This window comes from Choloepus didactylus, chromosome 2, assembly GCF_015220235.1.
Source record: "Choloepus didactylus isolate mChoDid1 chromosome 2, mChoDid1.pri, whole genome shotgun sequence".
Taxonomy (NCBI): Eukaryota; Metazoa; Chordata; class Mammalia; order Pilosa; family Megalonychidae; genus Choloepus; species Choloepus didactylus.
In genome coordinates, this window is record NC_051308.1 from 98,404,174 (window position 1) to 98,692,531 (window position 288,358).

Sequence of the window (288,358 nt, forward strand, 5' to 3'; positions counted from 1 at the left end):
AAAGCTCAATTGCATTGCATGATCAGTAGAAATTCCAGTAATCAAACATTTATCAAATATATACTGATGTGCAAGGCCTGAGGAACATGTAGGAAAGAGTGAATCAATCCTTTGGCAGGGCGTCGAGTACCAGAAATCAGAACACATGATCTGACAAGCACAAATGTCCTTATGAGTCTGCTGGAACAGGAAATTTAAATTCATAACTATCTTATAAAAGCCAAGATATACTTGATTGAGTGGTGGGAAATAAGGCCGGAAAGGTCGGTGGGATCGTTGATCAAAATAAGGCAATTGGGTCTACACATGTGTGGTTAAATCTAATGTAATCAAAGCATGAGTTCTGATCCAACATCAGACTTGAGTTCTGTACAGCCATCTGGACAGGGAAAGGGCTGCAGAGATTTCACCTCTTCCCCACAGGGCTCCCACCACGCGCTGCGACAAATCAAGGTGATCCTCTCCCCAGCTGGCTACAGGGACATGCACACAAGATCACATTTTTGTTACTTCATGCTCCTCTATTTCTCACCTTTGCAAGTATATTCCTTCCACATTCCTTTTTTGTAGTGTTCCTGCCCTCTATTTTCTATTTGGATGGATCCCGATATCTTAAAGGTATCAACAGATATCTCTGGGTCTCTCCTTCCCCTAGATTCTATCCAGCTTCAGAGGCTTCTCTAAAATACCACTCAGCACCAATTCTTGCTCTGAGGTAGAAACTGCAAATTGCCATCCCAATATCCCTTCCCCTTCTTCCTTAGTAACAGAATTCTTATTAGATCTCTAATGAGATCAAATAAAAGACTACATTTCCCAACCTCTTTTGCAGCTTGTAAAGTCAGTCCTGTGACTAAAGTCTAGCCAGTGAGATGTAAGTACAAGAGTTATGTGGAATTCCCAGGAAGACTCCTTATAACTGGTAGTTGTACCCTTTCTTTCCTTCTATCATCCTCCTTCTTGCTGCCTGGAATATGGACATGATGGCTGGAACTCCAGCAGCCATATTGGACCATTAGGTTACTCTGAAGGTGGAAACCACACACTAAGATGGTAGGGGCAGAAAAGATGGATTAAGTTGGGGTGTGAATCATTTCATGGGCTGCCAAACCAATTCTGCTCTCTCTGCCTCTGGACTTTGTTTAATAAGAACTTTGTGTTTAGTACAATGTTGTTTTAGTTCTAGATTATGCAGCCATATCAAGTCCTAACTGATACCCAGAATCAGTCTGTAGTTAACTTTTCCAGTGAAAGTTTCCACGATGAGTATCTTCTTATGTATCATGTTTGTGAAAGTAAGATTATAGAGATCTAGGATAAGGCTGTGCAGCTATTACTTTATATACCATAGCAATCAAATTTAGTTATAAAATTAATCATGATAGTTGGCATTTACAGAGTGTTTACTGTGTGCCAAGCCATCTGCTAAGCACTTATGTCTACATTATTTCATTTAATGTTCAAGCCAACCATATGACATAAATAATAGTTTTCAGATAAGAAAATTAAGGCTGAGAGGAGTTAATGACTTGCCTAAAGTCACATCGCTAGCTTGCTTGAAACCACACTTCTCTTCCATAACAAACTCCAAATGGAAGGATATTTAAAGTCTAAGTAAAATAAGTGGGTCAATAAATAGGACTTCTGAATTACCTTTAATAAAGACAGCTTAAGCAGAGGGTAGCTTATCCTAAGAAGATTCGAGTTACATTCTTTTTCATGTTCTAACCTTGAGGTGGGGCAGCTCTAGAAACAGACTGACTTAAGAACAAATCCTAGTTCTACCTCTTCCTAGCAGTGTGATCATGGGCAAATCTGTTTGACTTCTCTTAGCTTCAGGCTGCCTTGCACAATGAGGTGGGGATTAATGAAAGCTTGCATGCAAAGCTTATAGCACATGTCTGGATGTAGGAGGCATGCTGTTATCCTTTTTATGATGTGAGGCAGGGTGAGATGAGAGGAGTGAGGTTAAAGGCCAATCCATTTATTTTCTAGAAGGATTTGAAAATAGGTCCTTGGAGATCTGGTGCAGATCAGAAAAAAGTTTACAGTGTTTGTGTGCGTGCCAATTGTGTGAACCTAGCAAGACCCTTCTCTTTAGTCTCAGTTTTCTGTTGGTAAAGTGGGAATAACAGTATCTTTTTCATGGGGTGTTCCAGTTTGCTAATGCTTCCGATGTGCAAAACACCAGAAATGGATTGGCTTTTATAAAGGGGGTTTATTTGGTTATAAAGTTACAGTTTTAAGGCCATAAAGTGTCTAAGGTAAGGCATCAACAATAGGGTATCTTCAGTGGAGAAAGGCCATTGGCATCCAGAAAACCTCTGTTAGCAGGGAAGGCACGTGGGTGGCATCTGCCTGCTCCCAGATTGTGTTTCAAAATGGCATTCTCCAAAATGTCAGTTTTCAATGGCTGTCTTCAAAATGTCTCTCTAAGCACTCTGCATCTGGGCCTGTGTGGCTCTTTTTAAAGTACTCCAGTGATCCAATAAAGACCCACCCTGAATGGGTGGGACAACACCTCCATGGAAAGAATCTTATGAAGGGTCTCTCCCACAGTTGATTGAGTCACATCTCCATGGAAACACTCAATCAAAGGATTCCCACCTAATCACTAATGCGTCTGCCCCCACAAGATTGCATTAAAGAATATGGCTTTTTCTGGAGGATATAATATATACAAACCAGCACACAGGGTGTTTGGAAGAAAGAAATGATTACCTGCAGAATGTTACACAAACGTTAATTATCATTATTACAGTTAGTCTTGAAGAACCCTTACCAGTAGTAAATTTTTCTAAATGAAATCATAAACACCTAATTCACTTTTTTGCTTTTCTTATTTAAAGCTGTTAGTAGGATTTCTTTCCTGTTGCGGAAATCAGTCACAACAGTTGTAATTCAGAAATGCTAACCATATTATAGATGAAAGAATCAGAATCAGATGATAGAGACTAAAGAATGGCAAACATACACCAAAAAAACAGCAGTTTCTAAAGGAAAAGTGATTGCTTTTAAAATCGTAAATCCCATTAGGAGATTAGCAATAGGAGGAAGAGAGAGAGAGAGACGAAATGGAAGAATGAGCAGATGACAGAAAAGCAACGACATGTGAGTGTCAGTGATGTGTTTGACGATGACTTCCATAAAAGTTGTGCTCCAAATTAAATTGGCCTGCTTTTCAATGCTCTCATCTAAATGGAATGCAGGCAGGGTGAAAACACTGCATAATCAGGGATAAATGGGAACTGTGTCTGGTTGGAAGCAAAAGGTCCACTGGGGCATGTCCGAGGCTGGTGTTGGAACTGGCCTTGTTTAACAAACTCATTAATGACCTAGAAGAAGGCAGAAACAGCCACTGCTAATGAAATTTGCAAAGTTATGCTGGCAGTGCCCTGAAGTTGGCCATAATGGCATAAGCATCGCTGGGATGGAGAGATGTTTCCACTAGGTAGTTAATTAGATTAAACCAATGACTTCCTGGGATAAGAACACTCACTCAGTTCCAACTCTTGTCTCCAGTGCAGAAAGCAAATTCTGAAATGTAATGCAGTCCATAAAACCACAGCTGATGCAGGCTAGTGAAAGAATAGTCCTTTCTAAGAGCCCAGTTCTGCCTTTGTCCTTTACCTCCAGGTAGAAGACAATGAAGATGACACAAAAAAAGAAAGAAGAAAGTGAGCAGCAGGGAAGTACAGTGGTTCTTCCATGGAGGAAGGTCTGGGCAAGATATACACAAAACCTAAAAGTACAAGGCCCTGAGGATGGACAAGACTGTGTCACCACCACCTCTGCTTAAAACCTGTTAGCAGTTTCCCGGACACTTAAGAGAAGTCTAGAATCTTTGACAAGGCCCTGAATGATCTGGCCCCTGCCAGATGAGTATTCAGCCTTATCTTGTACCCCTGTCCTCCTCATTCACCCCATGGTCCTCTGCTGCTTTTGACACTGCCCTTTCTTCTGCCAACAACACTTCCATTTTCCTTGAGAGATTCACTCCTCCATTCTCACTTTACATTCCATCCACAGCCACTGTGCTTTGTTTAGGGGTGGATGGAGGACACAGGCTGTGCCAATCTGTACCTATCTCAGGACTTTTAGAGTAACTATTGCTAAGGAGCAGCTCTCCTGATGAAGTTGGCTTTGTGAGACTGACATCAGTATATAGGATTTAGATGAAGGTGCTGTTAGCATTTTCAGCAGGACCATCCTGCATGTCGCAAGCATTTAGAATCTCTGCCTCTGGGCACTAAATTCCAGTAGTATCCCCTGAATCACTGTGACATCAACACAAAAGCTCCCCCACCCCCACCTCTCACACACTTGATTACCACCATGGTTGAGAACTACAAGACACCAGAGAAGTTGTTGCCATTAGAGGGAAATCTGAGAATGTAGCGCTTTGGCTGGGCACTATCTACCTGTCATCCAGATCTGCTTACCTGTCACTTCCTCAAAGAGGCCTTTTCATATCTCCTAAATCTAAATTAGGTCCTTATCATGGCACCCTCTACTTATTATGTCTAGGACTAAACCAATTTGCAAATACATATTTAGTTGTGTGATTGTTTCATGTTGTTTTCTTCCACTAGACTGTAAGTTCCATGAAGAAAATGGCTATCTATTTTGGTTTCCAATAAATGGCATTCAATAAATATTTGTAGAGAAAGGGAGATAGAGAGAAAGGAAGGTTGCTTGGAAACTGGTAACACTTAATGACTAGGCTCTCAAGCCAACCCACAGTCTGTTTAATGTAAGAACCTAAATGTCATCTCCTACACTGTCACTATGGGGAGGAAGAGCTGGGTTTGACAGAAGGGCCGCAGAAGCCCATCTGCCTCTCTTTAAAACCAGTTCTGGGAGCTCCCCCTGGCTCCCCTGAGGACAGGTCCCACCACAGAGCAGCAGGTACTGGAAGGTGGAGGTGGTTTCACCAGCCTTCTATTCCTCTCCTCCCTCACCCCAGCCTTGGCAGTAGTGTCAGGAGCTACGGCAGTGGGGAAGGGGTGGGGTAAGAAAGGGATCATTTGTACCACCGGAAATCAGAGACCCTGTCTTCCAAAATACTCCCTAGTTTGTCTGTGGCCCCCCAGCACTATTTCCTTCTTCTTAATTCTTCTGTCCCTCAGGGGAATTACTCCTCCCCACACTGGGCAGCCTTGGTGGGATGGTAAATCCAGGGGCCTGCCCCTACTTTGGAAGCCAACAGGAACAGATCCTTCCACTCAAGGCTGCCATAGTCATGAGTCATACAAAATCTTCCAACTTTAAATCTTGAGTGAGTAATGTAAAGACAGGAAGGAAAAAAAAAAAAAAACTATAAAATATTCACCCAGTAATGTGACCCTGAATGGAATATTCCTGCTGTTTCTGGCCCTTAAGGGGTGCCTTGGCTTCTGCTCATTTTCAAACCTAGTTCTCCAGGCTTTTCTGAATACTGGAACTCTCTCAATATTGTTTCAATAAAATCCTGATTCTCACTTAACCAGTGTCAGAGGTTCTCTTTGCAACCCCAGAGTCTAGATGGATTTCCTGGGGCCTGATCAAGTCATTCATTGCAGTTTCACATTTGTGTTTATGCATTCCACTGGAGTTAACTGAGGTCCATTATGCCCCATGCACTGCACTGGTTTTGTGCTAGCTGCACAAAAACGAACAGGCCTAAAAGAGGACACACTGTGCTTGGGAAGGCAGAAAAATAAATCAACAATTGAAATTGATATGGTGGAATCTATGACAGAGAGTCCTGGGAAGATAGTGATCTGAACTCCATTCTCCCCTCAGTCACACTTTCAATCTTCCTGCTTCACCCAACTCTAATGACTTCTGGGACCCGTGGACAGCAGGTTGAATGAAGCGTTGGGTACTGTGGGAGCCTCTGCTGAGACAACCAGTGCAAACTTTTTCCACAATGGGCTGAACAGGAGCACAGGGAAGACAGAGCTAGAGAGCCCTTAATAGGGGCCAAACAGCAGGGAGTGACAGTAAGAGCTGGAGCCCCTGGGTGGGGAGTTGCCTGGTTTCCTGGCCCTCAGAGGCCGAGAAGAATAGGACAGGTAGGCTGAGTCCTCCCTGCCCAGAGGCAGAGAAAGCAAGAGAAAACCAGGGAGCAAGGAAACTTCCAACAGGGCCTGGCCGTCTGCTGGCTTTCACAGGCTCTCCTAGACCAGTGCAGAAAAGAGCTTTCTTTGCCTTACGCTACTTCTGAGGCTGCTGCCACATTAGGGGCTTAAACAACTAGTCCTGGGCCTCAGATGAAGTGTATCTCGTCTGGCTGCCAGAAAAATATCTGTTCGAAGAAACAGAACACATATGCAGTGAAATAGAGCTGCTGTAGAGGAATGTCAACATTTTAAATATAAAAAATGATACACGTACTTAAGAAGATTCATGTATTGCATACATTCACCAATAACAACAACATCATCTGGAGATTTAAAAAAAAAAAAATCCCAACTAAAAAATTCAGAAGAGAAGTCAAAATAAAGGGTGATCATTGTTAAGACTCAGATTAGCAATCTGGATGATTAAATATAAGAAACGTTTCAAAGAACAGAGAAAAAATAAAGAAATAGAAATCATGAGGAAAAAAACAGAATTGGAGAATATATTTGATTTGTGTGTGTGATGGTTAGGTTCACGTGTCTACTTGGCCAGATGATGGTGCCCAGTTGTCTGGTCAGGCAAACACTGGCCTAACCATTACTGCAGGACATTTCATGGCTGGTTAATAAACCAGAAGGCTGGTTTATTAAATCATCAGTCAATGGATTTCATTTGCAGCTGATTACATCTACGATCAACTAAGGGAGTGTCTACCACAATGAGAGAATCCAATCAGTTGGATTTAATTCAATCAGCTGAAGACTTTTAATGGAGAAGAGAGAACTCTCATTTCTCCTTCAGCCAGCCAGCCTTTCCTGGGAATTTCATCAAAGACCTTCATCAGAGTTGCCAGTTCATGGCCTGCCCTAGGGAATTTGGACTTGTGCATCCTGCCCTACAGAATTTGGACTTGTACATCTCCACAGTTGCATGAGACACTTTTATAAATCTCATATTTACAGATATCTCCCGTTGGTTGTTTCCCTAGAGAACCCTGACTATATGTGAATTATAGGTGTTCCAAAAGAAGAAAAAGGACAGTTGTAACAAATAAGGCCTCTGAGCTCGGTGAGGTCTGGAGAGAAAAGGGACATGCCAAGGAATACTTTAATAACATTTCAAACTTTGGATAAAAAGAAAAGGCTGCCAAGAATCCAAGCAAAATACCTATTAAGGAAAAAAATCCAACTGGAATCAGATTTCTTTACCACAGTCCTGGAAGATGAAAACCAGTAGAATAATATCTACAGATACTGTGAGATTCCTACCAAGATCCTACATCCAGTCAAGGTTATCCACATGTTAGAATGAAAGGAAGAAGCATGAGAATGTGCCAGACATCAGAAAGTATAATACCTTAATAACCCATATTAGGAAAAGAATTCAGGGAGGATATCCGCATGTAAAAAAATGAAGTTAGACTGCTACCATACACAAAAATTAACTCAAAGTGGAACACAGACCAAAATGTAAGAGCTAAAACTACAAAACTCCCAGAAGAAAACATTGGAGTAAATCTCTGCCACCTTGGTAAGGCAGTGGTTTCTTAGCTATGACATCAAATGCACAAACAACAAAAGAAAAAACAGATAAAAGGTACTCCTTCACCAAAATTAAAAACATTTGTGCCTCAAAGGACACCACCAAGAAAGTGAAAGGATGACTCACAGAATGGGAAAAAATATTTGCAAATCATATATCTGACAAAGGCTTCACATCCAAAATATTAAAAGAATTCTTACAACTTAATATTAAAAAGAAAAATAACCCAATTTTTAAAATGGACAAGCGATCAAAATAGACCTTTATCCAAAAATATACAAATAGACAGTAATCACATTAAAAGATGATCAACATCATTAGTCATTAGGGAGATGTAAATCAAAAGCACAAAGAGATAACACCTCACAGCTACTATGATGGCTTTAATCAGAGACAGACAATAACAAGTGATGGAACGCTCATGTCTTGCTGGTGAGTTAAAATGGTGTGGCCACTTTGAAAAACAGTTTGGCAGTTCCTCAAAATATTAAACAGAGTTACCAAATGACCCAGCAGTTCCACTTTTAGGTATATACCCAAAAGAAATGAAAACATTTGTCCACACAAAATCTTGTGCACACATGTTCATAGCAGCATTAGTCATAATAGCCAAGAAGTTGAAACAATCCAAATTTCCATCAGCTGATGAATGGGTAAACAAATCGTGGTATATTCAGCCAATAGAATATTATTCAGCCGTTAAGAGGAATGAAGTACTGATACATGCTACAACTTGGATGACACCTTGAAAACATGCTAAGTAAAAGAAGTGAGTCTTAAAGACCACATATTGTATGATTCAATTTGTATAGAATGTCCAGAATAAGCAAATCTATAGAGACAGAAAGTTGATTAGTGATTGCCTAGGGCTGGAGGGGTTGAGGAGAAATGGAGTGATCACTATTGGGTACAGTGTTTCTTTGAAGGGTGATAAAAATGTTCTAAAATTGATTGTGGTGATAGTTGTACAACTCTGTGACGATCCCAAAAACCACTCAATTGTACATTTTAAATGGTGAACTGTATAATCTGTTAATTTATCTCAATAAAGTTGTTACATATATTTTAAAAAGTTAAATGGGACCTATATCTCAGATATAAAATTCCCAGTAGATAAGAATTTACATTTGAGAACATTTATTGCAGCATCATTCATATTAGGAAAATAATGATTTATTATAGCTTGAATTATATTAAGGTTCTAGAAACAAAGAGAAAGTTAATCTATAGAGGATTGTTTGGTTTAATACAGTACCTTCATAACATGAAATATTATATTGTCATTAAAAAGAAGGTGCTTATGCCCTAACAATTGCCCTGAAGAGATGTACATGAAGATTATGAGCGAGAAAGACAAACTGTGTAACTGTGTATATAGTGTGATAGTGTGAACAGCATTTTTTTTTTTGTAAAATAAGCAATGACCATGCACTTACTTGTATTTGTATACACAAGTGTTGTACTCAGTCATCTGAGCATGAAAGGAAACGTGGAAAAATATCCTGGGAGGAGGTGGGTCATTGGAGTTGTGGGGGAAAGTGATATTGAATGGGTTTCCAAGAAGATGCTAATGTCATTTATACTAAGCATAAAATCTGAAAAAGTAAAAGCTAGTAAAATTTAAGATCTGAATAATTTATAAAATGTGAGGTTCACAGGATCCCAACTCTGCCACTTATGGCTGTTGAAGCTCAGGTATGTTACATAACCTCCCTGTGCCTCAGATTCCTCACCCAAAATGAGATGATAATAATACCTACCTCATAGGGTGGTTGTCAGGATTGGAAAAGTTAATATGCATAAAACGCTCAGAATCATGCCAGGCACATGATAAACATTATATAAGGATTCGCTATTTATTATTATTATCTATGTGGCTGGTGCTTTGCTAAAAACTTTGTTCAAAAGCACAGCCTGTACCTATTCAGTAAATAAAGAGATGGATTTTTTTTTTCTCATTGGCTTTTTCTTCTTTTTCTCCCCATCTTAATCCAGTAATGGAAGGAAATACGTTGCTGGCTTGCTCTGTGGCCACTTTGAAGTCATGGCAACACTAAACTGAGAAGTAGGCCAAGCAACAGGCAAGGCCAAGTGGTAATATAAATGGACTCCACAGATTAGAAACATGGACAGCACATCATCAAATGAGATTTGTCTTGGGAAGCAAATGCAAACTAGTTATCCAGGAAGAATAGTTCGATACATTTCAACCTGGAAGGGAAGAAGCATGCATCTCCAGGAGGTAGAGATAAGAAACAGAAAGGAATGTGGCCAGAGGATCCCTGCTCTTTCCAGCATGACTCCAGGACAAGAAGATAACTCCTCAGGAGGTGCCCATTAATCAAATATCTCCTTGTCCAATGGACTGTTCACTTTTGCTTGATTTAGATTTTCTACCTCTAACAGAGGTCAAACGGTTGACGCAATTGTGCACCAAAAACATTTCTGTTGGTTGTGTTCATCGTTGTTTTGGCAGTTTTAACAACCAAACTAGAGCAACTGCAGTCTGAACCACTGCTAGGCACTGTGGCCTCTTGACAAGTGCAAATACCAATCTATTACAGATGCTGGTCTCAGTTGCACTGCAGAGACACAGCCTTGGGCTCCAAAAGCTAACACTCCAAAACATACTCTGCTGACTGATATCACTACACAAAAACTATTCAGACTGAGTGCTTGTGCCTATGCTGAGGGAAGCAGCACTCTGGCTGCATCTCTTAACTGACTGCTGTGGAGCCTCCTCTCCCCTCCCCATGCCCATGGGTCAGTTCACTACAAGCTTTGCATCTGTAGACAGGAGCAATGGAGTCCTCTACTGAAGAGCTAAGGCTCTAGTGTGAAGCTGATCAATAAAAAGCCAATCCTGCTTGAAATCCCTCCCCACCTTTATTGGGTTAAAACTGATATCAATGGAGAAAACAGAGACCCAGAGCATAGTGAGCCCATGGGATGAGGCTGTGGGGACCAGAGAAGAGGGGGATCCAGCTGTCAGGGTCTAAGCAGGGGCCAACCTGATTGCAACTGTACCACATTCCCTCAGGGATGCAGAACCTCGGGGGAGGATCATCAGCCTGGGAATCTAAGGCCGTGGAAGCTGGAGGGGATCCTGGAGCCCCTGGGTGAGACCCATATGAACCAGATGGATGTCTTCCTGCTTCCTGATCATTACAGAACAGAGTCCTCCTTGAGAACTGGATTTACCACCAAAGCAGGTCATTATGTTCTCTCAATTCTCCCTTCAAAATTTCTCTTGGATCTCTCCCTAACTCTTCAGAACCACTGATTGTCCCTTAGTTCAAGTCCCCACTACACAGATCTCCAAACTAGACCCTCTGCCTCAAGGCCCCCCACTTTCCAGCACTTCCCCTATCTTCACTTGTATTAGTCACTAGTTTTACCCTTTGAAAAATAAAATTCGGGCAGCCCAAGTGATCTATTGAAAAAACAAATCCGCTTATGTCAACCCCTCATCCCCCAGCTTAAAAACACCCAATTCATTCATTCAGCAAAGCTTTAATGTGCATGAATGTGCCCCAGGCACTGTTCTAGGCACTAAGAATATGAATGTGAAATAAAAGCAAAGAAGCTCTACCATCTTGGAGGCTGGAACCAGTGGGAAAGAGATGATCAAACAATCATGCAATGAGCTACTAACAAGTACTGTGAAGAAGAGGGGGCTGTGAAAGCCTCTTTCAGGGGAACCAGTCTAGCTAGAGCAGAAAAGGAAAGGCTTTCCTGAGGAAGCAATATGTGAGCAGAGGATCCAAAAGATGAGGAGGCACCAACTTAGGCCATTGGTACTTGCAATCTATTAGTATGCCAAGAAAAGTATGTAGGCTATCACAACCAAAATCTTTTGAACTGAAAAACAGATTGGACTATGAAAAGAATAGAATAGAATAGAATAGAGTAGAATAGAATAGAATAGAACAGAACAGAACAGAATAGATAATAGATCAGAATGTATTAGAAGAGACAAGCATTGGTATTATTTCATGAAAAGTTTGTGCAGGGTTACAATATAAAATATATTCCTACTGCGAGTCTTTAACTAGACAGGGGAGGAAGCAGGGAGGATGGAAGCACATTCCAGATAAGGAACAGCCTATGTGAAGTCTCAATGGGAGAGGAAGCTTGGGGCCCTTAGCTCCATTTTTATTCTGGGGGAGACCCACTCATGATCCCATCAGCAAATGCCTATTTAGTTCTCTATCAAAGCAGCCAACACTATGGGAGTCATGAAGAAGAGCCACGCACAGTCCCCTGTCTTAATAACCTTTGTGCCATCAGGAGAGACAGATGGGCATGTAGGTAAGTATCAGACTAATTTTGAAAAAGAATGCAGGAATAAATCAAATATATCAAGGTGATATTGTGTGACAATATTACTTCTAGCTAGGGAGGATTTCAGAGAACTTCATAAAACAGGAAGATTTTTCTCAGGCATCAGAAGGACAGGTAGGAGTCAAACAAGTGAAAACAAGGAGGACAGAGAGCAAACATCCCAGGTGTAGGAAGAGTGAGAACGAAGGCATGGGAAATAGAAGATGTGTTTGGGGAAGGGTGAGTTGGGCTGGATCAATGGGTCTAGGAATGGAGAGGGAGAGAGAGAGCACCACAGAATGTAAGACTGGTATGGTAGACTGAGGCCAGATGTTGCAGAGCCTTGCTTATATGACTAAAGTGTTTGGACTTCGCAGGCAAAAAAGAACCAATGACAATTTCTGAGCAGGGGAGTAACAGACTCAGAGCTGTTATTAGCGAAATTCCTTAGGCAGCAACATATACTACAATAGATGAATGGAAGCGGCAGTGGAGAAAACAAACAGGAGGCAATTACAAAATCCCGCCTTGCATTAAGCAGGGCCTAAACCAAGGCCAGGGCAGTGGGAATGCAAAGAGGAAGGGCATGGGTAGGCACATCAGCCAGGTGCGGGCACGGGGTCTCTGGGAGATGACACTTTCTCACAAGGATCAGAGTGGATCCGGATCTGTCTTGTCCTCTAACTGGGACAACTCAGAGAAATCCTCTAGGCTGCTCAGCCTTGTTTTTTTCCCCGTGAATTGGGGAATATAACTTTGGCCTCCAAAAAGATCAGCAGAGACTGGGGAAAATAAAGTTCATTCAACCACATAAAGTATTTACAGCTTGCTGGAGTAAAAGTGCCCTAAATCTACAACAATCTCAGCACCCAAAAGAAAGCCAATTGTTTTGAGAGTAACTAGAGTAATGGTTGGTATTTTTCAGTCTTTAAAACCTTCTTATTTCTTTTTTGAGAAAAAAAGTTTCCTTTCTGAGAAAACTTTTTCTTTTTGAGGCTGAAAACTGAAAGGGCTGAAGGCCTTCACCAACTACAGTGACAATCAAAGCAGGAATCCTCTGTAACTAATGATATCATCAGCACACTCGTATACCATAGGGTCTCTCTTCACATGTTCATACAGAGTTCCAGTGGTGAAAATCTGCTGATTTCTTCTATCTGTATCGGTCCTAGCTCCTTGATTCACTAAGACTGTTCGATCATAATTTCCATTAGGGAAGCAAAGGAAGCTCTCTTGTTCACCTGACACAACCCGAACACCTAGCACCTGCAGACACAAACCATCGAATAAATGGATGAATGAATGAATGAAACAGGACTTCCTCAAGTGTGTGCAAATTGCTGTCTCTTACCAGCAAGATGTCACAGAATCATTTTAGTCAGACTGCTCCAACAACATAAGGGAGAAATGTTCAATTGGCCCAAGCAAACATTTTCTGGAGGAAAAAAGAGATACGCTTAAATATGTATAACTAATTCTAAAATTCTAAATTTTACTTCCTGTAGACTGACATCTTACTAGCTCATTTTAACTTTTCTTAAGGCTCTGTACATATATGACATGTTCAGACAGAAAGTTACTGTGATCAGCAGTAGCATCAATTTGGTCAGGACTCTTAGTTGTAAGTAACAAAAATCCTGTTCAAAATGGCTCCTATAATAGAAAAGTCCAAGCCCAGGACTGTCTTCAGGAATGACTGAATCTACAGATTCAAACAATGCCAGCAGGAGTTCATCTCTCCATCTCTTGGCTCTTCCTTCCTCTGTGTTGCATTCATTCTCCGTTGGGCTCTCCTTTAGCGGTGGCAAAAAGACCAGAAGCTCCAGGTTTAAAATTTCACCAATCCAAAAACTCAAGAGGAAAAAGAGCTTCTTTATCATGATAGTTCCTGCTGACGTCCCAGGGTTGACCCAGCCTGGTCACATGCCTATCCGTGAACCAAGCACTGGGATTTTAACTCTCCAAGCTGAGTCCTAGAGCCAGGGAAATGGGAGGAGTCCTACTGGAACTACAGAGAATGAAGCACAGAAGGAGTGGAATGAAGGGTGAACCCCCAGAAGAAAATCAGGTGCTATTAACAAAAAAAGGGTGAGTGGCTGCTGGGAAGGCTAGACCAGCTGAAACGTCATCACCTCCATCTGTCTGGAACGAGGCTGAATAGGGCCACAATGACAGGCTGTCGGAAAGAAAGTGATGAAGCCTTTGCCACTGTCTATGCTATGCATGTACGTAATGATAACAGATGAGATCCAGTACAAGTGAGCAGCTGCAGGAAAAGAGCCAGCAGGGCTGGGAGTGGAAGCCAAGCAGCAATCCATCTTACAGCCTAAGAGTTCCCGCAAGTCGATTTTACTACATGAAATGCCCAAAGTTACTCAGATGCTTTTCAAGTTGCAAAACTTGTTCTCATACTCAGCAGATATATTTGAAACTGTTTTATGACCAACAGTTAAACAGGAGGGAATTAAGGGAGAAAATCAAGGATACAGGCTCGTGCATAAAACTCAGCTGTACAATTAACAGAGCCCACATAAATCACACTTTAGTTAGGCCTCAGTGGTTTGATAGTTATTTGTCTGCAGAAAGAAGCTGATCCTGATAGGCAAAAAGGGTTGATGCCATTATAACTGCAAGACTTAAACATAGGGCCCCTCTCATTAATTAATCAAGTAATCACTTTCTTTGTGATATTGGTGGGGTATTTGGTAATTAGGTTTTTCAGTGTTTCTCTCCCTCTGGCTCCAGCTCTTCATCACACCAACATGCCTTTACGTGCATTCCAGTTGAAGATGAGATGTGTTTTTAATAATAATAAAACCCTTGTATTTGTAGATCACTTTGTACTTAATAAAACGGCTCACCAGAGTCTTCCAGCAGGCTTTGAAGATAAGCAGGACAAATATTATTCTCCCAAGTAACCACCAGAGTGTCTGGCATGGAGTCAGCCTCAAAAAACGCCAGCAAAACCCAATTCTGCTTTTTCACAGGTGAAGCAGCCGAGTGAGAAGAGAACTACAGTTGGTGCTTAGGGCCCCTGAGTTTCCACATCAGTCCTACAAAACTGGGCTTGAGAAGGACGCTCCCAGGTGTAGGAGAAATAATCCTGTGGAGAAGGGAGAAAAGAAGTAAATTAGAAAGCCTGAATGGATGTCTTTCATAGGAGAATTTAAAAGTACTTTATTGATGCCTCACATGTGTATCATGGTTTGAATTCTTGAGATCTCCTTGGAAAACATTATCCCAGTTAGACCTGAGTGTCTAAAGACACTGTACAGCTTTGAAGAATTTATAGGCAAGAGGCAAGGTTCTGCAATGCTGGGAGACTGCCCATATTTTTTCATGTGAATCATTCTCGGAGCTGAAATTACCTTAAATGTATTCGGGAGGTGGTTCTTTGTTTTCATAAGAATAATATTGTTGAATTAATGCTGGTTCACTTTTCACATGACTTGGAGGTCCACTCTTGGAACTACTATACCCCAAAATGATAGTTATAAAAACAAAAGCAGCTGAATGCATTCTCTAAATCATTCATTCATCCATTCATTTATTCTACAAACTGTTTCAAGGATACAATCCAAGTTCTACAATTTACAGAGGACATTAAAGATGAAAAGTGATAACCTCTGACATCAATAGTTAGATGTTAACCATTATAACATCAGCACCAGCAGCCACAAAACAAAAACAGATATTTTTGTGCACTTACAGGCACTGTGCTAAGTGCTTTCCTGGGATTATTTAATTTCATCCTTACCACAACTACTGTGGTAGATTCTTTTATTGACACCATTACACAGATGAGTAAACTGAGGCTCAAAGTGTTACGTGACTTGCCCACATTCATATGGCCAGTTAGAGGTGGAGCTGAGAGCCAGACTCAGGCAGTCTGACTGTACAGTACATACTCTTCACCCATATCGTGAATATGCTAAACACGGCATGGATAAAGTTCAGTGACAGCACAAGGAAAGAAGCAGCAAAATCTCCATGAAGGAGTTAGTCAAGCATCACAGGAGAGAGAGCATCTGAGCTGAACCAATGGATTGGTAGCATTTTTCCAGGCAGAATAGGTAGGAAAGGGCATTCTCAGGAAGGAAACAGCATGATCCAAGCCCAAAGGTTGAAGGAAGGCTTGTGCATTCTGTTTTGTACAACTGAATCAGAGTCAGGGCCAGGGGAGCTGCGGGAGACAAGGCCAGTGAGGAAGGCTGGATCTGAGTAGCATGCCTTAATTGTATAAGGTATCCATGGCTCAATTATAGAAGGGATCTAATTAAGGTAACATGCCTTAATTATATAAAGTTTTAGTTTCAGATTATGAAACAAATTTGTCATTTATTTTTGCCTGGCAATTAATAACTCTCACAGCCTGAATAACATCATTGTGAACTTGGCTTTAGTTTGCTGGGTCTGGACTCCGTGATGAACAGACTAATTTCATTGTGCTACTGTTTAATGTCAAAAGTCTCTTCACATAAAGACTTTAATATCATGTTGGTTTGGGTCTAGTTTTCAATCTTGAGGGAGAGTTAAAAATGTTACAAGTTATCTATGGAACCCAAGATAATCAGTTTAGATTCATGAATTTGGATTCATCAAAATTAATCCTTACTCCACATAATTACAAATGTGATTTTAAAAAGATAACAGATTAAAATGCACCAATAGATGAAGAGCTGTCTTTAAATATTGGAAATTTTTCAATATGTTCCTTTGATGAATTCAGAAAAAAAATTTAGAATACACCCAGATAATTTTTTAAATCAAAGTAACCCATGCACATAGTTCAAAAGCTAAATTTTGCTAAAGGGCTTATAATGAAAACAACACTTTGCCCCTCATTCCCACCCTCAGTCTTAACCCCTAAAGTCAACCCACTATGTCTTTACCATTTTTATTATATGGTTACATAGATGTAGTTTCTATAGTTCTGTAGTAAATATGCATTTATATTTATCTATTTCTGGATTTGTCCATTTTAGACATTCAACTTCCTGCTATAATATTTCATTCACTTACATCATCACACCTGTCTGCCCTCCACAACTCTCAATATAGTTATAACACTACATTTAGTTCCTCTATTGTTTGTTTTTAAATTTTGAGTGATAAACGTGCACTGTCATTTTTTATTCCACCAAATACCGTTTCTCCCAACATCTCACTAGTCCGATGCTTAGCCTTGCCTGTAGTTCCTCCACCTCCCATTTTCAGCATTCTAACCTTGCAGTATCTAAGTAGATAACATTTACATTTGGTTCTGCAATTAAATTAAACTTTCTGTATTTTCTCTATCAGTTGATTTAAAATTTGAAAACTAATAATAGCATTTACACTATTGGGACTAGGCAAACATTGCTCACTGAGGAGCCAAGTAGTATTCTATGGGTGTAATTTCTTATATATGTTTTTGTTTCTCCTGATCTAACAGTATTTTTTAATGTTCTGTTATATCTGGTTATCTATGACATTCCCTTTTACCCATGAGGACTGTCTCCCATAGCCATCTGTCCTGCTTCAGCCTGGAGTGCTTGTTTTGTAGGTGTAGTGGACAGTGTGATGGATTGTCCCAAATCCATTCCATCACAGGTGATTAGATTGTGGCAACCAAATGTCACATTCTTGGTGAGGACTTTTCTGGATTGTAACTGAAATTCTACACACACCCTATACCTCCTAGTCTAGCCTCTGCTTTATTTCTCTCATTAGCACATAACAGCAAGGAGCTTAAAGCTGTTTTATTCACTTATCCTGTTTATTGTCTGTTTACCTGAATTAACGTTCCATAAAGCCTAGAGAGTTTTGTCTGTTTTTCCTGCCTTATCCCCAGGGCCTAGAACTGTGCCTAGCATACAGTAGGTCCTGATGAAGAATCAAAGCTACTCTATCTTCTTTTTAGGGACTCTTCCAGGAATGGGCACCCAAAGGCCAATTTGGGCTAGTGAGAAACTTGCTCAGAGCCCCTGAGAAGGAAAAGACAGTCTCCCCTGCTAGGTAGAAACAAAGAAGCATTTGCTTGAGCTGTTTCTGGTTGTCATCTTATGACCATGAGGGAAAGGAGCCTTAGGAAGAAGCCAATAACAGGGATGACAGAGCAGAAATACAGTAAAAGCCTGGATCTCTGTTGATCTTTGAATCATTAAATCAACCTAAGAGCCCTCCCTACCTCTGGTCTTTGTTTAAGCCAGTTTGAGTTAGATTTTCTACTACTTGCAGTCAAAGCATCTTACCTTATACATTAGTTCTGCTGAACATTAGTTCTGCCATCGTAGGAACTCCCTTCACTGCTTTTCTGAGCTATACTTTCAAGGACCCAATGTTTTCCTCACTAATTTACTCCCTGGTTTTACTGGAAAACATCCTGAATAACTTTCTAAGAAATCCATAGTGACAAATTTTTCTGAGCCCTGGCATGTCTTAAAATGTTTCAGATTCACCCTGAAATGATATACCCTTCTATATCATTGATGACTTGGGTAGTTATGGAAGTCTAGGTTAAAAATCAAAATATATTGGAATTTTGAAGCCATTGCTCAAATTGCCTTTTAACATCCAATGTTGCTAATGAGATATCTGTGTGATGTAGGTTTATTCTGAGAAATAGGGTTGCCACATTTAGCAAATAAAAATACAGGACACTCAGTTAAATTGGAATTTCAGGGGCAAACGCCATGGTGAAGGCAGAGTATGATTGCAGAGGCAACCAGAAGAACGGCCTGAAACACAAAGCCTCTTCGGAAGAATCCCAAAAGACTTCAGGTTACTGGGGGATGGGGTGGCGGCAAGCGGGGTTCAATCCCCGAAAGCGGCTGCCTTTCCCCCAGGCTTCAGCATTTCGGAGATTAAGAAAAAGCAGCAGCACTTGATGTTCACGTGGTGGAAACAACAGCAGTGGAAGGAGAAGTTGGCAGCTAAGAAAACATGTATAAAGGAGAGAGAGGCTCTTGGTGATAAGGCTCCACCAAAGTCTACTCCCAAGACTATCGACAATCAGCGAGTACACAATGAAACTGCAGTAGACTCTAATGATGAAGAGGTTGCTTATGATGAAGCTACAGATGAATTTGCTTGTTTCAACAGACAAACTTCTCCCAAAATTCTCATCACAACATCAGACAGACCTCATGGGAGAGTACTGCGGCTCTGTAAACAGCTCTCTACAGTTATACCAAACTCACATGTTTATTACAGAAGAGGACTGGCTCTGAAAAGAATTATTCCACAGTGCATCTCTAGAGATTTCACAGATCTCATCGGTATTAATGAAGATCATAAAACACCACATGGACTTATTTTGAATCACTTGCCACATGGTCCAACAGCTCATTTTGAAATGAGTAGTGCTTGTCTGAGTAAAGAAATTAGAAGAGGCAAGGCCCCCACAGAGCACATTGATGAAATCTGAATAATTTTACAACATGGCTCTTCTATTGGACTTTTGTTTGCATCTCTCTTTCCCCATAATCTTCAGTTTATCCGACGGCAGGTTGCTACATTCCACAATTAGCAGGATTGTGCCTTCTTCAGATTTCACAGATACATATTCAAGAGTGAAAAGAAAGTAGGAATTCAGGCACTGGGACCACATTTTACCTTAAAATTAAGATCTCTTCAGAAAGGAACCTTTGATTCTAAATATGGAGAATATGAATGGGTGCATAAGCCCTGGGAAATGGATACAAGTAGAAGAAAATTCCATTTATAAAGTAATGTGGAAATAGTATTGGATTTTGCTAAATGGACTATCTTGAAATCGGTGAGTTATTACTGATGAAAGATCCTTTTCCAAATGGCATTTACTGATTTCATAAACCTTCTTCCCTGTCTGGATAAATTACAAAGTGCCATGAATTGCCACTGTTTATTGACAGCAAATACAATTAAAAGTCATCTTGGTAAGAGTTTAGAAGTTACAGTTTAGGTTTCCTAAAACTTAATTCTCTATTTTGGGGTAAGAGTGAATAATTTAAGTTGGAATCAAGAGTCAAACCAACTTCCCCATGCACATTTTCATAGAACATGTGGACTGCAGAGAATTAAAATACTTGGTGCAGATACTGTGTAACTCACTGGTTCTATACAGACTGATCTTTGAGTCCAACGGCACATAGTTTCTACTCAGTATTTCTTGAATGAATGAATACTGGAGGCTAGACTTTTGGGAGGTTTTAACATATCTTAAGCTTTTCAGATGAGCAAAAATTTGGAAGCAAAATGGTTTACCAAGTTATTAAAGTTGCAAACTTTTGAAGCTGGGCTTTGATTCCTTTTTTCTTGTCACTTTTTACCTTATCACGTTGTACTGTAGTACTCGATTCAGGCATTGTCTCAAGTTCTGAAGGTTTGTTTACATCTTCTAGAGGAATTCATATGTCCAGTCTTTTCTCTATACTACTATCTTTGTTAGGAGACTCAGCTATAATGAAATAACTGACTTTAAGATGTAACTTGATAATATTCCTAACAAAGGAGTTTATTTAAAAAATTATGAAAACAGAGCTAACCCTGTAAATAAGTCACAGAGACAGAACTCGGCAGCCTTCTGACCTCAAATGAATAAAATACAATAGTAGGTTTGCAACATTCCTTTAATTAGCAGTCTTGCATATGTATGACACAAGGTTATGTGACAAGAGTTTTAGGAACACCCACGCTGATAACTTATCACCTTAACAACAGTGGGAAAACTGCCATTTATCGTAGCTGTTCAAAACAGGTATATGCCTAATATTTTTAATACCAATAAATAAGCAAAAACCAATTAATATACCAAGTATTTTATTGTATGCTGTTGCCAGTGTATATGAAATAATTACCCATGTGAAATAGAAACTCATGAAAATTCAGAGAGGTAGATGTTAAGGACTGACAAAAGTAGAAATTTGTATAGTATGGCACATGTGTTACAGGGATAACCTTTTGTACAGGCTTCAAATTCAGCCTTCCTTTGAACAGTCACTGGTTCATGATAAGTGGTTTAGAAAACCTGAAATGGAAACAAAAAAAGTGAATTAGACTAAAGTATCAAACAACAGTTTTTAAAATTTATCATGAATGATTATCCAGTTATCCTTGTTTTTGTATCTCTGTCCCTTACCAAAAAAAATAAAAAAATTGAATTTCAGATAATTTTGAAATGTTTTGGACATACTTACACTAAAAAATTATTCATTGTTTATCTAAACATTAAATTTAACGGGGTATCCTGTATTTTGTCAGTTCTACTTGGAAAGTTTTTAGGATGTTCTCTTTATCCTTGATGTTCTGAAATTTCACAGTTATTTCTGGTTGTTTTTTTCTTATTGGCATGTTTAACTGGTGGGGCACTATTGTTTCAGTCCCTATCCCTCTGTTAGTTTAGGTTTGAGGAACTGGAGCAAGAAAAGAAAATAGAAAAAGTTTCATCAACTTTATAGTTTGAAGATCTTTAGGGAAAGTAATTTTCAGAGCATAATAATGGAAAGATTATATTCAATTAATTACATATAGGGCCCTGTAATTGCATTACCTGGTTTCAAACCCGGCCATGAAATCAGCATTTCATACACACATCCACGAGCAAGCTCAGGGAAAAGCCAAGGGATCATACTGAAGAGCCTTGCTTTGTAGGATTGAATATTCTGGACACATCGTGAATTTACCATGTAATTACTCTGCTGTGAATCCAGCATAGAGATAGGCTATCTCCAAAGGAGAAAATGATTTGTTTGTGAGATACATATTTCCTGGGGTTATCTCTGAGTGAACTAGCCAGGAAGTAAGTGAAGAGGCAGAGAGATAAGAAGTAATCACTTTGGAGAGTAGTGGCAAAATCAGGCAAGGTAAAAACAGGTCAAAGAAATTAGGAAAAGAGCTTCAGAGTCAGGGGAGAAAGAATAAAAAACTGACTTCAGAACCATTATACTGGACTTAACTTTCAGAATCATCTAGCCCAGCCCCTCATTTTACAGGTGACAATGTCAAGGCTCAGAGTGTGAAACAGCCTTGCGCAGAAATACATAACCAGTTTAGACCAGGTCCCCTTATTCCCAGTCCAGTGTTTCTTTCCACTCCATTGCTGCTGCCATTTGGGACCTATTGTGTAACAGCCCTGTTTAATCATCTTGACAGTTTCTAAGAATGATAAACCTTCTCTGCAAATGATCTGACTCAGCTCAGGGTAGCAGCTTTACCAAATGCCTCATTAAAAGGCAGTCAAAATTAGAATAAGCAAATTCATAGACTCAGAATCTAGAATGCAGGTTACCAGAGGATGGGGTGGGGATAGGGAACGGGAAGTTAAGGTTTAAAATGTACAGTGTTCCTATTTGGAATGATGAAAATGTTTTGGTAATGAATGGATGGTCATGATGGCAGCACATTATGAATGCACTCAGCACTGAAATATATTTCTGAATGTGATTAAAAGGAGAAATATTAGATAGTTTATACAGTAACAGAATAAAATTTTTTTTAAATCCACAGAACTACAATAAACAAACAGTGAGCACTAAGTTAAACCATGGGCTTCATTTAATAGTACAATTTTTAAAATATGCTATCATCAGTTGTAACAAATGTTCCACACCAATGCAAGGTGTTGATGGTGGGGTGGTGTATGGGAATCCTGTATTTTATATAAAATTGTTCTGTAAACCCACAATTTCTCTGAAAAAAAATTTTTAAGGGTGGGGCATCAACTCCAGGAAGGAATTTCAGGGGATTTTAAAAAGGATTCCCTGACCAAAAATATTGCCTGCACCCACCTTCCTTGTGCATAACATTATTCCATGAAGATGTCTGTTGAAATGCAAATGACTATGTTTAATATCTTGCTTGAATCTTGGTAGAGGCTCCTCTTCTTAAAAAGGGTCTTGATGGTATGTGACACAGGATGGATACATTTGATTGGACAGGAATCGAATGAGTAAAACATCATCTGAAAGGTATAAGGAGCCATCAGGATACAAATGGTAGCAGGTGCCTACTTCACCACCACCGTTTCATACAAGAACAAAGTCACCAATTGTTTTGTGCTCTAATCATTTTCCTGTCATCAGATTTCACTTTTGGTGTCTGATGTCACAGTAAGATATTTTAGTAGACCTAGTTTCCTTGATTACTTGAATAATTCACATTTTGTGTCTGAATATGGGATGTTTTCAGCAGAACAAAGTCCTTGTAAATGGCAATTTTGATTTCAGCATCAAGAATTGCTGTCTAGGCTCAAACTTTAAAAATGTATTTCTCACCCATAAGGGACATTTGCCTTCTTCCCTTTGTGGTCAAAAGTTAAGCAATGGGAGAGAACCTAAGATGGCGGCTAGGTGAGACAGGGCAAAAAAACACCTCCGTGAAAAATACTAGATAAAAACCAGAAAGTGACCCAGGACACCAGTTCCAGAGTAGCACCAGCCAGACAAGTTCTGCTAAATCTACAGGGACCGTGCATTTGCTGAAACCAGAAGGCTGCATTCTGAAATGAGTGAGTGAGTCAGCTGAAAATCCCTTGGTCACGCTGCGGTGTGGGGAAATGGTGGTCTGGCATTTGGAGACGGACTAGTTCTTAAAAAAAAAAAAAAAAAAAAAAAAGCCCAGGAGCGGCTGCAGATATGACAGGGAGAGCCCCACAGTGAAGCACAGCAGGAGTGGGCTAGCGGGCGAGGCTAATGCCTCGGTGTCTGGTGTGGAGGATACCCCATCCCACACCCGCTGCTGACTGTCTCAGGCCCAGGGGAGCAAAGAGGAGCCAGTGGGAGAAAGGACCACATGACTTGCAGTCATCTCCCCAGCGGGCGGGAGACACTCCTGCCCAGGGCCAGACCCGCAGCCCAGAGCCACGCTGGGAAGCCCAGTGGGACGGGGAGTCTTTCCTGCAGCACTGCGCACACACCACAGTGTCGGCCATGGACAGTGGCCTTGAATACACCCACGGCTGATTGTCCTGGAGCTGGGAGGGCGGTGCTGTGCCGAAAGGGGGAACTTAACATGTCCTATTCAACCATCTTTGAAGTGGGCTGGGAACATCCCTGCACGGCCTGACATCCCAGGGCTTCCCTGGAGGCCAGTGCACACTTGTGACATGGCACAGCCCTCCCTCAGCAGAGGTCCTGGAAGAACACAGCAGAGAAGGGGGAACCACTTGGAAATCACAGGGAACCTTTGCCAATACCAAGGACTTGTGGGACAGTGGCAGAGAACAGCCTTAAATCTCCAGAAACACCTGGGAGGTTTGATTATTAAAGCTGCCCTTCCTCCCTAACCGCTCAGACACACGCCCCTCATTCAGGGCAGACAGCACCGACAACACACCCAAATTAAGTGCACCAATTGGATCCCACAAGAGTCAGATCCCCACACACCACAAAGACAAAGTTGGGGAGAACTGACTTGAGGGGAATAGGTGACTCACGGATGCCATCTGCTGGTTAGTTAGAGAAAGTGTACGCCACCAAGCTGCAGTTCTAACAAATTAGAGATCAAGTAAAGCAAATGTCAAGAGGCCAAAAACAACAGAAAATCTTAAAGCATATGATAAAACCAGATGATATGGAGAACTCAAACCCAAACACTCAAATCAAAAGATCAGAAGAGACACAGTACTTGGCACAATTAATCAAAGAACTACAGATAGGCAACAAGATCATGGCACAGGATATAAAGGACATGAAGAAGAGCATGGCACAGGATATAAAAGACATAAAGAAGACCCTAGAAGAGCATAAAGAAGAAATTGCAAGAGTAAATAAAAAAATAGAAGATCTTATGGAAATTAAAGAAAATGTAGGTCAAATTAAAAAGACTCTGGATACTCATAATACAAGATTAGAGGAAGTTGAACAACAACTCAGCATCCTCAAGGACCACAGAACAGAAAATGAAAGAACAAAAGAAAGAATGGGGAAAAAATAAAAAAATCAAACTGGAACTCAGGGATATGATAGATAAAATAAAACATCCAAATGTAAGACTCATTGGTGTCCCAGAAGGGGAAGAGAAGGGTAAAGGTCTAGAAAGAGTATTCAAAGAAATTGTTGGGGAAAACTTCCCAAACCTTCTACACAATATAAATAGACAAAGCATAAATGCCCAGCGAACTCCAAATAGAATAAATCCAAATAAACCCACTCCAAGACATATTCTGATCAGACTGTCAGATACTGAAGAGAAGGAGCAAGTTCTGAAAGCAGCAAGAGAAAAGCAATTTACCACATACAAAGGAAACAACATAAGACTAAGTAGTGACTACTCAGTGGCCACCATGGAGGCGAGAAGGCAGTGGCATGACATATTTAAAATACTCAGAGAGAAAAATTTCCAGCCAAGAATACTTCATCCAGCAAAACTCTCCTTCAAATTTGAGGGAGGGCTTAAATTTTTCACAGGCAAACAAATGCTGAGAGAGTTTGCTAATAAAAGACCTGCCCTACTTCACATACTAAAGGGAACCCTACTGGCAGAGAAACAAAGAAAGGAGAGAGAGATATAGAAAATTTTAGCAGACATATATAGAATATTACATCCCAGGTCACCGGGACACACATTCTTCTCTAGTGATCATAGATCTTTCTCCAGAATGGACCATATGCTGGGACATAAAAACAAGCTTCAATAAATTAAAAAAAAAAAATGAATTTGTTCAAAGCACATTCTCTGACCAAAAAGGAATACAAATAGAAGTCAATAACCATCAGAGACTTGGAGAATTCACAAACACCTGGAGGATAAAAATGAGGGGGATATAAAAACATTCCTGGATAATCAAAAGCTAAGGGACTTCATCACCAGTAATCAGTCCTATAAGAAATGCTAAAGGGAGTTGAGCAGGCTGAAAGGAAGGGACACTAAACAATTGACTGAAACTACATGAAGAAATAAAGATTTCCAGTAAAGATCACATGGTAAATATAAATACCAATACTACTGTATTTTTGATTTGTAACTCCACCATTTACTTCCTACAGGATCTAAAATACATAAACTGTAATGATAAATCAGTGGTTTTGGACTCAATGTAAAATATGTAAATTTTTGACAAGAACTACATAAAAGTGGGGGAATGATGGAGTATAGGAACATAGTTTATATGTCATATTGACGTTAAGTTTGTATCAAAGAAAAACAAGATTGTTATAGATTTGAGATGTTAAATTTAAGCCCCGTGGTAAACACAAAGAAAGTATCAGAGAATATGACCATAGAGATGAAAAGTAGAGAAGGGGTTCCAAGAAGTGGGGGAAGGGGCAATAGGGGAGTTAAGAAATGAGAGTAGGGTTTCTGTTTGTGGTGAAAGGATACTTCTAGAAATGGATGGTCAGAAGGTGATAGCATTGCAACATTCTAAATGTGATTAATCCCGCTAATGGAATGCTAGGGAGATGGTGGAATGGGAAGATTTAGGCTATATATATATATGTTTCCACAATCGAAAAAAAAAAAAAAAGACAGTCTAAATAGATGACAATTAAATGCCAAGGATGATCCTGGATGGGATCTGAGGAGGGAGGAGAGGAGGCTCAAAGGGACACAGATGAGACATACACACACACAAAAAGGAAATATAGAATGTAAGCTTTGTATCAATGTTGAATTTCTTGAACTTCTTAGCTGCACTTAATGAGATTGCATAAAAGAATGTTCTTGTCCATGGGAAAGGTATATGTGAAATATATTGTTTGTTCAAAGATATGTGCAGCTTGCTCTCATATGTTCAGAGGACAGAGCAATAGATGATGGATGATAGGGAGGGAGGGAGAGAGGGAGGGAAAGAAAGAAATGGTGGTGTGACTGGATGTTAAAGTTGGTAGATTGGAGTATCAGGGGAGGAGGGTCAGGGTATGATGGAGTTCTGTGTATGGGGTTTGTACTGTTTTTGCAACTCTTCCTGTAAGATTGAATTTATTTCAAAATAAAATTTATTAAATTAAAAAAAAAAAAAGCGTAAGCACTGAAGTTGAAAAAAAAAAAGTTAAGGAATGAAGATTGAAAGGTTTTGACAATGAGGAGGTGATTTCAGCCAGAGCAGGCTGAATGTCATGATGAAGGCCAAGGGCAGATTGCTGTGCCTTACTGAGGAGATGAAAAAATGGGAAAAATGAATGCAGACAACCTTTTAGGAAGCTTGACTGTGACCAAAAAGAAAAAAATCATTTATTGAATGTTTGGTTGTATGAGGGGAGAGAGATGAGCATTTCTATTCGCTCCAGGGAATGACTCCAGACCCTTACCTGCACATCACAGAAAAGCTGACATCACTGTAAACAAAAAGTCTGTGCAATGTCACCCAAACAATCGGAAATCCAGGTCCTCCAACTCCCAGCTCTCCTGGTCCATGATGTCTCTCCGTTTTGTAAATGTTGTTGATTTTCAGTGGTTCTTGGGAGGACACAGGTGGTCATTTCTGTACAAATACATTTGCGCATGGCAGGGATGAGGACAGCAAATACTTTATTAAACAAAAACCATATGCCAGACACTCGGGTAAGTACCTCACCTACAATAAGTTATTTATTCCTCATAGCAACTATATGAAGTAGGCAAAGTTACTGTGTTTATTTCACAGATAGAGAAATTGAGGCTGAAAGAGGTTTAGTAACACCCAAAATCACAGAGCTAGCCAAGACAAAATCAAAGAGCCCATGGTCTCAAACCACTAGATGATGCTGTCTCTTACAGAGAAGCAGTAGAATATTAGTTTAGTACCACATTTAGTTGACAATATTTTAAAACGTCATAACTCATTTTTTCTAGGCACAGCCATATTTATTGTCTTGTTATCGTATTTTACTTTCAGAACAATTTTGTGAGATAAATAAGGCAGAGAATACTGTCTCCATTTGAGAATACAGAAAATGAAGCATACTCTCCCTACCGCCACTACCACCCTCCCCCTCAAATGTGCACACGCACGCACGCACACACACACACACATACACCTATTAAGCCTTGGCAAACTCAGTGGCTGAATTTTCTGCAGAGTTGCCAGGAGACTTAAGGGAAGAGATTCAATCCTCTGCTATTTTTAGCAAGTAGCACCTGTTGTCCTGGGTGGAGAAAATAAACCCATTCCATCAAAATGCCAGACACAGACCCTCAAGCTGCTTTATCAGAGGACCAGGTGAGAAAATTCATAACTATAAGTAATAACCAAGGAAACCTATTCCAAGTGGAACAAACTCAAAAAAAAAAAAAAAAAAAGAATGTAGCCAGTCTTGACCCGCTACGTATAAAGAACTGAATCAGAAGAAACTTTTGACTAGATTTATTCCCTCAGCAAAGTGATTTACAGTGCATCTCTAGACATATTCTTTGGTGAGATGGTGATTTGATTTGCAGTTAGACATAAGGATAAAAGAGTACACATGAGTAGGTCCTACACACTCTTGATATGGTAACAGACCAGAAGAAAAGACAGTATACGTCAGTTAAGAACAGGAACCACTAGTTTAAAAAGAAAGGATCAGCCCAGTTATGGTTTGTTGATCATTTGGGAGCAAGGGCTGTATTTTATTCATCTTTGCCTCCTCAGCACATAGTACAATGCCTAGCACATTGTAAGTTTCCAATAAATTTGGTGTGATAATTTATCAACAATAGCCAGAATAGTATGATAGCCATTTCTGCCACCTATGCTTCAATTCTCAAAAACCAAGGATGATGCCAACACATCCTACATGGTTGGGAAGAGTGAGGGAATAGAAATGACACCAAACAACCTGAATTTCCCAGGGAATTACCTCAACTTTTAACTTCTCTGTCTTGTAATATTTTTTTCTTTATTAGAGAACTTGTGGGTTTACAGAACAATCATACATAAAATACAGGATTCCCATACACCACCCTACCACCAACACCTTGCATTGGTGTGGAACATTTGCTACAATGAATGATAGCACATTAATGCAATTGTACTACTAATTGAAGTCCATGGTTTAACTAGGGTAGTCTCATGGACTTTTTTTTTTTAATTTTATTCTGTTACCATATATAGAATTGTTATAAATTGTTTAATTGTGTTCACAATGTTGTGCTACCATCACCACCATCCATTCATTACCAAAACATTTCCATCATTCCAAATAGGAACCCTGTACATTTTAAGCCTTAACTTCCCATTTCCTATCCCCACCCCAACCCCTGGTGACCTGAATTCTAGAAACAGTGAGATCATGCAGTATTTGTCTTTTTGTGTCTGGTTCATTTCACTCAACATGATGTCTTCAGGGTTCGTGTATGTTGTCGCACGTATCCAGACATCATTCCTTTTTAGAGCTGAATATTATTCAATTGTATATATATCCCACATTTTATTTATCTATTCATTAATTGATGGACACTTGGGTTGCTTCCATCTTTTGGCGATTGTGAAAATGCCACGATGAAGATGGCTGTGCAAATATCTGTTCGAGTCCCTGCTTTCAATTCTTTCAGGTATATACCTGGTAGTGGAATCATGGGTCATATGGTAGTTCTATATCTGGCTTTCTGAGGAACTGCCAAATTGTCTTCCACAGCAGCTGCACCATTTTACATTGCCATCAGCAATGAATGAGTCTTCCTATTTGTCTGCATGCTCTCCAACACTTGTTATTTTGTTTGTTTTTTTAACCGCCATTTTAATGGGTGTGAAATGGTATCTCATTGTGGTTTTGAATTGCATTTCTCTGATGGCTAATGATGTTGGGCATCTTTTCATGTGCTTTCCAGCCATTTGTTTGTCTTCTTTGGAAAGCTATATCTATTCAAGCCTTTTACCCAATTTTTAACTGGGTTGTTTGTCTTTTTGTTGTTAAGTTGAAGGATTTCTTTATATATTCTGGATATTAAACATTTATAGATATATGGTTTCCAATTATTCTCTCCCAGTGTGTAGGTTGTAATTTTATTATTCATGATAAAGTCCGTTGAGGCAAAAATGCTTTTAATTTTGATGAGGTGCTTTGGTGCTTTGGGTATAAAGTCTAAAAAAACCATTGCCTTACATAAGGTCCTGAAGATGCTTCCCAACAGTTTCTTTATAGGAGTTTGATAGTTCTAGCTCTGATAATTAGGTCTCTGGTACATTTTTATATATGGTGTGAGGTAGGAGTCTTCCTTCTTTTTATGCAAAAGGAGATTTAGTTTTCCCAAAAATTTTTTTGAAGAGACTATTCTTCCCCAATTGAGTAACCCTTGTCAAAAATCAGTTGGCATAGATGAGAGGGCTTATTTCTGTACTCTCAATTCCCATTATTCTCTCTGTCTGCCCATATGCCAGTACCATGCTATTTTGATCACTGTGGTTTTGTAATAAGCTTTAAGATCAGGAAGTATGAGTCTTCCAACTTCATTCTTCTTTTTCAAGATGACTTAGCTATTTGGGGGCCCTTCACTTTCTATATAAATTTGATAATTAGCTCTTCTATTTCTGCTAAGAAGGTTGTTGGAATTTTAATTGGGATTGCATTGAATCTGTAAATTGCTTTGGGTAGGATTGACATATTGATGATATTTAGTCCTCCAATACATGAACATGGAATGTTCTTCCATTTATTTTGTCTTCTTTGATTTTTTTTAGCAATGTTTTGTGACATTCTGTGTACAAGTCTTTTACATCCTTGATTAGATTTATTCCTAGGTATTTGATACTTTTAGTTGCTATTGTAAATGGAATTTTTTTCTTGATTTCTTCTTCTGATTGATCACTGCTTGTATATAAAAACAGTACTGATTTTTGGGTGTTGATCTTGTACCTTACCACTTTGCTGAATGCATTTATTATTTCTAGGAGCTTTGTTGTGGATTTTTCAAGGTTTTCCGTATATAGGATCATTTTATCTGCAAATAGGGAATGTTTTACTTCTTCCTTTCTGGTTTGAATGACTTTTTTTTTTCTCTTGGCTTATTTCTTGGGCAATAACTTCTAGTACAATGTTGAATAACAGTAGTGACAGTGGGCATCCTTATCTTGTTCCTGTTCTTATGGGAAGAGCTTTCAGTCTCAACATTAAATAGGATGTAGTTGTGGGCTTTTTATATATGCCCCTTATCATGTTGAGGAAGTTTCCTTCTACTTCTAGTAACCTAAGTGTTTTTATCAAGAAAATGTGCCGTACTTTGTTAAATGTCCTTCCTGCATTTGACAAATGCCTTTTCGCCTTATTCTGTCAATGTGGTGTATTACATTAATTGATTTTCTTATGTTGAACCAACCTTGCATACAAGGGATAAATCCCACTTGATCCTGTTGTATATTTCTTTTATATGCTTTTGGGTTTGGTTTGCCTAGCATTTTGTTGAGGGTTTTGGGATCTATGTTCATAAGAATTGTTAGTCTGTAGTTTTCTTTTCTTGTGGTATGTTTATCTGGCTTTGGTATGAAGATGATGTTGACTTCATAGAATGAATTAGGGTACATTCCCTCCTCTTCAATTTTTTGGAAGAGTTTGTACAGAATTGGAGTCAAGTCTTAGAATATTTGATAGAATTTCCTTGTGAAGCCATCTGGTCCTAGACTTTTCTTTGGGAGGTTTTTGATTACTGATTCAATCTCTGCTAATAATTGGTTTGTAGAAATATACTATTTCTTCTTGAGTCAAGATAGATGGTTAGTGTGTTTCTAAGGATTTGTCCATTTCTTCTAGGTTATCTGATTTGTCAGTGTACAGTTGTTCATAGAATCCTTTTGTAGTCCTTTTTATTTCAACAGGGCTTGTAGTTTTCATTTCTGCTTTGGTTATTTGTATGCTTTCTCTTTTTTTACTTTGTCAGACAGGCTAAATGTTTGTCAATTTTATTGATCTAGGCAAAGAACCAACATTTAGTTTTGCTGCTTCTCTTGAGTGTTTTTGTTTGTTTGTTTTCTGTTTTATTTATCTCTACTCTAATCTTTGCTTTTCCTTCCTTCTGTTTATTTTGGGTTTAGTTTGCTCTTCTTTTTCTAATTCTTCCAGTTTGGGGGTTAGGTCTCCGATTTGAGGTCTTTCTTTTTTATAAATGTCAACATTTAGAGCTATAAATTTCGCTCCTGTCAGCACTCCTTCACCGCATCCCATAAATTTTTGTATGTTGTCTTTGCATTTTTATTTTCCTCAAGATATTTCTAAATTTCACTTTTGATTTCCCCTTTTGCCCATTGATTAAGAGTATGTTGTTTAATTTCCACATATTTGTTCATTTTTAATTTTTCCCTCTGTTATTGATTTCTAGCTTCATTCCATTGTTCTTATCAAATATACATTCTGGCATTCAGGAGGGGCGGGGCAAGATGGCGGACCGGTGAGCTGTATGTTTTAGTTACTCCTCCAGGAAAGTAGGTAGAAAGCCAGGAACTGCATGAACTGGACACCACAGAGCAATCTGACTTTGGGCATACTTCATACAACACTCATGAACACGTCGAACTGCTGAGATCAGCGAAATCTGTAAGGTTTTGCGGCCATGGGACCCGCACCCCACCCTGCCAGGCTCAGTCCGGTGGGAGGAGGGGCTGTCAGCTCCGGGAAGGAGAAGGGAGAACTGCAGTGGCAGCCCTTATCGGAAACTCATTCTACTGATCCAAACTCCAACCATGGATAGACTGAGACCAGACACCAGAGAATCTGAGAGCAGCCAGCCCAGCAGAGAGGAGACAGACACAGAAAAAAACAGCACGAAAAACTCCAAAATAAAAGCGGAGGATTTTTGGAGTTCTGGTGAACATAGAAAGGGGAAGGGCAGAGCTCAGGCCCTGAGGCTCATATGCAAATCCCGAAGAAAAGCTGATCTCTCTGCCCTGTGGACCTTTCCTTAGTGGCCCTAATTGCTTTGTCTCTTAGCATTTCAATAACCCATTAGATCTGTGAGGAGGGCCCTTTTTTTTTTTTTAATCCTTTTTTCTTTTTCTAAAACAGTTACTCTAAGAAGCCCAACACAGAAAGCTTCAAAGACTTGCAATTTGGGCAGGTCAAGACAAGAGCAGAACTAAGAGAGCTCTGAGACAAAAGGCAATAATCAAGTGGCTGAGAAAATTCACTAAACACCACAACTTCCCAAGAAAAGGGGGGTGTCCGCTCACAGCCATCATCCTGGTGGACAGGAAACACTCCTGCCCATCACCAGCCCCGTAGCCCAGAGCTGCCCCACACAACCCAGTGTGACGGAAGTGCTTCAAATAACAGGCACACTCCACAAAACTGGGCGTGGACATTAGCCTTCCCTGCAACCTCAGCTGATTGTCCCAGAGTTGGGAAGGTGGAGCAGTGTGAATTAACAAAGCCCCATTCAGCCATCATTTCAGCAGACTGGGAGCCTCCCTACACAGCCCAGCAACCCAGAACCGCCCTGGGGGGATGGCACTCACCTGTGACATAGCACAGTCATCCCTCAACAGAGGACCAGGGGGTGCACGGCCTGGAAGAGGGACCCACTTGCAAGTCTCAGGAGCCATATGCCAATACCAAGGACTTGTGGGTCAGTGGCAGAGACAAACTGTGGCAGGACTGAACTGAAGGATTACACTATTGCAGCAGCTTTAAAACTCCAGGATCACCAGGGAGATTTGATTGTTAGAACCACCCCCCCTCCCTGACTGCCCAGAAACACGCCCCATATACAGGGCGGGCAACACCAACTACACACGCAAGCTTGGTACACCAATTGGACCCCACAAGACTCACTCCCCCACTCACCACAAAGGCAAAGCAGGGGAGAACTGGCTTGTGGAGAACAGGTGGCTCGTGGACGCCACCTGCTGGTTAGTTAGAGAAAGTGTACTCCATGAAGCTGTAGATCTGATAAATTAGAGATAAGGACTTCAATTGGTCTACACATCCCAAAAGAACCCTATCAAGTTCAGCAAATGCCAAGAGGCCAAAAACAACAGAAAATTATAAAGCATATGAAAAAAACAGACGATATGGATAACCCAAGCCCAAGCACCCAAATCTAAAGATCAGAGGAGACACAGCACCTAGAGCAGCTACTCAAAGAACTAAAGATGAACAATGAGACCATAGTACGGGAGACAAAGGATATCAAAAAGACCCTAGAAGAGCATAAAGAAGACATTGCAAGACTAAATAAAAAAATAGATGATCTTATGGAAATTAAAGAAACTGTTGACCAAATTAAAAAGATTCTGGACACTCATAGTACAAGACTAGAGGAAGTTGAACAATGAATCAGTGACCTGGAAGATGACAGAATGGAAAATGAAAGCATAAAAGAAAGAATGGGGAAAAAAATTGAAAAAATCGAAACGGACCTCAGGGATATGATAGATAATAGAAAAAGTCCGAATATAAGACTCTTTGGTGTTCCAGAAGGGGAAGAAAAGGGTAAAGGTCTAGGAAGAGTATTCAAAGAAATTGTTGGGGAAAACTTCCCAAATCTTCTGAACAACATAAATACACAAATTATAAATGCTCAGCGAACTCCAAATAGAATAAATCCAAATAAACCCACTCCGAGACATATTCTGATCACACTGTCAAACACGGAAGAGAAGGAGCAAGTTCTGAAAGCAGCAAGAGAAAAGCAATTCACCACATACAAAGGAAACAGCATAAGACTAAGTAGTGACTACTCAGCAGCCACCATGGAGGCAAAAGGCAGTGGCACGATATATTTAAAATTCTGAGTGAGAAAAATTTCCAGCCAAGAATACTTTATCCAGCAAAGCTCTCCTTCAAATTTGAGGGAGAGCTTAAATTTTTCACAGACAAACAAATGCTGAGAGAATTTGCTAACAAGAGACCCGCCCTACTGGAGATACTAAAGGGAGCCCTACAGACAGAGAAACAAAGAAAGGACAGAGAGACTTGGAGAAAGGTTCAGTACTAAAGAGATTCGGTATGGGTACAATAAAGGATATTAATAGAGAGAGGGGAAAAATATATATGACAAACATAAACCAAAGGATAAGACGGCTGATTCAAAAAATGCCTTCACGGTTATAACGTTGAATGTAAACGGATTAAACTCCCCAATTAAAAGATATAGATTTGCAGAATGGATCAAAAAAAAAAATGAACCATCAATATGTTGCATACAACAGACTCATCTTAGACACAGGGACACAAAGAAATTGAAAGTGAAAGGATGGAAAAAAATATTTCATGCAAGCTACAGCCAAAAGAAAGCAGGTGTAGCAATATTAATCTCAGATAAAATAGACTTTAAATGCAGGGATGTTTTGAGAGGCAAAGAAGGCCACTACATACTAATAAAAGGGGCAATTCAACAAGAAGAAATAACAATCGTAAATGTCTATGCACCCAATCAAGGTGCCACAAAATACATGAGAGAAACACTGGCAAAACTAAAGGAAGCAATTGATGTTTCCACAATAATTGTGGGAGACTTCAACACATCACTCTCTCCTATAGATAGATCAACCAGACAGAGGACCAATAAGGAAATTGAAAACCTAAACAATCTGATAAATGAATTAGATTTAACAGACATATACAGGACATTACATCCCAAATCACCAGGATACACATACTTTTCTAGTGCTCACGGAACTTTCTCCAGAATAGATCATATGCTGGGACATAAAACAAGCCTCAATAAATTTAAAAAGATTGAAATTATTCAAAGCACATTCTCTGACCACAATGGAATACAATTAGAAGTCAATAACCATCAGAGACTTAGAAAATTCACAAATACCTGGAGGTTAAACAACACACTCCTAAACAATCAGTGGGTTAAAGAAGAAATAGCAAGAGAAATTGCTAAATATATAGAGACGAATGAAAATGAGAACACAACATACCAAAACCTATGGGATGCAGCAAAAGCAGTGCTAAGGGGGAAATTTATAGCACTAAACGCATATATTAAAAAGGAAGAAAGAGCCAAAATCAAAAAACTAATGGATCAACTGAAGACGCTAGAAAATGAACAGCAAACCAATCCTAAACCAAGTACAAGAAAAGAAATAACAAGGATTAAAGCAGAAATAAATGACATACAGAACAAAAAAACAATAGAGAGGATAAATATCACCAAAAGTCGGTTCTTTGAGAAGATCAATAAGATTGACAAGCCCCTAGCTAGACTGACAAAATCAAAAAGAGAGAAGACCCATATAAACAAAATAATGAATGAAAAAGGTGACATAACTGCAGATCCTGAAGAAACTAAAAAAATTATAAGAGGATACAATGAACAACTGTATGGCAACAAACTGGATAATGTAGAGGAAATGGACAATTTCCTGGAAACATATGAACACCTAGACTGACCAGAGAAGAAATAGAAGACCTCAATCAACCCATCACAAGCAAAGAGATCCAATCAGTCATCAAAAATCTTCCCACAAATAAATGCCCAGGGCCAGATGGTTTCACAGGGGAATTCTACCAAACTTTCCAGAAAGAACTGACACCAATCTTACTCAAACTCTTTCAAAACATTGAAGAAAATGGAACACTACCTAACTCATTTTATGAAGCTAACATCAATCTAATACCAAAACCAGGCAAAGATGCTACAAAAAAGGAAAACTACCGGCCAATCTCCCTAATGAATATAGATGCAAAAATCCTCAACAAAATACTTGCAAATCAAATCCAAAGACACATTAAAAAAATCATACACCATGACCAAGTGGGGTTCATTCCAGACATGCAAGGATGGTTCAACATAAGAAAATCAATCAACGTATTACAACACGTTAAAACTTCAAAAGGGAAAAATCAAATGATCATCTCAATAGATGCTGAAAAAGCATTTGACAAAATCCAACATCACTTTTTGATAAAAACTCTTCAAAAGGTAGGAATTGAAGGAAACTTCCTCAATATGATAAAGAGCATATATGAAAAACCCACAGCCAGCATAGTACTCAATGGTGAGAGACTGAAAGCCTTCCCTCTAAGATCAGGAACAAGACAAGGATGCCCGGTGTCACCACTGTTATTCAACATTGTGCTGGAAGTGCTAGCCAGGGCAATCCGGCAAGACAAAGAAATAAAAGGCATCCAAATTGGAAAAGAAGAAGTAAAACTGTCATTGTTTGCAGATGATATGATCTTATATCTGGAAAACCCTGAGAAATCGATGATACAGCTACTAGAGCTAATCAACAAATTTAGCAAAGTAGTGGGATACAAGATTAATGCACATAAGTCAGTAATGTTTCTATATGCTAGAAATGAACAAACTGAAGACACACTCAAGAAAAAGATACCATTTTCAATAACAACTAAAAAAATCAAGTACCTAGGAATAAACTTAACCAAAGATGTAAAAGACCTATACAAAGAAAACTACGTAACTCTACTAAAAGACATAGAAGTGGACCTTAAAAGATGGAAAAATATTCCATGTTCATGGATAGGAAGGCTAAATGTCATCAAGATGTCAATTCTACCCAAACTCATCTACAGATTCAATGCAATCCCAATCAAAATTCCAACAACCTACTTTGCAGACTTGGAAAAGCTAGTTATCAAATTTATTTGGAAAGGGAAGATGCCTCGAATTGCTAAAGACACTCTAAAAAAGAAAAACGAAGTGGGAGGACTTACACTCCCTGACTTTGAAGCTTATTATAAAGCCACAGTTGTCAAAACAGCATGGTACTGGCACAAAGATAGACATATAGATCAATGGAATCGAATTGAGAATTCAGAGATAGACCCTCAGATCTATGGCCGACTGATCTTTGATAAGGCCCCCAAAGTCACTGAACTGAGTCATAATGGTCTTTTCAACAAATGGGGCTGGGAGAGTTGGATATCCATACCCAAAAGAATGAAAGAGGACCCCTACCTCACACCCTACACAAAAATTAACTCAAAATGGACCAAAGATCTCAATATAAAAGAAAGTACCATAAAACTCCTACAAGATAATGTAGGAAAACATCTTCAAGACCTTGTATTAGGCGGCCACTTCCTGGACTTTACACCCAAAGCACAAGCAGCAAAAGAAAAAATAGATAAATGGGAACTCCTCAAGCTTAGAAGTTTCTGCACCTCAAAGGAATTTCTCAAAAAGGTAAAGAGGCAGCCAACTCAATGGGAAAAAAATTTTGGAAACCATGTATCTGACAAAAGACTGATATCTTGCATATATAAAGAAATCCTACAACTCAATGACAATAGTACAGACAGCCCAATTATAAAATGGGCAAAAGATATGAAAAGACAGTTCTCTGAAGAGGAAATACAAATGGCCAAGAAACACATGAAAAAATGTTCAGCTTCACTAGCTATTAGAGAGATGCAAATTAAGACCACAATGAGATACCATCTAACACCTATTAGAGTGGCTGCCATTAAACAAACAGGAAACTACAAATGCTGGAGGGGATGTGGAGAAATTGGAACTCTTATTCATTGTTGGTGGGACTGTATAATGGTTCAGCCACTCTGGAAGTCAGTCTGGCAGTTCCTTAGAAAACTAGAAATAAAGTTACCATTCTATCCAGCGATTGCAGTTCTCGGTATATACCCGGAAGATCGGCAAGCAGTGACACGAACAGATATCTGCACGCCAATGTTCATAGCAGCATTATTCACAATTGCCAAGAGATGGAAACAACCCAAATGTCCTTCAACAGATGAGTGGATAAATAAAATGTGGTACATACACACGATGGAATACTACACGGCAGTAAGAAGGAACGACCTCGTGAAACATATGACAACATGGATGAACCTTGAAGACATAATGCTGAGCGAAATAAGCCAGGCACAGAGAGAGAAATATTATATGCTACCACTAATGTGAACTTTGAAAAATGTAAAATGAATGGTTTATAATGTAGAATGTAGGGGAACTAGCAATAGAGAGCAATTAAGGAAGGGGGAACAGTAATCCAAGAAGAACAGATATGCTATTTAACGTTCTGGGGATGCCCAGGAATGACTATGGTCTGTTAATTTCTGATGGGTATAGTAGGAACAAGTTCACAGAAATGTTGGTATATTATGTAACTTTCTTGGGGTAAAGTAGGAACAGGTTGGAAATAAAGCAGTTATCTTAGGTTAGTTGTCTTTTTCTTACTCCCTTGTTATGGTCTCTTTGAAATGTTCTTTTATTGTATGTTTTTGTTTTTTGTTTTTTTTTTTGTTTTTTTGTTTTTTTTTTTCCATACACTTGATTTAAAAAGGAAAAAAAAGGTAAAAAAAAAAAAAAAAATATGTAGTGCCCCCTTGAGGAGCCTGTGGAGAATGCAGGGGTATTGGCCTACCCCACCTCAATGGTTGCTAACATGACCACAGATATAGGGGACTGGTGGTTTGATGGGTTGAGCCCTCTACCATAGGTTTTACCCTTGGGAAGATGGTTGCTGCAAAGGAGAGGCTAGGGCTCCCTATAATTGTGCCTAAGAGCCTCCTCCCGAATGCCTCTTTGTTGCTCAGATGTGGCCCTCTCTCTCTGGCTAAGCCAACTTGAAAGGTGAAATCACTGCCCTGTCCCCCTACGTGGGATCAGACACCCAGGGGAGTGAATCTCCCTGTCAACGTGGAATATGACTCTCGGGGAGGAATGTAGACCTGGCATCGTGGGACGGAGAACATCTTCTTGACCAAAAGGGGGATGTGAAAGGAAATGAAATAAGCTTCAGTAGCAGAGAGATTCCAAAAGGAGCCGAGAGGTCACTCTGGTGGGCACTCTTACGCACAATTTAGACAACCCTTTTTAGGTTCTAAAGAATTGGGGCAGCTGGTGGTGGATACCTGAAACTATCAAACTACAACCCAGAACCCATGAATTTCGAAGACAATTGTATAAAAATGTAGCTTATGAGGGGTGACAATGGGATTGGGAAAACCATAAGGACCACACTCCCCTTTGTTTAGTTTATGGATGGATGAGTAGAAAAATAGGGGAAGGAAACAAACAAACAAACAGACAAAGGTACCCAGTGTTCTTTTTTACTTCAATTGCTCTTTTTCACTTTAATTATTATTCTTATTATTTTTGTGTGTGTGCTAATGAAGGTGTCAGGGATTGATTTAGGTGATGAATGTACAACTATGTAATGGTACTGTGAACAATCGAATGTACGATTTGTTTTGTATGACTGCATGGTATGTGAATATATCTCAATAAAATGAAGATTAAAAAAATATATATATATATTCTATGATTTCAATATTTTTTAATTTATTGAGACTTGCCTTGTGACCTAAGATATTGTCTACCCTGGAAAATGATCCATGTTACTAAAGAAGAATGAGCATTCTGTTGCTGTTGGGTAAAGTGTTCTATATATGCCTGTCACATCTAGTTAGTTTAGAGTATCATTTAATGTATTTCCTTATTGATCTTCTGACTAGATGTTCTATCCATTATTGTGAGTGATGTATTAATGTCTCCTTCTATTAATGTAGAACACTCAATTTCTCAGTATTTGCTTTATATATTTGGGGGCTCTGCTGTTAGGTCCATTTATCTTTATAATTGTTACATATTCTTGTTAAATTGTCCTTTTGTCAGTATATAACAAGCATCTTTCACCCTCATAACTATTTTTGACTTAAAGTCTATTTTATCTGATATTGGTATAGCTACCCCAGCTCTCTTTTGGTTCCTACTTGCATGGTGTTTTTCCCATCCTTTCACTTCCAACCTACTTGTATCTTTGACTTTAAGGTGAGTCTCTTGCAGACAGCATATAGTTGGGTCATATTTTTTTTATCCATTCTGCCAATCCCTGCCTTTTAAATGGTATTTAATCCATTTATAATTAAAGTCACTACTGATAATACAGGGCTGTCTTCTGTCATTTTGCTATTTAGCCTTTGTATATCTTATAACTTGTTTGACCCATTAATGCCTACTTTTATGTTTATTTGATTTTTTGTGTTGCAACATATTGAGTGCCTTCTCTTTTCTATCTGGATATATTTTTTAATCTATTTTCCTTGTGGTTTCTATGGGGTTAAAATTTAACATCCTAAATATATAGCAATCATATTCTGTTTGATACTAACTTAACTTCAATACCATACACATATACTTATCCTATACCTCTGTCCCCCCATGCTTTTTGTACTTGTTACCACTTATGTCTTCATACATTGTGTGTCCAAAAACATAGATTTATCATTACTTTATAGCATTTGCATTTTAGCCCCTGTAGGAATTTAGAAGTGTATTTATATGACAAAAAATACGGTACAATAATGCTGACACCTATAATTACCCAAAAGATTACCTTTACTGCAGGTCTTTATTTCTTTATACCACTTTGAACCACTGTCTAGTGTCCTTTCCTTTCAGTCTGAAGAACTCCTTTTAGATTGTTTAGGGCAGGTCTTGTGGTGATGAACTCCTTCAGCTTTTGTTTATCTGAGGATGTCTTAATCTCTCCCTCGTTTTTTGAAAGAAGTTCTCACCAGATATAAAATTCTTGGCCGGGAGTCATTTTCCTTCAGCACTTTAAGTATTTCAATGCACTGCCTTCTTGCCTCCATGGTTTCTGATGAGAAATTGGCACTCAATATAATTGGGACTTCCTTGTTCATAACATGTTGCTTTTCTCTTGCAGCTTTCAGAATGCTCTCCTTGCTCTTTGCATTTAATACTGTGGTCAATATATTACATGGTTTCTTTTTCTTCTTGTCTATCCTGTTTGGGGTTCTCTGGGCTTCTTGGGTGTGCACATTCACATCTTCTGCCAAGTTTTGACAGTTCTCTGTCATTATTTCTTTGAATATTCCTTCTCCCCCTTTCTCTCTTTCTTCTCCTTCTGGGGCTCCCTTAATGCATATAGTGGTGACATTGATGATGTCCCAGCTATTCTCACATTTAATAATTGATTTTTCCTTAATGCTCCTCAGCCTGACTCATTTCAAGTATCTTGTCTTCAAGTGTTCACTGATTCTTTCTTCTCCCAGTTCCAATCTGCTCTTGAAACCCTCACGGGCATTTTTCATTTCAGTTATTGTGGTCTTCAACTCTAGGAGTTCTGTTTGGTTCCTTTTGAAAATTTCTGTCTCTATACTAAGACTCTAATATTTTCCATTCATTATTTTCCCATTACCGTTTAGTCCTTTCTCTGTATTTTCCTTCATCTCCTTGAGCATTTTTAAGATCATTTTTTTAAAGGCTTTGTTCAGTATGACCACATTCTGGTCCTTTTTGTTGGAGTTTTCTGTGTTTCTTATCCTCTTCCTTTGGATGGGCCATCATTTCCTGTTTCTTTGTTTGTCTTGTAATCTTTTTTTGCACACTGTACATTTTAATATTTTAAAATGTTAACTCTGGGATTTATTCCCTGAGATGTCTATTTCTTGTTCTTGTAACCACCTGGTGATAACACAGAGATTTTCCAAATCTTCAGCCTTCCTATAAGGAAAGTCTGCCCAAGGTAAATGCAATGTGCAGGGTTTTCCCTGTCTTTCTGAGCCTCTGCCTTGTCCTGGGCTTTTGTTTGTCAAGTTATTTTTTTAGTCCCTTGTTTACAGGAGTTTGGTTGTCCCTCTGTTTTCCAGCCTCTCTTACCCTAGATTGTCTGCCTCTATATAGTCTCTTACACTCCCTTCATTGTCTCAAGCTGCTTTTGTCTGGAGATCAATTTCTGGCGTGGAGAGGCACACCAGAGAGGACTTTTTCAAATCAGTCTTTCCCAGCTAAAACAGGACCAGGGACCCATGAAGGGGGCACAGTTCATGCAAAAGTGCCCCAGGGACTGGATCAGGAAGGGCACCAATAGCTTCTCTGACAACTCCCCAAAGCTGAGCTTCCCTGGCCTACTCAGCAAATGTAGCCTTCAACTAACCATCTCCCACAGCCCTGAGGAGCACAACATCTTTAAGCCTCCACAGCCATTGCCCCTGTCTGGGGAGGGTTGAAACAATGGCTGCCCTCAGATCCAGACCCCCAGCAATCCAAAGTAGCTAATCAAAAGCCGTTGATCCATGCTTGGCCGTGCTCATCCCTGGTCTTGGGGAAGAGAATTTTTATGCCCCTTTCTGTCACCAATGAGCTAGCCAGGGGCTTGGCCTCAAGGCAGCCTGCTGCAAAAGTGGGAGATGGAGCCTGTAGTTGCTCCTCATAGGAAGCAATTTACTTTCTTTGCCGTAATTTATCAGCCATTTCCTCCCGTTCTTCCTTGGATTCTGTACAGTATTCTGCTGGCCTCCAGAGTTTCAAAGTAGTTGTTTCAGACAGTCCCTGCCTTTTTAATAGTTGATTTGATGAGAGGACTGAGTTCTGGAGCTCCCTACTCCACCATCTACCCACAATCCTCTACCTGCCTTTTAAACTTTTGACTTTAATGAAATCAATCCTGTTATTGGTGGGTAAGTTTCTACACCAGCCTATAAGATCCTATTAGATTAATGTAGCAGGATAATAGCATCCAATAGCATTATAGAACCATATTCCCATTGTAATAATGTTTATTTGGCAACCTTTATTTGGCATTTCAATCTGAGATAACAGAAAGAGGCCTTCTCCTGCTGTGGTTCTAGCTCAACATTCAGGAATTCCTTCTTAATCCCCTTTCCACTCTGTTTTACCTTTCATTCTCTCTCTCCATCCACCCTGCCCCACCCCCAAATGAAACCTTTTCCTCCTCCTATTTGCCAAATCTCAATTAATGGAACCACCATTTACCAAGTTATTCAAGCCTGACACTTTGGAATCATCCTCCTTAGATATGTCCCTCCACTCCCATAACATACATACACATACTCACATGCCTGTTAGGCTATCAGGTACCAACAATTCTACCTCTGTTTCTGGTTTAATTCAAGGCATTATCTTTTTGGATCTACTGCAATTGTTTCTAAGTTCTAGAGAGAAATATACAAATACAGTTAGTCTTCTTGCCCTTTCTATGCCTATAGAATTTACCTGAATTTATAGGTTAGTAGATGTACTCAGGGAAGTACATTGAGGTAATAGAAGGGACTCTAGAAGTGGATGCACTCTCCAAAAGAAGCACATTTCATATTCAGGACCTTGGAGAGAGCCTGCAAAGGCTGCAGATAAACAGGAGAGGAGAGACAGGAGAGTATTGTCTCAAGAAAGGGTTGAAACAGTACCAAATGTGAGAAAGAAGTGAGGTTAGATATTCCAATTATGTGGATTTATGATCCTTGAACACATCAAATCCATTCCTGTGTCAAGACTTTTGCACTAGGTGTTTCCAATGACTGGAACCCTCTGCCTTCATATCTTTGCATTGTTGGCTCCTCACCAGTCAGGTCTCAAACCAAAGGACTGTGTAGAAAAGCTTTTCCTTGATCACCCTCTATCCCTTTTCACCATTTCACTTTCTTTATAATGGTCATCACTATTTGAAAGCATATTATTCTTACTGTTGTTTACTTAACTGTCTCCCTAGCCTCCATAGAAGGTAAGTTCCATGAAAGAGCAGACCACATCTGTGTGATTTACTGTCATATCTTTAGTGTTTAAAGCAATATCTGACACCTAGAAAGTGCTCTTTAAATATATGACAAATGAGCAAATGAAAGAAAGAAAGGAATGAGAACAGGCAATTAGATTTGAAGTTTAGGAGACCATGGAGGACCTTGAACTAAACAATTTGAGCTGATAACAGACACTGTTGTTGGGTTTGGAGAAATATGATTCAGGATGTCATGTATGATTTGTGTTAACATGACTCATGTAAGAACAAATGATCTAACACACTTATCAGATGGAATTACCAATAGTATATTTTAATTTCTAGAATAATTAATACATTTTGAACTAATAAAAACAAGGACTTTATTTATAATTTCCAGAAGTTAGAAGCAACTAAGATGTCCTTCAATGGTGAAAAGATAAGCAAATGGTGATACATCCATACACTGGAATATTAATTACCAATGAAATGAGCTGTCAAGACACAAAAAGACATGGAGGAAACTTAAGTGCATATTGCTAAGTGAAAGAAGTCAGTCTGAAAAGGTTACAACTATATGATTCCAACTATATGACATGCTGGAGAAGGCAAAACTATAGAAACAGTAAAAAAAGATCAATGGTTGCCAGGAGTTCAGGAGGAAGGGGAAAGGATGGTGAAGCACAAGGCATTTTCAGGACAATGAAATTATTCTGTATGATTCTGTAAAGGCAGAAACATGATACTAAGTATTTGTTAAAACACAGAGAACTGTAAACATAAGTGTGAACCCTAATGTAAACTATATACTTCAGTTAATAATAATGTGTTGATATTGGCTCATCAGTTTTACCAAATGCACTACCCTAATTCAAGATGTTACTAACAAAGGAAACTGGAGTGGGATGGGGTGGGATATGGGAGCTCTCTGTACTTTCTCCATAATTTTTCTGTAAATCTAAAACTGCTCTAAAAAATAAAGTCTATTAAAAAAATATCACAAGGCAATCCCTTATTTGGATCACATAGGTGGTGCTCAATAAATATTTATTGAATAAATTAATAAGAAGATCAAGAACTTTCAATAAAATCCCAACCCCTAAAATACTATGAAATACTGCTACACATCTTACAGCTTCTTAATACACTGTGCTGCTCTTATTTTTGCTTATTTTCCCCTCAGGTTTTGGCCCAAGACTGAGAATAGAGCAGAGACTTAACAAAAACTCATTAATTAATTATAAAAAACACCTGATTAATCAATCATCAACCAATCAGTTTACATTACATTTATGTGCTTGGGAGTACATTGATTACAACACAGCAGGAAAAAAATACTGTAACCAGGACTTCTGGCTTGCAGAAGTAGGTTCTGGTCCTGGTTCTGCCACTACCTAGCTGAAGTTCTTTGAGCAAGTCATTTGGTTCTCTGGTCCAAAGTTTCCTCATCTATAAAATTATTATCTTTAGGGCTCTTCTCTATGTTATGGTCTTTGTTTCTGTGAAAAACAAACACACATGAGAGATAAATAACTGGAAAATCAGAATCAGAATCCACAAATCTTGCAAGGAAAAACCTTCCCTCATTTTTGAAAGACAGTTTTGCAGGATACAGAGCTATTGGTTGGCAACTTTTTGTTTTCAGAATTTTAATTATGTCTTCCCACTCCCTTTTTGCTTCCATGGTTTCTGAAGAGAAATCAGCACTTGATCTTATTGAGGCTCCCTTTTATGTGTCACATTGCTTCCCTCTTGTGGCTTTCAGAATTCTCTCTTTACCTTTGGCATTTGACACTTTGGCTATAACATGGCAAACTGTGGGTCTATTGAGGTTTATCTTCTTTGGAGTTTGTTGAGCATCTTGGATGTATTGATTCATGTCTTTCATTAAATTTGGGAACTCTTAAGCTGTTATTTCTTTGAATAATCTCTCTGCCCCTTTCTCTCTTTCTTCTGCTTCTAGGATCACCAAAATATCTATATTGGTATGCTTGATGGTATCCCACGGGTTCCTCAGGCTCTGTTCACTTTCCTTCATTCTTTTCTCTTTCTGCTCCTCAGACTAGATGATTTCAATTGTCTTAAATTCAATTTCACTGATTCTTTCTTCTACCAGCTCCAATCCCTACCAGGAACTTTTTAATTTCTGTTACTGTGGGCTTCAGCTCCATTTGGTTCATTTTCATAATTTACTTCTCTCTACTGATATTCTCTCTGTTTTCATCTATCATTTTCCTAATTTTCTTTAGTTCTTTGTCCATGTTTTCCTTTGGCTCTCTGAGCATATTTAGGTCCATTTGTCCCAGATCTGGTCCTCTGCATTGATGGTTTCTAATGCTTTCATTTTCTCCTTTGTCTGTACCATCACTTCCTGTTTCTTTGTATGTTTTGTAGTCTTTTGTTGAAATGTGGACTTTTTGATATTTTAATGTGTTTTTGCTGGAATCTAGACCCTGAGGCATCTATTTCTTAAGCTTCTTTCCAGCTAGTGTATTGACAGAGCTTTCCCTGAATGCCAGGAGCTAACAAAAAAAAAAAAAAAGAAGAAGAAGGAGAAAAGAAAAACCCTTTCAAAGTCTTTGCAGATTGACCTGTGTAAGTGTCCTCCTTCAAAGCATTCCCATTCAATGAGTTTAGCGAATATCTCCAGACCAAAGCATAGGGGCCTCCCTGGTCATTTCTGCACATGTGTCTTGTCCCAGGCATGCATATATGTCCCTATTTACATGGTGTTTTTTTTTTCCTAGCTGCTAAAACAACTATCATATAATGGGTTGGCTCACACAATAGGAATTTATTGGCTCATGGTTTTGAGGCTAGGAGAAGTCTAAACTCAAGTTGTCAACAAGGCAATGCTTTCTCCCTGAATACTGGCATTCTGGGGCTGGCTGCTGGCAATCCTCGGTCCTTGGTCCTTGGCTTTTCTGTCATATGGTAATACACATGGTGGCCTGTTCTCTTTTCTTTTCTGGTTCCTTCATCTTCCCACTTCTGGTTGCTACCTATGGCTTCTCTTTCCATGTCCAATATCCTTTCTTTATGAGATCTTCAGTCAGATTGGATTAAGCCCCCACCCCATTCAGTTTGAGCACATCTTAACTAATAGCATCCTCAAAAGTCTTATATACAAATGGTTTCATACCCACTGGACAAGATGTTGGGACCTAAACATGCCTTTTATGGGGGATATGATTCAATCCCCAACACACAGGTGCAAATGACCCCTCTTCCCTAGGAAACAGTTCCTCACAGCCTCAGGCACTAAATTGTATGTCCTACAGTCATTAACCCTTTGCTACAGGCAGCCAGTTGAATACTCTCCCACAGCATTCTGAAGGAGAGCACTATAATCCACCTTCTACACACAGGGCAAGTTCTGAGACAGTGCGTACCTCAGGCCACCACCAGACAAACTGGCCCAGCACACATGCTCCCTGTATGTGCACAAGGGGTACTCTGCTCCCTACAGAACCAGGACCAGGAATCCAAACTGGGAGGTGCAGTGAGGGATGGGGAGGGGCAAGCCAGGGCACCACAAACTCCTACTGCTTCTAAGCAGTCTTTTTCTTGATTTGGCACTCACCTTGCTACTTTAATCCATTGACTGTTTTCTGTAGCTTTGAGAAAGTTGTTTCTGCCAGTTCATCTTGATTGTTCAAAGCTTTTATGGGTAAATGAAGTTCTGAAGATTCTCACACCATGATCTTTTTGGGGGCAACAGAATTCTATTTTTTAAAGTTTCAGGTGAATTTCACTATTAAAAAACTCTAACATGAAAAAATGAAAAATCTCAGAGTACTTATTCCTTTGTACAAAAGGATTCACTGCAAGTTGGTTTTAAACAGGAATCTTGTTCCTTTCAAATATAAAGTAAAACAATAATATTTATAAAGGTTTTTTTCAGTAACAAATATTTATAAACAAGATAAAATTAAAAGTCATGCTTCATCTAATTTTGCACCCACACATCCTACTGTAATACTAGGCACAGAAGGATAGTTAACTTTTGACAAATGAATGCATATGTTTTGGTTATCTATTGCTAGATGACAAACCACCCCAAATTAATGGCTTAAAACAACAATTCTTTCCTTTTCTCTCACAGCTCCATAGGTTACTAGGATCAGTGGGAATTTCTTCTGGTGGTCTCACTTAGGTTTTCTTAGTTATCTTGAGGCTTGACTGAGATGTTAGGATGACTCAGGACTCTTCTCTCCATACAGTCATCATGTGGACTTTAAACATGGTATTTCCAACAGGGTATCCAGATTTTTACATAGTGGATCAAGGATCCCGAAAGTACAAAAGCATGAGCCACAAGGCCTTCTTAAAATTTTGACCTAAAACTGGCCCAGTGTCAATTCTGTGATACTCTATTGGTTAAAGCAGGCCACAGGGCCAGCCAGATTCAATGAGTGAGGAGACCACAGAAGGGCATGAACTCCAGAGGCTGTCGCTCATTGGCGCAGCTTTAGAGATTAGCCACAACAGTATGCCCTCCAACCTCCTAGGGGTAGGAAGCAGGCTAGAGCTATGCAGCTACAAACTTGGGCCATTCTAATGAAAAAGGAAGAATGACTTAAATGCAGAGGTAAGAGACCAGTGAGTGAAGCCAAGAGCCAAGGAGAATTAAGCCCTAATCAAGGAGCATCCTCTTCCTAGAGCCAGGGAAATTGGTGATCCAGACTAGATTTCAGAATTGCTATGGATCAATGACTACACATGTCTCCCTTTTCCCTGTTTCTGAACAGAGGAGTCAATTGCAGTTTTTCTGTCTCTTTTCATCATTATATATTTTTAAGTATGGGTGTGGGGGGCAGATAACTTGTCTTTCTCCTTCACGGATTTCTGCATGTGAGGAAGTACAACAGAACTGCAATATCCTAGAATTTTAGTTCCTGCCATATTGGAGCAAGATTTTGAATGTCTCAGGGCATAAAGTTTGAAGGACGTGAATCATTAAGGACCAGAGGGTGGACTGTGGTAGTCAGTTTCCAAAGATGGCCCCATGAACCACACCTCCCCATATTCACACCCTTGTGTAAATACCTCCCTCACTGAAGCTGGGCTGCCCTGAGACTTGATTTAACTAACAGAATAGGGTAGAACTGAGGCTGTGTCAGTTATGTGCCTAAACTCCTTGATAGTCCCACTTTTTTTATTTTAGGGAGCCTTGAGCCTTCATGTAAGAAGCCTGGCTATCCTGCTGGAAACACAATGTTCAGAGACCATATGAAAAGGCCACATGAAGAGGGAGAGGGTCTGAGACTCCACAAAGCAGGAGGAGGCCCAGCTCTCCCAGCATGCCAGCCAAGCCTCCATCAGACTGGAACTGCATGGGAGAACCGAAGTGAGACCAGAAGAACTGAACAGCTGATTCCAGCCAACCCACAGAAATATGAGTGATAATAAGTGTTTGTTTCAAGCCACTAAGTTTTAAGGTAGCTTGCTATTAAAGCAGTAGAAATTAAAACAGCATAACTGAATGAATATGGGTGAGGTTTATTATTTGAGGGAATTATGTTTTCATATACTATACACAAGGTTTTTTTCTCTATTGAAGAAATATTTATTGGAAACTTCCAGAAGATGGTGGCTAGGTGAGACAGGGCAAAAAAAACACCTCCATGAAAAATACTAGATGAAAGCCAGAAAGTGACCCAGAACACTAGTTCCAACAATGCACCAGCTGGACAAGTTCTGCTAAATCCACAGGGACCGTGTACTTGATGAAACTGGGAGTCTATGTTCTGAAATGAGTGGGTAAGCCTGCTGAATATACAGCAGCCATTTTGTGGTGTGGGGAAACTGTGGGTTGGCATTTGGAGTTGGACTAATTCTTTTTTAAAAAACCCAAAAGTGGCTGCAGATATGGCAGTGAGAACCACACAGTGAAGCATGGCAGGAATGGGCTGTGACAACGCCTCAATATCTGGCATGGACAATAGACTTTCATGCACCCGCTGCTCATTGTCTCAGAGCAAGGAAGGCAAAGGGGAGCCAAAAGGGGAAAATAACCATGCTCCTTACAGCCATCTTCCCAGTGGGCTGGGAATGCTCCTGCCCAGTGCCAGCGCTACAGCCCACAGCCACGCCAAAAAACCCAGTGTGGCAGGAAGTGTTACCAGCAACACACACATGCCACAATATTGGGCATGGACAATAGCCTTTCACACGCCCACAGCTAATTGTCCTGGAGCTAGGAAGGTGGAGCTGTGTGAAAAGGGGGATATTAACACTCCCCATACAGCCATCCTTACAGCAGACTGGGAGCACCCCTACATGGCCAGTGGCCCAGAACTGCCTTTGGAGGATGGTGCTTACCTGTGATGTAGCACAACCTTCCCTCAGCAGAGGCCCTAGGAGGGCACAGCTTGGAAGAGAGACCCACTTGGAAATCCTAGCGACCATATGCCAATACCAAGGACTTGTGGGTCAACACCAGAGACAATCTGTGGTGAGACTGAACTGAAGGTTTAGACTCTTGCAACAGCCTTAAATCTAGAGAAACACCTGGGAGGTTTGATTATTAAAGCCGCCCTCCCTCCCTAACTGCTCAGACACATGCCCCACATTCAGGGTGGACAGCACCAACAACACACCCAACTTGGTGCAACAATTGGAACCCCATCAGAATCAGACCACCACACACCACAAAGACAAAGTTGGGGAGAACTGGCTTGAGGGGAATAGATGGCTCATGGATGCCACCTGCTGGTTAGTTAGAGAAAGTGTACGCCACCAAGCTGTAGATCTGACAAATTAGAGATTAGTCTTTGAATCAGCCTACATATCTTAAAAGAACCCTATCAAGTTAAGCAAATGGCAAGAGGCCAAAAATAACAGAAAATTTTAAAGCATATGAAAAAAACAGATGATATGGATAACCCAATTCCAAACACCCAAATCAAAAGATCAGAAGAGACGCAGTAGTTGGGGCAATTAATCACAGACCTAAAGACAAACAATGAGAGCATGGTACAGGATATAAAAGACAAGAAGAAGAGCATGGCACAGGATATAAAGGACATGCAGAAGACCCTAGAAGAGCATAAAGAAGAAATTGCAAGAGTAAATGAAAAAATAGATGATCTTATGAAAATAAATGAAACTGTCAACCAAATTAAAAAGATTCTGGATACTCATAGTACAAGACTAGAGGAAGCTGAACAGTAAATTAGTGACAAAATGGAAAATGAAATAGCAAAAGAAAGAATGGAGAAAAAAATTGATAAAATCAAAATGGACCTCAGGGATATGATAGATAAAATAAAATGACCAAATATAAGACTCATTGGTGTCCCAGAAGGGGAAGAGAAAGGCAAAGGTCTAGAAAGTATAGTCAAAGAAATTGTTGGGGGAAACTTCCCAGACCTTCTACACAGTATAAATACATAAAGCATAAATGCTTAGGGAACTCCAAATAGAATAAATCCAAATAAACCCACTCCAAGACATATTCTGATCAGGCTGTCAAATACTGAAGAAAAGTAGCAAGTTCTGAAAGCAGCAAGAGAAAAGCAATTCACCACATACAAAGGAAACAACATAAGACTAAGTAGTGACTACTCAGCGGCCACCATGGAGGCAAGAAGGCAGTGGCATGACATATTTAAAACTCTAAGAGAGAGAAACTTCCAACCAAGAATTCTTTATCCAGCAAAGCTCTCCTTCAAATTTGAGGGAGAGCTTAAATTTTTCACAGACAAACAAATGCTGAGAGATTTTGCTAACAAAAGACCTGCCCTACTTCAGATACTAAAAGGAGCCCTACAGACAGAGAAACAAAGAAAGAAGAGAGAGAGATGGAGAAAGGTTCAGTAATATATTGTTGGATTCAATTTGCTAATATTTTGTTGAGAATTTTAGCATCTATATTCATAAGAGATATTCGTTTGTAGTTTTCCTTTCTTGTAATGTCTTTATCTGGTTTTATCATCAGGGTAATGCTGGGACTTGTATAACTTCTCCCCTTCAGTCTCATCAAATCTATAATCAGGTTTAAACAAGAGGTGCTACCTCAGGTTATTATGCAGGTTAAACCACTAAATACATGCAAAGCCCCTACAACAGAGCCTAGAACATAATAAGTACTAAACATATATTTTTTAAAGTATTGCTTTCTTGGAAGTAAATTCTACATGGTTACAATTCAGTATTCAATTACCATGTTGTTAGATTTCACTTGTTAAATGTTTGTTTATGACTTTTTCTTTGGTGTTTGTAAAGTGATTCGCTTATCATCTTCTTTATATATCCTGTTCTTGTCCACCTTTGGTATCAGGGTTCGGCTAACTTCCAAAAGTGAGGTGAATAGCCGTCCATCTTTTTCTATGCTCAGGAAGTGTTTACATAACATGGAAAATCATCTGGGCCTGGGACCTATTTTCGTATTAGTTAAATATTGCTGTGTAACAAATTACCCCCAAAACTTAATGGTTTAAAACAAACAAACATTTATTACCTCCTAATTTATATAAATCAAGAAATTAAGCATGGATCTCTCACAGGTTGCAATCAAGGTGTTTGCTGGGATTTCAGTCATCTTAGGGCTATCTAGGGGGAGGATACATTTCCAACCTCACTCACGTGGCTGTTGGCAAGATGCAGTTTCCTGTGGGTTGTCTGACTCAAGACCTCAGTTCTTCATGGGCGGTTGGCTAGAGGCCCCCTCAGTTCCTTGACACATGGAACTCTCCCCAGGGCAGCTCACAACTTGGCAACTGGCTTCACTAAGGGAGAGAGTCATGTAGCAAAACAGGAGTGACTGTCTGTTTTGCATGCTAACTTTGAAAGTAATATCCCATCACTCTTGCTGCAGTCTATTGGCTATAAGAAGGGAGTTGCTAGTCCAGCCACCCTCAAAGCGAGGAGATGACACAAGAGTGTGAATACCAGTAGGTGCTATTATGGGCCATTTTAGTGGCTGCCTGCAACAAATTTTAAAGGTAAATCTTTGACTACCCTTCCACTTTCTTCTATGGCTATTGGTCTGTACTAGTCCTATATCTTTTCTTACACAATTTTGGTAATTTATGATTGCCTACCAAATAATTACATTTCTGTTTGAAAATTTATTTGTTAAAAAATCTAATCTGGAGCCGAAGCTTATTCCTATCATTATTTATATCTCCCCTCTCTTTTTCTGTATCAGAAAGAACATTCGTCTAATTTGTTGGTCATTGCAAAGAAGCAGTTTTTTGTGTATTGCTCAACTCTATTTTTTGTATTTTCTTTCATTGATTTCTGACTTTATTACTTCTTTTTACTTTTATTTGAGCTTATTTTGTGTGCTTTCAACTAGATTCTTGAAAGCTTGGTTTCTTTGTTTCCAGTTTTCAATTCTGATTTCTAATAAATGCATTCAAGGCCAAAAAAAAAAAAAAAATGAAGGACTGATACATGCAATGGCATGGATGAACTTTGATAACATTATGCTAAGTTAAAGAAGCCAGTCACAAAAGACCACGTATTATATGATTCCACTTATAGAAGCATCCAGAATATACAAAGCTGAAGAGACAGAAAGTGGTTTAGTGATAACTTAGGGCTGGGGTATGGGGGGAGGAATGTGGTGGTGGTGGTTAAATGGTACAGGATTTCTTTTTGAGGTGATAGAGTGTTGTAAAATTATAGTGATGATTGCACATAACTGAATACACTAAAATCCACTGAGCTGTACATTTTAAATGGGTGAATTGTATGGATGTGAATTTTCTATCTCAATAAAGTTATTTAAAAAAAGAAATACTTATTAATATGTGCACAATTTCATAAAAGTGATTATCTCCATTCTCATAAAATACAGCTGATTTACAAAACTATGTCACATAGCACATACATGGGAAGTGAAAATAATTCTTACCCTTTAAGAACAGGCTATTAGAATAAAATGATTGAGCAAAATAAACTATCTGAGCTTTATTATGCTTGAATGACTCTTTAAAAAAAAAGAAATTTTTATTGAGACCCTACATTGGTTAATACATTCCTCTCCTCTGTGGAGAAAAAAATGGTGTCTTATTTTCCCCATGTACCAGTTCTCTCCTGAACAATCAGGCTTTGACTTATATCTAGGGAAAAATCTTCTGTTGAAAACTGGAAGTCTCCATCTCATTGGCTCTGTCCTCCTCTGGACGTAGGGGAGGTGTCCTTCATGCACTGGCAATAAGGGAAGCAATGAAAATGATGAAAGAGATGTTTGGGAAGACGCATTTAGCTGCAGAGTACGGATGAGTTGCTGGGAGTGTAACTGGATTAGTGAAGCCTGATCTAAGATACAAGCTGACCTAGAACCAAACCAGGGTAGATGGGAAAAGTGAAAACCTGATTATAGAACTTGATTAGATACAGAGAGTGAAAAATAAAGTGCCAAGGATTACTGAGACTGGGCAAATAATGGTATTGTTAACAAAAGTATATAAGAATCTGGAACACTTGGAAAAGGAGTCAGGTATGAGAAGTACAGATCCATACAGATTTGGACTTATTAGTATGGAAATGATAAGAGGACAACTGAATAGAGCTATCTTACTAGAATCAGTGACAAATGAAGGGCTGGGACAGCAGATGATGCGTAAGAGAGAGAAGGGTAGGTGTTGGGGACTGAATCATGTCCCTCTCAAAAGAGGTGTTCAACTCTTAATCCGAGTCCTGCTGGTGTGAGCCCATTTGTAAACAGTATCTTTGAATGTGTTAAGGTGAGTCAGGGTGTGGATTCATGTGTGAATAGGATCTTTGCAGGTTCTACTTAGGTGTGGCCAAAGTGAATCAGGGTGGGCCTTAATCCACATGACTGGCTTTATAAAGAGAGAAATTCAGATAGAGTCAGAAGAAGTCAGAAGTCAGGAGAAGCAGGAGAGGAGAGGGAGATCACCACGTGACGGAGGTCTGCCATCACCAGGTTACCGACTCCAGGAGAAGGCATAGCCTTGCTGATGTCTTGATTTTGGACTTCTAGACTTCAAAATCATGAGACAATAAATGCTTGTTGCTTAAGCCAACTCATTGTGTGGCATTTGTCATCACAGCTCCGGGAAACTAAGACAGTAGGCATTCTGGATCCAGTGATCTGCGCCCATGCTTGGACCTGCAGTGAACAGTCATGGACCAGGCCACAAAGAATGCCTGGATCTGAGGCCTGGAATCCCGGGGGCCTGTGCAGTCCCCCTGCTCCTAAGAAGATCATATTACTGCTAGGAGACACAGGAACCACTGTGAAGAATGGAACACCAGCAGGGAGGGGACAGGAAAAAACAATCTTTGCTGAAGAATTTAATACTCAAAGCAGATCATGTTTAATCCCTCATGACAAAATTATCTCCAAAGCAGGACAATGTTATTGCTTATCCTTTAAATAAGATCTGTATTCTGCATGAAAGTTAATTTGGTGAAGTACCTTATGTTCATAATGGTTCGGCATCACTCAAACTCTCTTGGCACGCAGTTTATGCCTCCAACACCTGTGGCACTAAATATTCCAGCATTTAAGTTGTAAATTCAAAATAAACAATGATAGCACTGAAGTTGTGAAGATGAAGGAACAGAATTTGTATTACTTCAATTCTGTCATTCTATGTAACCACTCATAGTTTTTATTTGTACTCAAAATTTTTAAATAGTGAAACAGAGTGGCTGGAGTGATCATTTGAAAACCATGCTCAAATGTATCTGAAATCCAGACACATCTCTAGTGTACTCTTGAAACCAAAGTGTGTAGCTGAGTCTTCATGCAATAGGGGAAGACTGTAGTTTATATATATATCATTAAATCTGAATGGTAATACAGCAATTATTTAGCACTTAGATAACAAGATTTTTTTTCAGGAAGGAGTATTTTATCTCTATTGCTGGTATACAATAATAATAATAGACAGACCAACTGTTTAGTTGATTTTATTTTATTTTTTTTAATTCTTTACAGAAAATGCACCCATTTATTGCCTACACCCAGGGTAGGCCATTCCCCCTGCCTTGCCCTTAGTATAACAGGTAGGGTCTGTGCTGTTTTGAATGTATTATGTCCCCCAGAAAAAGCCACATTCTTTGATGCAATCTTGTGGGGCAGACATATTAGTGGGGATTAAGTTGGAACGTTTGGATTGGGTTGTTTGCATGGAAGTGTGCCCCACCGAACTGTAGGTGATAACTCTGATGAGATATTTCCATGGAGGCGTGGTCCCACGCATTCAGGGTGGGCCTTGATCAGTGGAGCCATATAAATGAGCTGAGAAACAGAAGGAACTCAGTGCAGCTGTGAGTGGCCTTTTGAAGAGGAGCTACACACAAGAGGGACACTTTGAAGAAAGCATAGGAGCTGCGGATGAGAGACAGTTTGAAGACGGCTGTTGAAAGCAGACTCTTGCTCCAAAGAAGCTAAGAGAGGACAAAGGCCCCAAGAGCAACTAACAGTGACATTTTTGAGGAACTGCAGCCTAGAGAGGAACATCCTGGGAGAAAGCCATTTTGAAACCAGAACTTTGGAGCAGATGCCAGCCATGTGCCTTCCCAGCTAACAGAGGTTTTCCGGTCACCACTGGCCATCCTCCAGTGAAGGTACCCGATTGCTGTTGTGTTACCTTGGACACTTTATGGCCTTAAGACTGTAACTGTTTAACCAAATAAACCCCCTTTTATAAAAGCTGATCCATCTCTGGTGTTTTGCATTCTGGCAGCATTAGCAAACTAGAACAGGGTCTGATTCTCAAAAACAACAGCATAGTGATGCAGTACTAAACTGCCTCAGTTTCCCTAGTGTGAGTAGCCACAAATCAGAATGAAGAGACACTGACTGGAGCAGGCTGTCTTCTGCATAGATGCACATCCACACAGGACTCTTATCTACCTTTAAGATCAAACAGTAAACAGCCTATCACAGATATTGTCCTTGTTAAGTAATAATAAAAGTATGAAGAGTTACCAATTTTTGCCACCTCTTTGTGTCAGGTTTTGTGCTAGGTACTTTGCATAAATGATCTAATCCAACCTTCACAACCATCCTATGTGTTGATTTTATTTTCCCCATTTTACAGATGAGGGAACTGAACTCAGAGAAGTCAAATAACTTGTCCAAGTATGTAGTAAATGAGTGGTTGAGTGGGACAAACTGCTGGTACTCACCATTATCTGTCTTCTGTCTTTCCTTGGTACACTGCTGGATCAGGTTCCAGATTTCTTGCATCTGGGTGGGACTATCTGACTAGTTCTAGCAAATGGAATGAGAGGAAGTGATAGCTACCACTTCCAGCCCTAGCCTCCAAAACAAGTCCCACCAGATTCTCCATGCTCTTTCTCTTTCCTTATTTTCTGACTGGATGCAGAGAACCCAGTGGAAGACTTGGAGGAGACACTAGATGAAAGGACCCTCGATCTCTGAATCTCTTTATGGAAGGCTGACACCAAATATATAAATGGACTGACATTAGAGAAATGCACCTTTATTGTGTTAAGCCAATAAGATTTTGATGTCTTTCACGCCAGCTATTACCCCACCCTGGCACAGTGCCATAATTTGAGTCTAGGTCAGTTTGACTCCAAAGCTTGTGCTCCCATGTGGTAGAGAGCTTGACTGGTAATAGATACCACCTCCCAACCAAGATCACCCAAATTATACCTGGTGATATAGAAAGACACCCCCCACCCCCACCCCCCACCTCCAAATCCCAACACACATGATCTCACCATGACTCTAGAAAAACTGTTGGGAAAATATCTGTCAGTTAGCTTCTGTTATGTTAAAAAAAAAAAAATCCAAGTGGCCTAAAACAAAAAGCAATATCTTAGCTCACAATTTTGAGAGCTTGAAATTTTAGCTCTGTTCAGCTGGGTAGTTCTGCTGGCCTGGGCCAGACTCTGCTAATATCATACATGTATGATCAGCTGCAGAGTTGTCTGGGCCTGGAAGTCTAAGATAGCTCCACTGGGATGACTTGTCTCTGCTCCCTGTTGTGTCTCTTCCTCCAACAGACCAGCTTGAGCTGGATCACTAGAGGTTGCAAACACAGAAAGAGGGCAAGCCCCAAATGCAAGCACTTTTCAAGCTACTTCCATTGGCCAAAGCAAGACATGACCATGCCCAGAGTCTGTGTGGGAAGGCATTATCAAATGGCACAGATTCAGGGAGGCAGGAAAAAATTGAGTGCATTACTAGAATCAATCTACTGCAATATCCAAGGGCCACTTCTGCCAGAGCAGAAGACAAGTATGTCACATAATTGAAAGCTCCCAAAGTCATTTCTTCCAGCCTCAGATCTCCAAGTCTCCAGCAATACAATGGTAATAGAATCTATAGGACAACTGCATCAGTTGGCTTTTCTTCGGGTTCTTTGGAAACCATGGTTGGGAGGCAATGACCAGTTCATTGCTCCCATGGCTGGTTTGTCAGTACCCTGGAGGCAGAGCTGTCTCCATCTGACAGAAGTGTGGTTCTGCAGGATGTGAGAAATCTTCCTGCAAAGAGTGAGTCATGATAAGAATAGGATGCCAGGCCTCCCTCAGTGTGTCAAGGAGGATGTGACCAAATCCCTGATGAATACACTCTCTTTCCCAAAGTGGGGGGTGGGGGGGGGGTTAAAGGAAGCTGGCAGAAAGAAGAAAACCACTGCTGGAGCTGCTAGCCAAGTTGTAGCATAATCTTCCTTCTGCTTAAGTCCCCTTTGTCTTGATTTCTACGTCCAAGAGCATCTCTTGGTGGCTCGTTGTTGTTTCTATAAAAATGCCTTTCACTTGGCAACATCTTAGCCAAAAAAAGCAAAATGTCTAACAAGAAAAAACACAGCTTCTCTGGCATTTTGGTATCTTAAAACAGGAGCAATAATGAGTGAACAACCACCTGTGTTATAGGCCATTTCATACTCATTCTCTTTTTCCCGTCTTGTCACAAGACTGTTGGCCCCAGTTCCAGATAAAAAGACTGAGGTTGAGGTTAACCAAAGGCAGAATCGAACCCAGGTATCCAGACCCTGTCCATGCACTTCCCTTTATACAGTGTTGCTGTGTAAATGTGGCTAACAAAGTGGATGGCAAGACAAAGGTTGGAGCAGCGACTCTAAAGATAGCTACACTCCCATTGTGCAAAAGATTGGTTTCTGGAAGAATTAGCTTTTAATCAACTCCTTAAAAACTTAATATTTTAAGTGTTCCCTAGAAGTTTCCTATTTAAAGGAACCCTATGGGAGACCCTTTTGCATAGCAAAGGGTCTTTTTGAATTCTGAATGATCACCTGCCTCCCCCTAAATTCATTTGCTTTGCATTACAAGCGTAATTTATTTTTTTAGAAGAAATTTTTGTGAAAGTGGGCCTGCCTCCCATTCTGCACCTCTGCCTTGGCTGGTGGGGGTTCAGCAAATGCTTGCTGTAACCATTAAGGGTAATGATAGCAATGCAGGACACCCACAAGCAGTGCTGCCTTTTAAATACACGTGGTGTCTGGAATGATTTCCTTCCATTTCAAGCCATGATGAGCATCCACAACTTAAAATCACTGCTTGGAAAGAAAAAGGAGAAACCACCGTTTTGTTAAATACCAACATTTAACTATTAATTACTCCCTAACTATTAGTGAGCTCCATGTTAATTACTATTCCAAATACCTAGATGTTTGTAAATTAGCAGGTGCTTCACTTCCTTTTCTGGGTCAACCTTTAGGCTGCCTGTGCAGAAAGAGATTCCCTTAGGGGTGCATGTGGCCCAGTGGAGAGAGGGCAGCTGTGGCTGGGCTGGCTAAAATCTTAATACTTTAATAACAGCTTCTGTTTAGGGATGCAGGTTACTGATGTTTTAGATTCATTTGAAGGTTCTTCCCTGAAACTGCTTTTATTATTAATTAATTGATTGATTCCACAAAATCACCTGAGCTCCTACTAAGTGCCAAGCACTGTCCTAGACCCTGGACTCCAGCATTACCCCTCACATCTTCCTCTCAGGTGGGAAGACACACATGTAAAGCAATAATCACACCAAAGTGGTAAGTGCTATATTAGAAGGATGGAAAAGGGCACTAAGGAGGACAGAAAAAGATGTGCTACACTTTGCTGGAAATGGCAAAAACTGTTTCCCAGAGTTGGTGGTATTCTCCCTAAATCATGAAGGATGAGTAGGAGTATACCGAAAGGATGATGTGATAAAGGACATTTCAAGAAGAGTGAATAACCCATACCAAGATGCAACAATGAGAACCTGGTATTTGGAGATTGCTTGGTGACTGGATGAGGAAGTACATTTAAAAAGACTGTCTGAGGCAAGATTATAAAGGATTTGGACATTAGACTATAAGTAATAGGGAGACACTGAAGGGGTTTATCCTGGAAGGGAGAATGACCTGATTAAATTTGGCAGCGTGGAAGATGGCCTGAAACGTGAAGAGGCTGGAGGTAGGGAGCTCAATTAGGAGACAAACACAACAGATGAAGGTCTAAGCTAGGGCTGCAGTGATGGGATGGAGAGAACGGCAATCAATTCAGCAACAGCAATGAGGTCAAATTCTAGGAGTTTGTGACTATAAGGTGAGAGAGAGGAAGAGTCTGAGATGACTGCTTGGGTATCCAAGTCTATTAACCAACAAGAAAATGGGCAATACAGGCACAGGAGCAGACTAGCTTGATTTATTCTCTGTGTATTTAGAATACATCAACTGGAAGGAAGCTTCCAGGAGTGAGATGTGTGCTCGCTCTTTGCAGGGTGGTTTGGGACCTGCTGGCTCATTCTCACCCAGCTTCTCTTAGGGAGTTGTACCTTGATTCACAGAACAATGAGACTGATTCGCAGTCACATAAACAGGAAGCACTGGCCCTTAGCAGCCAACAATGGAGAAATGTATCAGTTAGGTTCTTGGTTACACTCAAAAGAAACCATCTCTAGCCGGTTTAAGCAAACAAACGGATTTATTAAAGGACACTGGTAACTCAAAACATCTCCAGGGAAGCCACAAGGGCAGGCTCGGAGGCAACATGATCAGGAACGACACTTGGACCTGTGAGTTTCTCCAGCGGAGACCCCACTGTGGCAGCTAAGGGCCCCATAGTCGCCCTCATGAGAAAATGGGTCGCAGCCCCTGCTTCCTCACTCTGCTGTTTTCCTGATGGAAGCCTCCCATGGGTGTATTTGATTGGCAGAGCTTGGACCTGTGAATATGCTCTAGCTGCAAGAAAGGCTGGGACCCCAAGTGTCTGGATTACCTTTGGTGAAGTGAGACTCATAACATAGAAAATGCCCCATAGGAAGGTTTCAGAACATGCTGATTAGAAAACATGACAAATATATGCTTCACAAGACTACTGTTTAAGGAAGAAGCTAGAACTAAATGATCTCTTCCTCCAGGGCTGGTAAATTACTGCTTTTACAGACATTACAACTTCTTTTTATTAAGATTTTTCACACACCATACAGTCATCCGAAGTATACAGTCGTTCACATTACTATCATATAGCTGTTCATTCATCACCCCGATCCATTTTTTAAACATTTTCCTTGTACCTCCAAGGAAGGACCCAGACAATCTTTTTAAATGTACTTCCTCATCCAGTCACCAAGAAATCTCCAATCTATTTTTTTAAACATTTTCCTTGAAAATAAGAATAAAAAATAAGAGTAAAAAAGAACACACAAATCGCCCCCCCCACCCTATTTTTCCTTTAGTTTTTTGCCCCCATTTTTCTACTCATCCATCCCTACACTGGATAAAGGGGAGTGTGATCCACATGGCTTTAGCAATCACACTGTCACCCCGATAAGCTACACTGTTATACAATTGCCTTCAAGCTTCAAAGCTACTGGGTTATAGTTTGATAGTTTCAGATATTTACTACTAGTTATTCCAATTCATTAAAACCTAAAAAGAGTTATCTATATTGTGCATAAGAATGTCCACCAGAGTGACCTCTCGGCTCCATTTGGAATCTCTCAGCCACTGAAACTTTATTTCATTTCTCATCCCCCTTTTGGTCAAAAAGATGTTCTCAATCCCATGATGCTGGGTCCAGATTCATCTCCGGGAGTCATATCCTGCATTGCCAGGGAGATTTACACCCCTGGGAGTCAGGTCCCATGTAGGGGGGAGGGCAGTGAGTTCACCTGCCAAGTTGGCTTAGCTAGAGAGAGAGGGCCACATATGAGCAACAAGGAGGCACTCAGGGGGAGACTCTTAGGCACAATTATAAGCAGGCCTAGCCTCTCCTTTGTAGTAACAGGCTTCTTAAGGGCCTGTTAATAAGAGCAGATAAGTTATCATGGGTAAATTTAATGTTCTGGGAATGCTCAGGAATGACTAAAGTTTATTAATTTCTGGTGGGTATGGTAGGAACAAGTTCACAGAAATGTAGTTATATTAGGTTACCTGTTTTCTTATTCCTTTGCTGGGTTATAGTCTGTACCGAATACCTATTGTGTATCCTGACCTCTGCTGGCCATTGCAGCTGATTCAGCAGAAGCATTAGACACACCTGTGCTTACAACCTGCAGTCAACAGACCCTGCTATGTAAACTCCACAGAGATGTGCAGAGACTGACACATGGTGTTTGCCAGCATTACAATAATCCCTCATCATTATAAGAGCAATCACAGCTTGCCCTGACAAAGACGCCTTCAGGGAGGCAAGAGCTTGCCTTGGCAGGGCCACCCCAGCACCATCTCTTTGGTATTGGTTTCTATAGCCTGTGAACTCTGCCTCAATAAAAATAAAGCAGAAGGGAAATGATCGTGAGTTTAAGGAGATACTGAGAAAGATTCTTCTGAGCCATTTGGCCAGACTTTTTGAAAGGAAAATTCGAGGCCTGGGAAGAGCTCCCCAATTACTCTATTTTAATCTCTTTCCCAAAATGTGGTCATCAGGGTTGCTCAACTATCCAGGCTGTCTGGAGCACAGGGAGCTGCCTAACTCCCTTCTCCCTTATCCCAGCAGAGTTGCTCTATCCAGGAAATCTGAATTACGTAAGGAAAGTCATTTATCTTAAGTGTGTTGCTGCAGAGTTAATCATGATCCCAAGGGACATAAGTGAGGCCCTGGGAGGTTGGTTTGACTTCTCAGTCTTGAATTTTAGTGTTGAGGTGTTAGGAAGCCCCGTGGGGCTCAGGCCTGTTTCCCTGGATACACAGACAGAAACAGGAAGCATACAAATCCACTGTGGCCAGAGATCCAGGCCCAAAACCTCCTCCAGTTTCAGCAGCTCCCTGCAGATTGCAGCATATGGGTTCACTAGAACTAAGGGTAAGGTCAATGCCTGGCAATCAGTGAAGATTGGGAGTTTCTGTGTCTGCTTTAGTAAAGCTTCAGCAGGACCCGGTGTGAGCATCTGATTTGAGGCAAGGTGGGACTGATTATATAGATTTTAGGCCTACTGAGATTCATCTGTCTCTCCCTACCACCCTCTGGGTTTCCATGCTCTAGGTTTCCATGACCTGACATTATTCTTTTGGATCTGAGACACCTTTTAAAAAGTCATATCTTTAAGAGACCTCATCTTAAGCTATTATATGTTCACTTCTGCTTCCAACCATGATGGAGAAAAATGACCAAATTTACCTTCCCCCCTCACACCACTAAAAACCTGGACAAAGTCTGTGAAACAACAGGTTTCAGATATTGGACAGCAAGCAGTAAAGGACAGGGTTCTCTGAGATGGAAGAAACAAGCAAGGTGGCCCTAAAATTACCCCAGATTATTATGTGGAAAGAGCTTCCTGGCCACAGGACAGAGAGGAGAATCCAAGGTAAAAGGGTCTACCTGAGTTAAGGAGATGGAATGGGAAGTTTGGGGATCCCAAGAGTTCACAGGGCAAGGTATCTGAAAAGATGGATCTGCACAGAGAGCACCAGAGATCTCAAAGGGTTCTCCTGGAATCTTCAGCTGAACACTAATCAGTGCAAGTGTATGAAGAAATTACCTGATGCAGGAGAAAGATCCACCAGAAAAGAGCAGGGTAAACAATTCCAAAAGTTCAGAAGGGCTGGGAATGGTTCACAATTCCAACAATTAGAGTAGAGAAACTTGTAGTAAGTGGGACATCAGGAAAACCATTCAGAGGAGTATTACCAAATTAGCCCTACATAAAAGGTCTCCTGATCCTATCTAACAATGCTTAAAAGCAAGTCTCAAAAGAATCAAACTGTTTGATTCCTAACTGCATCCAGAGAAAAACACAAAAACATTTAAAGGAACACAGAAAGTTCAGTATCCAAAAACATAAAATGCAAAGTTCTTGGCATCCATTGAAAAATTATCAGGTATACAAACAAGCAGGAAAATATGGTCCATAAGGAGAAAAATCAATCAATAAAAACACTCAGAAATTACACACCTGATAGAATTTTTAAACAAGGGCATTAAAGTGATTACTATAGATATACTCCATATGTTCAAGAAGATAGAGGAAATCATGGGTATGACAAAGAGAGACATATAAGATATAAAAAAAATTGAAATTGAACTTTTAGAAATGAAAAACACATCTCAGACAAAAAAATACACTGGACTTTGTTAAGAGAAGATTATTCACTGCTGAAGAAAAAATAAGTGAACTTTGAGAAATAACAATAAAAACTATTCAAAATGAAACACAAAGAGAAAAAAGATTTTTAAAAAAACAGCATGCATGAGCTGTGGTAGAGTTTCAAGTAGCCTAATTTATGTATAATTGGAGGCCCTAAAACATAGGAAAAGGAGAAAAGCTACAGAAAAAAATATTTAATGAAATAATGGCCAATTTTTTCTTCAAAATTTTATGAAAATCACAAACACAAACCCAAAAAGATCAGTATAAGAAATATTACAAAAAGCATACCAAGTGTGTCATAATCAAGTTGTTTAAAACTCCTGTTGAAGAGAAAAATTGTAAAATCAGCCAGTTAAATAAAACACATTGCATACAGAAGAACAAACTTAAAAATGACAGGATACTTCTTGTCAGAAACAATGCAAGCCAGAGGACAGTGGAGCAACATCTTTAAAGTACTGAAAGAAAAAAACATCAGCTTGGTACTCTAGATTCAGTTAACACATCTTTCAGGAACAAGGGCAAGACATACAAATGTGGGAAGAATTCATCATCAACAGATCGGCATCCCCAAAAAATGTTTAAAAATTCAGGAAGAAGAAAAATTGTACCAGATGGAAATCTGAATTTATACAAAGGAATGAAGAACACCAGAAATGGTGGGTAAACATGACTGAATTGCTCTCTGATTTAAAATATCTTTAAAAGGCAATTAACTATTTAAAGTAAAAATAATAACAATGTATTGCAGGGGCCATACCACATTTAGAAGTAAAATGTAATGCAAAAGTAGAACAAAGACTGAGAAAGGGGAAATGAAAGTATACAGTTATAAGGTTCATACACTATACCTGAACTACTTCACTATTGCTTGAAGGAAGATTGTGATAAGAGGAAAAAAGTAACACAAAGACTGAAAAAGGGGAAAAAGAAGTGCATAAGTATAAGGTTCTTACAATATACATGAAATGGTGCAACATTATGTGAAAGGTAATAAGGATGTATAGTATAACCCTACTGCAATAATTTAGAAAATTATAACTTATAACTAATAAGTCAATAAGGATGTAAGGATGTAAAATGGTATCATAAAAATTTTAATTAATCCAAAACAAGGCAGAAAATGAAAAAAGTGAAGAAAGAATAGATGGGAAAACTAGCCAAATAGCACGTGGCAAATTTAAACCAAACTTTATCAACAATCACATTAAATGTAAATGGTCTAAACATTCCAATTAAAAGGCAGAGATCATCAGATTGTATTCAAAAGCAAGACCCAGCTATGTGCTATCATTAAGAAACTCATTTTAAATATAAAGACACAAATAGATTAAAAGTAAAGGATGGGAAAAGATAGTCCATGTTAAATCTAATCAAAAGTAAGCAATATTAATACCAGAGAAAGTAGATTCCAGATAGAACATGTGGACAGAAAATCACAAGTATATATAAGACTCAAAAAACATTATCAACCAACTTGACTTAATTGACATTTAAAGAACACTATACCCAAAGACAGTAAAAAACATATTCTTTTAAAGTGTTGCACATTGAACATTTACTAAGAAGGCCATATTCTTGGCCATAAAGCAAATCTTGATAAATTCAAAAGCATTGAAATCATAAAGAGTATGGTTTTATTCTACAATGGAATTGAACTGAAAATCAGTAACACAATATCTTGAAAATACCTAAATATTTATAAATTAGACAACATACTTCTATATAACTCATGTCAAAGAAGAAATCACAAGGGACATTAGCAAGTATTTTGAACTGAAAGAAAATGAAAACACAACCTATCAAAATTTGTGAAATGAAGCAAAACCAGTACTCAAAGAGAAATTTATAGTATTAAAAACTTATGTTAGAAAAGCAGAAACAAATCAATGACCTAAGCTTCCACTTAAAAACTAGAACAAAATGGTAAATTAAACCTCATGTAAGCAGGAAAAAGGAAATAATGATGAGTATAAATCAGGGAAATAAAAAAGAGCAAAATAATAGAAAAGTCAATAAAACCAAAAGCTGGTTCTTTGATAATATCAATAAAATTCATAAACTTCTAGACAGGGGAAAAGGAGAAGACACCAATGACCAATTTCAGAAATGAGAGTGGATATCACAATAGATCCTATAGAATTAAAAGGATAATAAAGATATATTAGGAACAACTTCATGCCAATAAATTCAACAAATTAGATGAAATAATATCTTAGATTCCTTAAAGGCATAAACTACCAATGTTCTCTCAAAAAAACTAGATAGCTTGAATCACCTTGTATCTATTAAATATAATGAATTTTTAACCAAAAGTCTTTCCACCAAAAAACTCCAGACTCAGATGGCTTCAATGATGCATTCTACCAAACATATAAGGAAGAAGTAATATCAATTCTACCTAAATTCTTCCAGAAAATAAAAAGTATGGGAGACAGAAAAATGGCCTCCCAAAGATGTCCAAGTCCTACTTCCTGGAACTTGTAGTAAATTTGCTACCTTACGTGGCCAAAGAGACTTTGTAGATGCAGTAAGTTAATGGGTTAATGGTTTGGGAATAGGGAGATTATCTTGGGTTTTCCAGATGGGCTCAGTGTAATCATGAGAGTCCTTAATAAGAGAAAGAGGGAGGTGGAACAATCAGAGTGAGAGACAGAATTAAACATACTACATTGTTGGCTTTGAAGATGCAGGAAGGGACCATGAACCAAGGGATGCAGGAGGCCTCTAGAAGCTGGAAAAAGAAAGGAAATGGGTTCTCCTCTAGAGCCTCCAGAGGGAGGACAGCTCTGCCCACAACTTAATTTTAGCCCAGTAAGACCCATGTTGGATTTCTGACCTCCAGAACTGTAACATAATATATTTATGCTGTTTTCAGCCACTAAGTTTGTAGCAATTTGTTACAGTGGCAATAGAAAACAAACACAAGAAGGGAACACTTCTCAACTCATTCTATGAGAACAGCATTATCCTGATACCAAAGCCAGACATGACATTGCAACCTAAGTGAAAAATTCATTATCAAATTTTAGCAAATCCAATCCAAAAATATAAAAGAGGATAATAAATCATGACCAAGTTGAGTTTACAACAGGAAAGCTATTATGTGTTAATATTCCATTGCTTTCCAATCTGTCCCAAATTCCTTTAACTGACCCGACCTCCAGCAACTCATCCTATATCATCTTCCAGCTTTCCCCATCCTACCCTTAACTCAGGCATTATCTGCATCGGCCATCTCTACATCTCCTAAATAGATTAAGTACCTTCAGATTCTCACACTTTTGCTCAACTGTTACCCCGCAAATACTGTCTTCTCTTGCCCTCTCAATGGGGAGCTCTTACTCATCCTTTACATCCCAGAAAAAAATGTCATCTCATGCTCTAAAAAACCTCCCTCTGTCCCGAAGTCTCCTCCTCCCCGCTCTCCCTTCTTTCCCTCAGCTCTCTACCAGGACTTCACGATAGAACGTCACCATGTTTTGTAATTATTGCTTTCTTCCTACACTATGGGTTCCACCAGGACAAGGATGGTGTTCCATTTCATCTTTTAATCACCAATGCCCAGCACAGTGCCTAGCATGTGGTAGACCTTCCATAAATGATCAATGAGCACTTTAGCAGAGAGTAATTGATAGTCACTTGAGATACAGTCGAGTGTTCTGGGGGATCTAATCCATAAGGCAGAAATTATCTTCAGAGGGAATTGGGAGTGTTCCAAAAACAAGCACATCATCTGTTCACTCAAAATCACATCATATAATTTACATATGTTCAGAGCTTCTATATGTCAATGCATTTATAAATGTAACATTCTGTTGGAGGGCAGTAAAATATATGTGATTAATCCTATTTTTATGATTAGGAAATTGAAGGTCAGAAAAGATACATTATGTACCCAAGACCATGGTGCGAGATAGTGGCAGAGCAGTAGGATCCAGGCTTGTTGGCTCCCCACCTGGCCTGGCACACTCTCCAGCACCCACTCTGTCTGCTTCTTTGAGTGTATGACACTGTTGCCCATCCTTACCTGAAGGAGGTGAAAATTAATGGCACCTCTGTGTTGGACTCTATGCAGCCCATCTATATTTCTGAATTGCCTGCCCTCAGCATGACTTCTGCAGTGGATAAGTCTCTCACCAGACCTATAATAACCCTGATTGCCCCTCTGACCCCTAAACTTCTTTGACATTGTTTCACATCCAGCAAAGCACTGTCTGCTTCTTTACCACTCTACCCAAAATGTTAATAAAAATGGAAAATAAAAGATGCTAGAGTTGAGGAAAAGTTTATTAGGTATAACCAGACAGACAAATGGCCCAATGAGCCTTCCTAAATTTCTTCATAGAAATAATCTAATCTCCTTCCCGGAGATAGCCTGACAGTTCCGTGGAGATCATGTCTTCCATCTTGGAAGGTGTTGAGCTCATTGTCCCAGTCTAATATGCCTGGGAGTGGTGACTCTACTCTTGCTAGTCTTACCACACTAATTTCCCTGGACTGTCTTTTGTTTGTTACCATTTCTGCTCAGGTACCTTTACTTTTATACACTCTGCTCAATTCTCTTCACCCTCCATTACCCCTCTTGAAATTTGTGTAACTTGGGTAAAGTGGAGAAGATCTCTTTGGGCTTTGCCTCCACTTGTTATCTTGAGAACTTCCATTAGAATCCACTTTCTCTCTGTCATCTTGAAAAGGATCATGAATTCCCTCCCATTGATTATTCATTTTTTCACTTGCTTAATGTCAGAATTTAATTTCTTCCTCTTCTAGCAGGAAATTGTTCACTCTCTTTATATCTCTGCCAAATTTCTCATAACATGGTCAGAAAGAAGCTTTTCCTTTGGGAGGCCTTTGATCTCCAACAATCAAGAAAAACAAGCAATAACCTTTGTTTTATGCTTTCCACATTGGAATTTGAGTCGCAAAATCTGGAGACACAAGCAGAGAGGGCTTTAAGCCTCCTAAAATAGCAATAGTAGTAACATGTGGCATTGGTAAAGCTTTTCACATGCATTATCCATCTGATGACCCTATTCAATCCATAGCAACTAGATGAGGTAAATAGAGCAGGGAAGGAGTTATTTTCCCCATTTTTCATATGATGTGGATGTCCCTGAGTTGTCTTTCTTAAGAAGGAAAAGTTGAATTGGCTCAATTGCTCATCCCCTGCCTTGGGAAAATCCATTTCCTTTCCCAGGATTTCTGTCAATTCCATGTCTCCTCAACTCTTGTTCTCCACTCCTATGTCTTTGCTCTGGCACTGACCCAGACATGGAACTCAGCCTGTTCTTTAATTTACACACACACACAAACACATGCAATGCACATAAGGCCTTTTTATGTAAAGAAGACTGAATTAAACGTTTGATGCCACAAAAAAATGTAAAACTGGATGTTAGATCTTCCTATTCTAAAGGAGAGAGCTCTCAACCCATTTTGGTAGGCTCTCCCCTCTCTTCTTTTCCCCCCTCTCTCCCCTTTGCTCTATTCTGTCCCACCACCCAAATACATTTTCTTTTCTATGGGGGAACAATCTAGCATCTGTTTCATCAGTACTCAAGTTTTTCTTACCCTCAGATTCTCATCTTCTTCCCCAAGCACTTTATCAAGGAAATCTAGTGACAACTATGAAGATAATCTTCTTGTTTTACAAATACAAGCAAGGAAACTGAGGCTTTTAAAAGTTTATCTGACCTGCCTAAGGTCAGAGGAGTTAATATCACTGCCAATTATTTTGTTAACTGAAAGACACAGAGCCTCAGACACATAACTTTTCAGGAAAACTCCAGTGCCAGACTTTGGGCCTATTTTAAGATACAATCAATTGTACTTCAAACATTTTAGAGAAACAGTGTGGCCTTCTCTATTCAGCTCCGTGGGGGCTTGTGAATTGATATTGTGACCTGCTCCATGCTTGTCTCATGTTGGTACAGGATTGTGGGTGTTGTCTCCAATTGCCTCAGGAAGTGTAAACACTAATGTTATTTTGCTTCCACTGTCTGTGATACTTATTGAGAGATACAGATAAAATTAGTTTCTGTTCCAGTAAACACAGTACCCAATTTAAAGGGAGTCGCAGGGTTTTTTCCTTTCCATATGTATTGTTTTATTCCCATACTGCTCATTCTCTTTATTATAATGTGATTTGGATTCACTTTCTGTTCATAAATCAATAGTTTCCAACAGTGATAAAAATAATTACTTCCTCCTATAGTAAACACTCAAGATTTCTGCCCTTATGTTGTGTTTATTTAGCCTGAGCCAGGGCCCATGCTGACTTTTCTGAGGAAACACAGCATGCATTAGTGTTCCCCACACAATCAGTCTGTGAAGATCCCATCACCTCTAAACCTCCCATTGTATCTCCAGACACATGTACCCAACACAATTCAGAAGGGGCATTCCAGAAGGAGGGGGGACCTGGAACGGAGGGGAGCAGGCACTAACATGGAGATCCAAAAGGAGGTACCGAGAGAAACATGTCCGATTCTAAGGTACAACACGGTGTCAGGAAGGCCTGGCTCCAGCACTAGTGTCTCTGAGATGGAGTGATGGATGTGGACAAATCCGGGAGCAGTGAGGACGTCGGCAGCATCAGCAAAGTCTGTGAGCAATGGGGGGGCCGATCACCAAGGTAGGGTCAGGGCTCTTTCTTCCACCCAGGGAAGTAAATGTCAAGGGTGAGACACAGCAACACCTCTCGAGAGTCTGGGATACTGGGCAAGTTATGAGACAAGGTCCCAAACTCACTTGTTTATTCAACAAATATTTTGTGAACAACCACTATGCATTGGGCCTTATTTGGGGGATCTGGGAAATAGCAATGCAAAAGATAAACATAGTTCCTACCCTCATGGAGTTTATAACGAAGCAAGAAAGATAGATCAGAATTGAATTATCACAGAAATGATTAATTAATTACAAATGTGATAAGAGCTGTGAGGACGAGGTCCAGGGGCCTTTGAGAGGCACAATAATGAGTGATAGCTGAGTCTGGGAGATCAAAAGCATTGCTGGTGACTGGCATTTAAATTGAGTTTTAAAGGGTAAGTTGGTGCTGTGTAAGGTCAGAGGCTGGAGAGCAGACAGGGATAAAAGAGAAAGAGTGATCCCATCAGAAGAAAAAGCTTGTGCAGAGGCTTTGAGGTGAGAAGTAGCTTGACACAGTGTGTGGATGGAACAGGTGAGACAGAACCTGTAGTGCCTTATCATAGTTATGGCTGCAGTAGGATTAAGAATGGGGTCCTAAGAGCAATTGGGAGCCATTGAAATTTTTTAGAGAATAAATGACATGATCTTATTTGAATTTTTAAAAGATCATATTAAGTCTTGTGTAAATATAGATTTGGGCAGGGGAGGAGGGTAAATATGGAGAAATAAGTTGGGATGCTCGGGAGAATCAGATAGAAGCCAATTCTTAGAAGAGGGGCATGGGGTAAGGAGTGAGTCCTGAGGAAGAAATAAAGACTCTGACCGGTACGAGAGCACTCTGTCCTGAGAACACAAAGCCCACAGCCAGGGTGCCCTGGCACTGCTGAGGTTCAGCAGGCAGGTCTGGGGCTCCTTGGTGGCCCTTGGTGACGTTAAACTTGCTCATCCACTCAGGGGCATTTCTGGGCTACAAGGAGAGACCAGTGGCCTTGGTTGAGGTAAAGAAGGGTTAGGAGGTGGGGGTTTCCAGGGCCTGACCACCCTCTTCATATATCACAGTCTCTCTGTCCAGAAAGATCTATGAGAGTACTGGCCTTAATGAGATTTTAGCTTCCTCCATACCCCTTTCCTTTCTGAATCAATCATTAAGCATTTAGTTTGGGCCAGACACAGGAATACAGAAATGAAAAAGATGTGGTGATGACCCCTAAGGAGCACGCATGTTCGTGGTAACACATAAATAGTTAAAAAGACATCTTGACAGTTGACAACGTGGAGAAATATACAGAGCAGTGAAGAAAAAGAACTCACTGTTCATGGTAGGGGGTGAAATCAGGAATGCTTTAAAGCTTCCCAGAGGAGGTGGCTCTTAAAGGGTAGATGAACATTTGCCAGAGAAGAAAGACATTAAGAAGAGGAAACAGCATGTGCAAAGCATTCTTGCAGTCATGTGCCAGGCACTGTCCCAAGCATTTGTGATACATTAATGAAAACAAGGCAAAGATCTCTGCCCTCAGGGAGCTTACATGTTTGTAGGATGTGAAAATGAAAAGCACATGGGTTGATAATGTTTGGACAATGCTAAGAACCTCAGTGAGGGTAAGAGGTAAGACTGCAGGATAGGAAGGGGCCAGGTTACAAAGTCTTTTTATCATACTGAGGAGCATGACATCACAAGAAGCCCACTTTACTGGATTCTGTAAGGGCAAGTGCAGTATCTTAGTTTGCCACAGTCGCTATGACAAATACCACAGAGTGGGTTGGCTTAAACAACAGCATTTATTGTCTCATGGATTTGAAGGCTAGAAGTCTAAAATCAAGACGTCAGCAAGGCCATGCTCTCTCCTAAAGCTGGTGGTGTTCTGGTGATGCCATCCCTCCACCACACAGTGATCTCTCTCTCCTCTCCGGTTTCTTCCTGTGGTGTTCCCTGACTGACTGCATCCAGATTTCCTCTTTAGGAGACCTCTAGTTATATGGATTGAGATTCACCTTGATACAATTTGGCCACACCTAAACTAACAATAACATCTTCAAAGGATGTTATTGGTTCACACCATAGGAATGCAGATTAAGATTTGAACATGTCTTTTGTGGGGTACATGGTTCAACCCCCAATAGTCCATCCTCTGGACCCCAAAAAATACATGTTATACCCATATGTATTCATCCCATTCTAATATCCCAAAAGCCTTAAGCCATTTTATTAAAGTACAAAGTCTCATCAAAATCAGTCATGAGTATGTTCCATACTGGGACAAAATTCCTTTCCATCTGTGGACCTGTGTAACCTAGAAAACAAGTCATCTGATTCCAAAATACAAATGCAGGACTGGCATAGGATAGACATTCCCATTCCAGAAGGGAGAAATTGGAAGGAATAAAGGGGTCAGGGATCCCAAGAAAGTCCAAAACCCAAAGAGTTTTATTAGGCAATGGTTTGTTAGACTTTAAACCCAAAACACAAGCAACAAAAGAAAAAATAGATAAATGGCACCTCTTCAAAATTAAAAACTTTTGAGTTAAAAGGACTTTGTCAGGAAAATGTAAAGGCAAACTACTCAATGGGAGAAAATATTCAGAAACCACATATCAGATAAGGGTTTAATATCCAGAATATATATTTTTAAAAAATCCTACAACTCAACAATAAAAAGATAAACAACCCAATTTAAAAATGGGCAAAAGACTTGAGTAGACATTTTTCCAAAGAGGATATAAGAGTGGCTTAAAAGCACATGAAAGGATGCTCAACATCACTAGCTATTAGGGAAATGAAAAACAAACCCAAGATATTTTTTTCAAACCTACTTGAGTGGTCACTATTAAAAAAATAGAAAACCACAAGTGTTGAAGAGGATGTGGAGAAATAGGAACACTCATTCACTGCTGGTGGGAATGTAAAATGGTGCAGCCGCTGTGGAAGACAGTTTGGCAGTTCCTCAGGAAGTTAAGTATAGAATTGCCATATGATCGACGATCCCACTACTAGGTATATACCCAGAAGAACTGAAAGCAGGGGCTCGAACAGATATTTGCAAACCAGGGTTCACAGTGGCATTATTCACAATTGCTGAAAGATGGAAGCAACCCAAGTGTCCATCAACCAGTGAATGCATTTTTAAAATGCAGTTTATGCGTATGATGGAATATTATTCATCAGTAAGAAGGAATGAAGTCCTGATGCATGCAACAACATGGATGAACCTTGAGGACTTTATGCTGAGTGAAATAAACCAGAAGCAAAAGAACAAATATTTTATGATCTCACTGGTGTGAACTAATTATAATAAGCAAACTCACAGAGCTAGAATCTAGAATATAGGTTACCAGGAGATAGAATGGGGTAGAGAATGAGGAGCTGATGCTTAATTTGTGAAGAATTTCTATTTAAGTTAATTGTAAATTTTTAGAAATGGATGTGGTGAGTGTAATTAACAGCACTGAATTATATGTGTGAATGTGGTTGAAAGGGGAAGTTTGGGGTTGTGTATGTTACTAGAAGGAAAGTTAGAAGATATAACGTGGGACTGTATAACACAGTGAACCATGTTGTGGACGATGGAATTTGGTTAATGGGACAAACATAAGAATGTTCTTTCATGAATTACAACACATGTACAACACTATTACAAAGTGTTAATATTAGCATAGTATATGGGAAAATATTCCTAATGTAAACTATGGACTATAGGTAACAGTAATATTTTAATATTCTTTCATCAATTGAAACAATAATACCACACTAATGCAAAATATCAACCATAGGAGCATATGTAGGAATGTAGTATTTTTTACATGACTTTTCTGTAAACCTACAATTTTCCTAATTAAAAAAAAAATTAAACTAACTTAAAAACGTTATGCTAAGTGAAAGAAACCAGACACAAAGTGCTAATATGGCTATGTAGGGCTGGGGAAGGATAGAGGGATTGAGAGGTGACTGCTAAGGGGTACTGGATTTTTCTTTTTGGGGTAATGAAAATATTCTAAAATTGATTGTACTGATGAATACACAACTGTGTGGTTATACTGAAAGCCACTGATTGTATACTTTAGCTGAATGGACTATAGAGTATGTGAATATATCTCAATAAAACTGCTTTAAAGAAAGTTACCACACCAAAATAAAAACCATAGAACTGTATAACCAAAGAGTTGAACCCTCATGTAAACAGTGGGCTGTAGTCACTAGCATAATTATAATAATATTGTATCATCTATTGTAACAAAGTTACCACACTAATGCAAAATGTTAATAATAGGGAAAACTGTGCCTGTGAAAGGAGGGTATAGGGGAACTCTGTACTTTCTGCATGGTTTTTCTATAAACCTACAACTGCTGTAATCTTAAAAAAAAAAAGTGTGAGTGGTAAGCACAGGATGTAGAATCTTATACATCTTGGTATCTTCAAGCACTAATCATAATGCCAGACATCAAGAAAGAATTCAATGATATTTCTGAATGTGAATGATATAAACGGAAAGGGAAAGAAAGAGGAGAAGAAGGAATTGCACTAAGCTATAATCTTTAAAATGACAATTCAGATGAGGTCTGCCCATCAGTGACTTCTCCATAGGGTATATTCACTTAACACTTGGGCTACTGTAGTCCCTCCAGCCCCCCAGACTCTTCTCATGACACTCAATTTGGCAATGAAAGTCACATTCTTTAGGCTACTAGTCTAGAAACCTTGGATTTATCCTTGACTCTTCCTTGTTGTCTGTTCTTTGTATAAATCTATTATAAAATACTGTTATTTTATTCACTCATGTATCAGATAGTTACTGAGTGTCCACTGTATGATCTGAGCAGGGGTTTAGGGATGGAAAAGATCATTTGTGGCTGAAGTGCTCAAAGAAGTTTCTTACAGGAGTAAGAGTCATAGCGGTTAAGAATGCAATCTGGTCAGACAGACACATGTCTAAATCGTGGCCTAGCCACTTACTAGCTGTGACCTGGGGGAAATTCCTAAACTCTCTTTGCCACTGCACCCTCATCTGGAAAAGAAGATAATGATACTACTTCATAGACTTATGTAAGGAATAAATAAGGACTTATACCCACACAGTGGTTATTATTATAATTGCCATGGAGCAGGGTGAAATGTGAACATGCAATTGGAGGACACGACTTAAGCCAAGACTGAGAAGCGGAAGGGATGGCAGCTTGTCGAGGGGATAGTGAGTCATCTGCTTGGCCTGAGGCCCAGGGTTTGTAGGAAAGAGAGGGAAACAAGGCTAGAAAGATAGGTTGAGGTCATGTGGTGGAGCACTTCAATACCAGCCTGTGGGATCCATGGTACGTTTGAGAGTACCCCCCGCCCAAAAAAAGTTGAAAAAGTTTCTATGAAAGGGAGAAGCATGATCAAAGTTTCCTCTGACTTTATGTGTTGGTGAAGAGTGGCAGAGATAGAGAAGAGGGAGCCCAAGATGGTTCAGAGTTTCAGGAGTGGGAGGGCACTGGTGTTTTCAGCAGAAACAGGACAGTTGAGAGAAGACAGTGGCTTTCAGGAATAGAGTGAACTAGGTTTGAGCTCATTGAGATGGAGGAGCTGGAAGTACATTCACAGAGAAACATCTAGCAGGCAGATAAGACTGCTGGCCTAGAATTTAGGAGGAATGCTGAGGCTGGAATGACAAACTTGGGAGACATCCACAAAAAATAATAGTCAAAGCTACTGGCATGGGAAAAGCCCCTGAGGAAGTTCAGAGAGAGAAGGTAGGAAGGAGAGACCCTTAGGAAATACTACCCTGCGGGGGAGAGGAAAGCAAGAGGAATTGAGAAGCTAAGAGGAGAATCAGGGTTTGCAGAATCATGGGACTAAAAAAAGAAAAAAGGGTCAGATCCTACAGATAAGGACTGATAAAAGGACTAATAAGACAGGCATGGGTGACCTTCTACGGGACAGCTAAGGAACCAGGCCATCCTTCATAGTCCCCACAGTTTAATGTATATGCGGCTGGTGGAAAAAACTTGCCATGGTCACTCCCCGGCTGAGCTCTTTAGTCTGGCCTCGAAGAGAAATTGGTTACTCTGAATATGAAATGGGGAGGGGTAGGGGTACAATAAAAAATGAATTGTTTCTTTAATCCCGTACCCTTTGACCCTGAGGATTCATTTAATCCCATTGCCCATCTCTATCTAAGTTAGATAGAAATCCATCGCATTTTTAAGTTTCAGGGGCAACCCCTCAAAAACTTTCGGTAGTCTCTTCTACATTTTCTGAAAACCCTTGCCAAGGTCAAGCAGAAAATTGGCCCTTGTCACCCAGAGTTTCCAAAAAGCTCACTTGACAAATTAAGTAATGAGTCAACCAATAGGAAAAATAAAGTCAGAGATCAGTCTGCTTCTGGAAGCCTGGAGGGCTGGGTTTTCTGCCGCAGAGATGGTGGATTGTCAGGGAGGCGGCCAAGGCCAGGATCCTGGAGAGTGTGCGGCAGGGTTTTAACTCGAGGAACTGAGGAGCTCTGTCATGCACAAGAACATCAAAAGCATGAAATACAAAGGCGCATTTGTGCTGTGCCCTGAGAATAAACTCGAATGAAGTTATTCACAAGGAATGATTGTCTTCAAGGGCTTACCACTGAAGTTTTTTCCTTTCTTGGTGCCTAAAAGTGATAAGCGTGAGATCTTGTGTAGTGCTCGGATACAAAGGGTATCAATTCATATCAAGGAGGCACGTTAGGAGGGAGAGAAAAAGAGTGGGAGGACAAAGAAGAACAGCGGAGGAAGAATTAAGATAAAAATAAACGCTCGCTGTAGTTAACGGGACAGAGAGTATACTAACGGGAAATAATGTTTTATCAGATTTTTCAGAATAATTTTGAGCACTTATTAAGTGGCTCTTAGGTGCCAGGCTCTAGGCTGGGCTACAAGGAAAAGATGACACATTCCCTTGAGGAGCAAACAGCCTATTGAGGGAGACAAGTGTGAGCAAACAACTGCGAAATAGCATGAAAGGTGCTAACAGAAGCAGGTACAGGATGCTAATAGAGGCAGGGGAGCTGTATTCTGCCAAGAGGGAGAGAAGCCTAGAAGAGCAGCGCAGAGAAACTGTTTCATTTCGGGGTACTTCATTTGGGCTATTTGTAGTGGTTCATTGGTATTTGCAAATTGAATATTCCATGGAAGAAAATAGTCTCCAGTGAGTGACCAGAAAGGTCCCTGTCATGAGATAATTTGCTGAGGCACAAATTTCAATGGTCTATTAGGAGGCAAGAGTGTGCTGAACAGCCACTTGGTTAGTGAATGGATCACATCCAACACCCGGCATTCGCAGCTCAGCACAGCTTAGCTTTTTTCTTCTCACTGACATCCACACAGTAATTCTCATACTGTAATTTTAAAAAATTATTTGCGGAGCCACAGAAATATGAAGTTAATAACGTAAAGATTTAACGAAAGGAGTTTATTTTAATGGCAAAATTTATTTAGATAGCTTTAGAAATTGCCTTGGCCCCATATTTATGGAACCATTAAGAGTCTGAAAGGACCCTGTACATTTTTCAGTTACACTTTACTGCATTTTATGGTAGAAATTATATGCCATGGTGACATTCATGATTTTGGAGACTCAGAAAGGTCATGGGGATGAACCTTTCCAGAATGTCAGGGGTCCAGGTCTGTGAATTATGAGCTATATTTTATTAGCACTCTACTATATATAACAAGGTCTCACTTTGAGTTTGAAAATTAAGATTTGTCCTCCTTTACATGCTTTCCCTATAATTTGGGGAAGGCTATCATTGCCCTTCCCTGTTTATGAAAGTTTAGCATGTGTCACCAAAAGACAAAGGAAGATGTTTTACCATAAAAATGAAGCCTAAAAAGTAACTCAAATTACCAAAGATAACTAAATTACTCAACTGAATCCTTGGTCCATTTCCTAGGACCACTAAACTCAAACTTTGACCCCCTCTCTGAAATACTCTCCAAGTACCTTGAACTTACATGACTTAACACACCACCCCAACCTGCTTCCAGTTCTCTTTCCTTGCTTTGACTTTGACCACAGGTACTTTATCACCGATGCCAAGAAACACACAGTTGGCCTCAACTAGACTCTCCCCCTCACATCTAATCAGTTATCAGCTACAATCAATTTTACCTCATAATTGACTCTCAAATGCAGCCAGGCCTCTGCAGCCCCATGCCCTGCCCACTGCCCTAGCTCTGTCTGCCGTCACAATATCCTGATACCCTACCTCCCAACTGTCCTTCCTCCATCCTCCACACTGATAGAGAGGAATTTTTCTGAAAATGCAAATCTTTCTCTGGCCAGTGATTCTGATGTCCATTGTCTATATACAACATGTTGAGAACCCCCTTGACTGTGAATTGTTTATCCCCCTGAACATGCTGTGTTCTTTCATACTGCTACGTATTTAGCATTTGTCAGACTTTCACCCTATGCTGTCCTTTCACTTGTGTCTTCTTGGCAAGCTTCTATCAGTCCTTCCGACTCCAACTAAAATGTCCTTGATTGTGAAGAGGATCATGTGTAAATCTCTCACTGGTTCTCCTGCCTGGGATCCCACAACACTGGATACACATCCGTATTAAGGCATCACAGTTTACTGTAACAACTTGTTAAAAGGATTATCTTTTCCAAAAATCTTTGACTCTAGTACCTAGCATAATGCTGAATGAAAGGACCTGTGACTGAGGTCTGTGGCCACAGGTAAAATGAGAAAGGCTTGTCATCAAAGGGCAAAAACTACTTTTTTGTTAACTATAAAGTGAATCACGGTGTCAGAAAAGTTGAAGGATGAAGAATGCTTTTAGATTTCAACTGATTTTTAAATTACTCATCACCTCTGTCCTAATGTGACTAACTTCAGCCAGCCTCCTACAGCCTGTTGAAGTCAGAGTATTTCACAGTTGGGCGCCAGCTTCAGCAAATGTTCAATTATCAGGGAAGAAATATTTTAAAAGAAGCTACTGGCTTTGAAAATACAGATGCAAAAAGATGCCTAGTAAGATCATTTGCTAAATTTTTTTTTCCTGTTTGGTTAATTAGACCACATTATCGACACATAGCATTGGTCGTACTGTATACAAAATTTCCACTATCTGTGGTGGTAGTTTCCACAGGACAATTTCAGTGAGGCTATTTTTGTTCATTCATTCGCAGACAGCTGCTGGGCAGCTACTATGTGCCAGTCACTGTGCAGAGCTCTGGAGAAGCAGTGACAAGAATGGGTCTCTGCAACAGAAGGTAAGTGGTTTATTATTAATGGGCATCTTAGACTTGTACTAAGCTGTTACCATTTAAATCCTGCCTGGTTCCAAAACTGTTCTGAAGCTCCCCCAGACTCAGCAGCCACAAGTTACCTTAGCTAACCTCAAGAAGGCTGCTGACCTTGGATTACATGAGAGAACCAACACTGAATATAATGAAAGTGGAAGAAACTTCAGCCATAGTGGTTTTTTAAAATCTTTTTTTTATTGTAGAATATAATATATATACATAGATGTGATAACTTTCCAAGTGCAATTTAACAAGTAGAGAGCAAATTTCAAAGAATATTAAGGGTTACAGTTTCAGAGTTTCAGTTATTTCCTTATTGTGAAATATAACATTTATGCAAAAAGGTAATATCTTTCAAAGTATGATTTAACAAGTAGTTACATAGGAAATTCTCAAAAATGTCATGTGTTACAGTGCCATAGTTTCAATTATTTCCTTATTGTGAAATATAACATATATACAAAAGAGGTGATAACTTTCAAACACACTCGTGGATTCACACACTGAAGAAACACTACATCATCAGTGTGGAAGAGCTTTCAGCCATCCTTATTCCTCAATCAACAGAAGTGAATTCACAATTAAGAGAATGCATAAGAATGTCACCTATATAGCAGAGCTTGTAGTCAAGGCTATGACCATAAATGACATAAGGGAACTCCCATTGTAAATATAATGAATATAGAAGTGTCTTCATCCACAGATACAAACTCTAAACATGCCAGAGTCCTCACACATGTGAGAAACTCTATGTCTGTATTCAGTGTGGAAATGTCTCCATATATAATTTATTGCTAGACTACATGAGCAAAACACACTGGGTAAGTACCCTAACTCTGTAATCATGGGAATAAAAATTCAGACAAGCACCAGCCTTTGTGTGTACACACACCCACACTCTCTGTGTAAGAATAACCAATAAAACCTGAAGTAAGAGAGGAAATTCTTTAGCAGGAAGAAAAAGCCACATGAGGAATAGCAGGAAATTGTGGAAAGTTATTCAATGAAAAATCATGAGAAATCCGTTATTCACAGAGCAATATGAGTGGAAAATGTGAGAATTCACACAGTATAAAACTCTTCCAGTGTCATGAATGAAGGAAAGGCTACAGTACAGTGATCACTCACTCATTCCATAGTCCTAAAGTTCTCATACTCAGGAAAAATCAATCCTAAAGTTAAAGTAGCAAAATGTTCAGCTGGATTTCACTTTAGAAATCTGAATCTGGGGGAAAAACCTCTAAAGGAATGCTTTAGCACAGAAGTCAGCAAATAATTCAGAATTCTGAAAAAAGATCTATTCATGCAAACATAGGAGAAAAACATATGGTAGTGAGTTTACTGGCAGAGTTGGCTTAACAAGACAGACCACATCTGAGCAACAAAAGAGGTTCTCTGGGGGAGAACCTCTTAAGCATAATTGTAGGTAGACTTAGCTTTGCCACTGCAGAAATAAGTTTCATGGGTGCAAGTCTCAAGATCGAGGACTTGCATTGGGAGTCCCTGGTGCTTGGGAGAGTGTCAGGGTTTCTCCAGGTGGGGAGGATTAGTGGTTCCACATTTTCTCCCATCCCTAAGGGGGTCTTTGCAAATAATTTTTTGTTTTTTGCCCAACATGCTCTGGAGTGTTTGGGAATATTGCATTGGCCTGGGCAGAGTGACAAGATTTCATTCCCTTTTCTAGGTTCCATGTAATTTGGTTGTTTGGATAAACTGGCCAGACAGGACTTCTCCGCTACATGGGACATGACTTCCAAGGGTGTAAGTCTCCCTGGCAACGTGGGACATGACTCCCAAGGATGAGCCTGGCCCTGGCACTGTGGGATTGACCAAAAGGGGGGAAAAGAAGTGAAACAAAAGTTGCAATGGCTAAGAGATTTCAAATAGAGTTGAGAGGTCGTTCTAGAAGTTATTCTTATGCAAGCTTCAGCCAAATATTGCAAATTGCCACAGTATGCCAAGCCCCAACCAACAGTATTCCTGAAAATCCTAAAGATTACCGTGGGCTCTATCTAAGACAAAGTTTTACTTGGTAAGTTTATTTTTTTCAGAAACTTAAGGCCTCAATTGTTCCTATGCCAGATAAGCCCTGACCAGAGGTTCCAATCTCTCCAAGAACATCAACCAATTTCATTCCTCTGCTGTATAAGGTCAACACCCCTTTCCAGCACAAAGAAGTTAAAATGGTCATTGCCCAGCTATGCCTGAAGATGGAGAGAATGATCACATGGAGGGAGGAGGTGTAACTGAGAAACTAGGATTTAACAAATGATTATGAATACTGACTCATTCTATAGCTACTTTCTTTTTAGTTTCTAGTGTATTAGAATAGCCAGAAGGAAATACCTGAAATTGTTGAACTGTAATCCAGTAACCTTGATCTTTGATAATGATTGTATAACTATATAGCTATTTTCATGTGACCATGTGATTGTAAAAACCTCCTGACTGTCTCTCCCTTTTCCTGGGAATGGGTAGATGAGTAATAAAACAAAGACATGCATAAAAAAAAATAGGTCAGGAATATGAGGAAAAATATCCCTATGTAAACTATGGACAATAGGTATAGTACTACATTAATAATCTTTCATCAGTTGTAACAAATGTAACTACTGTTAAAAAACAGAATTGCAAAAAAAGTATTATCAATTATAACAAATTTTCCACACCAATGCAAGTGTTGGTGGTGAAGTGGTGTATGGGAATCCTGTATTTTATGCATGATTGTTCTATAAACCCACAACTTATCTAATAATTTTTTTTAATTTTTTTTTTTTTAAAGAAGGCTGCTGAGCATTCTAATCCAGCTAGATGGCCGTGCTAGGCACAACCTGTCTCAAGATGCAGCGACATTCAAAATGCGGTATTTTCAAACCAGGGTTAAGTCCACCACTGCTCTAATTCTCCATGTGAGGCGTTCTGTTGAAAGAGCGTTTTCTAAGAAGGAAGAGATTTGGATGAGGGAAGAAGAGTAACAGCGGAGCTCGTGCTTCAACTGGCATTTTGGTGACCTGGTGTCAGGGCACGGAGGGACTCCTTGGCGTAGAGGGTGTGTGTGTGTGTAGGGGTGGAAAGAAAATCCACTACATTTAGTGTAACTGCTGGAGCCCTGACCTATGCCTTCTTCAAGAGGTAGGAGACCTAAGTAGAAAGGGATGGCAGGGGAGCTCAAGCCTAGCTCTAGTCCAACAAGCTATATTATAAACAACGCAACAATCTCAATTAAAACTGCCCCCCTAACCCTTCCGCTGCCCCAAACACTCACTGCCCCAGCCCCTCCCGGGTCAGACTCTGGACAGCGCTGCGCCCTGCCCGGCTTCACCCGCGCTCGGTTCCAGCCCCCCTTGGGGCGCCACCTACCGCGCCCCAGCTTCAGCCCCACGTGCCGGGCCCCACCAGGGCGCTAGCCTCCCTTTAAACACCCCCACACTTACTTATTACCTCCCTCCCCCTACACACACCCGGACGGTAGCCGAAGAGGGACAAAATTCATGGCGTACAGCCAGTTTCCTCCGCGGAGTACATCTCAGGCTGCCCCAGCCCATGGGCCCCTCGATCCCAGGCCACAGCCCTCAGGCACCCTCCAGCCCGGTCGACTGGGCCGTGGAGTGCGGGCGCGGACCGGTTGCTGGGCGCGGCCGGGATTAGCGCGGATCGCCGCCGCCACCGCCTCCGCCTGGAGCTCGGGCCGCCCGCTCGCCCGCCGCTGGGTGCGCTGCACGCGGGTGGCAGCCGTGGTGCAGAGGTTCATGCAGCGAAGGCGGCGAAGGCGGCGGCGGCGGCGGCTGCGACTGCTGCTGCTGCCGCCGCCGGAGGCAGACAGACCCGGCGTTGCCGCCGACGCCCTCCCCCGGCTCCATGTCGCCGCCGCCTCCTCCTCCTCTCCCGGCGAGGGGCGGGGGGCTCCGGCCCGGGTTGGGCACCACTCCTCTCAGGGCCGCTCCCCTCCCTGCCCTCGGCTCGGGCGTTAGAGCTGGCGGGGGCGCCCGCCACCTACTAGGAGCGCACGCTCCGCGCGCCCTGCAGGAGAGAGTGGGCGGGCGTGGGCGTGGGCGGGCGGGCGTCGGGGCAGCGGGAACCCAGTGCCGCTGCTAGAGGAGGGGGCTTCCCCGGAGGATGCCCGGCGGCCGCTCGCCTCTCCTAGGCGCTAGCTGAGCCGGACCGAGAGCGGGCGGTGCGTCGCCATGCCGGCGTGACGGGCGCCCCCGGCTGCCCGCGCGGGCCCCCGCGCTGCCCCGCGCCGCGCCGGCGCCGGGTGGCAGGATGGGCTGTATCCAAAGCATCACCTGCAAGGCGCGGATCCGGCGCGAAAACATCGTGGTGTACGATGTGTGCGCCACCATCGACCAGTGCCCCACGCGCATTGAGGAGACCTCGCCCATCGTCCTGCGCTATAAGACCCCCTACTTCAAAGCCTCGGCCCGCGTGGTCATGCCCCCCATCCCCCGCCACGAGACCTGGGTGGTGGGCTGGATCCAGGCGTGCAACCAGATGGAGTTCTTCAACACCTACAGCGACCTGGGCATGTAAGCGACCGGCCGCGAGGAGCCGAAACGGGGTCCCCAGCCCCAGTCTCTGCTCCCTACTCCTTCCCCAACCCCCCTGTGCTCCTTCGTGCCACTGTCCCCATCCTCTTTCTAAACCTTCCTCCCGCCTCCTCTCCTACCTCCCTCCTCCCTGCGCTTTTGTTTCAGTGACAGGGCGGGTGTAGGGAGGCTCCTCGCTAAGGCATTTTCTTGCGGTTTGCTTCTGACTCCCTATACACGCGAGCAAAACAGTGCCGGCGGTAATAAGCGATAAGGAGGGCTCGAGAGGCTGAGGTGGGGGTGGCTGGCGAGCGCCCTGGAGATTCAGGGCGCCGTCTGTGCTTCGTGGGGCTTCCCAGGAAGAGTTTGGGGAAACGCGTAGAGAGAGGAGTGGAGAGGAGTGCTGAGGGCGCGTGAGCTGTGCCGCGCGTCCTTTGGAGAAACCGGAGCCAGCTTGGAAGAGAAGGTCCTGGGCGTCCGAGTGAGAGTTGGTGGTTCTGTCCTTGCCCCTTGACTGCTGAATTCAAGCCCCTTCTCGGAGGCTAGGGAGCCTGGAGGTTTTTCCTTCCGGGACCACAGACTGGGCCAAGCTGCCTCTGACTCCGCACCCTCCGGACAAGTTCTGGGGCGGTGGGGACCGGGAAGGAGCTGGGCGCGCCCTGGCCGAGCAGAGCTGATATTCCTATGCCACCAGCCTCCAGCTGACGCGGTGCGGAATGTTTCTTGTGCTCTAGAAGAAGATGTGTCTTTTGGCTGTCCAGGGTCTTTACTTACTCTACAAAACTTTCTTAATTGTGGCGCTGGAAGGGATTCCCCGCGCCCACCGCGGAATCTTGTCACCAAGCTGGGAGCTCTCCAACTTCTTTCAGCAGCTCCGCTCGGTGCGCGCCGGACTTGGTGTCTGCGCTTGAGGCCCGGGATTGCCGCGGCTCCTCCACCACCAGGGGACGGCAGCCTGCTTTCGACCTCAGGATGAGGACGGTCGCGTCCAGGACTTTTTTTTATTTATTAAATGTTTATAGCTCCCTACCTGCCTCTTTTCAGGACTAGACTCTGGGTAGTTGGTAGCTACAGTGGTTAAATGGTTTGGGGCCTGCATCCAGCTGGCTGTACAATGTAGGTCTAGAACACCTTAGTCTATAGGGAATTCCATTTCTGGAAATTCAGCCTCATTTCATTTACTAATCTGAAACAATGGAGCGCCCAAGCTTCACCTATCTAATATGGATATGGGTAGGGGAGTTCCCATTTTAAAAGGTCAAATCACCTTTTTAGCGGCAGTTTTCATGCCTCTTTGTGCTCTCTGAGAGCATGTAAATTAACACTAGTCGTAGGTGCTAAAATGAATTTTGACAGGTCGTCCCCCACCCCCCCCAAAAAAAGAGTTCGCACTTTTCTCTTTAAGCATAAGAGCTCACTGCCTGAGAAAGTGCATTCCTAGGGAAGTGTGAGAGCCCAGTTTCTGTGGTGCACTGTATTCTCATCTTTCTGGAAGGCAAGTGGATATGAGAAATTGGGAAGTATTACTTGGGTGAATCATGCCATTTAAAAGCAGACACACCCTCAAAAGAATGATTGTATCTGCACACATGTCTCTTAGAACTGTTTTCTTAGAAACCTGTTGTTTCTAATCAAACCAGGAAAATCCACAGGGTTAGGGCCCTCCCTCTTGCCCCCTTCCCCATGGCAGTGTGCAGCCTTGCTGGGGCGCTGAGGGGAAGACACCGCTCTACCCAGCAGCTTGGGGCCCTTATAGAGGAGGCCAAGAGAGAGTGAGCAGAAGCACCATGGCTTTTCCCAAGACTATACAGTCCAGGCTCTCTGTTGCCTCAAATCTCTTGTAAATCAGTGGATCAAAAATAAATAAATAAATAAATAACCATTTCCATAAAAGATAAAATATATCCTACCTCAAGACAAGCCAAGTTGAGATATAAAGAGACATGCTGGTTGAACTTCTTTGAATCCGTGGGAGGGTATTTCAGAACCAGCTTTAACAGATGTTAGTTATGGCTCTGGGAGACACGTATTTTCTGACCCTTCCCCACTGAATTCTTGTCTTTGGGATTTAGAAAGTACTTTTGTTCTTAAGCTGCCACTTTCAGTATTTTTAGATTCTTGGCTTTCATGTTGTTGATGCAGGGGAGCAAAAATAGTTCCCAAGACATCATATTATTGCAGATCTGTGTCCAGAGTATACCTGTTTCTTCTTGGTTGCTATAATTGCTATGTGTTTAAGGCTGTTTTTGGAGCCTGGATTTGATTGAACCAATTTCCGCAAAATGTTCATGCCCTGAAAACTTTGCCAGTGTAAACTTTTTAATGGGAATTCATACTGCATGAAAGTTGCTGCAGTCTATTACTTATTATGTCTCCTTTAGTGGAAAAAAAAACCCACAGGCTGAATTTTACCCCTGCACAATGTTCCTGTTAGATGAAGCATGCTATGTGAAGGTTGGGTTAGAAAGCTGCCTTTTCAACATTTTAAAAGGGATTATGCCCAAGGAAATCTACCGCTTAAAATGGCAAGAAACCTCTATCTACAGCATTAAAAGCTTTTGTGGTTCAAATTTCAACATTTTTAAAAGGCTTAGGCTTCTAAAAGAGAATTTGAAATAATTGCTGGCCATGATGACCGGAGCTTATTTTCAACTTGAGCTCAAGTGACTTGGAACTTCCTTAAATGACTCTTATAGAGAGGGTGGTAAATACATGCAGTGCCTATTTATTTTTCCTTTGGCCCCAGTGAGTCCTACTCATGCAGCCCTGAAGGGACTGCTGCAAGTCTTTATCCTTCAGGGAGGAAGGGCCATTGGCTTTTCTCAATCAACCAAGAATAAGCAAATATTTACCAAATGCCTTATTCCAGCAAGGAAATCAAAGGGGTATGTAGGCAGCCCCACTGCTCCTCAGTGTAGGAGGCATGGCCACATGCAGAAAAAGCCAGTGCTCCAAGCAGTGTTAAGAGAAGAGTAAGAATGGGTACAGGACCAGATAGGTTTGTAGAGGTGGAAGGACTCGAGCTGGACTCTGAGGGGTGGGTAAGATTCAGCTAGGCAAGGAAAAAGACCAAATTGCAAGGGGGAAAGAACAGTAAATGTATGGAGATAGAAAAATCTAAGATGTGTTAAGGGGGCATAAATAGGTTGGAGAGAAGCATTCAAATAGGAAAACAGTGGGAGATAAGGTCTGAAAGGTTGGTTGGGGTCTCGTGGGGAGGATTTAAGATAATACAAAGTGGAAAAGAGAAGGTTGAGATGAAATCTTCTTAGCCAGACAGAGGGTGTCAGAAGGCTCTTCATACCTTCTTCATACCTTTTGGATATGCAGGAGCTTTTCAATAGAGACTTAAGGCCTTTAGGATGGAGCAGTGGTAAATGCTGGAGCACAGCTCCCAAGAGGTGTCCTGAGTGCGGGTTAAACAAGAAGTGGTACTCGTGCCAGGGATGAATGAGGTAAAGCTAAGGTCAGGGAGAGCTGGCAGTGGCTAAAAGTCCATTCCCATTGTTTGACTCCTTGTGCATCGTCTTCGAGAGCTGTAAAGGAACTTGCTCAGGGCTCATACTATGGACACCACTTCAACTGCCAATTTGGAGAATCTTGGGCCTGGGTGGAACTATAGTAAGTTGTAGCTCAGTCCTCTTCTTCAAGAGACAGCTCCTACCCATCTCTTCACTCCTTCAGAACCAAGGTTATTGAGGAGTTGGTTCTACTCACTCACCTCTGTTGACAGTTCAATTCAATCCAAGCTGGTTTCTATCCATTCCAGAATTGCTCATCCTAAATTCATCTGTGATTTCCATGTTGCCAAATCCAGCACACTTTTAAGAGATACTCATCTTTTCAGCAACATTCTACTTAGTTGACAGCTTCCTCTGTCTTGAATCACTCCCGTTTTTTGGCTTTCTGATATTTCTACGACTGTTCTTCTATCTCTGTCTTACCTCAAAATATAGTTCATTCTCTTCTCATTCTGTATTCTCTGTGGGCAATTTCATCCATCCTCATAGCAGTACATGCTCTCTGTGATATGCAGTCTATGACATCTCCAGGCCAGTGTGTTTGTCTGTGTACAATTTCCATTTGGCTGTCTGAAAGACACATCTCAAACTTAGTGTATCCAAAGCTGAGCTCTTGATCTCCAGTACAGCCACCACCCTGAAATCTGCACCTCTGCCATCTTTCTACATAATACTTCCCATCCCTGAGTTGCTCAAGCTGAAATGTCTATGTGTTATCCTTGATATTTCCCTGCAAATGCAAACCATCATCAGATGCTAATGATTCTATCTCCGGGATATATCTGTAATCCAACCATCACTCTCCATGTCTGTTGTTACCATGTTAGGACATGTCACCATCAACTACCACTTGCTCCACAGATGCCTTCTAACCGCACTTGCCATCTCTGTTCTTGCCTGTTCACCTCTACACACACACACACACACACACACACACACACACACACACACACAATCTATTTCCCCACACCATGGCTGATATTTTAAAAACATAATTGTTATCACTTTCCCACTTACATTCTTTAATGACTTTCCATTGCGTTTGGGATAAAAATTTGAAAATCTCTTTCCACCGTCTCAGAGCATCTGCCCTTAAGCCATATCAGTTTCTTCCAGTTCTTCAAAGGTAACCAACTTTATTCCAACTCAGAGCTTTTCCAGATACTGCTCTCTCTGTCTGAAATGTTCTTCTTTCCCATTCTTTTCAAGCTGGTATTTAACATCTGTCCTGTCCACCAGAGAATATAAGCTCCATGAAAGTAGATATTGTACCTGTCTTGTTCTCTGCTTTGTCTATAGTGCTTATTTGGCCCATAGCAGATGTTCAATAAGCATTCAATAAATGGATTAATAAATGAGCCATTTTTCTGACCTCATATAGTCTGTGTCCTTTTCCAAAAATCATGTCTCTCTTCAAAATTAGCTTTCCATGTTAAATCCAGGGGTGTCCCCACAATACTCAAACTCTAAATCCTCCAGCAGTCACTTAGCACTAACATACAGTTTAGCACTGCTGTATTTTCTTTATTCCCTCATCAGATTGTCTACTCCTCAGCACAGGGCTTATGTCTGTCACTTCCTTTGCCTCCCTGTGGTGTTCTATACACAGGGAGAGACGTTCAGCAGCACTGAAGGCTCATTCTCACATCACCTACTGAAAAGTGGCATTCAGTGTCTGCTCAAGGAGATGTGACACAGAAATCTTGTCATAGCACCATTCCCTCTGCATCACTAACTCATGGCCTGAATCCCCAAACTTGTGGAGATAGTGGCTTTAGCTATTGCTTAAACACTTTGCCTGGTTGTGTCATTTCCCCCGTCATAGGGTTCCCGTTTGTCTTACTAGCCATCTGCTGTCTGCATGCCCATTGTGGCTTTGAGTGTGTCCCTCACTCATCAGAGATGCCTCCTTTGGACAGTGCTCTGGAGGGCCAGATCAGCCCATCTATCCAGGGAGCCTGCTGGGTACATAAACCCACCCCTCTCCCCACCCCCTTCCCATCATACCTCTGCTCAGGGGGCTCATGATCTGGAAGTAGCTAGAGCTGCTCCTCATGCAAAACACTGGGGATCCCCAATGTAGAGCATTAGATGGGAAAGCAGGATCCAATTCCCTTATTCGAGTCCTGAGTGCCCTTGAAGGGGAGATGGTCTAACCCTTTTGCCTCTAATCTTCTCCATCTCTGCAAAAGAGGAGCAGCAGAGGATTAGTTGGTCTTATCAGCGAAGCATTAGGCTCCCTGGAGATAAAGCACAGCTCTGGAGTTATGGAGGGGAGGAAGGGTCAGAGAGGAGACAAATGATTAGGAAAAGAAGTAGATGGGGAGAAATAAATGGAGAGTCAACAGCAAAATGTAGCTTGTGTAGCACAGAGGCTAAAATATGCTCCACAGGCTCTGGGTGGGTCAGGGAAAGCAGGGGCAGGAGATGAGCTGGTGGCGGGGGTGTGGGGGGGTGGGTGGGTAGAGTGGTGGTGGTTGTGGTGCTGTTGGGCTCCAGGGTTTCACTGACTTTCTACATGGCATCAGAAGCGAAGAATGCCTCAGGCCAGGTCTGCAGAGGTTTCATGTTCCAAGTCTGTAAAGAATACTGGCGATTCATTAAGGAAATGCAGAATCAAGTATCCCTATTTCCTCTCATTTCTTATAGCATTTTGATCTCATCTGGACGTCTTGCTCTCACAAGGACCCTGTGAGCTAGGTACTATTACTTGCCTATCTTATTGATAAGAAAACTGAGGTGCAGGGAGGTCAGGTGACTCCCCTGAGTTCATACATCCAGCAAGCAGCAAGTGGCCAGGCTGGGACTGTAAGCCCCGTCTTCTGATCCTGTATTCTGCACGTCTGCACGCTGCCACAGCTCAGCCCGGCTTCACCTGGGGGCAAGTCATGGGGACAGGTCAGCACTCCGTTCATATCAGCTCCAGAAAACCTGGTGGCTGTGGCTGCAGCAGGCATGGGCCTGGCTCTCTTCCTCAAAGCTTCTCCTGGGTGATTATGTAGCTCCCTTTTCACCAGCCTCCTCCTTCCCTCAGCCACTTTGGTCCACAGATAAGAAAAGTTGTCACAGATAAGAGGAGTCGCTATTTCTCTTGTGTTAACACTAACCAGTTGAGAGAAAGTGGCTGTAATTTATGAGTTTTCTGTTGCAGACTCCCTTGAGGAGAGACATAACAGGAAATTAGCAGGAACAGAACATTCCGGGGAACATTCACAAGGGGGCAGGGCCCACTTGGTGCCAAGGGTCCTGGGGAGATGTTGGCGGCCACACGCCAGCAGCAGGGAAGCCCATGGTGTGTGAGACATTCCCTCACATGGCTGGAGCCCTGGGTGAATTGCCACCCGTTCTTACCAATCCCCATCGGTGTGGTATTTGAGGACAGTTTTGGAGTTGTTGCTGTTGTGGCTTTAGTAAAGAAGGATGTGAGTGTACCTCGTGGGCAGCATCAGGAACGCTCTGAGTCTGGGCGTTCTTCTGTGGGAAGGAAAAGGATAGAGGGCAATAAAGTAACATATATTTAAGGCCTGTGTGCCTAGCACCATGCTAGGTGCTTCCCACACATCACCTCCTTGAAATCTCACTCACCCACGGAGGGAAGTACTCGCACTGCAGGGTTCAGGAAGGTCTCACAGCCTGCAAGTAGCGGAGCTAGCCAGGAGTCAAGTCCAACTATTCTCTTCCCAATAGACCAACTGCCTAACCTCCCAGACAGGAGGCTTTCTGAACCTGCATTGCAATATCTTTGTTCCTCTAGAGTTTTCTGTTCCTCTCCAAACAGACTTAACTTTATTGGTTTTCCCCAATGGGTATATTTCCTCACTCCTTTGTAAATCAAGAAATTTTCTCTGGATCATGTATGTGAAATTCTTAGAACTCCCTCTAAAATTGGCATTAACTATTAGTAATAAATCTTTGCAAGGGGGTGGAAACAAGGAAGGCAGGGAACGAATCCCCAGCAGGTATGGAGCTCGCTCCCCGGGAGCTGGGGGACACCACCCTCAGCTCTCAGAGACCCTAAGCAGGCCAGTCAGCTGCAGGGATCAGCCCTGTGCTGATGCCCCCCGAACTTCCCTGCTGGCCCCATGTCAGCCCTGATGGGCAATGCTGGGCCCCAGTAGACAGTCATGCAGACCACTCAAGCACTGGATTTGGGGGTCTGTTCGTTTCTCACACTTTCCAGACAATTACTATTTGAGTGGATGATGATTAGAAGGAGAAAGAAGGTTCCCTCCTGGTGGTGGAAAGGACCCCTGGCCCTACCACTAGCGGATTGGACATACATTGGACTTCCAGGAATTCTTAAACCGTTCCTTTTGCCAAGGCCCCCTCAAGCCACCACCTTAGCTGCATGGACCCTGTTCCCTCAGTAGGTTCCAACATATGGGCCAGTTGGAGCTACTGACCTCACCAGTAGAAGATACAGTTATTGGCTCACATCACAGTGGTTCGAGTCAGAGGATCCGGGTTTGAGTGCCCCTGTGGGACCTTGGGCAGGTTCCTTAACCATCCAGTGGGTGCTTAGTTTGCCTGTATGCAAATGGACAAATAAGATCTGTGCTTTCTCCTTCATAGGAGGTCAGGAATCAAGTGAGATGAAGAATGTGAGCATGCTCTCCAAACTGTAATGTGCGGTGCACGCGTGACTGTTATTAGAGGGAGGGTGACTTGTTGTTACTAGAGGATGACTGAGTCAGCCTCAGGGAACAGGGAGGCTGTGGGTGTGGCCTTGAGGCTTCCCTGGTAGAGAAGTATTCAGAGTCTGGAGCCCAGTTCCTGGTGCATTAGCCAACCCCCTCCCACCCACCCCACCCCTAGCCCCAGTCAGAGCCAGAGGGGAGGAGAAAGGCTCTCTTTGTAGATCTGGAAACAGCATTGTGCTCCACTCATACTCAGAGGAGGGCAGTGGAGACTCCTCTTCCCACCCACAAGTCACCCTCCCAGATGTGCCCTGAACTGTGGACTCTGGGCAGCATCCAGGATCCTGGAGGCCTCTAGTCCCTGGGCACAATGCCCATAGCTCTGCCATGCTCTCCACTTTACTGCCTGCTCCACCCCGAGCCCTCCCTTGGTGACAATATCAGTTGGGCTCTGATGAGGACCTCCAGTTTGCCCAAGCCCAGGACTGGAGGGAGGGGAGATGCTAGAGCCTGTAAGTCATGTTATTCATGCTCAAGAGAGTCATGGTGTTTCCAGCTTGGATGGATAGATGAGACCAACTCATGAAATCATTTTTGTTCAAAACTGTTTTTAATATATTTTTTTTTAATTCCCTTTCAAGATTTCATCTCATTTAACCTCAGAGTTATCATGAAACATATTTAGGGCAACTGTTGTTCCCATCTAAGATAAGCAAGCTGAGGTCCAAAGAGATTAAGTAATTTGCTGAAGATCACCCTGGCAAGCACTGGTAGATTCAGGCCTAGTTCCCAGGCCTCCGACTCTTGCCCCAGTGCCCCTTCATTGCCAAGTGCACATTCAGCCAACGAGGGATAGGAATTGGGGAGGGAAAGGTCATTTGTGGTCACTTTGGGGGCATCATTTATGATAGAAGGAAGAGAGGGGAGGCAGCAACATCTAAATGTGTTCAATAGAAGCAAGGCGAAAGTTTCAGGCTGTCAGATTAAAACAAAATAAATGAGACCCTGTGCTTTCTGGTGGCACATCAGTGGGGTTACTGTGGCAGGCCTGCCTTGGGAAGCCTCAGTCTGGCTCCCTGTCCTGGGGCCTGACATTTCAAAGCCGGTGCATGGGCCTGTGTGGGCTGGGGTGCTCAGACACTGTCAGAGGTCTGACTAATGAGAAGCAGTAAATCGGCATCTGCAGCATCTGGAAGGGGCAGGCAGGCCAGGGAGGTCAGGGCTTCTGGGATATGAACGGTGGCAGGGATGGGCTTGGGCAAGTCTGGGAACTTGCAGGAACCGGCAAAGTAGATGTTGCTTTGCCGTAGGTATGTGAGGATCGGGCTGGGGTATGTGGGAGGGAGAGACTTGAAAGGGATTCACAGAATAACACTGAGAGAGCAGGGATCTAGCCACCTCATTCTTCCTCTTCTCAAGAGCCATGCAGCTGAGCCTCCATCTTCCAAAATGGCAGCCCCCACACGTGAGCCTGGAAAACTCAATTTAAGACAAGATTTTTTCCCTCCTTTATTGGAGAAGGTGTGGGTTTACAGAACAATCATGAGTAAAGTACAGGATTCCCATAAACCACCCCATCGCCAACATCTTGCATTGGTGTGGAACATTTGTAACAACTGATGATTGCACATTTTTAAAATTGTACTATTAATTAAAGTTCATGGTTTAACTTAGGGTTCACTGTTTGTGTAGGGTAGTTCCATGGATTTTTGAAGTTTTTTATTCTTTATAAATTATTATACCATGTATACAATCTAACATTTCCCTGTTTAATCATATTCAGACATATATTTCAGTGCTGTTATTTATACATGGTATAAATAAATTATTTGTACCATGTATACAATCTAACATTTCCCATATATTGCAGTGCTGTTGATTGCATTCACAGTGTTGTGCTTCCATCACCACCATCCATTACCAAAACATTTCCATCATTCCAAATAGGAACGCTGTATATTTTAAGCCTTAACCTCCCATTCCCTATCCCCACCCCTGGTAACCTATACTCTAGATTCTGACACTGTGGATTGGCTTATTCTAATTGTTTCAAATCAGTGAGATCATAAAATATTTGTCCTTTCATGTCTGGCTTATTTCACTTAACACGATGTCTTCAAGGTTCATCCATGTTGTTGCATGTATCAGGACTTCATTCCTTTTCATGGCTGAATAATATTCCATTGTATGTATATACTACATTTTATTTATCCATTCGTCAGTTGATGGACACCTGGGTTGCTTCCATCTTTGGTCAGTTGTGAATGCTGCTGTGAACATCACTGTATAAATATTTGTTCAAGCTGTTACTTTCAGTTCTTTTGGGTATATACCTAGTAGTGGATTGCTGGATCATATGGTCATTCTATACTTAGCTTTCTGAGGAACTGCCAGAAGAGGCTACACCATTTTACATTGCTACCAGCAATGAATGAGTGTTCCTATTTCTCCATAACCTCTCCAAAATGTTGCTTTCTGTTTATGTGGTTTTCTTTTTTTAATAGCAGCTATTGTAATGGCCTTGAAGTGGTATCTCATTGTAGTTTTGATTTGCGTTTTCCTGATGGCTAATGATATTGAGCATGTTTTCAAGGTCGTATATCTTCTTTGGAGAGATGTCTTTTCAGTGTTTTGCCCATTTTTTAATTGGGTTCTTTGTCTTTTTGTTGTTAAGTTGACGGATTTCTTTGTATAGAATGGATATTAATCCTTTATCAGATATTTGGTTTCCAAATATTTTCTCCCATTGTGTAGGCAGTTGTTTTACATTCATGATAAAATCCTTTGAGGAACAAAAGTTTTTTATTTTGATGAGGTCCCGTTTGTCTATTTTTTTCTTTTTCTTGCTTGTGCTTTGGGTGTGAAGTCCAAAAAACCATTGCCTAAAACAAGGTCCTGAAGATACTTCCCTATTTCTTCTAGGAGTTTGATAATTCTAGCTGTTATAGGGACCAGATTTTTTTAAGTGACACAAATTTTTGAGAATCCATTTTAAACTTCCGTGAACAACCTTCACATTTTTTAGGAAGGATGAGATTTGTACCGAATAACTAAATCCCAAACTCCTATTAAGGTTTCTTCTTGTCCTTTGGAGCCAGGCAGCATGTCTTTTGCTAGGATGGAATTGGGCAGATATCTGCTTATTGTTCTGTCTCCCCATGAATCCATAAACAACTTATTTAACTTAATGATAGCAGCAACCATTTATTGAACTTTATCAGTGCTAAATGCTTTATATGCATGTAGCATATAAAAGTGAAGAAGGTGCCATATTTTCTCCATATGAGAGATGATGAAATCTAGACCTAAAGAAGGTATTTAACTTGCCCAGAATTACCTAGCTAATAAGTGACGGAGTCAGGATTAGAAACTAGATAGAGCTAATTCCAGTGACTCTTTATGATGCGATATTGCCTTATTAAGGGTTGAATGAATGAATGGATGAGTGAACAAATGAATGAATGAATGAATGAATGGAGGGGTGTTTACAGTATTGCCTGAGTGCTAGCTTTTGTCCTGAGTGAGGAAACCTGGGAAACAAAACACTTAAATCAAATTGGAAATGGCTAGCCTCCTCACCATTCAGCTGGTCAGGAGACAATGCTAATGAGAACAGGATCTTGGGGTCAGACCCAAGGGACAATCACAGTGCCCAGATCAGCACACTTTACCCTACCAGGTACTCCGCACATGACTTCTACCAGCTATCGGTTACTGCAGGATCCAGATTAGAGAATAGAGAAACATCCATATAAATGCCAAGTAGTGGGTCAACAGAATCATCCCTGACTCCTGGAGTGTTAGGACAGTGTGAAAAATCATCTAGCCCAACTGGCTCATTTTCCAAAGAGGACACTGATGCCAGAGAGGGTCAGTAATACAGCTAGTGAATGATATAACCAGGACTCAAACCTAGATCTGTTCCAAGTACATAGCCAATGCTCTTCACCCTGGCCCACACTGGCCCTGGTGGTGAACAGGTAGCTCACTTCATGGGCCGGTGAAGCAGGAGTCTGCAGTTACCACCTCCTATTTTTTCATCAACCCCTACACCCCCTTGTCTGCTGAACATCCAGGTCTCTGGGCAGAGATGGCCACCTGCCGCAGAGCGGAAGCAGCAGTTGGGTGCAGGAAGAATGCCATCCATCGGCAGCAGCACAAAGAGGAACTCAAATCAGCCCAAGGGATGTCTACCCAATTGCCAGAAGCAGAGACCTGCCTATACCCAGTGTCTGTACACAGTGATTAGCAGGGAAAAAAGGAGCAGGGCCTCCCCAGAGATACACACACATCCCAGATGGCAGGAAATGGGATGGCTAGGCAGCCCAAAGGAGGAGGGTTGGGTGGAGGAATCGAGACTTAGCGGATGCCCAACAACCCAGCAAGCCTTTCCTCTACCCCTCACCACCACCCAGGTGCTGACGGCATACCTGGCCCCCTGCCCACAGACAGGCAGTTAGTTCCACGGCCCCTGGCAGCTCCAAAAGAAACCAGATCCAAGTGGTGTCAAAGATGACAGATTGTGAGGGGGCCAGGGGCTCTCCCCTGACAGCAGGGCTCAGCGAGGAGGCCCCTGTGGAGCAGAACAGATGGGGGATGTCTGATAGGGATATCCTAGCAGCCTGGAGACTCTGTTACTGTTGTGGGTTTTAGCTAGGTTTCTTTCACGTTGTCTTCCTTTTTTTACTTTTAGTTTTGTAAACTTGGGGCATTTTAGCAGAAGGCCATGATAAATTGTGCTGTGTTTGCTTACCATAAAGAAGGTGGAGGTGGGAGGAGCAGAAGAGAGCAGGTCAGGGCCCCCATAGCTTGCTTGGCCCTTGTTGTCGAGGAAGGACTGTGGAGGGGGACGAGTGTGTGCCCCCAACCAGTCTTACCACTGCCCATCTGACTGGCTCCAAACTGTAGTCTCTGTACCTCTCTGGGCTGCCTCTCCTGAAGAGGATCTGGAGTTCCAGGGCGATGTGGGTGGTCTGCCTCCCCTGAAATAGTCCTGTTCCAGCCTGGCCCACCTCTCTAAACTTCCCCCTGCAGCCGATGGGCCAGGCCCATGGTGGGCCTAGCTCCTGCCCTGTCTGGAAGCCTCCCTAGAGAAAGCGGCACCCTCAGGTCTCCCAGCCTACTTGGACCCCCCATCATTGTCCCACCTTCCTAGCATGGCATTTTCAAGTCCTGTGACCCTCCTAGCTCTTGGCACCTGTCTGATTGGCAGCATAGCCTGATTCTTCAGTGTTTATTGACAGGCTCCTGCGTACCTTTGTCCCAGTCCATGCTTGCACCATCTTTCTGTCTATCCAGCATCTACCTGCCTGGTTTCTGAATCTTTCAAGCTGCTGGGCCTTAACCAGATCCATACCCCCCAGGCCCTGCCTGCTCTCCTGCTCTTGGATCCTTTGAACTTCTAATTGGATGGTTGTCTTGGGCATATCCTCTCCCTCTGAGGCTGGGGAGACAATTGCAGAGGGGGACACAGCTGGAGGAGGATCCTGTCCTTCACCCTGGGAGAATTGCCCACCCTTCTCCAGAGAAATCATGAGCCACTCTCATCTACATCCATTCCAGGCCTAGGTGGGGCTTCCTCTGCAATCTCATGAATAGATTTCCAAAAGCCTTAGGTGATCTTTATAAGGACAATTACTTATAACTTAAAGAAACAACTAAACTAGTTCTGAATGTCTTGTGAGGAAGCTAAAACACAGATAAGATCAAACTCTGGGACTTTCCCAGAGTAGGTGGGGATGATTCCCAGGATGGGGGCAGGGAGAAGGGGAATTAATTCAACAAGCATTCATTCAGGGCTTGCTCATTCACAGTAGGTCCCTGACAAAGAAAAGGTGGCATGAAAGAAGTTTAGAAACATCTTGGTAACCATCAGAAAGGCCTGGGTGTGAAGAGCAGACCCTAGAATGTGAGAAAGAAGAAATTTGACAGAATGTGGGCAGGGCCAAGGGAAGCCGCAGGCAGCCTCTTTCCTGCCCAACAAGGCCCAGCAAAACCCTCGACCTTCTGTCCAACCCAGTCCTGCCGAGGGTGAAAGTGGAAAACTGAGCAAGGGTGGTAGCTGCTCTCCTCACCCTGGTGCTGGAGAACAACCACCCACTGAAGTCTTTCCTGCTGAAAAGCTCCCTGAAGTAACAGTCCCCAGTTGGGTGACTGAATTAATGGCCTTAGCTAAGCGGTTCCTGAGATGGAAAGGAGTGTAGGAGCGGAGAACCCCAAGATGGTCACTGTAGGGCCGAAGTGGGCATCGTCCTACACTGGCCAGTGCCTGGGAGTCTCTCAAAATGTGAATCCTAGAGAGTATCTAGACCATCCGGGTACCTGTGGGGTTGCTTAACCACAATAGAAAAGACATTCCAAGATGAAACCGTCACCTAACAAGGCCAAGAGTTGGGCCTGGAGGATGGCTGACTGAATGGGGTCATCGTGTGGGTTTAATCCTAACAGTCCCCTTTCTAGAGGAACTACCTGGCCCTCAAAGTTGAATGGGGGTGGAGTAAGTAGTATTTGTCTACATGGTAGTTTTCCTGGAAACCTTAGGATCTAAGCGTCATTACTTTTTCATTAAGCGGCTAATTCTCTTTAGCCAAGTAAATGATTGAATAGTTGAGAGGGTCTGTCACTTGAAGCAGACACACTCGGGAATGGCACCTGCTTGGGATTGTCTGTGAACTCCTGGATCCTAAGACGGCTTCTTCTCCCTTCAGTTGGGACCGGGGTTTCTGCAGTGTGTGTCTACCACTTCAGACCCAGGGTTGAGAAGTCCTAGGCCAGGAGCCCCTACATTCTTTAGCCAAGAAGAGTGAGGATTCTTCCAGATCAGAACACAGGCATGTTTAGCTCTTCATCCTGAGCGGGAAGCCCTACTCTGAAGAAACTGAGAGGTTTCTTGAAGACAACCTTCAGTATCTGGTGCTTCCTGAACTGTCTAGTCAGCATTAGGCTCTAGTATTGCACCCTAGTATATAAGGCTTTGCACAAAAAGGAGAGGCATCTTGGAATGTTTTCATGCCTTCCCAACAAAGCAAGGACATTTGAAAAATACACTATTAAAGATGTTCTTGGTTAAAGTGAAACAGAGAAACCAGAGAGAAAGAAGTAGGTGGGATAGTTGGGTTGTCTTCATTGGCTCAGGTCAAGGGCTAAGTATAATTTACAAGGAAGCATTGAATTCTTCAGCAGCTACAACTAAGTCTACAGGCAGTTGTTTCCAGCTTTAAGAGTTCAACTTCTGGGATATCATGCCTATTTATAAATATTTTGATACATATATGATCCAAGAGTGAACCGAGGTGGACCTCTGTGACCGACATCTCCTTGGCAAAAATCAACTTCCATACTAGCTCAAAATTCCAGTTCTGGGTCACACTATCCAACTTCTTAACATTTCTGATTTGCTCCTATGTATGCTTTAAAAGAATGTGTACTCACTATTTATTATGTCTATAAAATCAAGCTTGTTGATTGTGTTGTGCAATAGTCTCTATTCTTATTAATTTTTATCTGCTTGATCTATCCGCTTTTGAGAAGGTCTGCTGAAATTTCTCACTATGATAATGTGTTTCATGACTCTGCTTGCAGTTCTTTCAATTTTTACTTTATGCATTTTGAGGCTGAGCCTTCTTACCTCTTTGGTTTTCAGTTTCCTTTTCATTTTTGACCCCTGGGGATTTATTTTGCAAGCTCAACCATGCATTCAAGAAGAAATCTGTAATGGAAGGTTTTTCAAGATGTTTAGTCTGCCACATTATGCTTTGTTTACTAGATTGTTCTGTTCCTCAGCCACAGACAAAAGTAAGCTTTTAGTGGCTACCTTTTCTGGTTTGAATGAATGTTTTTCAAAGTGAGTAAAGTGAGATGCCTAGACAGGTCCTTTTGATTAAAAAAAAAAAAAAAAGTCTGAGGTTTCTTAGCACTCCGCTTTCAGGATGGAAAGGGAAATCAAGGCACTGTGAGGCCTTGGGTCTAAGGCCAAGGATGAGCAGGTCCAGCAAGCACCTCCATGTGCAGAGCTAGGTTTCTCTGAGGCATTGTAAGCTGCTCTGCTGAATAGCTATGATGCTAATCACCCACCTGTACACACTCCAGGGCCCTGAGTCCTGCTCTAGACAAGCCAGAATGTTCTGCTGAAGAAGAAGCTGCCTTCCCAAGAAACCTCAAGGCCTCCCTCCAGCAGAGTCATCCTCGATGTCTCTCTGTAGCATCAGACTCAGTAGTCCGCTCCAGTTTCCCTGCACCTGATCCCTGGGTTTTGCCCCTGAGTCTCATTTTGTACCAGCATTTGGCTTCTGGCAGGTGATGTGCTTGTCTGACACCTTCTGTTCCACATGCCTCAGAGAAGGACCAACGAGGGGAGGGGTGGTATATAGGGGACAGGAGTAGAAATGGGTTGAAGTTGTCTGTTCGGAAGGCATAATCAGGGTCCGCTCCCCACCCCCCAATGGCAGATGTTCCTAGTATCACCCTGACACTCAGAGGCTGCTCTCCAGAGGTGCTGATTAGGATGGGGATTTCCTGTATTGAGCTATTCTGGGGTATGGAGGTTTCAAGGTGTTCAGATCCATATAAAGCTAGAATCCACTGGAAAAAAGCTTAGGCTAGAATATCAACGTTTACAAAAAGCACTTTCATGTATGTCACTTCTGTTGAGCCTCACACACTCTCTTAGAGATGATTTTGTTATTCCCTGTGTCACAAGTGAGAAAACTAAGGCTTAGGGAGCTTAAGTGATTTGGCAGATTTACACAGTTCAGAAGTGGCCAAATTCATCCTCTGATTCCAAATTGACAGCTCCCTTTACATACCTGATCCTGGAAAAGGAAAAGTTATAGAACTTTAGAAGCTGCAAAAAAGACCTTGGAGACCCCCAGTCCAACTCCTTTATTTTACAGGGGAGGAAACAGATCTAGAAAGAGGTAAAGGGAATTTCCCAGGGTCATACAAAAAGCTAAGTGGCAGACAAGCTGAGATCATAAAAAAATAGACTATTATAAAACATGCTCCTATTTCTTTTTATGACAAGTCAGTAAATTTAATTTTTTGCAAGCTTGCCTTTTCTCTGGGAAGCACACCCTGTGATAGAATGACAGTCTACAGGAATGGCTCAGCCTAAAAAACAAGTGCTTTGGGAGGAAAGGGTCTGAGCCCCATGGTCACCTGGGGTCCTGAGAAGGGCTTGCTGGCCAGCTCTGAGTGGCAGGATGGAGTGTCCCCTCCCTCTTGTCCACTTGGTTCTCGTCAGAAATCTGAGCTGCCTCCCACCCACCTGACTTTTGGGCAGGTCCTTTCCTAACCCATGTATCCACTGTTGATTCATCACCTAATAGGCACAAGATGAGCATAAGATGCACAAGTTTTACGCAAATTATATTTTATTTACAGCTCATTTAAATTCATGCTACCTCTGTCTCTCAAAGATCAGGCAACTTGCCCAAACTCACAATGTTAGAACCAGAATATAACACTCAATTCACAGGACTTCAGATCTACGCTTGTGACCACCATCATGAGTAGAGATGCTTCACCTAAAAGAGAAAAATTGAACTTTGGATTCCAAGCAGCGCTTGACAAAGCTGGAAATAGCACATAATTTGAATATCTGATAACAAAACTATTGCAAGCACTCTTACCAATCTACAAGTATGTGAAAAACTATTTCCAGATTTACCTGTAAGCCAAGAAAACATTCTTTTAAAAATATGATGAAAGATTTGAGTTCTTTGTAGTTTCCAGCTCTCCAGTCCCCTCACATCTTACCCTGCATTCATCTAAGGTTTCTACATGGACAGAACACAGAGCTGAAGATTCGTTGTTGTTAAATTTGAAGCATTAGATTATTGGAAATAGTGTACCATAGTGAAAAAATCCATGGGGTTCAGAAACAGTCGTCACCAAAGGTTCACTGCCCTGAACTCCTCTTTGAAGACAACACAGTGTTAAAAAGCATGAACCCAGGGCCTTAGTCTGTAGGTTCAAATCGTGTCTCCACCACTTACTAGCTTGTGACTTCAAGCAGATTAACTAACCTCTTTGTGCCTCTGTTTCTGCATCTTTCACCTACTTCATAAGATTGCTGGGAAGGTTTAACATTTGTAAAGTGCTTAAAACAGTGCCTGATATGTTGCAGGCACTGTATGGTTTTCTTTTCATATTTTTTAAAAAATGTATGAACAAACAACAGAATGGACAAATACTTATTGAATACGTGTTAACGAGCTAGGAATTATGCCAGCAAAATTTTCATACAATGAAGAAAAACTTGTCAGGGTTGTGTAAAGCCCTTTGTACAGCTGAGCCAGCCCAGCAGTGTTTAGCAAGCATGGGGGAGGCTTGGCTTCCTGCTGGGTTTGGTGGGGGGGCTTTGTGGTCAGGGCTGGCTACCTAGAGATGGGGGAGCTTGATAGACCATAAAGAACGCTTGAAGACCACCATACATTGCCTTTTCATCTGGCCCCTTCTAGGCAGAATCGTCCCAGCTCCCTAACATGTCCTTCTGGGTTCTAACTTGTTAATCTTCGAGGCTCTGTTCCCAGAGAAGGTCTGGCCTAAAGCGGGCTGGAACCATGAGGACTGCCTGGTGGGCCCCCACTCACTAAAGCCCATCTAGACATCATTATCTAAGAATGGTGCCTGCTTTTCATCTCGTAAACCCAGTGTTCCAGTAAGAGAGATCAGCTGCTGTTACCCTCCACGACTAGGACTTTTCTAGCCATGCTCACATCACACACGACCACCCCTTCCTGTTACAGTTTTGAGCAAGTTTCCCTTCCCTGGGTCCATTGCTGCTCTTCCTGAGCAGCACTTTCTTCTTTCCTGACCACCTCTCCCACAGTATAGTTCTTTCTGATCATCTCCTTCTAGATCTGGTCCCTCCTGAACCCCAGCTCAAGTGAGAGCCAAACCCAGAACTCAAAACCCTGAGCTCAGAATTTAAAACAACACTGATGGGTTTGTGTGTTTCCTGGCGGAAAGGGGATCAGACCTGCAAAGAGGTCATTATCACGAAGTGGTAAACTGAGCCTGAGCATTGAATACTGAGAAAGGCAAAGAACCTTTTAAAGCTTCCAAACAATGTGCTCAGGAGAACTCCGACTCCTCCAGACAGAACCTAATGGATGCTAATGCTCAGGAAACTATCTTTGCTCTGACCCCGAGCTTGACCGAGATGTCCCCTAAGACCCCTGCTACTCCTGACCGATCGGGCACTCTCAGACCCCTCTTCAGAATCATACGGGTCCCCTTTATAGACAATTCAGAACCCTCAGTTAATTTCACATCTTTGCTCTTTTCCTGCTAGAGATCTGACCTTGGGATTTCTGCAGTTCAGTTTAAGGTTACAGAAATTTCCTCATAAAACAGGTAAACATAAACAAGATCAACTCCCTGTACATCCTCTTTCTCAATGGACTATGCTGTCCTCAACTAGCCAGTCAGCAGCTCATTAGTCATTATTTTAACAAACATTTTAAGTGCTAGTGTTATAGTGTTGTATCAAGCTCTGTGCCAAGCACTGGGGGGGGGGGCTATGCAAACAGTAAGTTTAATTCAGAAGTATAAAAGGTGACGCAGACAGCATCCTAAATAAACACGATGTTGTGTGGCCCCATATGTCATAAAACCTGAGTGGAAGGGTAGAAATTGGCCCTTGGGGTGGAAAGCCTTTTTAACAAAACGGCGGTGGCAGTAACTCTGAGGCATCAAATCCATTTGAACCAAAGGCCTAAGCATGCCCCTGAGCTGTCCTCAGGGAAGATTCGGAACCTTCCAAGCCATGTTACTAATAACTGTCCTTCATCTTGGTAATAGACGTTTATAAGGTGTTTTCGCTGAGAACATTTCTCTTGCTCTTCACAAGAGAGGAAAGCAGAGAGAACATCATCCCGCTTTTGCAAATAAAGAAACTCAGGTGATTGACTTGTCCAAAGCCAGAAGGAGCATACATAAGACTAAAATGTACCTTCTGTCTCAGTAGCCACTGTTTGTCCACTTTGCCATCCTACCAGCCTTCTGGGATCTAAATCTGAGCATCAACTTAATGTCCAGCCAACCAAGAAAAAGAGTTAGTCATCTTTCATTTGGAAAGCTTGGATGGATGGGCCCCATCTGGTGCCAAAAATGTGTCTGATGGGAGCTTGTCTTTGATAATGTGCAGATCCAAGAGTGGACTTTTTGCTGACTTTTGCTAAGATACTGCATTGTGGCCTCTCTCAGAATCATAAAGCAGCTGGAAGGGAATTTGGGAAAACATCTGACTCATGCTTCTGCCTCTTCCAGGCAACCCAGGAGTGTACCATGCGGGCCCTTCCACACTCCCCTTTGCCCACTGAAAGACCTTCTTTCCCTTTGAAAGCACGAACAAAGTGCTGATGCCATGACGGCATCTGGTACCAACCTGCGGGGTGCCCTGGCAGGCAGGAATGCCAGATGTGCTTGAAAAGAGTTTTGCTATTCAGACAGGTTGAGCAGGGGAGTGAGACAGGTGGAAACACACCCAAATGTAAAATCTTGCCTTGCTTCCATGCTTAGGAGGCAGCTCTCACCTACAAAGATGAACCTCATAGAAGCAACCATACTCCATACATCTTTCTATATCTGTCTTTCTGCATCTGTCTGTATCAGACCCAGGGTTCAGCATTTTTGTCTGAGGGGCTTCCAGGTGGCACATCCTTCACCATGACTAGAATGGACTATACCCAACTTGAGGACACCTTACCCCATCTCATCTGTCTTCCTTGGCATAGTTTGAGATTCAAGGACCTGAGGTGTGTGCCTTTAAAATGATAATCAATTCTAATATGTGGTGTTGAGTCTCATTGCCCTCAGGCTTTTTCAAAGAAACCCCAAGTTTTTCCCTTCCATGGGCAGGGGGTGGGAGGAGAGGGTTGCTTTTTATACGGAAAGATGAATGAGTCCAAAGAGAAGCTTCTGGGTGAGGTACAATGGTGAAGAGCCAGAAAAGGGGTTTCTTCCATGAAGAAATGGCAGTCTCTACTTCCCTTGTGGGCTACATACCATTGAATGATTTTCTCCCCTTGCCTCTGAAGATTTTGCCCTGAGGAAAGTTAGTTTACACCATGTTACTGAAGAAAATAGCTTAGGTTCGAGAGATAAACAGCCACCCACTCCTTGTCTGTCAAGAGCCAGTACAGTTTAAGATGAATAGTGGACCGATCTGCTCCCCCTTCCCCCACCCCATTACCCTTTTGAAGCTTCCTGCTCCGTGGTGAGGACAGCCAACCTCCTCCTCCCCACCCCTGCCTCCCTCCCTTGGAATGAGACAGATCAGGATTGAGCTAATGCTTTAGAAAATATTTAATGTTCATATGCCTCCCATGCATAGAAGCAGTTTAAGGGTTCCTGTGATCCTGGATTTAAATCTGTCTCTTTCGCTTCCCACAAATTTATTGCCATCTGTTGATTTCATTTCTCTGACACCCACATCAAGATCATTCATAAGTAAGATCAGGCCCATTCCAGACCCCTCCCTTACTCACAGCTCTTTCCTCCCATCCGAATGCCTGAGCATGGATCGCAGAAACTCTCTTACACACGCGTACCCTCCCTCCTGCCCCCTCCCCTCTACTCTCCCTCCCCCCTCACGCACACACACACACACACACACACACACACACACACACTCACGCACGACAGACTGGCAATTTTGAGTTTGGGTATTGAGCTTCTAAACAATAAGAAGTGGGTGCCTGCCAATCCCTTTTTGGGAATGCTGGTTACCCACTGATTTGGGTCCAGGATTTCTTTGGGTCCCTTATGTCTGCTATTTTGACTGCCTCATCATTTCTGACTCTTTAAAAAAATTGCCTTCCTTTCCTACTGTCATCAGATATAGATGAGCAGATTGTGTCTCTTCCGTCCTGCAGCCTCCTAAAGGCATCCATTCCTCTCCACCCTGCCCCCCACCCCGTGAGGCTCGAAGGTTTTGGGTAGGGACCGAGGGTTTGGTTTATGGGATGATCCCTGCAGAGTGGTTAGCACAGGGCCTGGCATGTGGTGAGGGGCTCAGTACATCCTATTATTACTGGTGGTGTTGGTGTTTTAGTGTAAGTCAGTCCTGTCGCTTACCCTCCTCATCCTTCTCAGATCCATCCCCTTCTCTCCATCCCCACTCCCTTAGTGCAAACCTCTCCCTCATCCCTCCCCTGCCTTACTGCCACAGCCTCCTAACTAACCTCCCTGCCTCCCATCTCCACACTCTTCCCCTCTACCAGCTATCTTCTGCGTCACAGTCAGAGTGATCATCCCAGAATACGCATCTGTTCATGCCATCCCCTTCTACTTAAAAGCCTCCAAAGGTCCCCCATCCCCTTGAAGATAAAATTAAAACTCTTTAGCAAGTCACACCCAGCATTTACCAGTACCCGCTTGTGTCTCCATCCATGTCACACCTAACCACATGCAGTTGCCCAGCTGTGATGCCCTGAGGCCTTTGCTCTGCAATTCTTAGGCGACCACCCACCCTTCTCCTGGAAGACACCTGTGCACCTTCCCAGAGAGCCTTCCCTGGCACCCTCCCCCAGCCTGGACTAGATGTCCCTCACCTTCCACCATCCCACCCTCCACCATCTATTAATAGCTAATACTTCTGTTCCCAAATCTTTCACGTCTTAACTCGTTTATTCCCCGTAACAACCCTATAAGCTAGGTACAGTTATTATTATGGCTACCTATAGATGAAGAAATTGGAGCATAGAGAAATTAAGTGATTTATCCAAGCTCTCTCAGCTCCTAAGAGCTGGGATTTGAATCCAAGTGATCTGACTGCCAAGTCCACATTCATCACCACTGGGCTGTGTGGCCCCTTAGGCTGGCTCTGAGTAGGAGCCCAATTCCTTTTCAAATAATCCTCTGTCAATCCGTCATCCTAGGTCTAAGGTACTCAGTAGATTTTAAGACTTACCCAACAGATAGCAACCATTTTTTTGCACATCATTCCTTAAGAAATAGGCCTACAGTGCCTTTTATGTGATAGACACAGTGGGGGTCAGAGACCTAGGAGACAAGGCTCCACCCTCAGGGAGCTTATAATTTCTTGAGGAGGTAAAATAGGTTATACACAAACATAAGTAATGATAAGGATTTCTCAAATCACAGACAAAACTAGTTTCTTTGTTTTATGGTCTCTTCTCATGTAAAAATCATCTACCTTTTTTCCCAGCTAGATCCCAATCCTGTTGAAGGGAGGGACCAAGTGCCATATTCCACTGCCCAGCGCCAGTAAATACTGGTGCTCATGCACCATTGAGCCTCTGCACAGACTTAAGGCTTCTGCTTGCTGCCCCATGTCTTAGCCTCAGTTATGCAGTTTTCCCAGGCCTGGGTGATATAGGACTCTGAAAGACCCAGACATCTGGGAGATTCCAATTTGGATGTAAATTTCTCACATACCTCTTGGAGCAGAGTCCCAAGCTGCACTAGACCCAAATTGTTAAGGGACACTAAAATTTCCTTTCAGTACATTTTTTGCATTGCACAATATCCCCTAGTAACCTACCTAGATTTGGACCTCTACAAGGCCACTCTCCCCTTGCATACAGACATGCCCCAGGTCAGAGCAGGTCTGGCCACCATTATGCAACCTAACCTCCCAGCCAGTCTGATCATTGAAGAACAGTGCTTGGGGCAAGGAAATCCAGGACCTATCACGGTTAACAAGCCCTGCCAGGACATGCAGAAAGCACCGCATGTCCCAATTTTCACAACTAGACCAGCACCACACTATCCAGCCCAGAGTAGTCTTCCTCCTCCAGAGTCCTGGAGCAATTGCAGTCTGTGCCGGCCAGGGTACAGCTTTGCATCTGTCTATGTGCATACAAAAGGCAATGCAAGATGTCATAGACTGTGCATCCAGTAGGACCAGGACAACCAGTGGTGGCTGCCATTTATCTGCTCGGTCACCTTTTGCCAGGCCCCACATAGATATGCACCTCCCATCACCTCCAAGCAGGCACACACTTTCCTTTTCTATAAAATGGGTATAAACATACCTCTCTTGCAGTCTTTGTGAAGATCCTGCATTTACTTGTATAGAAAATATTCTTCAAGTACCTATTATAAACTCAGCTCCCAGCCCATGGTAAATACTCAATAACAACAGCTTTAAAAAAAAAAAAATCTGTCTTAGACAAAGGAATTTCAAAACCTTATGAAAAACTCAAAGGGAGAAATATTCCACTCTTTCCTTCAAATGTTGAAAGATCTCTCTGGCTACGATGTTCTGGGAGAGGAGTATCTTGCTCACTAAATGAAATTTCCGTATCCCCAGACCTCCAGTGTACTCAATCTTTGCTTGCCCCATCAACTGTTTGTCTCAGTAGAATGCAATTGCATGTTGACCCGTCTGTATCTCCCACTGGAGACCATATCTGTGTACCCTACAGGTCCTTACAGGTCCACCCCAGGACCTAGCACAGCACAGAGCACGTTGTAGGCAGTTCATAAACATTTGTTGGACCATAGCAGGCAAGCTCCTTTTGCATGTTCTTCCTGCTCACTGACCTGGCCTTTAGTGTTAGGGGAGCATTGCTAATACAATGATAGAGTGTATAGTTTGTAAATGCCCATCTAATTCTGCTACTTTAGCTTACAGAGGCAGCAGGGTACCCAGGCTTTAGTGTCAGAAGACCAGATTGCAGTCACAGCTCCGCTATGGGTTGGCTGTGGACTCTGAGCAAATTGCATGGTTTCTCTGAGCCTTAGTTTCTCCATCTGACAAAAGGAGATGTTAATAATATCTCCTCACAGGGTTGCTTGGAGAGTGAACAGAATTGTGTGAAACCATTTGGTAAACTTAAAGTACTGCTTCTCCATGCCACAGACCAGTGAGGGACCGGTGATCTTTCTTGTGTTTTATCAACAAGCATTTCTTATAGAAACTCAACAGGCCACACTGTTTCCTAATAATCAATCATTTACCCCACTGTTTGCAATAAGGGAAACTGAGGCACACCATGATGATTTATTCACAATTGGCGACCTAGAAAAAGACAGACACCTCAAGCAGGGATGATGTTGCCTTTCTATCTCCTCTGGCTCTGAAGAAGTCAAACTTCAGATGTATTAGTCGCCCTGACTATTGTTTCCTGAATGCCCGAAGCTCTGTAATGCTGCTGTCTGGCTTCCCAGATTTATAATCGTGATTTCTAGGCCCTAACAATGCTTGGAGTCTGATTTGCATATTCACTTTCCCAGGATGCAGTCAAGCCGGGGCCATTTCTCTCATCTGACTGCACCCTCCACTGTTTCCCAGCAAGTCAGCCTTCTTTCTCCAGAACCATGGTGATGCTCAGGTGCTGCATGACGCGGCGGGTTGTGCTGCAGAGGAAGGAGTGGACGTGTGACCTGCACATTTGACATTTTGGGGGTTGGGTAGCAGTTCTATGGCCCAGGAATGTTCTCATCATTATCAGAAACATTATCGTATACCTTAGAGTCTTCTGGCTGGTGTAGGATGCCCCTACAACTCTTTCCAGCTCGCTTAGAGCCGTCCCCTGAAGTGACTCATTCTCCATCACCTTCATCACATCCCACCTCAGGGGGACCCTGGCAGTGGCAGGAGGGACGCTGCCTCCCTGGCTCCACCCCCAGAGCAGGACAGCCCCACTTGGACTTTCATGAGGAAGCAGCAGCAGGACCCTCGCGAAGAGGTTGAAAGATTATCCTATGCTATTTCAGGGTCAACCCTGAGCTGACTGGTGATTGCCACAGGACAAGCAGCCCCTGAGATTCACCAGTCTGGTTAAGACCAACCCTGCAGTCCCCTATGCCAGCTGTACCCCAGAAATGCCCCAGGGTTCAAGCGGAAAACAGTGGCAAACTTGACCCAGGCTAGTGTGGTCTTGTGTGCAAATGCTACCTCCTCCTCCAGGAAGCCTTCCCTGCCTCCCTGAGGCTGACTTAGGGGCTGCTTCTACTTCCCTGTTCCCTCTGGACTTTACTCCTATGTCACTGTGGCCATTGTGTAGAATTTTAACTATTTGCTTAGGTGTCTCCATTAAACTATAAGGGTCAAATGCATAGATTTTTTATATCAACTTTGTATCCCCAGCACCCAGTGCAATTCATAGTATATATCAGACTCTCATTGATGCTTGTTAAATGAATAAAGAGTCTGATTGCATGTAAAGCTATAGTGGTTTGGTTTTGCAGGTGCGTGTTTTGGAATTCTACTCATAGTCACAGTATCAAGAAGGTGGGAAATATATTGATCTGGGGTTTGCTTCAGCTACAAAGTTTCTGCATCATGGAGCTTATCTCAATATTTCCAGTGTTGTTCCATCTCCTACTGAATAAAACCCTAAGCCCAGGCCTCTGCTTCTAACACAGTTGCTATAGCTTTGTGGGCCTCCATTTTCTTGTCCATAAAATGAGAATGTGATAGAGATATAATTAAAACCTATTGATGTTTTAAATTGTCCGTAGTAAACTCAGCTGGAACTCAGGTATCCCAACTCTCTTTGGGGCTGTACCATAGAAAAAAATTATATAGTTTAATTTGGACATTCCACATATGCCGAAATTGTGGAGCAATAAAAACTATTCTGTACTTAAAAAAAAAAAAATGAGAATGTGGGCTAGCTAGAAAAATCCCTGAGATCCCTGCTGCTTTGAGATTTTGGAGCACATTCCCAGAACAACCCAAGATAGAAAAGGGTTATGATATTTTTCATACAATGTTCAAAGAACTATAAATGCTAAGTCAGGGAGGGAGAAGTCTCAAGGGAACACGACAGCTGTCTTGAATTACTTGAGGGGCTGTCATGTAGAACAGGAAAAGGATTAGATTCTTTTGAAAGGTCACACGGGCTACAAACAAGACTAATTATTAATTCATTCAAAAGATATTTATTGAGCACCTGCCATATGCCAGGCACTATTCTAGGCAATTGGGATGCAGTAGAGAGTAAAATAGAAAAAAAAAAAAAAAAAAAAAATCCCTGCCCTCATGGAGTTTGCATTCTAGTGAGTAGAGACAATCCTAAAATAAAATCAGTCCAATAGATGGGAGCTTCTTGGGACCCCCAAAATGGATTGCCTGGGAGACAGTGAGTTCAAAGGTCATGGACAGTTTTAATAATTAGAATCTGTTTCCCATGGCTGACTAAAATAGATGACCTTATTCGATCCTTCTAGCCCTGCAGTCCCGTGAGTCTAAGGATAGTTATGATCAGTGCTATCACTTTATTCTAACAGCACTAAATGGCCCCCACTCTATGGCAACTGTCACCCTAAGAGAAGAGACAAGGTAGAAGGAGGGGGGGTTGTTTTCATGAAAAGGTACCCACAAAACAGTACTTAAAAATGTGATGGGGGGCTTGCCTTTTCTTGAGATCACTTTGATATTGAGGCTGAAAAAAAGAGACCATGGGGGATGGGCAACTTGGTTGAAGGATCAAAGAGAGCGAGTCAGGAGGAGATGGAGAGCAGGAGAGGGGCAGACGGAGCCTTTGATCGGGAGTGAGGAGGGAGCAGAAGCACGAGACAGACCAGGAGAAAACCACCAGCTTGTGACCCAGGAAACCCAGCCTTACTCCCCTCTAAGCCCCTACTGCCATCATTCCCTTTTCTTAGAAGGGTGGGAGTCTAGTTGCAGTGTTTCAAGTTTTGATCACACAGTTCATACTGACTAGGCTTGGAGTATCCACTCTGGAGACCAGGAAGGAGGGGATGAGAGGGATATAAGAGGATAGAAGCACGGTCCTGTCAGGAGCTTCTGCCTCCAGCCACATGCTGTATTCTGAAACATACCTGGGATAGCTGCCTCCGGGGTGACTGGGTCTCCTTCTGCTCTTAGCCTTGATTCCATCCACTCCGGTTCCCCCTGAGCTCCTGCATGTGGGGAAATGGAGAGAAAGCCTGCAGGTGTGGAGCAGATGCTACTTGTGCTGGTTTGAATGTATTATGTCCCCCAGAAAAAACCATATTCTTTGATGCAATCTTGTGCGGCAGACATAATAGTGGGGATTCAGTTGGAACGTTTGGATTAGGTTGTTTGCATGGGGATGCGCCCCACCCAACTGTGGACGATAACTGATGGGATATTTCTGTGGAGGCATGGCCCCACCCATTCAGGGTGGGCCTTGATCAGTGGAGCCATATAAATGAGCTGGCTCAAGGAGAGGAAACGGAGTGCAGCTGTGAGTGACGTTTTGAAGAGGAGCAAGCTTGCTAGAGAGGAACGTCCTGGAAGAAAGCCATTTTGAAACCAGAACTTTGGAGCAGACGCCAGCCACGTGCCTTCCCAGCTAACAGAGGTTTTCCGGACGCCATTGGCCATCCTCCAGTGAAGGTACCCGATTACTGATGTGTTACCTTGGACACTTTATGGACTTAAGACTGTAACTGTGTAGCCAAACAAACCCCCTCTTTATAAAAGCCAATCCATCTCTGGTGTTTTGCATTCCGCAGCATTAGCAAACTAGAACACCACTGAACAAAGTCTAGGGCTCCAGACTCCTTGTTTCTCATAATACTACTACTATGCATTTTGTAGAGCTGCTTATGCTTTTCAGTGTTTTTATATCTATTGGGCACTGTTCCAGTTTGCTAATGCTGCTGTTTTGCCAAACACCAGAAATGGATTGGCTTTTATAAAGGGGGTTTATTTGGTTACAGAGTTACAGTCTTAAGGCCATAAACTGTCCAAGGTAAGGCATCAACCATAGGTACCTTCACTCAGGAGAGGCCATTGGCATCCGGAAAACCTCTGTGGGAAGGCACATGGCTGGTGTCTGCTTGCTCCCAGGTTTCGTTTCAAAATGGCGTTTTCCAAAATGTCAGCGTTAGCTTTTAACGGCCATCTTCAAAATGTCTCTCTAAGCTGCAGCAGCGAGTTCCTTCTGTCTGAGCTCTTATAGAGCTCAGTAAACTAATCAAGACTCATGCTGAATGGGTGGGGCCACCCCTCCATGGAAATAATCTAATCAAAGGTATTACCCACAGTTGGGTGGGTCACATCTCCATGGAAACAATCAAGAGGCCACACCCTAATCAGAAAGATTAATCAGTGTGCCCCCACAAGATTGTATTAAAGAACATGGCGTTTTGGGGGACATAATACATCCAAACTGGCACAGGCATCATGGCACTGTAGCAAGTCTATGCACCTGGGAGCTCTAAATTCTGAGATCCCAGCATTTCACTTGATTGTCAGTAATTCTGTGAAATAGATAAGACAAGAACTATTCTCTCTCATTTGCATCTGAGGAAACTGAGTCACGGGAGCTCATTTATCCATATTTATGAAGTTATAAATAGTATTAGGGCCAGGATAGTGTGACATAGTGAAAAGAGTGCTGAACGTGTGGTCAGGAGACCTGGTTTCAAATTTCAGCTCTGCTACTGTCCAGCTGGGTAACTTAGAAGGTGTCGGGGTTTTATTCTGATACTTAATTTTATCATGTACAAAATTAAAAGTTTAGACTAAAAAAAGAAAATATTGCAAATGCAGGTCATTTTTAGTCCCGTTAGTTCTTTCCATGCCTGTAGCAAATATAGCTAATCAATCCCTCTGTCACACTGAGCCAGTTGCAACCCCAGGGTCCTTAGAACAGCACTTTGGGAAACCAGGAAAATCAGAGTTAGCATATGAGATGAAATTGCTTACCATCCCTCAACTAGATCTCCAAGTTCTTTTCCATTCTGAGAATAGAAACCTGGTCTCTTCACTTCCATTCTGAGAGTAGAAACCTGGTCTCTTCACTTCCAGCGTCATGCTCTTCCCACTACATACTGGAACATTCATTTTTCTATAGATTATTAGAAAAAGAAATGGACCAAAAATGGGACAATCTGGGTTCAGACCCCTTCCTCTCTCTTACAAGCTCAGTTTCCTCGTGTTTAAATAGAGCATGACAGTGCCTGCCTCACATGGCAGTTATAATTGAAGAGGATAAGATCACTAAACAGTGAAGTGTGGTACGAGTGCACTCAGCAGACGGCCAGTGAGCTCCCCCTCTGCACCTGGCACTGTGCTAATATGCAGGGATGGAGCCGCCTTCTTACCTGGTCCACCCAGGAACCTGAGCAGCCCAGCAGGCGTCTGGAGCCTCTTCCAGGGACCAAATAGGAGCCTAGCCTGTTGACAATCCAAGCAGGCTGTGTTGCTGCAGGTGTGCTTCACCTGGAGCAGACACCCACCCCAATTAGGGGCAAGGTAGGCCACAGCCTCAGACAGAATGCAGATTTGTCAGCCACATACTCTTACTTCCCCATTAACTCATTGTTTTTTTCTGGGGGAAAGGAGAGTAGATCTTCCTATTGCCCCTTTGCTTAAATGCTCTTTGTCCCTCTACTTGTCACTACGACTTATCATTATTTATGCTGCTAAAAAGGGAGAGAAGCAAGGTGTCCTGGTTTGTAATGACGCTGGCAGTGAGATTTGGCAGGAACAGCAGCAGCAGTGAGGGCAGAGGGATGAGGTGTCTGGAGACAGCTGGTCCTGTTATCCACGTCACTGATCCACTTGCAGGGGCCAGCACACAGCTAGAAGTCTGCTTCCCCAACCTTCATTCCCTGTCCTGCAGGCTCAGGCTTTCCATTACCCAGGCTTTGTGAAGATTAACGTGTCATCTTTAAAGCACTTGACGCTTTTTGGGAAAAGTCATGCTGTGAATTCAGGCATTGGTATAACGTTGAACTCTTACTAAATCTCTGACACCCTCTGTGCATCAGAATTCTTACAGCCTTGTTCTGTTACATCCCCACTGACCTTTGCTAGTTCCCAGCTGGTTCCGTAGACAAGCAAATTACTGTCAGAGTTTGGGTAAGACACTGTACTTGGTCAGACAGCCTAGAAATACTGGTGAGTGACAAGTCCCCTTGAAAGTGGCTTTTTGAAAAGATTTAGCATCAAGGCTTGCCATGTTTCCACTTTTCTACTCCATCTTGTGAATGCAGGAACCCCTGAGGATTTCCTGGTCTTAGGAGGCTAGATCTCTTCTTAACTTATCAAAAGCCAACTGAAAAACAGGTTTGGTGTGTACTGTTTTGAAAATACTTCGGATTGTTAACCTTTGCGCTATCTCTGCAGAACCCACACCAAATATAAGTGACTATTCAGAGGAGAGAGAAACACATTTGGGAACTGACCTTGCCTCCCCACGAGATGAATGCCCTGGAGTGGAGTTGGGAGCCTATGCCTATGGCCACATTGGGTGGGTGGGTGGGTGGTCCAGAACCCTGGGACCATGGTGGACACTGTTCCATTGGGAATTCTTCTCTTGCTTGGTGCCTTCTCCATCCCTCTCCTTCCCTGGCCTCAAAAGAAGACTCAGAGAGTGCCATCTATCTGCCCTTTCTTTGAGTCTTCAAGGAGAGTGTCTTCACCCAACACATCCCAACCTAGTGGACTCAGTAGAAAAGCAGTAGTAGCTCATTACTTATTGCTGTTGAAACAGACAATGGACAATATATGCTTTCATTTTAAACCCTGATCCTGAAGGATTTGGATACTGCATCGTGAGTCTTCATTAAGATGCTATCCTATCACCCAGCTTTAGATACTGGCATTGGGTAACCATTTCCAACATACTCTGTTCAGAGAGGAATTGTTTGCAGAGTTTTGGGCTTTGAAATCAAAAGGATGTGTTTTCAAGGGGTCATTGCTGTTACACTCTAGTTATAGAAAAATAACACTGCCCCTTGGTTTCACTTTTTTCAGTTCTCTTCTGGGGCAGATATAAATCATGTCCACAGCGGTGTCTAAAGAAAATGCCTGCTAAAGTAGGTTCTACCCGGAAGTCATCTGGGGACGGTAATCCTCTGTGGGTGGACTGAGCTCTTTAAGGGAATTTGTAGGAACCTCAAAATTGGCCTAATTAATGTTTTTGCATAGTAATATACCTGTTTTCATTGTAGACTTAATTAGCTGCTTTAAAAATAATTTTTCAGGTGAAAGATGTTAATGGCTTATCATCGTGCCCTGCTGAGCAGAGCCAGAGAGCTTGATAGTTTTAGGCCAAATAAAAGGAAGTACTACTTTACGCTGTAGGTAGTAAATGTGTGAAAATTGTTACTCCTAGTAACAGTATGGGCTGAAATCGTAAATAGATTCTAGGAACGAACTTTTAGAGAAAGTCATGAATAACAGATGTAAATTGGGCTATTAAAGGGAAATTAGGGGACATTGCCTAAGTTTTCAAAGTTAACATCTGGTCAGGTCCCCCATATTCTCCCATGCCCCTCCCTGTTACCCCCATCAGGAGCCGAGCTTAAGGGGAGTGACTGTGGTGTTTTAAATTCTCATACTCCACTCTTTTTAAAGCCAGTTTAACCTCTTTTCTTTAAAAAAAAAATTTAATACTTAAATTTTTTTTATTTAATATTCTTTCAAATGGCCACTTCTTCAGAACTCTCTGAAGTGGTTAGGAAAAGCCAGCCGGTATGAACAGCCCAACTATGAGCTGGGAGGTCTGGGATCCAGTCCTGCCCCTGCCATTAAGTAGCTGCTTGACCCTGGGGCCTCACTGCCCCCCTCCTGACTCGTTTTTCTTATTACAAAGAGCAGGAGTTGGATTAAATACCCTCTGAGGTCCCTTTGGGTATAAATTTCTGTGGACATATAAACTAATATTATATGCACACTTATTCCAGAAGTCCCTAGGATAAAAGAATAATGCACTGGGGGGGTGGGGGTGGGGCTGCGTTGTTTTATTTTCCAAGAAGAGTAAAGTAGAATATTACCCCCTCCTGATGGGAGAGAAATAACATTGTAGGGATAATGTAAGTAAACCCCCGTCAACAAAGGGGAACTCCCCACACCTTCCTTTTCTTTGAACGTGGCAAAAGAAGCAAGTGATGTAGTGGGAAGAGACATCTGCTAACAATTTTTAAAAATTGGAGAAAACTGTACTTAGGTGAGCTTTTATGACCTTCCTAATTTTTGGCCTCAGATTGAAGCAGAAGTCTTTCTCAACTGAAATCTACAGCTTTCATCAGAGTGAGAGCAATGCATGTATGTAGCTGCCATTGCAGTTTAAGTCTGGGTCTTCCGCCTTGGGCTGAACAACTTCTAGATCATCCTACTGCACAACTTTTAGATCATCCTACTGCACAGGTCTTCAGCTCAGATCCTGCGATTACTACATAGCCTGGCTTTTTCTTTTAAAACCTAACAGGACCTTAGAGACATCCCATCAGGAACTTCTTCAACTTCTCTTAGAGATCATCCAGCTTACCCTGATCCCCAATGACATGGAACCTCATGCCAGTTCAGATAATTCACGCCATTCTTCCTCATGTTGAGCCCAAATCTGTTGAATTTAATACTTTCCGTGAATCCCAGCTCTGCCCACCAGAGCCACCCAGGGTAAGTCTCCTCACAGATCCAAATGGCTGCCCTGCAGATAAGCAAGAAGTTATTTTTGTCCCCCACGTCTCCTCCTCTTCACATCAGTCTTCCTCAGCCCTCCCCCATCCCACCACTCTCCTGCAGATGGACCCAAACACTCAGGAAAAAATGTGTCTGTCAGTCCCCTCTTCCTCCATGCCAGTGTGCTGCCCTCTGTTCTCTTGAGCAATAAGGAATTCAGGAACCAAGGCCTGGTATAGGATTTCCCAGCATGGTATTTCCATCACAGGGATATCACCTCTCCTTGGGCCACTTCCCAGGGTCCAACACACTCCGTAGGCGAGGAAAATCGACCTTGGTTACTGGGAAGTCACAGTTTGTGGCGGGTTCATTTATCCGTTGTTGGAATGTAATTTCCAGTCCCTGACCCCCTTCCCAGCATGGACCTGTGGAATTGCTCCAACCCTGGGCAGTCTGCCCTGGCGCACCGTGACAGGACTCTGCTGTCCCCTGGGCTTCTGGCATTGCCTCCCACTGTCCTGTTTAATTTGAAGGGTCAATGAAAAAGCACTCCTGCTCGGGGCAGGAGTAATAGACCAAGTTAGCCTACCTGGTTGCTTTGACTTCTCCCAGGCTTAGTGGTAACAGCATCCTCTGTTGGGTCTGGTGCTTCTGAGCTTCTGCTGTGGTGTCTGGCTACTCAGATGGACACACGACCTAGGAGAAAGAACGCAGGGCTGTGAGTCAGGGAACCTGGGGTTTGCACCTATTTCTGCCACTTAAATAGTTGCATTGTCTTGGGAAAGCTGCTCACTTGATTATGCCTCAGTTTCTTCAACTTGATCATGGGGATGATAATGTCCGTTTTACAATAACCTTGTGTTTCTCAGCTGCAGCACTATTGACATTTGGATAACTCTGGATAATTCTTTGGTGTGGGGAACTGTCTTCTGTGCCTTGTAGGATGTTTAGCAGCATCTCTGGCCTCCACCCAGTAGATTCCAGTAGCATTTCCCAGTTGTGATGACCAAAAGTTTCTCCACACAGGGGAGTGAAATCGCCTCCAGTAGATAACCACTGCATTAACTCATAGGATTATCAGGGTACATTAAATAAGTGTGTGTGGAAATAAATACAAGTCATCAAGTTTGTCTTCATCATCGTTGTCTAGCATTGCAATCTTCTCCAGTTTGATTGTAATTATGTAGAATCAGAAAGAAGAAACAACATATTCTATACCAGACCCACACATGGTCCAGCAGGTGACTTGATATGCCTATACTTTATTTCATGGAATTAAATTAATTTTTAATGTATTTTGTGTGTATTTAATATCTACTGCGTATTAAGTGAGAGCCACAAAGATGAGCAGCAGTGCCTGTTTTCATAGATGATAAACTAGTGGGAGGGATATTTAAGCACAGAAATGACTGTACTGTAGAAGATATGTGCCTAAAACCAGAAAGAGAAGCCCAGGGAGCAGCCAGGAAACACTTCATGGAGGAGGTGTTGTTTGGAATAGGCCCTGAGAGATAAACAGGATTTCAGTAGGCAGGGTTGGGGCAGCATGAGCCCAGAGGTCATCCAAGCAGAAGGAGCGGTATGATCAAGGGCAGAGAAAGACACAGAATTAGATGAGAAAGTAGCAGAAGATAAGACCAGAAAGGTGCCTTGTGGTCAGTTTCTGAAGGCTGTGAATGCCAGGTTTGCATTAGTCCTTAACTTCATCAGCAGTGGGAGCCATGGGAGGCTTTTGAGCAGTGGGTGGCATGGTCAGAGCTGTGTTTCAGGGGTTTGTTTGGCAGTAGCGTCTGAAGTGGATGGAGTGAGGAGAGGCCAGCTTCCAGATGACTTGGGGACATGACTAGAGTCATGGTGGTGGAAGTGGGGAGGAAAAGGCAAATGGGCAGAAGGAGAAGCAACAGAACTTGGCAGCTGAGTGCAAGAGGTAAAAGAAAAGGAGAAGCAGAGGGAACTGAAATTTTGAATCTGGGTCCCTAAGAAAGGGGTTTACATTAATAGAACAGGAGAAAATAAGAGGAAGAACAAGGAATTTGGGCATTGGAGAAGAGCCAGGGAAAAACATTAAATATGAGGGTTTCACAAATACTACCACATCCAACCCTGAAAAGTTCTCTTACAGACTTCCTGTGGGGAAAGGCGTGCAACTGATTGCTCATTGCTTTATTATTTCAATGGAGATGGGCTGGCTTCCTGAACCCATTTGTCATTTGTTTAGGAACTATTTAGGAACCCCAAAGAATAGCATTCAGAAAAAAAAAAAAAAAAAAAAAAAAAAGGAAAAGAAGCTCAGCCTAAAGCCTTAGACCCTGTGCAAAGTACCTTTTTATAAGCTGAAAGAGTTTGGAATTAACTAAGTTAACAGCAGGAGCAGAATTGCATGTGGAGCATATGCCATATGCTGTTTTTTTCCTAATATTCTAACAATACACTAGGATGCTCTAAATCTATATACACAGGAGTGTGCCCACAGCAGGGGCTCTGAGCACCAAACTGGTACGACTGGGCTTTCTGCCACAGCTCAGGCACCCAGACAGGGAAACACAGCCTCGACTCTTGCATGTGTGGGCAGGTATTCCCACATTTGTGTCCCAGCCAAAGGCTCCTGTCCTTCCAGTGATGCCTCAATCACATTGACTTCTTATTCCCTGAGCAGGTGACCCGAGTTTGATCTATGTTTGCCCTACAAGCCTTGTTTTACCTCCCCCACCCCGCCACCGCACCACCTTTTGATTATTTCATTCCAACACTCCATGCAATTATAATGTTGAAATCCTTAAATGCATCTAAGATGGGAAAATCAAAGCAGTGGCTCCCAGGATACCCACCCATCTTCCATCCTACATACATACTTAGTCATCAAAAGTATCTGCTATCCGACCAAAGGGATGATCTTTGTGTCACTGGGTCTGCCACATGGATGAACGTGCCCGTGCCTCTGCTACCCGCACTCAGAGACCCAGTGCCAGGTTCGCTCCCTGTGGGAGAATGGAAGGAGGCTCCGAGGACCAGGACCTCTTGGCTCCAGTCTGTGATGCTGGCAGTGAGGTCCAGCGGTGAAACCTTCTCCCCTCTATTCTTCAACTGATAACTAAAGAGCAGTGTCTTACATTTGTATAGCTTTTCACAATTGATTAAGCATTTATATCGACATTAGTCCATTCAGTCATCACGGTGGAAACCTAGCACGGGGATTGACCCCCTGATTTATAGCTGAGGAACTGAGGTTCCAAGAGGTCACAGGGCCAGGGCGAGGACCAGATCCCCAGCTGTCTGACTTCCAGTCCAGGCTCTTTCTGTCTGGCGGCATCTGTCAGGGCCCTTTGCTTCCTTTCCGTCCCCTTGCTGCAGTTTCCCTCTGGTCCGTTGCACTACTCATCATTGCCTTTATGGAATGAGGAGGTGGCTGGAGGAGGAATGAAAGAAGATGAAATGCAAAGAAGAAAAGTTTAACTCCTGTTAATAGTTCTGATTAGTGTGTCAAAATTGTTTTTATTGGCTTAGCTCTCCTATTTCTCCGTCTCCACATCTCCTTCAGTTCTTGCGCCCTAGGCTTTTATTTCTTGTAAATTTTCCAGATATGCCTACAACAAAGCTTTTAGTAAAGCCAATTTCACAGGCTATTATTTTTATCAAAATAGCAAAATGCCTTGTCTGTCACTATGACTCTACAGTTTATCCTAGTTATTTCTAACATAATGATAGGTGCATGTTACGTAATTCTACACGAGCCCATTCGCCACCTGGTCAGGACTATAACAAGTGAGGAATAATCTTAGTAGCATTCTCAGCCTGCAGTTGGACCCCCACAGGCAGCCTCAGTGCTCTCTGGTTTTAGTGTAGTTTTTTCACCGGGAGACCCTAACAAGCAGTGGCTGTTCATTTAAATTTGTGAGCTAAACTTATCTTTCTCTTTCCTTTATCCAAGTTTTCCTTTACGAATGCCTATTCAGACTGACAATACATTTGTTGTGGTGGCAAATCCTACTATTATTTACTGAGTACCTACTATGCATCTAACGCTTTAAATAGAGCTGTGAGTACGTAGAGTAAGGTCTCTGCTGGTGGGAGAGGGACTATGGAGCCTCAAGGTTGGGGACCCCTGGAGTGCCAGATCCTCACCGTGTGTGGGGACAGATCAGGGGTGTCCCAGGTAGAGCCAGGGTGGGAATGCTTAATTCCACACTCCCCACTGAACTGCTGGTGATTAAGGTGAAAGCTGTAGATACATATCCTATCTCTGGCTGGGGCAGATTGAACTTGGAGATGGAATTGTCAGTGACTATAGCTCCAAAAAGCTGGGTTAGGGGGCAGGAAAGAAAAGAGGAACTGGCTGCACTTTTCACAGCCCTTGTTCAAACACCATTTCATTTAATCCATACAACGTATGAGGCAGGAGTGGTTGTCTCCGTTTTACAGGTGAGGAGACTAACGTTCAGAAAATAATGCAGTATATTCTGTCATCCAGCAAAGGAAACAAAGACCCAGGCTTTGACCTCAAAGTCTATTGTTCCTTCTACAATGCCAACATTGGATAAGAAGATCTCAGGAAACTCTTCTAGCTCAAAAAATTCTGAGTCTCATATTCTACCCAGCGTAGCTTGGTTGAAATGGGAGGATATCATAAAACTTGGTTTTCTATATGTGGGGAGGGGGAATACAGTATTAGGATACATTTGTGGGCTCTGGGCACAGACCACCTGGGTTCATTCACATCCCAACTCCAATACTTACCAATCATGTCACTTTGGGCAAAACACATTGCCTTTTCCTGCCTCAGTTTCCTCATCCGTAAAATGGGGATAATAATGGTGCTTGTCTTGTGCCCCACAAGGCCCTACATGCCACTGCCCCTCATTGTGTCTCACCTCTGTTTCCCCCTCCCTCACTCCTTCTCAGCTTAGCAGCCTTCTCACTGGTCCCCAAGCACACCAGGTATGCTGCCAACTTTGCACCCAGGCCTTCCTGCATGGGCTTTTCTCCTTACCCAGAATGCTCCTCTAGGTATCCACATGGCCAACTCCTTCACCTCCTTCAAATTTTTGCTCAAATGCTATCTTTTCAATGAGGTCTACCTTGCCCATCCCTGGGCATTCCCAGTCTCTCTTACCTGCTCTACTTTTTTCCCATAATGTTTTCCCCTAACATACATTATCTATTACATTTATTTCCTATGACCTGTATATAAGGTCAAGGATATTTGTCTTCTTTGTTCATTGCTGTATCCCAAGTGCCCAGGACAATACCCAGCACATAGCCAGTGTTCAATCATAAGTGTTGAAAGGATTATCACAGATTTGTGCAGATTAAATTAGATACCATTTGTAAACAGTTTAGCTCAATGCCTGACCTGTGATAAGGAATCAATAAAAGGCCATTCTCATCATATGTGAATTTGATATTGGTTGGTTTGCTGTCAGGTTGTAGTTTGGGTGTTCATGTCCCACTGGGGGGAAACGTGGACCATGTTTAATGACTCGTCCACGATGGTTGCAGACTGTCCTCTTGCAACCAGCCTTCCTGGTGGAGACTTTTGTTGAGCTCCACAGCCCACTGGACAGGTTATTAGAGTCAACCTCAATATGCAACTGGAGAAACTGAGTTAGGGAGCATTCAATAGGCTTATTTAAGGAAAGACAGTGAGTCAGAGAACTGCTCACCTGTCAGGCCAGCAACTGTGCAAAACGGAAGCTAGATGAGGAATGCTACAGCTGTGGGTGAAAAATCCTCCCAGCACATGCACACTCCAACATAGGCCTTATCAAGTTATATATGGAAAGACTTGCAGTTGTGAGAGCTCAGTGCAGACGCCTTTGCGTGCCACCAGGCAAGTCTCAGTTAACCATGGGAGAAACCAAATTTGCATAAAGAATATGGACACAGATTTGGCAAGAGAGAGAAAGTGTGGCTGAATCAGCCAGAGACATTTCACAGAGATGATGTGGTGGGCAATAGGCTTGTTTGGGGTCTGTGCCCCCTTCCCCCGTACCCTGTCTGCCAGGACATGGCTGATTTGGAGCTGGGCTCCTCTGACCCCATTCCTTCCACAGCTGTCCCAAATCCAACTCCCAGCAGCCCAAGTGGCATTTTCTCCTTCCCTCTTTCTCCACCTACCTCCCAACAGAGAAATTTCTGTTCAGTTTGGTCAGACAGTATTCTGTGAGTGTTGACTCTCGGTCAGTCAGCTCTTGGGGCACCAGCTATATGAGGATGACTGTCACAGTGCTGCCCTTGAGAGCTCACAGCCCAGCAGGGCAGATCTGGGTCCATCAAATTATTTCTAGAGACAGCAGTTAGGAGCATGGACTCAGAGTCGGGCTTCCTGGATTTGAACTTGGCTCTGCTACTTATGAGCTATAATCTTGGGCAGGTTTTGTAAACTGTCTGTGCCTCAGTTTCCTTGCTTTCTAGAATGGAGGCTAATCATAGTACCTACCTCATAGGGTTGTCACGAGCATTAAATGAATTAAAGTATGTCAAGTGCCTAGAAGAGTGCCTGGCAAAAAGTAAGTGCTTTATGTGTGTTGGTTATTATTATTGTTATCATTATTGTCTAGCGTAATTCTGTAGTAAATGAATACTTGCGGGTGTGCTAGGAGCCCTCCCTCCCCCCCCCCCCAAAAAAAAAGACAATCTAGTCTAAGAGTTCTGGGAAGGATTACCGGAAGAGGTGCCAGTGAGCTGAATCTCAAAGGATGAGTAGACATTAGCCAAGGAAAGAAGGTGCAGACGATATTCCAAGAAAAGGGTGTTGAAAACCATGAGCAGGACATGGAGGCTTAAAACAAAACAGCGTGTGCTTGAAACTGCAAGGAGACTTGTATTGCTGTTGTGAAAGGTTCCGGGCAGGGGACAGTGAATGGAGACGGTAGCAAGGTCAGATCATGGGTGCATTTGTCTATGTTAGCCCAGCAGTCTCCTCCTGACTACCTTTAACCCAGATCCCACACCTCACCCCCACTTTGGGTTAGGCCCAGACATGGGACCCAGGCCGTACCAACCACACACACACACCCCATTCTGCTGAGCACAGTAATTATCAAGGATGGGCACATGACCCGAGCTGCACAGTCCTGATGCTCCCCTGGGATGTTTCTGCTGGAGCCGGGGCAGAGGAGTGCACCGAGCCCCTGGCCACTTGTGTGGATCTGGGTGGTGGGTAGTTACCCCTTCCCCTCCCTCTGCCAGTCCTGGCCCCTGAGATCCCAGAAACTGTCCAGGTTCCTGCAGTTCTTCCTTCTGTTCTGTGAACTTTTCCAGTGTCCTTCCAACAAACCCTTTTTTAAAAAAATCTAAACTTCTAGTTAGTTTCTGACATTTGCAGATGAAAAAGGCCTGACTAATAGACCATGCTAAGGAGCTTGGATTTCATCCTTCTGGCAGCAAGGAGCTACTGAAGGGTGTTAAACTGGGGGGAGACAGGGTCAATTGTGCATTTTGGAGGCATCACCCTGAAGCACCGTGGAGGATGAATTAGAGAGAAGGGTTGGAGAAGGGGACATCCGTAAGGGCTGTCGTCGTCACCTAGGAGAGAAGTGGTGAGGGCCTGACCCGAGGTAATTGAAGTAGGGATAGAGATGAGAGACTGATCTCAGAAGCACCGAGGCAGTTACCTGAGACAGGCAAGAGCAGGTGGAGCCAGAGGCTGTCAGCTTTGTCCCTGTGCTGTGCATGACAGCCTCGACAAAGGAGTCAAAGGCCTCCCTCCAATGAGGACGGAGGCCCCTGGGGCCAGCTGCAGGTAGTCTGATGTGTGAGAAACCTGGCCTGGCTCTGAAGGTCAAGGCCTTGAAGGGGGCAGCCAGCAGAGGCAGCTAAAAACGCCTGCTCCCCGCCTCTCAGCCAAAGCCTTTCTGCATGCTGCAGTGCACCACCACAGTGCCACCGTGCTGCGTTAGGGTCAGGACCCTCCGCCCTCCCCTTTCAGCTGCTGAGGAATTTCTTTTAAATTTATTTGTCAATTTCCTGTCTTCCTAGAGTAGTCCCTGATTATAGCAGGCCTGCCCTCTGCTTCCTCCCAGGCTCTCAGCAGATGTGGGGAGAGCCCGACAGGCTGCCCACGTTTCTCTGTGCCAAAGAGGGGCTCCAATGGCTGCAAAATGCACAGGAGCCTAAAGGTAAAATGAGGACAGAGGCTCCTGAGGAGGGAGGTGGTGAAGCCAGAAATGGCCTAAAGGGGAGAGGGTGGTGGTTTTTGGGGGCAGGGAGGGCCTAACATTTTTAAAGTACAACCTGTGTACCAGAGACTTTCCACGTGCTATTTCATTTCATTTTCACAATAATCCTATTAGAAAGAGTCTTTTGTTCCATATTTTACAGTGAGAAAGCCAAGGTTCAGAGAGAGAAAATGACATACACAACCCCACACAGCTTCTAAAGGAGAGAACTGGGATTTGAACCCAGATCCCTGTGATTCTCACCACCTTCCAACAGATTTTCTAACCCTTTATGAGTGGGTTGCAGCAAACCTCTATTCCAAGGTCTATTACCATGTAAGATACGAGTTTTCTTATCTGGTGGTTTCTGTAGCATTTGTTATCTGATTTAGGTAGTAGTGGGTTGGGCTTGGAAGAAAACAGAGATGGGGTGCAGTAGCTCTTTTTCCTTTGGCTTGTACTTTCCCCCAGTTGGAGGGCAGCTGCTATCATTGGCTGCTAGAAACCCGGCTCCTCTGGGTGTTTTCTGTCTTCCCTGCTGCAGGCAGATCTGAGACCTGGGCAGGGCAGCCTTCTTCGGATGGTCAGTTATGGTACCAAACACAAATGCCCTCACCTGAGGTGATTCCATTCCTTATCCTTACTGTGGCTGAGATTTTGAGGAAAAAAATCCATCCTCTGAGTCACTTCTAACTTTTCAAAATGATGCTTCAGCAAATCCAGTGCCCAGACCTGGGAATCAATCCGTGATTCAGCAAAGCAGAGCCAGCAACACAGGGATGTGACAGAGTTTTTCCAAATATATGCCTGTAGGCTCCCAGTATACAGTAGGTGCTCTATAATGCCTGATTAGGAGTTTTCAGAACTAGACTACCTCCTACAGCAAGTGTGTCCCTCAGAGAGGCTGCCATATGAGCCATAGATGCCCAGAAGGTGTAGAGGGGGCATGGGACATGTGTTAGTAACAAGGACTTGAATGTGACTACCTGGCTTCTTCACTTACTAGCTGTGTCACCTTGGGCAGGTTGCTTAACTTCTCTGTGTCTCTGGTTCCTCATGTAATAACAGTACCTACTGCATAGAGTTGTGAGAATTAAATGAGTTGATGCATGTAAAATGCTTAGCATAATTCTTAGTACACAGCGCTCCATGAGTTTCAGCAACAATCAGTACCACTATTAGACCCTTATCCTGGGCCCCATGCATTACAGGGCCCTGCTGTGGTCATTTCCTAGAGCCCTCTCCACAAGGTATGGGGTTCTGCAGGACTAGACCGTGCTGTGGGTACCCAGGATGCTGGAATTCCCTGCCTAAACAGCCTTGAGCCCGCCTCCGAGGCCCATGTGGGCCTTTTCCCCTGATCTGACCCCTGAGGGTAGACTCCTGAGCAACCTCCGAGGTCCAGAGGTGACAGAGGTGGGGTGTGGACGGAGCTTGGCCCTGGAGAGTTGTGTTCACACCATGAGTGTGCAACACCCCCCTGGCCATGGTTTCCACATCCCGAGTGTGCCACCCCTCATGGGCCATGGTGTCTGTGCCCAAGAGTGGCCGACCCCTGGTGGACCATGATGGTGTCCCTGCCCTGGCACGTGCCTCCCCTCACCACCGTGGCCCAGCACAGAATCCTGTGGACTCAGAGAATTTTAAATATGGATCTGGTCTCCCAGATAAACAGGTATAATTATCAAGTAGGAGAATAGAACGTATTTTATTTTGCAACTTGTAGGCTTAATTTATAACTTAAATATTTAGTCACATGGCATGTGGGCTCTTTTTATTCTTGCCCCAGACCGTGCAAATTTCAGGGGAGGGCCCAATGATTATAAGCCTGGTGGTGGAGAATGAGAACAAGAAAAGCTACTTTGAGCTGCAGGAAGCTCTGGGGACCAGCCTCTGGAAGGGACTTCAACGAATTGCATTCTCACTTCCTCCCTCTGCTGACTTTGGCCAAGGTCAAACATAGATGTATGATAGAGGTGTGGGAAACTTAGGTGCAAAGAACAAGACAAACGGTGTTTGCAGATAAGGCCAAGGATTCTGCAGTCAGGCTGACTCCCTCCTGCCTGAGAGCGTCCATCCGTTCTCCCTGATTATCAGAGTTCACGGTGGACATCCTCTACTCACCTCCCACTCCTTTTCTTGGAAATAGCCCTTAGCTCTTCCTGTTTTCATCCACCCACCTCACGCTCAATTCAGCTTGAATTTTGTCTTTTCCCTCAGAGGTTTTTCTTTCTTAGGCATTCCTTGCATTGGCCCTCAGGGACCCTCTTTGGGAACATCTAGCATCTGAGTGAGCACAATTGTCTGTATAGCTGACATTCTCACCAGCCAGGATCAATCCAGATAATTCATACCAACATAAACAATTGTATTTCCACATAAATCAGGTTTGTTATTTTACCATTTCACTCCTCTGCCTTCCCTCCCCAATGACTTTGAATGTTTCAGCATGCTCTCATTTTAACACAATGTGCAGAATCTGTCACCGGACCCATGTCCCTGCAGCTTCTGGGTACCCCACAAGTGGGCAAGGCACAATTGGCCAGCACTCATGGCGAAAGAAAGTCCCCAGGCTTTGGAGGTGGTATGGTGTGATAGAAAGTACACAGATTCCCATATGAGTTCAAAGCCCAGCTCTACCACTTACTAGCTGTGTGTCTTTGGACAAGTTACTTAACTTCACTGAGCTGTGGGTGTTACATGTGTAAAATGAGGATAATAATGCTGACCTTATGGCTATGTGAGTATTTAAAGGGAAAGCATATGTAGAACCCCTAGCACAGCACCTGGCAGAGTTAGATTCTCAATAAATGCAGACAAGGACCTTATTTGTCTTTGATTCCCAGCACCCCACCCAGTGCCTGACACAATACATGTTGATTTTCACCTTCTTTAAGCTGTTGGGAGGGGTGGGCTGGATCCAAAGGCCCAAATAACAGATCTGCTGGGTGAGCCCCAAGCACAGCTGCCTTTGCTGACTTGTCTTCTCTCTCACCTTTAGCTTTCCTCCCTTGGCTGGAAAATGTCACTCTTGCAATTTAAGCTTGTGACTGAGCTGGGCAGGAGCTCCATGGGCCTAGGGAGCTGTGCATAGGTCTTAAGTGTATTGCCCTGGCCGGGCTTGGGGAATCTCATGTGGCCGCTTACAACACATTCCTTTATTCTCTTGACCACTTGTGTTAGGATTGCTGATGCACTTTAATCTCTTGCATGAATATTCATTCTTATCTTTCCGAGAGAGATGTGTAATAGAAGTGTAAATGCCGAAAATTGAAAGGCCCATAAATGGCAAGGAGGAAGAAAACAGCCCTCTTAGGGAGGCAGCTTTGAGAAGGGTTAAAGTGGGGGGAGTTGGCTTTCAATTTATGCCCTCCTGGATAAATGTGGATCATTTTAATCTTCTGATTGATTCTCATCACTCTGGGAAATCTCCCACAGAGAAAGCAGAGGCCCATCCTGGGCTTCATATCCGCTCTTTCTTCCTTTAAATATGATTGTGGATAGATAGGGTTGGGTTGGGTTTTTTGTTTGTTGTTTTTTCTCCTCTTTGCATTGTCTCCTTTGGAATCCCTTTCTTCAAAGGAAGGTAAATATCAGGTAGTCATATGTTTTGCTGTTTGTAGCAGATGCCACTGAAGAAACTGAAGGCAACTGGGTGTGTTAAAATCATTTTAACCGATCGGGGCTGCCTGAAGTAATTTCCCTGGAAACCTGTAAAAAGGGTTTTCAAGTTGAACTCAAGACAGTTGTAAATGTGTCCTTTTGTTAGATAACAGAAGGTGAATGCTAATGCTGAGAGGGATCCTGGGAGTCAGATGAGCTCTGGTGTTTGAAGCTCTTGGAAGCAATCTCTGCCTTCCAAGGCCTCAGCCTCCCTGAGGTGGCAGTTGGAAGCCTGCCCTGCAGGGCCAGAACTCGCAAGGGTGAGTCCGTCCTGCGGGCAGCAGGTAGAGTGACCCTGGGCCCATCTGTTCTCCTCTCCTCCTCAGACCAGGTGCCTGTAGAATGAGAAGACAACACGACAAGGAGGTCTCGGAAACAGAGCAGTGAGGGATGAGGCACTTGGAGCTGACTAGCTCACCTAACGTATGTCACTTTACTCTGTTGGCCTCAGTTTTCTCACCTATAAAATGGGGCATTGAATTGGATCAAGAATTGGCAAACTTTTTCCTCTAAATGGCCAGATAGTAAATATTTTAGACTTTGTAAGCCATCTGGTCTTTGCTGCAATGACTCAACTCTGCCACTGTAGAACAAAAATAGCCACAGGCGATATGTAAATCAATGGATATGGCTGTGTTCCAATAAAACTTTATGTACAAAAACAGGCAGTGGCCCATAGTTTGCCAACCCCTGGATCGGGTTATTTCCAATGACAAATTTATGTTTTCTCTTGAAAGGTAACCTATTAGAATGCAAAATTATGGGTTTTTTATTTGCTGTGTGATTAACTGAAATTGCACATTAGATAGCTATCTAGGTATATACTTTCAAAAAAATCTCATCAAATCTCAGACTCTTAAAAGCTCAAAGGGATCTTAGGTATCATGCAATCATGCCTCCCTCCATGCTGGAGGCCCCTCGACAATTTCCTAACGCCTGGTTATCCATGTTCTGCAAAGAGTTCATTGTTTCAGGAGAGAGCACACTCCAGCCCAGCCCCTCTGGCTGGCAGCAAGTTCTTTCTTCTGTGAAGGCAGAATCTGCTTCCTTGTTACTTTCCCACATTGATCCTGGTTTTGCCTGCTCCTTCTTTCCACCCTCCTCCCCCATAGATGGAGCTGCAGTTCCCCTATGGAGTCCATGAAGTTCACCTCCTGGACCACTTCTGCTCTGCCTCCTTCCCTCTAAAATCCAAGCCTGTTTCGTCTGGTCTGATGTCTTGGGGACCAAGCTCCCTACCCCACTGCCAAATTGCCTCGTGTCAGGGTTGCTCACCCTTGCCCAGCGTTTTAGGGCACGCATCACTGCAGGATTTATGCCTGGCTTTCCATTCCAGCTTCGCTCCTGACTCTGCCTTCTCGACCCCACGTAGCTTAACCCTCTTGCTCTTCCCAGACCTCCAGAAGCTCTGCCCATGTCCAGAGCCTCGGCCCCAATTCATCCAGGAAGAAGATTGAGAATACCTGATAATTCTTTAGGTACACACCTATGTAAAGTCCCTCTTTCCAGACCAATCAGTCCCTGAGTACCTTCAACATACCCATATGGCCCGGAGTTTAGATCCATCACCCACAGTTCAGCTATCCCTGCCTTGAATCCAACAACTAACTGCCTTCTCAAAAGAAATCTATGCTAATGAGAGCACATATCCTTAGAAAAATAAGTGCCATTAGGGCTGGAATGAAATGGAGGCCCTAGGAGCAGCACTTCTGAGATGGGAGTAAATGGATACTTACTGTTATTAGCCTGTTGGAGAAGCGGCAGCTTGTGCTGCAGAGGAAATGTATCTGGGGTGCCAAGACTGTAACGGCTGATCATCAATGAAGAAAGGAGAATATGCTATTTGGGGTCTATTATTCTGCTGTTGTATTTATTGAGCACCAATAGCAAACTACATGCTCCACCAAATGCACAATGAGGCAAGAATTGTACCCAGGAACTTGGGTCTTCCCTTAAACTGGTGAGGAGCGCAGAAAGAGAAGAGATCACAGAAGGGCAAAAGCCAAGGTAGGAGTCAAGAGACATAGTGACCGCTCAGCCAGGACCAGGGACAGGGTGCTGCCACTAGAAATGAGGGGTCCTTGAGGCCTGCAGGTGCCTATAGGCCCAGAGCAGAGCCAGTGCTTGGATTCCACTTGTGTTAGCTAGGAGTCACACATGGGCGTTTCAGCTGAGGGCGAGCTTGCTATGGTACAACTCTCATTGGAGAAAACACTGGAAAATAAAATTTATAAAGCATGGGGGTTAATGAAAGGTGACTCTCTTCTCCCTGAAGGGATCTAGAGAAAAAGAGCTTTTCAATTTCAAATGCACTTCATTCTAACTTCATTGTGGTGGATTGTTTGGTTTTAAACTATGACCTTGCCAATCTGCTAATGAAATGCGCTCCCCAAATTTTCCTTCTTTATGGAGGGGACAGATTCTTCTCTTTCTCTGGCTGAGTGCCTCTTGCTGCGGAGAAATGCAGAGTGCCTGGCTCATGTGGGAGCAGCATCTCTCCCAGATGCAGACAAGTGGCAGTGCTGTGCAGCCAAACACCCAGAGCCCAGTGGTTCCCTCTTGTCTGGGGCCTGGCAGGCAGGGGCAGGGCCTCCTCTCTGGTTGGAGAGGACAGGAAGCCCAGACGCAAATGGGACACTAAATGCATGTTTAAGCAGTGCCTGTTAACCACTGGAGCAAACACCAAGAGGAGGATGCGTCCGGCAGCCCTCTCAACAGCCACGATATGCATGGAGCCCACGGGAGGCAACAAGGTCTTCAGACCAAAAAGCCTGGCTCTAGATCTTTACAGACCAAGGCATCAACTGGTGGGCTTCAGAGTGGGTGGAGCAATGCTAGGAGCCTGTGTACCCACCTGTGTGCTCTCATATGGAGTCAAGAGAAAACTGTATGAGGCGAAAGTAGTGGTATTTTACAACTGTCTAGGACTTTACAGTTTTCAAAGCACCTTCACACATGCAACCATGTTTTCTCTTTAGAGAATAGGTATGGTTATTCTCATTTTATGTATAAAAATGAGGTCCAAAGAGATCAAGGGATTTACCGCATGTTTTATAAAGGTAGCAAGTGGACAAAACTGGGTCCAGAACACAGCCGACTTCTGGCTCATTGCTCTGCTGTACTTGGCAGCTTTGGTGTCATCTCCTCTGGAAGGCCTTTCTGGATCCCTCTGCCTGTCCAAAGTGCCTGCGCAGTACTCACCACAGGGTCGTGGACCCATGTCTTTTTTTGTCTACCATCCCTCACTAGATCCTAAGCATCCTGCCATGAAGGCAGAAGCCACCACTTGTTCGTCTTTGTATCCCCAGCTCTGAGGACACACCCAGCACATAAAAGATGCACAATAAATACCCAGACTCCTGTAAATATGGCTTTCAGGGTCCCATAGGATCTGCACCATTGCCACCCCCACTACTTCCTTGACCTCATCACTACCCACTTGCCCCAGAGCTGACCCACACACTGAGTACTTTCCTACCTCAGGGCCTTTGCGCCCACTGTCCCCTCTGGTTGGAGCACCCTGCCTCCACATATCCATGTGCTTCTCTCCTTCAGTTCATTCAGGTTTGCTTCACTGTCATTCTCAAAGAGGCCTTCTCTGCAACTCTGCCTTAAAAAGCAACCCCATCCCTCCCTATTACCTTTCTCCTGTGTATTTGTTTACCGTCTGCCCCCACCCTATCAGAATGTACACTCCATGAGGGCAGGAGCTTTGTTTTGTTCACTGCCATGCCCCGGGTACTTAGAACAGTCTCTGGCATTCAGTAAATATTTATCAAATGAATGAATAAACCTTACTGTTTCCTCATACTAATGAGGAGTTGCTTTCTGTTACATCTTGAGAGGACAGTTGTTCTACCTGCCCCTGCTGAATCCTCATTACTCATCCTTTTCCCCAAGAAATGTGAGGATTGGCCATTGCTGTGCTATCCGATGGAGAAGGATGGGGGCTGCTATTTCTACAAGTCCAGACTGTTTCCCTGGGACTCAGAGCCCTTGGTACAGACACAGTTCAGACAGTCTAGCTCTGTGGAGATGTGGGCCAAGGTAGCCTTAGTTTCTGAGTTTGGGAATCAAAAACAAAGAACCTAAGCTGTACTGTTGTCTCTTTTAAAATTAATAAATTAGAGTTCACATTGTTATCCTCTCCAAGGCCGCCTCCGTATCTTCCTCTTCTGTGTCCTCCAGGGTAACTAGGGCTGGGGAAGGGCTGAGTAAAGGCCACCTCTCCCCACACCCCCACATATTACATAGTTGTGATGCAGGATGGGCTAAGTTTTTTCAAGTCCTGCTGGAAATCTGGCTGGAAACTTTCCCAGACAACCAGTTTCCTCACTTAAAGTACACTTCTTCTTTTCTCCTTGAAAATTAGTCTGGAGGAATTTGTCTCTATTATAAATTCCATCCTGGTGGGAAGCTTCACGTGTTCAACGTTCACACAGAACGTTCTAAGTGCCTGGTATGTGCAGAGCATGTGGCTGGGGGCTTCAGCTTTTAGCAACAGAATGCAAAGGACGGGGAAGGAGCAGGTCATACAAAGGAAATGCGGATGGACCCAGCACTCAGAGGACTTATAAACTGACCCAGCCATCCTTTCTTATAAACTTACAAACTGACCCAGCCATCCTTTCTATCAAGATGTGGGAAGAGCTCTCCTTAGGGCTGGGCTCAGGAATTAGGGCTTGCAGGAACTGTCCTGTCCCAGCATCCCTCGGGAGAAACTCTTCTCACTCCAGTGCCCGAAATTACAGGGGCTTGGGCCGTTCCTACTCTGAGACCCAAGGGAAAGCAGAATTAGCTTTCTTTTGGGGACAATGACTCAGACCTCAGGATGTATTCATTCTTTTAATAAATATATCAAGCACCTATTATATAGCAGGCCCTGTGCTAGGCCCTGGAGATGGACACTAAACTGGACTTAGGCCCTGCCCTCAAGGTGCTTCCGGTCTGGAGGAAACAGCCATGTATACTGCAAGATAGTGGGAGATGAGGTCAAAGCACGGGGAGCTTTGTGGGCCACACCAAGGAGCCCGTCCTTCATTCTGTTGGTGTTGGGGAGCCATGGAAGGGTTTTGAGTAGAGCAGTGGTTTGGCTGGGTTTTGTTTTCAAAAATGCCCACAAGAAGGGGTTGTTAGGAAGTTTGTTGACTTGGACCCGAGTCCCAAGCCTCATGGACACCACCTCCCCCACATTGTCCCGCTGGGCTGGTACCTCTGCAGTGTGCTCGTGCAGCACCTGGATTCATCCTGCAGCAATGCTTGCCTGTTCTCTTGTCAGTGTTCCTCACTAAAATGACTGGAGCTGTGTCTTCTCATCATTACGTCCCAATGTCCAGCACAGAGCCTGGAACATGGTAGATACTCACTAAATATATATGTTTTAAATGAATGTCAAATGAAACTATTGCAGTAGTGCAGAAGTATCCAGAGGAACTAGAGCTGCAATAGCAGGAAGATGGGAGGGAGGGAAAGGCAGGGTGGTGGGCAGACCCCGCAGTGGGTCAGTGCTCGCAGCAGTGGGGAGAGCAGTGGGGAGGACTCAGCAGGCTGCAGCTTCCTATACCTTTCCTGATTTTCCTCACTTGTCAACTGGGGTGGTAATCCCTGCCTTATGGAGCTGTTAGGGAGATTAAATGAGAGTGCAAAGTGGCAGCTCACTGTCAGTCTGATGGTTGCTGGGCTGCCTCGACTTCCCTGGTGTGGTCAGTCTCCAGAAAACCAGGAGCAGAGCAAAAGGGAGAGGCATGATTTGGAGGGGTTAAAAGTTCATTTTTCTACCTTCCGTCTCCCTCTGTGTCCAGGAGAGCAACCACTTTCCTAAGGAGACTACCTCAAAGAAAGATGTTCTTTCCTCTTCCAAGCCCCTAGATCATCTGGCCTTACAGCCAGTCTTTTCCAAAAAGTCATAGATGTATATCATCAAACTGTATCAAAATCAATTCTTAAGAAATCCAACTGTCTTCTGACTGAAGGAATGAATGAATGAATGAACTACAGGGCTTTAGCCCAAGCTCTGCCATTAACTATCACCGAGGGCATCCTATGTCCCCAAGCCTCAGTTTCCCAGCCTCTATATGGGCATTAGACTATGTTCTGCACAGGTTAATGTCAATAATTCAGTTAGGTAATGCACATGTAAGTACCTCAAAAACTGTAATGTGCATTAGAAAAGTATTTTTATCATCATACATCATATCCCCCAAAGATGCCTAGCTTAGCATGTGTACCAGAAAACCTCTAGCTGAATGTTAAAAGGATACATGGTGCCTGTTGATTTATTTATCCCCTGGGTCTTAATACAAAATTTGCATGCCCATCAGATTCCAGTAGGTGGTAGGCGGGTTCTGATGGGCTGCCTCCTTTCGGCCTGTGTTTGACCTTCATTGGTTTATACCAACTTGGATCCTGCTGCTGTGCCTTCTGGAGGTGTCATCTCCCCATCCCCGCCCTGCATGGCAAAGCTGTGCCCATCCACAATCATCCATCTCTTTATCCCCCATTCAGCAGCCCTCCTGTGCCAGGAAACACCAATCCATTTGGTGTCCAAGCGAGCGTGAAGGCAGGCCAGCTAGAACAACACAGCAGGGCCAGAGCTTCTCAGAAGGGGTGCTAAGCAGCTACTCCAGTCCTCCCAGTCAGCTGGAAGAAGTGGTGGGACCTATGCATTCCACTAATCTGAGTTTCATTTGTTTTATCAAATTCCTCTTTTTAAATACGGGGTAGCCTTGGAGGATTAATCCTAATGGTCATCCACACCCTGGTGAAAATTAATCTAGTTATACTTAATTGCTAATGTTTGCAAAGCTTCTACATGTGCTTTCATGCCACATATTTAATATAACCTTCACAACTCTGAGACATGGCTGTTAACAGATGAGGAAACCAAAGCTGGAGCAGTGAAGTAATCTGAATGTACAGCCTCCTATAAGAGAGATGGGATTTCAAGCCCAGCTTCAGCACCCAGCAAAGTTTGTCCCCTTTTACTAAACTACATTGTCTCCCGGGTAATCAGTAGGGAGCAGGATCCCAATTCAGGGAAGGCTGTGAACCCAGAGCCTATCAAAGGGGAATCCTGGCTGAAGACAGCAAAACTGGTCCAGAAGGGCCCATCGTGAGAGCCAGCTTGCTCACCTGCTGCCCACCCACCCACAGCCACCCACCCTCCTTGGTCAGGACAGGGCATGCAGGGTCTGGGTGCCATTGACCATTTCTTGGGCTGAAGGACCCAGTAAGGGGATGGGCAGTTCACAGCTAAGCTTGGTTCACTATGGCTTCTCTACAGTAAGTTTCTCTATTTTTATTTTTTTAATTAGAAAGTAGAATTGTTTTTAAATCTCTCATCCTTCTAACTTTTAGCCATTTTAAAAATGCACTTTAAATGGATTTCTCAGGAATACAGGCTCTAGAGTCTAGTGACATGGGTTCATATCTCAGCTCTGCACGTATTAGCAGCATGCCTCTAGTTTCTGTTTTTTATTTTTTATTAGAAAGTGGAATTGTTTTAAAGACTCTCATCCCTCTAACTTAGTCATTTTTAAAATGCACTTTAACTGGATTTCCCAAGAATACAGGCTTGGGAGTCCAATGACATGGGTTCATGTCTTGGCTCTGCATTTACTAGTGATACACCTTTGGGTAAATTGTGTAACTCCTCAGGACCTCCATTTGCACATCTGTAAAATGGGGTCACCTTCGGATATACTTCATAGGATGCTCGCAAAGATGACATGAGGTGACTATATAAAGTGCTTAGCACAGGGCCTGGCATATGAGAAATGCTCACAGAAACATAGGTGGTCCAGGGCCTGCTGCTTGAGCCCCGTCTGCTTGGGGGTCTCAGCCCTTGCCCTGCCTGAGGGCCAGAGTGTGGACAATGCCTGTCCCTGGGAGTGACAGAGCACCCCGAGTCATCTAGCCATTCCCCAAAGAGTGGGGCCTTGGCAGAAGTGCGAGAGTTGGGAGTGAGTGTGCCTTCACTGTTCTTCAGCAGTGAAATCCAGGAGATTAGACTCTCCCCTCAAGGCCTTCCCTCAGGTGTCTTATCTGAGGCAATACTGTGAGAGCCTCCAGATTTGGCTGGCAGGCATGTGGAGGTGGATGCTAAAGCAAAGGGCCCTTTCAGACCCCAGAGTTTTCTCCCTAGTCTGATTCAGACAGTTGACCTAAAAAACCTGATTAATTTTTTTTTTTTTTCCAATGGGGTGAAGTGAGGTAAAGATCAGAAGAGAAGAACTAGGTTGGCCTTCATAGAGCCCTGCGTTTGGCTCACATCTTTATTTTCCCTTGACCTTTGCTCTGCCCTGTGTCTGTATATCCAGGGACCCAGTTGTGAATACAATTATACTAGAAATGTGATAAATGAATAAGAAAGGTAATCCCTAGTAAATCCATTTGGAAGATGGGAATGACCAAGCTGGAAGAGAACTGCAGAGCCAGTGGAGAGAGAGACCCCAAGAATTTAAATGGGGGCCTGATGCCAGAGGAGCTTGGCTGCTTCTGGAGACAAAATTGCAGCATTCCAGCTGGGAAAGGCTACAACTCTGAGTAATGTCTCCCAATGTTAATAAAGTCTTTGAGATCCTGGATCATACAGCTTGCTGAACTCAATTTATATTATCTTAGGCAAAATCACTCTGACCTGGGTGGAAATTTAGCCAGAGAGCAAGAAAGAAGTTGAAAGCAGCAGGTGACACTCTAGCCTTTGGGAAGTCAGGAGCCCGGCTCCATGGCTGGTTCTATTTTAAATATTATGGAAAATTAGAGAATAGTGAACATTTGTCTAGTGCTTATTATGTGCCAGGAACTGTGCTGGGAATTTTGATGACCGTAATTCATTTAACCCTCTCAAAAGCCCTATGCAGACAGCATACCGGTCCGGTAACCACTTGACAATTTTCTATTCTGAAGACATATTCTTGGACCTTGGGGGCTAAAAGAAGTTGGCCAAAAGAAGTTACTTATAGCTAAAGCAAGAGATTTACTACTTTTCTACAACAGACTACAAGTACCACAGGGACACTGCCCATTAACCACAGTTAGTGAGTTCTTACTGCATAGCAGCTGGTCCAGCCTCTCAACAGGTAGCCCTGGACATGTCTGAGATTTCTAGCTTGCTCTCCACACTTGGTGAGTTCATACACAACAAGCCTCTTGACTTGACAACCAAGTTATGAAAGCAGAAACCCGTTTATTGGGGTGCAGAGAGCAAATGTGAAGCCCAGTGTGACCCTGCTCATTCAGTCTCTGACCGTCAGTGCTGGAGAGGCTTCCTATTTCTCAAATTCCACATGTTTGAGGTCTCCTTGATACAGAAAACATGCGCTGAAGAGTGTACTCCTTGGGTAGATCCCGGCCACTGGGTCCCACAGTTACTTGACCGAGGAGAGACATGTGAAAGAAGGACCAGAGTTCTGGGGTGGTCAGGAGACCCCTATCTGCAATGGCCCTATCATCTTGTCTTCACACAGAGGCTATATACATTCCACCTTCCAAGCTGGGTCTCATAGATGTTAGATAATTCATATTGGTCACTTTGTTTATCAAAACTCCCAGGTCCTTCATATTTACCCAGCAAGGACCTTTCAGGTTTTGCCATCATTTCCTATATACATTTATAGGAATCTTCCAACACTTGATTATATAGTGCCAGTACGCGCTCACACTTACAACTTCGCAATTCACAGGAATTGTAAGTGGAGGCTCTCGGCACTTGAATCTGTCCTAAGGCCTCTATATCCCATCATGCCTTCTGCCCTGCTTCTCATATATCCAGATGTGCTCAGCTTTCCAGAGCTCTGCCAGATGAGGCACAGAAACTAAGCTGGGTCTCCCATAGTCAGAGTTCACAAGCTATACTCTCCAAAACTAGGGGCTCTTCAGATTTCTCTGTGTGGCTCAATTCAAAGCTTTGTGACATCAGAAGTGACCATTGCTCACCCACAAACCAGTGTGCACATGTGATACAGTCACTAATTCAGCAGCTGGCAAGTAAGAAAGGAGAAGTGAGGTTAACTATTAGCTGGGTTTGGGGCAGCTTCACAGGGGAGACAAAGCCCAGTGACTGCTCACCACTTGCATTGGCCTCAACCACAGGGGGAGAAAAGAGGTAATGTATCCAACACGGCAGAAGTAAGAGAGCAGTTACAGTCCCTTACTGCCTTACTCTTCAAAGATGCCCAGCTGGGTGGAGAGAGAATGTGAAGTTGGGATTTCATGATACCCAGGGAACAGCAGGGTCAAGGCCAATGATAAATTCCTGCTCTTTTTCTTTTGAAGATAGTTCCTCATCTTCTCTTGATCCTAGGACTCCAGACTGGTCTCCCTGGCAACTAGGCTGACTTCCTGAGTCAGAGATCATCCGGGGGGGAGGGGAAGGGAGGGAGGACAGTTGCAGACATATCTCCATGAAGGATATTCACAGGAGGAAGGCCAACTGTGTGAGGAGTGGAGGTAGAAGGGATTCAGAGAAGAGGATGAAAACATTAAAGCAGGCCTCTCTGACTTTACAGTTAAGGAAACTGAATCATAAAATAGCTAAATAACTCGTCCAAGTTCACATTAACAGGGACAGCGTAGAACCAGGAATTAGATCATGGAACAGGTTTTCCTTCTCTCCAAAGAAAATGCTACCACTGTCCAACTATCAAAAGTTGTGCCCTTAAAGTTGTGTTTCTTAGAGTGCAGATGGATGTGAGGCTGTTTCAGACCAAGCTCACTGCCCCACGCCAAAGTCACCAGCCCACATGCTGACCAGTGACCAGCCCGTCCCCAGCAGTGGCCCATGGATAATGAGAGAGACTCGAAGGCCCAAAGGAGAGCTGGAAACTCAGAACTTCCCACCAGTCAGTACAACTCAGGGTAGAAACTTGCTGAGAGCAGCAAAGGCTCCCAGGACGACTGGCAATTTGAGTTTCTTAGAGACAGACAATATGTTGGTACCAGATGTCATTTCAAGCTAAAAACCTATGGTTATGTTGCTCAGATTATCTTCTTTATTTACTCTAACCCATAATCCAGAAGCCATTCTATATTGAATGTGGGCCGTTGAGCATTCCTGTGAGAACCACAGCTTGGTATTTTTAGGCGTTGCTGTTTCCAGCTAGGGAATTATAATTCTCTCTGCAGATCCCTGCATTTAATATCTGATTATCTCTGTGTTTATTCTGTCACTGGTCCTCAGGAGTCAGCACCTTACTCCTGTCTGCCAGCGGAGCATCACCCCCCATAATAGTTCCTGATCTGTTCATCAACTCTGGCCCGAGACATCTCTCGGGGAGGATCTGTGCATCATTTGCTGTATCTTCCACTTGGGCTGGGCTCTTTGCTACCTATTTTCCTCTGCCTCCTTCTTAGCAGGGATGAGGAGTGGACATTCTGAGGAGGTCTGGGGGTTCCAGTGGGTTCATAAAGACTGGGTCAAAGGCAGGGAGCAAGCATTCTCTGCCAGGGCAGCACTTGACAATCTGTGCATGGAGGTGCCATCTTATCATGCTCCCTCGGGAACGATGGTGATGCCCCTCCTCTCCATGCAGCCCCTAACCTGCCCTCCCCTGGACACTTAAGACAGTCCATGCTGCAGAATTGGGAGGCTATGAAGATTACACACCCACACCCCAGATGAACCCAACCCGTGGGGCAGTCCCAGGCCTGCTTCGGTATTTGTGCTGACAGCTCTACCTCCATTAGCTCGCCTGCCTGGCTGTCCTGCTTTCTGGCCCACTGGCCACCTTGACCTCTGCCTCTACCTGTCCTTCCACCTTTTTCTACATGTCCAGACTCCTCACTGCATCTCTGGTCTGACCTGTCCACCTTCCACTGCCCGTGTGCTCCTGGAATGGCATGTACTGCTCTGCTGCCATCGCAAGTGAGGCTGGGGACAGCAGGAGGGTCGAGTCTGATGGTGTATCCAGTTTGCCATGCTATAAGGAAGGGAAGGTGCCCTCCAGGGAAGCTACCCCTCACAGGTCCTGGAAGACCCCCTTAGGTACAGGCGGGAATGCAGCCACAGCAGAATGCAGGGTGTGTGTCTGGGACTGCAAGGCCCTGGGAGGGTGAGTGTGGATGGAGCTCATCATGTCTAATGGGGAGAGCCAGGGGTGTCCAGCAGGTCAGAGAGATCTGCCAGCTGACTCAGTCACTTCAGACAGGTTGCTTAACCTCCCTGAAACTGTTTCCTCCTAGGTAAAATGGGTCTAATAATACCCACTGTGCAGAAGGGTGGTTCTGAGGATTAACTGAAGAAATATAAGTAAAATGCTCTCTACCCTTTGATATTTCATAGATGTGTAAACAGCAGTCACTTGAAATGCTGCTGCTGTTGTCATTACTAAGGAAGCTCCATCTTGCCCTGCCCCTGCACGCCCTCGGCCTCGGGGGGCCCCAGACCATCCTCCTGCCTCTCTCAGGGCTCCCTCCAAAACGTGTGAACGTCTTGACTGATGGGAGCATCCGTATGGGGTAAACTAAGTCACGTTTAGTCCCCTAAGCATCTGTCTTCTCACAAAACTGCAGTCAGGTTGAAGCAGAGGGAACTCTGCTCTGACAGAACATTACAGCACAAACTCTCAGACTGGATTCCGCCCCAATTCAGCAGGGCCAAGGGCAGGTTTGGATCCACCTTGACAGGAAAATGCCCCTGCAGCGCTCCGTGGGCGTGCAGAGGTCAGCACAGCGCGCCCACGTGGAGATCGCGCCCCTGAGTGGAAATCAATTCCGACGAGCACAGAACATCCTTCTCTCCGTACCTGCCTCCGTGCAGGGCGGAGCCTCCTGCTGTCCATCGCCTCCTCGCCGCAGCGTCTGTAGGGCCCGCCGACCTCTCATCATTCTTGCCACCGCTGCTCCCGCTGCTCATTTGCCACCGTTTCTCTCTCAGCAGTGGGAACGGGCACTTCTCCTAGGCGTGGTCCTACTCAGGCGGCTTCTTCTCTGGGGCCGCATTCAGCTCATGGTGTTTGAGGTCAGCTCTGCATCCCCACCTCCTGCTTCCTCTCACTGCCGCGGCACTGACTCTGGAAAGCATGGTGTCCTGACTGAGCACATACGTGTGCATGCATGTATGTGGGAGTGTGTTCACACTCGCACGTGCATGCTCCCCTGCACACTCCCTCTGTGCCCCCATTCCCGTTCCCCCGCAGTCACCTCTCTCCCCTTTGCACAGTCATTGTTGCCGGGGATGGAACTGCGCGGTGCTTATCTCATCCCAGCCCTCAGGACACACCAAGTAATAACTCAAACTTTACTAAAAATCGATGTCTGCCTTACCTTCAGTGCCTAATCTACATTCTGTTGCTTTCTTTAAAAAAAATAATAAAAGGCACTTTCCATGCGACCCACTTGCCTTCCTTGTACAGGCCCTGGAGGCCTCTGCCGAACAGGATACTTTTATTCTGCACAGAATCTCTCTGACACACTTTGGTGAGTTTGTTCTCCATTACTTTGGCACAGGTTCAATCTCGTAGAGCCTCTACATCTGGAAAGGGCCAGAAGGATATTCTCTGTAAAAGAAGACAGGCCTCCTGCTGTTAATGGGGTCTGTGAGCTCTAGGTCCTGTCCGGCTGGGCTTGTCAGGGAAGTCATGATTCTGTCTCTTTTCCTTCAGCTTCTGCCTTTGGCCCAGGAGGAGTGGAAATAAAAGGAGACAAACGCCCCATCAGGCCCCTTTGTTTCTTGGCGGGAGCAATGGGAAGGACAGGGACTTGGAACAGCTGCTTGAAAATTAGAAAACTAGAATTTAAGCTTATCTGCCTATTTTTTCTGTTCACTATGACCATTTCTGCACCTGGAAAATTGAAGCATGACTTTGCCGTATTTTCCTACCACTTTTCTGCTATATATCCATTCTGGATCATTGTTCACAAACTGACATGGCCCACTTTATTTAAAAAACTGGATATATGTATTTGTAAAAGCTAAAAAGCAGAAAAAATTAAGAGGTTCTTATTTATGTATCACAGAAAGATTTTTCCTGTTCCAAATTTTTTCTCTGCAAGGCCCCTGTAAGGAATAGGTGTTCCAATATATTTCATTGTTTCTTTACATATCCTTAACTACTGCTGAAGTTACAAGAGATTTTGAAAGAGTGTAGGTTTGGACTCAGATAGACCCAGGTTTAATTCTAGCTCAACCACTTAGTGGCAAATTAGGATGTCTCTGAGATCCAATGTATTTGTCTGTAAAATGGGGAAGGTGATCATATCTACCTAAATAGTAGTGTTGGGAGGGTTAAGCAAGTTACTTATTCCTTCATTCATCAAAAAATGTGTATTAGAGTGAAATTTCTGAGGGCCTTTTTCACTCTCACCATATTACCCGAAAATGACTAGACAAATGTAAGAGACTAGGTTTAGAATGATTTGACCTAAAATAAAAGCTGTGCTGTGTACACAAGCTTGACTTTGGGGAGGCTCCAGGGTCAGGACTAGAGTTCTGGGTGGGCAAGGCCAGCTTGCAGCTAAGGAGCAGGGAGTGAAGGGAAACCAAGGTCCACATCCTGGGCAGGAATAGGCTTAAGGAAGCTTGAAGACCACTAGGCAGAGAGTGCATGGACAGAGAAACAGACCTGAAACCAAACTGAAGGGTCTGCAGGAGAAAAGGGGCAGCAGAGAACTGACCGGGGAGTGGGGAGGTAGGGGGGTGAAGGATACTGACCACCCTTGCCCTTGTGGACCAGGACAAGCCAGCCTGGGATCCCTTTCTGCAAGGGGCACTTTTCCATGGCTTTTTATTCTCCACATCAGTGCTTGCCCCCATTGGCACAGCTAATTAGCTTTGATGGTAGCTCATTAGCTAGTTATTTCTGGCTAGTGTTTACCAAGTGTATTACAGGCAGTTTGGACAGATCTCCCTGAGAGCTAAGTTCTGGAAAACAATTTCAGGAAAACTGACACTTAATACATAAAGCCCACCACCCTTTTGATTTTCAGAAAAATGACAGCTCAGTCATGTTAACCACAGAGTTTCGGTTTCTCTTGCTATCTTGCCTCAATGAGAAGCAGGGGGAGTATGGTAGAAAACCTACAGGATGTGAATGAAGGTTCCAGACCTGTCTCCATCACTTACTACCTGTTGGACCTGGAGAAAGTCATTTAACTTTCTGAAGGTTGGTTTCCTCATCTGTGAAGTGGAGGACATAATGTCTACCCCATAGAGTTGTTGTGAGAATTAAAGACATCATTTATATGAGGAGCATTTTTTAGAATGTACAGTGCTAATCCAATCCTTAGTTATGATTATTTTTCCATTTGGCCACCAAGCATTTAGGAAGCATCTCCATGGCAGCCAGAGGGTGTGGGACACACAGAGAATTACGCTTGAGTCACCACCTCCTAGCGCCACCCAAACCAGACAGCCATGGGGGAGTTGTCAAAGCCATCGCCGCCCCTTCAGCCTCATCTTCCCTCACTCTTGGCCCAACTTTATGTTCAAGTAATACAAAAACTACTTCTGAGCTTTCTGCCCTCGCCGCACCCTGCGGCCGTTTCTCAAGCTGGTCCCTCTTCTGCTACTCATTCTTCATCTCAGATTCCACTCAGGAGCCAACTGCCCCATGTTCAAATCATGTGATCCCCTAGACCCATTCTTCACCTCAGCACTGAATGGTAGTGAGCTCTAACCAGTTAATGTGTGCAAAGGGCCTTGAGCAATGCCTGCCAAGGGTAAGGCCTCAGTAAGTGTGAGCTGTTACTGCCGTCACCTCTGTCCTCCTCTCCCCACATGGCCTGGGCACTTTGGCTGTTGCCCCCATGATGTGGGCTATTTGTCTCTGTCTACGTATATTGCACATTACACTGAGGTGAACTGCCCATAACTCTGCCCTCCCCAAGTAATGCAAGGACTCCCTAAGGGCGGGGACCATACATTATTAGTCTTGGTGTCCCCCGTACCCTGGACAGTGGAGAGACATGGTACGTGGTCAAGAAATCTTCATTGAACTGATCTCAAATGAATCGTATCTTGGTAGTGAATTTCTTTATTACTGATTTTGATTGGGACAACAGTCCCTTCAAAGGGGATTGTCTTAGTGCTGGAAAAATGGACTTGACCAATGATCTTAAATGGCTCCTGCCCCTCTGCCCACCTCCTTTGACTCATGGCACCTGTTTCCCTGCTGACTGTCGCTCTTGCACCCAGCCTTCCTGTTGAATTAGGGGTTCGTTTCAGTGAGAGAGCATTATCTGCCTGTCCAGAGGTTGGCAGGTCCATGAATCAGTGAATGGGCAAATGATTATGATGATGATGGTCTCCCGTAGTTGTATGTCCACGAGCTCTGATGTGTGGTGCATGAGGGATAGGGTTTTTTGTTTCCTAGTTTTTCACATCAACATCTTTCTACTTATACCTGACATTTGAAGCACAGGGAGTCAGAAACTGGATGCTGGGAAGAAGAGTTGTAGGGGCCTGGGAGGGACAAGAGGAGCGTTGTATAATTGGCCTAGGTAGGAACCTCACTTTTATTTTAAAAGAGCTACTTCTGCAAGAGTGTATTATTAGCTTCCTGTCTGGCTTTTAATCCTTTCCTGTCTCTACTCTGAACGCTGCTAGGAGGGCAGAGAGCCTCAGTGTGGCTCAGGGGCCAGGTGAGCAGAGCCTCGGGGAGTCCACGCAGCATTGCAGGCCACCGGGCTCCAGACAGCTGAGGAAGAGGCTGTTTAACACCCATGGTGGTTAGTTAACAGCTCCTCCACCACAGACAGAGCAGTCTGCTCCCTCCTGCCAAGTCCACAAGATACTGGTGAAATTCCAGTCCTCTCAGACACCTGGAAGGGAGGGCCACCCCATAACATGAGGACATGGGGTGAAATCAGGCCCCTCCACAGAGCCCTCTCCTTCCTTCTGGCCCCTCTTGCAGCTTCTAGGGCACTCTGCATGCCCCGCGCAGAAGATCCCATCAGAAGGCCACATCTGCCCTTTTCCGGGAGCCTTCCTGATTCCATCACCAGCATCAAAGCAGAATATCCTTCACCACTACTCTTCTACAATTCTTTCGTCTCTTAGGATGCCTCTCCCTGCCAGTTGCCACATTGTTCGTCTTCCTTATCTCTCAAGCACATCACTGCCCCCACTCTCTTCCCAGTATCCTCCATCCTCTTGCCTTTCATCATTACCTCCTTCAAGCAGACTTTCACTCATTCCACGAACATTTATGAAATACCATTATGCACCAGCCAGTGCGGTAGATGCTCAGTGTATGGTAGTAATGAGAGTCAACATGGTTCCTGCCCTTAGGAAGAGACAGATATTAAACCGTTAGCACACTCACCCATTTGTGATGACAAATGGTGATAAGTTTCTATGAAGGAAAAGAATGGGGTGGGGTGCAGATCAGGGAAGGTCTTTCTGAAGAAATGACATTTGTACTTAGACCTATGTGCAAGATACCCAGGTGAAAAATGGGAAGAAGTGCTTTGGAGACAGTGCATGTCAAGGCCCTGAGGCAGAGAAGCCTGGCATGTGTGCAGATTCTAAGGGAAGCTGGTGGGGATGGAATGCTGAGAGCATGGGGGAGTGTGGTATGAGGTGGACCTGGGGAAAGAGTCAGAAGCCAGATTATGCTGGGCTGTGTAGAACAAGTTAGGAGTTTGGTTTTACTCCATCTGTAATGGGAGACTTTGACAAGTTGAAAACTGGGGGTGGGGGACCACCCAGCCAAGCCCAAACCCCATATTAACCCAGCATCTACCTCCTTTGCAGCTACCCTTGGGCAGCCACGTGCTGTGACAGAAAGTCACACAGCCCTCCAGAAATCAGACAGACAGGAACTGTCAGGAAGCCCTTCATGGAGAATCATGGAGTGGAAATGGTTTGGCCATAGCTGGAGGTCTCAGTTACCTCATTTACAAAATGGAGATGGTAATTGTTCTAGTTTGCTAATGCTGCCAGAATGCAAAACACCAGAGATGGATCGGCTTTTATAAAAGGGGGTTTATTTGGTTACACAGTTACAGTCTTAAGGCCATAAAGTGTCCAGGTAACACATCAGCAATCGGGTAACTTCACTGGAGGATGGCCAATGGTGTCTGGAAAACCTCTGTTAGCTGGGAAGGCATGTGGTTGGTGTCTGCTCCAAAGTTCTGGTTTCAAAATGGCTTTCTCCCAGGACGTTGCTCTCGAGGCTGCAGTTCCTCAAAAATGTCACTCTTGGTTGCACTTGGGATATTTGTCCTCTCTCAGCTTCTCTGGAGCAAGAGTCTGCTTTCAACGGCCGTCTTCAAACTGTCTCTCATCTGCAGCTCCTGTGCTTTCTTCAAAGTGTCCCTCTTGTCTGTACCTCCTCTTCAAAATGTCACTCATAACTGCACTGAGTTCCCTCTGTCTGTCAGCTCATTTATATGGGTCCAGTGACTCAACTCAGACCAACCCCAAATGGGCAGAGCACTACCTTCATGGAAATTACCCAATCAGAGTCATCACCCACAGCTGGGTGGGGCACATTTCAAAGAAATTCTCAAAGAATTACAGTCTAATCAACACTGATAACGTCTGCCCACACAAGATTACATCAAAGATAATGGCGTTTGGGGGGACATAATACATTCAAACTGGCACATTCCACCCCCTGGACCCCAAAATGACATTATCTTTCCATATACAAAATACATTCATCTCATCATAATATCACAAAAACTTAAATCATTTCAGTAAGTATAGTTAAGTACAAAATTCCATCAAAATCAATTATAGGCATGGTCAGTCCTAAGGCTTAATTTTCCTTTAGCTGTGGATCAGTGAACCTAGAATAAGTTATGTTCTTCCAATATACAAAGGAGGGACGTTCATAGGATAAACATTCCAATTGCCATAAGGAGGAAGAGTAAGGAAAACAGGGTTAACAGGACCAAAACAGTTCCTAAAACCTGCAGGACAAACTCCATTAGATTTCAAAGTCTGAGGGTCATTTACAGAACGATGTTTTCCTTGGGGCTTGAGAGAGTGGGAGTTTAACCCTTCGTAAGGGCCTTTGTGGCAGCCCTTTCCTCTCCAGACACTTCGGTGAGTGCTCCAACATATCCACACACTGGGGAGACCACCTTCTCAGCCCCACCCTCCTCAAACATCCGGGCAGCACCCAGATTCCCTTCCATCTCCGGGGCACATGCTCAACCCTTCAGAACAGTGTGGTGGCAGCCAGGCTCTCCCCAATTCCCTGGGAATGTGCTCCACCCACTTTGGGGCTTGGGGTTGCAGAACATTTCCTGAGCATCAAGGCAGAAGGCCTGCCCTCAACCTCCAGGGCAAACTCACCCTTTCCATGCATGTGGGCTTCTCCACTCTCCCAGCCCTAGACCTCTTGACTCCAGACTTCAACCTCCATGGCTCTGTCTTTGAAGGAATTTTTCCTTCAATTTGTTCCTTGTCTTTCTCCTCCAGTCCCAACTGGCAGTGGCTCTGTCTATAAAGATCTCACAAAAATTCTGTTGGCTTCACATGAAGCACACAGGGGTCAAAGCCATCAGACAATAGGACTTTCCACAAATCCTTTCTGCTTAACTCCATCTCCAATCTTGGCTTGTACTGAAATGGCAGTCGGGTTCCATGCTTGGTTAAATCCTCACATTGGGCTGTAGCTTCTGGGGTCCCATCCCCTGGAAGCTCAGAGTTTTCCAGGCCATCAATTTCTGGTTTCTTTGAAACCAAGAGTTCAGTTCTCAGTTTATCTCTCTCTGCTCGCATTTTACTATAAGCTGCAAGGAGAAGCCAGGGCACATCCTCCACATGTAGTCTGGAGATCTCCTCAGCTAAGTATTCCAGGTTGTCGCTTTCAAATTCTTCCTTCCATCTGACACCAGGACTCAATTTTGCCAAATTCTCTGCCACTTTAAAACAAGGATCGCCTTCCTTCCAGTTCGCAACAGCACATTCATCATTTATTTTCAAGGCCTCATCAGAAGTATCTTTAGAGTCCATATTTCCACAAACAGTCTCTTCAAAGCAGTTTAGGCCTTTTCTATCAAGCTCCTCACAGTTCTTCCAGAATCTTCCCCTTATCCACTTAAAAAGCCGTTCCAACATGTTTGGTATTTGCAAACTCAGCAGCAAAAACACCCCACTTCTGGTACCAAAATCTGTTCTAGTTTGCTAATGCTGCCATAATGTAAAACACCAGAGATGGATTGGCTTTTATAAAAGGGGGTTTATTTGGTTACACAGTTACAGTCTTAAGGCCATAAAGTGTCCAAGGTAACACATCAGCAATCAGGTACCTTCACTGGAGGACGGCCAATGGTGTCTGGAAAACCTCTGAGAAGGCACGTGGCTGGCGTCTGCTCCAAAGTTCTGGTTTCAAAATGGCTTTCTCCCAGGACGTTCCTCTCTAGGCTGCAGTTCCTCAAAAATGTCACTCTTAGTTGCACTTGGGATATTTGTCCTCTCTCAGCTTCTCTGGAGCAAGAGTCTGCTTTCAACGGCCATCTTCAAACTATCTCCCAACTGCAGCTCCTGTGCTTTCTTCAAAGTGTCCCTCTTGTCTGTAGCTCCTCTTCAAAACATCACTCACAGCTGCACTAAGTTCCCTCTGTCTGTCAGCTCATTTATATGGCTCCAGTGACTCAACTCAGACCCACCCCGAATGGGCGGAGCAACACCTCCATGGAAATTATCCAATCAGAGTCATCACCCACAGCTGGGTAGGGCACAGTCCAAAGAAACTCTCAAAGAATTACAATCTAATCAACACTGATACCATCTGCCCACACAAGATTACATCAAAGATAATGGTGTTTGGGGGGACATAATACATTCAAATTGGCACAGTAATACTAGTAGCCACCTGGTTGTATTGTTGTAAGGACTAAATTAGAGCAGGTATGTAAAGCACTTGCCAGCCAGCGCAGTGTCCCCAGGTGGATCAGTCTGCATGTGGCCACAGCTGAGGGAACATTTCAACGTCCCCAGATAATGTGGGAATCTCTCTGCACCGCCGGTTTGGTGCAAACCCTTGAGAATTCCCCCTGTCCACACCCGTGTGTGTCAGGGTGGCCTTGCCTCCATGCACTGCAGACAGACGTCCCTTCTGTGTGTTGGGCAGGGATCAGTCTAGGGGAACACTTGCACAGCCCTGCCCAGAGGCATGCGCTGAGCTGCCAACATCCTCCTGGCTTCTGTCCCCTGCTTAGCTGCTGCTGGTGACTCCCCACCTCTACTGCCCTGTTCAGCATGCAGTGTATGTGGCACGTGGAGAACAGAACACAGAACGCAAAGTTAATGAGAGCAATAAACTCTGCAATAAACTCTGATTTTAAAAGTCTGTGCCACTAGACCACTCCAGCCCCTTGCTAAACCTTGCCCCCTCTTTCCCTGTATCTCTCCCTCGTCTGTTTTCAGGAACCTGATATATTTGCTCCCCTTCACCTGACTCCTGGCCATTATTTGGTGTAAACTGGGAAGCTCCTTGAAGAAGTGGGGGTGTTTTGCAGCTGCAGGAAGGGGAATTCGTCATATTCCTATTCTGTCAATGCTCCATTTCCAGCTTCCATGCTTGCCCTGCCCTCAGCCAGTGAGAGATGTCAGCACTCCCAGCAGCTGGCCAGGGGCACCCAGCAGAGTCCTGCCCTTCTGCCACCAGGCCCCTGCTGAGGACCCACCCCAGCTCTGGTGTCACCTGTAGAGAGAACCAGTGCTTTTGGAATAGGGAGTGGTGGGAGTGAGGGGAGAAGGGATCAGGTTAGACGACCTCAGTCAGTACAGGCTGCCAACAGCCTTCAGTTCTGAACAAGGAATGGGCACAGGTGCTAGAGACTGAGGGCTATGGAGTCAGAGTTAGGTTCATCCCAGCTCTGCCACTTACTTGCTTTGTGACTTTGGCAAATTCTTGGCCTTAGTTTCCTTATGTAAAAAAAAAATAAAAAAGAAAAAAAATCACATAGCACCTGCTTTGAGGGTGCTGTATAAAGCATTTAGCAGAATGCTTGGCCCTGGTAAGCATGCAATAAATATTAGCTGCTATTATCAGTAGTAGCAGAATTAATAATACTTGTCTCTCAAGATTCCTGCCTTCTTCCTGCCTTGATCATATCAACTTTGTCACCACCACAACTATTTGCTTTCTGGTTTCCCTGGCCTTGTTTTTCTCCAATAAATAGATCTCTTTAACTTTGATTTTATTCCTGGTTTCCAGACTTTGAATGCCTCCAAGTCTCTGTGGCCAAGGATTCCCCACCAGTCTATGCATTGACACCTGGTACCAGGGGCCTCTGACTTAGTCTGTCAGCCTTTCTACCTTCTCCCCAAATCCAGCCCCTGCAAAGCAAATGCTCCTTGGTGCATCCTGAGCCCTGTGGGCCCTTCCACAGGGTTAGTTGGTAGCATAGGCTTGGAAGAGGGCAGTCTCTTCTCTTCCACAGGCTGGGCAGCATCTGGAGATCAGTGAACCTCAGGCAGCAGTGATCAGCATCTCCCCTGCTTTTCCCAACACAGCAAACCATTTCATGTGAGGACATGCTAAAGGGGAAGTTTCCTCAAAAGTGCAGATGTTGCTGAAACTTGGAAGTTTTTATCTCTGAATACAGATCATTTTTAAGTTTGATGACACCTAAAACATTTTGTCCCAAATCATTGATTCTTTCTTTAGTCTCAGAGTAAGAAAACTATACAACAACCAGAATATATAAATAAAACTGCCCTAAAAAAAGAATATAAGGTTTAAACAAGATGACATGGGTGTGTGCTAGTCCTGAGGTCACTTCTCACTGGACTGCTGAGGCCTCTGGAACAGGGAGGCAGGAGAGGAGGAGGAACACTGTCTGATAGCAGCAGGCCAGTGGTGCCCCTTCTCTCCTGCTTGGACACTTGCACCCAGAGTCCTGCTTGGGTTTATTCATTCATTCATTCATCTGATACATATTTAGATTTCCTATTCTTCTCTTGGGGAAGATTTGACACTGATGTCATTACCAATATCCCCTTGACCTTGAAGAATATTCCCACTTAGTGATTCCCAAAATCAGATAGGAAGAAAGGCCCCCAAGGCTCTTGGTCTAGGTAAGAATCAAAGGACGGCAGTGTGGCCGTCCTACACTCCAGGGCTGCCCAGGGCTCCTGGCTAGCCATCCCCAAGGTTCACTGTCTCCATCAGATGCATGTGCCACCGTTACATTTAGCATCAGAAAATTACTTGTGTCTTTATAAATAGTTAAAACTGCAGATGTTCTGGGCTAAAACAGTCAATGAGGCTGCAGAGCCTTCAGCAGCAGACTGTGTCAGTTAACCAAGACAGGGTAAAGGGGGGACCCCAAGATTTCCTCCTCCAGGAATCCAGCAGAATATTCCACACTAAGAATCCCACTTGAATAATGCAAAAAGAAATAAGTGAACCACCATCCTCCCTGTCAATGACAAGGAACAAAAGGGAAAAGATGCAAAGAAAGAAAAGGGTTGTATGCCAGAGGCCTTTCCATAGTCACAGGAGCTGCCAGCATCTAGACTCCGGTGGGAGCTCAAGGGGAGTTCTAGTTTGGGGGCTGGGACGTAGGCAGCATTGAGGCAGAGAGCAGTGTCTCCTTCCCCCACCTGATGAGCAGGTAGGACGCCTACTGAATAGAAAATCACAGGCATCCATCAGGGCTCAAGAGCTGCAGTGATTCCCCAGCTGCAGGTGGCATAAGAGACTCAATAAGGTAGATGCCAGAACCCTGGAGAGCAGAGGAAATGGGGCCCAGGCCCAGCACAGACCCAAGAAGCTGCCCTGAGTTCCCCATGGCTTTAGATCCCAGGGAAGACCAGCTGTGTGGGGTTGTGCTGCTTTGGATATATTATGTCCCCCACAAAAGTCATGATCCTTTAACCCAGTCTTGTTGTGTAGAACCTCTTGATTGAGTGTTTCCATGGAGATGTGACTCACCCAACTGTGGGTGATACCTTTATTAAATTATTTCCATGGAGGTGTGGACCCCAGCCACTCAGGGTGGATCTTGATTGATTCACTGGAGTACTTAAGAGAATTCAAGAGCCAACCCAGATGCTTGCTGATGCTGAGACATGCTTGGAGTTGTGGACAGAAGAACATCTGTAGATGCTAAGAGATGAAGCCCAGAGTTTGCCCTGGAGAAGCTAAGAGAGGACCCCTAGATGCTTGGAGAGAAATGCCCTGGGAGAAAGAAGCAAGGACTCACAGGAGCTGAAAGAGATGAACTAAGACAAAAGCCCAGAGACACTTTGGAGAAAGCCATTTTGAAACACAAGCTTGGAGCAGAGGACCAGCAGACACCAGCTATGTGCCTTCCCAGCTGACAGGTGTTCCAGACACCATCAGTCATTATTCAGTAAAGGTATCCTTTCGTTGATACCTTTGTTTGGTCACTTTTATGGCCTTAGAACTGTAAATTTGTAACCAAATAAACATCCTTTATAAAAACCAATCCATTTCTGGTATTTTGCATAATGGCAGCTTTAGCAAAAACCAGAACACAGAAGTAGGGGTGCTGCTGAGTTTGCAAATACCAAACATGTTGGAATGCTTTTTAAATGGATAAGGGGAAGATTCTGGAAGAATTGTGAGGAGCTTGAAAAGGCCTAAATTGCTTTAAAGAGACTATTGGTAGAAATATGGACTCTAAAAATACTTCCAATGAGACATTAGACAGAAACATTGAATGTGTTGTTGAAAATTGGAAGAAAGGTGACCCTTGTTTTAGAGTGGCAGAGAATTTGGCAAAATTGAATCCTGGTGTCGGATGGAAAGCAGAATTTGAAAGCAACAAGCTGAAATATTTAGCTGAAGAGATCTCCAAACTAAGTGTGTAAAATGCAGCCTGGCTTCTCCTTTCTCCTTGAGAGGAAAGACATAGCTGAGAACTGAACTCTTGGGTTCAAAGAAACCAGAAATTGATGGTCTGGAAAACTCTGGGCTTCCAGAAAGCAAAACTCCACAGGCTATAGCCCCATGTGAGGATTTAACAAAACCTGGAACCAGCTAACATTTCAGTATAAGCCAGGATTGGAGATGGAATTATCCAGGAAGGATTTGTGGAAAGTCCTATTATCTGATGGTTTTGACCCCTGTATGCTGCATGCCAAGCAAACAAATTTTTTGCAAGATCTGTATAGATGAAATACTGCCAGTTTGGACTAAAAGGACAGAAAAGGGACAGATTGAAGGAAAAGTTTCTTCAGAGAAGGCAAAACCATGGATGCCAAGGTCTGAAGCCAAGAAATCTCAGGCAAGGAGAGCAAAGCAACCCATGCACGTAGAAAGGGTGAATTTGCCCCAGAGGCAGAGGGTGGACCTTCTGCCTCCATGCTCAGGAAGACTGCTGCCACCCCAGGCACATTCCCCAGGGATTGGGGAGAGCCTGGCCACCACCCCACTGTTCAGAAAGGGGAGAGCCCTTGCCCCAGAGATGCAGAGTCCAGGAGGGACTCTAATGCTTAAGCAGGGTGTGGCCAAGAAGAAGGTGGTCTCCCCAGTGTGTGGATATGTTGGAGCACTCACCCCAGTGTTTGGAGAGAAAGGGGCTGCCACAAAGGCCCTTGGAAAGGGTTGGACTCCTGCTTTCTCAAGCCCCAAGGATAAAACGTCATTTGATAAATGACTCTCAGACTGAAATCTGATGAAGTTTGCCCTGAGGGTTTTAGAAACTGTTTCTGTCCTGTGACCCCTGTTTTCCTTTCCATTTCTCCCTATGGCAATGGGAATGTTTATCCTATGACTGTCCCTCCTTTGTATGTTGGCAACAGATAACTTGTTCTGAGTTTCAAAGGTCCACAGCCACAGGAGAATGTTGCCTTAGGACAACCATGCCACTAACTGATTTTGATAAGACTTTGTACTTATCTGTATTGTGATGAAATGAATGTATTTTTGCATTTGGAAAGAATATCTTTTTGTGGTCCAGGGAATGGAATGTGCCGATTTGGATATATTATGTCTCCCACAAAAGCCATGATCTTTTAACCCAATCTTGTTGGGTGGAACCTCTTGATTGAGTGTTTCCATGGAGATGTGACTCACTCAATTGTGGGTGATACCTTTGATTAAATTATTTCTATGGAGGTGTGGACCCCAGCCACTCAGGGTGGGTCTTGATTGATTCACTGGAGTACTTAGAACTCAAGAGCCAACACAGATACTGCTGCTGATGCTGAGAGATGTTTGGAGTTGTGGACAAAAGAATGTTTGGAGTTGCTAAACTAAAAGATGAAGCCCTGAGTTTGCTCCAGAGAAGCTAAGAGAGGACCCCCAGACGCTTAGAGAGAAATGCCCTGGGAGAAAAGCAAGAACACACAGGAACTGAGAGAGAGTAGCTAAGACAAAAGCCCAGAGACGTTTTGGAGAAGGCCATTTTGAAACACAACCTGGGAGCAAAGGACCAGCAGACACTGGTCATGTGTCTTCCCAGCTGACAGAGGTGTTCTGGATGCCATTGGCCATTCTTCAGTAAAGGTATCCTCTTGTTGAGTTTGGACACTTTTATGGCCTTAGAACTGTAAATTTGTAACCAAATAAACCTCCTCTATAAAAGCCAATCCATTTCTGGTATTTTTCATAACAGCAGCATTAGCAAACCGGAACAGGGGTCCTGGATTTTTGGAGTGGAAGCTCATCCCTGGGGAATAACCACTGTGTTTCTCTCTTCAGAAACCATAATTTTGTTATGCTAAAAATCTCATTTGCTTTCAGTATCAGGCCAGATATCTTCGTCATGGAATGTAGGAGCTAGGTATCACCTCTCCTATTGTTTATTCCACACTCTTGGTGCTATAGATGAAGAAATTTAGGGTGGAGAGGCTCAAATTGGTCTCTGGCCAGAATAGTAGCTTCCAGAGCAGGTTTCTTAGACAGGAACCCTTCCCCCTCCAAATTGCATGCAAACTTTTGTGTATATGTGTGTGTTCAACCTCCTCTTTATTATCCACAGTCTAACACAATGTTGGGGACAAAGTAGGCTCTCAAAAAAGCCTTGTTAAATGAGTATGTGATGCATGTCACGAGTGGATCATCTCTCTCTCTCTCTCTGCTTTAATGTACCCATTATGTAAATGAAGTGTAGCCATCTACCCTTCCATTAAATTATCAGAACAGAGGGGCAATACTAAGCTCTCTAGCCCCATGTCACCAGCAGGCTAAGCTATTGTCTTAGCTCCTCTCTCTCAGTTTCTGTATGTTCTTGCTTTTCTCCCATGGCATTTCTCTCTAAGCATCTGGGGGTCCTCTCTTAGCTTCTCGGGGCAAATTCAGGGCTTCATCTTTTAGCTTAGCCTGCTGGTGACATGGGGCTAGAGAGCTTGGGTCCCAGCCAAGGCTGTTTTCAATGAGCCCAAGCCATGATAGCACCCATTTATGAAGCACCTACTATGTGCCAGGCACTGTAAAGATGGCTTTTTATAGGTTTTCTCATTTATTTCCAAAAGCAACCTATAAGTAGGTATTCTGATTTGCTAATGCTGCCATTTTGCAAAACACCAGAAATGGATTGGCTTTTATAAAGGGGGTTTATTTGGTTACAAAGTTACAGTCTTAAGGCCATTAAGTGTCCAAGTTAAGGCATCAACAATAGGGTACCTTCACTGGCATCTTCCATTGGCATCTGGAAAACCTCTGTTGTTGGGAAGGCACGTGGCTGGCATCTGCTTGCTCCCAGGTTTCGTTTCAAAATGGCATTCTCCAAAAGGTCAGTGTCAGCAGCCAATTGCCATCTTCAAAATATGTCTCTCAGCTGCAGCTCCTCTTCAAAATGTCACTCTCGGTTGCTGTAGCAAAATGTCACTCGTAGCTGCTCTGAGTTCCTTCTGTGTGCGAACTCCTTTATATGAATACCCACCCTGAGTGGGCGGGGTAACGCCTCCATGGAAATAATCCAATGAAACGTTTCACTCACCGTTGATTGAGTCACATCTCCATGGAAACACTCAATCAAAGAATTCCAATCTGATCAACACTAACACGTCTGCTCCCACAAGATTGCATCAAAGAATGTGGCATTTTCTGGGAGGGGAATAATATCTACAAACCGGCACAGGTTTTATTGTTATCCCCATTCTATGGGAAGCTGAACCTATAGCGGGCCGGTATTTGCCCAAGGCCACCTGTCAACAGGTGGCAGTGTCCAGATTTGCAGGCAGTGAGTGTGACTCCACACCTCACGCTTCCCCCCACCAGGCTGCCTCCCTTGGCCACCCACCTCTGCGCAGACTAGAATATTTTTCCCCAAAATGCTTCCCAATCATGCTATGCAATCCTGTGAGGTAAGACATTGCTTTTTATTACAGAATAAATAACATTAAGTATTTTTTAAATAGGACAAATATAAAATAAAGGGAAAATCACCTATAATCCCATAACCATAGATAATCACTTTCAACATTTTCATGTGTTCATCCAGTAATGCCTTTTCTCAATTTTAAGGTTCTACCTTTAGTAACAACAGGATTCCAAAATAAGAAGGAAAAATTCATGTCACACACACCCCCCACCCCCGCCTTTCCCACCATTTATCTGTCTTCAAGGGATAGAAGTAGAAGATTCAGGTGACTTCTGTGGACTGGGTTGTCTGTGGGGGGCACCCCCACCCATCACCACCACCACCTGCCCCACCTCCTACCTCTACTTCTTCCAGCACTGTACAGGGCTGGGCTCATAAGCAATGCTGACTGCTGGACAGACGGCCCCCAGCACTGAGCCAGGAACCCTGGAGACACTCATCCCTCTGTGTCTGCATCTGATCCCTTTGGATCCCTTAGCTATCATGTCAGCCTCCCCCACAGATTTATTACCTCTGCTGCCTTCCTGAACTAACCTCACCAGCCAGACCTGCCTGCTCTGCTAGAAAATCTCTCCTTCCATTGAAGCAGCTTAAAGGAAGCCCCTGCTCTAGGCTCTTCACTGGAGATGCAGAAATGCCTGTCCTTGAGATGCACACAGTCTATTGGGGAAAACAGGCATAGAAACAAGTTAAATTAATGCAGCATACTTCAATACATACAGTGGTGGCCTCTCTGAGGAGGTGACCTTGAGCTGCAAAATGGTGCCAAGCATGTAAAAAGCTGAGGGAAGAGGGTTCTGGACAACATGAACAGCAAGTCCAAAGGCCCAGAGGTGGGAAGGAGTTTGACTTTTCAATGAAGAGAAACGTTGGTGTTGCTGGAATTTAAAGAACCAGGAGAAAGACAGTGAGAAAGACAGCTGGATAACTGGTGGGGGCCCAAGATGCAGACATGGATGTTAAAAGTGCAGTGGAAAACCATTGTAAGATTTCTCAGAGAGATGAGGGATGATCTGATTTATGTTTTTCTAAGAAACCCATTCATTGCCTGTGGGTGGCCAGGGCAAGCTTGGAAGCAAGCTGGAGGAAGGACGTTATTGCACCATCCTGAAGAAAGAATAGCTTGGACCAGGGTGGTGGCCATGGTGATAAAGAGAGAGGGGACAAATTCTGTCCATGGATAGACTGAAGAAACCTGCTAAGAGAAGAGCCTGGTAAGGGTTAGTGGCGTGGCGAGGGCAAGTCAGGTCTGCACACTCTGCTTGCATTTTCACCTGGAATGTGGCCCACTTTGAATCCCACTCGTCCTTGGGGGTCCAACTCAAGCTGTACCTGTTAAAGCCCCAACACCCAGTTCACCTCTGCTTCCTCTTGTTACATGCAAAGTCTGGACCTGAGCTGGTCCAGACTTTTCCCCTATTTAGAAGTGCGTATGACCTGTCACTTCTGGTAGAGTGTGGGCCCCTTGAGTAGAACAGAGACCCCCACCATGCTGAGCATGGTGCTCTGAGTGTGGTGGGGAATCTAACGGGCTTGCTTTCTGGCCAGGGGACCCAGTACTCCAGAAAAGACACAGCCTCTGCATGCCCACCCCGGAGGCACGTGAGGGTGACACCAAGTTTAAGGCTACTGCAGCTTCTGCAGCCTCTCTGTGTGGGGAAAGGAGCTTTGCTCCACAAAGCTCAGCATTGGAGTTGGATATGAACCATCCTCAGACATGACTCAGAAAACTGGCCACAGACCCAAGACCTCAGGGCTGTCAAATAGAAACAAATTAGCAGAGGCTCTGAGAACCCAGCCAGGACAATTTAGGGGCCATGATATTAACTGTCTCCAATTAGTGATGAGCAAATACATAAGAACGAGGTATCTCCAGTGCTTGCAGGTGAGAGCCTAGAGATACCCGGGTAAAACGGAATTGAATGTGGTTCACGAAAGAAGCCCTGTCACTTTAAACATGGAGCCTCTCCCTACACTGATGACTCTTTTTAAAAACACTGGAAATTATCTCTTCTGCTATGGGAAAAAAAAAATTCCTCCCTATGTGCCAAAAAGAAAAGGATGTGGTCAGAAAGGAAGGAGGGTGGCGGGGGAGGTGGGAGGGTAGTATTTACAGGCTTTTCAGAGTCTGACATAAACAGTGCAGAATGAGGAAAAACCTAAATTTAAAACTTACTCTGTAATCATGGAGCAAACCATCTGAGAATCAGGACATGAGCCAGCACCAAGGCTGGGAATTGGTGTCTGAGTAGGCTGAGTGGCTGCCCAGAGGCACTGGGCTTCATTTGCCAAGTAGACACAGGACATGACTTAGCATCCCTGTGGCTTCCCCCTTCCTCCCACCATAATCCTCTGCATCTCCCTTTGCCCAACACTGGACTCTGCACCCACCTGCTCCTTGAAAAGTGCCTTATCTCCATGCATTTCTCTCGACCTCATTGCCATTGACTATTATTTCCAGCTCCTCTTGGGGAGGGATTTGGAGGTGGGGAAGGTGCTGGCGTAATTCCTCTACAAAGTTAGAAATGATGCTGAGCGTGAACCTCATGGGAATGTGGGCATATTGCTCTTCTTGGTGCTAGGGGGAAAAACTGAATTCTCTGAGGATGTGGTGTTTTAACTAAACTTTCCACATGCTTAGAAGTGCCTTAGGTTTGAGCTATGAAGGTGAAGAGAGAATATAGAAGCCTGTTCCCACACTGGAAGTGCAATAAAGTTAACATAACTGTTCCTTTGAAGAGTAGGCTCCACAGACTGTCAGAACAGTGCCTGGAGTTCAGGAAGTTGTGAACTAACTATGATCAGGGGTGATATTATCAGAATTGGTACCCCTCCCTAGAACTGAAGCCTTGGAACCATCATTTCATACAAGGAAGGCACTGTGAGGAAGACATGTGATGCGGAATCAAATGTCAGGCTTTCAACTCAGTTCTGCCCTTTACTGACTATAGGATTTTAAGCAAGTTCCTTCTTGTATAACAGAAAGTATATACCCACCTCGTGGGACTGATGTAAGAGTTGATGTGGTGCTGTTTGTGGGTGTGTTTTGTAAATGTTAAGACTAAGTGAAAACACGACACACCAAAAAATAACTCCTTGTTGGAACTGTCCAGGGTTCTGGAGCTGCAGATTGGCTCCTCCACCTCAGCCTGTCCCAAATATTTACAGGGTCCATGCCGGCTAAGGGTACAAACAAAAGTGTGGATACCATATTCCTAAATATTTGAAAGTTATAAGTCAAACCAATAAAGTGCTGAATCAAATAAGTTCTATCCTCCTACTTTGACAAAAATACCTTTATAACAACTGGGAGTCCAGGTTTGATTTAAAAATTCTTGGACTCCTCAAAGTTCTGTGCCAGCACATGATGGCATAAGAATAGCCAGCCCTCAGCCCCTGACCCCAACCACTTCTCTTGCCACTCCTGACTGTACCATATCGAGAGAGGCATCACACACATGTGTGAACACCCAACATGCATGTCCAAACTCCATGCACCGCCTCCATGCAGGTGGAGTGGGCTGCCCTTTGGAAGACAGACCAGGGAAAAGGCCTGCATAGACCTGGAGGCATATTTGGGGTCATTTGTGCTGGGAATACTGAGATTCCAGGTATTCAGAGGTTGTCTAGAAGGAGGGGCATGGGCTCCAGGTAGGCACTTCCTCTTAGCTCCACAGACTCCTTGCCCAATGTGGAGTCATGGCCAGAAGATACTAGAATAGTTCCCTCTAAAATGTGGGGCCCGGGCAGGAGCTCCTCTCACAATCCTGGATCTCAAAGTCTCACCTGGGAGCTCTCCAGGTTTGAAACTACCAGTCCTCCATATACAGTTTCCCACATTCCATCGGGGGCATTAGTATCAGTAGTGCCTCTGCACACCTGCCCACTCCCTGCCCTCACGAATGCAGCTGCCAGCCTTCCCTACCGCAGTGACAACAGAACTGCAGGGGGAGAAAAGTAGGATTCAGAGACTAAGCTCTGCTCCTCATGGAACTGACTGGGTCTGCGTGGAGCCTGGACCTGAACCTGGGGACCATTTACTTTAATAAAATGCTTCACATGAACTTGCTTGATTGGGATATGCCTCTTTCTTCTAAAAATGGAAGGCAGAAAGTATGAAGATTGTAATAATGGATATTTTCATTATGAGGTCCATTGGCAAGTCCATTAGCTGTGAGCTTTGAGCCAATGGTTAATTGCCTAAAATGGAAGCATCATGTTTATCATGCTGAGAAGGGTTGTAAGAGGAGGGGGAGGAGATAATAACTAATATTGACATAGGTTGTTATGGTTTACAAAGCGTTTGCTCATACATCATCCCTTCATTTGATATGTGTAATCGCTCTGAGATGCAGGGAAGCCTGCAGTTATTTTTCTTCCCATTTTACACAGGAGGAGCCTAAGGCCAATTGTTTTGACTTGCCCGAGGTCATCCAGCTGTGAACCAGCTAATACACAATCTCCTGAGAGCAGCTTTGGTCTTTCCTCCATTCACCATACCAAAGACTTCAAAGAAGGAAAGATGAGATTAAGTACACAAAAGAGCTCTTTGCACAATTGTGGTGTAGTAGAAAAGGCAGGGTTTTGGGTCCAAAAGATCTAGCCTCAAATCTTGGCTCCGGCCCTTCCTATCTGTATGATTTTGGACAATTTACTCTGAGCCTCTTTTCCTTCTATATGAACAGAGTATAATAATTCCTGCCTCATATGGTTACTGTCAAGAGCTTACATGTGGAAGTATTCAGAAGATGTTAGTTTCCTTCTTTCCCTAACCCATCTCTGTTACTTACTGATGCCTAAACTTAAATGTCATTTACTTTGTGCCACCCAGTGTGCCAAGTACTTTCCATTCATTCTCATTTAATTGTCACACCAAGTGCATCAAGTAGATACTATTATGATCCATATTTTGTTAATGGGGAAATGGTACAGAAAGGGCAAGTGACTTGTCTAAACTCACACAGCTAGTAAGTGGTAGTTCTAGGTTTACAATCCCAGGCAATCTGGCTCCGGAAACCTGCTTTCTGCCACTAGGCTTGGTCAGCTCTCTGCTTCATCTCCCTTCTCCCGTTCATTGCCCAACTTCTTGAAGGAATTACCTGAACTCTTAAACGTTTCTTATGCTTCTTCATTCCTTCCATAACTCCTTACAGAACAGCCTCCACTCAAATATCTTTACTAAAATTGTTGTCTTGATTATTTATCACCAGCATCCTAATTATCATATCCAATGGCTTTTTCTTAACTCCAGGCTCCTCTATTAATAGAGCCTGAGACTCCTGACTCCCTGAAATTCTCTTCTTCCTTGACTTCGGAAACTAGTTCTCCCCCATCACTGGATCTTCTTCTCTTTTTCAAATTTCTCTTTATCTTCTGGCCATCTAAACAGGCTTCCTGAGATCTCTCTTTCCATCCCCAAAGATTTCAACCACCACCACATCATCAAGTGATCCTCTCCATGCAGATAATTGCCAGATTAACATCTATAGTCCTGACTTTCTCCTGAACTCTAGACCCAACTTTACAACTACCTCATAGACACAATGTCCATATGTCTAGTCAACTTCTTAAAAGTAGCAGTCTCCACATTGGAATTCATGGTCTCCTCCCATCTTTCACTTCAGATTAGTTCAATACTCATTTGTTCAATGAATATTTTTGAATTCCATCTATGCATCGGGCATTCTTCTAGGTACAGTATGATAGTGAATAAAACACGAAAGCCCTTCCTTCTTGGGGGGTTACATTTGCGGACTACAGTGGGAGAGAAAGACCATAGGTAAAGTAAATAAATTATATAAAATTATATATAAATTATATAGTATATTGTAAGTTGCTATGGAATGAAATAAAGCAGAGACAAAGGATGGGGAATGCTGGGGCAGGATATTGCAATTTTAAATATGGTTATCAGGAAAGGCTGCACTGAGAACATGACATTTGAGCCATAAATGATAGAGGCCAGGGAGCAAACCTTTTGGATTCCTAGGAAAGAATATTTCAGGTAAAGTGAACAGCAAGTGCAAAGGCCCTGAGGTGGGAGTGTATCTGGCATGTTCAAGAACTAGCATGGAAGCCAGAGTGAGCAAGAGGGAGAGAAGACGTGATGAGGGCAGAGAGGAAATGGGGAACTAGCCCATGTAGTGCTACATAGGCCCTTTTAACAACTTGGGCTTTTTCTGAGTGGGGTGGGAGCCATGGAAGCATTTTGAGCATAGGAGTGGCAAGATCACAAGGTCTCTGTGGCTGCTGTGACTGGAGCAGCAGAGCAGAGGTATTAGCAGCTGTAGCTCGGACCAAGTCGATGGCAGTGGAAGTGGTGGGAAGAAGTTTAGTTCTGGATATATGTTGATGCTGACATCAATAGGTTTGCTGTTGGTAGTATGCAGACAGAGTGGTTAAGAATGCTTCCAAAATTTTTGGCCTGGCAACAGAAAGGAAGGAACTGCCGTTAAATAAGACAAAGTACAGGAAGAACAGGTTTTGCAGGGAAGAAATAGATATTAAGAGTTCAATCTTGGATAAAGTTGGAGATGTCTTTTGAATATACAAGCAGAAATGTCAAGTACACAGCTGAGTGTATGCATCTGGAGCTCAGAGAAGTAACCCAGGCTGGAGATATAAATGTGGAAGTTACCAGAATGCAGGTGGTACCTAGAGCCATGAGACTGGATGAGATCACTACGGAAGTGTGAGTAAATAGAAAACAGAAGAGGACCAGAGACTGAGCCCTGGGGCCCTCCAAAGTTAAGAGGTTGGGAGATGAGGCAGAAACAGGAAAAGGACAATGCAAAAGAGGTAGAAGTAAAAACAAGAATAGTAAGCATGGAGCATGTGCCAGACACTGTTTTGTGCAAAGAAAACAAAGACAAACGACTTCATTCTCACTGTCCAGAGATTCACTTTCTAATGGAGAATTCAGGGCTTTGCATGCTGAAATACCACTGGGGGTGGAGAGGTAGGGATGGGAAGTCCAAAAAGGGGTATGGTATGTCAGCGACAGGGAGAGCACAACTTGATATTTCTGTGAATGATTCTCTACCTCCTCCCCAGTCACCCGGACTTGGTTCCTTGAAGTGATTTTTACTTTATCTGTTCATTTGTCTCTGCTAAGCAATAGGTCACCAAGCTTCAGACTATCTACCTTTGTGTTATCTCATATGTGGCCCCACCTCTCCACTCCTTCTGCTACCAACTAGATGAAGGCCTCATTAGATTTCACATGTAATGTTGCAAAATGCTCAAAAGCTCCTAATGTCCTCATTGCCTCCCCTTATGCCTGTAATTCTCCTTCTTCCTGGGCACGTCACTCTCCTGCTCCAAAGTCCCACCATCTCTAGGATGGAGCCCAACCTCCTAAGCCCATTATTAAAGGCACTCCACAAAATGACCCTGCTCTGCCCACCCGGCTTTGTCTCCACTCTTCTCAATACTCTCCCTCTAATGTGCTCTCTTCACTATTTTCTGGACACTCCATGTTCATGCTCAATGTCAAGCTCTTGCCCATGATGGAGCCTCCTTCCTTTATTTTTATTATAGTGCCCTTCTTTAATCCCAACAGCTCCCACTTTCCTTACAACTATAGCCTGCATGGAGGCCCACATTTCTGAATTCCTGAATTACCTGGAGTCTGTGCTACTCATTTTTGTATGTGGCAAACGATGATATGAATAGCCACAAAGTACATTTATATTCACTTACTCACTCACTTTTATTTATATGTGGTTTGCTCACTGCCCCCACCACCACTACCATCACCAATGGGCAAATAAATTTCAGTACAAGGCATGGTGCTACTCTAATAATAGATTTTAAATGAATAGATGTTTCAAAGTGAGTGAAAACGTAAAGTGTAAAACTGCGATAAAGCACTTTGTTATACAGAAGTTCTACCAGCTCCACTTATAGAGACATGAAAATTACTTAGATACAATATTCATCTATTCTTTCAACAAAGATGTATTAGGATCTACTTTGTGCCAGCAATTTGCTAGACACTAATGATTCAGAAATGTCACATAACGGGGACAGAATTTCTGTTGGAGGTGATGAAAAAGTTTTGGGAATACATAGTGGTGATGGTTGCACAACATTGTAAATGTAATTAATGCCACCGAATCATAATACTTGAAAGTGGTTAAAATGGAGAATTTTATGTTGTATATATTTTACCACAATAAAGTTTTTTAAAATAATAAATAAATCCCGAGCCTAAAGGAAATCATAATCTAATGGGAAGGCAGACATTAGACATAAATAATTACACTATATCTGGCACCTGTAAATATCTGGATATAGCCATGGGAGCACAGAAGAGAAGGCTTCCTGCAGAAGGTGATACATGTGATGTTTCTTAAATAGTTTGAATAAAGTGGTTAAATACTTTAGTAGGGGAAAGAGCTGTATGGTCAGAGGGCACAGCATGAGCAAAGGGAGGGAGAATCAGCATGGTATGTTGGGAGGAGGTCATGGAGAACCACGTATGTCTTGTTAAGGAACTTGAATGTTGTCCCTGGGTGATACCTGTCCATGTAGAGGAGACTTTGAAGGGTGTTAGATATAGAAAGAGCATGATCAGATTTGTGTGTTTAGACAATAGCACAGCCTGAAAGATGGATTCTGAAGAGGGATCAAGGTTGGATACAGAGTTATCAGTTATGGACCAGCAGACCAGAGAAGAGAGGCTAAGGGCTTGAATTAAATGAGGGCAGTGAAAGTTGGGATGGAGAAAAGGATATAAATTCAGAGATCACTTAAGGGGCAAGATCCACTGCTATGGTGATACAGTAGCAGTGACAGTCTAGATGAGGGGTTGGGAAGAGCCAAAGATGACCCTCAGGGTCCTGGCCTGTGAGACTTGGTGATCAGTGGGCTGCCCCCTGCAGCAGACATAGGGGAAGAGGGCCTGGTTTATGATGAAGAGAATGAGTTCAGTTTAGGCTATGTGGAATTTGAAGTGCCTCCAGCATCCCATTCAAAGTAGTCCCCTTAAAGGGTCAGACAGTGTCTCCAGTGATACTGTCATTCTCAGAACTTTTCAGGGACTTTTCTGAAAACCATTGTCAAAGCCAGTTTATCAGCTACATAAATCAGTCATACATTTTATAGACATAACCTCTCTTTTTGTCACTACCTTGGAATGCACATTAGTACCTATTTTTTTGTAAAGGAAATAAAAAAGAATATATTACTTTTTTAAAAAGAAAAACTCCCTTGTTCACTGAACTTACGTCATAATGAATGTTGGCTATTTCCAAAATCAGACCGTCTCTTGATGATGTAGTCTTGGGATCTCTGGGACTGTGGAAGAGAACATGCATTAAGCCCAGAAGACATTTTCAAAAGAACACTCAGAAATAACAGCAGTGTAGATGGATTAATATGAAACCTCCCAAGACCACCACCTCCAGTGGCTAAACTCAACTCACTGTCTTTGTTCTGATGTGATCATTAAGAAGCCTGTTTTATTCCTTTATTCCAGAGAATTCTCCAAGATGAGCACAAGAATGCAACTCTACTGTATTAACTCTACTTTCAGAAAATCAGCATCCAAACTAAGTTTTGTGATTTTCCACAAGACTGACCTCTAGATTCAGAGCCCAATTCTCTGTTCACGTACTTTGTCCAGGAAGATTAGGGTGAGAACATGAAGAGTAAAGTGTCTAGAGACAGAGTAACTGAATTGACCAGCAAGATATCCAGTCCTGAAAAGGTAGTGTTGTAATAGAATAAAATGTTCAACTGCTCAAAAACAAATTCCCCAGGCAGTCTGCCACAGTTGGCATAGTATTAAGGACAAGAGAGCAAATATAATCTGGCACTGCTAGGAATACTTACCCAACAGTCCCACAAAGAAACCCAAAGGCCAGTAGAGTCTGGTCACTGTGACCAAAATGAAGAACAGAGTTTAGGTAACAGAGCAAATAAATGTCTAGTGAGTAAATAACCTTTCCTACCCTTTGTCTGGTGCACAAAGCTGAGACCACTGTGGCCGTCTTATAAACCCAACAAGCAGATTGGGTCTCCTGCCACCTTCTGACCCTTGTATGATTATATCCCATTCAAACAACACTTTCTCCCTTTTTTCCAGTGAGAGGTAACTATAGTATTATCTGGGAGCTACCTCATGACACAGCTACAACTAGCATGTGTAGCGAAATGGTTTCTCTCTGACTTTCTGAGCCAGGTCAATTCCTGTTACTTTCTGCCAACCATGAAACACTGCAATTATTCCCAGCAGTTACCAAGGACATGGAGACAAGAGAAAAGGATTTGTAGCTGTGGTTCACCTCCTCCACAGGCAGTCCAACCCTCTCTTCACTTCAGACTGGGGCTTATTGACATAGGAAGTGCAATGGGGGGCCCGCAGGAGGCAGTGGTTAGCGTCCCCCTGTCCCCACATAACGGTAAGAGATGCTGGGATGTTATCAGCACCAACTTGACAATGCGACTCCTTTTTCGGCCATTTGTATAAAGCCATGCAGGATTCCTCTGTCATTTTGTAAGAGGAAGAACTATATGTCAAATAAGGCCACCACCTCTTAACTGATGAATGAAGCAGTCTCATTTCTTTCTTTATTGAATTCTCATGCATTATTACTGAATATCATTTCTGGTCCCAGGAGTGGATACAGAGACAATGCATGGCCAGGCTCTGCTGTCTAAACCTCTGCCCCATGAGGGTCTGGTCCACCCCACCCACCCCTGACTGCTGACTCCTTGGATAGCCTAAGTCCCCTCCATTCTGGCTTCCTGCAGCATCACGTAAGGGCACTTCAGGAGACTGTATGGTATAGTGTTCAAATGCATGGACATTGGAATCAGAAAATTCCCAGTTCCACCTCTCATAATCCCTAAGACCCTCAACATGTACCTTAAAATCTTTAAGACTCCATCCCCTCATGTGTAAAATGGAAACAAAAATTCATTTATCTTGTGGGATATTTTGAAGATTGAGATAACATAAGTAAAATACTTAACACAGTGCTTGGAACAGAATAAACACTTAATAAATATCAGTTAGCAGCAGCAGCAGCAGCAGCAGTCCATGGTAGGGAAGGGTTGGCAGGGAGACACGGGCTAAGAGTGGAGCACATGGCCTCCTCCTGCCTTCTGTGCAAGAATGGGGACAGGCAAGAGGAGTAGGCAGCTGCCAGAATGTGAGGTTTGCCAGACTAGGCAAGTAGGACGTGAAGCCAATGGGAGAACAGCATATTAAAAACTTTGTATCCCAGCCCCTTCAGCACAACATTCACATTGAGCTGGGGTCCAGAAAGTGATCATTCTCTCTCTATTTTGTCATTTTCTAGGCCAAAGTTGTCTATGGGCTAAATTGGCTGCTGCCTGGAATTTAAACCCTGTTTGTCGAGCACAAATTCTACTACTGTGATTTCCCAGAAAAGTAGTGTAACCTTTAACTTTGCCTCGTTTTTCTTTGCTTTCTACCTGATACTTCCTTCCAAGTACATCAAATTTCAACCACCACCTTTTCCCAAAAAACAAATCTTACACACACACACTCATGATTCCCACCAAAGTGGTTCTTGCAAACTAATGCCTCTAAATGGTTGAATACAATTCCACTATCCCGGCTAGTTGACACCTCTTTGTGGGTCTTACAGCCGTCTCTTTGACATTCCTACTTCCAGTTGCACCAGTGATGGTTTTATTTAGCTTGCTTTGGTATTGCCTTTTTATTTTTGTTTTGTTTTCATTTAATCCTGAAACAGCACAGAACTTTTTGACTTGAATTGCCCTTTGAACTTCCCATTTTTTTCAAGTTGGTCATGTTAGTAAGTGGTGGGCACCTCTCCAGCTTCTGAAAAATTCATTCAGCCTCTTTTCTTGTGCATCTCTTCTGCTTTGGCAGGTCAAGCTGGGAACTGCCTGACTTGAGGGAAGGGAGAGTAAAAGCCATCAGTGACTCAGATGGGGTGAGCTACCCTTGGTACGGGAACACCACAGAAACTGTGACCCTGGTTGGCCCCACCAACAAGATCTCCAGGTTCTCCGTCAGCATGAATGACAACTTCTACCCCAGTGTGACGTGGGCAGTGCCTGTGAGTGACAGCAATGTGCCGCTGCTCACGAGGATCAAGAGGGACCAAAGTTTCACAACCTGGCTGGTGGCCATGAACACTACCACCAAGGAGAAGATCATTTTGCAGACCATCAAGTGGAGGATGAGGGTGGACATTGAGGTGGACCCTCTTCAGCTCCTGGGGCAAAGGGCCCGGCTGGTGGGCAGGACTCAGCAGGAGCAGCCCCGGATCCTGAGCCGGATGGAACCCATCCCTGCCAACGCACTAGTGAAACCCAATGCCAATGATGCCCAGGTCCTCATGTGGAGGCCCAAGCGGGGGCCGCCTCTGGTTGTGATCCCTCCTAAGTAGAAGCAGACTGGCCTGACTGTGTGAGGAGCACATGTCATCGAGGCACACAGTGAGGTTGCCAGGGGTGACAGGAGCCAAACAGAGTTTCTGAGCCAAAGCAGACCTCTCGGTTTGCCAGCCTTTGCAGCCACTTGTGAAGAGTAGGGCTGCTCCTTGGGTGGTAGAACCATAATCCCTAGGAAAAATCCCTTCCTTTTATGAGTAAAGAAATCACTGATTTGACAGACTTGCTGTGATTACCATGCAAGTAGCCATATTCGGAGCTGACCCGGATGATTCTTTTATCAGAACTATTGACCATTTCTTTCCTGTGAGATGCAGGGGATGGAAACGAAATTAAACAGTGCCTGTGGCAAATGCTGCTTCCCAACCAATTACAAGTGGAAGTGAAAACATCCACAACCAGGTGTCCGTAAGACAGACAGTCCCACTGTCTGACTGGAGGGTGCTGGGGAAGGGGTTCAATGAAAGTCGGGTGGTAAAGAGAATGGGTGACGGGGAGAGGAAGGAATAAGTTGATAATACAAATTAATACCTGTGAATTTCTTAGTTGATCGTGAACACACTCATTGGAATGAAAGGAACACTTAGGAAACTAGAGAAATGTTGGCATTTGCTCCACTCTTGAGGTGGAGCCTCTTGGGAACTGTCCAAGGTGCTGAAGTGAACTAAACAATGGGAGCCCTCAGTGGTGCCATCTACACACCCCTTTCCAAAAATTATTTATTCAAAGTATTTTAAATCACAGTATTTGGATGCATAGTTCCTGTATTCTACAGAAACTATGATATTTTGGTCCCTACCGTGTTGTTAAGTGTAAACCAAATTGTGATTTTGTTTATAGCTGTTTATTATGTTCCCATCACCAGCCCTAAATTTACAAAAAGATAATTATGTTTAAGCCATGACTCGAAACAGGGTTTCAAGAACATTTCAACAAATAAGAAAAGTATTTTCACTCTATTTTTTAGCTTGTGAATGATTTGAACACATAGCATGCATACACACACATACACACACACATATCCACAGATGCATATAGCATAATTACTAGCAGATTTGCCAGCAGTGCCCACATATGTACATATAGCCTTTGTGCATATACAGTATACACACTATATATCCATATGTGTTTATTTTGGCCCTATTTCACAGATGCTCAACTTCAACTACTTGAGCATTTGTGAAAAACTGCTTCATAAGGCTTTACTTCAGAGCTCCTTAATGAAAATCTGAGCTCCCCATGTTAAGCAAACCTGTACTGCCGAGTTCTAACAAATAAAGATGAGAGACCACATTTCCTTTAGTCAAGCTAAAACTTTTTAAAGAGTTTCCAGTGTTTACAATCAGGATTTTCCTGCTTTACTCAACTTAAATCACCCAAAAAAGGAGAGCTTTTCCTTTTCTTCTCACAAGGGCAAGTTGTGATATTTATAAGACTGCCTGTTCAAAAACTCCCCATGCATACAAATCATAAAACTCTCATAATAACATTGTGGATTTTATTAGTCAATACTGCAAGCCTAATTTCTGAGGTGAGCTATTCAGAGCAATTATTACAGTCCCAAGGTTTGCTCCAAAGATCCGTCTGCCACCAAAATTTGGGGGTGGAGAAGGAAAAGCAGAAGGACTTGTTTATTAGTTTTATTTTATTTACAATTTAGCCTAATTTTTTCAGGGTCTAGTCCCAAGAGATGGTGCTTATTTACATGAAAGAGTTAACCGATCCTCTCCAAATTATGTAGTTAACCTCACACCCCAACCATCAGCTACTCTCCTAATAGATTAGTTATTGGTGGCAAGGTGAGCTATTTACAACAGCACGTTAATGACATGTCAGTGACTCACAGAAGACCTGGAGAAATTCCATTTAGAAATAATTCAGTTGCTACATTTGGATTCTTCTGTCCCTTCCCATGCTTCCTTGTTTTTTTATGGGAGAAGTAGCCCCAGAGAGCTCCATGGCTGAAGTATAAAGCTGCTTATTTACCACGCTGACATCAGAAACATTAGTCTCTCCTGATTGAATTAGATGTCACTGTTTAGGGGATTCTGGAGAGTGAATTCTGATCCTGGAATCTAATTCACAAAGGTCAGAGGCGCTCTTTCCTCAGGAATGTCTTAGGATACTAAAGAATGAAAGAATTCTAATCCCTATCTGCCCCATTTTAAGAAAGCCTGATATTTAAAAATCCAGAATTTTAACAAACAGGACTATTTACATTACAAAATCCTATGCAAGATTTCTGTTTCCAAATTCCCCTAATCCATTAAAATAAGATATGACTTACACAATATGTTTACACATAACATATCTTCTTCAAGGGCATATCTGTATTTATAAAGCAAGTTTCAGCATACTTAGCTGGGCTTCTCCCTATCCCACACCATCCCAAACACTCATGCTTTTCAGAGCTTTAAAAGAAATGACACCAAGGCAGTTTCTGGAAAATTATGTAATGACAAAATGAGAAAAATAGATGGAAAAGTGCTTATAAAAGTTAAAAGCACTATGCAAATGTACATTAGGTTTATTGTCAGTGACACTATTGTGAACTCTACGGTTGGGTCTCAATTCTGAAATCAGCCTGGCAGAACACTCTATTGCCCTGCAGCTGATTATTTTAAAGTTATAGTTATTTTACAAGGAAATGACCCCTTTTCTTTCTGTCATTACCTTTCAGCTTAGTCAGGATATATCCAAATGAAAGACTCTTTAACAAGAGAGAATTCACCTTGAAATCACTGTTGGGGTCATCTCCATCCTGCTATCAGGCCTTTTCTGATGGTGCCTAAGTTTGATGCCAGATGCCATTTCTTAAAAGTGGCTCATTCAGTGTCTTGGTTTTTTAGTTAGGGGGTTTCAGAACTATATTTGGGATTCTAAACACACATACACATACAAACACACAGTTTCTTGGTGACACAAGAGTTTTGAATTTCTTTCTGAATAAGAGCATTTCCTAAGGTCATAGATTCTTTTTCTTTTTCCTTTACTTTTTATTTTGAAATAATTTCAAACTTACAGGTTAGTTGCAAAATAAAAACAATACATGGAACTCTAATGTTCCCTCCACCCAGATACCTAGATTGACCAATTATTAGCATTTTGCCACAATTGTTATATCTGTTTGTCTTTCTGTCTTTCTTTTTATCTATGTAACTATCTGTCTATCTGTGTATCTGTCTATATATCTATTTTCTAAATATTTGAGAGTAGGTTACATACATCATGCTTCTCTAACACTTAAAATGTCCATTTATATTTCCTGCAAACAAGGGCACTCACTTATGTAACCACCTTAAGATTGGTTGTCAAGTTCAAGAAATTTAACATTGATATAAAGTATACAGTCATATTCCAGTTTTTTCTATTGGCCCAATAATGTCCTTTTGGCCATTTTCTCCTCCATTATTAGATACAGTCCAGGATCATATGTCGCATTTATTTGTCATTGTCTCTTTATTCTCTCTCTTGTTTAATTGTAGTAACATACAAACAACATAAAAAGGTCAGATTCTTAAATCAAGTTGCCTTTGAGGTCTTTTAGTCCATAATCTCAAAGGAAACTGTGGCCAGATAAATTAGGTCTTCTACTCAGGATCACATACCTAATCGGCAGCAGTGCCAAGAGAAGACTCCGGATCCCCCAAATTTCATATCACTACACAGTCACACTTACCTGGGGTCTATAGACCTCTCCATGTCTCCAGCCAAAACATCGTCATCCTTCCTGTATCATTTACCTACAAACCAATTAGTCTAAAAACTAGAGATAAGTGAATAGGGGGAAGTCCTTGTTACTATTATGTCAAAAAGTAAATGTTTCAGATTCCCCTTTTTCTGTGACAGCTCCTTTGAGATTGAACCCTTAATCTGGCCTCTTTGCAGCATGCATAGTACATTCCCAAGTCATTGATCTGGTCCATTACCCTTGGGAAGGTTGGAAGCTAGTTCCCACCCATTCCATGGACCTTTTTACAACTCCCTCTCTTCTGGTGCAAGGAATGATAGCTGTAGTCAAAATCATGTTCTGAGCAGCAATTCTGAGCAGTAAAATAAAAGAACTTTGATTTATAGAGTATTTTACCAAAGGCATTCCATATGCCTTTTCCCCATTTATCCCATCTTATGAGGGGTATAATACTGTTGTTGTCATTATTATTATCCCCATTTCACATATGATAAATTGAGATCCAAAGATGTTAAGTGACTTGCCCACAGGCACATAAACAGAAAATGTCAGGAACCAGGATTCTAACTGGGCCTTTTGGTTCCAAATACCATGCCATACTGCTATATTGTGCTGCCTCCCCATTGGTCCCTGCTTAAAGGGCACAAAAGAGAAGGAAGGAAAGGCAAGTCACTTTCACCTACACGGTCATGTAGTCCCTGTCAGTCTACTAAGGAGATGCATTAAAAATAAGAGAATGAATACTGTTTCCTTACACAGAGAACCTTGTAATCCCCAGGGAGGCTGGCCCAGAAAAATGCCTGTCAGGAGCCGCAGTGTGGGTGAGCTGGCTGTCACTCTGCAGCTCTTTAGCACAGTACTTGTAATTAGTGGAGTGGGAAATCTGCTCTCCTGGTCTCAGAATCCCTTAAACACCATGAGCACAAAAGGGGGAGGAAAGCATGCATCCTGCAGCTGAGGTCCCGGCTCAGCGAGGCCCTGCCACCCGCCATCCTCAACGTGGGCACAGCAGCCCAAGGGGCGGAGGCAATGGAAACAATGGTTTTCCGAGCTCCGGTTGGCACATTGAACGTTCTTGTTAGAACTGAGTGCACAATTAAACATTGCCAGAGCCAGCTCCCAACTGAGCTGCAAAGAAAGATGTAAACACACACATGCACACACATGCACACACACAGGCTCACTACACTTGCACACACTTCAAGCTGAAAAGAAAATTAATCAAAAACCCAATGAACACCTGAACTCTATAATTAAGCCCAAATGATCCTTAGATAGAAGGGAGCTGAATGAGCAAGCTCAGTGTGCACAGATATTTTTACCCCAGTCATCTTGCCATTAATTTCTTTTGAGATCTTGAGTACAGCTGGCTCCAGTTTGCCTGGTAGGACACCTACCTATGGAAGGCCTTCTGAAAAGTTGCCTGCTCAGGGGCCAGAGGACAGCCAAGGTTATTTGTACATTTCCAAATGCTTTTGTAGAGATGCAGCTGGGAAGATGGAGGGCTGTTGCCCTGAAAGCCCCCATGACAGCCATGCACCCCCACACCAAGGATCCTATCCCTAACCCAAGTCTTCCTAGCAATTCCTTTCATGTGTACAGTGCTTTACAGTTTGCAAAGGGTTTTCACTTTCCTTTGCAGAGAGTAAAAAACATCTCTCACCGAGACTGGAAATCTCACTACTGGCCTCATCTCTCTGTTCAAACAGAAAGACCCCTCTGATTATTAATAATGATAACTCCCATTTGATTAGTACACTATAGTTTATGTCGCAGTCACAAATATTTTGTCATTCTATCCTCAGCAATCCTGTGAGTTTAGCTCTGTATCCCCATTTGACAGAGGAATGTGATATAGGCCAAGTGACCTGTCCAAGGTCACACTGATGGTGCTCCAGGGACTTGAGCTTCAGTCTTCTGCCTCCACACCTCTACTCCTTTCTCATGGAACATTCTCTCCCCGGTTAGATGCAGGCCCCTTCTCTGTCATCCAGCCACTGCTGTTCCTTGGGCAGGGCAGGGGAGGAAGGAAGCCTTTGCAAGGCTGCCCTAATTAATTCCTTGGTGCATTTTGACAAGATAGAATACGGTCTCCTAAGGTGTCTGGGTCCAGGCGGCTGCATTCCATGCCTTCAGGTGGTTTCTCTCCTGTCTACCTCAGAAGGCGGGCCCCGTGGCGTGCTCTGGAGGTGGGGGGCCAGAGCCCAGGACCTCAGCCCAACTTGATCCAGCTGGTGAGCCGGCCTTAAGCAAATCACTTCACTTATCTAGGCCTTGGTTTCCTCCTCTGTTGTCTGTGATACTGACATAGCCCAGCTAACATCATAGTCATGAAGATTGAATGTCTGAAAACAGATTACAAGGAAGGTGTTGTCATGTCACTGGAATCACAGGGCCTGGGGCTGATCTTCCATCTATTTGGAAGATCTAAAGCATCTCAGAGAAACCCACCCTTCCCACCAAGTGAAGCCTTGCCTCTCTGTGAAGGGTGGTGGGCTCTGAGGCACCCCCAAACCACCCTGCCAGGGAAGGTGTTCCTTAGTTTGCCAGGGCTACTGTAAAGTACCACCGTTTCTGGAGGCAAGAAGTCCGAACCAAGGTATCAGTAGGGCCGTGCTTCCTTCAAAGCTCTCTGGGTTCTGGTGATGACCAACAATCCATGATGTTTCTTGGCTTGTGGCAGAGCTTAGTCTCTGCCTTCATCATACGGTCAACTCTCGTCACCCTGCTGAGTGTGTCCAAATTTCCTCTCCTTATAAGGGCACCAGTCATACCAGATTAGGGTCCACCCATATCTAGTTTGGCCTCATTTTAACTAATAACATTTTCAAAGATCCTGTTTACAAAGTAGTTCACATGTACAGGACCAAGAGTTCAGACTTGAGCATGTCTTTTTGGGGGAATACAATTCAATCCGTAACACGGCACGAAGTCCACATGCTTAGGTACCTGGATTCTGGAGGGCAAAGGAGAGGGGACTGCTGCATAGCCCTGCAGGAAGCAGCTCTTGGAAAAATTTTTAGCTGGAATTTCCAAGGGACCTTTTGGAAAGGAGAGGAGGCTGAGCATCAATCTGGGCCAGACTTGAAATTTCAGCACCAGTTGCCTAGTTTAAACTGACTAGAGCAAGCTAAACATGGGCAGCTAACAGGGGCTGCCTGTCATGGGCTCAGGCAACAAATTCAGAGGAAAAAATTATATTTGCAGAATTTTATGCTGATTTCCACAGGCTTATCTGTCCCCACAGTTTCTGATGCCCCAGATCTTGGCTGGGACCCCACAATTTGGAGGTAACATCTGAGATTTAGTCCTGTGGGTGCTAATAAAATGAAGAAATACTCCATCATGCATGCCCCACCCCCACCCCCCAAAAAGGCTGCCTTGCCACACAGGAGGCACGTTTGGTTATGTGGTTCCTCTCCATGCCATGCCGCATGGCCCCAACTGGCCCAGACACACAGCTTAACTCAGAGCTGCCTCCCCAGTTCCCTCCGCACCCTGGTGCCCACCCCTATACCCCAAGCTCTGCCTCTCTCCCAGCTGGGCCTCCCACCTCAGGTTTCCTGAGGAGAGGAGTAATTTTGACCACCATCAGGGTGGTCCCTAAGAGAACCTAACCAGCTGTTCTCTCCAGGGCAAGTGTGAACCCAGGCCTCTGGGGCAGGAGGCCATGTGCCAAGCATGGGAGCCTCTCTTCTGCTTCCAGGCCCACATTTGTTCCTTGGCTAACCCAGACAACATAGGCTGATCCTCAAAACAGCTAAGTGCTGGGTCAGAAAAACCCCAGGAGAAGGGAAAATGTAATTGGAGTTATACCAATGAGGGGAGAGGGCCTGGCCACAGAGCCCTGACCCAGCCCCACACTGTCGTCATTGGGGATTACAAGCAGGACATGGACACGGTGCATGTGAAGTATTTGAATGGGGAGGTTACTGAATCTGGGCCTGATCTCAAGCTGGCTATAGGCCCAGCATTACTGGGAGCAGGGAGGAGACAGGAAGGAAGACAGAATTGTTTGCTTCATGCCAGGGCCAGGATTAGGGTGAAGCAAGGCTAGGATGCAACCTTTAAGGAGGCACTCACTCTTGGATTTGTGCAAATACCAACCCTGCACTTGCACAACTCTGAGAGAGCATGCCTCTTTAAATGTTATGCCTAGGAGCCTCACTCGCCCCACCTTAGTCCCAGCCCTTCTTCATGCCCACCTCCTACTAACTGCTTTCTTCACAAGAAGAACAGATGAGGGAGGTGACACTGGAATCCCTCTGAATAGTCATTCATTCAACAGGTATTTATATTGAGTGTTAATTTTCATACCAGGCCAAACAGAGTCCCTCCCCTCAGGGAGAAGACGTTCACAGGAAGCTTTGGGAGCCATTTGTCTTCCCCCTCAGAGTCACATTTCACAGGGGACCCCAGAACCTGGGAAGGTTTTTCCCTGGTCCTTTTCCTGTGCAGTGCAACAGACTCTGCCTGTGAGAGGAGACTGGATAAGGAGACAAAAGACAGGACTTCTGTCAGGCACCTTGAACTCTTCCAAAGAAAGGCACTAAGGAAAACCTACAGCCACATTAATACATACACAGGCCTGGGTGATGAAAGAAACAGCTGGTTATCTCTCCATCTGCTCTTATCCCATCACCCCCACCCTTCAAACCAATTAGAATATTCCACACAGACGTGATCCAATGAAATTTTAATTGGAAAAATAACAGGAAAGATAATACATACACTTCAGGCTGAGAACCATTTCATTAAACTAGGCTTCGAAAACAAGACAGCCAATTAAATTATTTCCCACTTCACTCCCTCACGTACCAGAAACTATAGACAGCTATTACTTCTAATTAATTAGGAAAGAAAGAAGGACTCTGCATATGCATATGAGATGTACAGGGACGGATAGGCCACCCTACCTACCTCCCTGTGCACACAGCACACCACACATACACGTGCACACACACATGCAACACGAAACTAAAGACTCATGTACTATCTCACCTAAGGAATTTCATAGGTTCTTCTGAAACAGCAATGAAATACCTGCTCACAAAAATCAAACAAACAGAAATGTCTTCTTTATTCATTAAGCACAAGGGAAATAGGGCATTTGTTGTGAAAAAAATAATCAGCTTTAAACTCATTTGGAATCTTAATGAGAATTTCTCTGTGGTCTTTCTCCTCCATGGTCAAGAAGTAGACAGTTCCCCACTTGGTTCCCTGTGTCAAACATGATGCCCATGGGCACAGGGTGGCCTCGTTGGCCAGGAGACCTGGGACCCCTTAAACCTGATTTTGAATTGGCTTTATGCAGGCCACCTTTGGAGCCTCCAGTTTTCCATCTGTGAAATGGGAAGAAGGTTCATTCTTGGTGCCTATTTACCCCGTCAGAGTTTTTAGGCTTATGAGTGCATAGCTTCTTGTACCTTGCCCAGGGAAGAACTGATAACAAAACTCAACCATTCAATTAAAGTCTTTTCTGTACAAAAATTATGCTAACCCGAAGACACCCTTTTTGTGTAATGAGCAGCCCACCGTGGCAAAGCGGTCACCATGGTGATGTGACTTACACACAGGCATACCGGGTAAGCTATAAAGCTCTGCCGAATCAGCAATTTCTACAAATCTGTGCCTTGGGATGCTGAGAAACAGTGCCATTGGGGATCTGGAATTCCCATCCATTTCTGTAGATCCTTTTGTGACTTGCTAATGGATTGCATATATAAATGACCTGGAATCCCTTAGTATTATTTCAGTTTTCAATCCTTTATGAAGAACCACGTAAAAGCTACAGACTCTCTTTACAGAGAAATATATATGTAAATAAATACCACACTTTTATATAGGATTTCAGGGTCATAGTCCTGCTGACATCTCTTTATGGAGCCAAGATTATGACTGTCTGATTTTAAGGAATGACATTGCTTTGGTCACTGTTTTAATGCCCGTTTTATTTACATGTTCCCATGTCCATGTACAGGTCTCCTAGTAGGACAAGGCAAGCCCAGCAAGCAGAACCACATGGCAGAGACTGAGGAGGAGGAAATGAGCAGTGGCTGGTGGCTCCAGAAGCTGAAGCCCTGGACAGCTGATTTCCCATTAAAGCTAGTACCATCCTGTCTCCTCACCATCCTTCCATCCATGACCAGTGCCTCCTACTCACTCTACCGTGTGCCACGTGGCACTCTCCGTGGGCTGGCTGGTCTGTCTGATTGGCTCATGGAGAGTTGTGTTGAAGTGGGAGTTGTGCCTGCTGTATCTTGTGTGTGTGTGGAAAGATTGGGTTCATCCAGATATCAATTCTGTTCCCAAACCTCTAATTGAAGGCTCCCAGGGATAAAGAGCTGGACAACCTGGACTTCAAATACCAAACATGGCCCAGCTTCTGGTTCCCAAACTCCGCTTTCCCTCTCTACACCTTTTAGTAGGAAACGGAGAGAACAGTTTTCTTCCCTCTTCCTCCCTCCTCCATGTGGGCGGCCAGTGTTAATACTCTTGAGATTTTTCAGAGGTCTCTGATCACTGGAGAGCTAGGGCCAAAGCAGTCCTGGTTCCCTCTTCTGCGGCCAGGCTGGGTGCCTTCACATGACCAAGGGCAAATTGTATGTCACTAGGATCAATGGGGTGAGAAGAGAACCACCCTGAGGGCAAAAGTCATGTGCATTGTTTTATTTATTGGTTTATTTATTGTTTTGCCTACTGATTTATTTATTTATGAAGTATGTACTTACTAAACAGCAGAAAATCTGCTCCCATCTTTGAATACCCAGCCCCAGAATTTGTCCTCTTGGTCCCAAAGAGCACAGTGAGTTATTCCTTTTTGAAACTACAGACAAGAGCGGGAAAACCCTCTCTCTATCCCCAAACACCTCCACCCAGCCATATTTTCACCTAGAATTGGGATCAGAAACCACCAACTGGTGAGGATCTAAAGCAGCACAAATCAGCAGAGACTCTACTGTCCAAACCGAAGCTCTTAGAATTCCCCTTCCTACCCTAATCCTCCCCTTTTCCTCCTTCATGCACACAGGTGGGGATTGGCCAGCTGGCTCCAGCCTGACCATCTCAGGACTAAGACTTATCATTTTAGTGATGCAGAATTCTTAATGCCAGATACACATTAGAGTCATCTGAATAAATTTTTAAAATATCCATGCCTGGTTCCCTCCCCCAGACCAGTTGCTGCAGAATCTTAAGGGGTAGAACCTGCGCGTCAGTGTGTTTTAAGTTACCCAGATGATTCTAATGTGAGACTAGGGTTAGGACGCTCTTCTAGTATCTTCCCTCCTTTGTCTTTCCCTACCACCTGGATCCCTTCATCTTTTGGTTCCCAAGCTTCCTTGGGCACCAAGAATGGGAAAAACCTTTGATGAATGACAAAATCTTCTTCCCATTCCATTAGTCCCTCCTCCTCACTGAACCTTCCCCATCAGTTCAGTCAATCTGAGCAGATCTCTGAAGAGTTATATCCTGAGGCTGATAACTGAACACAGCCTGGGGGCTGCTCTCAGCTAATTCTCTGCTTTTCTAGGAGCAGAAACTTCCACGTTCTCTCTCCACCTGCAGTCTCCCAAATGCCAAAGGTTTAAAGGGTACTTTGGTGGCATTTCTGTCTCCAAATCCCAATCCCAATGGTAAGATCCATGCCCAGTCCTTTTAACCTAAGCCTTGGCCATTTCTGCAGAGCCACTGAATTGGTCTACTAAGTAACAGAAGGAGTCACATTTCCCCAAGCCAGCCCTTTCCCCAGCAACCTGGCAACGCCATCATGCACCCAAATCCTAGAAGGCTGAGAAGTGACATCTACTCCTTCACATTTATGAGATCTCCACTGCTGAGTGAGAGTAAATGTGTGTGTGTATGTGTGTACCTGTGCATACTCTGTCTATATACAAACCATATAGATCTATAGATATGCTGGATTTCACTTTATGTGTAATTATACTCTACATGAAGACAATTAAGGACTTTCATAGTCCTTCACTCAATGGCGTTGCACTATACTATGATCATGATGGACCCAAGTGAATTCCAGATTAGGTATATAGAGAGATTATAATATGTACAAACTGTTAGACACACACACACACACACAAACACATATGCACACACAGTCCAGGGAAACCTGTGAAGTGGGAAGAGTTCTTTTTTTTTACACCATCTCCCCCAACTTAGCAACTTCCCCAGAGCAGGTACAATTTCACACACTCAGCTGCCCAGCCTTTCCCCCTCCAGCATCCCATACCACCAAGATTTCTTTCCCTGTTGATCAAGATATCCCTGCCCTAAGTCCCATCTCTCAGGGTCCTACCCTCTGATAGGCAACAGTTTAGTCAGTGGGTGCTAAGGAGTTGAGTGGCACCCTTCCCAGGTGACATTTATGTTTTAATAGGGGCTACAGCTAATGCCTTAAATTGAAGAAGTGGCTCTAATGGTGGGAATTTCAGGCACAGTAGTGGGCCAGTAAGGGGGATTATTTTTTATCAGGAAGCCTTTTTAGAGTCCTCCCACCCCCAATCATACCTGTCTCTAAGATCAACCCTTCAAACTTGCATGAGCACAAGCAAGCACACTTACCCACATACACTTTCCATAATTTTGAGACACCTCCCTTATATTGGCCCTATCTTTTAAAATGAAGAAAAAAAAAAGAATAGGATCCAGCTAAATTAATTTAAACCTCACTGGGAAACGTAGCCTATTTTTCACCGACTGCCAGCCGTCTAGCTCACCCCACCCTGTTTCTCTTCCTTCCTGCCCCTTCTCTTTTCTACTACCACCATATCAGTTAACGTGCTTGTATGTGTCCTCTCCTTACCACCTCTGCCAATGCATTTCCTTCCTTTACTGTTTCCCCCTTGGAATTGTGCTAGTTTTCAGTGTCGTCGAGGACAGAAGAGCAGATTAAGAGCATGAGCATGTGTGTACCAATTTGAAGAAAGAGAAATCAGGTATTCTGCTACAGTTTGGAGAAAACCCCAATGAAGGAAGAGATGAAAGCTGGCTCTGCAGAGTGCCTTAAAAATGACTTTAATTAGGAAATTCTGAGTCGTCAGTCTTTGGATGTTACATAAACCCAAACAGATGTTGCATTTCACTTCTCTGGGATTAAAAATGTTAAATACAGTATGTATTCAATACCAACAACAAAGTATGTTTTCTCTTTAATTTGGTCCTTAAAAATGCAATGCCTGGTTTTCCACAAAACCTGGGGAATGCCCCAGGAGTAAGCAAGCTCTGGGACCTACAGAGGGCAAAAGCAGGAATCCTGCCCAGACAGAAACCTTCCAGCAGGCTAAGGCAGAGGTTGCAATCAGATTTGATTCAAAAGGCAATTCCAGGATGAGAAAGCAGCATGGATGGCAGTGAGTAAGGAAAGGTGTATCCTTCTAGCAATACAATATCCTTGTCTAAGACTTGGTGCTGTGAAACTGAGGCAAGGAGAACATTCTAGAAATGCCCTTCCTTCCCCTCCCTACCACCACTCCTCTTCTCTAGCACCTTTGACCAGTTTCTGCTTTGCCTTTACTAAATGATCTTCCTTTAGCTTAATGTTTGCCATCTAGGACCTGACCAAAACTATTTATTTTGAAGAGTCGGAGCTCCTGAAGAAGGTTAAGGCTTCTGGGATATTGCCTTCTCTTCGTCAAGAGGTGCGTTTTTAAATGGCAAGATCTTGTTTAGTGCAAAAGGGGAAGGGTAGGGTTCGGAGGAAGGTCTTGAAAACCCTGTGGACATGGGAAGGAGCTGAAGACCATGGCTCTATTTGCCCCCACCCATCAGAGCCCTCCTCTTTCCTCTCCCCACTGCCTGTACCCTGACCCTGCTTTTCCATTAGGGAAGCCAGTGCCTGGCTGGTAAATGCTTAATGTCATCTAGTTAACAGCTCTTCTCTCTACTGGACCTTTTATTCAAATCTGTGATGGCTACTTTCTGCAAGAGATGTGACGCTTCTGTGGGTTCGGCAGCCATAAAAGGGCTGAGAGTCACAAATTCTCTCTTTCACGCACGTGCACACACACGTGCACACACATGCACGCATGCACACACACTACTCAAAAGAGGGAGAACAAGGAGACTCAGATAATGAAATGAAGAGTAGTAAACAGTGGCTTCCACTCATGGAAAAAAAATATTTCAGTAAAGAACCTGTATCGTACATATCCTGGAGAAAAGGGGGTACATTTTAAACAAACATATTTATAACCTAAGACACTTCTCCCCACCAAGAGGTCAAACAGCACATGTTCAACTCTGTAGGAAGCAGCTTCCTAGATACATTGTAGCTAAAGTGTTCCTGCACTGTCTCCATGAGAAAGCATGATCTGAAATACACGCCCTCCTAAAGGGCAATTTGCTCTTTTTTTTCTTGGTTTCATTTCATTTTAAGAAATAATGAAGTGGCAATTGCTAAATACACTGCAGTATATATGTGGTTGTGTACACAGCTCAAATGTGAGTGTGGATTTGCAGAACATAGTGACAGTTGAGCAAACTGAAAATATAAGTGGTCTGTCTTTCTCACTTTAAAAAGAAACCAAAGTTCCATGTTAAACTCTATAATGATTTGGAAAAGGAAATAAGGATGTGTTTAATTTTTAAAAACTCATATATTTAAAGAAGAAACTTGAGGAAGCAAAGATAGAAGGACATTCAAACCAAAACTTTTTGTATTTATTTACTGACATGAAGAACTGGTATAACCTGCCCAATCAACTTGAGGTACAAATATGCTCACATTCATTTTTTAAATTAATCACTTGAACCCTCCTATAGCCTATTAGAATAGTCCAGCAATTCCTGCTTGGGACTTCCCAGCCCACCCACCCCCAATTTCTCAGGAACCCCAGGTTCTAAACTCAGTCCAAAAAGCATCAAAACACCAAACAGAGAAAAAAAAACAGTCATATCAACCTGCACCTGCCTTCCCTTCCCACTTCCTGAGGGAAGATGGCAGTTCACTGCACTGGGATGCCAGGGCACAATCGTCACCTTGTGTTTTAGTTTCCCACGGCTGCTGTAACAGGGTGGCTTAAAATGACATAAATGTATTGTCTCACAGTTCTGGAAGCTCAAAGTCTGAAATCAAGGTGGAGGCAAGGTTGGGCCCTCCTGGATTTGGAGGAAGACTGTACATGCCTCGTTCCTGGCTCCTGGCAGCTGCAGGCTACCCTGGGTGTTTCTTGACTTGTGGACGCATCACCCCAATCTCTGCTTCCACCATCACAGGATGTGCTCCCTGTGTGTCTGTGTCTCTGTATCCTCTCCTCTAACAAGGAAACTAGTTATTGGATATAGAGCCCACCCTAATCCAGTACAACCTCATTGTAAATTGATTACATCTGCAAAGACTCTATTTCTAAATGAGGTCTCATTTAGAGGTACCAGGCATTAGGACTTCAACGTGATCTTTCTGGGGACGTGATTCAACCCACAGCACATTGGTACAGCTTTGGGCAGGGTACCATGCTTCACCACTGTTCTCCAAAGCACAATGTTGCCAAGGTAGCTAGGCCTGGAGCGTTTTCCAGAATCAGCCCTACATTGCGCTGAAGCCACCCTTCCTCACAAATCTCTAAGCCTCTGAGTTACACCCAGTCATCAACTCAAACCCCTGCCCATCTCAAGTCCATGACCACCCATTTTTTTCCTTTTTTTCTCTTCCATTTTTTCCTGAGATATATTCACATACCATACAATCATCCAAAGTGTACAATCAGTTGTTCACAGTACCTTCATATAGTTGTGCATTCATCACCACAATCAATTTTTGAACATTTTCAAAACTCCAAAAAAAAAAGAAAAATTCAAGTAAAAACACCAAAAGCATCCTATTTCCCCACCCCACCCCCATTATTCATTTAATTTTTGTCCCCATTTTTCTACTCATCTGTCCATATACTGGATAAAGGGAGTGTCAGCCACAAGGTTTTCACAATCACACCGAGTGACCACCACTTTTCCTGGGCTCCGGGCCTCCTGGGGGATCTCAGTGGGTATCCTGACTTCAAGCCTTGGGAAGAAGGAGTTGAGATATCATTCTTTGCCTTACAGGAAGAAGGTCCTGGGTACCTTTGCAAGTTGATCCACTCTTCCATGCCCCTTTCCTGAAAGCCCACTCACCCTACTTTTGCATAATTAAAAGAGACCATGGAGTGATTTGCCAAGTCAAAAGATTTATTTCTTTTTTTAAAAAAATTTTTATTGACTTTATTTATCAATAAAGTGTCAGAGTGTGGATCTCAATACAGCTCTTTGACTTCATCTTATGATTTTTCAATGCATTTGGGAAGAGTACAAGGCATGAAGCTAGAAAACTTAAAGTTTGAGTTCCAGCACTGCCTCTTACTAGTTGTGCAAAACCTTGAAAAGTTCCCTGCAAACATTTAAGATAAGACTGGAAGTGAAATTACATTATAAATCTTAAAATGTAAGATTTGGGGGCAATTCTGCCAGCTCCCTCAACACTCCACTTACCTACTATCTGTGTGATTCATTAAATAAATAAATATAATTAAAAGGAGTTATTTTTATAACATGCTGCATACAACTCCCAAAGAAATCCTTACTCAAGTTGGAAAAATTAAAACAGTATATATTTTATCTATATCTAAACTAATTATCTGATTCAAATGGATTCAAGACAAGCTTACTTCTAATCGGGCATAGTCATCCTAAATGTATTGAAGGCGCACTGGGGGCATGGCCCTTATTATGTATGAACCGCTGAGCACTCTGTGTGCACAGAGTAAGTGTGGAGAAAAGGAAATTTATGTGACAGATCCCAGGAGGGTAGCTGTGGCTGTGAGCAACCAGTTGTTGGATTTATTGTCCTATTCCAGGCCTCTGCTTCTTTGTTATCCCAATCGATGGAGAAAGAAAGTGCTGCTTCAGCCTGAAAGGCAGCTGGTACTGAGTACATCAAGCCAGTAAATAAGACTGAATTCACCTTTTGGGGAAGCTTAGGAAATGCAAAATACAAGAACAGAGGCATACTGCACTTTATGAAATGGTGCTGAAATCTTGCTGCCCAATCCCTGTGCTTCTTCAAAGGGAATGCATTGGCCCTCCAAAAACAATGTTCTATAAACCTTAAGGTGCACCCTCAGAGAGCTGCCAAATGCTGCCTCTCCTTCTCCCCATGGTGAGGGTGGGAGACTTTAGGTAAACCAAGAAAGACAAGTAACCCTGAGCACCCTGGCCTGGAGGATGTACACAAGTATTTGTTTTTTCCCTGTCTCTGAGGTCACTCATCAAAATTCCAAGTTGGACAAAACTACCTAAAGGACAAAGTTATCTGGATGAGCCCAGTTTCAAAATGAAAGGAAATGGGCAAGTCTCATATTTAGGGGAGCAGGTTGGGAGGGGGGTTGGAGAACAAACCACAATAGAAGAAGATGAGAGAACTCCAGCAATAAATAAAAAGCATACGGGAGATGCTAAATCATGATGTTCATAGTTCACAGACCAAAAAATTCAGGGTCCCTAGTGTGACAGGGAGAAAAGATGTTTTAAATCAAATAAATCTATCCCCCACAAAATCTGGAATTTGTCTCTGCTTTAGCCCAATAGTCCAGTCTGTGTTATAGCAATTGTTCACTCTAGAGATTAGCTACATCGAAGATGATGGGAACCAATTATTTTCCTATCTCTGAGGAAAGACAGAGACAAATAGACTCCAGCTAAAGCTATAAGGATCCTTTGCTAGGGTTCTGAGAGAGTTAAAAATGGTACCTGGTGGAGAATTTTGAGTTTCATCTCTTCCCAACATCCCCCTCCCAGCATGAATAGAGGGGTCCATAAGGCAGAGGCAAAAACAGCAGGCTGCAAAATTTGTCCCTGGACAATTCTGAGTTGATTCTGGCTGTTTCTCCTGGATCCCCAGGTATTAAACTGAGGGCTAAAAGGACCCCACTAATCCCACTTCCCTTCTACCTCTTTTAGAGAGTCCATTCTCCAGAGAAGCAGAGGCCCCGTGTGGAGAGGAGGACGTCGGATGCCCATGGCCAGGCTACATTTTGAGGTTGTCAAGAGGTGGCCTGGGATCTGATTCTCTTGAGTGTTTAATGATATGTAAAAATCTCCTCAGTGTCAAATAAAGAGCTACCACAAGGCTGCCATCCACATACAGCCGTAACCATTTTGGTCAGAAAGAGAAATGAGCTGGCCCAGCTTCCCAAGAGTTAAGGTCCAATCTGCCCCAGACGTCCACACTGCCTCTCCTTCTCAGATTTAAAGATTCCTAAGCACTTTCGATTGTATACGACCCAGTAGTTTACAAAGTCTTGCCACGTATAATACCTCATTTCATCCTACTTGTGGGTATTACTGTCCCCCGTTTACATATGAAAAAATAGAGGCTCAAAAAGGTTGAAAGACAGTTTTTAAAGAGCTGGGACTTGAACTGGAATTTCCCAGTCTTTAGTCTGTCCAGTGCTCTGTGTGTGGCTGGGAAGTTTAGAACTTGGAAAGCAGCCTGCATATCATGCTGTCGTGCCACTTTAGAGATGATAAAACTGAAATTCAAAAAGATTATCCCGTTAACTTAGCCACATCCTTGTCCTGAGCAGGGAGGAATGCCCTCTTCCCAACACGGAGCTGGCCAGGCTCTTGCCCAAGCTCGGAGATGGAGAGGCTGCCGTCCCAAGGAGAGGCCCCCTGAGAGCTGACTGGGCCTGGGATCAGTCTCAGCCCACTGCTTCTCCTTCCCCAGTCAGGGAAGGCTCCAACTTATTTCCTTTGAGTTTTATGCCTCTCATCGGCTTTGCTGGAATGGCTTGGTGTAGCTGCCTGCAGAGATAAACCCTCCAGCATTGTCAGCTTCCAATACAAGAAACTGCTCCATGGCTAGAATTCTTGCTCTATACCCTGGGGCATGGGAGGGCTGCAGGACCTCTTGGGGATAACAACACAACCTATTTCTTGTCTGACTTCAATTCCATGCCTAAAACTGCCTCACAAGCTGGCATGCCCCCAGGGAAACCACCTGGCTTTGAGAGGTGAGACCCCCACGTTGTTCTGTCTTTCCAATCAGCACTGAAGCCACCCTGAGGGCTGGCTTTTTTCAGAGTCCGCTTATCCACCAGTTCGTCCTAAGTTGATGCTCCATGCCCCCCCCATCAAAGTTTGGGGTCCCTTCCCACCTAAGCTCCTTTCTAGCTGAAGGCCCCCAGAAGGTGAAGAGGGAAGAGGGTGCTGGACAGCTGTGTCTGAGCCCTGCCAAGGCCCCAGCAAACGCTGAGGGACATCTCTCAGACCCAGCCTTGAGGAAGTTCCCCTCACCTGGGCCACTTCTTGGGAGACTGATTTTAAGAGAATTCTAAGCTGATTAATGTGGTCTGAGAGGGAACAATTCAGTTTGGTAAAGGGGCCTAATGTCAGACCCAACCCCAGCTGTCTCCCATGGTATTTTCCTCTCCAGTCTTTCCCTTCATGATTTACTCCTGTGCCACCCTCCTATTGCACAAAACTGTGCTCCCCTCTAAAGACAGGGGAGAAGTATTGGGAGATCTCTGTAGATGGAATGAAGATCAGCATCTTTCCAAATGATTGTGCACACACAGCAAGTCAGAGGCACCGAGCTTCTGGGTAACCAGACAGCCTGGGATCCCAGGGGCAGGAGGCCGCTGCAGAAGCAGCAGGAAAGAAACAGCAACAATGCTGACCAAGGACCTCACCTTTGCATTACCTCCTTCCCCTCCCTGAATGGAAGATCTCCCTGCCGGTTCCCTCAGGTAAGCAGAAATCAGAGGCTGTGGACAAGGAAATTCTTGTTTCCCTTACTTAATACCTCTGTTGCCAAGCTATGCTAGGAAAATACTGCCTGTGGTAAGGGAGCCTCTCAGAGAGCAGTGGGGGGTGGTCCATTCAGTTTAACACACCCCAAGGGGGAGTCTACTCTGGGAGGACGCAGAGAGGAGCAAGACAGGCCTGCCCAGGCCCAGGCCATGAATGAGCCTGTGAGGATGCCCATGGCCTGGGCCTGGTGGAAGGACACAAGGCTTCTGTGAAAGAGACCCAGAGTCGACGGAGAGGGGCTTGGAAACCTGGCAGAGGAGATTCCTTGTTATTTCTCTTGGGATTCACAACCACCATCCAGCATCTCAGCAGACATGTAGGATGGGTCCACTTACCTCACTCCCATTACTCAGTCCTCAGAAATAGTCATTCCTTTACTCATTTAACAACTAAGCAGGGCACACCTACCTCATGCCAGGCACTTTCTAGGGGCTGGAGACACAGGAGCAAACAAGACAGGCAAAACCCTTTGCCTTCAAGGAGCTTACATTTTTGATGGGGCTGAGGAAAGATAAATAACATGAGAACTTAAAACATATGCTAACTTTGTGGTAAGTGCTCTGGGGGAGAACAAAGGAAGAAATGGGACACAGATGGACCAGGGGTTTAAAATTGGGTGGTCAGGAAAGGTTCACTGAGAAGTTGTCCTTAAAACATAGACTTTAAAGAAGGGGGCTGAGTCGCACAGCTACGCAAGGAAAGAGCTTACCAAACAAAGGAAATGTTCCGTGCAAAGGCACTGAGGCTGGAGCAAGCCTGGTGTGATTAATGAACTACAGAGGCCCAATGTAGCTGGAATGGAATGAGTTTCATCTTTAACACCCAGCACCTCAGCAGCCCATTCGTGCACCCTTCTGAATCCTAAGCAACGCTGTCCACTGTCTTCACAATAGGTGAGGACATCCTGGCTGGGTAGCCAACTTTCCATGAAAATACTTCAGTTCAGTAGTTCCAAGGTCCTCAGTGGAAGTGAGCTCAGAACTCTAATTGGAGACTGGAAGGAAGGAAAAAAATAGGGTGAAGCAAGTATAGGAGGACATGCAGAATAGTGGAAAGACGATTGTCATTGTTTCTCAGGTCCACCAGAACAAAGTACCACATTTGGATGGCTTAAAACAACAGAAATGTATTGTCTCGTAGTTCTGGAGGCCAGAAGTCTAAAATCAAGGTGTCGACAGTGCCGTGCTCTGTCCGAAGCCTGGAAGGGAGAACACTTCCTTGCCTCTTCTAGCTTCTGGAGTTTGCCAGCAATCCTTGGCTTGTAGATGCATCTCTGCCTCTGTGTCTACATGCATTCTTTCCAAATCCATTTTTGGCCTCATCTCAACTAACCATATCTTCAAGATTGTACTTCCAAATAAGGTCACATTCGTAGGACCAGAGGTTAGGTCTTGAACATGTGTTTTGGGGGAACACAATTCAACCCATAAACCATGGACGTCTAGGCAGTGCTAAGTTCTGGGAACATGCCATGTTCTTTTCCACTCTTTGTGCCTCTGCATAAGCTATTCTCTCTTACCAGCCTTTTCCTCCCTTGCCCCGACTTGTCATTTAGGGCTTCATCCTTCATTCCGTCTACTCATGTGGACCTCTGTCACAGTGTCAAGTAACATGTTCTGCAGTTCTTTTATTGTGAATTTCCTAATGCCACGAGAAAGAATGCCATGTCCCAAGGACATCACAGCAGATGTTTGTTAAGTGAATAGATACAAGATTCTAGGGTCGCTGAGCTTTCCTTAGAACCTGATGCTCTGAGGGCAGTCATTGCAGCCAGGTGGAATGACAGGGAGTGGGAATTTACATTTAAGCAGGACAGTTCCTCTTGGGGGTTCCTTTCCTTTCCCACTCGGTCTGTGGGCTGACAAAGAAGTCTGACACAATACTAAAACGGTTAGCATTTTTTCCATGCCCCACAGGTCTGGGACTTGAGATCTTTGAGGTAAGTCAGTGCCTCCCAGGGCTGGAAAAACTTGGACACAGCCAAGCTCCTGGATGCCTGTCTTCATGAGTCACGTGGCCTCCTGGAGATGGATTCCGTCACTGGTACTAAGCAGGAATCTACATCAATGCCATTTTAGGGCCCCAGAGGGAAAAAGGAAACTTTCATTGGATTTTGTTGCTTATCTTTTACCAAAGTGAGATCTCCGCCTTGGCATTTGCTTCTTCAAAGGTCTGGAAGCTAGCTCTGGACTGTCCCTATCAGGGAAGGCTGTTTCACAGGAGCCAGTTACCAGGATAGGCCACACTGTAGTGAGAGGAGGCTGTGGCACATTTTTTTTCTTTCATATCTTATGAACTCAGAGTGCCAACTGTTGCCTCTCGGCCATCACATGGAAGCACATCAGCTGCAATTCAGGATGCCAGAGAGGCAGATATATTTGTCTGGGGCACCAGGGTGTGGGAAGACAAATCCTGTATAGGACAGATGTGGAGAATGCTTATTCATTTGTTAGACATTTCAAATGTTTTCTGTGAATGTGGCTCCCAGGCAAGAGAAGCTATGTGAAAAATCTCGGAAGTCAAGATGATTAAAGCTCAGGAATAAAATAGAGGAGATTCTGAAACACAGTCCTTCAAGGTGCAGAAGAAACCCTTACTGTCTCTTGGGAGCAGGGGCTTGGGAACTAGGAGTGTGGGTGAGAAAGGGACTTGTTATCTACAGAATACCCTTTTGCCATATTTGAATGGTTTCTATGTGCACATAATACCTTTTCAACAAAGTTTGTAACTTACCGTATTTAATTTATCTAGCCCTTCCCACATTTTGCATTCATCTTTAAGACAAATGAAAATTTCCTCCAAGACAAAGGAAAATCACACTTACTAGGTTTGCTAAGTGCCAACTGCTTCAACATCCCTCATTTAATCCTCATGGCAACACTGTAAGGTACTGGAATGACCGTCTGTGGAAGATTGAATCATGTGCCCAACAAAGACATGTTCAAGTCCTAACTTCCAGTCCTGTGGGTGTGAACTCATTTGTAAATAGGATCTCCAAAGATCCTATTAATATGAGGCTAAACTGAATCAGGCTGGGCCTTAACTTAATCCACTATGACAGAAATCCTTATAAGCAGAGACACTTCAGATGCAGGAAGTCAGCACGCCGTGGGAGGAGACAGAAAGAGGCAGATGGCCATGTGACAGAGGAAGAGACTGATGGCCAGCAAACCACCACCAGAATGCCACAGACTCCAGAGAAGGCACAGCCTGCTGATACATTGATTTTGGACTTCTAGCCTCCAAATTCTGAGCCAATAAATTCCTGTTGCTCAAAACAGTGTGTGGTATTTTGTTATAGGAGCTCTGGCAAAGTAAAACATCATCATTTTACAGGTGAGGAAACCGAGGCACACTGACATTAAGTAACTCAACCCCTATCACACGGGAGTTAAATGGCAGCATTATAATTAAAATCCAGGCCATTTAATTCCAAAGCCCGAGTTACTCCTCCAGGAAAGTAGGTAGAAAGCCAGGAACTGCGTGAACTGGACACCACAGAGCAATCTGACTTTGGGCATACTTCATACAACACTCATGAACACGTCGAACTGCTGAGATCAGCGAAATCTGTAAGTTTTTGTGGCCAGGGGACCCGCACCCCTCCCTGCCAGGCTCAGTCCCGTGGGAGGAGGGGCTGTCAGCTCCGGGAAGGAGAAGGGAGAACTGCAGCGGCAGCCCTTATCGGAAACTCACTCTACTGATCCACACTCCAACCATAGATAGACTGAGACCAGACACCAGAGAATCTGAAGGCAGCCAGCCCAGCGGAGAGGAGACAGGCATAGAAAAAAACAGCACGAAAAACTCCAAAATAAAAGCGGAGGATTTTTGGAGTTCTGGTGAACATACAAAGGGGAAGGGCAGAGCTCAGGCCCTGAGGCCCATATGCAAATCCCGAAGAAAAGCTGATCTCTTTGCCTTTTGGACCTTTCCTTAATGGCCCTAATTGCTTTGTCTCTCAGCATTTCAATAACCCATTAGATCTGTGAGGAGGGCCCCCTTTTTTTTTTTAATCCTTTTTTCTTTTTCTAAAACAATTACTCTAAGAAGCCCAATACAGAAAGCTTCAAAGACTTCCAATTTGGGCAGGTCAAGACCAGAGCAGAACTAAGAGAGCTCTGAGACAAAAGGCAATAATCCAATGGCTGGGAAAATTCACTAAACACCATAACTTCCCAAGAAAAGGGGGGTGTCCGCTCACAGCCATCATCCTGGTGGACAGGAAACACTCCTGCCCATCACCAGCCCCATAGCCCAGAGCTGCCCCACACAACCCAGTGTAACGGAAGTGCTTCAAATAACAGGCACACACCACAAAACTGGACATGGACATTAGCCTTCCCTGCAACCTCAGCTGATTGTCCCAGAGTTGGGAAGGTGGAGCAGTGTGAATTAACAAAGCCCCATTCAGCCATCATTTCAGCAGACTGGGAGCCTCCCTACACAGCCCAGCAGCCCAGAACCGCCCTGGGGGGACGGCACTCACCTGTGACATAGCACAGTCATCCCTCAACAGAGGACCAGGGGGTGCACGGCCTGGAAGAGGGACCCACTTGCAAGTCTCAGGAGCCATACGCCAATACCAAGGACTTGTGGGTCAGTGGCAGAGACAAACTGTGGCAGGACTGAACTGAAGGATTACACTATTGCAGCAGCTTTAAAACTCCAGGATCACCAGGGAGATTTGATTGTTAGAGCCACCCCCCCTCCCTGACTGCCCAGAAACACACCCCATATACAGGGCGGGCAACACCAACTACACACGCAAGCTTGGTACACCAATTGGACCCCACAAGACTCACTCCCCCACTCACCACAAAGGCAAAGCAGGGGAGAACTGGCTGTGGAGAACAGCTGGCTCGTGGATGCCACCTGCTGGTTAGTTAGAGAAAGTGTACTCCATGAAGCTGCAGATCTGATAAATTAGAGATAAGGACTTCAATTGGTCTACACATCCTAAAAGAACCCTATCAAGTTCAGCAAATGCCAAGAGGCCAAAAACAATAGAAAATTATAAAGCATATGAAAAAACCAGACGATATGGATAACCCAAGCCCAAGCACCCGAATCAAAAGACCAGAAGAGACACAGCACCTAGAGCAGCTACTCAAAGAACAAAAGATGAACAATGACACCATAGTACAGGATACAAAGGATATCAAGAAGACCCTAGAAGAGCATAAAGAAGACATTGCAAGACTAAATAAAAAAATAGATGATCTTATGGAAATTAAAGAAACTGTTGCCCAACTTAAAAAGATTCTGGACACTCATAGTACAAGACTAGAGGAAGTTGAACAATGAATCAGTGACCTGGAAGATGACAGAATGGAAAATGAAAGCATAAAAGAAAGAATGGGGAAAAAAAATGAAAAAATCGAAACGGACCTCAGGGATATGATAGATAATATAAAACGTCCGAATACAAGACTCATTGGTGTTCCAGAAGGGGAAGAAAAGGGTAAAGGTCTAGGAAGAGTATTCAAAGAAATTGTTGGGGAAAACTTCCCAAAACTTCTAAACAACATAAGTACACAAATCATAAATGCTCAGCGAACTCCAAATAGAATAAATCCAAATAAACCCACTCCAAGACATATTCTCATCAGACTGTCAAACACGGAAGAGAAGGAGCAAGTTCTGAAAGCAGCAAGAGAAAAGCAATTCACCACATACAAAGGAAACAGCATAAGACTAAGTAGTGACTACTCAGCAGCCACCATGGCAGCGAGAAGGCAGTGGCACGATGTATTTAAAATTCTGAATGAGAAAAATTTCCAACCAACAATACTTTATCCAGCAAAGCTCTTCTTCAAATTTGAGGGAGAGCTTAAATTTTTCACAGACAAACAAATGCTGAGAGAATTTGCTAATAAGAGACCTGCCCTACTGGAGATACTAAAGGGAGCCCTACAGACAGAGAAACAAAGAAAGGACAGAGAGACTTGGAGAAAGGTTCAGTACTAAAGAGATTTGGTATGGGTACAATAAAGGATATTAATAGAGAGAGGGGAAAAATATATATGACAAACATAAACCAAAGGATAAGATGGCTGATTCAAGAAATGCCTTCACGGTTATAACGTTGAATGTAAATGGATTAAACTCCCCAATCAAAAGATATAGATTGGCAGAATGGATCAAAAAAAAAATGAACCATCAATATGTTGCATACAACAGACTCATCTTAGACACAGGGACACAAAGAAATTGAAAGTGAAAGGATGGAAAAAAAATATTTCAAGCAAGCTACAGCCAAAAGAAAGCAGGTGCAGCAATATTAATCTCAGATAAAATAGACTTTAAATGCAGGGATGTTTTGAGAGACAAAGAAGGCCACTACATACTAATAAAAGGGGAAATTCAACAAGAAGAAATAACAATCATAAATGTTTATGCACTCAATCAAGGTGCTACAAAATACATGAGAGAAACACTGGCAAAACTAAAGGAAGCAATTGATGTTTCCACAATAATTGTGGGAGACTTCAACACATCACTCTCTCCTATAGATAGATCAACCAGACAGAAGACCAATAAGGAAATTGAAAACCTAAACAATCTGATAAATGAATTAGATTTAACAGACATATACAGAACATTACATCCCAAGTCACCAGGATACACATACTTTTCTAGTGCTCACGGAACTTTCTCCAGAATAGATCATATGCTGGGACATAAACAAGCCTCAATAAATTTAAAAAGATTGAAATTATTCAAAGCACATTCTCTGACCACAATGGAATACAATTAGAAGTCAATAACCATCAGAGACTTAGAAAATTCACAAATACCTGGAGGTTAAACAACACACTCCTAAACAATCAGTGGGTTAAAGAAGAAATAACAAGATAAATTGCTAAATATATAGAGATGAATGAAAATGAGAACACAGCATACCAAAACCTATGGGATGCAGCAAAAGCAGTACTGAGGGGGAAATTTATAGCACTAAACGCATATATTAAAAAGGAAGAAAGAGCCAAAATCAAAGAACTAATGGATCAACTGAAGAAGCTAGAAAATGAACAGCAAACAAATCCTAAACCAAGTAGAAGAAAAGAAATAACAAGGATTAAAGCAGAAATAAATGACACAGAGAACAAAAAAACAATAGAGAGGATAAATATCACCAAAAGTTGGTTCTTTGAGAAGATCAACAAGATTGACAAGCCCCTAGCTAGACTGACAAAATCAAAAAGAGAGAAGACCCATACAAACAAAATAATGAATGAAAAAAGGTGACATAACTGCATATCCTGAATAAATTAAAAAAAATTGTAAGAGGATACTATGAACAACTGTATGGCAACAAACTGGATAATGTACAGGAAATGGACAATTTCCTGGAAACATATGAACAACCTAGACTGACCAGAGAAGAAATAGAAGAACTCAACCAACCCATCACAAGCAAAGAGATCCAGTCAGTCATCAAAAAGCTTCCCACAAATAAATACCCAGGGCCAGATGGCTTCACAGGGGAATTCTACCAAACTTTCCAGAAAGAACTGACACCAATCTTACTCAAACTCTTTCAAAACATTGAAGAAAATGGAACAGTACCTAACTCATTTTATGAAGCTAACATCAATCTAATACCAAAACCAGGCAAAGATGCTACAAAAAAGGAAAACTACCGGCCAATCTCCCTAATGAATATAGATGCAAAAATCCTCAACAAAATACTTGCAAATCGAATCCAAAGACACATTTAAAAAATCATACACCATGACCAAGTGGGGTTCATTCCAGGCATGCAAGGATGGTTCAACATAAGAAAATCAATCAATGTATTACAACACATTAACAAGTCAAAAGGGAAAAATCAAATGATCATCTCAATAGATGCTGAAAAAGCATTTGACAAAATCCAACATCCGTTTTTGATAAAAACACTTCAAAAGGTAGGAATTGAAGGAAACTTCCTCAATATGATAAACAGCATATATGAAAAACCCACAGCCAGCATAGTACTCAATGGTGAGAGACTGAAAGCCTTCCCTCTAAGATCAGGAACAAGACAAGGATGCCCGCTGTCACCACTGTTATTCAACATTGTGCTGGAAGTGCTGGCCAGGGCAATCCGGCAAGACAAAGAAATAAAAGGCATCCAAATTGGAAAAGAAGAAGTAAAACTGTCATTGTTTGCAGATGATATGATCTTATATCTGGAAAACCCTGAGAAAGCAACGATACAGCTACTAGAGCTAATAAACAAATTTAGCAAAGTAGCAGGATACAAGATTAATGCACATAAGTCAGTAGTGTTTCTATATGCTAGAAATGAACAAACTGAAGAGACACTCAAGAAAAAGATACCATTTTCAATAGCAACTAAAAAAATCAAGTACCTAGGAATCAACTTAACCAAAGATGTAAAAGACCTATACAAAGAAAACTACATAACTCTACTAAAAGAAATAGAAGGGGACCTTAAAAGATGGAAAAATATTCCATGTTCATGGATAGGAAGGCTAAATGTCATTAAGATGTCAATTCTACCCAAACTCATCTACAGATTCAATGCAATCCCAATCAAATTCCAACAACCTACTTTGCAGACTTGGAAAAGCTAGTTATCAAATTTATTTGGAAAGGGAAGATGCCTCGAATTGCTAAAGACACTCTAAAAAAGAAAAATGAAGTGGGAGGACTTACACTCCCCGACTTTGAAGCTTATTATAAAGCCACAGTTGTCAAAACGGCATGGTACTGGCACAAAGATAGACATATAGATCAATGGAAGTGAATTCAGAATTCGGAGACAGACCCTCAGATCTATGGCCAACTGATCTTTGATAAGGCCCCCAAAGTCACTGAACTGAGTCATAATGGTCTTTTCAACAAATGAGGCTGGGAGAGTTGGATATCCATATCCAAAAGAATGAAAGAGGACCCCTACCTCACCCCCTACACAAAAATTAACTCAAAATGGACCAAAGATCTCAATATAAAAGAAAGTACCATAAAACTCCTAGAAGATAATGTAGGAAAACATCTTCAAGACCTTGTATTAGGCGGCCACTTCCTAGACTTTACACCCAAAGCACAAGCAACAAAAGAAAAAGTAGATAAATGGGAACTCCTCAAGCTTAGAAGTTTCTGCACCTCAAAGGAATTTCTCAAAAAGGTAAAGAGGCAGCCAACTCAATGGGAAAAAATTTTTGGAAACCATGTATCTGACAAAAGACTGATATCTTGCATATATAAAGAAATCCTACAACTCAATGACAACCGTACAGACAGCCCAATTATAAAATGGGCAAAAGATATGAAAAGACAGTTCTCTGAAGAGGAAATACAAATGGCCAAGAAACACATGAAAAAATGTTCCACTTCACTAGCTATTAGAAAGATGCAAATTAAGACCACAATGAGATGCCATCTAACACCGATTAGAGTGGCTGCCATTAAACAAACAGGAAACTACAAATGCTGGAGAGGATGTGGAGAAATTGGAACTCTTATTCATTGTTGGTGGGACTGTATAATGGTTCAGCCACTCTGGAAGTCAGTCTGGCAGTTCCTTAGAAAACTAGATATAGAGTTACCATTCGATCCTGCGATTGCACTTCTCGGTATATACCCGGAAGATCGGAAAGCTTTGACATGAACAGATATCTGCACACCAGTGTTCATAGCAGCATTATTCACAATTGCCAAGAGATGGAAACAACCGAAATGTCCTTCAACAGATGAGTGGATAAATAAAATGTGGTATATACACACGATGGAATACTACACGGCAGTAAGAAGGAACGATCTCGTGAAACATGATAACATGGATGAACCTTGAAGACATAATGCTGAGCGAAATAAGCCAGGCACAAAAAGAGAAATATTATATGCTACCACTAATGTGAACTTTGAAAAATGTAAAACAAATGGTTTATAATGTAGAATGTAGGGGAACTAGCAATAGAGAGCAATTAAGGAAGGGGGAGCAATAATCCAAGAAGAACAGATAAGCTATTTAACGTTCTGGGGATGCCCAGGAATGACTATGGTCTGTTAATTTCTGATGGATATAGTAGGAACAAGTTCACAGAAATGTTGCTATATTAGGTAACTTTCTTGGGGTAAAGTAGGAACAGGTTGGAAGTAAAGCAGTTATCTTAGGTTAGTTGTCTTTTTCTTACTCCCTTGTTATGGTCTCTTTGAAATGTTCTTTTATTGTATGTTTTTTTTTGTTTGTTTGTTTGTTTAATTTTTTTTTTTCATACAGTTGATTTAAAAAAGAAGGGAAAGTTTTTTTAAAAAAAAGAAAGGAAAAAAATATGTAGTGCCCCCTTGAGGAGCCTGTGGAGAATGCAGGGGTATTGGCCTACCCCACCTCGATGGTTGCTAACATGACCACAGACATAGGGGACTGGTGGTTTGATGGGTTGAGCCCTCTACCATAGGTTTTACCCTTGGGAAGATGGTTGCTGTAAAGGAGAGGCTGGGCCTCCCTATAATTGTGCCTAAGAGCCTCCTCCCAAATGCCTCTTTGTTGCTCATATGTGGCCCTCTCTCTCTAGCTAAGCCAACTTGAAAGGTGAAATCACCGCCCTCCCCGCTACGTGTGATGAGACACCCAGGGGAGTGAATCTCCCTGGCATATGGAATATGGAACGTGGAATATGACTCCCGTGTAGGAGTGTAGACCCGGCATCGTGGGACGGAGAACATCTTCTTGACCAAAAGGGGGATGTGAAAGGAAATGAAATAAGCTTCAGTGGCAGAGAGATTCCAAGAGGAGCCGAGAGGTCACTCTGGTGGGCACTCTTACGCACAATTTAGACAACCCTTTTTAGGTTCTAAAGAATTGGGGTAGCTGGTGGTGGATACCTGAAACTATCAAACTACAACCCAGAACCCATGAATCTCAAAGACAATTGTATAAAAATGTAGCTTATGAGGGGTGACAATGGGATTGGGAAAGCCATAAGGACCACACTCCACTTTGTCTAGTTTATGGATGGATGAGTAGAAAAATAGGAGAAGGAAACAAACAAACAGACAAAGGTACCCAGTGTTCTTTTTTACTTCAATTGCTCTTTTTCACTTTAATTATTATTCTTGTTATTTTTGTGTGTGTGCTAATGAAGGTGTCAGGGATTGATTTAGGTGATGAATGTACAACTATGTAATGGTACTGTAAACAATCAAATGTACGATTTGTTTTGTATGACTGCGTGGTATGTGAATACATCTCAATAAAATGATGATTAAAAAAAAAAAAATTCCAAAGCCCATGGTCTGCCCACATTCTTGCCTCCTGTATAAATCCTGAACAAAGGGGATCTGGATGAGATTGGGGGAAGGTTCCAGAAGAAGAATGCTCTGTTTAATACTGACTGCAATCTAACCATCTCCTCTCTCCTCTGATCTCCTCCTGTTTTCCCACCTGCCATTTCCCCTTTGAGGTGTTTGCTTCTTCTGAATCTTGCTAATACCTGACTCTGCCTTGTCTCCCTAGACTGTGTGGACAAGACAGCAATTAGCTGTTCTCACCTCTTGTGAGCTTCTAAGTGTTGAAGTGTCTCCTAATTCAACACTTAGATTTCTATAATTCTCCCTCTCCCTCCATCTCTCCTTGCCTCCCTCCCTCTCTCCAACTCTCTTTCTCTCACACAGGCACACACAAATTTCTGCACCCATTTTCAAATATGTCAAATAAACACTGTTACTCCAGAATATTGGCTCTACACTAAGACCCAGAGACTGGAATTAACCCTTGATCCAAGTATGAATAGGAGCAAAATAAAAGAATTGGATAAACAGGGAAGACCTCTATACCAAGGCTGAATTCTTGTGTGGGTAGAACTAATGACTGGCTCATGCTATCCTCTTAGGAGGCCCAGGAGAACTCTACTGCCAGCACCCCCTAAAATACCTATCCCCTGCTCTGAGTGGGCAATGCCATGATTTCCTTTTGCATGAGGCTTTGATCCTTATTAAAATGCACTTGCCCCTAGAAGGAAGGCCTGGTGCAGTGGTGAGAGAGCCCCTTCTCCACCTCCACCGGGGCTGGTGGTATACTACACAAGTCTAGGGATGCCATTTGTACCATAATCATTGAAGATTTGTATATTTTTTTCTGACAATTTTCTAGCATCTGGCAATAAAAAGTCTGGTGCTAGTACTGCCCACCCCCAACAGGACAGAACCCATTTTATCCTGGTTGCGTTGCTGCCTTGACACAGGAAAGGGTGCAGGTGCCCTCTTTCCCCCTCTCCTCCAGGGCTTCTCTTCCCTTATGGCTTCAATCAGCCTCAACCCCCATGAGCTCTTTCTGCATTCTGATGGGAACCAGTGTGGAGCTCACCATAAGAGACCTTGCCTTGAGGTCCTAGCCTAGCACTTCTCAGTCAACCACAGAGTAGGGGAGAAGGGATTGCAGGGGGACAGGGCCATGCATCAGAATCACCAGAATGGGAGGAGAAAGAGCTTTTCCTTAGGACTTCTCACCTGAATTTCCTGTTCTTCCTTAGGAGAAGGACCACCAGGCTGGTGCATTTGGAAAAGTTTCCCACCCACCACCCCCAACACCCCCACCATGGAAAGTACCTCTATGGCTTGCATGGAAGTAGAGTAGACACTACCAGTCCAAAATGCTTCTAGGCTCCAAAGCATTGCACCCATGCCTCACCCAGGGCCCAGAATTCTTACATTACACACACCCCTTGGTTAAGGTGTCAAATGTAAATGCTATCTAGGAACATTATTATTAAATCTTTTTCATTTTTGTTAGCAATTTTTCAGCTCTGTGCAGAACATTTTCATAGGTCATCTCATCCAATCTTCATGAGGACCTCTAAAGGCATAGAATGTCCAGTCATGTTCTCTATGAGGGAGGCTGTCTGGTTTGTTTACTGAGCTGTCCCAAGTGCCTAGGACAGTGCATGAGGCTCACAGTGGGTCCTCAATAAATGATGGTAGAATGAGAGAGAGGCTAAGTATCCTGAATCAACCTATAGAACAATCCTAATCTGTTGTATAATCTATTTTGTGCTAAGAGCCTCTTCTATTCACTTTTAAATACTACTCATTAAGGATACCTGGCACAAGGATAATGCCCACAAACCTGTGGATAAAAGGGGCATTTGGGTATTTGGCATGATAGTAGCCCCAGGTAATTGGAATTAAGGCATTGAATGGAGAGTGCCCGCCTGCTTCTCCACGAATGTCCTGGGTAGACAAAGAGTTTAACCTGAGGGAATGGAGAGAACTGTCTGTATCCTGGGACAGCAAGGCAGCAAGGATTGAGCACCTGCCAGACTTTCACTGGGCTGTGGTTTGACCCTCCTTCCACCACACAAATGACACAAATGACTCTGAGTCTCACCAGTTGAAGTCGCAGTAATCCAAGACTTCCCAGTCTCCTTCCTTTCCAGTGAAGGTTCGAGGAGCTCTGGTGGGGTCCCAGGGGCTCAAATGGTCTCCTTGTGAACCACCACAGTTCTTCTGCTGTCAAATGAACCCATTCATTAGGTGCCTTCAGGTGCCTCTGCCATGTCCCTAGCGTCACTTGTCATCACCACCAGAATTGGTGTAGTCCTCCTCTCACCCACAGCAATGACCTGAGTTATCAGTGCTGACTTGATTGAGGTTCCAAAGGGCACTCACCTTATCCTGTTACAACTTCCACTGTAGGGTTCCCAAAATGCTGGCTTTGCCCCACCACCCCCTCAAGTTCTTACAGTTACATTTCTCAACAATCTTGGGATGTAAACTGTTCTGGTTTGCTAATGCTGCCATTTTGCAAAACACCAGAAATGGATTGGCTGTTATAAAAGGGGGTTTATTTGGTTACACAGTTACAGTCTTAAGGCCATAAAGTGTCTGAGGTAACACATCAACAGTCAGGTACCTTCATTGGAGAAAGGCCATTGGCATCCGGAAAACCTCTGTTAGCTAGGAAGGCACGTGGCTGGCATCTGCTTGCTCCCAGGTTGTATTTCAAAACGGTATTCTCCAAAATGTCTCTGTGTCAGCTTCTCAGGGCAAACCCTGGGCTAGTACCGCCAAAGCATCGGCAAAACTCGGCTTTCAATCGCTGTCTTCAAAATGTCTCTGTAAGTTGCAGCAGCAAGCTCCTTCTGTCTGAGCTCCTATATAAGGCTCTAGAAAGCTAATCAAGGCCCAGGCTGAATGGGTGGGGCCATGCCTCCATGGAAATTATCTAATCAAAGTTATCACCCACAGTTGGGTGGGTCACATCTCCATGAAAACAACCTAATCCAAAGGTTCCAACTTAACATTAATACGTCTGCCCCCACAAGATTCCATCAAAAAATATGGCTTTTTCTGGGGGGCATAATATATACAAACTGATCCATAACCCAAGACCTAAGTCAAAAGACATTTGTAGGACTTCCAGTTGACAAAGATGTTAGTGTAAGATGGTTCAGGGTGCCACCCCCCCAGCCCCACACAGTCTTTGGACCACTAGCAAAAACTGGCAAAGCCATCTTCCTCAAAACCCTGGAAAACAGTTAAAGGGTTGCAGTAATAGGATGAGTGCTGAATCAAGAATGTGCAGTATTAAAAAAAAAGCAGTAGGAGAAGCTCATGGTATCTTTGTTAGCTTCTCTCCCAACCCTTCCCAGGCATGGTGTGGGGCCAACCTGCCCTGTTTTCCTGGGAGCAAAGTAACCATTGTGCCTCCTTAGCCCTGTTCTAAAAGCAGCACCATAACCCCTAAGCATATACTTGCATATCTCTCCAGTGGAAGCCTGACAGACTGAACCAGGAAACTTGTCTCAGGCTCACCCTTCCAGAATTTATCCTACAGGAAAAAGCAGCTTGTAGACAGCTAAAGTAATGTAAGAAACAATTAAGTCAAAGGGCCCTGGGGCAAAGGATTACCTGCATTAAGTCATACAATAGAGCACCTAGAAGAGGGGGAAGGTCTATTTAATAGGGAAGAGAAGGGGTATTAAATTCCTATAAACAGGGGATCCCCAAGGCCAGGAACAAGCACAAGCCCAAGAGCAGAAGCTGACTCCACAGGGGCTCAGATATGAAGAGAGGACCCTGCACTTGGCATTTACCTCAGTCTGATCTTCTTGATAGGAGTGCTACTCCGAAAAGACCAGCAGCCAAAGCAGAGCCAATTTGCAAAGACTAAGAAAAGTGCTTTTTGCTTTGGTTTGCTATTTTTTGTTAGCTACCAGCACTCAAGGAAATCTATGTCGTATTACTAGCTGGATACAAATTAAGGAACAGATGGCTCAGGGAATAAATCTCAGAGTTAACATTTTATAATATTAAAATGTACACTGTACAACAAAATATTACAGGACAAACAAAGAAACAGGAAATAATGACCTGTTCAAAGGAACAAAGTCAAAATCCAGAAGCCATCAATGAAGGGGACCAGAATTTGGACATATTGGACAAAGACATTTAAAAAATGTTCCTCAGCATGCTCAAGGAGATAAAGGAAAACACAGAGGAATTCAATGAATGAACAATCTGAGAATCCAAATAAAGAGATTGAAATTTTTAAAGGAACCAAATGAATTACTTGAGTGGAAGATCACAATAACTGAAAAGAAAAATTCCCTTGTGGGTTTCAACAACAGATTGAAGCTAGCCAAAGAAGGGATCAGTGATCTCAAAGGCAAGACAACTGAGATGATTCAGGCTGAGGAGGAGAAAGAAAAAAATTTTTTTTTAAATTGAAGACAGCCTGAGAGATCTGTGGGACTCACAGGTCAATTGTACCAATTTATATATTACAGGAGCCCCACAAGGAGAAGAAAGAGAGCATCAGAAGGAATATTTAAAGAAATAATTGCAGAAAATATCCCAAATTTAATGAAAGATATGAATATGCATATTCAAGAATCACAATGACCCTCAAACAGGATAAATTCAAAGGGAATTTATGCAGACATATAGTAGTCAAATTGTTAAAAGCAAGGATAAGGAAAGAGTTCTGCAACCTGTAAGACAAAAGCCATGAGTTACAGTCAAGGGAATCCTAACAACATTCAGTGTTGATTTCTCATCAGAAACCATGGAAGCAAGAAGGCAGAGGGATGAAATATTTAAAGTGCTGAAAGAAAACAATTACCAACAGAGAATTTTTTCTCTTTCAAAACTGTCTTTCAAATGTGAAGGAGAGACTAAGCCATTCCTAGATAAACAAAAGCTGAGAGAATTCATCATCACTAGACCTGCCCTAAAAGCAATGTTAATGGGAGTTCTTCAGACTGAAAGAAAAGGACACCAGACTGTGGATCAAAGCAACATAAAGAAATAAAGATCTCTGGTAAAGGTAATTATACATGCTGACACTACTGTATTGTATTTTTTGGCATGTAACTCCACTTTTTACTTCTTACAGGTTATAAAATGCAAATGCATAAAAAGTAATGATAAATCTATGGTTTTTGGACAGACAATGTATAAAGATATCATTTGTAACAAGTACAACAAAAACTGAGGGGATAGAGGTATATAGGAACAGTTTATGAGGATGTTTTTGAAGTTAAATTGGTATCAAATAAAACATGAGTGGTATGGATTTACTATGTTAAATGTAAGCCTCATGGTAACCACAATGAGAATATCTGAAAAATATATACTGAAAGAAATGAGAAGGGACTCAAAGTGGTACAACACAAAATATCAAATAAGTATGAAAGTAGGTGTTCAGGTTTGCTAATGCTGCCCTTTTGCAAAACACACCAGAAATGGATTGGCTTTTATAAAGGGGGTTTATTTGGTTACCAAGTTACAGTCTTAAGGTCATAAAGTGTCCAAGGTAAGGCATCAACAAAGGGTACCTTCACTGGAAAAAGGCCATTGGCATCTGGAAAACCTCTGTTAGCTGGAAAGGCATGTGACTGGCATCCACTTGATCCCAGGTGGTGTTTCAAAATGGTGTTCTCCAAAGTGTTGCTCTTGGGGTGTTTTGTCCTCTCTTAGCTGTAGCTGCTCTTCAAAATGTCACCCTCAGTTGCTCTCTGTGCCAGTTTGAATGTATTGTGTCCCCCAAATGCCATTATCTTTAATGTAGTCTTGTGGGGCAGATGTTTTGGTGCTGATTAGATTTGCTTGGAATGTGCCCCACCCAGCTGTGGGTGATGACTCTGATGAGATATTCCCATGGAGGCATGGCTCCACCCATTCAGGGTGGGCCTTGATCAGTGGAGCCATATAAATGAGCTGACTCAAAAAGAAGGAATTCAGTGCAGCTGTGAGTGACGTTTTGAAGATGAGCAAGCTTGCTAGAGAGGAACGTCCTGGGAGAAAGCCATTTTGAAACCAGAACTTTGGAGCAGATGCCAGCCACGTGCCTTCCCAGCTAACAGAGGTTTTCCGGATGCCATTGGCCATCCTCCAGTGAAGGTACCCGATTACTGATGTGTTACCTTGGACACTTTATGGACTTCTGATGTGTTACCTTGGACACTTTATGGACTTAAGACTGTAACTGTGTAGCCAAATAAACCCCCTTTTTATAAAAGCCAATCCTTCTCTGGTGTTTTGCATTCCGCAGCATTAGCAAACTAGAACAGATTTTGGTACCAGGAGTGGGGTGCTTGTGCTGCTGAGTTTGCAAATACCAAACATGTTGGAATGGCTTTTTAAATGGATAAGGGGAAGATTCTGGAAGAATTGTGAGGAGCTTGATATATTAGGCCTAAACTGCTTTGAAGAGACTGTGGAAATATGGACTTTAAAGATACTTCTGATGAGGTCTTGAACAGAAATGATGAATGTGTTGTTGCAAACTGGAAGAAAGGAGATCCTTGTTTTAAAGTGGCAGAAAATTTGGCAAAATTGAGTCCTGGTGTCAGATTGAAGGAAGAATTTGAAAGTGACAACCTGGAATACTTAGCTGAGGAGATCTCCAGACTATGTGTGGAGGATGTACCCTGGCTTCTCCTTGCAGCTTATAGTAAAATGTGAGTGGAGAGAGACAAACTTAGAACTGAACTCTTGGGTTCAAAGAAACCAGAAGCTGATGGCTTGGAAATTACAGGCTCCCAGGGGATGGAATCCCAGAAGCTACAGCCCAACATGAGGATGTAACCAAACATGGAACCCAGCCACCATTTCAGTACAAGCCACCATTTCAGTACAAGCCAAGATTGGAAAAGGAGTTAAGCAGAAAGGATTTGTGGAAAGTCCTATTGTCTGATGGCTTTGACCCCTGTGTGCTTCATGCGAAGCCAACAGAATTTTTGAAAGATCTTTACAGACAGAGCTGCTGCCAGTTGGGACTGGAGGAGAAAGACAAGGAACAAATTGAAGAAAAAATTTCTTCAAAGACAGAGCCATGGAGGTTGAGGTCTGGAGTCAAGAGGCTTTGGGCTGGGAGAGTGGAGCAGCCCTCATGCATGGAAAGGGTGAGTTTGCCCTGGAGGTCGAGGGTGGGCATTCCACCTCGATGCTCTGGAAGAGTTTTGCCACCTGAGGTCCCAAAGAGGGTGGAGCACATTCCCAGGGAATTGGGGAGAGCCTGGCTGCCACCCCACTGTTCTGAAGGGGTTGAGAGTGTGCCCCGGAGATGGAAGGGAATCCGGGAGCTGCCCTGATGTTTGAGGAGGGTGGGGCCAAGAAGGTGGTCTCCCCAATGTGTGGATATGTTGGAGCACTCACCTAAGTGTTTGGAGAGGAAAGGGCTGCCACAAAGGCCCTTAGGAAGGGTTAGACTCCCGCTCTCTCAAGCCCCAAGAATGCAACGTTGTTCTGTAAATGACTCTCAGACTTTGAAATCTAATGGAGTTTGTCCTGCGGATTTTAGGAACTGTTTTGGTCCTGTTAACCCTGTTTTCCTTACTCTTTCTCCTTATGGCAATGGGAATGTTTATCCTATGAATGTCCCTCCTTTGTATATTGGAATCATATAACTTGTTCTAAGTCCACAGATCCAAAGCTAAAGGAGAATTATGCCTTAGGACCCACCACACCTATAATTGATTTTGATAGGATCTTGCACTTAACTTTTACTACTGAAATGATTTAAGTTTTTGTGATATTGTGATGGAATGAATGCATTTTGTATTTGGAAAGATAATGTCACTTTGGGGTCCACGGGGTGGAATGTGCCAGTTTGAATGTATTGTGTCCCCCAAATGCCATTATCTTTGATGTAGTCTTGTGGGGCAGATGTTTTGGTGCTGATTAGATTTGCTTGGAATGTGCCCCACCCAGCTGTGGGTGATGACTCTGATGAGATATTCCCATGGAGGCATGGCTCCACCCATTCAGGGTGGGCCTTGATCAGTGGAGCCATATAAATGAGCTGACTCAAAGAGAAGGAACTCAGTGCAGCTGTGAGTGACGTTTTGAAGAGGAGCAAGCTTGCTAGAGAGGAACGTCCTGGAAGAAAGCCATTTTGAAACCAGAACTTTGGAGTAGATGCCAGCCACGTGCCTTCCCAGCTAACAGAGGTTTTCCGGATGCCATTGGCCATCCTCCAGTGAAGGTACCCGATTACTGATGTGTTACCTTGGACACTTTATGGACTTAAGACTGTAATTGTGAAGCCAAATAAACCCCCTTTTTATAAAAGCCAATCCTTCTCTGGTGTTTTGCATTCCACAGCATTAGCAAACTAGAACACTCTCCAAAATGTCACTCTCAGCTGCACTGAGTTCCTTCTGTTTGTCAGCCCATTTATATGGCTCCAGTGATTTAATTCAGACCCACCCGAATGAGTGGGGCCATACCTCCATGGAAATTATCCAATCAAAGTCATTACCCACAGTTGGGTGGGTCACATTTCCATGGAAACATCTAATCAAAAGGTCACACCCTAATCAAAAAGATTAATCAATCTGCCGCCATGAGATTGCATCAAAGATAACGGCGTTTCGGGGGACATAATACATCCAAACCAGCACAGTAGGCATTGATGGAAGAATTGAGGGAGAAAAAATATACGACATAGAAAGACCTAAATAGGAAAATGGCAGAAGAAAATCCTACCTTATCAGTAGCTACTTTAAATGTAAATGGATTAAACTCTTCAGTCAAAAGGCAGAGATTGGCAGAATAGATAAAACACATGACCCGACTATATGCTGTTTGCAAGAGATTCACCTAAAAATCAAAGACACAAGTAGGTTTGTTAGGTCACAAAAGAAGTGTCAATAAACTCAAAAATTTTGAAAGTATATGGTATATCTTCTCCAAGTACCATGGGATGAAGCTAGAAATCAATAACTGAAGGAATACTGGGGAAAAAAATCACAAAAATTTTGAAATTAAACACCACACTCTTAAACAACCAAAGGGTCGAAGAAGAAATAACAAGGGAAATTAGGAAACATCTTGAGGTGAATGAAAACAAAAAAACAACATACCAAGTTATGGGATGCAGCAAAGGCAGCACTGATAGGGAAATTTATAGCTCTAAATGCTTACATTAAAAAAAAAATAGAAAGTAAGCTCTCAAGTCAGAGACCTAACCTCACACCTGGAGTATCTAGAAAAAGAAGAGCAACTAAACTCAAAGTGAACAGAAGGAAGGAAATAAGTAAGACCAGAGGAGATGAGTGACAAAGAATTAAAAAACAATAGAATCAATGAAACCAAAAGTTGGTTCTTTGGAAAGATCAATAAAATTGGCAAAACTTTAGCTAAACTGACAAAGAAAATATAGAGGACACAAATAACTAAAATAAGAAATGAAAGGGCAAAATCCCTACTGACACCACAGAAATAAAACTGTACACCAACAAATTAGATAACCTAGATGAGAGGAATGAATTCCCAGAAAAACAAAAACTACCTACACTAATTCAAGAAGAAATAGAAGATCTCAACAGATCAATAACAGGTAAAGAGACTAAATCAGTCATCATAAACCTCCTAACAAAGAAAAGTCCAATACCACATGGCTTCTCTTGGGTATTTAACAAACATTCCAAGAAGAATTAACAGAAATTATGCTCAAAGTATCCAAAAAAAATTGAAGAAGAGGGAATACTTCCTAATTCATTCTATAAGGCCGGTATCATCCTAATACCAAAGCTAGATAAAGACACCACAAGAAAATAAAATCACAGGCCAATATAACTTATGAAAATAGATGCAAAAATCCCCAACAAAATACAGCAAACCGCATCCAACAGTACATTAAAAGAATTATACGACATGATCAAGTGGGATTTTCCCAGGTATGCATGGGTGGTTCAGCATAAGAAAACCAATTAATGTAATATACCACATTAATAGAATGAAGGAAGAGCACCATATGATTATTTCAGTTGATGCAGAAAAGACTTTTGATAAAATCCAGCACTCCTTCTCAATAAAAACACTTTAAAAACTAGGAAAGGATGGAAATTTCTTCAACATGATACAAGGCATATATGAAAAATCCACAGCTAACATCATACTCAATAGTGAAAGAATCAAAGCAAGACAGGATGCTCACCGTCACCACTTTTATTCAACATTGTTCTGGAAGTTCTAGCCAGCACAGTTATGCACACACAAAAAAGAGGCAGCAAAACTGGAAAAGAAGAAAAACTTTCCCTATTTGCAGATGACATGGTGCTATATATATTAAAAAATCCTGAAAAGTCCACAACAAAGCTAGAAGAGCTAACAAACAAATTCAGCAAAGTGGTAAGGTACAAGATCAACAAGTCAAAATTATTAGTGTTCCTATCACTAGTAATAAACAATCTGAAGAGGAGACCAGGAAAATATTTCATTTATAGTAGCAACCAAAAGAGTCAAATATCTAGAAGAAAATTAACAAAGGATCTAAAGGACTTGTACATGTAAAATTACAATACATAGCTAAAAGAAATTAAAGAAGATCTAAATAAATGGAAAAACATTGCATGCTCATGGATTGGAAGACAAAATATTGCTTAGATGTCAGTTCTTCCCAAAGCAATATACAGATTCAATTTAATCACAATCAGCATTCCTTCAGCCTTCTTTGCATAAATGGAAGAGTCAGTCATCAAACTTATACGGAAAGGTAAGGAGCCCTAAATGGTCAAAATTATCTTGAAAAAGACGAACAATGTGGGAGGACTCATACTTCCCAATTTTAAAATTTATTATAAAGCTACAGTAATCGAAACATCATGGTATTGGCACAAGCTCAGACATAACAATTGACTTGATAGTTCAGAAATAAGCCCTTACATCAATGGCCAATTGACATTCTACAAGGGTGCCAAGTCCATTCAATGGGGAAATAAGAGTCTCTTCAACAATTATTGCGGGGAAAGTAGAGATCCACATGTAAAAGAATGAATGTGGATCCCTAACTCACACCACATACAACAATTAACCAAAATGGATCAAACACTTAAATATAGGAACCAAAACCATAAAACTTCCAGAAGAAAACATAGAGAAGCATCTTTGGGATCTTGTGTTAGGCAATGGCTTCTTAGACTACACCAAAAGCACAAGCAACAAAAGAAAAATAGATAAATGGGACTTCATCAAAATTAAAAACTTCTGTGCATCAAAGGACTTCACCATAAAAATAAAAAGACAACCTACAGATTTGGATAAAGTGTGTGGAATACACACATCCAATAAAGGTTTAATATCTAGAATATATAAAGAAATCCTACAACTCAATAACAAAAAGACAAACACCAAATTTTAAAAATGGACAAAAAACTTGAATAGATATTTCTCCAAAGGAGATAAACAAATGCCAATAAGCACATGGAAAGAAGCTCAACATCATTAGCCATTAGGGAAATACAAATCAAAACCACCATGAGATACCAATTCACACTCATTAGAATAACTGCTATTTTAAAAATGGAAAATAACAAGTGTTGGGGAGGATGTGGAAAAACAGGAACACATTCATTGTTGGTGGAAATGTACAACAGTACAGCCACTGTGCAACATAGTTTGGCTTAATAATTTCTCAGAAATTAAGCATATAGTTACAATTTGACCCAGCAATCACACTTCTATGTATAGACTCAAAAGAATTTAAAGCAGGGACTTGAAAAGATATTTGCACTCCGATGTTCATAACAGCATTATTCACAGTTGCCAAAGGATGAAAGCAACCCAAGTGTCCACCAACCAATGAAGGGATAAACAAACTTGGGTATACCCATACGATAGAATATTATTCAGCTTTGAAATGGAATGAAGTTCTGATACATGCAAAAACATGGATGAAGCTTGAATATATCATGTTCAGTGAAATAAACCAGACACAAAAGGACAAATATTGTATGGTCTCACTGATATGAAATAATGTGAATAAGCAAATTTGTAGTCATAGACTAGATTACAGGTTACCAGGGGCTGGGGTGGGGGTAGAGAATAGGGAGTTAATGCTTAATTGGTACAGAGTTTCTCTTTGGGGATGATGGAAAAGTTTCGATACTAGATGGTGGTGATGGTAGCAGAACATTGTAAATATGATTAACACCATTGAATTGTGTATTTGAATAAGCTTGAAAGAGGGAAATTTGGGGCTATGTATATTTTCCTAGAATGAAAACTTCAAAAAAAAAAACAAAACATAGGACTATACAACACAAAAATGAACACTAATGAAGCTATGGACCACGGTTAATTACAGTGATGTGTATCATCAGTTATAACAGGCATTACACTGGTACAATGTGTTGGTGACGGGAAAGACTGTGCATGTGGGGGGGGGGTGTGGGAGCTCTACATTTTCTGCATGAACTTTCTGTAAACCTGCAAATTCTCTAAAAAAAATTTTTTTCTAAGATATTTGTAAGGTCCCCACATGTCCCACCCCAAAACTGTCCCCTCCTCCAACAGTCACTCAATTCCAGGACAGACCCAAAGCCCCTCAAGTCCCTGTTGCTTTGGGGTGAATTCCCAGCCCTCCCAGGTCATCTTCTGGAAAACTGGGGGTTCCCTTTTAGTAAATACTCTTACACCTAGTCCCTTGCACTCTCAATGTCCTTTTTTATCTATGATATTTTCTCTTCTTATAAGATTTATTATAATTCTTTAATGAAGGTATGAACTTGCTCCCATCCCACACTTTTTCCTATGCCTTTGCAGACACAGACTCAGCCTATAAATTTATGGGCTCTGCCAATAAATAGGGCCTCTGATAGCTGCCCTGACCTATAGGCTCCCAAGGTAGATGCAAAACCAAGCCTCCCTCTACAGCCCTCCTTCATTAAGGACCTACCTCAACAAGCCATGCTTGGGGCTTCGCCTTTGTTTCACATGTAGAGCCCCTTAGGGCAGGCAGAAGCCTGTTTAGATGGTACATATGCCTCCAGGGCATTGCTCGTTCAGGTTTTAGAACATTATTAGTTACAGCTCCTTAATGTCTGCTTTCTGTTCCTGGCTTTTTAGGAAGCCACACTTGCACCTGCTCTAAATACTTACCTGCTGCAAACAACAGCTTCTGGTGATTTCGGCCCCACCTTCTCAGTGGGCCGGGGCAAGAGTTCCCACAGCCCTGTAATTGTTCATCCTGTTCAAAAGGGAGCTGAGACTGCCCCTTCAGAGTCTCTAGAACAGGGTGGTGTATTTATGTGTAAGCCAACCAGCAAGCAAGCAAGGGCAAGCCCACCAGCCTGGAAGAGTCGGAGACCCAAGTGCACGAATTAATCCAAACCCTCGTAGCACTCAGGGCGAGGGGAAGCCATCAATAAAACATCAAAGGCCAGTGCCATTAGAGGAGGCAAACCAGGATATTTTATTCATGACTGTATTTTGAAGGGGCTTGCTCATGACTCACAAATTATTCATGAGCTTCTTTCTATTTTTAAATGCAAAATTACAAGGGTGTTTAAAGGGGCGGAAGTCCTATGCCCTCCCTCTGGTACCACTCTGTGCTATTTTGGAGAAAGACTGTCCCATTTCACGTGCAGAGCCTCTTGTCTTTCAGAGTCTAGTCCTGCAGTGCATGCATCATTTTCTCCTGAGGGCCTCCCAACTGGAAGGCAGGCAGAGCATCTGACTCTGGGGCCCACTTTTTGCTGCTGTTTATACTCGATCTCCCAGCCAGTCAGAATCAGACGCTGTGGGCAATGAAAGGGACCTCAGAGACCATCTCCACAGTGTTGATAAAAGTATGATCTCTAGACCTGCTTCAGAATCTCCCGGGGTGCTTGTGAAATGTGCACATTCCCAGGCCTGTGACTTGCTGAAACAGAACTTCTGGGGTGGGGCCTAGGGATCCACATTTTAAATAGGTTCCCCCAGATGATTCTTATACAGAGTACAGTTTAAGAAGCACTGATCTAGTCCAGTGGTTTTAAGACTTAAGTGTTTACCAGAGTCACCTGGAGGACTTATTAAAACACAGATTGCTGGGCCCCATCCCCAGAGCGTATGATTCAGTAGATCTAGGCAGGGGCTGAGAGTTTGCATTTTCAACGAGGAGTTCCCAGGTGATGCCAATGCTGCTGATGTGGGAACCATCCTTTGAGAACCACCCATCTAGGCCATCACCCTCCTGAAGAATACTGAGACCTGGGTTTGGCCAAGGCCACACATCTTGGTAATGGAAGAATCTCCCAACCCTCAGCTCTCTCAGCCGCTGTAAACCACTGCCTCTCATAGCAGCCCTGTAAGCAGACTCACAGCCACAATGGGTTTCTTCCACCCACTGCCTCCCTTTATCTAAACTAAACTCACCCTTCAGACTCAGCTTAAACATGCCCTTTCCCAAGAAGATTCTGTAATGGTTTGAAGCTATATGTGCCCCAGAAAAGATCATGTTCTTAAGGTTAATCCATTCCTGTGGGTGTAGACCTATTGTGGGTGGAACCTTTTGATAAGGTTATTTCAGTTAAGGCATGCCCCAGGTGGGTCTTAATCCTCTGAATGGAGCCCTATATAGAGCATGAAATAGAAAATACAGGAGCTGAGAGAGAAGGACACACACACAAACTGAGAGAGACAGCCACAGATGGAGAAGCCAGAAGCTAAAGCAATGAAACCCAGGAGAGAAGGACCAGCAGATGCCGGCCATGTGCCTCACCACAGAAGTCTAGATGTCATCTGATGATGCCTTGATGTGGGCATTTCACGGCTTCAGAACTGTAAGCTTGTAAGCTAATAAATCCCCATCGTTAAAAGCCAATCCTTTTCTGGTATATTGCATTTTGTCAGCTTTAGCAAACTAAAATAACTTCCCTGATTTCCCAGTTAAAAATAAATTTCCCCTCCTACCCTATGATCTCTATAGCATTTGATCTGTGCCTCTCTTAGGGCACATAAGACTTTCTTGGGTGACTGTCATCTCAAGGAGACCAAGGTTCTTGAGAGCAGAGGCTGGGTCATGTTCATTTTTGTGTCAGACACACAGCACCTGGCATGATACTTGGCACATAGTATGTGCTCAAAAGAGGTTGAATGGATGGAAGAATGAATTGAGTGAATAACTGCATTAAATTATTAATTATCACAGCCTTCTTTCCAGGAAGGAGGCTAGCCTCCCTACAGCTGGAAGGAATACCTGAAAAGAACTTACTCTTGATTACTGGATGTTACTTACAGAAAACCAGCCTCATTATGCCAAAACCCTCAACAAGTGACTCAAAGCTGTCCAGCCAGAGCCTCCAATACCCAGCAAACAGACATTGGCCCACAGAGCCTCAGATCCATCAGAAGCTGACAGATCACCCTGTACATGGTCTGCAGATAATTAGCTTGGGTGCACTGGGGACTGCAGGCACTTTGGAAAAATAATTATAACAGGTCAAGAGCTCAGCCAAAGCAAAATCAAAATAAAATCCTATGGACTGCTGAGGTCAGAAAAGGGATGCTCTGCTCTTTGAAATCTCATCAAAGTAATTAGGAAAGGAAGGTGGAGGTGAGAAAGGGGGAAGTGAGAAAAGAGCAAAAGTCAGATTCCTGCCCCTGATTAAACTGGGGAATTCTGGGTAGGTGCACACCCAGCCTGCCGGATAACATTCTATCCTTGCCTTTCACACAGTGGAGGCAGGCAGGATGCAAGGTTTTTAATATGTGCATCACTCATCTTTCTTCACATAACATCCACACAAACTCTCAGTCATTCCAATCCCTCTCCTCCTTGAAGTTGACCTGGAAGGGTCATTTCAAGGGAAAAGACTAAAATTACAACAGAGAAAGTCAATTTCAATACACTACTATGGAATTGCTGGAAGCAAGAACCATGCTGATTATTCACTCATGCAATCAGGCAATTATGTGTTAGCATTGATTGTGTGCCTGTCTGTGCCAGGCTCAGAGGTGGGTAAACACAGTAAGGCTCATCCCAGCCATGGAAGAGTTTATCTGTCAGTTGGGGAAGAAACCTAAGGCTCCTGAAACAATTAGAGAAACCACATGCCAAGTTGTGAGTCACTATTAAGCAGAGGCATACCAAGAGGGTGCAAGCAATAAAGGGTGCCTTGTGCGCAGAGGATTTTAAAACAACAATAAACTGATTAAAGGTCAATCTGCTTTTTATTATTACACCCTACCCCACATGCCACTGCTGTTTAGATTAAGTTTCCCTATTGGCCATTTGTATTTCTTCTTTTTGAATTGAAAAAAAAAAAAAAATTAAGATTCCCGAGAAAGAAGAGGTTAATAAAAGTTGGAGTAGTTTAGGGAGACGCCTTGAACAAGGAGGGTCCTGAGTAGCCTTGCTGTATGGGGAGGAGTTGAATAGTGAGGGATAGTGTAGAGATGCCACTCAGGGTTCCACTTCTGTTTCTGCCACTTTGAGGAGCATTCCCTAGCCAGAGATTCCTTATTGGTTAACTGTCTATGAGTAGGTGGATGGTGAGCCTCCTGACTGAGACTTGGTGCTTTGGAGCTCCTTGCCGGTCTCTGACAGAGAAGGGAGAGGTGAGATGTATCTCCTGCAAGCAGGCCTGGAGCCATGAGAGGGCACAAGCCAGATTCATGGAAGAGAAGTGGGGTGCGCCGGAGAGCTTCGCATGGGGATCCCAGGGCACTGCAATGAAAACAGAAAGCAGTTTTAAGAAATAGCAAATGGACAGACAACAGAGTATGTTCCCTGGAATCCACAAAACAAAACAAACAATAAAAACTGAGCTGTCAAGAGAAGCTGGTCCCCCAAGACCTGGGGTGAGATCTCTGTCCTGGGAAAGCTGTACCTCTAGAGGCTCAGAAGCAGTGTCACTTCTCAGCAGGGGGACATGAGAGGCGGCTCCAAGTAACTGAAGGACTGTCGGGAAGGAGACGGATGAGTCTAACTGTATAGCTCCAGAGGCAGAATTAGGCTCAGTGGGTAGAAATTATAGGGAGACAGATTTCAACATGCCTTCAGCCTGGTATTTCTTGCCCTTAGAGATGTCCCGCAGTGGGGTACATTGCTTGAGAGGCAGCAAGCACCCAGTAGCTACATGTGATCACAGAGAAGATGGACAACCCCTTATTGGGAGAATAGGCTGCTGTAAGGAACATTCTAGCAATAGGCATAGATTGCCAGGGCAACACTGAGAGTCCTGTTTAAGTCAGAGAGTCTTTGATTTCAAATCCCCTCCTTGACCAAGCTCTTGAATTTAAATCATGCTACCCAATATCCAGACTTGCCCAAATCAAACACAGAAATATAAATGAAAATACCCAGAGACGTACACTTCCTTTTAGCCCACCAGAGCCCAGCCAATGATCACCACACCACAGGGAAGCCAGAGAACCATGTGTTCTGTTATAAAAATAACACCTGCCCTGGAATCAGGAAACCTAGATTCTGCTCTTGAACCCGTCATCGACTAGCTATGTAACCTCAGGCAAATCCCTTCTCTCTGTCTTGCTTCCCTTATCTATCAATTAAAGAAGATTCTTCAAAGAAGAAGTCAGACTCTCCCCAGCTCAAAGCAATTTTCTCATTCGCTTCATACTCTGTTGAGAAATAGTACCAATCTGACAAGAATCACCTCATCTTCACCCAGCCTACATCTAAAGCCACATACTCTGCCTCCTCTTCTAATGAGATGGAAAAGTCTCTCCACCCCTCTCTAAAGTCAGCTCTCCATTTGTGCTTGCATCCACTAGACTTGCATCCAGTAGAGGACTAAACTCTGAAATTATCCTCTCACTTTTCTGTATCAATGCCCCACCCCCCACCAGATTATTCCTATCAGCATAAACACATGCCAAAATATCAACAAAATATATTGTGTGGACCTTGTTTGAATCTTGATTTGAAGAAAACAGCTCCATAAAAACACTTATGGGACAATCAGGGAAAAGTGAATTCTGACTAGGTATTTGATATATTAAGGAATAATATTTAATTTTTAGGTGTGATAATGGTATTGTAATCATGTGTGTGTGTTTTAAAAAGGTGCTTTTCTTTAAAATAACTCAGGGGTCAGGAGGAATAAGTGAGGTCATGGATGAAACAAGATTGTTGATATTGGGGGATGAGTAGTTGGGGGTTCAATATACTATTTTCTCTACTTTTGTATATGTTTGAAAATTTCTAGAATGAAAGCTACAACTAATAAATAAATAAGGAACGAGGCTCTCAGCAAATGTCATGCCACATCTTAGTAGGACTTTCCCAGGGTTCCTGATGCCATGGCAGGGAGGAGGGTGGATAAGCTCCACAGAAAAGAGGACTCATCCCCCAAAAAGCCAGTCTAGCAGGCAGAGAAACAGAGGTTGTGTGTTCCAGGATCCCACCCTACAACTCTGAGATTGCAGGATCCCCTGACACCAGTGGGGAGTGCGGTCAGGCTCTACAGAAAGATGTCCGAACCAGGAGACCTCAATCAGTCTTCCCAACTTTCAACCACCTGGTGGCCCCAGGATAACTCCCATTTATCCAGCACTTCATTGCTTCCTTACAAAGCATCTTCACATCCTTTTGAGATTTGTTCTTATTCTCCTCCATTCTGTTGATGAGAAACTGAGGCTCAAAGTGAAAAAGTAAATTACCCGAGATTATTCAGCTAGTAAGAGACGGAGCTGAGACTTGAACCCAAGTCTTCTCTCTACAAAGTCCATGTTCTCTCCCTGAATCCTCAGTACTTGTGAAATACTTGAGTGTAGAGACTATTTTTTTTTCATCTTTGAATTCCAAATGCAGCAATCATTCTGGGAACATGGTAAGAGCTCAGTAAGTCTGCTGAATGAATGAATGAATGAATGGGTGTGAGCTGGGCTCTATGTTCATTGTAGATACCTCTATTAGAAACTGTTTATCACAGACTGGGTGACAGGTATAATGAAAATGCCCGTATCCTCTACTGAATTTTAAATTCCCCATTGGCCAGGAGGGGCCTTCCTCACTTTTATGGCTCCTACCAGACCTGGGCCAAAAGGTAGTCTGCCTAAAATGAAAAGAGGGAGTATATTCCTTGGAGATGATAATGGCAGGGTAATGGTGTCCACAAGAAGACACTTAGTACATTTTTAGTACATTAATTTTTTTCTCTCTAATGAAGGAGTATAGTTTTATTGTCACAGAGTAAGTAGAACCAGAGCTTGTTATTCACATGTTGATTTCTCAAACTGTTGACATGTATCACTTTTCTGACTTTTATATTTTTCCTCTCCATCACTGAAAAGTCAAATCTGGATGCTGGCAACCACATCCCCTCTCCATCTCTCCTCAGGCTACCTTCAGTTCTGGGTCAGACACTGGGCAGGCAAAGACCCTTCTCAAGGGAATAACATTAGAATTCTCAGAGCCAGTCAATGGATTGGCAGAGGCTAAATGGGCAGCTGCATTCACTGAGAACTCCAAGCAAATAGCAAGACTTGGCACTCTCAGGCTCAATCTGAGCAGAATCGATTGGTTAACAGGAGGTGGGGAGAGCTGGGGGAAATGCAAAGTGTAATTTCCTTCTCTGGCTCACTGCCAGCTGGATACGATAACAGCCGCTAATATATTTCAAACAGCCAGCTTCATGCAATGCTTGTAGTGTAGTCCCAAACCCTGGGAAGTTAAAACAATGAATCGGGAGGTGAAAGTCTGGGGCTGGCATGGTCAGGGTGGGCACGTTCACATGCCTTGACCCTGGCAGCTCCAGTTGGCAACGGCCCCTTGCCAGCTCCAGGCTGAGGTCCTCCCGCTTGGGGTGAAGCATCAGACTTTCTGGCAGAAGCAGCATGTCACTGAAGCTACCATGCAGTGGAGTCAGCCCTGAAAATACCTAGGGATTTCAAAGGTCAGGAGGGCTCAGACACAAATCAGGCATAGAATGAGCAGGGTTTTTAATAAACAAAGATGTGTCTAGGCACCTGTGACCCATTTCTGGCACAGTCCGTGTGTCTGTCTGGGATGAAGGATGGTCCAGCCAGCACTTGACTGATTTGATTTATGACCATCTAGGCTGGGCTGACATCTAACCACATCATTCTAAGGCCCTCCTCCTCTACAAGGACCTAGGGGAAAATGCTCCTCCCACTCCCCTAATAGCACCGAAGAAGGAACCTATGACGAGATGGAGTCAGGATGAATGGAGCATCCCTCAAATTAGCTTCTAGCTCGGTCCCTTGAGGAAACTGTGCCAGGTTCCAGGGAGAGAAAGCTGCGATTAAAAGTGAGTCAAATGAAGATTTCCAGCATGGAGGCACTGAGAACTCTGTTGACACTGATGGAAAGATGATGTTCTTCTACCTCCCACCCCCCACCCCCTTGTAGTGAGGAGCAGAACAGTAACTGGAGAGACCTTGGAGAGAATGGAAGCCGGAGCCAAAGCTATTGGCCTTACCCCAACCCGACCCCAACCTTGGTGCTGTTCATTGCCAACTCTGAATTATGTTAGTGATACTCTAAGGCAGCCAATCAGAGTGCACTTCAACCCAGTTTAAAATGATTTTTCAGGTTTCAATTCTGGTTCTCTTTGCTTCAGCAAACAAGATCCAGCTACAATGTTTAAACACATTGGAAAAGTTTTCCTGGGCCCACCACGGCTGCCCCTTACCGGGGTGTGCCTCTCAAGTCCTCCAGGAACCAAACCAGAGAGACACCCAAACATGCCCTGGGCACTCAATTCCATTACAAAGTCTCTCATATGCGCACAAGTTCTGTCTCCAAAGTAATGAAGGCAACTTTGGAGAGACCGCTTTTGGAATCAGACACATGGATCTACTCCAGAGTCCTCAACCCAGTCTCTGGGCTCCCAGGAAATCAACCCTCGACCTGAATGAAAACATGCTGGCTTTATATTTTCCATGGCTTTCAGCAGATTCTCCAAAGACAATGTGTTCTATAAAATTAAACCTGTTTATAGTCAGAAACTGGTTGGTTTATAAACAGGCCCAATGGTCTAGCTGTTCTGCCCACATACAGACTGATGCTGTTGACCTTAGATACGGAGGATAAACAAATTATAAGGTGTTCCCCATATTTTTAATGCCTTAGTAATTTATCAGAGATACTAAACCTAATCTTCTCAAGAACCTCCAAGGGTTTATTTCATCATCCTGTTTATTACAAAGGCTACTGATTTCACATTTGCATTGCAAATAGCTCTTTCGTATTGACATTTCATTTAGTCCTGAAGAGCCCATAATGTTTTGCCACATTTTGAGGCAGGACTAATGGCTTCCATCCATCATGTAACCAGTAGTATTCATGTACTCAGAATATAATCATTGCTCAGTAACTATAATTTGAATGAATGAATAAATGAATGAATGAACTTGCAGATAGGTTTCCAACAGCATAGTAGCAAACACATATTCAGGTATCTCCAAATAATTATAAAGTTAAAAAGCTTTGGAATTTTTGTTTTGTTTTGTTCTGTTTTTGTTTTAATAGATTAACTACTCATTCATCATTTATTCAGTCATTCAACAAATGTTTGTTCAATACCTCATTTAATTCCTGACTGAAAATCCCATGACAGCAGGAAGCTTGGGAATATATCATTCTCAAGTTTGCATTTGCACCATTTCCTAGTATGTGTGACATGTTCAATAAATATTTGTTGGGTGAAAATAGGAATTCTGGATTTTTTTTTCAGGAAGTGCCAATCACACTTAAGCTAAGAAGTGATTTATGTACCCACTTCTGAAAGAGGATTAAAATATTATGAACAGGCAGTGTTGGTGGCCCTTTGACTATTCATAGTATATAGAAACTTGAAAAGTTGTAGTCACCCATTCATTTATTAATACAGCAAATATTTCTTAAATACCACTCACTATGGTGAGTGACACAGACGTGAGGTTGATCTCTGTCACTTGACAAATAATTTCAATAAAGCTTTATCGTTAAAGGAGGAAGGTAAGGGGACATTAACCAGCATGACAAAGGCGTAGGTGAGGGGAGCTGGCAGCTCCAGCATGTCCAGAACAGTTTCCCAAAGGGGAGATATTTAACTGAGATCAAAGGATGAAGAGGACAGCCAGGCCAAGGGGACAGGACAGGTGGTGTCACAGGACACATCCAGGAAAATCCACAACCAGGCTTGAAAACTCCTCATTCCACAGCTACTCAGACAACTAAGAAACTAAGCTGGCCTCCCATCCTTGGGACTGTTCAAGATCTAGGAGGCGTTTGGAAGGAGAAGATTAAACACATTGATCTGATTTCACCTCTATCTGCCACTCCCTTTCTTTCTCAACAATAAGATCTGTTGTGAACCCTGAGAAGGGGCTTGACAGGGGAAATTTTTCTTTGACAAGAGAAAAGCATGCATGAGCCTGAAGGTAAAAGATAGTGTGATCCATTAGGGAACTGAAGTTCAATATGAGGAGGAGAGAGGGGAAGAAGCAGGGTGATAAGTCTGGACAGGCAGGCAGAGGTCAAAGCCTGAAGAGCCCTTTCGCCTTTAATCCACATCAAGTATTTGTTCCAAATCCTAAGAACAAGGTGTGCTGAGCATGGGTGTGACATCATTCATATTTGCACTTTCAAAATAGCTCCATCATTGCTCAGATGTACAACTGCTGGATCTTTCTGATGAGAATCTCTGCAGCCTGAGAGGGGGTGGCAGTGTAAAAGCAAAGAAGTGTACAAATTTAAGAAATATTTAGGAGACAGAATCAAAAGAGCCTAATGATTCTTAGAGTATTTATTGTGCTCCTGCTAGATGCCAGGCATGGACTATCTTGTTTAATTCTCCTAACAACCCTCTTAGATTGTTTCTATTATTATCTCCCTTTTACAGAAGAACAAACTGAGTCATTTCGCCCAGCAAATTACCAAAGACAATCCAGCTTATAAGTGACAGAGCTGAGATTCAAACCAGGCAGTCAAGCTCCAATCCTCTTACCCTTTCCTCTTAATCATCATGCCATACTTTTCAGGTTTCTGGCTTGGGCAACAGGGGGAATAGTGGCACCATTTTCTGTGGGAGAAAACACAGGAGGATTCATGAATTTGGGTGGGAAGAAAGTTGTGAGATCAGTTTTCAACATGTTTGTGGGACATCCAAATGAAAATGAACAGTTAGTAGTCTAGAGTGCAGCAGACAGGTCTGGTGGGGAGCACAATAGAGACACAGACTTGAGATTCATTAGCAAATAAGTAGTAATCACACTTCACTGAGGATAATGCTGAGTTCGGGGGCAGAATTACTGCTCTTCAAAGTGAAAAGAGAGTGGGAATATGTCAGCAATGCTGAGCCCAGTGGGGTCAGGGCTCCAGCAATCCATCCATCTCCGCTCCTGGGTCACGCCTAGTAGTCGCTCAAAGGGCATAATGTCAGGCCCCAGGCATCCTGCAAGCCTCAACCTTCCCAGGCAGCCTTTTGGTACCTGCATCACGCCTCTGCCACAGGAGCTGCTAAAATACTGATTAATTCCTCTTTTAAAAAGTCACGTTTCTACGTTGTCTGCCAAAACAGTAACAGACAGATAATGTACTGTCATTAACACATCCCTGTCTATTTATAAACCTCCAGAGAAGCAAGCAGATGAGCCTTGAAGTTAGCTCGGTGGTGGGATTATTTCTTGGCTAATTATGAACAGCATTCTCAGGACTCCAGTAGACACAAAGAGGAGCACAGTCCCTGTCTGCCCTGTGGGGCCAGGAATGACTCAAACAACCATGAAAGCAACACTCAAGACATGGGAAATTAAAAAGTGACATGGCACGCTGACACAATTGATCCATCGAGTAGTGCGGCCGCCAGCCGCCCATGATCCTCACCTCCTGGCATCCATGCCCTTGTGTGGTCCCCCCACAGTGAACCAGACCTTGCCCTGTGTGGCCAATAAAATATGGCTGAAATCTAGATCATAGATGGCATTGCAGATTCTACCTCAGGCTCTTGGATCACTCACTCTAGTCAAATCCAGACGCCATGTTGTAAGGACTCTCAAGCAGCCCCAGGAAGAGACCCACATGATCTGAATTGAAACCTACTGCCCACTGCCAGCACCAGCTCGCCAGCCGTAAGAATGAGACACCTTGGGATCAACTCCGCCAGCCCCAGTCTAGCCTTCAGATGACTGCAGCCACATCCCAAAGGAGAGAACCTGAGCCAGAACCACCTAACCAAGCTGCTTCCAAATTCCTTATCAATGGTAACTGTTGGAGATAATAAATGGTTATTGTTGTTTTAAGCCACTGAGTTTTGGGGGTGATTGTTACATTAACTGATACAGTCAGTGAAAGACTAGGTCCTAGATTGGAAAAGGAATGATATCAACCAACTCCCTCCTATGCCCCAGGGACTCACATACATTATCTCATTTAATCTGCACAACATCTCTATGAGGAGGTACCAGCCCCATTTTACAGATAAGAAAACCAAGCCTGCCCAGGTCCACAGCTAGGAAGTGGCAGAACCAGGGTTTGAATATTGACCTGCCTGTCCTCAAAGCTCCGGCTATTTCTACCACACTGTTCTGCCTCCCTGGAAATAAACAACTTGAGACTCTGGTTCTAGTTCTGCCACTAAATAGCTTAGTAATTTAGGGGGAATCATTCATTCTCCCTGGGTTTATTTTCTCCCATGTAAAGTGGGTGAGTTAGCATCTTTGGCCTCTAAAGTTCTGGTCAGCTGTAATATTCTTTGACCTCGAGGCTCCATCTCACTTCCAGCAACATCTGTCTTCCTCCTAAGACAAGCCTTTCTCAGACACTGCCCTCTTGCCCTGACTGCTCCCCACCTCCCCAAAAGGACTTGGCTTCAGTTGTAGCGAGTCCTAGATTAGTCTTAAGAGGTCCCTGGAAGTCCTGGGAAACTTAAATTATCAATAAAGCCTAAGAAACTTCCTTCCTTGGAGACTTTTCAAAATAACGTTAATACCATCTGTCTAGGAGCTCTTAGACTAGATGAGCAAATTAGAAAGAAATGAAGCTATGTCTGAAAGAAACCTCATAATGGGCTTTTAGTCATTTTAATCCTGAACGTAGTAAATGTCTCAAGGAGGATTTTTGGAGTGGATGAATGAATGATGGGCCTTTTTCCTTGGGTCAAGTGGAAATGAGCTGCCAGTGGGCAAGTTACTTAACTACTCTGAACCTCAGTTCCCTTGTCTGTAAATTGTAATTAACTCTAAAGGATTGTCATAATTATAAAACAAAATGATGCATGTAAAGCCTTTAGCAAAGCGCCTTGCAGGTAGTATGTGCTCAATAAAAGTAGGTCATTGTGCTATTGAAGAATGACAACGATTCAACAGAGATGAAGAACATTACTTCTTCATCAGCATTATCAACAGTTGAAATGTAGGTTTTTCTGTTTCTATGAACCTTAGAAAATACTGGCATCTGCAGGAGGCAAGAAGTGAATTTTGGAAGGAGAAGGCCAGATTGTGGACACATCATTCCCTCTCACTATACTCAAACTGCTTAATGTTTGCCTTGGCACCACCTCCTGCTGGGGCTGTTTAGCTCCAATCTGCACTTTTGTCAAGTCCACCCCCAGTATCCTGTGAACCCCAAAACCCAATGCATTTAAGTGCTATCCACCCAGTCTGCACATTCCTGGCCCAAGGTTGGGAAATCTATCAGCTTCACCAGCCCTGTTAGAAACCATACCCTGATGGATGGCCACAGTAGCCAGGGACTCCAGTAAGAGACCAAAATCAGGGTCTTCCTTCCCCAAAAGGGGCTTTCATCCCCACCAACTCAACAGTCTAGCAACTAGCTGCATACATCTCCCAGGGCAACTCTGAGAAGGAACGCCTCAGCCTCCTGCTTTCTGCCTGTGTCCAGATCAGACCTTCTACACCCACCCAGTTGGAAGTCTTATTCCTGCAGTTCAGTCCACTACAAGGAACTGTCCAAGAGTATTAGATCCTGTATGTGTCTCTCAGAGGCACTAATTCTATTTTGACTTGGAGGATATCATAAATGTTTTCTTATCCCTCACCCAGCACAGGAAAGTAGCGTGGATAAAGGAAACTGCCATGACATTACTGTTATCAAGCCTATGTAGTTCAAAAAGAGATCTGCCAGGTTTCATCAAGGCTGTTGACAGGCTAACTCAGTTAAACCTCTCATTTCATTAGGGGATGAGATCATAATTATTTCTTAAAGCCCATAAGTAAAGGGTCATAATAGTTAAATAACTGAGGAAGGCTCCAGAACATTCAATAATTAATCAGGTTAGGCTAAGGGAAAAAATATGATCATTGGATCAAAGATGGCCTTTATTTTTCATTAGTCCCCATGAAGATAGCAGGTAGAGATGATCTGTTTCCCATTCATCTCATTTAGCTCTAAGTAGTATCCTATTTCCTTCAATATCCCACCATTAAAAAACACCATGAGAACTTTGACTAGGAAGTGAGATACGGTAGGTTAGTATAGGTTAGAGTGAAATAGTCACACATTCCAAAGTAATTTGGGCAGAGAATAAAAAGTATATTTACAGCCTCTCCCCTCTGCCCCGAGGAGCTGGGGGATGGTGCAGAAGTGTTGGACATCCTCACCTGGACTGGTGTTGATGTTGTCACAAACATTGGGACTAGCAGTTTGACGTGCTGAGCCCTCGATCATGGGACTTGCCCTTTTGAAGCTCATTACTGCAAAGGAGAGGCTAAACTTGCATATAATTGTGCCTAAGAGTCTCCCCCTGAGTAACTCTTTGCTGCTCAGACATGGCCCTCTCTCTCCCTAACTGAGCAACCTTGGCAGGTGAACTCACTGCCCTCCCCACTACGTGGAACCCAACTCCCAGGGATGTATATCTCCCTGGCAATGCAAGATATGACTCCCGAGGATGAATCTGGACCTGGCATCGTGGGATTGAGAATACTTTCTTAACCAAAAGGGGGATGCAAAATGAGACGAAATAGTTGCAGTGCCTGAGAGATTTCAAAAGGAGTCGAGAGGTCACTCTGGTAGACATTCTTACACACTATATAGAAAACACCTCTTAGGTTTTAATGTATTGGAATAGCTAGAAGTAAATACCTGAAACTACAAAACTCCAAGCCAGCAGTCTGGACTCCTGAAGACGATTATATAATAATGTAGATTACAAGGGGTGACAGTGTGATTGTGAAGACCTTGTGGATCACACCCCCTTTATCTAGTGTATGGATGGATGAGTAGAAAAATGGGAACAAAACTAAATGAAAAATAGGGTGGGATGGGGGGGATGGTTTGGGTGTTCTTTTTTCACTTTTAGTTTTATTCTTATTCTGATTCTTTCTGATGTAAGGAAAATGTTCAGAAATAGATTGTGGTGATGAATGCATAACTATATGATCGTACTGTGAACACTTGATTGTACACCATGGATGATTGTATGGTATGTGAATATATTTCAATAAAACTGAATTTAAAAAAAAAAAAAAAGCCATGAACCTCGCCAAAGTTAACAACAACAATAAAAAGACTTTAGTCAAAAACCTCATACCCAGCTTCAAGATAAAGAGATCAACTCAGAGTAGACATGACCAGATTTGTACTCAAGTCTTAAATCAACCCTGCCGGATCTGCCAGATCCATATTACCTGTTAATATTCCTTTCTCACTTGCATTAGCTCATTTAATTTATCCTCACAACACTTATCCTCATCTGTCAGTGTAGAAAATGAGACTTAGAGAGGTTTGGTCAACATTTACTGAGCACTTACTATTTGTTAGACAATGTGTCAGGTGTTGGGGTTGGGTGGTACCAGGATGACTTGTCCAAGGTTTGGCAGGGCTGGGACTTGAAACTTGCACTTTCACCTCTTGATCTGAGTCTGACTGTGACCTTGAAGACGGGCCAGGAGCAGCAGCCCCTCTGACTGGCGTAAGGCACAATGTATTTGTCCCACAGCCAGGTAAGCATTTGTCTTCCTGTAACTTGGATCCTTATTTTGAAAAGATCCATCTTAAACTATTTAAATGAAATCAGTTTTAAAATAGGAGAGTTCTTCTTTACTTTTTTTTTTTCTTCTTCTTTTGCTCATGAGAAGGGTGAAGAGCCTGGAAAGATGAATGAAAATGTTCTGAAAGAAAATGAGAAACAGTCTCATCCTATGAGCATCAGGACTTTGCAGTGTTCTGCAAACAAAACTATCTGCTTCCCTTGGAAATGGTTTTCAGTGCCTGGATTTTGCTAATCCAGGGATCCATATTTCTCAATAAGGAATAATTCAATGCAAAAAAGCTATGTCTCATCAACAGCCATTCTATTATATAGGTGGAATTATCTCCTATGAGTTTGTCTCACTTACTAGACCATAAGTTCCTTAGGGCAGCAATTGTGCCCAGCACAGTGCCTGACAAACATTTGGAGTTCAATTAACATTCACTAAACTGAAATGATCTCTACAAAAGCATCTGTGTGTTTAAGGTGTGCTTCAACTATAGAATGCTCTCAGGAAATTGAGTTTTCTATATGTGAGAGAATTTTCCAGTTAATTTAGAATTATTCCTTTATGCAGCAGAACTTTGTATGCAAAACTTTCCCTAATGTCCTCGGGTAGAATTGCCATCCTTTCCTCTCTGCTTTTCCCTGTTAGAATACTGGATTACAATGGTTGATGCCTCATATGTAGATTTAACTTAAAGTGCTGACAGATGCGACCCTTCTGTCTAAATGTCTTTCCCCCTTGCCTAGGTGCCCCTGTGTTTTTTGTGTCTGCTTTCTTATCCTGGGGCTTGGCACCGAGGGTATAAGAGCAGGGAGTATGGATGGAAGAGACAAAGGGATGGTGGGAGGGCAAAAGGGAAGGAGGGAAGGAAAGAAGTCAGTTGAAGATATTGGAAATCTTAATGGAACAGTGAAGTCTCACCAAGCCAAGAATCTGGAAGATCATGGAAAGATGGAAATATAGAGAAGCGAGGCCAACATCTTTCCCTTAGGGATATTTGTAATTTCAGAATTTGTGAAGCCTCCAGGCACTGGGAAGACACAATTTGATGCTGAGGGGCAGGAGGTCCTAATAAACGACTCATGCTTTTGTTTGGAACACCAAAGGGCTGTGCGAGTCAGTGAGAGGCAGACCAGACCTTAACATGCCCTCAGCAGCTTCCAATCATCTCAGCCCCTGACACCGGACGAAGGTGATCCCTGACTGCTGGGGACCCCAGATGCCTGAGAAAAGCGCATGGAAACAAAAATGAGGTCGGAATAAAGGCATTTCCAGAGTTTGTCACAAACAGATCTACTTTAGAGCAAACCCTAAAGTGAGTGCTTCAAGTAGGAGAAAAATCAGCCTAGACAGAGTGACATAGATGTAGGAAGAAGTGACGAGGTATGAAAATGAAAAGTGTGTGTAATATTGGCTGTATAAGTCAATAATAAATAGGTCTTATGGCATTTAAAAAATGTGTGTGTATGTATATATATGTTAAATTACATGACAACAATGGCATGAAAATCAGAAGGGGATAAAAAGAGTTGACGTTTCCTTTGCATTTTCTGGGAAAAGGGTAAAAGTAAAAATTAATATTGGACTATAATAGCTCAAGGACACAAATGGTAGTCTAAGTAACCAATAAAAAATAATAGAATGTATAACTTCAAAGCTAATTAAGGAGAGAAATGAAAAATTTTGAAAATCAATCTGAAAGAAAATAAAGAGAAAGGGAAAAGGAACCTGAAGTATTTGGAGCCAAATGTATCAGTGATTATATTAAATGTAAATTGGCTTAATGCTCTAATTAAAAGACGAGATTATCTATCTGGATACAAAAGTAAAACAAAACCATGTACTGTTTACAAAAGATACATGTAAACATAAGGAAACAGAGACATTGACAGTAAAATAATGGGAAAAGATATTCCATACAAATGTTAACTCGAAGAAAGCTTGTAGGCACTATCATAGAGTTTAAGGCAAAAAAATATTACTAGAGATTACAGGATAGAATATTATGATAAAAGGCTTAATTCACAAGGAAGACATAATTTTAAATTTGTATATACTTAATAATTTGGTCTCAAAATAAATGAAGCAAAAACTGACTGAACTACTAAGAAATAAAACTATAAAAATAGTGCAAGATTTAAATACATCTCTCAGAAGTTGAGACAAGAAGCAGAAAAATCTGTAAGGATATAGAAAATTTGAAAAACATGTGTAACAAACCTAACCTAACTGACATATTCAGAATACTGTACCTAGCAACTGCAAATTGCAAATTCTTGTCAAGCACACTCAGAACATATACAAAATTCAACCATATGCTGAACCATAAAGCAAGTCTCAACAAATTTTCAAAAGATGGAAAGCAAACTGAGTGCCTTTAACCACAATGTGATTAAGCTAGAAATCAATATCAAAAGATTGCTAGAGGTCCCCATGTATTTAGTAATTAAGAAATACACTAACTCAATAACCAATGAAGAAATCACAATGGAAATTAGAATATGTTCTAAGTGATAGTAAAAATACCACATAACAAAATGTCTGGGGTTCAGCTTAAAACACTAGTGTATTAAAAAAAAGAAGTTTAAAATCAATGAATTCTCAACAATACTGTCCAATTACAACCCCCCTCACTTCCCCACCCCCCCAAAAAAGTCCTCTTCTGTCCAGTCTCCTAACCGAGAATAAGACCTGGTGATGGATTTGCCCCACTCCTGGGATGGATCCAACATTTCCTGAATCCCACGTCTTTCTCTTTCTTTTAGATGTGATGCAACTTCCAGAGAAAAGGTACATAGGAGATAACATTTCCCAGTCTTTACAGGTCTAAAAATAGTTCTACCCTTATACTTGGCTATTAATTTGTCTGGTATAGAATTTTAGGTTAAAATTCTTTTTCCCTGAGGGAAGGGGGGTGGGGATAATATGGGATCTTTGTAAACCTATAATTGCTCTTATTTAAAAATATTTTTAAAGAAAAAAATATTTTCCCCTGAGAATCTTGCAGACATTTCTTCACTGACTACTGTTACCATTAGAAAACACGGTTCTAAATAGTCAGGCCCGCAAGATCTGCATCAAACAGAGAAACAAGTCTCTTTGCTTTGGTGAGAAGGTGAGTTTACTGAAGATGCATCAACAAGGAACCAGAGGAAAGAAAAACGTTTCAAGCCCAGTTCAGAGTGAGAAGAGTTGTTTGGGCTTTTATAACCCCAAACAGACAAAGAAATGGCCAGAAGCCAGAAGAAAGCAGAGAGGAAAAGAAAAAAACAAAAAAAAAAACAAAAAAAAAAAAACCCACACATAAAAACATAGAAGAGAGAAAGTTGTTTTGGTCAAATCTCCTTGTTCTCTTGAAGTCCTCCCCTCATTCAGGTTTGTTTTCCAAAAATCCAGTTCTTATCAGACCATATAGTGGTTTCCTCCTGTGGGCAATGCTGGGAAATTTCCTGAGAGCAGGGAGCAAGTTTCTTGCTGTTGAGATTAGAGCAACAGCAAGTTATTTTAATAAGGGCTTTTTATGGTCAGCATAACTCAAGGCTGCTTGAATGAAGTGATCTTAATAAAGTTTTTTTTTCTATTGGCTATTGAAGACTATACTAAGCATTTTCCAGCTAAAGAATTACATTGAGTATTTTCTACTTATCCAGCTATCTCTACCAACATCTGATGATGCAGACAAGAAACCTGGTACCCGGCTGATTCTTGTTTCTATGTACAGAGTCTATTTCTTTTTCTTTTTGGAGGCTTTCGGAAGTTTAATCCTTGAGTTCTGCATATCACACTGATAAGTCAAGGCATGGGTCATTTTGCATTCATTATGTTGAGCATGTAGTGGACTCCTTTAATATAAAGGCTTCCTCTTCAGTTATAGGAATTTGCTTCTATTATTTCTTTGACAATTTTCTCTCCTCAATTGTATGTCTTCTTTTTTTAGCATTCCTATTAATCAGCTTTTGAACTTCTATGTTGATCTGCCATGTTTATCATGTTTTCTCTCATATTTTTTATTACTTCCTTTTGTTTTCCTATTTTGGATGATATCACCAACTTTATCTCCTTCTCTCTTGTTGCATTTCCTATTTTGGTAGTCATATTTTTTAACTTTTTATTTTGAAATACATTCAAACTTACAGGACAGTTACAAAAAATAATACAAACCCTGTACAGAGAAGTCAAACATACCACTACCTACCCAGATACCCAGATCCACCAATTTTAACATTACCATATCTGCCATATCATTCCATCTATCCATTTCCCTTTACCTCCCCCCTCTCCATTTTCTGAACATTTGAGTATAGGTTGTTTATATCATGCTCCTTGAATACTTATTACTACCATGTACATTGCCTCCGAACAAAGGATATTCACTTATGTGACCACCTTAAGTGCAGTTATCAAGTTCAAGAAATTTGACATTAATATAAAGCTTACAGCCTATATTCCAGTTTTTTCATATGCCCCAATAATGTCTCTTTGAGCCTTTCCTCCTCCCTCACTAGATCCCATCCAGGATCACATATTGCATTTAATTGTCATTGTCTTTTTAGTTGCTATTTCTTTTTTTTTTTTTTTAATTGTGGGAACAAATATACAACATAAACTTTCCCATCTCAATCACTCTCAAGCATACCATTCGATAGGATTCATCACATTCACAATATTTTTGTACCCTCACCAACTTTCATTACTAAAACTTTCCCATCTCTCCAAACAGAAACCCTATGCCCATTATGCATTAACTCCCCATTCTCCCTGACCCCTGCCCCTGGTAACCTGTACTCTAATTTCCCTCTATGAGTTTGCATATTCCCCAATATTTTCTTTGTAGTTACCATGGGGCTTAAATTTTATATCCTAAATCTATAACAATCTCATTTGCTTCAACACCAACTTAGCTTCAACAGTATACACAAACTATGATCCTACACCCCTTCAAACCTCGCCCCCCCACCTTCATGTACTTCTTGTCACAAATTACATGTTTATACATTAGGAGTCCAAAACCACTGATTTATCATTTCATTTTATGCATTTGCCTTTTAGATCCTGTAGGAAGTAAAAAGTGGAGTTACAAAACAAAATACAATTTACTCATGTCATTATCCTTACTGGAGAAGTTTATTTGTTGATGTGGCTTGTCTGTTGTCTATTATCCTTTCCTTTCAACCTGCAGAACTCTCATTAGCATCTCCTGTAGGACTGATCTAACGATGATAAACACCCTCAGCTTTTGTTTATCTGGTATTGTCTTCCTCATCTCTCCCTCAGTTTTGCTGGTTACAGAATTCTTGGAAGTTTTTTGCTTTCAGTTTAAATATGTCATCCCACTGCTTTCCTGCCTCCATGGCTTCCAATGAAAAATTGGCACTAGCCTTATTGAGGCTCCCCTGTATGAGACATGCTGCTTCTCTCTTGCTACCTTCAGAATTCTCTCTTTATCTTTGATACTCGACAATTTGATTATAATATGCCATGAGTGGGTCTATTTGAGTTCATCCTGTTCGGAGTTCAATGAGCATCTTGGATATGTATATTCATGTCTTTTGTTAAGTTGAGGAAGTTTTCAGTCATTATTTCTTTGAATATTCTCTCTTTCTCTCTTTCTTCTCCTCCCGGGACTCCCATAGTGTGTATATTGGTACACTTAATGGTGTCCCATTGGTTCCTCCAGCTCTGTTCACTTTTCTTCATTCTTTCTTCTCTGCTCCTCAGACTGAATGATTTCAATTGTATTGTCTTCAAGTTCTCTGATTCTTTCTTCTGCCAGCTCTAATATGTTGTTAAACACTTCTAGAGATTTTTAAATTTCTGTTACTGTAGTCTTCAGCTTTGTTTAGTTCCTTTTCACAATTTCCAAATTCCTACCAATATTCTGTTTGTGTTCACCTATCATTTTCATGATTTCCTTTAGTTCTTTGTCTATGTTTTCCCTTGGCTCTTTGAGCATATTTAGTACCCTGTTTTGTAAAAGTCTTTATCTGATATGTCCCAGGTCTGGTCCTCTGCATTGATGATTTCTAATAATTTAATCTTCTCCTTTGACTGGGTCATCACTTTCCATTTCTTTGCATGCTTTGTAGCATTTTGTGGAAACCTGGATTTTTTTAAATTTTCACGTCTTGTCACTGGAATTTAGACTCTGAGGCATCTATTCCTTAGCTTGTATCCAGTTAGTGTTATGACACATCTTTCTTTGAATGCCAGACACTCACAAAAAATTAAAAGGAAGTAAAAAAAAGAAAAAAGAAAAAAAGAAAACAACTTTCTTTGCAGATTGACTGGTGTAAGTGCTCTTCTTCAGAGTTTATCCATACAATAAGTTTGGAGAGTAGCTCTAGGCCAAAGCTTAGGGGCCTCCCTGATCCTTTCTGCATATGTGTCTTTTCTTGGGCATGCACATGTGGCCCTACGAATTCCCCATTTACATGGTTCCAAATGTATCCTCTTCCCTAGAAAACCATTTCCCCATGGTCCTGGGCACTGCACTGTATGTTCTATAGCCAGCAATCCCTTTCCCCAGGGAGTATGACTTGACTGCTCTCCCACAACATTCTCTAGGAGAGCTCTGTGAACTACTTTCACATGTAGGGCAAGTTCTGGGTGGCAAATACTTCAGGCCACCAACAGACAGATTGAGCCAGACATACTTGCTCCTAGTATGTCCATGATGGTTATTCATCTCCCTCCAGATACAAAGATCCACACTGAGAGCAAAGGCCAGCTCCATGCCAAGCTGATGCAGGGTGGGGAGGAGCCAGCCAGAGGACCATGAGATCCTACCTTTTTTTTTTTTTTTTTTGTAAATAAAGTTTTATTGCAACACAGCTATAACCATTTGTTTACATATTATCTACAGCTGCCTTTGCTACACAATGGCAGAGGTGAGTAGGTGCCCCAAAAACCTAAAATATTTTCTATCTGGTCTTTTTTTTTTTTTAATCATCATTTTATTGAGATATATTCACATACCACGCAGTCATACAAAGCAAATCGTACTTTCGATTGTTTACAGTACCATTACATAGTTGTACATTCATCACCTAAATCAATCCCTGACACCTTCATTAGCACACACACAAAAATAACAAGAATAATAATTAGAGTGAAAAGGAGCAATTGAAGTAAAAAAGAACACTGGGTACCTTTGTCTGTTTGTTTCCTTCCCCTATTTTTCTACACATCCATCCATAAACTAGACAAAGTGGAGTGTGGTCCTTATGGCTTTCCCAATCCCATTGTCACCCCTCATAAGCTACATTTTTATACAACTGTCTTCGAGATTCATGGGTTCTGGGTTGTAGTTTGATAGTTCCAGGTATCCACCACCAGCTACCCCAATTCTTTAGAACCTAAAAAGTGTTGTCTAAAGTGTGCATAAGAGTGCCCACCAGAGTGACCTCTCGGCTCGTTTTGGAATCTCTCTGCCACTGAAGCTTATTTCATTTCCTTTCACATCCCCCTTTTGGTCAAGAAGATGTTCTCCGTCCCAGGATGCCGGGTCTACATTCCTCCCCGGGAGTCATATTCCACGTTGCCAGGGAGATTCACTCCCCTGGGTGTCTGATCCCACGTAGGGGGGAGGGCAGTGATTTCACCTTTCAAGTTGGCTTAGCCAGAGAGAGAGGGCCACATCTGAGCAATAAAGAGGCATTCAGGAGGAGACTCTTAGGCACAAATATAGGGAGGCCTAGCCTCTCCTTTGCAGCAACTGTATTCCCAAGGGTAAAACTTATGGTAGAGGGCTCAACCCATCAAACCACCAGTCCCCTATGTCTGTGGTCATGTTAGCAACCATGGAGGTGGGGTAGGCAAATACCCCTGCATTCTCCACAGGCTCCTCAAGGGGGCACTACATCTTTTTTTTTTTTTCCTTGTTTTTCTTTTTTTTTTTTTTTTTTTGACTTTCCCTTCTTTTCTAAATCAACTGTATGAAAAAAAAAGTTAAAAAGAAAACAAACATACAATAAGAGAACATTTCAAAGAGACCATAACAAGGGAGTAAGAAAAAGACAACTAACCTAAGATAACTGCTTAACTTCCAACATGTTCCTACTTTACCCCAAGAAAGTTACATAATATAGCAACATTTCTGTGAACTTGTTCCTACTATAACCATCAGAAATTAACAGACTGTAGTCATTTCTGGGCATCCCCAGAACGTTAAATAGCTTATCTGTTCTTCTTGGATTATTGTTCCCCCTTCCTTAATTGCTCTCTACTGCTAGTTCCCCTACATTCTACACCACAAGCCATTTGTTTTACATTTTTCAAAGTTCACATTAGTGGTAGCATATAATATTTCTCTTTTTGTGCCTGGCTTATTTCGCTCAGCATTATGTCTTCAAGGTTCATCCATGTTGTCATATGTTTCACGAGATCGTTCCTTCTTACTGCCGCATAGTATTCCATCGTGTGTATATACCACATTTTATTTATCCACTCATCTGTTGAAGGACATTTGGGTTGTTTCCATCTCTTGGCAATTGTGAATAATGCTGCTATGAACATTGGCGTGCAGATATCTGTTCGTGTCACTGCTTTCCGATCTTCCGGGTATATACCGAGAAGTGCAATCGCTGGATCGAATGGTAGCTCTATATCTAGTTTTCTAAGGAACTGCCAGACTGACTTCCAGAGTGGCTGAACCATTATACAGTCCCACCAACAATGAATAAGAGTTCCAATTTCTCCACATCCCCTCCAGCATTTGTAGTTTCCTGTTTGTTTAATGGCAGCCATTCTAACCGGTGTTAGATGGTATCTCATTGTGGTCTTAATTTGCATCTCTCTAATAGCTAGTGAAGCTGAACATTTTTTCATGTGTTTCTTGGCCATTTGTATTTCCTCTTCAGAGAACTGTCTTTTCATATCTTTTGCCCATTTTATAATTGGGCTGTCTGTACTATTGTCATTGAGTTGTAGGATTTCTTTGTATATGCAAGATATCAGTCTTTTGTCAGATACATGGTTTCCAAAAATTTTTTCCCATTGAGTTGGCTGCCTCTTTACCTTTTTGAGAAATTCCTTTGAGGTGCAGAAACTTCTAAGCTTGAGGAGTTCCCATTTATCTATTTTCTCTTTTGTTGCTTGTGCTTTGGGTGTAAAGTCTAGGAAGTGGCCGCCTAATACAAGGTCTTGAAGATGTTTTCCTACATTATCTTCTAGGAGTTTTATGGTACTTTCTTTTATATTGAGATCTTTGGTCCATTTTGAGTTAATTTTTGTGTAGGGGGTGAGGTAGGGGTCCTCTTTCATTCTTTTGGATATGAGATCCTACCATTTTTAAGTAGCCTTTTTCTTGATTCAGCTGTCATCCTGTTACTGCAGTCCTTTAACTGTTTCCTGGAGCTTTAAGAAAGATATTTCTGCCAGTTCTTTCTGGTTGTTTAAACTTCTGTTGGGGGACAGAGCCCTGAAGCATCTCATTCCACCATCTTGATCGGAGTAGGCACCTCTTGATAGTCATATTTTAATCTCCATATTTTAATCTTATTCTTGTTCTTTGATTATTTTTTACAGAATCCTGTTCCTTTTTTGTGGTGAGCATTTATAGATGTGATATCCTTTTGGAACTCCCTGAGGATGATGAGAAGATGCTTTTAAAAGTCCTCCTCTATTCTCTGAACATGTTAGTGAAGGGCAAAAGCTGTCACCTAGTTATGACCAGGTGACTCTTATCTCTTTTACCTTTTGTTATGACAAATGACAAGAAATACACTATGCACAGGCTTTCAAGTTAAATACACGTGTTTACTTTTATTTTCTTTCCCCCACTGCCTCTTGATTCAGAAGGAAGGTTAGGAGAGTCCTTAGCCAAAGGTTAAATGTCCCACGCTGTCAGCTTCCTGGTGTAGTAATCACAAATTAGCAGAGAGAAAAGCAAGTAGTAGCTCAACTCAGAAGTGAACAGATTCTCTGGAGGGTTGAGTCATCCTTCTCCAGGTCATAGGAGAGGCAGGATCTCCATAAGTTGGTGTCAGCATTTGCAGTAGCTGCATCAAGTTTCACTGAGAAAAGTCAAAGACAGAACTCTCCTCTTGACAAGGCTCACATGGTAAGGTGTGGCTCTCACCAGTCTTGACCACGTGTCTAGCCATTTTATCCCATCTATTTCAACCACATATACTTATTCAAAATTTAACCCTATATTTACATCATCATAAATAAGTTCATAAAAACTTGGGCCTAAGTCTTTACTAATCTTATGACTATATAAAAAGGATCTTTTTTACAAAGTGCATGTAGATTCTCAAGAATTCTTACAGCTACACTAAATTATCTCCACTTCCTCCATGGTCATTTTTCTATTAGTTTATTTTGCCTTTCATGTTTATGATTCAGAATTTCCTCAGATGTCTTGTATCCTTGGATATCCATTTGAATTTTAAATTGAGACAAAAGAAAAGCTGTTGAATGTTCTATGTGTATTTGTGAGTGTGTGCTATATGGAAGGGTTTTGCTTTAGGCTATAAGGGTGGGGAGCTCCATTTGGTCAGGGGATTGAGAGCTAAATGCCACACTATGGAGGGCTTTGTCCTGAGACAGCAATACTCACTTAGATTTGATTCCTCTTGATTCTCCCTAATTCTCCCCCGGCAGTTCATTTAATTTCTTTAAAGATAATCCCCGTTTTTTGTAGTTCGTTTGTTTGCCTGAGTGGAGGAAATAAACGCGTTGCTGCTAGGTGCTCAGTATGGGGAGTGAGGGAGAAGTTGACTGTCCATAAGTAGTTCCAATTAATTCCTTGGTTACAGCCCCACATACACTCCCACCCTCCATTATGCCTGATGTCTCCAGTTCTGGTGCCTGTTAGCATTTCAGTTTTCTCCTTAGTTGCAGCCTCTTCCTTTCCTCTGCTTCACCAGGTGCCACTCTTCTACCATTTTCACTTTCCAGAAATTTGATTTTTTTCATTCCTTTCACTGTAGGTAGATTATACCTTATTTTGATTTTATTATTATAATAAGGGGTCTTGGGAGGAAGAGGAAATAAATCTATATACTTAGGCTTCCATCCTTCACTAGAAACCCATCTTTTTACTTTTTTTACCTGCTTGCTCACTGTAGGGTAATAAATGAAGACCAAGAACAAGTTTTTTCAGGTGCATAGCACATACATGAGTAAACATCATTCCTTAAATGTTTGTTGAATTGAATAGAATTTTCTGGTGTGTATTATTATATCTGCTGAGCTACCCTTAGATAATTCCAAAGTCCTTAAAGAGACCTATAAAGATATGCCTATAATAACAAGAGTCTCCAAACCAAAGTCTGACAAAATCTAGTGTATTGATAATTAAATCTGGATGATCCTGAGGAATTTGGGACCTAGGGTTAACCTATGACCCCAGAGAATCTCCAACACCTAACACTGTGTTGTACTTACAGGAAACCCTGTTGTTATTGCTTTTGATGATAATAAACAATGAAGTTGGAAGAAATGTCACTTTTCTCAATCCTGAGAATATCAGGCATTTTCCAAGTAGATGACAAGAATTGCTTCTTCTCTCAGAGAAAAGCAGCTGAATATTGTCCCAGATGTTGCCACTTTTATTGTATTTGGGTTGCTAAATCCTGAAGATTTTGACCAATGAATTGGGGGATTTCCCCTTTATAAATAATTTAGAATCCAACTGATGGCTGATAAAAGAGTTTAATTCACAGAGAATTGATTTTCTAGGCAGTTACGAGGAAGCAGCCATTTGACTCCCAGAAAGAATGACAGCTCATTTTTCTCCCTTTGTCCGAGCTGACCAAGTAACCTGTGAGAACCAGAGATTGGTCCAAATTGAAAGGTCAGGCTGTCAGTGTGAACTCAACTCTGGGAGAAGGTAAATCTTTGAATGTACCAAGATAATAAAAACCCAGTGAAAATAAAAATAAAGTCATGTGGGCTGGAATCTGAATCTGCTAGATGCCAGTGTCACTCTGCAGAGAAAGGTGCTCCGTGGTACAGTGGAAAAAGCACTTTGGAGTTGCACACACTCATCTGACTCTGCTGCTGTCCAACTGTGTGATCTTGGGGAAGTTCTTGACCTCTCTTATGTCACTTTCCTTATTTATAAGATTACTGGAGGAAATTAAGTGAGAGAATGAATGTTTAAAAGCATGTCCCGGTGACTGGCACATATTGCTCAATAAATGCTAGCTCTGCCTTTTCCTCACATGTCAGGTAAGATAACTAAGGAGTCTTACTGTGAAGCCCCTTCCTTCAATAGATTACATTCTTACAGCTCACCCCCTACCACTGCTGAGGTGATCGGAGCTGGTGGCTCCACTTCAAGGCACCTGTCCCAACACTTTCCTCTCCTTTTTTTCTCCTCTTTTCTTTTCTGTTTGTCCTCCCCTTCCCACCAAGTCCTACGTCATGTGATAAGAAATGACATGTAAAGCAGGCAAAGCATAGAGTCAAGAGTGAGGAGAAAAGAGGAAGGGAGAGAGAAGGACAATCACACTGCTACCTCTCACCCAACACAGTTTTTTCCTCTCATCCCAGACATTCTCACCCATGACCTTTATTTCAATTGCCATTATAGGTTGATGTTTCCAATTATCCCTGCCCAAACATCTCTTCTCTGGACTCTAGAACCACATATCAAGAGCCATTCAATGTCTCCACTTCTATGTCCATAGGCTCCTCAAGCTCCTCACTTCTAAACTAAACTCATCATTCCCCACCTGCCTGCCTTGCTCCACAATCTGCGTCTCCTCCAGCATGGCCCATTTCAGACAGTGGTTCTGCCATCCACCCAACTGTCCAAATCAGAAGCATGGTTTATACCCTTGACTCTTCCTCTCCATCAACTCCCACCTGTATCCATCACCAAATTCCCCTGAATCTACCTACTCTGGACTCCTATTATTATTATTCACATACTGGGCCTCCTGGATCTATTCTCCCAAGCGCACCTTTATCCTCATGATGTCTCTCTGATTGTATTCTTGACCTGTGCTTTAAGATATTTCTTTCACTTGAACTTCAAGGTCTTTAATATGGTTTTCAACAATAACCATCCCCTCCTGAACTTTTAAATTTAAAACTCATGGTTGTGGGTTTTTGTTGTTGTTGTTTTAGGTTTTTTTTAAAAATGTGTATGACTCTCCTTAAGTAAGTGTATTATTTCCAAAATAAGATTGCTGTTCTATTTCCTTTAGCAGATGCTTTTCCAAAGCAGTTGCTCTTCTTACTGTTCTACACGGTTCCTTCAAAAAAGGCCAGATTATTATTCAGGGCCTGGTAAACTCTGTCAGAGGAATTGCTCTTTATCCTGAGAGCCCTGGGAAGTCTTTGAAAGATTTTAAGCAGGAGAGTAAGATGAACAGATTTTTGTTTATTTGTTAGAACTATTTGGGGCATGGGAGGATGAAGGATTGTAGCAAAGCAAGAGTAGAAAAAGGAGGCTATTGCAGTTGAGGGACACTTGGTTGCTTCCGTCTTTTGGCAATTATGAATAATGCCACTATGAACATTGATGTGCAAATGTCTGTTCATGTCCCTGCTTTCAGTTCTTCTGGGTACATAGCTAGTAGTGCAGGATCGTATGGCAATTCTACACTTAGTCTCCTGAGGAACTGGCAAACTGTCTTCCACAGTGGCTACACCATTTTACATTCCCACCAGCAGTGAATGAATGTTCCTATTTCTCTGGATCCTCTCCAACACTTGCAGTTTTCTGTTTTTTAAATAGTGGCCATTCTAGTAGGTGGGAAATGATATCTCATTGTGGTTTTCATTTGCATTTCCCTAATAGCTAGTGATGTTGAGCATCCGTTTATGTGCTTTTTAGCCATTTGTATTTCCTCTTTGGAAAAATGTCTATTCAAGTCTTTTGTCCATTTTTTAATTGGGTTATTTGTCTTTTTATTGTTGAGTTGTAGGGTTTCTTTATACATTCAGGATAGTACACCCTTATCAGGCATGTGGTTTCCAAATATTTACTTCCATCAAGGAGGATGCCTTTTCACATTCTTGACAAAGTCCTTTGAAGCACAAAAGTATTTAATTTGAGGAGGTCCCATTTATCTAAGTTTTCTTTCATTGCTTGTTTTGGGTGAAAAGTCAAAGAAACCATTGCCAACCACAATATCTTAAAGATGCTTCCCCACATTTTCTTCTAGGAGATTTATGGTCCTGGCTCTTATATGTAGGTCTTAGATCCATTTTTAGTTAATTTTTTTATAAGGTGTGAGATAGGGGTCCTCTTTCATTCTCTTGCATATGGATATCCAGTTCTCCAAGCACCAATTTTTGAAGAGACTATTCTGTCCCAGTTGAGTGGACTTGGCAGCCTTATCAAATATCAATTGGCCATAGACAGGAAGGTCTATTTCTGAACTTTCAGTTCAATTCCATTGATCAATATGTCTATCTTTATGCAAGTACCATGCTGCTTTGACCACTGTAGCTTTGTAATATGCTTTAAAATCCAGAAGTGTGAGTCCTCCAAATTCACTTTTTCAAGATGTTTTTGGCTATTGGGGTCCTTTAACCTTCCAAATAAATTTGATAGTTGCCTTTTCCATTTCTTAATGATATTCAGTCTTCCAATCCATGAACACAGAATGTCCTTCCATTTATTTAGGTCTTCTTTGAATTCATTTAACAATGTTTTGTAGTTTTCTGTGTACAGGTCCTTTACATCCTTGGTTAAATTTATTCTTGGATATTTGATTGTTTTGTTTGCTATTGTAAATGGAATCTTTTCTTGCTTTCCTCCTTACTTTGCTCATAAATAGTGTAAAGAAATACTATTGATTTTTGCATGTTGATCTTGTATCTCACACTTTTCTGAACCTGTTAATTAGCTCTAGTAGCTTTGTTGTGGATTTTTCAGGACTTTCTAAATATAGAATCATGTCAGCTGCAAATAGTGAAAGTTTTACTTCTTCCTTTAAAATCTGGATGCCTTTCATTTCTTTTTCTTGCCTAACTGCTCTAGCTAGAAATTCCAATAGAATGTTGAATAACAGTGGTGATAGCGGGTATCCTTGTCTTGTTCCTGATCTTAGAGTGAAAGCCTTCAGTCTTTCACCATTGAGTACGATGTTAGCTGTGGGCTTCTCATATATATGCCTTTCATCATGTTGAGGCAGTTCCATTCTATTCTTATCTTTAAAGTGTTTTTATCAAGAAAGGATACTGGATTTTGTCAAATGTCTTTTCTCCATCAATCAAGATGATCATGTGGCTTTTTCCCTTCAATTCGTTAATGTGGTATATTACATTAGTTGGTTTTCTTTTGTTGAACCACTTGGTCATGGTGCATAATCCTTTTAATGTGCTCTTGGGTTTGATTTGCAAGTGTTGTGTTGAGGACATTTGCATCTATAGTCATTAAATAAATTGGTCTGTAATTTTCTTTTCTTGTAGTATCTTTATGTTGCTTTGGTATAGGGTGATGTTGACTTCATAGAATGAGTTAGGCAGTGTTCCCTCCTCTTCAATTTTTTGGAAGAGTTCAAGCAGGATTGCTATTAATTCTTCTTGGAATGATTGGTAGAATTCCCCCTGTGAAGCCATCTGGTCCTGGATTTTTCTTTGTTGGGAGGTTTTAATGACAGATTTAATCTCTTTACTTGTGATTGTTCTGTTGAGGTCTTCTATTTCTCTAGAGTCAGTGTAGGTTGTTCTCGTGTTTCTAGGAATTTGTTCATTTCATTTACAGTGTCTAATTTGTTGGCATACAGTTGTTTATAGTATCCTCTTTTGTATCTGTCAGGGGTCAGGAGTAATGTTCCTCCTTTCACTTCTGATTTTATTTATTTATATCATCTCTTTTTTTCCTTTGTCAGTCTAAGACTTTGTCAATTTTATTGACCTTCTCAAAGAATTAACTTTTAGTTTTGTTAATTAACTCTATTGTTTTATTTGCAATTTCATTTATTTCTGCTCTAATCTTTGCTATATTTTTTCCTTCTGCTTGCTTTGAAATTAGTTTGCTGTTCTTTTTCTAGTCCCTCCAGGTATGGAGTTAGGTCTTTGATTTTGGCTTTTTCTTCTTTTTTAATGTAGGCATTTAGGGCTATAAATCTCCCTCTCAGCACTGAACTGCACTGCATCTCAAATGTTCTGACATGTTGTGTTCTCCTTTTCATTCATCTCAAGATATTTACTGATTTCTCTTGCAATTTCTTCTTTGACCCACTGATTGTTTAAGAGTGTGTTGTTTAACCTCCATATATCTGTGAATTTTCTGGTTCTCCACCTGTTATTGATTTCCAGATTCAATCCATTATGGTCAGAGAGTGTGCATAATTTCAATTTTTAAAAATTTTTTGAGACTTGTTTTTGTGACTCAACATGTGGTCTATCCTGGAGAATGATTCATGAGCACGTGAAATGAATGTACATCCTGCTGTTCTAGGATACAATTTTCTCTGTATGTCTGTTAGATCTAGTTCATTTATCATATATTCACATTTATATTCACATTCTCTGTTTCCTTATTGATCTTCTGTCTAGATGTTCTATCTATTGATGAGAGTGTTGTATTGACATCTCCAACTATTATTGTAAAGACATCAATTTCTCCCTTCAGTTTTGTCAGTGTTTGCCTCATGTACTTTGGGGTGCGCTGGTTAGGTATATAAATATTTATGATCATTATTTCTTCTTGGTGGATTGCACTTTTTATTAATATATGTTTGTCTCTTATAACAGTTTTGCATTTAAAGTCTATTTTTGTCCATTATTAGTATAACACCCCAGCTCTTTTTTGGTTACTGTATGCATGGAGTATCTTCTTTTCCAGCCTTTCACATTCAAACTATTTGTGTCCTTGGGTTTAAGGTGAGTCTCTTGTAAGCAGCATATAGAAGGATAATACTTTTTGTTTATTCTGTCAGTGTCTGCTGATTGGGGAGTTTAATCCATTAACATTCAATGATATTGTATAGGCAGTACTTACTTTATTTTATCCTTTGGTTTTTATATGTCACATTGTATTTTTGCCTCTATTTTTACCCTTTTAATTACTCTTACTGATAATCTTCATTTCTACGCTCTACTCCAAGCCTCTCTCTCTTGTCTTTTCCCCTCAGCCTGCCAAATTCCCTTTAGCATTTCTTGTTGGGCAATCTCTTGTTGACAAACTCTCTCAGTTTCTGTTTATCTGTGACTATTTTAAACTCTCCCTCATTTTGGAAGGACTTTTTTCCCAGATAATGAATTTTGGCTGCCTGTTTTTCTTTTTCAATACCTTAAATATATCATACCACTGCCTTCTCACCTCCATGGTTTCTGATGAGAAATCAGCACTTAGCCTTTGTGTTTCCCATGTATGTGATGAATCTCTTTTCTCTCTCTGCTTTCAGGATTTTCTCCTTATCTTTGGCTTTTGACATTCTGATTAGTGTGTGCCTGGAGTAGATCCCTTAGGATTTATTCTGTTGGGAGCACATTGGGCTTCTTGATCATGCATGCTTATGTCCTTCGTAAGAGCTGGGAAATTTTCAGTCATTATTTCCTCAAATATTCTTTCTGCACCTTCTCCCTTCTCTTCTCCTTCTGCAACAGTCATGAAGCATTTGTTTGTGTGCTTTATGCTGTTATTCAAATCCCTGAGACCCTGCTCAATTTTTCCCATTCTTCTCCATCTGTTCTTCTTGCTGATTCTCTCTTCTGTCTGTTCAAATCTGCTATTGTATGCATCCAGTGTATTTTTAATCTCTTCTGTTTTCATTTGCATTCCCATAATTTCTGTTATGTTTCTTTTTATATTTTCAAATTTTTCTTTGTGCTCACAGAGTCTTCTTTGTCTCCTTTATTTCCTTAGCCATATTTTCCTTCATCTCCTTGAATTGATTTAGGAGATTTGTTTGAACATCTTTGATTAGTTGTTCCAAATTCTGTCTCCTCTGAAATTTTACTTTGTTCCTTTAACGGGGCCATATCTTCCTGTTCTTAATATGGGTTGTAATTTTTGCTGATGTCCGGTATATGATTATCCTGATGAGTTTACCTGGAGGTCAGTTTCCATCTCTTGCCTAGGGTTTTCTTGTTGATTGGCTTTGTGCTAAGGCACTTCTTTGACACTTGGTTCAACTTAGTATAGACCTTTAGAATAGTTCATGTTTAACTGATTAGATTTGCTCAGCTCTTATTCATCTGATTTTTGCCTTGGATATATGGTACAGTTTTTAAGATTGCACCATTTGTGCAATTGTTTCACCCCCAGGAGAAAGCTTCCTTTTCTCTATTCCTTCTCAGGGAATGTTGATCTGTTCTATTTGCTTTTTATTTGCCTCTATAGTATTTTAACACTCCTTTCATTGTCTCTAGCTATTTTTGCCTGGATGCAGATTCTGGGAGGAGGGTCCTCCTGGAGAAGTCTTTCCAAAATCTATATTTCCCAGTCAAAACAGGGTCAGGGACACACAAAGGGGACAAAGATTGGTTCCAAAGTGCCCTGGGGAGAAGACCCAGAATGATGCCAAACTTCTCTTTGAAGACTCCCCAGTCAGTGCTTTCCTGGCCTGCCCAGCATATGGTGCTCTTCAGCAAACTGTTCCCTGCAGTTCTAAGGTGATACTGTGCCTTTAAGTCTCAACTGATTCCACCCCTGTTAGCGGTGGTGTTCTAGTTTGCTAATGCTGCCAGAATGCAAAACACCAGAAATGGATTGGCTTTTATAAAAGGGGTTTATTTGATTAACACAGTTACAGTCTTAAGGCCATAAAGTGTCCATCAACAAAGGGTACCTTCACTGGAGGATGGCCAATGGTGTCCGGAAAACCTCTGTTAGCTGGGAAGGCAAGTGGCTGGCATCTGCTCCAAAGTTCTGGTTTCAAAATGGCTTTCTCCCAGGACTTTCCTCTCTAGGCTGCAGTTCCTCAAAAATGTCACTCTTAGTTGTTCTTGGGGTGTTTGTCCTCTCTTAGCTTCTCTGGAACAACAGTCTGCTTTCAACGGCCATCTTCAAACTGTCTCTCATCTGCAGCTACTCTCTCAGCAACTGTGCTTTCTTCAAAGTGTCCTTTTTTGGCTGTAGCAAACCCACTCCTGTCTGAGCTTATATAGTGCTCCACTAAACTAATCAAGGACCATGCTGAATGGGCAGGGCCACACCTCCATGGAAATTGTCAAATCAGAGTTATCACCCACAGGTGGGTGGGGCGAATTTCCAAGGAAACAACCTTAACCAAATGTTCCAACTTAATCCCCACTAATATGTCTGCCCCTCAAGATTGCATCAAAGAATATGGCTTTTTCTGGGGGACATAATGCATTCAAACTGGCACAGGGGGGGTTGGAACAGAGGTTGCCAGTCACTTTTGTCAGGGGCAGGTTGAAACCCTGGCATAGGGCCAGGACTCAGTGATCTGAATTTGCTCATCAAAAGCCACAGACAGTGCTGGGCTGTACCCCTCCCCCTTTTCTCGGGGAAGAGCCACCCTTCAGCAAGCTGTTCCCCACAGCCCTAAGAAGGCATCATGACTTTAAATCCGCATCCCCCCCCCCAACTTCCCCCCATCAGGTTGGGTTGACATAGAGGCTGCCAGCTGCTTTTTGTCCTAGGCTGGTTGAAACTGTAGCTGCCCTCTGGGCAGGAACCCAGTTTCCACATTCACTAAGCAAAAGCTGTGACAGGTGCTTGCCTGTTTGCCCCATTCCCACTCCCCCTCCCATTCTTGCAGAAGAGGACTTTTATTTCCAAGCAGGGACTGGATTCTGGGTGGTCTGCTGCAAGTGGGGGGTGGGCACCAGCCTTCACCATGTGGAGAGTTTTACTCACAGCTCCTCACTGCAGGTTATCAGTCTCTTCCTTCCACTTTTCTCTGGATGATGTAAAGTATTCTGCTGGTCTCCAGGGCCCCTAAAAAGTTGTTTCATACACTTCCTGGCTGTTTACTAGCTACCCTGGAGGACAAACTGAGTCTTGCCATCTTACCTGGAACCCCCTGTCCTATTAATCTTATATCTTCAGTGCCTTGTACAGTATCTGCACTTCTCTGACACTCAGTAACTGTTGAGGGAGTGAATCTCTTCATCATAAGTAATAACTTTATTTTAATTATGAAATAAGTTTCAAATAAAATAATTAATACAAATTATAATTATTCATAGATGGACCATCATTTGACACAAAGACAAATGAGATTTTCTACTGTACATTCATTCAAGAATATATATCAAGTCCCTGCTCAGTGCTGTTCCAGCCCTGTTCTAAGTGCTGGGGACACAATGAGTACAAGACATCTATTCTAACAGCAGATGTGTTACAGAAGTGGAAGTAAATACACAAATATCAAGATAATTCCTCTTTTGGAGGAAAGACACAGTAACTTTAGAGAGATTTCTCTGAGGGGGTGATAATCGACCCGGGATCAGACTTTCAAAAGCAGTTCAGCACCTGAAGTTATGGGCTCAAAGTGTTCCAGGCAGAAGGAACAACTGCAAATGGCTTTGGGCCAGAGCAAGTTGGTAAATTCAAGATACAGACAATAACCTAGTGTGGCTGGTGTGAAGCAAAAGAGAGAAAGAATACTATGATACAAAGCCAGATTCTGTAACATGTTGAGTCATATTAAGGATTCAGAATATTAATTTAAGTAGAGTGGGGAAAAGAGGCTGATATGCAGAGGAGACATGATCCACTTTACAATTTTTGAGGGTGAGTCAGGCTAATGTGCAGTGGACAATTTGTAGGAGGATGACAGGCTATTTCAGTAGAGCAGTGTCTTGGTTTGGGTTGCCCCAGAAGTAGACCCTGAGACAAAAATTCAAGTGCAAATAGTTTATTTAGGAAATGCAGGTAACACTTTGAAATGATGCAGCAAAGGAAAAGCAAGCAACAGAGAGCACATTATTAAGCTAGCTAGCAGTGAGTGACTGGAGCTTCATCCTGCAGGGAAATTCAGGGAAATGGCACTAAACACACACCACAGAATAGTCCCACCTCACAGGTAAAGGAGCTGCAGTATTTACGCAGCAGCTCCCAAAAGTCATTGATTGAGGTTGAGGTTAAGGGGATGGTGGGTATCAATCCCCCAGCACTTCCAGCCTCCAGCAAGTAAGCAGAGTAGCCTTGCCTTACAGGACTGGAGGAGGACAGCCGTCAGGCCCTGAGATGCAAGTCCTGGCAGTGGGAAGCTGGCTGGAACAATAATGAAAGATCTGAGGAATATGAGTGGGTGTGGACAGCACCTGCTATATTAGGACAGATATAATGATGACTTGAAATAGGTGGCAGTGGTGGAAATGATGAGAAGAGGAAGGATTGCAGGTATGTTTTATAGATATATCTGACAAGGTTTGTAGATGGATTGAAAGTGTGTGGAAAGTGAGGGAAAGCAAGGAATCAAGGATAGCTCCTGCATGGAAGGCTTGAGCAAGTGGGTGGATGATACAGACATTTTCTGAAGTGGGAAAGCGTGGAGGGGGAACTGGCTTTGGGGGCAAGGAATCAAGAGTTTTGTTTTGTTTATATGAAGCTTAAGATACCTATTAGACATCAAAATGGAATGCTCAAGTAGACAATTGTATATAGAAGTCAAGTGCATGGAAAATGACCCTCCATCCTACTTCCCACCCCCAGTCCAACCAAAATAGCACGGCTTATACCCTTTTCTAAGTTGGTTTCTTTGAAAGATTTCATCTTAATTAATAGTTCTGCCACTTTAAAAACATTTGCAAATCACCCACAAGTGAAAATAGGCTGAAGCAGAGAAACACCTACTGAACAGCTATGATATGACAAGCCCTGTACTTGGCTATATCCCATACATTATGTTATTTAAGCCTCCAGTAACCTAGGATATAGATTTTATTATTGCCAATTCAGAGCTAGGCAAACTGACTCAGATTGGTTAGGTGACTTATCCAATATCACACAATTAAGAGGAAGAGGAAGGGATCTGTTTCCTGGGCTCCAGATTGATGCTCATTCCCCTGCCCCATGTTACCCTGCTTGATAATCAAGAGCTGGCCTTGCATTCCAGCTTGAGTCTGAGAGTTTGGTTGCCAAAGGATTTTGGCAACACTTTTTAGTCATTTATTAGAGACCCCACCCAGAAGAGAGTAGGAAGGAAGGCATCAGATGAGTATTTCCCAGGCTATGTCCTGTGGAAGAACATCCACCAAATAAAGATTCCACGATCAATGACTCAAAGGATGCATAGTATGTCCTTCTCTTGGAGAATCACAATGCACAACACAATGTTAACAGTGCTGAGAACACTGTAGTTTAAAATAAAAACAGTCTATTTTGTTTAATCCAACATTTCCCAAACCCACTGACCCTGATTTTATGAGGGCTCCATGTGCTGAGCTGAATAATGCCCCCCCTCCAAAGACATCCATGTCCTAATCCCCTGAACCTGTGACTGTTACCTCATATGGCAAAAGAGAATTTGCAGTGTGATTAAGTTAAGGGTCTTGAGAGAGGGAGATGAGCCTGGATTATCCAGGGGGACCCAGTATAATCACAAGGGTCCCTCTAAGAGGGACACAGAGGAAATCAGAAGAGAAGGTGATATGATGAAAGCAGAGATGAAAGTGATAAGCTTTAAAGATGGAGGAAGGAGCCCCCAGGCAAGGAACACAGGAGACCACTAGAAGCTGAGAAAGGCAAGGAAACAGATTCCCCCTTCAGAGCCTCCAGAAGGAACCAGCCCTGCTGACCACCTTTGCTTTAGCCCAGTGAAACTGACTTCAGATTTCTGATCTCCAGAAGAGAGAACAAATTTGCATTGTTTTAAGCCCACAAGTTTGTGATGATATATTACAGCAGCCATAAAAACTAATACACCTTATTAACATCTCCAGAATGAGTGTTCTGAGGAAAAAGTTTGAAAAGCCCACAGGTGACAAGTCAGCATCCACCCTGTCTCAGTCACCCCAGCCCCCAATTGTCTCTGTGACTTTGCACATTTTGCATATACTCTCTAAAACTCAGCTTCCTGCTTCCTTACAGTGGCATTCACAATTCATTCATTCAACAAATACTCACTGAGCTTGTGGCAGGACTTACTCTGGGACTGGAGATTCCTAGAGCTTGCTTTCCAGGGAGGAGGCCACTTACTTGTTGCTAGACAATCTCCAGAGTTTTCTCTTTTGTAAGAATCCACTCATAGATTTTAGCAAAGCAGACAAGAAAAGTGACCATTTTCTATAGTGAATCCTAAGGCCAGCTGGAAAGTAATCCCAAGAGCAGTCTGACTACATAATTTATGGAGCCCAATGCAAAATAAAACTGCAAGCCCTCTTTTTCAAAAAGCTGGGGGGGGGGGGGTGTTGTGTTGTGTACAGTTAAGGTATTAAAATGCAAAAATACAATCATTGGTATAATGTTTTAAATAACACAAAATATAATAATACTTTATTAATGTGATATCATCATTGACCATAAAATTTTTCTGCCCTCCTTTTCTGCAAACTCATTTATTAGGTCATCAAAATGTATACTTTTAGCATCTTCATTTTCAATTGATATAATTGAAAACCACCTTAGTTTCTCTTGGCAAATGCAAAGTCACAAATAGTTTTTGATAATTTTTAATTTTAAAGAGAATCTTTCTGCTGATACAACTATTACTGGAGCTGTTAAGAGTATTTAAAGGGTGTGACATAATAAATTTCTGATCAATTATTTCAAAACGTAAATGTTAGTATATCTAGAACTGATGATTCTTGAGAAACAATTTTTCTAAAAAGATTTAACTCTTCATTAAATTTAGTTGTGAGTAAGGCTGAATATATTGTTAAATGTAAATTCATACAATGAAATTTTAATATTTCCTCTGGATTTCCTGTAATTTATAGAGCATGTATAAGAAACCAAAAGTGGCTTCATGATTTATATGTCATTCAAACACATTATATTGCTGTGTCTTCAATTACAAGGAAAATTAATTTTTAAATTGTCTTTCTTAATAATTGTCTCATCCAAAATGTCTTACAAAAACAGTGGTCTTTTCCATTGACTGTAATGATCTTTAAATTTAATTTCTATTTCTAAGCCTGTGGATATTTGCTTTGCAATGTTGCAGCAGTTTTCAAAACCAGAGATTCTAAACTCTTTGAGGGATTCCAGTAACTCTCTGATACGCTTTATTGCAATGTCCATGTATATGTTTTTATTTTATAATTACTTACTGACAAATAATTTACTGCAAATAATAAATAATTTACTACAGCTCCTGTCCTGACACTCAGGCTGGAGAGTTAATATCTGTGCAGGTGGGACACAAGGCTGGGCTCTGTGGATGGTTCAGCAGGCTAGTCTCCCACTGCAGAACCCAGCACTGCCCCCATGTGGAGCTCCTTCCATCACCCATGGTCAAGCCACTACTACCGCCTCTGCTGCTTCTGCTGCTGCCACCCCTGTCACCACTGCCAATCTGAGCCAGGTCCTGGCCCAGCTGTCCCTCAGGGCCCTGCAATGCCCCAGATTGCCCAGACCTGCATTCTGGGTGTCCAGGCCAAGTGCTCAGCAGGCACACTATCTGCTGCCTGCCCTGTTTGGGGGCCTGGGCCTATACTTGCATGCATGCCATGTGGCACATCGTCTCTACTCACATGCAAGCTCCATCGCACATTGGGCTTTCTTACAAAACACAAGTTCAAAGATTAAATTATAAAATTATGAAGAATTTCCAGACAGCAACAGCACCTGGCTCCATCTGAGAGTGGGGCCCTAAGCAACTGCATAAGACTCATGCCCTAAAGCTGGCCCTGCTTAAGATGCATCAGCATTGTTTTTGCTTTCCAGCTGCTAAAACCAGTACCACACAATGGGTTGACTTAACAACAGGAATTTATTGGCTCTAGGTTTCAGAAGCTAGACGGCTTACTTCCTCCCCTGTCATTATCTTCTAGCTGCTCCTGTGTCTTCTTTCTCTGTCCAATTTCCTTTGCCTATAAGGTCTTCAGCCGTGTTGGGTTAAGGTCCATGCTCCTTCCATTTGGGCACAACTTCACTAATAACATCTTCAAAGTTCCTATTTACAAATGAATTCATACTCACAGACCAGGGGTTGGGACCTGAATGTGCCTTTTGTGAGGGACATGATTCAATCCCCAACAAGCATTAACGCCATTATTCAGATTTGCCAAAAACCCTGTAACATCTTTCAGCTTCAGTTTTGCAACCTGGTGAGCCTGCCCTGAAGAACTGCATTGATACAAACAACTTGGCCTGGGGGTCTTCTATCACATCTCTCCCTTGCCTGAATCAAACTAAGGTGTTTGTCCTACTGGAGTCTTTGAGACTAAATCCAATCCTACCTTCCTTTGACTTCTCAACTCATTCCCTGTACAGTACAGTGCTATCTACTTTCTAAAACCCTCACTGATCAGTCCATCTGATCCTAAGATTTTATTCCACCTGCAGGTTCTTCTCACTTTGCTTTGCTGGGTTCCAACCTGGTCTTTCTAATGGCAGTAAGATTAGATTTAAAAATAAATAAAATGAATCATAACTGTGATGAGAATTAGCCCAGGAGCAGTGACTAATTGAAGTGACTGTGGATTAAATGATTAAGCAGTCAGTGGGCCAAACAGCATTTATGAGATGAATCTCAGCTAAGTTGATGAAAAAACCATCCTGTTTCTATGCCCCTTTTCCCACAACGGCTGTCTTTGCTCTCAATTCCTCTTGAAATATTTAATTTTAAGTAAGGAGAACCATCATCTTCTCCTCACTGAGACAGCCCTTGGAATATACTACAAAATGATGGGAACTAACCTTTCTTTCTCTCTCTCTTTTTCTCTTTCTCTTTCTTTCTTTCTTTCTTTCTTTCTTTCTTTCTTTCTTTCTTTCCTTTTTTCTTTCTATCTTTCTTTCTAATATCTAAATGCTTTATAAGTTATTTAGCCTATCACAAATTGGACATTCAGGGTTTTTACAATTTTTCACTATATAATGCATTCTTTGCATTGTAGTTTGCTGGTTTCTGTTGTAAATTTAGTGTTTCAGTATTGACAATTTTTAAGGAAGTTATAAAAATGTGTTTTTTAATTGTGGTAACATAGGGGGTTTATTTTGTTAAAAAGTTACAGTCTTAAGGCCATAGAGTGTCCAAGATAAGGCATCAAAAATAGGGTACCTTCACTGGAGAAAGGCCATTGGCATCTGGAAAACCTCTGTTAGTTGGGAAGGCATGTGGCTGGCGCCTGCTTGCTCCCAGATTGCATTTCAAAATGGCGTTCTCCAAAATATCTGTGTCAGCTTCCAGCGGCCATCTTAAAAATGTCTCTCTAAATTGCAGCTGCAAGCATGTCTAAGCATCAGCCTCAGCCAGCAAATGCCCTGGCCTGTGTGGCTCTTTTTAAAGTACTCCAGTAAAACTAATTGAGTTGCATGCTGAATGGGCGGGGCCACACCTCCATGGAAATAGACAAATAAAAGTTATTACCCACAGTTGGAGGGTCACATTTCCAGGGAAAAAAACTAATCCAAAGATTCCAACCTAATCAACATTAATACATCTACCCCTACAAGATTTCATTAAAGAGTATGGCTTTTTCTGGGGGACATAATATATATAAACCGGCACATTTGCCATTTAACCATTTTTAAGTGTACAAGTCAGTGGCAATAATTACTTTTACAATGTTGTGCTGCCATCATCACCATCCATTAGCAAAACTTTTTCATCACCCAAAACAGAAACTCTGTACTCATTAAGCAATAACTCCCCGTTCCCCCTCCCCTAGCTCCTAGTAACTTCTAATCTATTTTTTGTCTCTAAGAATTTGCTTATTCTGAGTATTTCATATAAGTGGAATCATACAATATCTGTCCTTTCATGTCCAGCTTATTACACTTAGCATAATGCTTTCAAGGTTGTTCCATGTTGTACCACGTATCAGATCTTCATTCCTTTTTATGGCTGAATAATATTTCATTGTATGCTGTGATGGTTAGGTTCATGTGTCAGCTTGGCCAGGTGATGGTGCCCAGTTGTCTGATCAAGCAAACACTGGCCTAACCATTACTGCAAGGACATTTTTGGCTGGTTAATAAGCCAGAAGTCTGGTTTATTAAATCATCAGTCAATTGATTGCATCTGTGGCTGATTACCTCAACAAAGGGAGTGTCTTCCACAATGAGAGAATTCAATCAGCTGGATTTAATTCAATCAGTTGAAGATTTTTAAGGGAGAAGAAAGAGAACTTTCACTTCTTCAACCAGCCAGCCTCTCCTGGGGAATTCATTGAAGACTCTCACTGGAGTGCCAGCTCACAGCCTACCCTATGGAATTTCTCTTCTTCAGCCAGCCAGCCTCTCCTGGGGGTTCATCAAAGACCTTCATCAGAGCTGTGGCCTGCCCTACAGAATTTGGACTTATACATCCCCACAGTTGCATGAGACACTTTTATAAAGTCTCGTATTTACAGATATCTCCTATTGGTTCTGTTTCCCTAGAGAACCTGATTAATACATATGTAAACACCATATTTTGTTTATCCATTCATCTGTTGATGGACACCTGGGTTGTTTCTGCCTGTTGGCTTCTGCGAATAATGCTGCTATGAATATTGGTGTGCAAGTATCTGAATTCCTACTTTCAATTCTTTTGGGTATATAGCTAGGAGTAGAACTGTTGAGTCATGTGGTAATCATATGGCAATTATTTAGCTTTTTGAGGAACCACCAAAATGTTTCCACAGTGGCTACACCATTTTACGTTCTCACCAACAATGCACAAGGGTCCCAATTTCTCCACATCCTCACCAACAGGTTACTCTCTGGTTGTGTTCCCCCCTCACCCTGCACCCCCCAATAATAGCTATCCTAGCGAGTGTGAAGTGCTACCTCATTGTGGTTTTGATTTTCATTTCCCTAATGGCTAATGATGTTGAGCATCTTTTCATGTGCTTATTGGCCAGTTGTATACCTTCTTTGTAGAAATGTCTATTCAAGTCCTTTGCCCATTTATTAATTGGGTTGTGAAACTAATATTCTTAAGTCCCCACTAGACACCAAACACAGTGGACACTTTATAAAATATCATTTGCTCCTCAAAACAATCCTCTGAATTCTCTGACCTCCCTCCCAGAAAGGCAGATGCCAGGACATTGTAAAAACCTGGCTCAGAGTGTCCCAGGAGCCAGGTTGGTTTCTGAGCCTGATGATACAGAGTCCTATGAGATTGTCTGGCCAGAACCAAGGTGACAGGCTGAGGTGAGGTTACCAAATCACACTGGGCTAGTTAAGAAGAGGGAGATACCCACCAGAAAGGTGAGGTACCCAGAGGATCGTCCTCATGAGAACATTTGAAACAGATGGAAAGAAGTCCACAGCTGGAGGGCTCCTAAGCTGAAGTCTAGGGCTGGATATATATGTCATGGCCACAGCTGCTGATGTGAGCAGGCTGGCACCAGTTAGCGAGTCAAAGCGGAGCATTCACAGAAGTAAGGCTTTTATCAATAGTGTATAGCTGAGGAAACTAAGACTCATTAAGGTTAAGTAAGTTGCCCAAGGTCATACTGACAGAGCCTGAATTTCAACCTGCACCTAGTATGTAAAGTTTCCACTATTAAGTGGATATGACGTTGGAGCAAAGGTTTTGTTTAGTTAACTTTTACTCCCCCATCAGGTGAAGTATGTGAGAACATAATCCTCTACCTTGGTCCTAGCAGAATGCTCCATTCAACCAAACTAACCTGGTCAGTCTAGGATGCCTGAAATTGTAAGTTAAGAAAAAATTTGAGTCTGAGTTTCCCAGTTTGCAAACTGAATAAATAATAATAGACTAGGTTTTTTCTTTTCGGAACCAACAAACCTTGTCAGCCTGGTTCTTGCATATCAGTTTTCTGACTACCAACTCCACTATGAGCTAAACTCTATTTTGAAACAAAACAGAGCAGTGACTCCTTTGTCTAGATCACATTTGTCTTCCCCTAAAAACAATGAATACCATTGTTGAAGAGGTAGAGGCCCTTGAGGCAATTAGCAATGACAAGAATTTATCAAGAATGAGAAATAAATCAGTTGTTATTTCAACAATTATTATCCCACTCCACATTTATTAAGGACCTTCCCTGTGCCGGGAAGTGATTGAGGGAGGTAGTTGGTGAAGACAGCAGACAAGGAAATGGAAGTAATGATGAGGTGCGTTGGTATCATGTTAAAGGATAACCTCTATGGAAAGGAATACTTCTTCCAGCTCCTGATGTTTCCTTGTATGTTCTGTTGTGACATTTCTAGCATCTTCCACCTTTCATCACTCCTCCCCATGAAGGCTTCATCTGATTGGAGAACTTGGGAGGAATAAATTGGGCATTCCTATCTCACCTACTCCTTTTATCTCTATTGGGAGGTAGTTACCCACAGAGAGCCTGGGTTCTGCTGTTCTCCCCAAGGAGCCCGCCCTCGTCCATGCTGTCTGTGGCTGAGCAGGTAAGTCTGGTTGAGGGGTTTAGTTGTTTCTCACACTAACCTAAGTCCTCCAACATAGGCAGTATTTTGGCTGTCATCTGCTTACTCTTTTGTCTTCTATCTCAGTTTGTTTAGAATGCATTTGGGAACAAGAAGGACTATTCATGAGCCTCCTCAGGGCCCTGGCTACATCAGCATTTACCCACATGTTTTGGGAATGGACACTCAACATGCTTCCTCCCACAGGCATTGTTCAGTCCACATTTCTTTTCACTCACAAGTTCATTCTGAGCCACTCCATCAATAGCCTTGCCTATGTCATCCATCTCATCTACTAATCTAGTCCCCCATCTTAGAAAGAAATCATGTGCTTACCTTGGCTTGACTTGCCTTTCCAATGCACTCATGCCTGTTCCAAATGGGCACCGTTTCCTCTGCTAAGTTCACTTCTACTTAATGATATGTTCTGGAACTCTGCCCAGTATCCATGACAAGCCTTGGGAACTCAACTTGCTCCTTTAGGGAAGATAGGGAAGCACCCAATATTGTGGCCCTCCTCATTGTCTATGATTCTTCAGAGTTTGTGCAACATTTCTCTGACCACATCTGCAATTTCTTCTAGTTATCTTAGAAGTAATTCATCTGGTTTTGAACTCATTTACAGCTGCTCTGTACCGCTGCCTCACCTATCTTAGATTTCAATTCCCTCTTAATCATGTTTGTTCTACCTTTTCCAGTTTTAAGGTCATCCTGCTTGATTGAGAAGACAGAAGCAAAATAGGACTGCTTTCTCCATCATCTGTTAACATTATCCCATCTGCCCCAAACAGTAGGTCTCTCGTTCAGCCCTTGTTTTGGCTTCTCACTTCAAATGTAATTTTTTTTTTTTTTTTTTTTTTTTTTTTGGTACATAGCATTTTTTGCAAGCTGTAGCTCACCAAGCTTTAGCCATTCTGGTCCTATCTTTGTACATCTGTCTCTCTCATGATTTCCTGGTTATTTGGCCATCTTTCCATCTATTATGCATGAACTTTAGACATCTGAGCTTATCTGGCACCACTCTGTATGGCTACTTAGTTCCCCTGGGTATCTTCCTGCCTTCACCTCACACTTCTGATTACTCACCCAAGTTCTTTAAGCTTATGTATTCTCGAGGATCTCTCTGCCATATACTTATGTTTAAATGTTGAAATTCATTTCTTCTTCCTGAACATTAGTAGATCCATACCTGAAGCCATAAGTATTGTTTTTGTCACACTTCCCTGTTTTTTCTTCCTTAGAATAATTGGACACTTCCACTATCCTTCTAGCAATGTCAGATTCCCTGTTCTCCAGAGTTAACTGTTGAGAGTCTGGCATTTTTCTCCCTAAGCCTGAATTTTTTTAATGTCACCTCAGGCAGGTGAACAATCTCCTTGCTACATATATTCTTCCCTATCCTCCGAGTGTTCTTAGTTGCTGCATTCATGGTGATCAGCTGGCGTGCTCAGGGAACAAGCACTGGGTTAGGTGTCCATCTAGATGACCCTTGCAAAGTCTGTTCACCTCTCCAAAGGCATCAGCTTCATCGTCTGTAACATGTATAACCACCTGCTTCCTACCTCTTGTCATTCTGTGACAATTAAATCAGGAGAAATCTATAGTGGTCTACACAAATGCTCTCATGAGCCCATCTGTCTTTCTCCATGATCTGCCCCAAGCAGCAGGCCTGTCAGTCCTTGTTTCATTCTACTTCATGTGTTTCTAAATCACACCCTTCTCTCTGACCCAATCCACATAGCCAGGATCACATACAGATCTGGGGTTCTAGGCCTGCTTTGTTCTTACTGGGAGAGACAGTCAGGAATATGGCATTGCTCCACAGTCTGGACTCTTTTTGAGAATTCCAAGGTCTAGTATTCATTGTTCTTGCAGGAAGCACCAGGGACCCTACTGTTGGAGGAAGAAGAGAACTAGGTCTTCCCTTTCCTTTGAACACCATATCCCTAGGGAGAGTTTGGTAGCTGTTCAAAGAGGGGACACCTAGCCTAGTGCCAAAAGTTTCTGGGAAAATTCCCCACCCACATCCCCAAAGATACTATAATGATGTAGGGAGACTAGCATCCCAAAGGCGAACATGGCACCTGTGTACAGTGTGTAGAAGGACTCACAATTTCTTAATGATTAAAGTGTAAGAGAGATACTTACCTTTCACTCTTCACATCCTTGTACTATTTGAATTTTAACCATAAATGGGCAAGCATGTATATATAGGTATATCGTCATGCCTGTGATATCTGAGATGAGATTTCTGCAAAATCATTTACTGAATACTCAGATATGGCACTAAGCACCTTACACACATTGTCTCAGTTAAACCTTATAACAACCCTATGAAATAAGTATTTTGCAGATGAAGAAGCTGAGATGGTGAAATTAAGTAACTTGCCACATACTAAGTGGCAAAGCAAAAGTTTGAACAGACTCCTCTACTTCCAGAAGCAATTTCATTAACTCTTTCTCTATCCTGCTTTCTCAATAACCTGAATCCTTACCTCTCTACACACATACATGTACACACACACACACACACACACACACACACACACACACACAGAAACACTCAATAAATAGGGACCTAGGTAGGTGGAGAGCACATGTGGGTATTTAATATATTTTCTGCTTCTTTGATCTATTTTTGTGTTCCAGGCCCCAGAGACCCATTAGAGAGAGTGTAGTGTGTTATGAATGCCTCCTCACCAACTATATAACTCTAGTGAGATTTGTCCAATGTCAATGGGCCTAGAATAGGGAAGTGAAGGTGATGGGGAGGAAAGAAAGAAGCCCTCGCTAGTTATTGATGCCTCATGGTATAAGGTCAGACACAGAGGAATCCTAAAATGGTCATCTTCTTATCTCCCCAAAGGCAGAAATTATTGGTCCTAATAATTTGTCTAACTGGATTCCCAAAAGACAGACTATCATACAAGTCAAATTGTTGAATAATCTCAGCATATTTCAGTCTTTTCCATTACTGGAGGCCTTGGGATCTCAGGTGGACCAGCATTTCCCCAGCACAATGGCTGTTGTGTATAACTTGGGAGATAAAAGAGGTACCATTATTAGTTTACATCGATTGAAAGGAAGGCTCAGTGAAATCCAATGCACTGTTCTCCACTCAGACACAGACCACGTTGGGGGACCATGTTTTATTATTTTCCTCTGATTTATGATACAAGCCTTGGCCTTAAAATCAGTGCGAGTGAGAAATGGCTCCACAGAGGGATATGTTGTTTAAATTCAGCTGTTGAAATGTGGCAATTTGTGAGTAATTAGTTGATTTGCTCCAGAGAACAAACTGAAAATGCCCAGGATTAAAGCCCAGGGTTCACCATTTGTTATGAGGTTCAAATTCCCTCTTCCAATCCTAGATAATTTAATGTCTATTTTTCACTAAGGCACTGTTTGGTCCTATGAGCCTTCTCTCCTATATTATTTGACATCCATGAAAGGTCTTGAGGAAAAACATAGAAATAGCTTCACCCTCCACCTTCCCCATCCCCTTTCTTTAACACCCAAATATTTGTTCAAAAAATAACTGCTAGCACTTAGTGAATATTTACCTTGTACCAGGCACTGTTCTAAGTAATTTACATGCTCTATGTCATCATACCTCCTAACAATCCTGTGAGATAATAAACTTATTTAACAGATGAGGAAACTGAGGCACAGAAAGTTAAGTAACTTGCCCAAGGTCATAGAAGTGAAAGATCCAGGATTTGAACACAAACTGTCTAACTCCAGAATCCATACTCTTAACCATTACACTATATGCCTTGAAACATTATGTGCTGCCACCCCTCTGTTTTGCCCATGCTGTTCCCTCTGTCTAAAACTCTCTCTCTTAACCTGTTCCATCATTTAGCAGTCTACTACTCATCCTTCAAGATCCAGCTTAAAGTATCAGCCATCATGAAGAATTAGATCTTGTCTCTCCTCTCCACTCCCACAGCATGTTGCAAATAACACATCCACATTTCTCACCCTCTACTGAGTGTGGTTCTTGTATCTGTCCCCACTAGACCAGACTACACTGAGGATCTTCAGAGGGAGGTCTCTTTAGTCTTCTTTTTCATGACCCCAAAACCAGGCAAATGGGTTTAGCCCATTGCTGTCATTTCAAGAATTGTCAATGAAATTTAAATTAAAAAGTGGGACTTTGTAGTAAACTGTTTGAGTTCAGTACACTCAGGTTCAAGATCTGAACCTCATAATGAAACAGATGGTACCTAATTTTTCTGCTGTGAGTTTGTCAAGGATGAAATAGAATCCTGGGTCCCACCAACTGCTCCTCAGAAATGTTTCTTCCTCTCTTTTACTACTGCCCTCCTCAGCTCTTGCCTGGATGATGGCAATGACCTCCTCTCAGGCCCCCTGCCCTCTTGTCTTACTCCAGTTCATCCCCCTGAGCACTACTAGAATGATCTACCTAAACAGGTACAACCATGTCATTCCCCCTACCACCCTTTTAATATCCCCACCTCCCTGTCTACTTTTGCACCCTAAAGGTGACCAACATCACTCTGTCTTCCAGTTGAGTCCAACCCCATTCACCCAGAGGCAGCTGTGCATTTGAAAATACTTATATGACATCACATTTCCACATCTGAATGCATGGTGGGGGAACGGTGCTGAAATCATCTTGAAAGCTCAGAGTGAAGAAAAAATAAACTCATTGGTTTTCCGTGCTCACCAAGTCCTATTCAACTGTAAGCAAACAAATCAATTGCATCATTTTTCACTTAATCAGCCTTGAAGCCACTGGCTTGGGTATTTCACTGCCAAACCAGCACAGGCCATTTCTACTTCATTTCCTTCCCTATTAGTCAGCAGAGGGTGTCACTCCTCCACAGTTTACTCCTAATCCTCCAGCTACCCCCTCCCTCCGGGCGCCTGTAGCCCTTTTTTCACATCTATACTGTGAAGCTTCTCTCTGTCTGCCTTATGGAGTAGGTGCCTGTCTCCCCGCTGGCTCTGAGTTCTGAAGGGGTAAGGACAATGCTGACACATCATTTACCCCAAGGAACTGGTATAAATCCAGTACCCAATTAATTTTTGATAAATGATGTTACATCCTGGAGTGAAATTCCCAAAAGCCATGCATAAAAATTAAATTCAAACTTCTTGTCCAATTTCATTAACTGGATGGGGAGTCTCTGCTGGAACAGGGCACCCTCTCCAGCTTTTCTCCTTAGGTAGATAGCCCAAAATTCTCTATATGTCCAGGTGCCAGATGTTAAAATCAAGCCCTGGCATCTGATTGATATCTTCTCCCTAGTCCATACAGATAAACTCCTCCTTGGCTTGTTAAAAAAGAAGTAACCAACCTAATATCTTGCTAGTCTTAGAGGCATTCAAAGAGTTGGAAGTCAATTACGTTATGTGTGGAGGAGAATATGATGCTCTTTTGATGGGTCATAGTCTATGATGGTTTTAAGCAGAATGCAATCCATAGGCCTATCTCAATCCTAATCTTCTCATGAACCAATGGTTGTCAACAATGATTCCATCTGTGTTCCTAATCTAACACCAACCCCTCCATTTATGCACAGATCCCATATGCTCTCATCTATGGAAGGACATCACTCTAACAATTTTCCGTGTTCTCTCCTGCATCACTGTATTTTTCTCTCTTTACTGGATCATTTCCATTATTATTCAAAAGCACTATAATAATTCCATGGTAAAAAAATTCACCCTTGACCCCATGGCTCCCTCCTGCTATATCGTCATCATAAAGCAAAACTTTAAAAGAGTTTTCTAATCTCATTGTCTCCAATTCCTCTCATCCCATTTTCTTTTGAACCCATTCCAATTGAGCTAATATCCCCATCATTCCACCAAAACTGTGCTAATCAAAGCCACAAATGACCTCCGTGTTGCCAAGACCATTTATCAGTCTTCCCCTACTTGACCTATCAGCAGTATTTAACATAGTTGATCATTCCCTGAAACTTTTATCACTTTGCTTTTAGGATACCATTCTCTTTGTTCTTCTCCTAACTCATTAGTCTTTCCTTCTCAGTCTTACTTGCTAGCTCCTCCTCATCTTCCCTGCTTGCGCATGGTGCAGTGCCCCAGGGCTAAATCCACAGACCTTCTCTCTTTCTTGCCTACACACATTTCCGAAATGATCTCATCCAGTTCCATGGTTTTAAATACCATGTATGTGCTAACTTCTCCCAAATTTATATGTATCTTGCTCCAATGCCTTCCTAAATTCTAGACTCATATAACAAGCTGCCTATTACACATCTCCCCCTGAATGTCCACTTAGCATCTCAAACCTCGTAAGACTATTGCCAACGGACCTAAGCCAATTTGGTCTCGCTCAACACCTGGTTTTTTTGGTAAATAATGGTAGCTGCCAATGAGGCTTTAAGGCAAGGGAAGGTAAGCTACTCTCCCATAGGCTACTGTCCATCGTTATGATGGTGTTGTTCATAGCACCGTTGAGGGTACATGCCTGTGTTTAACTTGTGAATAGATCTTTCATATCATAACTCCCAGCTCCTCAGTATACTGTCAGTGGAATGTGCACTGAGTGACAGGGGAGAGATCTGTGTTCTGTATTCATTTACTAGCAAATGCTTGAGTGGAGTCTAGTAAGACACCTAACCTCCAAAGACTGAAGTTCCCTAGTCTACAAGAGGAAATGATGAGACTAGATCTGGCAACAAAGCAGACTAGGCTAATTGTGACCTCCCTCAGGCCTCTAGACATAGGAATGCCAGATAAAATATAACCAAGGAAAACATTTACATGTATAGACAAGCTGGAAATAAAGTGAAATCCCCAAGTACCAAAAGCAAAGAGGAAATTCAGAGGCAAAACAGTAAACCCCAGATAGGCCCACAGAGGAGGATCATAGGACAACTGGCCCTAGATGTGGGCCCACGGGGATGGGCCATCAAAGGGACAGAAGATGTGACTTGAGGCTCAGCCAGGACAGGAAAATGAAACTAAAACCTGCAAAATCTTGTCAGTTTCCTGTATCCAAGAAACGGGAACCAACAAAGCCCCCACTTCATTCCATACCTCTGGTCTAGAGAAGGCAATAGAAATCTTGTTCTTCATCTCAAACTCTGGATAGCAAAGTGAAAATTTTGGTCTAAACATTAAAGCCTGCAGTATTTGAGTTTGTAAGGTCCATGACAGTGCATCACTTATAATACTTGGCTGTATTATCTAAAACTGTGATTCAGATGGCTTTAAAAATTAGGAAATTTATTATCAATAATAACTAGAGATATAGAAAAAGAATGGGTTCCAGATAGGTAGGATAAGCATCTTAGTAATGACAAGTTGTTTTGTTTGTTAAAATCTTCTATAACTTTACTAATTTTCTGTGTGCTTGAATTGTCCATTTCTTTCTGTAATCATATCAATTTTTGCTTTAGCTAGTTTGAAACTATATTATTACATACTGGTCCAAGATTGTTACATCTTCGTATAAATTGTTCCTTTTATTATTCTATAATAGCCCACTTTATCTCCAGAAATGCTTTTTTATTTTAATATCTATTTTAACTGATTGTAATATTGCTATATCAGCTTTATTTTGGTTAGTGTTTGTCTAACATACCTTTTCTATCTCCACACTTTTATACTTTTGGTATCATTATATTTAAGGCATGTGTCTTATAAGGCATTTATATCGTCACCCTTCAACAAATGAATTTAATTCATTTATGTTACTGTGATTACTGATATATTTACTCTATTTCTACAGCTTTATTTTACACATTCTATGTCACATGGGATTTTTGTTTTGTTTGTGCTTCCTTTTCTACTTTGATCAATTGTACCTTCTATTTATTTTATAATGAAAGTTCCACACTCATATTATTAGGCTAATATGAAGCTAGTACAACCGTAATACCTAAACTAGACATAGAGAATATATAAAAGAAAACAGATGCACAAAAATCCTAAGCCAAAAAAATGGCAAATTGAATCAAGGAATGTATAAAGAAAATCTATAATATGGCCAAGTAGGATTTATCCAAAGATAAAAGGATTGTTTAACATTTAGAAATCTAAATTACATTTAGAGATTCAAGAAGAATATCCATAGGATCATTTCAATAGGAACAGAAAAAATTTGAATAACTTCACACAATTCTTGATTTTAAAAAACTCTCAGCAAATTAGAAATAGAAGGGAACTGTTCTTTTTCTTTTAACATGATAGAGGGCATCTACCAAAATTTAGAGCAAAGATAACTCTAAGTTGTAAAATATTAGAAGAACACACATTAAAATCAGGAACAAGGCAAAAATTCCTGCTTTTGCCACAAATATTCAATATACAGTGGAGGTCGTTAACAGCACAACAAGACAAGGAAAGAGAGGGAAGGAAGAGAAAAAAAAGAGAAGGAGTTGGAAAATAAGAAAGAAAATTATCATTATTTACTGATGATATTGTTATTTAAATATAAAACACAGAGAATATACAAACTATAAAAATCATAAGAGGATGTCATCAACATAAGACATCCACTGAAAAAGTCTCCCTCTGAATCAACTAGTAAAAGGGTAAATCCCACTTGCCTGGTTCTCTGGAGGAAGACAGAGACTGGAAAAGAGCTCCACACATGCTGAGTCCAAAAAAAAAAAGAAAGAAAGAAAGAAAGAAAAGAAGAAGAAGAAGAAGAAGAGAAAAGAAAAGAAAAAAGAACACCAAATAAAGGTAAGAAATTTGCATCCTAGATCTTCCTTTCCAGACTCCTTCCCCTCATTTGGTCCCACGCAGCTTTGGAGTCACACAGAGCCAGCACAGCCCAGATCACTCCTGCCGTGGATGCAGACCATACAGGCACTCATAGTAACAGGTTAGAATATCCTACACATACCCAGGCACAGGAACCCAAGTCCACTGAGACCCAGGGTAGAACACAAACAGCTGAGGAGTGCAACATGCAAAAGTGTCCCTGGGAGGGGGCGGGGGATACATCGCAGCAAAACTGTTGATAAGAAGTGCACACACAAAATCAGTCTCTCTTTGCTGGAACACCTAAAAACAAAACAGACCTTTCTGGTTTGACTCCATTTGGCTCACTGGAGTGGGATACATACACGGGGAAGGAACTGGAGGTGGAAAATCCTGACAGATAAAAGGGGGCAGGGACTGAAGTGCTCTAAGATAAGATGGGTCCCAGAACTGAAAAGTGTGAGGGAAAGGGGACACTAAGTAAGGGACAGAATTTAAACAAATCAGAGGAGCTGGGGAGAAAATTCTGCACACACAAAAGAAGAAAGAACAGATCATGATTCCCAGAGAAGCAACAGAGGAAAGGAAGCTCTCTCCTGGAATTGAAACAATTGCACAAAAAGTGCAATTTTAAAAACTGCACTGCATATCCAAGGCAAGAATCAGATGCAGAAGAGCTGAAAAAATCTAAACAGTTAAACAAAGGCTACTCTAAAGGCCCAGAATAAGCTGGACTAAGCATCAAACAAAAGCCTTAACACAAAGCCAATCAATAATAAAACACTAGACAAGAGGGAGAAATTGGCATTCAGAGATAATACACACAAAATAATCATATGCCCAGACACCAGCAAAAAATTACAATACATTACAATACAAACTAAGAAACAGTAAGATATGGCTTATTCAAGGGAAAAAATTAAAATCTCAGAGGAGAAACAGAATTTGGAAAAACTAATCAAAGAACTTCAAACAAATCTAAATCAATTCAAGGAAATGAAGGAAAATATGGATAGCAATAAACTAATGGTGGATTTAGAGCTAAAGTTTATTAAGATGACAATGTATGAACATAAAGAAGAATTTGAAAGTTTAAAAAGCAGCATAACAGAAATTATGGGGATGAAAGGCAAATAATGGTGATAAAAAATACACTAGAGGCATATAACAGAAGATTTGAGGAGGCAAAGGAAAGAACCAGAGAATTAGAAGACAAGGCAACTGAAATCATACAGTCAGAAGAACAGAAAAAGATTAGGAAAAAAATTGAGCAGTGTCCCAGGGATGTGAGGGACAGCATGAAGCATACAAACACATGCATTATGGATGCCCAGAAGGAGAAGAGAAGGGAAAAGGGGCAGAAAGAATATTTTAGGAAATAATGAACAAAAATTTCCCAACTCTAACAAAAGACCTAAACACACATGTTGAAAAGTGAAATGTACTCCAAACATTAACCCTAACAGACATACTCTGAGACACATACTAATCACAATCCTCAATAAGACTAGGTGCTGATTTCTCTTTAGAAACTATGGAGGCAAGAAGGCAGAGGTATTGTGCTGGTTTGTGTATTTATGTCCCCCAGAAAAAGCCATATTCTTCAATGCATTCTTGTGGGGGCAGATGTATTAGTATGGATTGGGTTGGAACCTAGTGGTTCAGTGTCTATGGAGATGTGACCCACCCAACTGTAGGTGATAACTCTGATTGGATAATTTCCATGGAGGTGTGGCCCTGCCCATTCAGCGTGGGCCTTGTTTAGTTTACTGGAGCACTATATAAGCTCAGACTGAAGGAGTTCATAGCTAGCTGGAGCTGAGACAGATATTCTGAAGATGGCTGTTGGAAGCTGATGCAGACATTTTGGAGAACGCCATTTTGAAACACAACCTAGGGGCAAGCAGATGCCAGCCACATGCCTTCCCAGCTAACAGAGGTTTTCCAAACGCAAATGGCTTTTCTCCAGTGAAGGTACCTTTATTGATGGACACCTTATTGCCTTAAGACTGTACCTTTGTAACCAAATAAACCCCCTTTATAAAAGCCAGTCCATTTCTGGTGTTTTGCATCTGGCAGCATTAGCAAACTAGAACAGGTACAATATATTTAAGGTACTGAAAGAGAAAAACTTCCAGTCAAAAATTCTTTTTCCAGCAAAATTATCCGTCAAAAATGAGGAAAAGTTTAAAATATTCACAGATAAACAGAAACTGAGAGATTTTGTCAACAAAAAAATGTGCCCTACAATAATTACTAAAGGGTGTTCTGCAGGTTGAAAGGAAAAGACAAGAGAGAGTGGCTTGGAGTAGTGTGAAGAAGTGAAGATCATCAGTAAAGGTAATTAAAAGTAATACAAAATCTGATAGTACTGTATCCTCAATATATAATTCTAATCTTTAAATTCTGTAAGAGTCAGAATATAATTGAACAGAGAAAAGTCATATTTTCTGATAATGGACATGCAAAATATAAAGTGGTAATGTGGGACAAAAACAATACAAAGAGGAAATGGAGGGATATGGGAACAGAGAACATGTAAACTATTGAAGCTAAGATAGTATTTTTTCAAATTAATGGGCAACAGATGTAGGTTGTATAATACAAACTCCAGGGTATCGAAAAAGAAAGTATTTTTAAAATACACGGAAATAGAAATGACAACGTAATCAATCAGATTCATCTCAAAAGACCAATTTTAAAGACAAGGAGTCTTCAATAAAGGAAAAGAGAAAGAAAAGGTACAACATATAAAAACCAAAGGACAAAATGGCTGAAGTAAATATTGCCTTTACAGTAATAACACTAAATGTTAATGGATTAAACTCCCCAGTCAAAAGACACAGATTGGGAGAATGGGTAAAAAGCATGATACAACTATATGTTGTTTACAAGAAACTTACCTTAAACCCAAAGACACAAATAGGTAGGCAGTGAAAGGATGGAAAAAGATATTAAATGCAAATAATAACCAAAAAAGAAGTGAGGTACTATATACTAATAACGGACAAAATAGACTTTAAGTCAAAAGCTATTACTAGAGACAAAAAGGACACTATATATTTTTAAAAGGTCAATCCACCAAGAAGAAACAACAATCATAAATATTTATGCACCTAACCACAGTGCCCCAAAATATGGGAGACAAACACTGGCAAAACTGAAGTGAGAAATAGACACTTCTACAATAATAGTTGGAGATTTCAATACACTGCTCTCATCAATAGACAGAACATCTAGACAGAAGATCAGTAAATAATATGATCTTAAATAATATGATGAATGAACAAGACCTAGCAGACATAAACAGAACATTGCACCTGAAACAGCAGGATATACATTCTTCTCAAGTGCAAATGGATTGTTCTCTGGGAAAAAAACACATGTTGAGCCACAAAATAAATTTCAGTACATTTAAAAAGTTTAAAATGATACAAACAGTATTCTCTGACCACAATGGAATGAAGTTGGAAATCAGTAACAGGTGGAGAACTGGGAAATCAACAAATACAGGGAGTTAAACAACACACTCTTAAACAATCAGTGGGTCAGAGAAGAAATTACAACAGAAATCAGTAAATATCTTGAGACAAATGAAAACGAGAATACAACATATCAAAACTTATGGGATGCAGCAAAGGCAGTACTGAGAGGAAAATGTATAGCCCTAATGATTACACTTAAGGAAGAAAAAGCTAAAATCAAAGACCTAACTGCACAACTGGAGGAACTAGGAAAGAACAGCAAACTAAACCCAAAGCAAGCAGAAGGAAAAAAATAACAAAGATTAGAGTAGAAACAAATGAAATAGAGAATGAGAAAACAGTAGATGGCATTAACAAAAAATCGGTTCTTTGAAAAAATCAATAAAATTGGCCAAATTTTAGCTAGACTGACAAAGGAAAAAAGAGAGAAGACACAAATAAATAAAATCAGAAATGAGAGGGGGAAGGTTACTAATAACCCCACAGAAACAAAAAAGATCATAAGGGAATACTATGAACAACTATACGCCAACAAATTAGACAATGTAGACAAAATGGACAAATTCCTAGAGACACAAGAATGACCTACACTGACTCAAGAAGAAACAGAATACTTCAATGGACCAATTACAAGCAAAGAGATTGAATCAGTCATAAAAACGTCCCAACAAAGAAAAGTCCAGGACCAGATGTCTTAACAGGTGAATTCTGCTTGTCATTCCAAGAAGAATTAATAGCAATAATGCTCAAACTCTTCCAAAAAAATTGAAAAGGAAAATATACTACCTAACTCATTCTACAACATCACCCTAATACCAAAGCTAGATAAAGACACTCCAACAAAAGAAAATTACAGATCAATTTCTCTTATGAATATAGATGTAAAACTCTTCAACAAAATACTTTAAAGCTGAATCTAATAGCACATTAAAAGAATTATACACCGTGATAAAATGGCATTTATCCCAGGTATGCATGGGTGATTCAACACAAGAAAATCCATTAACATACATTAAAAAAGGCAAGGGGGGAAACCACATGATCATTTCAATTGATGCAGAAAAGGCATTTGACAAACCCAGCATCCTTTCTTGATTAAAAACATGTAGAAAAATAGGAATAGAAGGAAACCTCACCAACATGATAAAGGACATATATGAAAAACACACAGCTAACATCATATTCAATGCTGAAAGACTAGAAGCTATCCTGCTAAGATCTGGAACAAGAGTAAGATACCCACTGTCACCACTGTTTTTCAGTATTTTACTTGAAATTCCAGCCACAGCACTTAGGCAAGAAAAAGAAATTAAAGACCCCTAAATTGGAAAGGAAGAAGTAAAACTTTCACTGTTTGTAGATGACGTGATCCTTTATAGAGAAAGTATTGAAAAATATAAAACAAAACTCCTAGAGTTAATTTAAAAAATCAGTAAAGTGGTGGGCTACAAGATAAACATGAAAAAATAAGAAGTGTTTCTATTTACTAGTAATGGGCAATCTGAGAAGGATATCAAGAAAAAATTCCATTTACAATAGCAACTAAAAGAATCATATATCTAGGAATAAATTTAACCAAGATGTAAAGACTTATATACAGAAAACTAGAACATTTAGCTAAAAGAAATCAAAGAAGATCTAAATAAATGGAGAACATTCCATGCTCATGGATTGGAAAACTAAATATTTTTAAGATGTCAAGTCTACCCAAAATAATTTACAGATTCAACACAATCCCTATCAAAATTGCAACATACTTCTTTCCAGAAATGGAAAAGCCAGTCATCAAATTTGTTTGGCAGTGGAGGGGGCCTGAATAGCCAAAGCCATCTTGAAAAACAATACTGAATTTGGAGAACTCACACTTCCCAACTTTAAAACTTATTAGAAAGCTACAGTGGTCAAAACAGTATGGTACTGGCACAAGGATAGATATATAGACCAATGGAATTGAATTGAGAGTTTAGAAATTGACTCTCACATCTACAGCCAATTGATTTTTGACAAGGCTGGCAAATCCACTCAACTGGGAAAGAAGAGTCTCTTCAACAAATGGTGCTGGGAGAACTGGGATATTCATATGCAAAAGAATGAAGGAGGATCTCTATCTCATACCACATACAAAAACTAACTCAAAATGGATAAAAGAGCTAAATATGAGAACTAGGGCTATAAAACTCCTAGAAGAAAACAGGGAAGCATCTTTAGGGTCTCCTGTTAGGCCATGGTTTCTTAGACTTTACAACCAAAGCCCAAACAACTAAAGAAAAAATAGATAAATGGGACCTCATCAAAATTAAAAACTTTGAGGCATAAAAAGATTTGATCATGAAAGTTAAAAGACAACCTAATCAGTGGTAGGAACTATTTGGAAGCCACATACCCAGTGAGGGTTTAATATCTAGAATATGTAAAGAAATCCTACTACTCAACAATGAAAAGACAATAACCCCATTTAAAAATGGGCAAAAGTCTTGGATGGACATTTCTCCAAAGAGGATATACAAATAGCTAAAAAAGCAAATGAAAAGATGCTCAGCATCATTAGCTGTTAGGGAAATGCAAATAAAACCACAATGAGATACTCTTTCACACCCATTACAATGGCTACTATTAAAAATAACAGAAAATTACAAGTTTTGAAGAGGATGTAGAGAAATAGGAACACTTATTCATTACTCTGGGAATGTAAAATGGGGCAGACACTATAGAAGACAGTTTGGCAGTTCCTCAGAAAGCTGAGTATAGGATTACCATATAACCCAGCAATCTCACTACCAGTATGTACCCAAAAGAATTGAAAGCAGGGACTCAGATATCTGCACACCCACCAATGTACATTGCAGCTATATTCACAATTGCCAAAAGATCTAGCTACCCAAGTGTCCATCAACCAATGAATAGATAAACAAAATGTGGTATATGTATACAATGGAATATTATTCAGCATTTAAAAAGGAATGGAGTTCTGATTCAGGAAACAGTATGGATGAACCTTGAAGACATCATGTCGAATGAAATAAGGCAGACACAAAAGGACAAATATTGTATGATCTCACTGATATGACATAATTCGAATAAGCAAACTCACAGAGTCAGAATCTATGATATAGGTTACCAGGGGCTGGGCTGAGGGTAGGGAATGGGGAGTTAATGCTTAAATGGTACAGAATTTCTATTGGAGTTGATTGTAAAGTTTTAGTCATGGATGGTGGTGATGGCAGCAGAATCTTGTGAATGTAATTAACAGCATTGAATTATATATGGAATGTAGTTAAAAGGAGAAATGTTAGGTCTTATATATGTTACTAGAATTAAAATTAAAAGAAAAAACGTAGGACTGTACAACACAATGAGCCCTATTATAAAATAAATCCAGCTAGTGATATGACAGATATTTCCTTGAATTCTAGGGGCTAACAAAAATAAACACAAAACCACCTTTTACAGACTCTGCCAGTTGGCTCTTTTGACTGGTGCTCTCCTTCAGAGCTTAGCCCTCCTACCAATCAACCTGAAGAACATCCTGACAAAGTACAGCATCCTCTTTGGTCTTTTCTGAGCTTGTATCTTGTCCTGGGCATGTATTTCTCACCTTAGGAATTCTCCCATTTATAGATGACCCCTCTTCTCCTCATGAAATAATGTTTCCCCCAGTCCTGGGCACTCCATAGCCATTTAGCAGCTTCCTGTTGTGCTTCAAGTCAGTCCATACTTATTTCTGTGGTTCACATGGCCCTGTGAGATTTTCTCTTGCCTGTCTCCAATTTTCTACACTCCCTCTTTGTTTCTTCCTCCAGATACTCTGGTCTTTTTTAGTACTTCTAACTGCCAAGCTGTTCCCAACTCTGCAACTTTATACATGGAACATTCTCTCCCATGTTCTTCCCATGGTCCTTTCAGTCTCAGTTTAAATGGTACCCCTGCAGAGAGGCTTTCCTTCATCACTTTATCTAATATATGCTTTCATCTGTTAGTCTCTGTCTCAGTCTCTTGCTAGGTGATAAGGATAGAAACTTAAAGTACAGACACCTCAGCATCTAAATTTCAGGATTAACATATTAAAATATTTAAAAGTAAAGTTTCCAACAAAAGATAAGCATACGAAGAAATAGGAAATAACTCGTTCAAAGGAAAAAAATTAAACATCAGAAAGCAATGACAAAGAAAAGCAGATTTTGGACATTTCAAAGACTTTTACAAAATGGTCTTAAATATGCACAAAGAGCTCAAATAAAACACAGATAAAGAACTGAAGGATATAGGGAAAATGATAAATGAATAAAATAAGAAATTCAATAAAGGGAGAGAAATTATGAAAGGAGCCAAACAGATACTGGAGTTGAAGACTACAATAACTTAAATAAAACATTCTCTAGAGAGGGAACTATAGCATATTGGAGTTGGCAGAAGAAATAATTGGTGAACTTGAATAAAAGATAATTGAATTTATTCAGACTGAGGAGCAGAAAGAAAGAATATTTAAAAAGTAAACAGAACCTAAGAAACCTGTAGGACACCATCAAACATACCAACATATGCATTACAAGACTTATAGAAGGGAAAAAAAGAGAGAAAGGGAAGAAGGAATATTTGAAGGAATAATGGCTGTAAACCTCGAAATTTAACAAAACATATGAATATACACATCCAACAATCCCAACAAATCTCAAACAGCATAACTCAAAGAAATCCATGCCTAGATATACTATAATCAAGCTTTCAAATGTAAAGATAAAGAGAGAATCCTGAAAGCACCAAGAGAGAAGCATATCATGCACAAGGGAGACTAAACAAAATTAAGCACTGATTTCTCATCAGAAACCATAAAGGCAAGAAGGGAGTGTGATGACATATTTAAAGTGCTGAAAAAAAAATGCCAACCAGGAATTCTATATCCAACAAAATTGCATTTCAGAAATGAGGAAGAGATTAAGGCATTCCCAGAAACACAAAAGCTGAAGGAGTTTTTCACCGCTAGACCTGCCCTACAAGCAATGCACAAGGGAGTTCTTTAAACTAAAAGGATATTTGCACACCCAATGTTCATAGCGGCATTATTCACAATTGCAAAACATGGAAGCAATACAAGTGTCCATCAACCAATGAACGGATGAACAAAATGTGGCATATACATACAATGGAATATTATTCAGCCATAAAAAGGAATGAAGTTCTGATACATGTGACAACATGGATGAACCATGAAGACACTATGTTGACTGAAATAAGCCAGACACAGAAGGACAAATAAACTATGTATATGATTAGAAATAATTAGAATAAGCAAATTCATAGAGTTAGAATCTAGAATATAAGTTACCAGGAGCTGGTTTGGGAGTAGAAAATGGGGAGTTAATGCTTAAATGGTATAGAATTTCTACTTGGAGTGATGGAAATGTTTTGGTAATGGATGGTTGTGATGGTAGCACAACATTGTGAATATAATTAACAGCACTGAAATATACATTTGGATGTGATTAAAAGGTGAAATTTTAGGATATATATATTATTAGAATAAAAAAATTTAATAAACCATATGACTGTACAAAATGAACAATGAATCCTAATGAAAAATATGGACTATAGTTAATAATATATTCTTTCATCAATTTTAACAAAGATACCACACTAATGCATGATTTTTCTCCATGATATTTCCAAAAATATATATTGGGAAAAAAACTTCACAGAATATTGTAGAGATAAACTGTGAATCAGACATCCTATAAAACTCAAGGTGATCATTAGAAATTTTATTTTCAAATTTGAGTTTCTAATCATTCTCAACTTTTGAAGCAATTAGAATCGTCTGTAGAGCTTTAAAATATGCAGCTGTTCAAGTTCGAATGCAGATATTACGAATCAGAATGTCTAAAAGTGAGCTAATTATCAATATTATGAAAAAGATCCCATATAATTTTTATTTTCACTGAAAGTTGAAAACCACAGTGATACAACATTTAAGTATTTAAAGCAGTTCTCAAAGTTTTATGTGCATGCGAATGACTTTAAGAGGTTGTTAAACATGCTGGTTTCCAGGACCTATGAAAAGTTTTGGATTCAGTTGGTCTGGTGTGGGCTCAGTAATTTGCACGTTTAGCCAACATTCCAGGTTAACACTGATGCAGGCAGTTGTCATCAAAGCACACTCTGAGTAGCAGTTTGGAAAGAATGTAAAGGAACCAGAATAGACAGATTCCCCCAGGCTGGGACCCTGAGTGTAGCAGCCACTGACCTCTGTGACATTTTTGAGTGTCTGCTCAGACATTTTCTCAGCCATCAGCTGCAGGATCGGCAGCTTCTTCTCGCCTTCCACAAGAAGAGTTTGGTGCTGCTCTAATTCCAAGAGGCTGTTGCTGGAGAAGGGCTCAGTTCTTAACCCTGCTTCATTTTCCACAGCCACATTAATCAACTCCTATAAGTTTAAGAGAAAAGAAAAAGCAAAGAAAAATTCTGTAGAGCTAAGGGCTTCAAAAACATAGCTAGAAAACTTTCTTTGATTTGTATATTTAAAAAACCAACCAGTCTGTGTTCATTGCAGCATTATTTATAACAGCCATGATCTGGAAACGACCTAAATGTCCAACAATAAGGGAATAAATAAATAAATTTTGGTGTATTTATTATATCTTTAAAATAATTGAACCAAATCTATGTGGATATCAATATAAGATCTCAAAAACACTGTTGAGTGAAAAATGTAAATTGCAGAATATTATGTACTTTGTGATGCCATACATGTAAAAATTAAAAACATATACATGCAAAAAAGAACTCGTGCGGAGAAAATTGGAAATCCACATGCAAAAGATTGAAGTCGAACTTCTACTTCACAACATATATAAAAATTAAGTCAAAACAGATCAAAGCACTAAACACAGTAATTAAAAGTATAAAACTCCTAGAAAAAATGTAGGAGAACAAATATTTGATTTGTTTAATGTCCAGAATATATAAAGAACTCCCTACAACTCAACAAAAAGACAAAACAACCCAATTTAAAAATGGGCAAAGGACTTTAACAGACATGTCTCCAAAGAAGATATCCAAATGGCCAAAAAGCATAAGAAAAGATGCTCAACATCATTACCTATTAGAGAAATGCAAATCAAAACCACAGTGAGATACCATTTCACGTCCAATAGAATGGCTACTATTTAAAAAATAGAAAATTACAAGTGTTGGGGAGGATGCAGAGAAATAAGAACACTCATTCATTGTTGGTGGGAATGTAAAACGGTGCAGCCACTCTGAAAAACAGTTTGGCATTCCTCAGATAGTTATGTGCAGAATTACCATATAACCTGGCAATCCCACTTCTAGATAAATACCCAAAATAACTGAAAATAGGGTCTCAGACAGATATCTGTACACCAATGTTCACAGCAGTCTCATTCACAGTAGACTAAAGGTGGAAACAACACACGTCAATCAATGGATGAATGGATAAATAAAACGTTGCATATACATACAATGGAATATTATTCAGCCATAAAAATGAATGAAGTTCTGAATCATGTTACAACATGGATGAAACTTGAAGACACCATTTTGAATGAAATAATCCATACAGAAAAGGACAAAAATATGGAGTTCCCATATACCACCCTATCATTAACACTTTGCATAAGTGTGATACACCTGTTACAATTCATAAAAGAACATTTTTGTAACTATACTATTAACTATAGCCCATCATTTACAATAAGATTCACTGTTTGTGTTGTACACTCCTTTGTTTTTTTTTAATTTTTATGCTAGTAACATTTATACAACCTAAAATTTCTCCTTTTAACCACATTCAAATATATAATTCAATGCTGTTAATTACGTTCACAATGTCATGCTACCATCAGGATAACTTTTATCTATTGCCTTCCTCCCAGTGCCCAACCAGATGCTGGGCACACTGTTAGATATTCAGTAAGAATTCAATACATATTTTTCCACTAGTTTCATGGTCAAATGTTTATATATAGATGGATAATCACTGAATAACAATAATAACAATAGCAACAATAACAATACCAATACCTACCTTGTGAGCATTCGCTACAAAACAGACAGCATGCTAAGCACTTACTGTGCATTACCAAATTTAAATGGCTCAACTACTCTATGAACTAGGTACTATTTTTTTTTCCATTTTACAGATAGGGAAACTGAGCCTTAATCCAAAACTTTTAACCAATAAACTGATTCCAGACACACACACAAACACACACACACACACACACACACACAGCATTATAGGTTCAGGTATTACTTGCTAAACAAATTCACAGAACACCAATTCCGGGAAGGACTTTTTAGCACTCATCTAGACCAACTACCTTTTCTTATTGAAGATAAGATGAAGGAAACAGCCAATGAGGGGAAAACTTGCCTAAGATTATATAGCTAGTAAGTGGCAGAGTAAGACAAGAGCTATGAGCCCGCTACTCTCTGTTGTATGATTTCTACCATTTTCAAGCCTATCAGTAAAATGAATGTTATCTTTTTCCCTCCTCCACCCATTTAACATCTTCAGGTTCTTTAAGGAGCAGAGCTGGCTCAGGTATCTCAGGGCCAGAGGCTAACACACAGCTTGAGCAAGCTAGGCTTTCTTCAACCCTCCTTTCCCTTTCACCCCTTTCCTGTCATCTCCTCCCTCATCCATTTCAACCCCCTGGCTTGGACTCCAGATTGCATTGCTACCTGCCTTTGCCCTTAACCAAAGCTTCTCTGCAGCCAAATAGGAACCATTAGAATGCTGCTCAGGCTGCTGAGAAGCAGACGGTCACACACACTGTAACTTCTGAGGCCCAAGCAGGGCAATCGCATTGACTGAAACCAAATTACTCTCTGCACAAGACAGAAACGGGATTTATACCCTCTGCTCCATCTGGCCCTACATGGCAGCCTCTGCCTGCCCTGGGTGGGGAAGGAAGAAAAGCAGCTAATTGCATCGGGGCCTTCTAATCCAGTCACAATCTAATCAACCTTGCGGCTGTCAGTAGCAATGCAGTTCTCTCAAGACACTTTAGTCTCCTGAGTTGTCACTGCCACAGCCGCCCACATCAATCTCTCTGGAGCCAGAAGCTACCAGACTCATGTACCCATTTGACCAGCAAAAAGGTCAGCACTCCAGACACAACCAAACCAGACTGGAGAAGTCCCCAGACATTTCACTCAATGGGGAAATTGGGCCTTGGCCCCTTGGGGAAGAGCCTGACAACTGGAGTAAATGGCCCTCTTCTGCTTCCAGGAAAAAGCATTTTGCTTTGTTTCTAATTATTAACACTGATAGTCATTTGCACTAGGGATGACGAAATGTTTTCCAATAAAAAGGCAGAGACAATTCTAAGGAGAGTGCCTTTCTTTCTTCAAGTCAACTGGGAAAAATGCAATAATTTACCTCCTCAGGCACCAATCCAGCCTTCAATAATAAATTCATTTATCCATCTAACAAATCCTGCTAAAGCATCCAATCTGTGGTTCACTGAGTAACAAAGATGAATAAGAAGTGGTCTCTGGAAGACCAATATGGAGCAGACCATCTCAGTGCAATCTCATATGGACAATAATGGGCATATGAAGCAACTGCCCAGGGAGCAGGAGGGTCATGCCGTTCTCTATGTCCTTTCTAATAGTGATAGTCAATGGTTCTCTTAACCAATATTCCAGGAACATGATGGGATTGTGCTTTCCTCTCCCCATGACCATGGGACTTGCCCTGGCCAATAAAATGTGACTGGAAGTACATGTCACTTTGGGGTGGAAGCCCTTAAGAACTGATGTGCAAATTTCCATGTCCCTGTCCCCCTACCATAGGAAACTGCAACATTCCAGATGGTGGGAATTCCTTCAGCATGGGCCCTGAGTGAGGAGGACAAGGAACAGGACTCCTGCTGAACTGAGATGGACTTGTAGCATGAGTAAAAAGTAAGCTTTGTTGATTTAAGTCTCTGAGATTTGAGACTTGTTTGTTTCTGCAGCATGACGTAGCCCATCTAAACTCGTTAGATGGGCACTAACTCTTTCAGTCTTCTCCTCCATAATACTTTCATGAAGCATACACTCATGTCAAACTGGTCTGTTTCCCATGTTCCAGCCGTATCCAGCACCATCTGACAAGCAGGTCTTTCCTCATGCTAGTACTCCCTTTGCCTGAACTGCCTTCATCCCTGCCAAATCCTACCAGCCTTATAAAATCCAGTTTAGTAACTCCTTCTTCCAAGGTCACCTGAGTTAGAAGTGAATCCTACTCTGAATTCCAATAGCCCTTTAAGAATCCCCTTCATGGACATTTATCTTATAGAACTTTCTAGAATATTTGATCATTTATTTCCCTGTCTCCCCAGTTAGATTTTGAACTTCTTGAGAACAGGGCTTTGGTTCTCACTGGTCTTTGTGATCCACACTCCATGTAACCCGCACTCTGAGTGCCTTATACATGGTATCAATGACCATCATTCTCCAGGCTAGAACACTCCCTAAAGCAGTTTTCATGAATCAATCTGTCTTATTTCTAAGTAGAAAATATGGTGAGTTCTCTCAGTCACATTGTGAACCCGAGCCACTGCTAAATTCAACATTCCAGTCTTTTCCTCAAACATCTATTTTTCTGGCCCACTTTCTTACCCTCTACTTTCTTTTCACCTACATCCTCAACACTAGTTGTTGATTTTCTCCCAGAGGTCATTTTTCACTAAGAAACTAAGCTGTTTTCACCTGATAAGCTATGACTTCCAATGGGTTAAGGTTCGGACATTGTCAGTAAGCCTTCCTCACCAGCAGGTAACTCCCTCCTGTATCCAGCCTCATGGTGCATGACACAAACTCCAAAAAACTGCAGAACCTTGCACACCACAGACCTCCACATTGTTCGAGAACCCCTGAAACTGTAAGTGATGAATACTGGAATACTCACCTGGCAGAGTTCTTGTAAGGATTATGAGCAATGCTCAGTACAAAATGGACATTCAATACGTTACAGCAGTTGTTGTTACAATATAGCCTCAGTCAGGCCACACATGGACACACACGTGCCCTAACAGTGGCTGTGGTGGGGTTTAGGGGATGACAGGCAAGGCCTCCTCTCTCTCATCACAGCCCCCCCAGCCCTGGCTCACTTGCTCTCTCTCACACACATACCATTTCCCTACTCCCTGTACCGTGCCTGAAATTCCAATCGCAGAAATTATTTTATGTTTAAAAATATATCTTCCCCAGAAAGCCCCCTAGGAAAATTAAAATAATATGTGACAACTTAATCCTTCCTCATCTAATATCTCATAGACGTCTCAGTAACTAGAGATCAGTTCAGAGAATGGGGCAGAATATGAGGGGCAGTATCCCATTGTTGGGATAATGGGGGAGAGGGGAGATACCCAGAAAAATAGAGAATCATGAACCTTTATAGCTAAAAGGATCTTGGATGTCATTTAGGTCAACCTTCTTTATCACATACATGAGGATACTGAGCCCCAGAGATGTGAAGAGACTCGCCAGCATCCCAGACCCAAGACAAAGCCTCCTAACACCCTGTTCTCTGCTCTTTCTACCTCACACATCTCCTGCAGATGGAAGTTGACAGGCCCAAAGACCATTTTGCTGGAGCCCTCCCTGCACCACCATCCCTGCCACTCTCCCCTCACCTCCGGGGAGAACCTAATTCTACACAAGTTCACACACCCACAAAGCAATCCCCCGGTGATTTTTTTTTTTTTTAATGGTGGGCAGAGGAGGAAGAATGGGAAAAGAGGTGTTCCACAATTACAAAGCCCTGGTAGGCCCTAAGGAAATATACAGCTGCTCTAGCTTTCTGAGTTGAGCTGTTAGCAGGGATTCCAGAAATTCAGCTGCTAACAGTAACCACGGAAGCCTGCTCAGCCTCCTGCATCTGCTCCCGGGCTCCAGGCTGGGGCGGGGAGGCCCAGCCCAGGAGGCCGCAGAGCAGATGGCGGCTATGCTCCCTGCGGATGACTTCACTGAGTAATTAGGCCTGATGAGGGGGTGGGGAGGCCTCCTTGCCGGCGATAATTAGCCAGGATAAATAAACTGAACCCTGCCTGGAGGTCTGGGAGAACAAGAAATATTAATATTAGTGGCTGCTGGTCACGAGCCCCTACTAAGTACAAGCACTTTACAAACCTTATTTTTGTTAATCTTTATTACGCCTGTGAGGCATGAGTTTTATGATCTCCATTTTACGTTAAAAAAACTAAAGCCAACCCCCAAGGAGCTGGGGAGAAATGCAGAAGTGTTGGACTTCCCCACCTGGGCTATTGCTGATTTTCCCGCAAACATTGAGGACTGCCAATTTAATGGGCTGAGCCCTCAATCAGGGGGCTTTCCCCTGCGAGGCTAGTTGCTGCAAGGGAGAGGCTAAGCCCACTTAAAATAGTGCCTAGGAGTCCCCCCCCCCCCAAAGAGCCTCTTTGCTGCTCAGATGTGGCCCCCTGTCTCTAAGACCACTCAGCAGGTGAACTCGCTGCCCTCCCCCCTACTTGGGACGTGACTTCCAGGGGTGTGAATTCCCCCAGCAATGCAGGAAATGACTACTGGAGATGAGCCTGGACCCAGCACTATGGAATTGAGAGGATCTTCTTGACCATAAGTGGGAAGAGAGATGAAACAAAATAAGGTTCCAGTGGTGGAGAGATTTCGAGAGATCACTCTGGAGGGTATTCCTATGTGCTCTATAGATATCACCTTTTAGCTGGAATGGCTAGAGGGAAATACCTGAAGCTGCCAAACTGGAGCCCTGTGACCTCGATTCTTGAAGACAATTGTATAACTATGTAGATTGCATAGTGTGACTGTGTGACTGTGAAAACTCTGTGGCTCGCACTCCCTTTATCAAGTATACAGACAGATGAGTGGGAAAATGGGGACAAAAATTAGATGAAGAATAGGGTGGGATGGAGGGGATGGAAAGATTTAGATGTTCTTCTTAGCTTTTAATTTGGAGTAAGGAAAAGTTGATGAACGCCCAACTGCATGATGGTGCTGTGAATAATTGTACACTGTGGATGACTATAGGTTGTGTGGATATATCTCAATTAAACTGCATTTTTTAAAAAGTAAATGAACAATGGGGGAAGAGGGGAATGGGATGTTTTGGATATTCTTTTTTATTTTAATTTTCATTTTAGTTTTGGAAGTAATGAAAATGTTCAAAGTTTGATTGTGGTGATGAAAGCACAACTATATGACAATACTGTGAGCAACTGATTATACACTTTGAATGATTATATGTTATGTGATTATATCTCAATAAAATTTCATTAAGAAAAAACAAAACTATAGCTCAGAAAATACTAAAGCAACATGTCTAAAATCATGCAGGCAGTAGGTGGTGGCCTCCAGGTTCAAACCTTCATCTGCCTGACTCAGGAGCCCACATCCTTTTTGGGGTGCCACACACATACCCCTGATGTCATTAGGGATCCAACAGGGTGAATCCCTTTAACCAATATGAAATCAGCCCCTGCTCTAGAATAAACAGTAAAATGGCCCTGACCATATAAAAACAAATAAGACACCATCCCTCATACCCAGGGGCTCCTAATCCAGAGAATAAAACAAAAAATAAAAGCAGAGATGTCAACAATAATTACACTACCAAATGGGGAGTGCCTTCCCAGGGGTGGATAGCTACCTAGATGATTTTTTAAAAATTTTACTTCCTTTCTGATGCCTCAAGGGCTCTAAAGTTCATGAATAAATAATAAAATGTTTTTGAGAGATAGGAAAACAGAAATATTAGAGGCAGGAAAGAAAGAAAAGGAAAGAGAAAGGGGAAATATATACCCACATGTTAAAGCAGGAACTGTCAGACAGCTAAGACTATTCAATAGGACACTTGTCAGAGCCAGTAAGATCCAGGAAGGCTTGGCTACCATGAACCAGACCTTCCTTCCAGGGCTCAGAAACATTTATGGTAGAAAGCAATCACTCAAGTCAGACATCCCCTCCTTTATTTGATGGGAGACTCACAGCCCACCTCATGTCTTCCCAATGCAATTCTCGTCCCCTCCTGAAAAGTAAAGATAAGATCTCAGGGCTAAGACTGGAACTGGAGCAACATAACACTCAGACTGGCTTCTGGAAGGATCAGCAGAGGCTGGTGGGACATCAGCTGGGATGGGACAGGGGGCTTTCTATACTGAATAAGCTGAGGAACTAAAAGCCTATAAGGTCCCATTCCACTCTGAGGGTCCTAGGCTATGTAAGCAGACCCCATACACAAAAAAAAAGCATGGGTAGATACCCAGATAAGGCTGTGAAGTTATTGTAAAACTGGACAAAGGAACAAAAATGAAAAAATAAAGAAAATAATAGGCCAATCTCATATGTGAGTATATTATTCACTAGTCATTGTTCTTAGAAGCAGTGAACAATGTAACCAGAAATCCACACCCTCAAAGCACGTACATTCTAGTGGGAAGAGACGACAATCAGCACATAAAGAAATTTAATAAGATAATTTCAGATACTGGTAAATTCTAAGGAAAAAATTAAGTAGGACAATGTGGAATACAGGTATTGTGAGGCTCCCTAACTGGAAAGCTCAGGAGAAGCCTCTTTAAGAAGGTGACATTTGAGTTGGGTTGTGGATGATGAGAAAGAGGTAGCTCAGAAAAGATGTGGGGAAAGACCATTATCCCATGACAGAAGCAAGTGTGGCAGGTTCAAAGCCAACATCTCTGGGTGTAGGGAACAAGGGGGTGGGAGGGCAGAAGAAGAAAGGAAGGCAGGAGCCAGATAAGAAAGGGTCTTACAGGTCGAGTTGAGGAGTTTTATTTTATTCCCATCATGAAGGCAAATTATTAGATGTGCTTAGGAGTGACATGATCTGATTTATGCTTTAGAAAAATAATTCTGGCCATGTAGAGTTTGAACTGAAAGAGAGAAGGCTAGGGGACAAGTTAAAATATTATGGAATTTGGTATCTTAAAAAGTAATCTAAATGATGAAGCAGAGTTTATCCCATAAATAAGAAGATAGTTCAACACTAAGAAATTGATGAGTAGATCATTTCACAAGTTGTATACAACAAAAGCATATGATTATTTCAATAGGTACAAAAAGGACATTTAATAAAATTTAAATGCATTAAAAATAAACATCATTTTAAAATGTGAAACTAGAACAAGTTGTTTCTCTTTACAACCAAGAAATTCTATTTCCAACCGACATTATTTTGGTTGTAAAATACTAGAGAACCAAAACAAAAATGCCCACCATTTCCATTATGGTTTATTATTTTGTTTACAAAGTTGTGGACAATTCAATATGGTATGAAATGTAAGTATGAAGTTATCAATTGGAAAGAAGAAAATTATCATCATTCATAAGAAGTATGATTTATTTTCCTGCTGAGACTCCAACTTTAGCAGTGTCCTACTATGTGCCAGGTGCTTCTCATATGCTACCTCACTGAGTCACACAAATGCCTTAGAAGTCACATCTTTCATCTCATTTGATAGACAAAGATAAGGAGAAGCTGAGATTTTAATACAAGTTTGTGATTACAAAGTCTGTAATCATGTTGCCAAAACATAAAGGATAAAGCCAGAGGTTGCCAGCACTTCCTCTTTCCCATGGTGCAAGAGCTGTGGACATTTCAGCTGGCCTCTGGGATCAAGGTAGTATCTAGATTTCATCAGTATATCAAAAGTCTTAGTGCCAGAGAAAGGTGATATGGCTGCCAGCTGCCTCCTTCCCTGCATCACATGGGCCATTCTGACAAGGAACAGGACCCCAGAGCCTTAGCTGCTCTGCATGAAAATTCAGTATTTAATTGTGAGTCTTAGACCTTCCAGGGAACATTTAAATTTTAAAAGAAGAGTGTTTTTTCCCGAGATGACTCTGTAGTTGGTTGAATTGTGTGGAAAATACTTTAACCATGGGAGGGATGGGTCTTTCTAGTTTCTCTTGCCTCCTCCAGGCTACTGCCACAAGTTACTTCTTCCATGCTAGAAGAGGGGTAGAACACTGGCACCCACCTTGGGGAGAGTGCCACCCTGCCCAGAAGTGGCATGTTACTGTGTGGGGTGAAGCAAAGAAGAGCCCAGGCCCTTGAGGTAGGATTGATCCACGTGACTGATCTCCTCATACCAAGACAAGGCTCAACCCTACATTCAGAGATGTTGAAAATTGTCCTGAACCAAGGAATTCTGCCACCAAAAGCTCCAAGCTCCTACTACAACCATGGAATTTCCTCTTCACACTTTGAATAATACAGTATATCTCTCCTCATTTTCAAACGAAACCCTCAAAGAAAGGGTGTGTAAGGCCTATCACCTCCTTAAGATAGAGTGGGCTTATGTCTCTCTATATTTTCCTCATTACTCTTGAAATGCCAGTGTCATGGGCAACAGGCAGTTCACCAGTTGCTTCACACATGCCTGAATCCAAAATTGGTGAGTCCAAACTGGCCTCTTCCCAGTTACCAGTGATTTCAGAGATTTTCACTTTTCTTTGGAAGTTTTCTTTCCTCCCTTCCTAAATACACACACAATGCTCACCTGAAAGCAACCTCTGTACCCTGGCCCTTGTCCCATCTCAGCCCTGTAGCACAAAGAGAGGAGAAGGGAGGAGCAGAGAGGACATGACGAGGAGAAGGGAAAAAGGGGGGCAGGGAAAGGAGGAATATCTGAAGAAGGGCCAAGAGGATGCCAGCTGAAGACTCTGAATCTGCAGGGTGCTGGCACATGGCACCAGCTCTGTGACTTCAAATGATGGGTCCTAGGAGAAATTTCTGTCATTGCATGAAGAATCTGTCACTGTACCATGAGGGCCAACCTGTTCCCAGTTGTCTCATCTCATATCCCAACCAAAGAGCTGGGCACCGAGGAATGTGGTACTTCACTGTCCTGGAATCTTGGTAAATTTACCCTTAGGGAGGCTTCCTGTTTCCTCCCGATCAAAGCTTGCTGAGAATCCTAGAAGGATGGACGGTTGGAGGACAGTCTGGCAAAGCTCAGCGGCCTCTGTAATGCCCCTCCGGGACCCTGGACAGCTCCCTGCACAACTCCGTGCAACCAGGCAGCCCATCCGTTTCAGAGATCTGCAATAAGCTACATAGTTTGCCTTTCTTGAGATGTCTGTCACATAAACAATAAAGA

At 42.3% G+C, this 288,358-nt stretch overlaps 1 protein-coding gene, 1 long non-coding RNA gene and 1 pseudogene across 2 annotated transcripts; 2 read left to right on the forward strand and 1 right to left on the reverse strand.

The window, feature by feature from the left end:
• Positions 1 to 18,644: 18,644 nt before the first annotated feature.
• Positions 18,645 to 19,678, forward strand: LOC119512380 (annotated as a pseudogene).
• A 3,097-nt stretch (positions 19,679 to 22,775) lies between these two features.
• Positions 22,776 to 85,252, reverse strand: LOC119526402. The gene is made up of 3 exons (XR_005215176.1): positions 85,090 to 85,252; positions 27,180 to 27,352; positions 22,776 to 22,891 (listed from the first exon to the last, which is right to left on the reverse strand). It is a non-coding gene; the product is annotated as an uncharacterized LOC119526402 (long non-coding RNA).
• FAM78B (family with sequence similarity 78 member B) lies at positions 84,725 to 183,468 on the forward strand. Its single transcript, XM_037825447.1, has 3 exons — positions 84,725 to 85,158; positions 170,529 to 171,457; positions 180,727 to 183,468. Exons 1-2 carry the CDS (start codon positions 84,896 to 84,898, stop codon positions 171,049 to 171,051), a joined length of 786 nt encoding a protein of 261 aa, XP_037681375.1. The 5' UTR covers positions 84,725 to 84,895; the 3' UTR covers positions 171,052 to 171,457; positions 180,727 to 183,468.
• The last annotated feature ends 104,890 nt before the right edge of the window (positions 183,469 to 288,358 follow it).

Coding starts and splice junctions, on each gene's coding strand:
- FAM78B (XM_037825447.1), top strand. CDS start 84,896: ATGGGCTGTATCCAAAGCATCACCTGCAAGGCGCGGATCCGGCGCGAA. Junction 85,159..170,528: donor ACCTACAGCGACCTGGGCAT/GTAAGCGACCGG, acceptor CTGCTTTGGCAG/GTCAAGCTGGGAACTGCCTG.